Source organism: Ursus arctos, unplaced genomic scaffold (assembly GCF_023065955.2).
Source record: "Ursus arctos isolate Adak ecotype North America unplaced genomic scaffold, UrsArc2.0 scaffold_17, whole genome shotgun sequence".
NCBI lineage: Eukaryota > Metazoa > Chordata > Mammalia > Carnivora > Ursidae > Ursus > Ursus arctos.
Genome location: NW_026622841.1, coordinates 42,596,587 through 42,884,944, shown reverse-complemented (window position 1 = coordinate 42,884,944; position 288,358 = coordinate 42,596,587). Strand labels below are relative to the sequence as shown.

Genomic DNA, 288,358 nt, shown 5'->3' with positions numbered 1-288,358 from the left:
AGTTTTTTCTCTCTGATCTTTTTTCTGCCTATCCATCAGCAGCACTCTCCTGGGAGCAGCACGATGCACTTCATTAATAAGAAGGGATTAAAGGAAAAAGCCCTGGTCTCTTAATACACTTGGATAATTTGGTGCCATCCACAAGGCAATAGACCCCTGCTGTATAGATGTCATTAGAAAGGTACAATTTCATTACTTTTTACTGGCAGAGCCTTGAGTGAAATACAAAATATGTTGCCTCATATGCAGGAAAAAAAGTGCTAAAGCTTTCATTCACGTTATGCCTCTAAAATAGTAGAATAGGCAAAAATATATTTTATGGTTTTTACATTTATATTGCCTTCCCTTAGCAGTCCTTGAAATCAAGCTTTTATTAAATACTGAGCAAAATCAAGATTAGAAGAAAACTATTTACATTCTTAAATCCTAGATGAAATTCATGGATTTTTATTAACTAACACATACCTACTAAGTGCCAGGCACTCTGCTGGTTGCTGGAAAACAATTTACAAAAACATCATTCATGCGTTTTTTTTTTTTTTTAAAGCACTAACTTATTAAATACTCTAACTGGAAGTGAGTATAAAAGTGAGTGTATAAGAAGTAAACCATATGGCTGAATAAAATCAATTGTAAGCCAGTAAATTGTAAGCATATTTGAAAAATCCATTTAACTTTTCCTTGTTAACCTACATTTTGAGCTGACGTGTTTACCACTGGTTGATAGCATTATCTTTTGAGCTTATCCGCACCCCCCCCCCCAATTTTAAGCCTGTAGTGATTGTGCAAACGTCTGAAAAGACAGGCATAAACCATTATTAGAATCTCACTCTACTTCCTATAGATGCCGCCCCAAACAGGAAATGATGGGTCTCCCTGGTGGAGGGTGGGGCTGGCCACACATCTGAGCAAGGGGCCTGGGATTTAGGAATCTGCCACGAAAACCATCAGTGGTACTCCCAGGTGCTGCCCTGGGGTGATGACTCCCTGGGAACCTCGCACATTACTTTCTTAGCACCGAAGAGAATCAGGTTGAACAGTGGTCCATTATCTCACTGCCACAGACACACACCTGCACTAACACTAAAAAGTGGCACATAGTTGGAACTATGGGTGAGGAAGAAAGCCCTTGATTATCAGCTTATTTTCAAGCCATTCTTCGCAGTGATGGGTTTTTGCTTCCCTACTAGCTTTTCGTTCAGTTAAATTGACATTTGCGGCTCTTTGTCTAAGATAAAGTCTAGCCTGGATGGTTGAGATGATAGAGACTGGGGTTTCCAGAGACCGTTCTACTAACTTAAGGCACAGCAATACAGGAAGAACAAAGTATCTCAACAAGTAAATGAGTCAGTAATGAAAATACTTAAAAGCGGTGTTGGGTTACTAGGTCCAAAATCTCTACAAATGAAAGCTTGTTTATCAAGTCAGCTCTGAATACGGAGTGTTCTGATGTCCTCACCCTTTTACTCTGCAACCATGGCCTGCCTTGTCTCTCGTGCATTTTCATTCAATAAAATACCGTCACATGCCACACTGAAGATTATCAACGAACCTCATGAGAAGAGACAGAGCAGCAGAAATGGGGACTGGGCAGGGCCCCCACGTGACACCTTCCAGAGGGTGCAGAACTTAATAACAAAAAGTTAGGATTCAGCTAGTTATGTTCTTGTTATCAAAAAGAAATCTCAACTAATGTTTAAATATAGATAACCAAAGTCACAAACAAAACCCCCAGTTTTGCCAATGAATTAAAAAAATAAGCAACATGGTTAAGTGGTTAAAAGCTTAGATTGTTAACCTCACGTGGTATATTTGAGGATGTGCACTGAAAACAGATCAACTATTTGATTCCAGAATATACATTCCTCTTTCCTTATGATTTTTTATAATGGTAATTTTCCCTCCACTCCAGTAAGATCTTATGAGTCTGTTTGTCCTTTTGTCTTAATACGTATTTCTAATGATCTGGATGTTTTATTAGGTGGAACCAATAAATATACAGGGTTTCTGAATATTCTTCAAATTTCTGGGCTTTAGGTCCACATTACCTTGGGCACTGAGGAAGAAGAAGGAATATTATGAATTGGAGTTCAGGTTGAAAGTTGGGTATTTGACATATAAAATAGAAACAATTCATTAGCAATGACCCTTGTTAATATTCTCTTGCCGAGGTAGTTTATAATAAGGGACTGCCCATAAAGAGCTTGTTATATTTCCTCTCTTGAATGTGCATGACTCTGTGACATACTGTCCCTTGCATTGAAAAACTTGACTTAATGGAATAAATACTCAAACGAGGATCGACAATCCCAGGGTCATGGTAGAGGAGGAATAAGCTGATAGGTATGTCTCTAAGCTCTACCAGGCAAGACTTAACCAAATCTTGACAGACATTTTAAAGTGATTGTTAATGAATGGCAACACGATAAACTAGGTTCATATTTGCTTTGGGGACACTTTAAGAAGACTTCTTTTTTAGATTTGGAATTCGCAATAGGTCTCTTCCATTTCTCCTTGGTAGAACAAAGAAATATTTCTTGTCTAGCCTGAATAATATGACATGAAAAAACAACCCTGCACATGGCTAATTTATAACAAATCTGTTTCCTTAATGGGTGGAAGGAAATCCGGGGACAGTTCTGAGGGTTCTTGTCTGCTTTCAGTGCCATCTTCTAGTCATACTGAAGACAGCACCTCGCCCGACGGGTCTTTCCCCTTCTTCTCCTCTCCCCGGTCAATGTCAATCACATGCACCACTCCAGGTTTTAGGATCAGGTCATCAGTCTCTACCTGACTCCTGTTGTCCTCCACTTCCATGTAGCTCCCCTTTGTTTGCTGGGCAGCTTTGCTGAAGGCTTCTTTCAGACGACGTTTGAGTTCAACATCTGGACAGAAGACATACTCGTAAAGGCCACCAGCGAGGACAGCTCCTATGATCGGTCCAACCCAATATATCTGGGGGAAAAGATGGAAGAGCAATAGAGTGAAAGTGGAGGAAAACTATTCCTTTGAACAACTCATGAATCTAGAGCTTAGCTGGTTGACATTAAGAGAGCAAATGTGCTGTGCAGAAGAAAGCAGGATTGGAAAGAACATAACAAAATACATCATCTGCACATCAGAGATCCATAAATTGCTAAATAATATGTGAATGGAAAACAGTGAAAGACTATTTTCTCTTTTCTTGCTTTCATTAGTTATTTCCTTTCTGTTTTCTGATGATCCTTAAAGTCGAGATAGCTCCTTTTTGGTGGGACTGCACATTAAGTGCGCACTAAGAATTCTTCAACTAAAATAGAAAAAAAAGAATTTCTGCAGAGTACTTGCCTTATTTTCTTAATATTGCCATCTGAGGTTGGTTTCTTACCTAGCCACGATCAATACACAGATTTTATCATTTGAGCTGTGATTAGTCACAGAGCATGATCCACGGAATCCCAGCTCCACCACTTAGCAATTTGGTGAGTTCTTACGTCAGTGACTTAACTTCTTAAACCTTAATTTCCTCATCTGAAAACTGGGGATTATAATAACACAGACCTCATGGGTTGTAAAAATTAAATTGGAATAATACTTGTAAAATATTTATGAGTTCTAATTCATAGCAATTGGCTCCATTCCATGTTTCCTAGACAATTTAAAGTTGTATGTGAATAGGCGGATGGTAAGTCATTTTCTGTATGCTACATGCTTTTCTTCCCTAAAATCTGGTGATTTGTTTTAATTGAAAACCTCAAGATTTGTTCATTACTGTTCATTCATTGTCGTGGTCCCTACCATGGTCACTTGGTGAAAAAAAAACCAGTCCTGGGTTTAAGGGTGTTGGTTCGTTGGGGATTAGCAACTCCACAGAATTTTTCATTCAACAAATGGAAACTTTTTATAGTGTCGTTCTTGTGTCTAGAGTAACCTAAATGTTGAGTTTTGGTAAACTTCAGTGTTTGCTTGGTGCACATATATGAAGCAGAATATTAGGCATTCATTTAACAGATTCAGTGGAGCAATAGAAGCTTGTTTATCGAGCCAGCTGTACTTAGAACTTTTCTTGTATTAACTCCAACAGCAACCTCTGAGATAGATATGATTATTGTCCTGATTTTATGGGTAAGAAAACTGACACCCTGAGAGGGCAAGAGGCTCGCTTAGGATTTCATGCTTAGCAAGTGCTTAAACTACTGCATCACCTTCCGTGAGACTCCCCTTTTTCTCATTTGAAAAAATAAGAGAAATGCTTCTGGTTTTAAGACACTCTCTGGAAATTAATTTCCCGTAGCATCCTCATTGCAAAATCTAAAGAAAATTCCAAATTTGAGCTGTCGCTGAGCAAATATGCTTCACATGGAAACTTCTGGTAGAGTGGCTGCAAGAACCAAGCTCCTTATCTTGAACAGAAAGAAACCGTGTAAGAGTTGACCTTCTCCATGCCCATTCAAAGGAGAAACGAGAGCCCTCCTCTAAATGTCTTTGCTCTCTGTTCCTTTGGTAAGAGCTCATTAGATATGTTCTATTCCCCGTGCTACGACTCCCACAAGGGAGACAGGGGACTGCTCAGTACTTATGGTGTGTCTCCAAAACTCCTATGAAGCAGACATCTGTCTACACGCTCCCCAAAAAGAGCAAATCTCAGTTTCAAGTTGCTATTCCAAAGCAAAAGTCATACCATACTTTAAAATGACTTTCAAAATTGATAAAGGTCGATAATTTTTCTTGTATAAAATATAGATATATAGAAAATGCGAAGAGGAAAACAGAAACAGTGTCATTACACTACCTAGAAAACTCACCGTTAACGTTCTGATGATGTTTTGGTCTATCAATCAATCTCTCTAGCCCCAAGTATGCTGGAAATTAGTTCTAAAATCCATGCAACCATGGCTACAGAATGTGCATTTGTGTTCAGTGGGGTTACGTTTGTTATAAAATAGCATAAGGGGAAACTTTAATTCAGTCGACAAGCTAAAAAGTTTCCTACTAGTCAAATTTTAGCTAGTCTACCACAACCAGGACGTGATTAATAAAAACATATTTTCATCCACATTTTAAAGTCCTCATCACTAAAGTTAAAAACTGTTATTTGTTGACATTGTAATTACAAAAATAGTTAGAATTTAAAAAAGTTGAACTTACAGTTGTACTTTTACTATAAGTACCCATATGCTGCCTGTTAAAAATTTCCATTCCTGTTCATGTGGCAAACATTTCGAGACATAAATGAAAATATCGGTGGCAAAATGACCAGTCTCATGGATGGTGTATGTTGACATTCTTTGCATGGCGAGGTCCAAAATCTTGCTTTTGAACATGGACTCTCATTCTTTGAGGATTGAAATTACATTTAAAGACTCAGTGCACCTTTCCTAGCAGTGAATGCCTGTAGTAGTGGCACAATTTCCTCTCATTTGTAACGTACGTTACGGTTGGGTGGATGTAACGGGGTCAATAACCACTGTGTGGATGAGATGAAAACACGGGTGACATATTGCTATATTCATGAATTAAAAATAAAGGTTGTAAAATAGCATTCACAGCACGTAAATGATAATAAAAGGTAGCTTTACTTGAGGCTGTCTTACATAAGGCTCATATTTTTATTGGTTATTTTAACTTAGTCTCTGAGTGGCCTTAAAACTGCCACGTTATTCATTTAAGGGCTTTAAATTCCTCTCTTGTAAGAAACAATGGAAATAAAATTGATTGTGATTTTTAAAAATGGATATCGCTACTCTCTGGAAGCACTGGCACCGCATGAATAAGTAGGTTAGCCAGGAGACTGGAAAGCGTGCCTCTTCTGAAAGCCATTTATGTTTCCAGCTATGGTTGTGGTGGAAACAGCATAAACACTTGCACCCTTTATTCCTCTCCGTCTGCAGTTCACATGCTTCCAACTCACATACTATTAATTGGGCTCATGCTTTTGTAAACAAAAAAGATAAATATTTTTGCTATGGGCAGCGCTTTTAAGCATTTCTTTCTTCTTTTTATTCTTTTGCAAGTGTACATTTTGTTATTGCCAGGAAGGCTTTACTTTCAATGATTTAAACATCATATTCACCAAACCACCCTGATTTTCACTCGTTCCACATAGGCAGCCACCCGGTACAGTATATTCTGCTGTAGCTTATCAGATAACAGTGCCCGCAGCAGTGCTGGTTAAAAAAGACAGACCATTACTGAAGGCGCCGAATAGATACAGATGCAATGTTTTAGAGTAGATCTGGGCTAGTCTCTCCCTGGTCTTTATGAAAGGTGGAGGAAAGTGGGGAGTCAAGGCTGGGAGGGAGGAAGAAAACTAATAAGCAAAGAAAAAAAGAGCTCCATGGGTAATTGTCCTCAACTGGAGGACAGGAACTATCAACATGACGATTACCCAGTGGTTTTCCCAATTTCCCATGATAACTGCGGGTCCAAAGGATCGGGCGGGGTTCATGCTGGCACCGGTGTAATTGATCTATAGGGAAAAAGAAAACAACTTCAGACATTGCTGAGACAGGACTAGTAGCAGGAAGCGTTCACTGCAATTTGCTACTATTCGCCAAGTTGGTTAGAGGAACTGTCAAGACGTTAGCAGCCGTATCAACATTCTCATCATCAAGTTAGCAAAATAATCACCTACACTGGGCAGACGAGGCTGGATATTAAAGAACTACAGCTGTAAAACACAACACCTTTCGGCCAGCTCTAGGGTGAGGATAAATGAAATGAATCAATTATTTAAATGGACTTGGAAACTTACTGCAAATAAGTGTCCAATTGCAACAGAAAATCCAATTGCTAAAGCTACCGAGCCAGTGACATCAGTCCGTTTGGAATCACAGCTGGCAAAAATGGTGAACACCAACTGAAACGTGATTATCAACTCCACCAGGAGACCGTGACCAGCGGTAAGATTTCCATGAACCTAGAAAGAGAAAAAATGCTCCGTCTGAATCGAAGTGAGAGTACATTTTCTGTGATAACGTATCACTGTGAAAGGCATACTTCATCACTGGAAAAAGCAATGGTTAATTTGGTCCCCTGTTCCACCCCACAAGTGAGATGCTCCCTCTGCATCAAAAAAAAAAAAAAAAAAAAAAAAAAAAAAGGAATAAATTTCCACTCATTTTGGGCCATCACAGATAATTAATTACTCCTACAATGACCAAGCGGGAATTTCTGCTGAATGTCCTTTTCTACAAAGGAAGCAAAACGTGCCACTGCTGCATTTAACTTATAAAGGAGTTTCTTGAGAGTCTTGTAATTTTATAAGGCAATGATTAAATCCATTAATTAGGTTTAAATTAATTAATATATATTTAAATTAAAATTTAAACTGTGTGTGGTTTTTTAAAAATCAATCCCGGTGCTGAGCTAACAACTGACGTTCCTAGCCAGTTAAGGACAAAACCAGGATTGAATGCCAATTTATTTTTTAAGTGTGACCCTTGATGTAGATCATTTTAAATCTCACGAACGTGACAAGAAACAAAATTGTGTCTTCTGCTAGCCAACCAACAAATAGTTGTAATAAAAATGCCTTAAGCTAAATATATAGTCTAGTATAGTCACTAGGATGAGAGTGAGAGGGACACGATTTTGGTGCCACCTAGACTTAATAATATTCAAGTCACTTGATGGCAAACAATGATTATATATGGATACAGTCCCTGTTGCAGGGATCAGTTTTCACGCGCTTCAAGGGTCATCAGAAATTCTCTGGGAAGAAATGAGCAATTTTAGGAAAGCCTCTCAGGCCACCGGGGTGTCATGTAGCAGGGGTCTGCAAGAAGCCCGGACTCCTAGTTTGAAAACGAGAGCTAAAGATGCTACCGTGGTGACCCCCAAGCCCCCCATCACACTGGGAGGTGTGACGAGGTAGAGAATCCCGGCTCCGATGATGGCGCCCAGGCACTGGGCCGCGATGTAGAAGACAGACTTGGCGATGCTTATCTTCCTGGTGCACACCATGGCCACCGTCACAGCAGGGTTGATGTGGCCGCCACTGATGTGACCAAAGCACTGCACCATAGTCGCGATGCTGAGTCCAAAGCAGAGGGAGATGAGAACCATGTCGACAGGTAGTGGCTTTTCCGTCCCCCCCCAGTTGATGGTGGACCCCAGGCTGAGGAGCACAAAGATGAACATAGCCAGAAATTCTGCCGTGACTGCCTTCCAGAAAGCTTGAGTCCAGACCCCTCTGAAGGCCACCATGATGCTCTCTCTTCTACACAACGGTCCACACTTACTGAAAAGAAAACAGATCGGGTCAGTCTACCACAGCAGGGTTCATGAATTTGGGTGAAGACTCCAGGCCTGTGATCTTGCCCAACTGGGGGGCCCCCCTCAAAGGGTATTTGCATATCAGGAAAGAATGCTTCCAGAAAACCTTCTTAATGAATCGTCGCCCTAACAGTCGAATCGTGAGGCTAGCCTCCTTTTACGTAAGAGTCAAAGATCATCCAGTTGCACGGATGTGTCCCTAGAAAGGAAAATGTCTAAATCGAGCTTCTTAAAGAACTAAGAAGGGAATATATTTACCTCAGAGCAAGTTTTTAAGTGTCAATGTACTTTTCTATTTTGAGCGTAAAGCAAAAAAAAAAGGGGGGGGAGGTCTTTCGCAGTTTTGCACTTTGTTGCTCAAAATGGCGTTCTGAAAATGGATTTGTGCCGCGGGGTGCTCCCCTCCCCCGGCAGACACTGCGGATTTCGGAAGGGGGCCCGCGAGGAGGCCCGGAAAGCCGAAGCGGGTCTTTGGGGAAGGTAAAGTCGTTAGGGGGAGGGGAGCTCAGGGTGACTGGCAGGGGAGGTGGGAACTGCCAGGGCCCGGGCGGGGACGGGGACACTCCCTCCGTCTCCCCTGCGGCGCTGGGCCGTGTCAACCTCGGGCGGGGTTGGGCCCCCCGGGCGGGTGCCAGGTGGACAAACAGCCACCGCCCAGCGCTGGCCCCGCCCCGCCCCGCCCCTGTCCCAGGCGTCTGGGCAGCAGCTCTGGGGAAAGCTGCATCCTGGCCTCCGCGGTGCTTTTGCAAGGCTGGGGGACCGTCCCGTCTTGTGCCCGACCCTCTCTCGACCCCTCTCAGACACGCCTCCCCAAAGGGACCCTGGAAGCGGGTGTTGGCGCCCCGGGCACGCCTTCCGCGCCCTCCAGGGGCAGCCGAGTGCGGGGACCCGCGGCGGGGGCGCTGGGCAGGGGGCAGTGGCCCTCCGAGCAGAAGGCTCCACGGAGAGCGGCTGTTCTCCAGCGTCTTCCTGGAGGCCTTCTCCTCCTGCTGCGTGGCCTAGAAAAACGCCGGGCGCGCCTCTTCTGGGGGACCTTGTGTGTGTGTGTGTGTTGGGGAGCCCGGAGAAGGGTGGGGTGCACCAAGACAGCCATTGGGAGGGAGTACTTTCTTCCTCAAGTCTGTTTTCCTCTTACTGTCTGAGGATCTTTGGAGCTGAGAAGGGATGGGGTTTGAGGATAGTTATGCCAACCGCTCCTTTGGGCAAGCAATGACTAGAATTCCCAATGTGGGGGGCAGTTACTCTAGTTACCCATTATTCAAAGCATTTGCCCTTATCCTTTGCCTGTGATAGTCGTGAGAGCGAAGGAGTGTGGAGAGACTCTGATCACCAAAGGACTATGAAAAGGGTTAGGTGAGAAACCAGGTATTTGAACAGGTTAGAGCTATTACAGCTTACCCCTTGATGTATAAGGAAAAGGAACGGCTCCCCCCTCTTGCTGTTCCCAGAAGCCTGGGCTCTGGATGAGCAGTGGGGAAATGCTGTGCCAAAAAGGGCCAGGGGAGCTCTCCCTTGACCTTTAGGATCTCAACTCAGCCTCTGGTTTGATATGGGGTTTTGCTTCGGAGTTGGAAGGAGAAACCCATTTTCAGCCCAAGCCTCGGTGGCTCCAGAAGGGGGACAGCCAGCCCTGTCCTAGGTGTCCCCTGCCTGTGAACTCCTCTCAGTAATTATAAGAAAGCCCAGCTGAGAGGACAATGGCATCATATTCCCTAGAGGAAGAGAAAATAAAGAGCCAAAACAGCCCTTGGAATGGGGCGGGGAGTGTGCCCTGAGAGACATTAAAAATATCCCCAAGGGGGAGAAACTCAAAGAACTCACAAATTGAAAAAGAAGCTAGGAAGGTGGCCTCTGAAGTCACCAGCAGCCCACTGCAGCCAGGATGGCAAAGGGGCTGCCTCAGGCGCTGTTCGTCTGTGGCCGGTTAAGTGGGAAAAAGGAAGAGGACACAGCAGGAGGCCAAGGAGTTGGTGGGCTGGAAACCTCAGGTCCCTTTCAGCAGCTCCGATCACCAGGAGAGGTGGGCCCTGGCAACAGGCTGCCTCCTGGCTATTCCCGGGCTCCCTCACTTTCCCCGGTCCCCTAAGTTCTAGCTCCCTGCCTATTCTCTCCTGCCTCTCCAGACACCTAATTTAAGAAACTCAGTTGCTCTTTCAGCTGGAAATTTTCATCAGCCAGGGAAATTAAAACAACAACAACAACAACAACAACAACAACAACATCAAAAAACCCCCCAATAGATAAATACCCTCCTGAACAGTGCTTTTAGCTTTTCTGGGAAAACTGCAGAACCTGATGTCCTTCCAGGGCAGAGCGAACACCTCAGTTAGCCACGAACCCCAAAGTTCCCAAGCAGCACATATATACCCCTGGCCTTACAGGTGCTCACCTCGGCAGGCAGAGCCCATCATAGCTCCTGTTATTATCGGCAATGTTCCCTTATGCGTTCACACTCACTGAAAATGGATCAACACTATTTGTTTTTGCTTCTGTCGCCCCAGAACAAAGGGGGTTTGTTGACGTGCCTGGGTTGTACTGAACTGGACACGTTACTTTCTAGCTGAACACACAGCCTGATCCACTTCTGGACAGCTGAGCCTCCGGGTGAGTAATTTTTCTGATGAAAAATACTGCAGATAGATTTACCTCCATAGGGTAATTTCCCTGTGCGTGCACAGGTCTGGAATATTTGGAGGATTTTGCAACAAAGCATCCTTTTTTCCTTCTACCTTCCCTATGCCTCTCTTATGAATATGCCCAGTACCCAGATCTAAAAGAATCACCTACCTGCCCTATAGTTTCCTTCTAGATTCTGAGAAGGCACATATATCTATAATAAAAGAGTCAGAGTTTCATCTTTTTGGCCCCGCGCTTTGTTCCCTTAAGGCAAAGAAGGACTTACCCCCACTGCCTTGCTGCGGGTCTGCCACTCATGCCTTCCCTGGCCAGAGTGCAGCTCTCATTGCCTGCCCGGCAGCTCCCAGTGCACTGGGAGTCAGATTACGGCCACTTGCCTGATTGGGTTTTTGGAGTGTAGGGGTGGAAAGACTCGGCACCATGTGGCAATCGTCAAGTTATATTTGAACTTGAAATAACTTTTCTCTACCTGATCACTGTAGACACAGGGCATTTCAGGAACACAAAACGTGTGTTTACATTGTATTTCTTTAGCCGGTAATCTTTGAAATGGAGGATTTCCCTCAGTTTTATTTCGATTCTTCTCACCACAAAGAATTGCTGAGCATTTGTCTTGTTTGGTTATGTGTTGTAGTTGAAATTGGGCACCTATGAGAACACAGATCTGTGCCATCCAGCAGTTGAGATGAATTAGGATCTGGGCTGTAGTGCATTTGCTTTTGAGAGGCTAAATATCCAGTGGGTTCTTTTGAAGTTTTTGATCAGAGAGGTAGCATTTTAAGCACAATAGGTAAGTCCATTTGTAGCCTGATTTGGATAACAGGAAAATAGGAAGAATAGGAAATTAGACTATCCCAGGGAGCTCCACTGACTGTTATATTAATAACAATTGTTGGGTAAGAAGTAGCAAATTTAAAAACACGGAGGTTGGGTGGGGACAAAATTTTTGGAAATTGTAGGTAAATTTAATATCTGCAAACCTAGGGACAAGATTTACAACATCATTTGTGGGGCCCGGTGTGGAGTGAATGAATCACTATTATGATTTTTTTGTTTTCTTGTCTTGTTTGGGGACTTGAGATTTGGGAACGGGTGAAAAGCTATTAGAAAGAGGAATTAAAATTTTGAGTGTGAATTTCAGAGGAGCATTTTATTATTGTCTCAAGCATTCTCAGATAACAAAGATTGAATTTACCTCCGTAAGAATGTGGTTGCACACTAATCGTTGTCCATGGGGTGGGGGTGGGGGTTGGCCTTCTTAAAATGTGTTCCCAGAAGGTAGGAATAAATTCTGTGGAGAGGGGGAAGGGGGCATTGATATGAATCCACAAAGAATACTTAAACCATTTCACGTTGATTCTTAAAGCCGTTTACATTCAGATTTTAGAGTGCGATAAAAAAAAAAAAACAGGTCACAAATGTTTTTAAAAAATTTGAAAACTTTGATTTTCTAGACAAATGTGCTAATCGCTCTGACCCTAAGACCATTGAGTCACAAGTGATTGTGAAGTCCAGGAACCCAAGGACGGCTGCTGCTGTGTTTAGATTCTTTCTTGTGAATGAAGTCTGTGGTCTTCTCCACAGGAACCCACCATGAGCGGTGCTCCCTTAGGGCCGCTGAGAGGACATTTTTCAGGTCCACTCTTTGCAGGTTGCCCTAGGCTCATTAGCATTCACTCCCTGGCTGTGGCCAGTTCCCGTCACCGTTTTACAAAGTGCCAGCACAACTCCGTTACCACGGTTTCTCAGACTCTTTCCCTTTCTTCTGGCTGGCTCATCACTGCCCGGGTACCTTGGGTTGACAGTCAGTTCCTAAGGGATGGCTATTCCCATCAAGGGAAGGGCCACCCTAATTGGCACCAGCTCGAGCACTTATTAGTACTCTCAACAGAGTGGCTGAAAATTGACCAGGGATTAACCCTTCACCGACTGGAGGTAGTTTTTCTCATTAGGTATTACTTACTGTCCTTTTTTATATTTGAGGCAGTATTATTGATTCTCCTGCAACACTTTCAGCCGTGCCCAATAGGTAGCTGCTTGCCTGACTTTGCTTTGGACTAGGGACGGAGTTTCCAGTGGGATTGTCTGGGTGGTGCATGCAGGATAATGATGGAAGAAGGCAGCTTTGATGCTCTTGTGAGGATGGTGTGGGCAATATGAGGTGGGAGCCTTGGCGAATATAAGGAACAGCTTCTAAGTCGATCAGTTTTGAACTGGCCGGGGCCCAGGGTCAAATGAGATTTGGAACCTAAATTTTTTTTAACAATTTTATTTATCTATTTGAGAGAGAGAGAGCACAAGAGAATGCAAGTGGGGGTGGGGGAGGGCAGAGGGAAAGGGAGAGGCATGTTCCCTGCTGAGCAAGGTCCCCATGTGGGACTTGATCCCAGCACCCTGGGATCATGACCTGAGCTGAGAGCAGACGCTTAACTGACTGAGCCACCCTGGTGCCCCTGGAATCTATTTTTTTCCCCCATTGGTAACTTGGAAAGGGTCTAATTCCTTTAAAAATGGAGTAACAGTTTACTCATTACATCTTCTTGACTTTCTTACTGTATAATGCTATGATCTTTGGGGGGAGGATAGTAACACGGCACACTGACTTAAGATCAGTGAAGAAAAATTAGTGGAGAAAAATGAGAGAAGAGTAAATGAAAATTTCAAGAGTACTCAGCAGAAGTCAGCTGATGGACACACTTTGCTTCTGAATTTTTAATGTAGCACGCCATACTGTTTTCTTTTGGTGCTGATGTCTGTCTTTGGGGTTTGTGGACTCCTTCTCCCACCCTTGCCCTCAGAACTTTTAATATTTCTTCATGTATTCAGAGATTGAAGACTAACACAAAAGCACTAAACATGCCAGCAATGCCTCAGTACCAGACGGGAAGTGTCTCCAGGCTGATAGGGGCAGATTCAAACGCGAGTCATAAATCTTACTTTGCTTTTCATGAATCTCAGCATCGTGAATTCCCCCCAGAGCACTTATATATCAGTATGTTCATTAAAAACAAACAAATAAACAGCACAACAGCAGCAGCCACAACCACAACCCCCACAACAAAGGGCTTTAATAGAGTTTTGCTTCCTTTTCAAAGAGATGTTGCCTTACTGTTACCGTTCAGAGTGGCTTCCAGAAATACAGTTCGCCACCAAAAGAGTGAAATAAAAATCATCCAAAAAAGACCAAGGAACCCAGATGCTTGCCTTCATCTCCCATTTCTCTGTGGGGTGAATCTGAGAGAACTGGGGGTCTTTCCATTGGACGTGGAAACGTTCATAGGGAATCTCTGGCCCTGCCCCCGTGCCCCAAGGATCAAGGTTTTCCCCTTGGGTACATCAGGCACATTTTCCTTGATTCAGATCCAGGCGGACTCTGCTTTGGCTGGGGAGTTGTACTCCGCTGACATTTAAGGCAGGAATTCCCTGGGAAAATAGTCAAGAGATTCTTTTAGTGCCGCTGGAGGGGCTCCAAAGGGTTTAGGGTTCCCCTCTCTAGACGAATGGGGAGAAAGAGAGGGAGGGAGGGAAAGAGAAACAGAAGGACTTTATTGAGTGACTGTATTTCATCTGAAGCTTGCACAAAAAAGCAGAAATGTGGTTGGATGACTGGATACTTTTCTTACCCTTTATCTCTTACCCCAGCTATTATGACAGTTCAGAGTTTGGTTGGGCATTTTAAAGGCCACTTAGACATCCACAGTCGAAAATCAGTTCTCTGGGAAAGCAAAGAACTTTGGGATCTAATGGGTCACACCAAACTGTTTTAAATGACCGATCTTAGAAGTGCAAGTAGTAATTGTTTCAACATTTAAATTAAATTTGAACCTCTGAAGAGGTAAACCAACGTTTTGGTGATTATTATCCCCTGTTATCATACAGGAAGGCTCAGAAGCCTCATGTTTTTAATAGACTCACCAAGATATTCCCAGTTTCCAGGAAAGAGCAAGATGTTTAAAATTCTGGGCACAAGGAAGCTGTGACAGGGGGAGTAGACCAAAACACTAGGCACTTAAAAAATACTTTGGTGTAATGCTCGAAGCAGAACATTTTCTAAGAAAGGAGCAGAATCGGTCATAATCTTGTGACCACAAAAAAATGTGACTGACTCTTATAGAACTTCCCTTGGATGAGACTTTGAATAATTCAGACAAAACTTGCTCTTACTGCTTTCCTAAATCATCATAGGTCCTTCTCTTTGACGTCCGTAATTCCTTATTTTTTACATTCATACAATTGGAAGAAATGTACATCTGAAGAAAATCACAGGGCCTCCTCGAGGTGATAAGTCTCATCGTGGTTTCACTTTACCCGAATGTTCCCCCCGCTGCCCTTCAGTCTGTGTGCCTGCGGCAGGGGCCCCACCACGGCCTGTTCTGCCAGCTGCCGTCTCTAAGGAGCCAGATAAGGTGCTCCTTGCATCTCCCCTCCCCTTTCCTTCTGTCTCTGCCGCACATCCTCTGATTCGTTTTAATATTTATTTATTTATCTATCTATTTATTTGAAATATTTTATTTATTTCTTTATTTGAGAGAGACAGTGAGCATGAGAGGTGGGGAAGGGCAAAGGGAAAGCAGGCTCCCCTCTGAGCAGGGAGCCCAATGCTGCCCGATCCCAGCACCCTGAGATCATGACCTGAGTTGAAGGCAGACGCTCAATGGACTGAGCCACCCAGGCGCCCCCCTCTGATCCTTTTTGAAACACTCCTCGACATTTATCTACCGCTGGAAACATGCCCGTGGCCAACTTGCCGGGTTCCAGTCACGTGACAATCCACAGCAACTGTAAACCTCTGTGATACTCTACAGTCATGACTAAGTGAGGTCTTTGTCTCGTTCACTGGTGTTTTGGTGCTAATTTACTCTTTCTCTCTTTTTGGGTATAAACTGAAGTTGTGGGATATATATGTCCTGTTAAACTCCTTACTGTAACGATGGTGTTGATAATGGCGGTGATGATGACGATGACGAAGTGACAGCAGTGATTTCGGTGATGACATGATTGTGCAGGAAGAGGGGAAGGAGTGAGAGTTGGCGCTTCGGACTCTATCACTTCTCTGTTATTGGCTCTGGGCCGCTTGACCTCCCTGAGCTGCTTGTTCATCTCTGAAATGGAGTAGAGCGTTATCTCTGTCCTGTCTTTTTGCGGAGTTACGGTAAGTCAAGATGCCCTTCTCACCCCTTTCTGGTTTAGGACCACCTTTACCACGGTGTGCCTCTGCAATACTCTGGTTTCCCAAATTCCCGCAGAATTATTCCCAGCACGCTGGACTAGCCTGTTGATCGTCTACTGCCATTATCAGTCTGGAATCAGAGTCAGAGCAGGGCATACTCTCTTAGTCGTCTCGGGGGTTAGTTAAGCTTAGTTATTAATTGCTGTATCCCCAGCACCTACTGTAGATTTTAAAAAACCTCGTGGAATGCATATGAACGAAACTCCAATAAGTTCATATTAGCAGATGTGCTCCACAAACCGAATTAGTAGATGGAAATAATGACGATGCTGATGCTTATGATAAAAAAGTCAAGAAACTTATCCAGGCCAAGCCTTGAAAAAGCCATGTATCCTTCATTTCACTTCCCATTTACAGAAGGCAAGTTTTTTCTAGCACAGGTAAGAACTTAGAAATAGTAAGTCGTTAACATACGTATAGTTTTTTGAAATAAAGAGCTAGGTAACTGCGAAGTATTAACATTAACAATAAAATTTTATAAACTTCAAATGGGCATGGATAATTCCAAGGCCACATTTCAAAGGAAGAAGTAACGTGTACTTTTTTAAAAGACTTATTTATTTTAGAGAGAGAGAGAGAGTGAAGGCAGGGGTGGAGGGGAGGGAGGGACAAACAGACTCCCTGCTGAGTGCAGAGCCCAAGGTGGGGCTCAAGTTCATGACCCTGGGATCATGACCCTGAGATCATGACCTGAGCCGAAATAAGAGTCAGGTGTTTAACCAACTGAGCCTCCCACGCACCCCCCAGAAGTAATGTTTTTAAAACATTTGCTATATGGATTAATCCAAAATGTCTTGGCAAATTTTATTAAAAAATAAGAAACTGATCCATATGTCATCCCCTCATCATCGGGGATGACAGTGTACGACATTTATGACTTCTACATTTCCACGCAGGCCACTGACTACTGCTAGGAAAAATAACATCCGTGACGATCGATCATTTTACAAATCCATCATTTCTAAAGTACAATTGCTCTGCTATGTCACCCAGCCACCTCCCCCATTCTCCAGTCAGGAAGGAGAGGAAAATTATCAGCAAGCAGGGACTTTAGCTGACGTAGACAATGACTCTGGCTTTTCCTACGCAGAGGAGACGTTACTGAAAGGATACTGAGACTCAAAGAATTGAAGGGAGGCTGGAGAACCAGCTTGCCAGTGGCCACATTCTAGGCAGCTCCAGAAGCCAAGGCAGGACCTGCATCTTGGCTGCTGGGATGTATGGTTGTCAAGAATTCCTCTGCTTCTTGCATCACAGCTTCTAGATGCAAAGTCCCAGGAGTGAGCACTCGATCTTACATCAGGGGGAGAGATGGGTTGCTTGGGGGAGAGTCACCCAGGGTTATTCTGCCACTGAGGCCACACTGAGTGGGTGCGAGGTGATAATGATAGCAGCTAACTCTTTTCTATAAACTCGCTTAATCCTCACCTCCCACCTCCCACCATCTCTGACCCCCTCTTTTTCTAGTCATATGGGAGGGACTGTGGTAGTTTGCTGGGGCTGCCATGACAAACACCACAGGCTGGGTGGCTTAAACAACAGAAAGCTAGAAGTCTCTGCCTAGATAACTCATATTTTGTTCTACAAAATTCAATTTAAGTTTCACTTTCTCTGTAAAAATTTCCCTGCTCTGCTGATTTTATTTAGATGCCATTTCTCTTTTCTTCCTCAGCACCTTCTAAAATAGTTTTGTACCTTTCTCGGGGTGTCTGGGTGATTCAGTCAGTTGGGTATCCAACTCTTGGTTTTGGCTCAGGTCGCGATGAGCTCAGGGTTATGGGATCCAGCCCCAAGACGGGCTCTACGCTTGGCGAGGAGTATGCTTGTCCCTCCCCCCCACCCCGCCTGCTCATAACCCTGCCCACTCTTTCTCTCTCTCTCTCAAATAAATAATTAAATAAAAGTCTAAAAAAAATAGCTTTGTACCTTTCCAATTTTCAAGCATGGAAACCCCAAATTCCCCCCAAAAGACATGGGGTGCCTCAGTCAGGAGGCACAACAATCAGAGGCCTTAAAACCAGTATTTGACAATGAACACTCGGAATTTTGCGGGGGTGTATCCACATAGGGTTGCATTCGTTACAAATACACTGCTCAGTGATTAATGGTATGTCTCTGCCTCTAACTAAAGAAAAAATTCCTCAGGGCAGGGATTGTGTGTTAGGTTTTTTTGCTTTGTTTTGTTTTTGAATGTGAAATAAAACAATATTGGGAATTTTGTGAGTGTTCCAGTTTTATCTTCTTTTTTGTTTTCTTTCATTAATACAGATTTATTTTATTTTTTGTTTCAAATTTGTGTTTGAATTCTAGTTAATATATAGAGTAATATCGGTTTCAGGAGTAGAAGTCAGTGATTCATCACTGACGTATAACACCCAGTGCTCATCACAAGTGCCCTCCTTAATGCCCACCACCCAGCTAACCTGCCCATCCCCCGCCCGCCTCCCCTCCAGCAACCCTCAGTTTGTTCTCTGTAGTTAAGAGTCTCTTATGTGTGTTAGTTTTTTATGCAACCTTGGAAAAAAGAAGGTGGTCAATACATTTTGGTTGGTTAGATGAATAAATAAATGAGTGAGGAGTTTCCCAAAGTGGTTTCACATGTTTTTTGGTACATTTATGAGATAATCAGTCTTACTTTCCTGTTTTAGATCTGAGTTAATGGAGAGTTTAAGTGATCTGGAAGATCAGAAGTTAATTAGATCAGATTTGTCATTTATTATATATTTTGTAAGTATATTTCCTATCTATTATGGGGCCGTTGGCTCTTTTTAAGTACACGCATTCTTTCAGGGTGCAAGTGTACCTTTTCATATATTGTCCCACTTATTTGAAAGACTGAAAAGGAAGTGTATGCTTTGATTTTCTTTTGAAAATAGAATTATAGTTTGCAGTGAAATTGGCTAATTTGGAGTCATTTGATAAAGTCTTTTAACAAAGACAATTCTATTCTTATTAACTGGTTAGATTATCTTATTTTTTTTAAATTAGCCTTTTCATTTCAATTGGGAGAGACTTAAAAAAAAAGCGTAGTGAATGAGTAATGTAGACATAAGGAAGGTCGGGTCCTGCTGCTGTCTGAGAGCGGTTGTACAACAGAACATTGTAACAAGATGTAAACAGTTTATAGGTGTGCTCGGTATACAGTTTATAATTTTGTTGTCCTAGTTTTCTGTGTCCCAGTCTCTCTAATCACCCAAAGGGACATATGGAAATCACTTTATAAACTTGTAAAAGCATTATAGTTATTATTTATTATGATAGCTAGTCATTCCACTCTCAAAATGAGAAATTGTTGTGTAGAATAAATGGAAGAAGTCTAGTGTCTCGGTGCTACCAACGTTCCACCCTCCCTCAGCATATTACACTACAGATCTCACAGGAAAAGTCTGCGAGCCTCACACTGCCCTTCCCGTTATGCACCATATTTTTAGCAGAGAAAGTGCTGCCCTCAGTGGCCTGTGACTCACTGGATGTTTAGGGAGGCAGAAAGAGATTGCTAGTATCGCAATCTGGTGAAAGTCGTTGACCTTGACTTCAGCTGAGAGGACCTCAGCTCGACCTCAGCCCAACATGGGGACATTGCTTCTCAAACACTTGAGAATATCTTGTAATTCCTGAGCCCTTAGCTGGGGCAAAAGGAGACCAAGTGCTTCCATAGCTGGGGAGTCTGAACTTCCAAAGGTGGTCAGAATTGCACAACTGGGGTCATGAACCAATCTAGACTTTGGGTTCTGAAGTTTTCTGTTTCATGATTGGAATTCATTCACTTCACACAAGGAAGCGGAGCTTTGATTTTTTTTTTTGGCATCAGATTTTCACTATGTAACGCATTGAGTCAACAGGCCATATTATATCTTTTAAAAGAGAAAAGGAAAACAATTCCATTTAGTCATTTTCCCCAGTAAAGTTGTTTGCTCTCTGAAGCTAAAGGAAAACAACATGATGGTCAGTTGTTCCATCTTCTAGACTGACATCTCAAACTCAATATTGGAAGTAGAATTAAAAACTGTATGTTTATAAAATCAGAATATAAAGAGTGGACTAAACTATTAAGAAGGCATTTTAAGACATTTTATAATATCAAGCAATAAATTAGTTTAAATATTCAGTCTGAATCGCCTATGGCAAAACATGAGCATTGCTAAAATGGCAGTGGTGGACAGACAGGAGTTTGAGATATTGTTCTTCCTATTTCTGTGGGGTTGTAATATTAAATGGATAAGAAATTAAAACCTATGGTAAAACCAGCTGGTGGAATCCTCTTGCCCAGCTGCGTTGGCAGGGTCAAGAGCATAGGGTTGTCTCTGTGTTGGGAATGTTCTCCCCACCCCTGTCCTTATGCTGCTCAGCCTTCCCTCTGCATGGCTCTGGCCAGGTGGTTCTCCTGTTCTCCAGAGCTGCTCCCATGGGTCCTTCAAACTCCTGACCTCCGTCACGGTTTAGCCTCACATCCCACAGATGACCTCAACCCCTATATCACAGTGAAAAATAAGACTTCAGATGGGAAATCCTTCAAATTCTTGCCACCAAACCCCAAATGACTTGGCACCTGCCTGACCCTTTCCTCCTCCTTTGTTTTCTATGGGAGAAATCTCTTTCCCTTTGTCTTGGATGGATTCTTCCACTCCTGTTCTGGCTTCCACCCCCTCCTGCCTCCTCTGGTAGGGCAGCTCTCTGGTGGAACTTTTTGAGTCACAGGAGCCCTTTGCAATTGACCCCAATGACCTTCTTGTTTACGTGAGCTATATGTACATACCGACACTTGCCATTCTAGCAACTGAAACAGAGAATTTTTAAAAAGTACAGATTTACTTAAAAAATAAACCCTGTTGGGACGCCTGGGTGGCTCAGTCGGTTTAGCATCTGCCTTTGGCTCAGGTCATGATCTCAGGGTCTTGGGATCAAGCCCCGCATCAGGCTCCCTGTTCAGCGGGGAGTCTGCTTCTCCCTCTCCCTCCTGCTCCTGCTCTCTTTCTTGCTCATGTTCTCTCTTTCTCAAATAAAATAAATAAAATCTTAAAAGAAAAACCCTGTATACGCTAACTAAATTGCCTTTTAAAAGACAAATATATTTTCCCAAACAAAAAAAATTAGTGAGAAGAGTAATATTCTTTTACATTTTTGCAAATTTCTTTAATGTCTGGTTTAACAGAACACAGCCAGATTCTTGGTTCTGCTTCTGCATACAGTTGTTGTGAAATGATTATTTGGTTGAAGTACAGGAAGAGAATCCTGCCTTACACATATGCGTAGTTGAAAAGGGGAGGACTGTTTTACTAACTTTTTCAGGTAATTGTGGATATTTTTATTTGATATTATACCAAAACTCAACAAGTAGTATTTTTCTAAAGATTGGCTGTGACGTGGATTCTGAAAGCATATTAAAGAATTTTTCATACCCTGGTACTTTAAAAATCTATTGATCTATTTTGCACTTTGAGCAAATCTTTTACTAAGAAGGCATGATTTTAAACATTATGCATAGTCATGTGGAAAATATTGGTAAATTGAGTTATGCAGATCTGCCAAATGTTAGCAAATTTGATTTTATAATATAAAAAAGTCATATTCATTAATATCACCACCAATCACAACAGAAAAATATGAAAGTATTGAGAGCTGTGGAGCTCACAGGGGCAGACACGAATTTCCCAAAATTATAATTTTTGCTTGAAAACTCAAATATTACTGCCAACAAACATTGTCAGTTTTTCTTGAAGTGACAGGCTCATTTTGCTCATTTCCAAGAAAATGCCCTCCGAACACTCATTCGAATAGCCATAGTTTGTAGGCCATTTTTAAAAGTAAAAATGGTATTCCATGACAGAAGTCTAGGTCAGCTCCCAATGAGGTCCTTCCTGAAGGCAACCATCACACTGAGTCTACAAAGAAGTGCTTTCTGTGTACTTCCCGTTTGGTTCTATGGATTATTGCAAAGATGTGCACTCAAGGGTCAAGGGTTAATAAAATTAGTAATTTTGTGCTTCAGCAAGAGCATTCTTAAGTGGGACTGGCACTGATTTTACTGTGTGTGATGGTGAAGAAGAGAACCACCACCACGACAGTTTGGTGTCTTCATTCACACCAAGTGCCAGCAGTATTACCCACCATTGCTTTTGCACTGACAATACCAAAGCCATAGAGTGAAAGGCAGGTAACATCTTATAGTCATTATGAAAACAGTTGTGATTGCCCGGGGTTCCCTGAAAAGGTCTCACTCTGAGACCTGTAGACAGAATTGATTAGTCCCCTTTTCTTATCTTAATACTCTATTCAATGTCATCTTTCTTTTAGTTTTTTTTTTTTTTTGAGAGAGAGCGAGCACGTGAGTGGGGGAAGAGGGGAAGAGGGAGAGAGAGTCTTAAGCAGGTTCCATGCCCAGTTGTGGGGCCCAGTATGGGGCTTGATCTCACGACCCTGAGATCACGACCTGCACAGAAATCAAGAGTTAGATGCTTAACCAACTGAGCCACCCAGGTGTCCTCTTTCTTTCCTCCCTCCCTCCTCCTCCTTTTCTTTCTTTCTTTCTTTTTCTTTCTTTCTTTCTTTCTTTCTTTCTTTCTTTCTTTCTTTCTTTCTTTCATCTATTTATTTGAGAAAGAGAGAAGAGAAAGTGATGGATGGGGAGGAAAGGGAGAGAGAAACTCAAGCAGACTCCCTGAGCACAGGACCTGATGGGAAGCTCGATCTCACGACCCTGAGATCATGACCCGAGCTGAAACCAAGAGTCTGACGCCTAACCAATTGCACCACCCAGGCGCCCCCAGGAACCTCTCTTTCTATTAGTTTTTGACATGCTTATGGATCGCCCATATTGGGAAAAGAAACGTGAAAATAAATTTCCCCTCAACCCCAAGTTACTCACTAAAGACCAACAAATCTATTTTCTCATTAGAGCCAAACATCTATAAAGAATTATTACCATTTATTGTCTGCTTTTTTCATGTTTCATCCTTTGGCACCCATTGCAATCTAGTTTCTGTCCCTATCTCTTTCTGCACATCACTGTCCTCAAATTCTCGGGGCCTTCCCTGGTGCGTGGCTCTGGGGGACATGCTCCAATCCTTCCTTTCCCTGACCCTCTGCCGCACCTGACCCCACTGACCACTTGTCCATCCAATATGTGTGGGCATTGTGCTAAGCGCTTTACAGCCCAGAGCTCATGTAATCTATCTGGCAACCTGATGATGTAGCTATGATTATTAGTCCATCTCACAATTAAGGAAACTGAGAGAACTACTCAAGGGCATACAGCTCATGAGGAAAAGCACAGAGTCTCAAATGGGGTCTCCATGACCCCAAAGCCAGAGATCATAAGCGCCACAATATACTCCCTTTTTGAAACACCTGCTTCCTTTCCCCATGACATCAAGTTTGTTTTCTTACTTCTCTGGCAGTTTTCTCTCAATCTTCTTTGTGTGTGAAAAAAAATTGCTTTCCCATGATCTTGCTTTGTTCAAGATTCAGAGTCCCAGGAGAGCTCATTGAACTGGCCACACTGAAGCCTGCCATGCTGGAGAATGGTAGAACTGTGCCCTTTGTCTGGAAGGTGGCCTCAGCTTGTCCCCAAGGGCACTCTCAAGCCAGACTGGGGGAAGTAGGAATGGGAGTTGGATTCTGGGCTCCCTAAAATTGATTGATAGTCACTACATTCAGTTCTTCTTGTCCTTCTTCTTCTCACTGACCCCTACTCACATTTCAGAACTCAACTTCCATACGACTCCTTCCAGGAAGCCTTCCTGCCTTCCAAATCTGAGTTGGCTGTACCCCTCAGTGCTCTGAACTTCCCTGCTCATGGCGATATTTGTGGTGCTTTGAAGTGGCTGGTTTATATTTCTTTGCTGAACTACCAGTTATGGGAAAGTGAGACTGTGTCTGGTTTTCACCTTGCACCCCCAGAATCCAGCACAGGGCCTGACACAGGGATGTCTGTCAGTATGGCTGAATAAATACCTCTGCTGGGTTTGAGGAATGAATGGGACACTCCTGAGGACACGTGTGTCTGGAAGTGGTTAATGGGGAAGGGTGCTCGCTAGAGCGATCTACAGATTTTATCAGTATTTCAGATACACAGTGTTTGGAGTTGTTGGAATGGATTAGAAACAATGGGAGAAAGAAGAAAAAAGTGCTGAGGACAATGTCTTGGGGAACGCAGACAGAAGAGTCGGTGAAGAACACTCTACCGGGCGAGTTAGAGACGTCGCACAGGTGGGACCAATGCCATGAAAAACAAAAAAGGAGAGAATTTCATGAAACAGGGATACCCTGGCCCACAACTGTTACAGAATCATTAATGAGACTGAAGACCCAAAAGCGGCTATGCAGTGTTGCAATCATGAAACCATTTGGTGATCTACGGATTTTATAGATTTGAAAGAACTGTGTCAATTGAATAATTAGGAGAAAAATCAGAGACTGGGGAGGAAGTGGACAGCGAAGAGGTGGGTGTTGAGGGTGAAGACAGGAGGTGTGGATCAATGGTTCTACCGGTATGACGTCAGAGTCAGCGACGTAGATGTAAAACTTACAGCCCTGGCTCCCATTCTTCAACCTCTCTGGTTCAGTAGATCTCGTACAGGGCTTGGACTTCTCCGATTTTAAAAAGCACCGTGGGTGGTTCAACCTCTGCTTGGAAATCATTAGTGTATATCCATTAGTTCCTTAGTTTGACCCATGCAGGAAGAAGAAGAAAATGGTTACGTGTTATGGACTGAATTGTATCCTCCCGAAAATGTGTATGTTGTAGCCCTGAGCTCCCGAGGTGACTGTATTTGCAGATAAGGCCTCTACAGGGGTAATTCCATTGAAATGAGGTAATAAGGATGGGGCCCTAATTCGGTAGGACTAGGTGTCCTTATAAGAAGGGGAAGAGACACCTGAGATCTCTCCCTCTTTCTATGTGTGGTGCAGAGGAAAGGTAATGTGACACGAGGGAGAAGGCAGCATCTGCGAGCCGGAAGCCAATCCTGTCAACCCCTCAGTCTCGGCCTTCCAGCTACCGGGAAATACATGTCTGTGGTTGAAGCCACCCAGCTGAGGTCTTTTGTTACGGCAGCCCTTGCTGACTAATACGCAAGGACAGGACTTTATTTCTAGGACACTGGAAATCCAACCAAGTGAGAAGGAGAGAATGAACTGATAATTAGCGATGACTGGGAAAAACCTGGAATTACTGAACTGAAAGGCACAGTCAAGAAAGCCAGAATCCGGAAAATGTGAGGATTGAAATTCCAGAGACAAGGTCAGCCTTGGAGAGAAGTACTTTATAACTTGAGCACATATTTCTTCATTGATGTTCTGAATGCGTCTGTGAGCTGGGGAGATGAGGAAGCTCAGTTTGGTGAGGGTCAGGTTTGTACAGCTGAGAAGTGAAAGACCCGGGAAAAGGACTGTGTATCTCTGTCTAATGAGTTCTGCCGTAGATAGGTTTCCCAAATTTCTATCATTTCTATTCCACCGTCATCATGTTTGCCATATCTAAGTCAACTTCTCACTATTATCTTAATTTATATATATTCATATATATATTTAAGATCAAGTCAGATTATCTTAAATATACAATATTTGTATTTATGTATATTTATATGTATATTTAAGATCAATTCAAATTTTTATATAGCATCAACGCATGCAACAATATAACTGGTTTGACATGCTAGATTTTAAAAATAAATATATAAAATATTAAATTTCATAAATAATTTCAGAAAAGCCCACTCCATATCCGCCTTGCACACCATCAGTGTGTGTGTGCTGCTTGCATGATGAGGACGGGCTCTCTTCCTGAGAAAGGAGAAAAGGAAGCCAGGAAATTCCTTACATCGGGAGGACATGCCTTATATCAAGAGGGAATGAAAAAAGGGAGGAAAACGAAGATTTGTGTGTACCTCATTTGAAGGGTAAAAAAAATAGTCCTCCAGGCTACCCAGATCAAGGAATATTTGATAGAGCAGCGGCGAAATCGTTACAGAATTAATTACTTCGGAATAAGGGGACTTGCATTTTTCAACTGCAAGGCGAGAGTTTTGCCGTCCATGGGTACCTGCTACGCAGATCAGAGAGCGATGAAAATGGCAGCAGTGCTGTCCTCAGACCCAGGCAGCAGGGCCCTGCTGGGGCCCCAGCAGTGGAAGACTCTGCCCAACTCTGGGTGCACCGGCCTCCTCCTCGCGCACATCAGAGCGTCTCTAGATCATATACCGCGCCCTCCGCTGGGACTCGAGTTCTGTGCTCTCAGGGCATCCCTCCCCTCCCCCCCCCGGACTGCACAGCTGATGTGCGCAGACTTTGGGGGGCCAACACAGAGCTGTTAGCAATGCTTATGTATGGAGCTCGGACCGGGGTGTCCACAGTTGTGCATTCGGAGCTCTGCATGGTGTAGCATGGAGCTGTGACTGGGAAGAGAAGGGGGGGACCCCGTCTTGCAAATATTAGGGGTGGGCTTGATTACCCCAGAGTCAGAGAACTGAGGAAAAGGGAGAAGTGATTCTCAGAGAAATAGAAGCGTCAGTTCAAGCAGGTGCAGCAAATCCCATCCTTTGCACCGTCAGTTCCTGGTAGGAACAGAATTAGCCAGAGCTGTCCAAGTTTTACGAAGATCATTTGAAGTGGGAATCTTGAACAATTGCGGACCAAGAGAGGGACTGCAGTGTGCGGCTAGTATCGAAGACTGGATTCTAGACGTTACCGCTGTGACCATTGTCCCTGAATGGGATGAACACAGAAAACCTTTCCTTACATGCATTTGGCTAAGACCTTCCCCGACTCGTTAGAAAGAAGGAAATGGAGGTTTGTGTAGAAATAACCTTGAGTACTGTTGGTTTGGTTTCGATAAGATACATATGTATTGAACAAACTCTGTCTTTCAGGTATTATGCGAGGCACTGGTGTACGTAAAATTGTACGAAAATCCATTCCTGAGGAGATCAGGTGGGGAAAGAGATTTCAGGTGGAAAAGAATTAAGATAGAGAAGATGGGGAATAATTCGTTTAGGAAGTGTGCTAGGGAGGGCACACGAGGTATATAATAAGGTTTGGGTCAGCTAGGGGTACATTTGAACTTAGCATGAATTTGTGGGGAGATCAGCAGAATTCTGTAATTTTGCTTAGCAAGGCCCTGCAGTCAGGAGGAGGAATAGGAAAAATGACTGGAGGGGGTTATGTCAAGCTTGGCACCGAGGTCATTTAAAAAATCGTGTTTGGTGAGAACAGCACTGAAGTGACTGGTCCTGCCACCTGGGTCAATTGTCATCATGATTTTCACTAACTTTTTTCTTTGGTTCTTACTATAGGCCAGTTTCTCTTCTTAAGTCTTTAAATACATCATCTCTGGCCTAAGCAGCAGTCCCTGGACCACCAGAGGGTTAGCAGTCTAGAGAAGACGGCAGGGCAGAGTGATTCCAGGGCTTGGTGAAGGTTCCAGAAATTTGTGTTCAAGTGCTTCGATTTACCCTGGAGATGGATGGCATTTCAGTATGAAGAATTTAACTTTAAAGATTTGACAGTTCCAGAATGAACACCTGAGAGAGAGTAGTGTGATCTTCCCCGAAGGTCATTTAAAAGTGGATGCGTTATTTTGGCTGTTTTGGAATATTTTAGATGGAAGCAGGGTTATAAAGAAGATGGTCTCCCCAAATCCCCTCCTATCTTTAAGGATGTGAAATTAAGCCTGATAGTTTTGTTTTGTTTTGTTCTGTTTTGATTTAGGTTTCTACTGACAGAATAAAAAAAGAGGATTTAATCTCATTATTTAGAACTGAGAAGACACTGGGTGTTAGACGCAAGTAATGACACTGGGTGTTAGACGCAAGTAATGAAGCATGGAACTTTACATCAAAAACTTGGGATGTACTGTATGGTGACTAACATAACATAATAAAAAATTATTATAAAAAAAAGAATTGAGAAGATAGATTTTCAAACAAAATAATTTGGCTGCCTGTACTCTGAGAATTGTGGCTGTCTGTGACAGTGTTTCCCTTATTTGGTGAAGAAAAAAAAAATTCAGTCCAGATCGGCTTCATCTTTCATTGGGTTAAGATTTGGTAACAGGGCCATTGAGGGAAGCAATTTGCTATGGTGTCCAGATTTTAATTGGCATTTGTAATAGCTAACTTAAAGACTTATGGTTAGAGGCATCTAGAAAAGGAGACACAGATTTGAGCCCACCTGGCTTGTTTGCCTGTGTGTGGGGATAGGACAATCTTCCTTCAGATATCGCAAAAGTCAGCGGGCCACGTAGGCAGAATCTTCCGTGAAGCTGATTGTTCATGCATCGCAAAACCCACTTTCAATGACTGAAATCAGTTTCCAACGCCTCAAAGCGGGGACCATTCTGAGGCTTCTGAAAGCAATTTTGCATTTTATTTCTTTGCAAACTGACACATGGCTCTGTTTGCTTTGTAACAGAACAGCTGATTTAAAGCTCTGTGCTGCTCTGGGGGGCTCTCTCTGCCCCTTCCGCGCTGCATCCCGTGATCCTCTCTACTCTTCTGAGCCCCAAGCCCCAAGATGGCGGCCTAAGTAGGGGATGTGTGGCCGAGTGATAAAACTGGAGTGAATCTATGATTTAACTGCAGAGATTCTTTCCCTAATATTGGTACTGACTTGATTGTTCTGATTCCTTTGTCGATTTGGGTGCCCGAAAGATAATGTTAAGATTGAGCAAATGGGTTTTAAAGAATTTTCATTTTCTACAAATGTAGGTCACCTACTCAAAGCCTATTTTCCCATTTAAATCCTTTTCTAACTAATATGTTGTATCTAATCTCTCAACTGTAAGCAAAATATGTTTTTTCTTTTAGTGATAAATAGTAAGTTCTCTGCATTTCTGAGAACAAGCATTCATTGCTGAGAACTTCTCCTCATCTGCCCAGCTCCCCTGACTGGGATATTGGCTTATAAGAAAGGACTGTGTGTGTGTGTGTGTGTGTGTGTGTGTGTGTGTGTGTATGTGTGTATGTGTGTGTGTTCGAAATAAAAGGAAAGTCCATTGTGCGGTATGGCAAGTTTCCAAACAACAAATTTTGCTTTGCAAGTGATAGATTTAAAGTACTTTGGATTCCTAAATTTATTACCATTTACAAGTCATATTTTGTAACTTTGCTGTTAATCCTGAAACTTCATTTAGAACCTTAAGCCTGAACCCCATTGAAACCACCTCCTGGAGCCTACAAAAGGGTATGAAAATGCTCAGAAAGTATTTCATGGCCAGCATGGAGTGCAGTGGAGAGTTGGTGGGGAAGGGGTAGCGGGGAGGAGAGCTCCAGAAGGAGTGTCTCCCTGGCCACCGGGCTCATGCAGATGACGCCTCTTTTCCCTAGTTTTTATAATATCCAGGAGATGTGCAGACTGATCTGCAGTTCTCCAAAACTGCTACCTTGGTTCTCAGGGAGTGTCCTTTGAGACAAATTTCTTGAACATATTCTGTGTGCTTGGCAGTATGCCTAAGACCTCATCGGGGAACTATAGTGATAGACTACTGGCGAAAAGTTGTTTCGTATTTTGATATTTTCTGCCATTTGGTTTTTAAAACGTTTACACTTTGAAAAACATTACTATCACCTGTACATACCAACTCTGTTGTTGAAAATTAGTAGTGATTTTATAAGTTTCTTTTGAACTCCACGCTTGAGAAGCTTTATTTAGGACTGCAGCCCATAAGGGATCATGGCTCAGATTTATAGAATCACTGGAATTTAAGTATCATCTATTCTTATTTCCTCACTTTCAGAAGACGAACCAGAGTCCTAGAGAGATTTATTGATAAATATAGAGAGTTGGATTTCTATGTATTAATTAATTGTTCCAATTCAAGTATAATTAACCTACGGGGTTATATTAGTTTCCGGTGTACTGTATAGTGATTCAATACTTCCATACATTTCTCAGTGTTCATCACGATGAGTGTAGTCTTGGTGCATCTGGGTAGCTCAGTCAGTTAAGTATCCAACTTGATCTCAGCTCAGGTATCGGATCTCAGGTTTGTGAGTTCAAGCCCGGCATTGGTCTCCATGCTGGGCGTGGAGCCTACTTTAAAAAAAAAAAAAAAAAAGTGTACTCTTAATCTCCTTACCTATTTCCCCTATCCCCTCACCTACCGCCCTTTTGGCAACCACAATTTTTTTTTGTATTTAAAAGTCTGGCTTTTGTTTGTTTGTCTCTTTTTTCCTTTGGTCATTTATTCTGTCTCTTAAATTCCACATATAAGTGAAATCATTTAAGGTATTTGTCATTTAGAGACTTGTATTTACTCTGACTAAATCAGAATTTTTCATAAAAAATTTAATTTGGGTTTTGTTGCAATAGTCAAGTATCTGATACGCGGCAAGTACGGAGATTGAAGATGATTTCGCAGATCAAAAGATTACACAGCAGCTAATAGCGAAGAGCCTATTCCTTCCACGCGCATTAGCTTCTTTGAGCTCCACTCCAGATGAGATCTGGACGTCTGCCTGAGCTCGCATTTGCCCTGTTTGTTCCTCCAGCACGGTTGGAGCTGTTAGATAAGTTTTGTCTTAAGCCACAATCATTAAATAAGTGTCCACGGAGCTTCCTCCGTGAACCACAAAAGAAAAACCAGGCATGGTTCCTACTCACGAGACGAGACAAATCCGGGTGAGACAGCGAATAACACATCTTTCAAATTACTATTATACAATGGCATAATGAAAGCCGGGTTGACAATTATAGATAATAAATAAGGAGGACATACCCGCGTTGCTTCTGAGATCAGAATCTGATTTGTGTTCATTGAACACATGGCAGTTGCTGCTTGGTTTACCCACTGAGACTACGTATCCTGTTGAGAAATGAAGATTGAAAAGATTAGTGCGTTCATTTTAGGCTGACACTTTGCAAGACAGAGCGTGGGCTGTGTGGCATAATAAAAATTGTGGAGGGACATTTTTCAGACCAGTTAGAATGGCTGCATTAGAGAATCCAAGAAAATGTCTGTCATTATCTTTACAACATACAAGTGATCTTTGTTCGGGTGTGAGCCTAGTTTCAGCAAGAGCTGCCGATGGAGCTGTGGTCATGCATGGACAGAGTGAAGGAGAGGAGTGTATGTTAGGGAAGCGAAGTCACATTTGGAGAGGAGCTGTGTCAAGGTAGGGTTCTGAGGTTTACTGGTCACAATCCCAAATTTGGGATGAAAAAGTTACTCTTTTGTTCAGTGTTCAAGTTGGGGGTTTGTCCTGCAAGAGAGAGTCAACTGCTGACTTTACTTGAATGTGCTTGGAAAGAGAAGAACTTAAAGCAGCCACGAACAGAAGAATGCCAGGTTTTCGGGAGCCGTCGCCAAAGCCCAACAATTTCTCAGAATTTTCAGAGGTGCCAGAGGGGTGTTTGCATTTCAATGGAAAAGTTCTGAAAGCTCTGGAAACTATTCCCAGTTTTACTTTTTCATTAAAGGCAAAAACCCTTGCTGTGAATAAGGGACAGAAGCACTTGCTAGGGCTTTGTTAAGAGTTAAGAGAAGGGACATCTGGGAAATTTTTAATTGTTCAATCCTTTGCCACAAAGCTGAGACAAAGGGGATGGAGTCATAATGGCAAATAGAAAAGTACTGTTCACTTTCATACAAAAGTACCCAATGTCTGGAGCCCAATGTCTGGAGCCATTTTTCACTAGCCTGGCTCTGAAATAAAGACAGAACTTTCTAGGTTTAAAGAGATGTAGTAGAAACAGCATTGCAGTAACATCATGATTCCCCCCGTAAGTACACAGTCATCCTAAGTATTTAATCTCCCACACACTGCAAATACCCGGTTAGGTAGCTTGGAGATTAGAGCACTCATGAAAGACAATCTTCCAGAAAAAGAATAATACTATTTCTGTTGCAGTTGGGAGGATTTTAAGTAGACTGGTGGTAACAGTCAAAAGTAGAAGAACTCGGGGTAGCAAATCAAATGATTTTAGGTCTAATTCTACCACAGCAAGAAGGCAGTACTTCAATAGAAATATAATGCAAGCCACAGAGATAATTAAAATTTTCTGGTAGCTACGTTGAAAAAGTAAAAACAAACAGGCAACATTAATTATAATACTGTATTTTATTTAATCTGATGTATCTAAAATAGTACCACTTCAATATGAAACTGATATAAAAATTAGTAATAAAACACTTAATTTTTTCTTATCAAGTATTTGATGTAAAATATTATCACTTCAATATAAAATGGATATAAAAATTAGTTATAAAACACTTAATAATTTTTTCTAAGTATGTGAATTTTGTAAGTATTCTTGTACTTACCGGCTTTCTCCATTTGAATGCTAAATTTTCATTAAAAATACTCGATTGGTGTTCAGATGTCATAAACTTGTGGTTGAAAGAGGGGATTCACAAATATACTGTAACAATGTCTAAGAACTGAATGGAGTGACAGTTTTTAATTTTAAACTAATTAAAATTAAATAAAATTGAAAATTCAATTTTTCAGATTTACTTGCTCCATTTCAGGTAATCGATGGGCGACATGTGGCGAGGTGCCCACTGTATTAGGGCAGCTCTAAGAAGTTGCTAGACATTTTGTTTTGTTTTGTTTTCTATTCTGCTGTAATTTTATTTGTTTCAAATATGAGCTAATCAAGGGAGTTTTGGAAATTGGCTGATTATACCTTTTTTTTGTAGAGATATTTTGGGGGCAATACAAATGTTGTATGAGCCTTGACTTGTCTTTTGCTATAGGGTTTTTTTTTTTTCTTCTCTTTTTAAGATTGTGTGTGTATCTTGCTAGAATTTTTCAAAACCCTGACCAAGCTTGTCCTGTGGGGTACAAGGAGCCACTTGCTGGTGGGTTTCGGGAATGGGAGAGGAAGATGAGATAAACCAGGGTCCGAAGGAGGGGCATTTTCTCTCCACGTTCAGAAATGTGAACATTATCTTTCAGGTAATAGGACCACATATTTTCTGATTATTAAACTAATGATTCTTTATTATAAAAAATTAACAGCATTCAGATTAGCCTGAAAAGATAATAGAAACCATCCATAATTCCACCACCCAGAGATAACTGCTGGTAACACTGAACATAGTTCTTTTTTGTCAGATAAATTTATTCAAACAATGACTGCTTTCTAGAAGATTCTATAGCTCTTTAGGAGGTCCTCTCCTGATAGCTAGTAGGGAAGTGTTGCTCAATAATGAACACTATCTCAGTCTTAAAAGGACTTGCTTTCTGTTTCAATATTCAATCTTTGCAGAGTTTAAGTTCCTATCAAGCTTCGTTTAAATAGTTCCTTTTGCTTGAACTAGACCCTGGAGTTCAATTCTCAGTCTTCCAGATTTCTACTCTTTTCCCTTCTTTCCTCCAACGTGACAATTGAGTGTATAAAGCAAGTTGTGTGCCCTTCTGGCAGGGCGCCTGTGCTCTGGGACAGAGGGGCTGCTGTGATCTACTCCTGACTGGTGTCTGCAAGATGCCCTCTCCCTCTGGTCTCTTGACGTGCTGTATTGGTACCCACTGCTGGAGTCCCTGGTCCTTGCCAGTTAAGCCTGTATGGTCTCTTCATCTCAAACCTTGCAGTCCCTGCATCCTCCAAAATCATCCTTTTGTGACCCCTCAATGGGCTCATGGAAACCTCTGGATTTCCTCCAGGCATCACAAGGGTCACAGGGAGCCAGACCTGCTCCCTCAGACTCACCCGAGCTGCCTGACCTCACTGTCACTCATGCCTTGCTGGAAATTGCTACCAGGAGAGCATTTCCAGGAGCCTTATTGCCTCCTCCCGGTTTGCCCAGGTCACCATGTCACCAGTCCTGTCTGGTAGTTTCCAGGTCCAGGTGACTTACTTCTGGCTTCTTTTACCTCTATTTCCTCTTGTTGCCTTGGGCAAGAAAGGGTGGGCATTGTTCTCCTATGTCAGAAGTTCTCAAAGTGTAACTCACAGATCTCTGGAGTCCCAGAGACGTTTTCAGAGGATCCGCGAGATCAAAACAATTTTCATAAAAATACTGAGAAATGATTTCCCCTTTTCACTCTGACATTTGCTCTGAAGATGCAGAAGCAATGTAGGTGAAACTGCTGGCTCCAGGAAGGAGCTCTGCGCTCTGCTAGGAGTCACTGTATTCATGACACCATATAGTAAACACACACAAAACACACACACACACACACACACCCCAAGAGACAGAGAAAAAAATAAAAAAAAAATAGCTTGCTAATTTCACTTAGGGAAGTCTTTGATAAAGCAAAAAAAAAAAAAAAATATATATATATATATATATATATATATATACACACACATATTAAATCGCAACTTGGCACACAGAGTACTGAGTTGCAAAATATGACAGTTGTTTTAAAGAAAAGCATGTAGGCAATTATTTGAATGTGAGCTGAACTAGCAGTTTTTTCCACAGAACACTAATTTTTACTTGACAGAACAACGGACCATCTATGATACTGTGATAAGCTGTGATAAACGGACAAACTGTGATGAGTCAGACTTGACTTTTTGGTGGATATTTTCTCAAAAACGAATGAGGTGAGACCGTCATTTCATTACATTGCAAGTATTTGCTGCCAGTAATAACATTTGAGTTTTCAACCAAAAAGTAGAAGTTTGGAAAACTTGTATCAACCATCATGAACTTGACAGCTTCGCAATATTTACAGATTTTTTCCGAATGAGATTTGTGATGATGGCAACTGATGTGAGTTTCAACATTATATAATAAAATATGTCAACATTTGGAAGATCTGCATAACTCAGTGAACTGATAGTTTCCAAAGGTACAGGAAAAAAAATGGTGCATTTTCATTATCTTTTATTTTGAAATAGTCAACATCTTAATAACTGTGTACCATAATAACTGTGTCGGGTCTACACTTAAATGCCTCCATTTGTATTTACACATGGTTTCTTTCCACAAAGGATATGAAGGTAGCTACAGTCACAAGCATTATAAAAATACTACTACTACTGTCACTACTACTACTACTACTACTACTGTTACTACTACTACTACTGTTACTACTACTGCTACTACCACTGTTACTACTACTACTGTTACTACTACTACTACTACTGTTACTACTACTACTACTGTTACTACTACTACTACTACTGTTACTACTACTACTACTACTACTACTACTACTACTACTGATGCAGTAGGGAACCAGATTTCACAAGTCAGCTTTATCCTGAATTTTATAATCTTGCAAAGTTATTTCATGTTCACAGTGCCAAAAATTTATAGTCTTAATCTTTTTTTAATAAAAATTTTATAAAATCCGTACCTGCTAGAAATGTCAGGACTAGATAGCTCAGGCCAGGCATTTCAGTTGTTTATAAGAAAACATTTTCAAAAAATTTCTCAGTGATAATATTTCAATGATCTAAAGCTTAAAAAATTTATTTGCCAAAAAAAATGACCTCAGATTTTAAAATATTTAAAAATGTGTTTTTAGCTTTTAGGAGTATAATTATTTTATATGTAAGATCATCTGATGATCATTGATAACAATCTTTAGTTTTACTAAAAAATGTCATAGTCAAAAAATCAACTTAGGCATTTATTATTGCTTTCATTCATTCAATCATTCATTCTTCAAATGTTCAGTGATTCCTAAGTTATATTTCAGACTCTGCGCTAAATATTTATTATACAAAAATGATAATATCTTTCTTTAAGGACCTTGAATATGTAAATCAAACAAAATGAAACAACTAGTAAGGAATGCGATAAAAACTAAAACACAGTTGTTTTGGTTATCTTGGTATTTAAGATTGTCCCAATCAAACTGGCATTTGAAAGAAGTAGAAATCATAGTTCTCAGTCTAAGGGAGATTATTCTGGAGGTAGACTGAATTACTGTTCACTGGTATCTGGTACCCTTTTTGTGGAAGGCTTATGCCCCCGGCCCCCACCTTGTTGAACTCAGACTTGCAGTGATACCTTTTTGCAGTTGTATTTAACATACCTCCGATAACTAGTGATGGCAAGCACTTTTTGGACATTTTTAATTGGTTAGCTTGTCTTTGTATTATTATTATTATTTTTAAAGATTTTATTTATTTATTTGACACAGAGAGACAGCCAGCGAGAGAGGGAACACAAGCAGCGGGAGTGGGAGAGGAAGAAGCAGGCTCATAGCAGAGGAGCCTGACATGGGGCTCGATCCCAGAACGCCGGGACCACGCCCTGAGCTGAAGGCAGACGCTTAACGACTGAGCCACCCAGGCGCCCCGTGTCTTTGTATTATTAATAAAGAAAAGATAGTAAGAGTTCTTTATCTATCTTGAATACTAATCATTTGTCAGATAGATGTTCTGTAAACATTTTCTTCTAATTCCTGGTTTGCCTATTTATTTTCTTACCAGTGTCTTTGGATGAGAAGAATTTAAAAAAATTATGAAATCTACTTTATCTTTTTTCTTTTGTGGCTATTTGCTTTCTATGAGATCTAAGAAACTTTCGCCTACCCTCAAGTCAGAAAGATATTCTCCCATACTTCCATTAAGTGTTTTATGGTTTTAGCTTTTAGGCCTAAGTTTATGATCCATCTCAAATTAATTTTTGTACGTAATTTGAGGTAGAAGCCAAGGTTAATTTCTTTCCACGTGGACACCTAGTTCCTCTAGCAGCATTTGTTGAAAAGACTTTTCCCATTGGATTGTTCTGTTGGATTTGTTTGTAATCAAAAGATCATATGGGAGTGGGTCTATTTCATTGTGTTTCATTGATTTATCAAATCTTATGCCACCACTTCATTGTCTTGATTATGTAGCTTTGTACGTCTTCAAATCAGAGAGTATATTTCCTTTACCTTCATTCTTTTGGATAGGTTAGGTCTTTTGCATTTTCATATAAATTTAAGAAGCTGGGGCTCCTGGGTGGCTCAGTTGGTTAGGTGGCCCACTGGATTTCTGCTCAGATCATGATCTCAGGGTCACGGGATTGCACCCCATGTCAGGCTCTGTGCTCAGCCGAGCGTCTGCTTCAGGATTCTCTCTCTCTTTCTCCCTCTGCCCCTCTCCCTGCTCGTGTGTGTGTGCTCTTGCTCTCTAAAATAAAAATAAATAAATCTTAAAAAAATAAATTAAAGAAACAGCTTTTTAATTTTTACAGAAAACCCCGTGAGATTTTGAGCGAGATTGGATTGAATCTATATATCAATCTGGGGAGAACGACCTATTTATTATATTGAGCCGTCCAATTTAGAATCCTATATTTAATTCTTTCTTTTTTCAGCAAAATATTGTAGTTCTCAGTGTAAAATTTTTGCACATTTTTGTGAAATGTATTCTTAGTTTCAGGGTTTGACATTATTATAAACGGAATTTTAAAAATTTCACTTTTCTAGTTTGCGGTTAGGATTAAAACATGCAATTGATTTTTATATATTAACCTTATACCTTGCAATGTTAAATTTACATACTAATTCTAGTAGTTGTTTTGCAAATACCTTTGGATTTTCTATATATATCATCATGTCATATGCAAAAAGAGACAGTTTTTATTCTTTTTTAAATAATATTTAAGCCTTCTAGTTCTTTTTCTTTTTTGTCTTAGTGCAATAGCTAGGAACTCCAGTATAATGTTGAATAGAAGCAATGAGAATTAACATCTTTACCTGTTCTCCATCTTTGGAGAAAAGCATTTGATATCGGTTTATGATAATTAGTTTCAGTTTCTAGTTTTCTGAGAATCAAAAAAATCATTAAGTGTTGAATTTTATCAAATATATTTTCTGCATCCACTGAAATGATTATATAGTTTATCTCTTTTATTAATAGTATGAATTGCATTAATTGACTTTTGAATGTTAAATCAACACATTGCATTCCTTGGTTAAACCTTACTTGTTCATGCGTAGTATCCATTTTATATAATGTTAGATTCAAATTTGCTAATCTCATAAAACAAGCTGAAATGTGTTGCTCCTCTTCTATTTTCTGAAAGATTTTCTGTAAGAGTGGAAATTATTCTTCCCATCAACGCTGATTGAATCTACCAGTAAAACCATTTAGGCCTTGAATTTCCTTTGCGGAGAAATTTTTTTTTTAAATAATAAATCCTATTCATTTAATAAATATAGGATTAGATTTTCTGTTTCATCTTATATCAATTTTAGTAAGTTGTATTTTTAAAGGAATTTGTCTGTTTCATCTAAGTTGTCACATTTTTTTGGCATAAGGTTGTTCATAATGTGTTCTCCTACCATCCCTTACTTACTCCAATAGGATCTTTTATTCCTGATGTTGGTAATTTGTGCTTTCTTTCTTTTTATCGATCAATCTAGCAAAAGATTTATCAATTTTGTTGATCTTTTCAAAGAATGAAGTGTTGACTTTATTTTCTCTATTGTCTGTCTTCCACTTGGTCTCTGGTCTTGTATTAATGATTTCTTTCCTTCAGCTTCTTTTGGATTTACTTTGCTCTTTTTCTAGCTTTTTAAAAATTTATTTATTTATTTATTTATTTGACAGAGAGAGAGCACAGCAGCGGTAGCAGCTTTTTCTAGCTTTTTAAGTGGAATTTTGTGTCATCAACTTTAGACATTTTATATTTTCTGATAAAATCATTGAAGGAGGAATCTAAGCATTGCCTTAACTGCACAACAAACTTGGATACATTGCATTTTATTATCATTCTGTATGTAAAATTTCACGTTTCTTTTGTAATTTCTTCTTTGACCTATAGATTATTTAAAAGTGCATTGATTAATTTCTAAGTATGTGGAGTTGCCTTAGATATCTTATTATTACTGATTTCCAATTTATTTTCTTTGTGGTCAAGGAATATGCTCTAGTTTTAATCTTTAAAATGTATTGAAACTTGTTTCATAGTTTAGTACATGGCCTATTTTTGTGAGGATTTTTATGTCTATGTTTATGAGAAATATTGGGTCTGTAGTTTTTCTTCCTTTTGATGTTTTTATCTGCTTTTGGTAATACTACCTCATAGAATGAGTTTGGAAGCTTTCCTTCTGCTGTCTGGAAGAGATCATGGAGAATTATATCATTTCTTCCTTAAATCTCTCATAGAATTCACCAGCAAAATATCTGGGTCTGATGCTTTCTTTTTGAAATATTATTATTTTTTTAAGATTTCATTTGAGAGAGAGAGAGAGAGATAATGAGAACGAGCAGGGGGGAGGGGTAGGGGGAGAGAGAGACAAAGAGAAGCAGACTCCCTGCTGAGCAGGGAGCCAGACTTTGGGATCGATCCCAGGACCCCGAGATCATGACCTGAACTGAAGGCAGATGTTTAACGGACTGAGCCACCCAGGCTCCCCTTCTTTTGAAAGATTATTAATCACCGATTCAATTTCTTTAATAGATAAGAGGCTATTCAGGTATTTATTTCTCCTTGTGTGAGTTTTGGTAGTTCATGTATTTAAAAAAAAATTGATCCATTTCGTCCAAGTTATCAAGTTTTGAGGCACAGAGTTATTTGTGGGATTAACAGCAATGATCCTTCCTTCACTTATGATGTAGTAATTTAAAATTAGCAATCTAAATATAGGTCATTTCTCACTTACCGTAATTTTTCTGGATTTAACATTGTTCCTTTTTTAAGTCTATAAAAGACTGATATGCCAATCAAAGCTAACCTTCCCAATTTGTGCTTTGAACCCTCCTCTTCTGCCTCCTCATAAACTGTCCTCCATTAATCCTTCTTTTTCCTCCTATGTCTTCAACCTCTTCATTTTTGCTCGTCACTATATATACACACTTGTCTCTTTCATCCTCAAATAAAACCAAACCCTGTAGCTACCATCCTATTTCCCCTTTTATAACCGAAATTCTTCGAATACTGGTCCGTATTATCCAAGTTCCTCATCCTTCGTTTCACTCTTTAACGAGCTCAGTCTGATTCTCACAGGCCTCACACTCAGGTGTGTACACATTACACTTTCTTTGGTTTTCTGTGACATAACTTACCTGCTTCTTCACTCATTCTGAGTAAATGCAGTCATTCTGGGCTTTCTCAATATCTCACAGGTACTCACTGCCAGTTTTAGGCTTTATCCTTTCCTACCTTTCTTTCCAAGGTGACCTTTAAGTTCTGGTCAGCAGAAACAGCATCACGGCCTCTAGGAAGAAGCGCCTGGTCAGGGACTTCCTCTGGCTGGTGCCGCCATGTCAGTCTTCCTCAGCTGCGCCATTTCTGGATGCTGATACCTGTCATTCTGGCATCTTCGGAGATGAATGCTATTACATCATAGCGTCTTTGTGTTTTGGTAACATGCTGCGATTTCTCCTCATCCCTGTGGACCCTTTTAGGTTAGCTGCCTGCTCGTTGCCTTTCCTTGGTCTTCGGGGGTGGGGGGGCAGAGGGCACAGGGGACGGTGACAGCTTTTGAGCTGTTCCCTAGAAACTGGGGACCTGTCTCAGGTTCTCTTTCCCAGATCTGCTTGCTCACTTACCATGTTGGCTCTTTTGTAACTCCAGCCATTTCTTAAGAGTTGTTTAAGAAAGTATATAGATAAGGGGGGGCATTGTTGCTATTAAAACTGCTTGCTAACTTCTTTATGGAGCTAGCATGGGATTAAATCATTTGGATAGCTCTTTGAGAAAAGACGTTCCCCAATGATTACAGAATATCAGAAAGGAATGTTTTCTTTTTAATCCCCACTGTAATTTCTCTACGGTAAAGTAAGCCACGTGTGTAAGAGTCCCTTATTTTAAGGTTTCATTTCTGCAAAGCCTTTTACTATTGGCCTTTTAAAAAACTTTTTAGAGCTGAAAGGACATTTAGGGATAACTAAATCCCCCTTCTGATTTTCTGTGGAAAAAAACTGAGGTCCAGTGGAGGACATGACTTGCCCTAAATTAGACAGAGGTTAGATTTGGCCAGGTCCCCCATTTCCCAGTCTTTCTAATTCATTACAGTTCTCCTCTCTACAGACAACTGCCAAATAAACCTTCCTGGAGCACGGCTTTGAACTTGTCATTCTCCTGTTTAAAAATTCCCAGTGCCTCTCTATGGACTGCTAAGTAAAGCACCAACTCCTTTTTTTTATAATAATATTTTTAATATTTTTTATATATATTTTTTATATTTTTATATATATTTTTTTACAATAATATTTTTTATTATATTATGTTAGTCGCCGTACACTGGTTTCTGATGTAAAGTTCGATGATTCATTAGTTGCGTATAACACCCAGTGCACCATGCAATACGTGCCCTCGTCGCTACCCAGCACCAACTCCTAAACCCAGCAATAGTTCCCTAATCTATCCCTTCCACCTACCTTTCTTCTCCCCTAGATCCCACTCACACACCAGCTGATCTGAAAAAGTCTCTGTTACCAGAAACCACTCTGTGCTTCCTCTTAAACACATCATTGCCTATACTGCATGCTCTTTGCCTTGAAAGATCTTTTCCTATTCCTCCACTCTGGTAAGAGCCCAGTTCAAGCTTTAAAATTCGGCTTTAATGCCACTCCTTTAATATATCATTTCTGAGTTTCTCCACTCACAGATGTGATTTCTCATTCCTTCAAATTATCATAAAAAGTTCTTTAATGTTATTGTATTAAATTTATCATACTCTGAGTTTTAAAAAAATTTGCATTTTCTCTTCTGAATTATATGATCTTTGGTGCAGGATCTTATTACATGCCTATCTCCCACAGAGTTTGCATGTACAAAGGGGGAGTTAAATAAATATTTTAAAATTAAATTAAATATAATGGGAAAATATAAAAAAATAAATCAGCGCAAACAGAGCTAGAATAATATAAATTACACTTATGAGAATTCAGTAGCTTTATTTCTCTGAGTTTGTGCCACTAATTATTTAGAAAAAAATGCATGATTCACTTATTGAAAGAGCACCTTAAATTCAATTTTAGCTTGCAATTTCAGGATATATGAAAAGGTTTTCAAATAGTCCTGCGAAAAATGAAAGACTTGTTAACTTTTGTAGAATTATTTTAGTTTGGTCTGACTTACAGATAAAAGAACAGACTGGCCATCTCGGGCTGCCTCTGTTAGCTTCTCCGACCGCTGAGCCAAATGTAGATGTTGTTCTGCAATGAAGGTCACCCGCTGCTCATGAGGTCACTTGCATCAGCAAAGTTGAAGGCTTGGAGGCCATGAGAGGTAAGTGCAGGTTATCCTTTGTCCTGATCTTCTCCACTTCATGTCTGTCTTTCCTTCCCGACTGCCTCCTTTGCTCACTTCAGGACACTCTGGACACAGAATAAACAGTCATACATAGACTGTTTAACCAGCTCCCAAACGGTATTAGGTCAAATTCCTACAATAAATCTCTGTGTTGAATATCACTTCTTACGGTCTGCTTGTTGATCAAACGCTGACTGTTACAAAATTTGGTACTGGGGAACAAAAACAGAACCTTAAGGTTGGGTTCTCTAAATTATCTGGAATTGGTTCTTTAATCGATTAGATTTAAAAGCATTAATGACACTGTTTACAGTCATAAGAGGAACACTGGTAGTTCATCACATCTAGTGGCAAACGTTTAATTCAGTTTTCCTCTGTAATGAAGTGCTCACAGAAGGTATGGCTTTAGGTGATCAAGTATTTGCTACCATATTAGTAGGATTGGTTGGTTGCTTCTAAGTATGTGGAGAGCTTGGGGAAAGAAAATGATAAACTCAGTGCTTTAAATTTTCAGTACAAGATCCACATAAGGAACCTGAATGTCTCTATGAGTGCCCCCCATCCTCCTAACCCTATATTCTGTAGGTACAGGGCTGAGGTTTCTGAAATCAAACCCAAATTCTAATCCTGTAGGTAGCTCGGTTACAATATAAAATGAATTTCCAATTTCCCTGGATCTCTTGGTTAAATAAGTACTGACTGAGAAAGAGAGGGATTCTAAAAATTGGAATGGGCATATTTTCATAAACTTGGGGATCTTGAATCCTTTAGTTCTTCTTTTTTTTTTTTTTTAAAGATTTTATTTATTTATTCGACAGAGACAGAGACAGCCAGCGAGAGAGGGAACACAAGCAGGGGGAGTGGGAGAGGAAGAAGCAGACCCACAGCGGAGGAGCCTAATGTGGGGCTCGATCCCAGAACAACGGGATCTGCCCTGAGCCAAAGGCAGATGCCCAACCGCTGTGCCACCCAGGCGCCCCTATGAATCCTTTAGTTCTTCTGACACTACTCTGCCAGTCTACACAGTCCTTATATTCCTAACTGAGACTTTTTTTTTTTTTTTTGCAGTTTATAACTCTAGATATTTCGGGAACATGTGTGGGAGTGGATCATAGGGTGTAGGGTCAGCGTGAAAGGAATATAAAGTTAGACCCAGCTGAAAAGTTCAATAGTGGATGACTGGAAGTAGTAATGAGAAGATCACTGCTCCTCCTGTAATGGGAGTGACTCTATGTAATCAATCAGCCATTAGGTGACTGGCTGATGCTGCTGGGGACGGATATGGTGTCATATTAGCATCAGGAGTCAGTTCGGAGTGGAGTAGGAGAGTGTTTTCTACTGTTGGCAGGTTTGGTACTCAGTGGCTCTAGATAGCTCTGCTGTGGCAAATGGATGTACGTGTTTCCGAGACCATATATAACACATAACTTCCATTTCTCCATTGTGGTTGCTGTTTTCACAAGACCTTTGAGCCCTTTGTTCATAAGCCAGGTGAGCTGCTCCTGCTGCCCATGTCAGATTTTCACCTTCCACTTACCTGATTTGTGACCCCCATAGGTCATCTGCATCAAGGAAGATGGAGACTTCCAGGTGGCAAGAGACTGACACAGGTACACGTTTGTCCGGGATTACAGCTCACCCTTCTGGGTTCCAGTTTGTCCTGCTCTCACCCACTGCACATGCATTTATCTTTCCCAAACGCTTGCCCTGACTAGCACCACACACATAAACATCAGCTACGCCCAAACTCTTGCACAGTTTCACGCATGCTATAAAGTGAAATCCTTATTTAAAAATCCCTCTTTCTATTCCACTCTTAGTTGTTCTTCTTTTATGATCACACTCGAGCTGATAAAGTCCGGGGGACCTGTCCTAGAGAGCAAGAGGCAGAGACAAGAAGAGCGAGGCAGAGACGGAGAGAGAGCAGATTTAAGAATTCATTACCTAGCTGACTGCCGTGAAGGGTGATTAATAGCCTGGTACTGAGGGACTGTCACAGCCTCTGAAAAAAAACCCCAGCATCTCAAGAAAGAGAAGAATTTATCTGTCAGTTCCTGTTTTTCATTGGCCAGAAGTTTACCCAGTGGGGTGTTAAAGCTCCCATAAGCTGTTAATAGGGAAGTCCTGGGGAGAGACCCTAGAGGCCATGAGCGCACGCATAAGGAAAGGGGCTGTGAGCCTATGCGAAGTTAGTCGGAGCCCATACCAAGCTGGTTGCTTCTGTGGTAGCTGAACTAGAAGGTGGGTAAGGCTGAGAAGGTCTGAAGTGGTATCTGTGAGGTTTCTGATCCTGTCCCCACCTTGTACCACCCAGATCTGCTTCTGCCTACCATTACCTCCTCCCACACTATGACATGATCCTCCACTTTTGTGAAAACAAGTTACCGTCACTTTCTTTCCAAGTGGGACATAATAAATCCAATTGAGTAGAATTTCTTTCAAAACCAAAATTTCTAAAAGAATAAAATAAGAAGTTTCCCTCTTGCTGCAGCTTCTCTCAAGATCGTAATAGGTATTCACTACTTGCCACCTGCATCACCCATTCTAAATTTCCTCATCCTCAGCTGGCACCTTTGCTTGTGCGGATTGCTTGTCTGGTGTTACTGCTTGTCTGGTCTCATTCTTCAGGGATCTGAAACATTTAGTTGCTTTATGTTCTTTGGATTGTGGTTGCTGCAACTGTCAATTTACTGTTCTCATTGAGAATGAAAGCGCTAAGAGACATTCAAGGAATCCACCGAGTTCTAGACGTCTGTTTTCCTGCCCTTATCGGGTTGTAGCATCTCTAGTTTCCTATGGAGATCAGAGTCAAGGCCTCTTGCTAGTGATTTTTTTCTTTGCCTTTTCCCCCAACGGCTTGAGGAGTTCAAAGTGTTCAGAAAGTTAATGGGACTTTATTGTTTTTCCTAGTTGAAAATTTCCCTCCAGGAACCTGGAAATTGAACCCAGCAGAGTCTGTTTCCAGGGATGGGAAGACCAAATTCTGCAAGTCATTGCCTGTGAGTAATGGCGAGGGGGAATGATCCTTCCTCCACCATGTATTTGAGAGCCTCAAATTCCAGTTATTGGGACACAGCACTGCCATTCAGTATATGTCCTACATCCTGAAGGTCAGTGCCCCGACCCAGAAAGGTGCTGTGCTCAAGCTGCTGCACCAGCTCAGGCTCTCACAGGCCACTCCATCTTTTGCTGGTTATTTCTGGGTAAAACAATACATGGCCAGTCTAGTGGATTCCATGGTTGTGTACACATTGTCATACTTCATTTGCCATAAAATAAGCCCCTTGTCTGGAGGAAGTGTTTGGGGGGACGCCTGTCACTAGATCAGTCTTTTTGAGTGTTCTGGATAGTGGTGCTGATGATGGTGCTAACGGCAAACCAACACTTGGAGTAGAAGTAGATTCCAGTAGGACACACTGCTGCTCGCTCCATAGTGGAAGAGGTCCAATGCAACCATTTGATGCCAAGTAGCTGTCTGGTCTCTGCTGCAAACATATAGGGCATTCAGTAGGAGAAGTAGCTAGATCTGTTTTGGTAATGGGGAGTCATGCTGTTGGACCCAGGCATTGCCTTCATTCCTGCTACCATTGTCACTCTGCTAGTGGGTCCGCTGTATCCACATTGAGGAGGTAGAACAAAGGGGCAAACTGATGGTCAGCCTGCTGATGTGATTGTTGAGAACCTCCCTTGGGGTGGATAACCCAAGACACAGAGATCTGCATCCAGTGTTTGTGCCCATTTCCATATCCATCCAGCCACATACCTCCTCCACAGATCTCATTTTCCTTGGTCCTTCAATCTCATTTTTTATAGGCTTTTTCGTGAACAAAGCCAAACCATTGGTTTCTACCCAGGGACCATTGCATATCTACCTCTCAGGCTATTCCTTCCATGTAAAGTGAATGAACAAATACATTTCCTTGCAGCTCTGCCATCTGTGAGAAATTCCCTTTACCACTGTCCTTTAGAACCACCCCTGAGGGGCTGTCGTGGAGCCCCAGAGTATTTTTGTCTAAAGCCACATCATTAACCCATCTGTGACTCAGGCCCAGGTTATCTTCTCCTTCCTCAGTTGCTCAGAAAGAACCCACCCTTACACCATAGGTGTGAGCTGAAGAAGAGGCATCCATGCAATCGAGGCAGGTGACATGGGAAAATGGGCCACTTATTCATCACCTATTTATGTGATTTACCTTCTAGAACTGCTAGCCCTGAGCCTAAATGTAGTATTTCTGTTGTATAATGGATTGCTGTTGTGCACATCTGATTTTATAACTTTGTGGATCTGATAATACTCTATTCTTAACAGGAAGGTCCAGTTACAGAGGCACTTGGTGTCCCATGGTCAAGTAGACTTTCTATTAGGTGCCAATTACTTTTTTTCAAGTGGAGACTACTCTTACACTGCTGAGTGCAGGTCTTTGCTCCAGAACCCAAGAAGTATGTGTTGCAGCAATCCTGTTGGGACTGTCAGTAATCTTACACAGCATCTTTGTCTATCATAAGAACATCTGGTGCCATCAGACATGCTGGGTCATACGGCCAGGGGGAAGAGCAACTTGTACCCTAGCCTGGGCTTGCTTCAGAGTCCTCTTTTGATCTGAGCCCCAGTCAGACTGCGGTCTTCTGAGTGGCGCCCAACATGAGTTAGACAAGTATTTCCAACCACTTGCTGCCTCCAAAATCCAAGAAGGCCCTCCAAGAACGAAGAGTCTTTCTTGGATGTACAACTTGTCATTTGCCTAAAAAGGAATGCCCCCGCATCTCCCAGACTGCCATACCCCTAAAACCTTCACATTAGTGAAGACTCCTCAATTTTCATGGGGTTTAACTCCCACTCTGTTGCACACAGACATCTTCCCAGGGCATCAGGGGAACTTTCCTGTTCTACAGGGCAAATTGAACTGATGTTACCAGTTTAGTGAGAGAATGTGATGATTTGCAGAATGTCAAGATAGTCAAGGTCCCTATGGACCATATTACAACAAAGGGCAACAGAATTAACATAGTCCTGGAGCAAGACAGTGTATATTCTTTCTCTTCTGTGTAAGGGTGATCTGTGTTTGATCTTTTCTATTGAAGGAGAAGAATGCTTTCACTAGATCAAAATCCACAAACTAGATGTCAGAAACTGTGTTATTTTGTTGCAGCAAAGACACCAAGTACGGTCAGCTATCGGTTGGTTCAGATTACAGTAGTGCTTGAATAGCGATGTGATGAAAAGTACCACCCTTGCATCCTTTAAGTCTTTGAAGACTAATCTAAACCTACTACCAGGATGTGGTATTGCTTCTGAGTTAGCCTCTTGGCCAGGACAGGAAGCAGTTTCAGGGATTCTGCTTGTCTTTTCCTATCATGATGGCTCTTAATCCACAGCTAAGTGGACCAATGTGAGAATTATGCTACTTCTAAGTATATCTATTCTGATTACAAACGCAGAGACAGTGTAGGTCTGTGAACACATTGGACTCACTAAAAAACAGACATATGCTGGAATTTCATTTACCATCAGGTCTCCATATGCCTCTATTCTAACTCGGGGACACAATGGTGTTTTGCATCCCAAGGTGTCAATATCAGTTCAGACTCTATATCTTACAGACCTAGAAAAGTTTGGGTATTTCCTCAGTGCGCAGTTACCCTAGCATAGATGGGAAGTTCATTTTAAAAAAGATTGGTGAATATCTACCATCTATTCTTGTAGCGGTTTTACAAGGTTCTTCCTCAAGGAAATATGATCTTCTTTACAACCAAGGGGCTCTGTCTAGAAACAAACATAAGTCTAGAAACTATGAGCACCCATGATTTTCCACTGAGGCAATTTTCACCATTTGTTTGTTTCCCAGTTGTTTGATAACACAAACTGAGCAACATCTGGATCAGTTGTCCAGATATCTCACCCCCAAATACAAATGACCTATTGGCACAGACCCTGCAGACCACGCCCTCTGACAACCACTCCAGCCTTCTTGCCCGTCATGTAATGATATTACCTTGTCTCAGGAAGCCAAGTACCTATGTGGCTTGTATCATTCTGAAAATCATTTTGGTCAACATAGAGGTCACCTTTTAATTCTCCCCAGTCTTTTCCGCTGTAGAACAAATGATAGAAGGCCTTGCCTTCTGTCACCTATAATGCGGTCTTTAAGAATTTAGTCATAAAGCAACTTCTGTATAATCCTTTTCAGTCTGGCAGGTGTCAGTGCCTTATGACAGAGGAAGAATGAAACTCAGAGCTTTGTCCATTCAGTGGGTCAACATAAGTTTGCTCAGTGTTGACTACATGTTTGGTGATGAAGAAAAAGTGAGAAATATGACAGAGACTTTTTCTGACCCAAAGAATCTTCTCGTTTTCCAGGGAGAACATGTAGCTTTGGAAAAATAACTACAAATGACTGAAACTAACCCGGGGGTCAGGAAAGTCTTTTCTGAAGACTGATGAGATCTTAGATTGGCACCTAGTGTTCAGGCACAAGGAGCTGCCTTCAGAGACGCTTCAAGGCAGGGAGAAGAGTGGCTTATCTGAGGAGATAAAAGTTCAGCCTGGTCAGGGCATAGAGATAATGGAAAGAAAGGGGCTGAAGATGAATGAAGTAACAGATTTTTAGTTTATTTATTTGTTTCTATATTGTAGTTGTGGAGCCCACTATTTTAAACCATTATCTTATTAAAACAAATCAACACTTGAAAGCTTGAAATTCAATTAGGTGTACATTCGTTGAGCAAGACATGGTTACTTTGAATCTAACAGAAAAGTTAAGACATATTTTCATAATGTTATTAAGTCAGGATGTGCCTTAAGGGAAAGGCACAGCATTATGTGAACATAGGAGTAGGTGCGTGGGATTTGTTCTTGCCTTCTCTCCTTCAAGAGATATTTACTAGGTACCTTGTCTGGGGTTACAAAGATGAACAAGATAAATTCGGTCTACCGGAGGAGCCAGATACGTACATAAATAATTAGAATGCTATATGTGCAAAGATAAAGATATGCACATGCTCTAATGGGATAATAAAAATAATTTATTGAGTGCTCATTGAACACTTTACACACATTTTCTCATTTATTTCTCATAGTAATCTTATGAGGTAGGTATTGCTATCCTCATTTTTTGAGATGAGAAAACTAGCACTCAGAAAAGTTAAATAAACTGGAGCAAGGACCCAAGTTTGAAAGTTGAAGACATGGAATTCAAATCCAGTTCTTTCTGATGACCAGCCCCAGGCTCTTAAGCACATAGTATACTGTCCTAGTAACACATGGGTGGTCGGAGTAGGGGGTGTCATCCAAACCAAAAAAGAGGTGAGGAATGCCTCCTTGAGCTGAGTGTAGTGATTAAAATCTATGGGGGTAGGGGGTGATGGGTGTAGGTGGGTGCTAAGAAGATGGAACGATGTAAGTAAAGGCCCAGGAGGCAGGAAACCACCCAATGTCGGGGGACCATGGCCATTCTAGGTTGTTGGAGAGTAAGCAGGGAGGCAGGAAATGGCAGCAAATATGACTGGGAAAGGATTGGATTATGGAGCACATTGCATGTGTGTTAGGAAACGGAATTGGACGAGAAGGCCACCGAGGAGCTTTGCATGGAGAAATGCCAGGCTTGGGTTTACATTTTAGAGTGGTTATAATGGCAATGGTATGGGGGATGGTGTGGAGGGAACAAGCTGGGAGAACAGAGAAGGGTTTGAACTAGGATAGTAGCAGAATGGATGGGAGGAAAGGAGAAGCTTGAGAAAAATGTAGGTGGTGGAATTAGTGGGCTTTCCTTTGGCTGTGGGGAGTCAGCACAGGGAGAAGTCTGGTTTGGCCCCTTGGTTCCTGATGTGGGAGACAGAATAGATGGATGGCGATGTCATTAAATAAATAGGTTTTGGGTTAGACAATGAGTTCAACTTTAGTCACGGTGAGTTGGAAATGCCAATGGATTATCCAGGTGAAGAAGTCCATCAGGAAGTGGCAAATCTGAGTCAAAGTCCACAACAGACATGTAGGCTGGAGAAAGAGATTTGGGACCATCAGCCTATGGGTAGAGTTAAGGCAAGAAGAGTGGGAGAGATTCTCAGGCAGCGAGGCTGAAGCAAGCTGAGTGAGGGATGGTAATGGGAGAGCGGGAAGCGGGGGGTGAGTTGGGTGAGGGGCAGGGTGGAAAGGGCATGTGAGGAGGTTGTTAAAGAGAGGAGAAATGGACACCTCAGGCAGTGTGAAACAGAATAAAATAAAGGGAAAGACAATATTTTCAAAGACTGTAATAGATTTTTGGGGGGAGCTGGGTGATAATGGGTTTGATGTAGTCATTTGGTGATATTGGGTAAGGGTCATATTATTGTGGTCCTTGAACCCAGCAACGAGAACCCGGGAGCAGAATGATGCCGTAGGAGGTTTATTTTCAAAGTGTGCAGAGTGGATTAAAGGGAGGAGTTATACGTACAATGGGATATTATTCAGCCTTAGAAAGGAAGAAAATTCTGACACCTGCTACAACATGGATGAAGTCTGAGGACATGGTGCTAAGTGAAACAAGCCAGTCATAGAAGGACACATGCTGTTTGATTCCACTTCTGTGAGGGACCTAGAGTTGTCAAATTCATGGAGACGGAAAGTAGAACAGGGGCTGCCAGGGGCTGGGGGGAGGGGAGGGGGAGTTACTATCTCATGGGTATGGAGATTCGCAAGACGAAAAGAGCCCTGGAGATGGGTGTGGTGATGGCTGCATAACCACAGTGAAAGTCCTTCATGCCTCTTAAAAATGGTGACGATGGTACATTTTATGTTGCGTGTCTTTTACCACAATCACAAACTTAAAAAGAAAAAAAAAGAAAGAAAAGGAAAACAAAGGGGAGGGGGAGTGATGAGGAGTAGGGCTTCTTCTCGGATGCTATTTCTGAGGCCAGGTGAGTGCTAACGGGGCTAGAACCGGGTAGGGACCTGCGGACTGTTATCGGGACTGTGTGAAAGGGCTGTGTTCACACGTCAGAGATGGTCAAACGTTGGCAATGTCATTGGGTTCAACCTAATAGAAAGGCAAAGGAGAGACAAATTCTTTAATGAAGTCCAAGGAAATGTACATTCTTCCCATTTAAGTTAAATTGCAAAAATATTTCCTGGGGCACTTGCTTTCAAACTAATAACCCAAATAGCAAATATTTTCCACTTTCAATCATCTTAGGTCAATCTGAAAACAGCTTTTTTATTTTTTATTGGAGAAACCCATACTGTCTTCACTTTGGTCAGTGTGAAGTTGAGTTGCCAAAATTGCCTTCAGTCCACATTTGTCTTTTGTGTTTCAAAGAGGAAAGTTTCCATTTCTTCATTTCATCCTGAAAGCTTTCAAAAAGTCTGGGCAGTGACCAGTGTGTTCCCATAACTCACTTCATCATTTCAGCTCTACTTCTTCAGTTGGCAGGCCTCAGATGCCAAGTTTCTGCTTCGGCACCGGTCAAAACCCCATGGAGGACTTTGGTGCCAACAGCCACGGCCCCTTCTCCAAGCCCAGAGCCGTTAGCTTTTTAACGAAGTAACAGAACAAAGGGAGCAGGCTTTATTATTACCCATAACCCACCAGGATTAAAAAAAAATCACACGTGCACAGAAGCGGTGCTCAAACCTTGCTATAAACGAGACTCATCCCAGGAGATTGTTAAAAAAGAAAACTCCCAGGATGCCTGGGTGGCTCAGTCGGTGAAGCGTCTGCCTTCAGCTCAGGTCATGATCCCGGGGTCCTGGGATTGAGCCCCACGTCGGGCTCCCTACTCAGCGAGGAGTCTGCTTCTCCTTCTGCCTGCCGCTCCCCCTGCTCGTGAGCTCGTACTCTCTGACAAATAAGTTAATTAATTGAAAAAATAAAAAAAAAGAAAGAAAGAAAGAAAGAAAATTCCCAAGTGGGTTTCACAGGGATTCTGATTCAGCACCTGTTGGGTGGGGTACGGGAGTCTGTTTTTTTTTTTTTTTTTAAGGATTTTATTTATTTATTTGACAGAGATAGAGACAGCCAGCGAGAGAGGGAACACAAGCAGGGGGAGTGGGAGAGGAAGAAGCAGGCTCATAGCGGAGGAGCCTGATGTGGGGCTCGATCACACAACACCGGGATCACACCCTGAGCCGAAGGCAGACGCTTAACCGCTGTGCCACCCAGGCACCCCCGGGAGTCTGTTTTTAACAAAGACGCAGATAACTCTGATACACGGCGGCGGTGGCCCATGCGCTATTTTCTGAGCACTTGATAAACCAAATCAGGGTTTATTTTCGCCTAACGGTAATTACAGTCATCCTAATAATATTGTCACTTTAAAGTTGGTAGTCACACTAGCGCTCTGAGGACATTTTAGCTCATCACATTTTTGCAGAACATTTTTCTAAACTTTAGGAAAATTTTAAGGACATGAATGGATAAAATGAAGTACCACATGGTTTGCCCCAGGTTTTCTGGACTTTAGGGACAAGAGACATGGTGATCACTTTCCATGGCTGGGTTTCTGTTTTCTCCAGCTCTCCAAGTGTTTAAGTGCAAGGAGGAGAGGTCAGAGCCCTAAGAAGCAAAGATAGTTGAATGTCACTGGGGTAGCGAAAGTCACCCAGGATCGTAGCAGGAATGGGGTAGAGAGGTGTGTTATGAGCCAGATGGGGGAAATCCTCAGGGAAAGTTGAGAAATAGGTAATTTTCAGAGTCGAGGAAGCCTGGGTGCACCTTTAAAACACGAGGTGTTTTTGAAGAAAGGTTATGAAATGGCAGTCTGGAGGCATTAGTGGCAACCACTTTTTGTCCTGGACCCTGAGGTTCCAAGGGCATGGGAGAATGACTCATCTCCGCCGAAGGGGATGGGAAGGAATGTTGTTGCCAGGGGCACCCAGTGGCTAAGACAGAAGGATGCCAGCAGAAGGTACTGGATTTCTCCCAACATCTTCTTTGTTGTTCAAAAGAGATTTTCTCAAATAATGAAATATTGTTCGGCGATCCTACTGGGTATAAGACCAAGGCACGAGCAGCATTTTGAGTGAGGATAAGGAAACCTGGGTTGCAGAACATAAATGTGGTCAAAGAAAATGTTCAGGAATCGCTTTTTCTTTGGGAGCGTGGTGGGTGTAAGAACACACACTTCAGGGCAGGGATGAAAAGGTGGGGCACGCGGGGAATGGCCAGGTAAGGTAAGTGAGTGACGGTGCCTGGAGTGGGATAAAATCACAGATGCACAGCTAACTACTGCTCTGTACCTACAGAGTTGGCCGGGTTTAACACGGACCACAAGGGATCTCTGGCTTCTCTAAAGGGGCTGACCTTGACTCGGCCCAACTGTTTTTAGGTGAGCACATATGACGCAAGGTAACAGGAATTCCCTGTTATTGATGAAAGTGTTCCAATTTTAAAATGTTAACAACCAATTCAAATATTAAGTAAAATGTACTGTAGGCCAAGCCAAATGTATCTGTGGCCCGGTCTGGCCCGTAGGCTGCCGTGTGTGGTCTCAGCTTTGCAGCCAGAGAGACCGTGGCAGGAAGCTGGCTCTGCGGCGAGCCTTTAAACCTCTCTGACCCTCGGTTTTCTCACTCGTAAAATGACGGGTAGAATAATACCTAATTTTCGCTTTTTGGGGGGAAGGATTAGACATACTCTTCATGTCATTAAACGAATGTATGTAATTTTTTAGTGTTTGTTCCCTGCTCAGTAAATGGCTTTCAGCTTGACCAGAATCATGCACTTTTTCAACATTTCCTCCCCAAACCTAATAAACAAATATGTCATCTTAGAAATGTGCAAGATTGCTGTGTCTACAGCTATACTTCTGGTTAAGGTGCGACTACTAGGATGGAGAAGGCTCGTGGCTTCGGTAATAGTCAGAAGGCAACATGCACGTATTATACACTAAGAGACGCTGTACAGGAACCCTTAAGCTATACTGTCAAGAATATTCATCAAGAACTCTTCCTTTCCACGCAACGCTGTGCTAGTAACAGTGCAGAGCGAATTAAACGGACACACTTCCTTTCCTCTTGGAAGACCTAGAACATATTCCAACGACAAAAGAGATTTTATATGCGTATGAAGAGGGATTTAGCAAATGAACAAATAGAGAAATGAAGCAAAATAATAAAGTAAGGGAAGGAATGCCTGTATTTATTGGTAAAAGAAGAATCTGACACATGTCCCATCGGGGGAAAATCATTTGCCTTTTCCTGGTGATCTGAGAGCTCATGAAGTAATGAGACTGCAAAATTGAATAATCTAACGAGATTCCGTGGTGACTTAACATGAAATCAGTGTCTAGCTATGAGAGAGGAGAGTATTTCAAAATAGAGTTAAGACTTGAACAGAGGCTTAGAGATAGGAAAAAGGATTGCTTAAAAGGATTTGAGTATGCCTGCAAGGATATGATTGTGGTCGATAAGATGTGTGTGTGACCAGGCAACTCTGGGAACTAAATGATGTGAGGCGACGCCCTTTTGCTGAGCTCCCCAGACTTGGCCTTCCTTACTGGGCTGTCCGGAAGGCCTGGCAAAGCCGCCTTCTCCTAGCCGAGCATTGTTTATCTCGAACTTTTCATGGTGCTTTTCGGTTAGCTTAGGTCAACCTGGTCCTCTCTTCTTTTCTATAATCTTCTTGAGTCACTTTAGGGTTATCTAACGACTAACCTGGTACTCGGGACAGGAGCTCAGGAAGGAGGCTGTACACGATTGCTTCCTTCTAGCGGTGTTTAAGGAGCTTTATCTTGGGCTGACCTGATGAAGCATGACCATCTTCAAGTGCCGATTTGGGGAAAGTTGGCCAAACTCCCTCCCTCTTTGGACTATATTCACCTTGACCTTGCCCACTTGTGTAGCTGCCTGGACTTTCTTGTCAAAATGATATTTTGTTTTTGTTATGCTAAATTTGTTCCAGGGACTTTTTTTTTTCTTACACTGTGTTCCAGGATCAACTGGGAATTTAAAAAAAGGGGGAAGACAGCTTAATTTCTTACAAAGCCTTTGCATCTGTCAGTTTAACTCAGCAGGAATAAAGGGATAAGCTGATTTGAAATGCGATAGCCAGCTAAACACACACATTTTTGTATATCTATATTTGTATCAAAAAAGTTTCGAGACGCCAATATGTATTTCTTGCCTTTTGCTGTTCTCATACCAAGAAGAGAGTTTGGTAGTGGGTTTTGCTGCTTGGATTCATTCTGGCTTCCAAACCTAATTACCAGCTGGGATTTTTTTTTTTTTAAGAGTTAAATTTATTTATTTCAGTGAGAATGAGAGAGAGAGAGAGAGAGAGAGAGAGAAAGGGGGAGGGGCAGAGGAAGACAGAGAGAGAAACTCAAGCAGACTTCATGGTGAGCGGGGAGCCAGACATGGGGCTCGATCTCATGACCCTGAGATCAGACTTGAGCCGAGACCAAGAGTTGGCTGCTTAACAGACTGAGCCACCCATGCATCCCAGCTGTGACTCTTTAGGCAAGTCACTCAACCACTCTGCTTTAGCTTTTTCTTTCTTCTTTCTTTCTTTCTCTCTTTCTTCCTTCCTTTCTTTCTTTCTTTCTTTCTTTCTTTCTTTTTCTTTCTTTTTTCTTTCTTTCTTTCTCTTCTTTCTTTCTTTCTTTCTCTTTCTTTCTTTCTTTCTTTTTCTTTTTCTTTTTCTTTCCTTTTTTTCAGATTTTATTTATTTGAGAGAGACAGGGGAGCAAAAGAGGGGGAGTAGCAGACAGAGGGAGAGGGAGAAGCAGGCTCCCCACTGAGCAGGGAGCCTGATGTGGGACTCAATCCTGGGACTCTGGGATCATGACCTGAGCTGAAGGCAGATGCTTAACCAATTGAGCCACCCAGCCACCCCTAGTTTTCTTTATTATAGAGTGTGTGTGTGTGTGTGTGTGTGCACGCGTGTGCACGTGTGTGGGCTACACAGCATCTTAGATTGACTATGGAGATTAAATAAATGAGTAAACATTTGATTATGATTATGAATATTATTATAATGATTATGATTGAGATTAAAAAGATATGACCCTAGAGGTGGGACTAAACTGAGTTAGCCTTCGTCTAAGGTCCTCAGGTGATGGAGCTACTGTTAAAGGCCTAAGAGCAACTATCCTTCAAGTTTCAGAGCGTGTTGGGGATGTCAGCCATGGCAGAGTTTCTGCCATATTCCATGAAAGCCTAGAGGCTCAAGACACCCCAAGAGGTCAAGTGAGAACTTACAGTAGGGAGATGTTTACAGTAGCCTCAGCCTATGAATTCCAAGTTCTACCAATTCTGCAGAAGATCTTTCAAAGGGAACTTGTATTCAAAATTCCCTGCCTCTGCCTCTGCTTATATATTCTTTTCAGCTAAGCACTATATATTTTAGGAGACAATACTTCTTTGATGAATAATTATTCATATATAAAGTGGAAAAGTTTTTTCCTCTTCCTGATTATAAATGGTATCCATGTAGCTCTTGAATTGCTAGATAATATTTTATAGCCTGTGAAGTTAGAGCATTTAGCAAGTAGCCACACATTTCCATTGACTTAATGGATATTTCCAAACACGTGTGAGAAAATTAGAAAGTTGAGTGTCCTGTACATGCGTCTCCATTGAAATTTATGGCAGTTCCCGGGCACAATCACATCCATCACACACATCCATAGATAGTTTACCACGTTAAGTAACTGTGATTTTGGATTTAATTGCAAACTTTTACTCTACTAGTAATGCCAGACAGGGGAATAACAGAGTGAAGGGGCCTGCCCCGGTTGTTACTGCTGCCTATAAAAACAAGTAAGATCCTTAGGGTTTAATTAGAGGACTTACAATTATACCTAAAGCATGCTAGTGTTAGAATGTGAATCTTGGACATCTGGAAGATGAGTCTAGATTTGGTCACTTGCCTTTAGGAATCTAAATCCACGAAACCGTGACTATCCGAAGGAGCAGTGATGCTCACACCCGGGGCTTGTGCACAGGCAGAAATGACAATGGTGAACGTGAGCCGGTCTGCAAAGCCGAATAATTCAGAAACGATTAATATCACAAGGAATCCAAGACGATTACTGGTTTCTCTGGCCCTGCCATGAACAGAAGTCATTTAAAAGAAGAGTAGGTCATTAAAAATGTGCTCTTCCTTCATAAACCCCTTAAAAAAAGAAAGATATCTTTATTTATTTTAGAGAGAGAAAGAGCATGGGGGGAGGGACAGAGGGAGAGGGAAAGAGAGAATCCTCAAGCAGACTCCCCACTGAGCATGGATTCCCAACACGGGGCTCGATCTCATGACCTTGAGATCATGACCTGAGCTGAAACCAAGAGTCAGAAGCTCAACTGACTGAGCCACGAAGGCACCCTTTCATAAAACCTTTTTAACATGTGGCCTCTGGAACACACAGCCATGCAGGATGCCTGCTGGTATCGGGGTCTTTTAGGAAGAGAATGCCCGAAGGACCACCTCTGGTTACCCAGGCTCAGTGGAAAGGGTCCGGAAAGGAGAATATACAGCGAAAGGCATAGAAGAGCTTTGATAGACAGCATCAGCCCTCTTCTCTCCCACCACTGCCAAACACTATTATCGATATATTTGTATGTGTGTGTACATACATATACATATATGTTTGTGTGTGTGTGTATATTCCATATATATATATATATATATATATATATATATATATATATATATATTCCATCCTCAAAAGTGCATTAGAAATGCTAATAAGAGGGGCGCCTGGGTGGCTCTGTCGTTAAGTGTCTGCCTTGGCTCAGGGCATGATCCCAGGGTCCTGGGAGGGAGCCCCACATCAGGCTCCCTGCTCTGCTAGGAGCTTGCTTCTTCCTCTCCCACTCCCCCTGCTTGTGTTGCCTCTCTCGCTGGCTGTCTCTCTCTCTCTGTCAAATAAAAAAATAAAATCTATATATAAAAAAAAAGAAACGCTAATAAGAGAAAGATGGGACACTTGTTTCTATTTTTTTCTTCCAAAGTTATGAAAAGAAGGGTTTTTTTTTTTTGTTCCTAACATTGAGAAAATTGCTTCTATACTTTAGAGCAGATTCCATCGAAAACTAGGGCTTTTTTTTTTTTTTTGTAGTTTAGGAATAAAATTTTAGGCCTCTTGGCATAGCTTCTATTCCCCCTCTTCCTCCGTAAAAAGATAATTTCAATGTCTCCAAGTTATAAGGAGTCCACTCTACATGGTACAGCAAAATTTAAATTATACGATGTAGATTACTCTAGAGTAAAACTCCTTAAAAACAGCACAGCTTAAGTGCATGGTCTAAAGGCAAGAATAAATGGAGTGGAAAGTAGTAAAAGGTTGGCTTAGAAGGTTTAATACTTAAGATCTGGGAGCCCACTGCAGTTACGTCCTTGTTGGGAGACACAGATGGCACAAGGCAGGCATGTGTAGAGTGAAGCAATTCATAAATACTCAGCCATGAAATGGAAAATCAGAATGAAATAAGTACAACTGTAACGAGCTTGGCCTATTAATATTTAAATATTAATACCTACTTTTTCCGAGAGATATTACTGAATATTTACTGATGAGAAGCAGTGATCGTTTGGGAAGAGGAACATGTTCAAGAGCTGCATTGAAACAACGTTTGAATGACATGTGGTTTCAACTGAAAGTAATAGTCAACCAATTAAAATAAGTTCCCCATCCAAATGTGTCTTCAAATTTAGGGTCCGTTGGAAAAAATTCCCAAAATGCATTACAACTTTTGATAGGGGTGACACATGGTCCTATTTTCTGAAAACTTTGATTTAATATTTGAATGCCATGGTATCTGACTCTGTTGGTATAGAATATTTAAACTTAAAAAGAAAACACCTTAATTTGTTTATGCATAAGCCTATTAAAAATGTTTCTAGGGGCTCTTGTTTTGTTTATTCTCTAGAATATAACCTATCTTTGAAGCCGTATATGAGTTTTTAAAAAGTCATTCCCAAGCTAAGTAATTGGACTGGAAACAAAAGCTATTCTTAGAGCACATTCCACGTACAAAGCTATGCACATGATGCTTTGATTCCAATAATATTCTTATAAAACTTTGTTATTGTTTGAGGCCTACATTCAGAGTGGCAACTTTTGTTTTTGATGATTATTCCATCCTGAAACAATTTCCCCCCTGCCCAATTAAACCAGAATTAGGAGCACGTTTATATCTGACGAGGCTGAAACTTCTCAACCGCCTGCTTCAGAAGCAAAGACCTTTAGTGGTTATGTTCATTCTGTCTCTGCACAGAGGGCTCAAAAGAAAACAGAATCAATTCCCTTAAGTTCTTCTGGAAGAGGAAGGTTGTTTCTGTTGGTTTGATCTTAGCATGTTGTGCATTTTTTATTGCCTGTTGAATATAAAAAGCCATAGCCTCATCTGGTTTTTCTGCTCTACTCTCATATTGTAAATCACATATGCCTTGCAATCTAACGTTAAATGCCTAGGTCCAAAATATTATTTCAAAATTGATTTATCATTGCAGTCGGTAAAAAGATTTCCAGGGTGTAAGAAAACTCTCCGATGTTCGAGTGGTATGTCACAGACTGCTAAAAATATATCCATGCACTTTAGACAACAAATTCCAGGATGTAGACATATACTCATGCTATTTTAGACCTTTTCCTACCGTTGCAAGAGGCTGTTGAAGCTAATGTGGCAGCTGGCTAGGTTATTGCTTCTATAATATAATCCATAATGCAAAAGCAGCTATTTCCCAAACATTTTAGAGCAAGTCAAGTTGGTTACACGTCTCTGTAAGGTAATTTTCCTATAACTTTGTGCCAATTGGTGTCATCCTATTTGGGAAAAAAACCTTCATTAAATCGAGACAACTGCACTTAGTTAAATTCTCTCTCATACAGAGAATTGTAGGAAAATTACAGTTAGCTGATTGGAGGCCATCATCATGGAGTAAATACAAGGTTTTAGAAAATGAGTGCAAACTACAAAAATGGAGTGGTGTAATTAAACATCAAATAGTCCAAGTAATAAAAGTCATAGATTAATTGTCTCTCAGTTCTCGTCAGATCCTTTAAATATTGTCTCACGACCTGAGTATTGGTTCTTTCATCCGAAGAGTGCCTGTCCTTAAAGTTTGGAAATTTCAGCTCTTTCGGAGCACCCACGAGCTGTAAAAAGTAATTGGCGTCTTCTTCCAAAGTTTCGAATTTCCCTACAAAATCATAGTTGATCAAACATGGATAGCAGAGTTTGCTGACCTTTTCCCAGTGAATGTCCATCCCTACGGGACGGTGGGAATCCAGCAAATAGTGGACAAACTCTTTGAATTTGACTCCAGATCCATTATTTAATGCTTCTTCACAGGCATTTGGCCGATATTTCTTTATAATCGCCTTCCCAAATACCGGATGGTAATAGCTATTGGGGTGTTCAAATTTGTCCCTAAATGCTGACACTAGCCTTTCCATGGGGTCACGAACAAAAACAGCTTTGGTGTAGGTGTTCAAACGAGTATATATCCCTTTTAGGTCAAAGCTGTCTAGTTTTTTCAAATGCTTCCCGTAGTGAACAGCATCATGGGAGATGTTGTATGCAGAGGAAGCCAACCCACTTAGCACCATCAGAATTCTCTTCCAGTTGGAGCAGCCAGCCTTGGGTACTTCACAATATAAGATTTTGTGTTTATCTTCCACATAGATCCTGGATACCATATGAAAAAGATGTGATTGAGGACGACTCACCCCACCATACTTCTTGCAAAATTCCTGAAGGAAAGACCTGCGTGTCTCCTGGGCCACATCTGTTTCCTTCCATCTGTTGTCTTTGACTAAACTTTTGTTTAAAGGGCGAATGTCCAATGGCCACTTCATTTCGATGAACTTCTTAAAAATGGTCCTAGTTCCTTCATGTTTTTCACTCAGCTTAATTGTTGGTGGCTCTGTGGTCTTACCCAAAGTTTGGTCCTCTCCTTGTGAGTGGCTGGTCTTCCTTAAGACCCTAGTTGGCCTCTCAGAGTTGAGCAGAAGGTTTTCCTTTTTTCCCTTGGGATCCTCAGGTATGTGGAACTTGGGGTTCTGTTAAAATGGAGAAGGAGAAATATTGAAAGCATATTCACAAAGGTGGGTATACACAAATTGTAACATATTTGTGTTAGAATACTATTGAGGAGAGGAGAGCACATTTCATGTAAGCTGTCAAAACAATTTAGCAAAGCATGCTGAATATGCATTTTCTAGTAAGTTCCTTCAGAGAAAGTATAACAATGAAAAATGGTATCCGTGCTTCATTCTGCACCAAAGTTTCAATTTCATATTATATATATTTGGGTTACTTCATGTTATCATTCATTTAATGTTAATGTGCTGCATTACATTAATAGATTTTCTCATGCTAAATTATCTGAGTATTATTAGGATAAAACTACTGGTATCTATTTGAGTCTATGATCATAGTAAGTCTGTTATTATTTTTGTACTATCTTTGTTATCTGTGGTTATCAATTATATAACCTTTCAAAATGCATGTGCGCATATGCGCGCGTGTGCGCGCACACACACACACACACACACACACACACACACGGTAACCACAAGATGGAAAGGAGAGTGTCCTGAATTTTTATCTTAGCTTTGCCTGTAACACAATAGAATGTCCTCCATCATCCTGTAGGTCAATGATTCTTGAGCTATTCAGGAGCATATTACCTGCAAGCACTGATTTAGTTAGTGTAGCTGTATTTGTATTGAAATTTTTGTTGTTGTTGTTTTTGGGGTATTCTCTAAAGCACAGAAGAGTTCAAAGTCATACATTACAACTTAAAATTGTAGCAAGGTTAACTACAAAATCCTCATGACCATTTCAGTTTTCCAAGCACCTGCAAAAAGAGATAATTTTTTCCCTTGGAAAATGTTTTATTTTATAAAATTCGCTTATCATAATAACTTAATAGCTATAATCATATGATTTCATTCATGTATGAAATCTTTCCTCCTTCCTAAGTGAAGAATGATTAGGGAATCCAGACAAGTTTACTTGATACCCTGCTATATAAAGTTGTATGAAAAGTAGAACAAGAATTTAGTTCTCTTGTCAGTGGGATGAATCGGAATCTACTGTTCATCTGACTACATCCTTCCTACAGTTCTTGCAATGACTGCATAAGGCAAGACATGGAAGACAGGGTTTACAAGGTGGTGTCCTGTTAGGGATAAAAATTGTAAGGACTTTGGCTTTTACTCTGGGTAATGTAGGGAGCCTTTGAAGGGCTCTGAGCAAAGAAGTAACATGATCTCACTTAGACTTGAAAAGGACGGTTGAGGAGACTGGCCTAGAGATATACATATAGAATTGTCAGCATGTTATTGGAAAACTAATGAATAAATGATGTGCTGTGGAAATAATGCATGGGGCCACCAGCCTAGTGGTGAAGGGAGTGGTGGGGAAAGTTTCTTAGAGGTTATCTATCTATCTATCTATCTATCTATCTATCTATCTATCTATCTATTTATCATCCATCCATCCATCCGTCCAACCATCCATATAGTTACCACTGTATCCCCAGTGCCTAGAATGGTCTATAGCCTATAGTAACTGCTCTCATATATTTGTTGAATGAATTCATGGAATTAAGTCTTCCAGGTTGATTAGGACTATCCTAGCAAATTGAGCAAAAGAGCGGAGAAATAAATCACTGTGGATGGGAGCCACCTCCAGGCATCATGGTCCTTCTACTAGATGAGCTTTAAGTGGGGTAGGGGTAGGGAGTGCTTCTTTCTAGTGCAAGAAGATTGTGTGAGTAAGCCCTCATCACCACACACCAACTTGGGTAGCCCCATAAAACTGCTGTCCAATTCTTCCTTAGCATTGAGCCACATGTTTGGAGTTTCAACTCTAAAATCATTTGTCTTCTGTCTTCTCAGAGACTGCCAGAATGATGTCAAAAGCCTGAATCCATCTTTACTCTGATCAATGACCTGAAGTCCATAAAGTTTTCACAGATGATATGAAATTTGATTTGAGCTTTGGAGGATCATGGGGTTATTGGTTGACTTCATGGGAGTACTTAGCACAGGCCTGATATAAAACCGTCAATATATTTCTGCTGCTATTTCTTCTACTAGTACAACTATAAATAATAATTGCTATTATTATTTATAGTAGTAGTAATAATGTTTTATCCCAGTGACCTAGTAAATTTCAAGATTCCCCAGCTGTCCATTATTATCCAGACTGTAATTTGTGTGTCTCTACACGTACCCTAATTAGTTCTCTCCCTGCCCCACTGACAAGAACAAAAACGAAATCAGCCGTCCACTGTGCCCTCTGGACCTTCTGCTTGTGGTCATCAAATTCTCTTTTAATCTCCAGAGACTTCTGGAATGTTTGTTTCCCATGACTTTCTCTACATGAAACCTGGCTGGCCCCCAAAATTCTGCTTCCCTTGTAGTTTCTCAAGTAGACACAACTTTATTTACTTGAACCACTTGTCCCTCAGGCCAGAAGACAGGGAACAATTTCCTTGGACTTCACTGCTGCTTCTCGAACATGTCCACCAGCAAAAGCTTCTGCTTCTGTGAAGTGCATGTGTTCTGCTGAACTTCCCTTCCTCCTCCTTGTGCTGTCGGTTGCCTTTAGACCTGATCTTTCTGCTTCATGCACTGAAGACTTCAGCTCCTAGCTTAGACTTTGCTTCTCATCCCCGTTCTCGTCACTGTGTGTGGTGACTCTGACATCCAATAAACTCTCAGCCCCTTGACCATGTCGCTTCTTTTTTTTTTAAGATTTTCTTTATTTGTCAGAGAGAGAGCATGAGCAGGGGGAGGGGCAGAGGGAGAAGCAGGCTCCCCGCTGAGCAGGGAGTCCCATGTGGGACTCGATCCCAGAACCCTGGGATCATGACCTGAGCAGAAGGCATACACTTAACTGACTGAGCCACCCAGGGGTCCTGACCACCTCACTTTTAACTGAAGCGTTCTTCATTGCACGTAGACCAGAGCCTATGCAACCTCCATCGTCTCTCTGACCACCATCCTCTAACCTTGCAGCTCATCACTACTTCCGGTTTTGCAATTCTCTGACCACTAAGTTACTCAAGCTCTTAGCAGCCAGCACACCTGGTTCTTCTATTTGCTCTGAGAAAGTCACCTCTGTAGGGAGGCATTCCCTGTCCACATCTTCTCTAAATCATGTTCTCCTCTGAGATTCTCTCCCATATAAGGTTCCTGAATGAGAACCCTGATTATCTTCCTCATTGCATTTATTGCAATGTGAAATGATTTTACTTACTTACTTCTACGTTAACTCCTCCCATCCCCATGCAACTCTATTGCACTAGAATATGACTGCAGAGGTCTTACCTTTTCTATTCTCTGTTGGATCTCCAGTACCTAGCATGTTGCCTGACACATCGAAAATGATCAGGAAATAATTGTTCAATGAGTAAATGGGATTTTTAAAAACCAGAGGGGGGTTCTTTATTTCACAAGTTTCAGGATACAGTAAAAAACAAATCTATTAACAGGATTTATTTACACAATTATATTACACTTCCACCTGTCTTTATACCATATTTAATTAAATAAAAAATAAATTTACAAAAAAGACTTCCATGGTGTTTTTGCCAATGCCAGCTTATGGTCTTTGTGAACTTCTCCTAAACATTGATAGTGGCTATACCTTGATTGTATCATGATTATGAGTCTTCTTCTTTTTTAATTAATTAATTGATTAATTTTTCTTCCTCTTCTTTTTAAGTCAAAGAGACTAGTGTCAGCTAGTTTCATTCCAAATAGGAAAACCAGTGTGGTACGATGACTCCCTGCACATAACCAAGATGTCCCTCTTATGTACACAAAATCAGAGTTGTGTTTGCACAAATAGTTACTTTAAAATACAAATCATTCTTACTTGGGATATTTTAGATTTTCTTGAAGCATCAAGTGGAAGGAGAAATTCAGCTTCTTTTCAATGACTACTACACATTTAAAAATCAGGTAGTGCCTCGGACAATATGGTATTCAGAAATTTTACATTTTCATTTATACTGGAGAGCAATGACTGAGGAAATAGATTTTCATGAAAATAGAAATTTCGTTTGCTTTATTTCTTGCAGTAAATGCGATTTTTATTTCATGAATGGCTTCCACACAACCGTTTTATAACCTTGTCGAAGAAAAAGTGTTCATCGAAAGGTCAAGGTTAACTTGGATAAATACTTTACCAATTCTTGTCAGGGTGCTGAAAATCTGTATTCAAATAAATCTTTGGCAGAAGAGAACGCAAATAAAATAGGTACATGCAGAGCTGCTCATGGTAAAGCAGGATGGAGGGCTCGGAGTCCTACCTGCCTGCCAAATCAGATTGGTACAAAGTCACTCCCTGCTGCCCGGGACGTCTGGAGGCTCGCCAGCAGTCTGCCTCCCAGCCTCACTGAGGACACACGGAAGCAGAATCTTTGGGGGTGGGCCTCCCGACTCTAACTTTTTTTTTTTTTTTAAAGATTGTGTTTATTTATTTGACAGAGATAGAGACAGCCAGCGAGAAAGGGAACACAAGCAGGGGGAGTGGGAGAGGAAGAAGCAGGCTCATAGCAGAGGACCCTGATGTGGGGCTCGATCCCACAACGCCGGGATCACGCCCTGAGCCGAAGGCAGACGCTTAACCGCTGTGCCACCCAGGCGCCTCCCGACTCTAACTTAAACAAGCTCCCCAGGGGCTCTGCAGGCAGTAATGGCATTTGAGGGACCACTCAACTAGAGTATTGCAAATGAAAGTAAAAAAGTAAGAGTTTGTCTCAAACCATCCAGGAGAGAAAGACATCAAATATGGCGGATGTGAATATCTTAGTTAAGTAGAGACACATAGTCTGCTATGGGTGGGAATGTCACATCAGCCCTCACACAGACCAGATGGAAGTCCATGTTCCCCAAACTACTTTCTAATGACTAGTTTGGCTAGGGAGATAACTGCATGAGGGGAAAGTTCATTGCTCATACATGAAACTTCAATCTCCTATTCGTTTATTGAGTACTAGGTAGTTTCCTCAGCTCTGAGTAAACCAAGGGATGGGCTAGGTGTTAATTCTAAGTAACGACACCCCAGGAGGCTTCTTGTTGCAGCCACTAGACCTTCTCCTAGTGCCCCCTTATCTCACCATCACTCACCTTATAAAAATCATTATTAGGGTGTGGTGACTTCCTTCCTACGCCCATCCCCACTCCATTTCTTTCAATCACAGCAAAGGCTTTTCATGACTGAGGGGTTTGGACTACTAAAATTGAGATTAATGGTATTTTATTTCATTATTATTTTTTATTAAGTTTTTAATTTTAATTCTAATACAGTTAACATACAGTGTCATATTAGTTTCAGGTGTACAATATAGTGATTCAACAATTCTATACATTACTCAGTGCTTACATGATAAGTATAGTCTTAATCCCCATTGCGTATTTCATCCATCCCCCACCCACCTCCCCTCTGGTAACCATCCGTGTGTTCTCTATGGGTAAGAGTCCATTTTTTGGTTTGTCTCTTTCTTCCCCCCTTTGTTCATTTGTTTTGTTTCTTAAATTCCACATTTGAGTGAAATCCACAAATGAATGAAATCATAGGGTATTTGTCTTTCTCTGACTGACTTATTTCACTTAGCATTATACCCTCTCTATCTATCCACGTTGTTGCAAATGGTAAGATTTCATTCTTTTTTATGGCTGAGCAATATTCTGGTGTGTGTGTGTGTGTGTGTGTGTGTGTGTGTGTACACAACATTTTCTTTATCCATTCATCAGTCAATGGACACTTGGGCTGCTTCCATAATATGGCTATGAGATAACGTTATTTTAAATTTGAAGCTTATACTGATGAATTTCCACCACCATCATCATCATGCCGATAACAATAACAACAGTAATAAAAAGAGTAGACTCTTCCATCCCTATTTTCCTTCAGGACACCTCGTTCTGCTTGTCCCCGAAGCAAATGTCTATAAAGCCAAACGTATCTTGTTCCTTCCCAAAGTGGCTCCTCCTGCGCTTTTTTCTATTTCTGAAATGGTTCTATTACATTCTGGCCACCCACTCACAAAATCTGAGAGATGCTTTAACAATCAGAAAGTAAATTGGTTAATTTACATCTCATAATGCCTCTTAAAAATCTTTTTCATTTATTATCTCTTAATTGGGTATTCTTTAGTATCCTACTAATTGGTCTCCCTGAAAATTATTGCCAAATAATAAGTCTTCCTAAAACATTTTACTTTTCATCCCTTAAAATCTGGAACTGGCTCAACTATATATAAACACAAGTCCGGATTCCTTAGCTGGCTTCGGCAGCCTGTCACCACTGGGCTTGTCACTTTGTGCTCTGCTCCTGTCTTGACACATACGGTCTTCTACTTGCTTCCACTGGGCTCTCACCACCCTCCACTCATGTTCTCCCCCTTGCTTGGGACTTTCCAAATCTCCTAGGCTGATAGAAAATCCTGCTTTCCCCCTGAAAACCACCCACGACTCCAGCAAGGGATTCTGCTCTCTTCAAAACAACGTTAGCATTTAGTCTGTACCACCTGTGAAAAAAGTGATTTTATTCCAGCTCACATTGTTATTTGATTTTCTCATTGGGAAAACTCTCTTAGCCACAGCTAAATTGCACACCAAGGCAGAAAGCTATAGTTTCCCATAAATACCTTTGAAGAATGGATACGCTTGCCAAGTCAGTTAAAAGATAGATCACTACGGATGAGCAAAATGAGTATTCAAAGAAATCTAATGGAAAAAAAATTGTGGACTATTCATGAAGTCTGCAGTAAATCTGAAAGCTTTGTTCTTGGTTCTTAAGGCCTCTGTTTCCATATGCCTGCTCTGTACATTGGCATTAATTGCTTTCTCTCTCCCTCCAAACTCACTGAGGGTGTACCACACATTAGGCACAGGGCTAGATGCCCAGGAGGGTGGGCTGGGTAAGACAAATGTGATCCTTGCCCACATGGAGCTGATATTCTTATAGGGAAAGAGACCCTAAGCAAATAATTACACAATTAATTAGTCTATTACCATAGTGGCAAAACCTCAGCGGCATGCCAATGGAGACTGGGGGAGCGGAAGTGGGACAGCAGGGCATAAAATCTGACCTGGTTTGAGTGTTAAGTCTTTTGTTGAGCACCTTTTATTTTACCCTGGTTAGTTGTTATAGTTGGTTGTTTAGGTGACTAGCTCTCCCATTTATTTTAAGCTTATTAAAGGTCAGTGTGCAGTGTTATAAATCTGTGGAATCTCCACTAGCCTCTAGAATAGTCTCTTGAATAAACATATGTTTTGAATTTAATTGAAGTAAAGAGCAATATCATTCTTGTACTTCCCTTCGTTTGGGCAATTAACTCACGTTGGCTTTATGCAGTTGACAAGCATTGTACTTCTGTAAGACTTTATCTGCTCTTATGCTGTTATGTAACTGCAGGACTTGATCATTCATGCATCACACATATGTTGAACTACTACTATATGCTGTGTTTGGCATTGTATAAACAAAGATAAAATAGATAAACTTTTATAGCCCCTTGAGGAGGTCAAAGTTTAATTGGATTGATAAAAAGAAGCAGTTTACGAAAAAAATGTGATAATTGCCATAATGAAAGGATACATAAGGTATTGGGGAACAGAGACTAGAGTACTTCGTTTGTCTGAAGAAATTTTGGGGAGCAAACTTCACAGAGAAGTGATGCCTGGGATGAATCTGGGAGGATACTGGGAGTTGTAGGTCAACAAGCCAGGGATGGGAGAGACTATACAAGCTGACAGTGAGAAGACCCTTGGGGACCAGATGCAGATAAGAGGGAGAGGCAATTGAGGTTGGGATTGACTCCTCATGACCATATAAAGAGTCTAGACTTTACCATATGGATGACAGGGATTTTCCATAAGACAGGGACTTAGAGTGAACATTCCAGCAGCAGTGGGGAGGTGCAGCTGGGGGCAAGCATATCTAGATGTAAAAGACAACTGTGATAGTCCATCAGGAATTCTTAGGACAGGAACCAAGACAATGAGGTAAGAATGCAGAAAAAGGGAATTATTTGAAGTAAACTTAGGAAATTGGTCAGACCGTAAGAGTGGAAGAGAGGGGGCGAAAGAAGTGTAAGGAATGGCTCCCCATTTCCCAGAGAGGGAGAAGCAGGTCCCGTGGGAGGCAATGGGGTGGGGGTGGGTATTCACTATCTTCAGTTTCAGGCTTTTTGAGTTTGAGGTGCCCTTGAGAGATAGGGGTGTCGGTGTTAGGAGTCCAGAGCTGGGTATACAGATTGGGAAGTTGTTGGTTGGGGGAGGAACTAGCTGAATTTATGGGCCTTGAAGGCATTACTTAGAGCCGCCATAATGATCACAACATCTGCTGGTCCTGAGTGCCTGCCATGTGCCAGACCCGTAACACACCACCACCTATCACTACGGTCACCTTCTACTTCCATTTTACAGATGAACCTCAGAAACATTAAGTAACTTGTTTAAGGCACACAGCTTGAGGAAAAGGGACATTGCCTGAGCCCAGTTTTTTTGGTTTTTGTTCTGAGGTCAGAATGTCCACAGTGCCTGTGCCTGTTGTGGGGGGAACTTGCGGGCAATTAACAGCTATATTTGATGATGATAATATTGGTGATTAGATGTGCCCCTTCCTATCACTGAGTTTTGACATTTTTCTGGTTTAATGATATAGCATTACTTTTAGTAATGTATCTTTTGTGATTTATCTTCTATCTAGATATGAGCGCAGTTAGATTTCTTCATACCATCCCGAAGCCCTAGTTATTTCTAGTGGTTAATAAGGGTGATGAGGGCAGTGGGTGGGATGCTTGAAAGCGGGTCCTTTCTGAGGATGCAAACCAGTGTGTCTCTGTCTGGTACCTCTGTGCACAGCTGTTCCTCTCAATCTTAGGTCAAGGGCTTCAGAAGCCGATTGCTTCATTATGAGAGGGATGAAGATGGACTGCATTTCCACCAGGACATTGGGACAATGGGGGAGGAGTGTGAGCCCACAGTCCGAATATCCAGCGCCATCAGCCGTCTCCTCCATGCTCACCCCTTGCTCTTCCATTTTCACTTATTCACTGAACAAATGTTTCCCGAGCACTTACTTGGTGCCAGGCACTGGGCTGCATTTTGGAGGCATAGCCAGCAAGTCATAGTTGGTCCCTGTTCTTCTGGGGCAGCCTCAGGGGCAGGGGAGGGGAGGGAGATACAGAAAAGAAAACCTAGAATTACCAAGCTTAGGGCAGGTGGCAAGACCAGAAGGAGCTGATGCTAGGAGGGCAAGAAAAGGGGGGTTCAATCCCAGCTTGGAGGGTGGGGAGGGTTTCTTGGAGAAAGTGTGTGCCGTGCAAAATCACTTCTGTTTCCTGTCTCTGTGACTTATTTCATCTCTCTAGAATATTCTTCTTCATTTTGTTTGCCTAGTTAAAAGGCCAGGGGAATGGAGCAAGCTAATTTAACCACTGCATCAACCCCAACGAGATAGGGCTATGTTCATTTTACAGATGAAGGACTCGAAGCTCAGGGAGTTTACGTAACCGGCCCAAGTTAACACAGCTCCTGCCAATGCTGTCTTTCTAACCTTGGGCTTACTCATTCGTGGCTTTTTTCAGCTGCATCGTACATCAAGCAATTTACTCCCTGTTTAATGCCCATTTAATGAATTGATGTAAGTAAGGCATAAAGCATATGTCTGTCACAAGAGAGGACGGTAGTTGAGAACTGGGACTTTTGAGTCATGTGGCCCTGGTTTTGTGGCCCCTCTCTCCATCATTTTCTATCAGAGCAACCTTGGCTCACCTATTTTAGCTCTAAGCTTCAGCCTCCTTGTCTCTAAAATGAGGATAATAATAGCATCTACTTTGCAGCATAGTTGAATGATAGGAAGTGTGTGTAGAGTGCTTAACACAAAGTATGTTCTCTATAAATATTAGTTATTTTTATTGATTTATTCCTTAAATATTTATGAGCATCTCTATGTGACAAGCATTTTCTAGGTGAATATTAATGTTTTCCCTCTGCTTTTTAAGTCTTGTTTTCCTCTTCTCACTCACTGAAAACACAACAAAGTTAAGAGTCTATGCTAAGCGCTCAGCGGGGATAAAGCTGAGTGGAAGAAAGAAGGCAGGCGACAATTGAGACAGAAATGGGAAAGAAAAAAAAAAATCAGTGGGAGTGGCGATAAGGATGATGAAAGAAAACAGAAGAAAAGAAAGCACCCGTACAGTCCCAGGAAGAAATAATGAACACTTGGAGCTAGCGGGGGAGGGGGGGGGCAGAGAAACTAGTGACTTTTAGTTCTCTCTCAGCTGCCATCTTTAAATCACTGAAGCTGCTTGAACCCAAAACAACAGTTTCAGTAGAGAGGCTATTCCAGCGGGTCCAGCAAGCTCGTTTCTACAGTCACGTTGGATGCAAGGATTGAAATTCTAATTTCATTTGCCAGTTCTTTCAATTTTGGATTTAATTCCTCTCTCTCTTTTTTTTCCCCTTAAAGCCAAAGGAATGTAAAAGATGAGCGCTGAGGATGTGGCATGATGGCAACATCAAGGGGGAAGTTTCTACTGAGAATGGTGCTGTTCCCTGGTTTGGCGAAACCAGCAGAACCTGAAAACAGACGTAACCTCAATGTATGTACGTAGGTAAGGCTTCTGTCCAAGGAGTTCATTGTGCTTTTATAGATTTATCATTTTATCTTTCTTCTAAGTTGTCCTGAGAAAAATGAGGCTATTGTTTTCAAATTTATGGACAAATAAAAATTACTTCTGTAATAATTTGCCCAAGGTCCCCCTGTGGAGTGAGTGGAAGAGTCAGGAACAGAGTCCAGTTCTCCACTTCTGTCCCAGGAAGAATGAGCACAACACTTTGCTTTTTAAAGAAACTCGAAACTTTACCGAGGAGCTGCAGCGCGATAATGTGAAATCCATTCCGAATGTTTGATCCTCACAATGTTCTCTCTGGGGTGTGTCTGCACATGTCCCATGGGGAGGAGAGTGACAAAGACGGTCAATGATATTTGCAGTAAAAGAAGGAGAGAAGTGGATGCTGCAGTGCAAGGATTTTGATATTTCACTGCAATTCTAGATATCTAATCGATTTGGAATAGGCCTCTTTAATATCTCCAAGTTGGTGTTGAGTTTTCTAAAAATTAGTAATTGTCAACCAGCTGCTCATCCCCTTGCGTTGAAGATGAACAACAACAAGAGTGTGTATATCTGAGAGGGTTCTGGAGGAGACATGGGGGGCAACCTTGACTCTGACACCTTCTTCCAGAAAATGCACTTGCTGGACATTTCTTGCTCTTGTTTTCAGGGGTATAATGGGGAAGAGGAAGCCTGCTGCCCTGAGTTGGAAGCCTATGTGTAAAGTTTCCTTCCTTCCTTCCTTCCTTCCTTCCTTCCTTCCTTCCTTCCTTCCTCCCTCCCTCCCTCCCTCCCTCCCTCCCTTCTTTCCTTCCTTCCTTCCTTCCTTCCTTCCCTCTTTTTCTCTCTTTTTTGGTGTTATAGGTATGGATTAGCAAGCAAGGGGAATGAGTCCATGAGGTGATAGTGGAATTGGGGACCAACTCAGGGTGGACCAGGGGGCCAGGGAGGGCCAGAGCCCCAGGTCAGCAGTGGAGGAGAAGGCTGGGCTGCTTCCATAGGATGGAGATGTTAAGTGCAAGAGAGAAGAAAGCCGCCGTGAGGCCTGGAACATGGTGGCTGGATAGGTCCACAAAGTATAAAGAACATTTAATTTTGAGTCAGGTCAACCAGGCTCTACACCTATTAGTTGGGTGATTTTAGGTCAGTGTTTCCCTAGAAGCAGACCTTGAGTCAACGATTTGAGGCAAGTGGCTAATTTGGAGTTGCTTCTGGCAAATACTGTAGGATAATAGGAAAGTAAGATAGGGAAGAGAAGGCAGAGAGGATAGGGTGAATTTTAAAGAAAGTTAGCACAGGAGGAACTGGATCTCAGTTCTCCTGGGGAACTTTCAGAGCTCCAGAGTTATCCCACCAAATCCCATCAGCCATGGTTGGAGGCTCCTACAGGGAAGAGGTCTGGCAATTCTCGCCGGCTCTACAGGAAGCCAGGGTAAACTCCTTCAGGCAGTGAGTCACAGGTGTTGGTAGTCAGCTGGAAGTCTGGCCAAAATGCAAGGAAATATTAAGAGATGAGAGGATATTACAAAGGCACAGCCAGTGTTGTTACAGGAAGTCAATTAACATTCTGGTTCTGTTTTCCCATTTTTAAAGTGAGGATCCTAATATTTGTTCTTGGACATGTTGAAATGGAAGTGATGGCATTGGCTGGCATCTGGGATCTCAAACACTTTGCTCTTTGGAAGTGTCACTTGCCCTTTGGAAATATTCATGGTGTGAGTTTATACATATGTATAAAATAAGGCTGAGAAAAGGAACCCCTTATGGAATCTCGTCTTACTGAGCTGAATATAGATTCCTAAGAATTCTCTTGCCCAGAGCAGGCAGCCCTACAACCTAGAAGCAACTTTGAGCAAAAAAGCCTCTCTGGACCCATTTACCCAAGGCCATCCTAAAATATCAGCCCTCTGATTCTGGTGGCAGGTAAAAAAAAAGGAGTCTTTTTGAGAATGTATTAGATAAACGCAGTTTCAAAGTACCTAGTAGAGTGCCTGACACATAGTAGGTTTCTTCAAAATGTTAACACATCCTGTCTCTGTGCCTTTCTTCTCTGGTTTTTCCTTGACACTGGGCAGCTCACGCAGAAGGCCCGCCTTCCCAGCTTCAGACTGAAATGACCAGAGCAACAGGCCCTATTCCCGTATGAAGTGATGGGGGTGGACACTAATTAGGAGCGAGCACCTGCTTTCAGGACAGCTGATCCGTAGGCCAGCTGGCAACCAGTGAGAAAGTTTGGATCAATCGCTTCTGCTCAGGTGTGTTGACAGTGACTAGCTAAATCCATTAATCCATCTCCCCTCTGGTTGTAGAATGGAAAACACGGAGAGGATTGGCTCGTTATTGGTAAAGAGCAACAAAACAAAACAAAACATGAGCCTTAAAGAGAAGCAGAGTCCAAGAGAACAGCTACATCAAGGCAATGGTGGAAGTGGCATGGGCGAGAACTCAGTCCCAGGAAGCGGCATACGCTCAATGGCCTGTTTCATTCCCATTCATTGCCTACCGGTCCAAAGCCACTTGAGTTCTGAGAACGGCCACGCTGTGAGAGCAACAGTGACACTGGCAGGAACACATTCCATTCGTCTTATTTGGTTAAGCATCTGCCAGCCCCAGATCAGATTTGCCTGTGTCAGCATCTTTGAGCGACACGCAGGCCCCTCTGGCTTACTTGCCTGCCTATTTGACAACTCAGCTTTACCCAAGGTTGCCTCCCCCAAGCCTGGTCCAACCCTCTCAGTCCAGAGCAGGCCCCTCAGGCTTCAGAGCCACCGTGGCTTCTGGCCCTGTACTAGGAAGACAGAGTTGCCTCGGGCACCAGATCATGCCATGGCGATCCTGAGGCCAGGCCGACTGGGGCTTCCTTTGGGGATTTCAGGGTGAGAAGGCACGCGAAGGGAGAAAGTAAGACATAAACTCACAGCAAAGAAGGACAGAGAGGCAAGGGGCAGCAGAGTGAGTTATGAGATGAGGGCCTCAGAAGGAAGACATCTCTACCGAAACAAAGTGATGATTAAAATGCATATTTGTATCTCTTATCTCTTTATGTGCTCCATTTTATCAGTTTTATCTTATTTTAATTTATATTTATACTATTTTAATCTAAATTTTGAGGCATTTCGGGGTTTCCAAAATGAGTTGTTTCTCCTGTAGATGACTCTACTCGATTCAAGATGTCATGGAAACATTGACTAAGACTAATCCTGGCCATGGATTCTCCTTTGGGTCCCCCTTCCTTCGCAAGGCCAGGTAGGAGCGGCACTCGTCCTGATCCTTTAGCCTGAGGCTGGGAGTCTTCGGTGTTTATACAACCTCATTCCCCAGAGCTGGTATAGAATGAGCTCCTAGTGGACATGGGAGGGTCACAGAGAGGCGGTTGCCATATGCAGCCCAGCCTCAGTAAGTGTGAATGGGACACTGGCCAACGTGGGTGGTGGTGCTGGGGGTTGAGCAACCCTTTCCGTTGCTTTCTTTAGGCAGAGTCCAAGTCCCGGGAAGCAGCATATACTTGGGCAAATGCCTCTTCCACCACCCATTACCTACTAGTCCAAAGCTACTTGAGCCCTGGGAACAGCAATGCCAAGTGGGAGGGCAGGGCAGGACTCGTGTTGATACCCAATCACAATTCTCTCATATCCAGTCCTGATGGACAGGATTTTCTGTCTAACCTATTTATAGAGACACTGATATCATCAAGCCAGCAAGCATAATTCTCTGACGGTCCTTCGGACATGGCATCATCACCTCCCTTGCCTCACTACGATTCTGTAATCTGCTCTTTGGACGGAGCAAACACATCTCGGTGTACCTGGCTCAGAAGTAATTTCACAGCTTCTTGATTCCACCTACCCCCCATTCAAGGGAACACTGTGCCCAACCTGCGGAAGGAAGTCTCAGGCTCCACACAGGGAATTCTCTTAGGGTCTCCGTAACTGAAGGCCACTGGTAACTAGCCTACCGCCAGTATGGTAACTGAAAGTGGAGGGATTTGAGCATCAGCCACCTGTGAACACCAAAGACAAGACTTGCACTTCTAGATCAGTCCTCAGACCAGTGGGAAAACCCTCTTGCTTCGCCTGTGACTCATGATCCATCCTTTGAGATTCCCGGGATCAGAGCATGCTCCCTCCTGAGAGGGGAGGGGTATCTTGATACTAAATGGCAGGGAGGGTCAGTTTGCCTGTCTTGAGCCCTGCCAGGGCTCCAGTCCTCTTTAGTTAAAGGAAAGCTCCTGGACCGAGGCCGTAGGAAGAGGATGAGTGGGGAGAGTGGGTTTGCGATGAATATCCACATGTTGCTTAATGTGCAATTGTCAATTACTATTAAACCAGCACTTTTCTACCAAATCAACCTCACTCACTGGAATAGGCTCTCTAACTGAACAACTTGTGGTAGTTGACTCAGTTTTTTCTTGACCCATCTATAAAACAGAGAATGATGCGTACCTAATGGAGTTGTGAAAAATAAATGAAATACATACATAATGCCCGATATGCAGTATATACTCATAAACTGTGGCTTTTAACCATGACTTTTATATTTCTACTGAGAGTATCGCCTTCCTGCAGGAACCCCGGGGGCCTCATGTTAATGTCTGTCTTAGACTGTTATTTCACTTCCCATATTCAGACACCAAATTCTATTCATTTTTTCTCTGAAGTGTTCACTCCCACCATCAACATAGCACTTGTGCACATTTTTTCATGGCCAGACTACTGTCACTGGCTGTCTGCAGAATGAATTAAGCACGGCATTCATCTGAGAAGTACTTATTGAGCATCTAATACGTGTATGGTTTAACACCTTCGAGCAAATAACTGAAAAGGGTCCTGCTCTTATGGTACTTATGTTCTTGTGGGTGGAGGAAGATAATGGACAAATAAATGAATAAACAAGAAAAATGTCCATGGTGGTAAGTGTGAAACAAACACTAAAGCAGACTGATGTGGAAAAGTGTGAGTAGCGGGGGGCGGAGGGTGGGGAATGGAGAGACTGCATGAAATAGACAGCTAATCTATTTGGGGAGAAGCGACTGGAGCAGAGATCTGAATGACAAACATTTCGGGCAGGGGCAGCAAGCGCAAAGGGTCCTCGCATGGGGATGAGCCAGGCCAGGCAGAAGGACAGAGGGTATGGCCTGCGTGGTTGTCGCATGAGCGGGAAGGGCACAGTGACACAAGACGAAATCAAAGAGGAGGGTGGGACCATATCTTGTAGGGCACTCAGATTGTGGAGATCAAGGGAAGGACGCTGGGTCTCATGAGAAGTGTAGTATTAGCCACTGGAGGTTTCAGACAGGGCAATAGCACGATGTGCCTGACGTTTTATAAATCTCACTCTCCCGGCCCAGGGGAGAACGGGACTGGGGGCCTGGCAGGACGGGGAAGCAGAGTAGCCTGGGGAGAGATTGGTGGCTGGTACCACTGGAGACAGAGCAAAAAGGAAAACACAGGATATGGTTTTAAGAAAATTCCACACTAATTTTCCTGAGGTCATTTCTCAATTCCCAAAACTTCGCTGCCAGCACATTATATTTCCTGCTGAACCAAATCTAAATAAGTTTGGTTTCAAGTTCTCCACGATCCTTCCTTGGCCACTTTTCATTGATTGTTGACTTCTCAGAACTCCCACAGTATCTATGCCGGGCGGTTAATAGCAAGTAAGCATAACACAGCCTGTCACCCTGTGCAGCGCGCAAGGTGTGTCAGTCTTCTCTTCCAAGACAGACCATCCCTTTAGAACAGGGTCTGTGCTGCCACTTGGCTCCACATCTCGCCGCACTGAGCTCAGCTCCAAGCATAGGGCACGTGCTAAAATTGCTTATTGATTGATTAAAAACCTACATGAGTAGCATTCATCTCCTCCGTATTTCTTTCATATGAGGAAGGGTGATTATCTGTCAATATTCATTGCACCATTGAACCAATACGCAATGCATTAATCATCTCTGAGATAACCAGATGAGGCTTCCTTGTAATCTTTCTATTTTGCTGAGATAATTTCACTTGCTTTGGAGTTTATGAGGCCATAAGTGGCTCCCATCTGTTGATGAACATATTTCTAAGAGTCATTTAGTATCAAGTATGGAATACTTGAGGGGAAGTTAAATTGTAACTTTTATATTAAGTGTCATCTTAGTAACAGAACCAAAATTGGAAGCATGTGTTCAATTTTGGTCTTTCATTTTCAAAGCTTTAGGTCAGGCAAAGAATTAATTTCATTTGTTTACAAAGTAGATTATGCCTAATAAAATCTATTTTGTTTATGGTCACATTTTAGTCAATCTATTGCCTTAGAAAATGAGAGAAATCTGATTGGCTAATCATTCAACAAAGTAAATTACATTATTCCACATCCACAGAACATTGGCCTAATTTAATTATTCAGTAATAGCATGATGAAAATACTCCCCTTTAATACATTTTGAGCAAGGCGCATACCCATGATGAAACTGTGAAGAGTCGTGTTTATTCCTTCCTTGTTTGATGACTGACCACGGAATGTAACACCACTTCTGTGAATAATAACTTTTTCCACAGGAAGGATAATAAACACCAGGTAGATTTCACTAGGCTCCTTACTGGTACCCTGAATTTTCACTACATGTCTGTATATTTTACAAGAACAGAAATCGGTTCTCTGATAAGTGCTACTTTACAAAATAAAGTTGAAATGAAATTGGTTTCAATTTATGCAGAGTAAAAGAAATAAGTGGGATCACTTTCTCTCTCTACTGAGAGGTAGAAAAACTCTCTAGGACCCTTTCTTTCACTCCTGAGATTCTGACAAAGACCAAGGAACATTTCCTCAACAAAATGCAGTTATGCACGAAAGTTCACACAAAATAAAAAGGAAATCTCTCGATGGATACCCAGGGGATCTGCCCTGAGGGGTCTAACCAGTATATATAACATGGATTCTCCAGAGCTGGTCTAGTATGAATGGCCACTTCTTGTCATTTTTTTTCTTTTTTGGGGGCTTAGAAATATGTATTGTGGTCCAATGTTGGGAATAGTGAAATTCAAACTGATAAACACAAAACAGTGTTTAAAGTTTTAAAATACAAAGGAAATAGCCTTTTAGAATCATTATACGGAGTACATCTGAATTAAGCAATGACAGGTATACACTACAAAAGTATTTCTTATCCCTTGATCACTACTTTTTTTTTTTTTTAAAGATTTTATTTATTTATGTGACAGAGAGACAGCCATCGAGAGAGGGAACACAAGCAGGGGGAGTGGGAGAGGAAGAAGCAGGCTCATAGCGGAGGAGCCCGATGTGGGACTCGATCCCGGAACGCCAGGATCACGCCCTGAGCCAAAGGCAGACGCCTAACGACTGCACTACCCAGGCGCCCCCTTGATCACTACTTCTTAAAACACAAATGTTTATGTTAGCCAGCCACTTTTACTCAAAATGCTGACTACTCACGCACCTCTTTCCCACGTTTTCCAGAAGACATCAAGTTTTCACTTGATGCCTTACTCAGTTCCTTATCACGAGGAGAAAAAGTAATACGGGGAAAATAGATCAAAGGTAGACCAAAACAAAACCCAACCCCATGTTTCAAGTATATACTAAACTATGATGACACATTGGCTCCGTGGCCCATTTTGATCAAAGCTTTCATCCTAGAAAGGAAAAAGAGACGTTCCACTCGGAGGGGGTGTTTGAGTTGGGGAAAGCTGCTCATTGTGCTCTTGGCGCCCAAAACTTGGCTGCTGATGCTCGCTGCTCTGAGTGGAGAGAATAATCCCAAATGAGGGTGCCAACCATCTTGCTCATAAAATCTGCTAAGCTGAAAAATTCCCGTTACCCAAGTTATTCATCTTTAGCTCCAAGTGCGAGCAAGAAGGGAGGGATGTGATTAGAAAAAACTCAAAAGAGGGGAAGAAAAAGAAGGAAAACAGATTGACGAGAAACTCATTTGTGGAATACGTTTCCCCGGCTTATCGGGCGGTACCATTTTCTGGCGGTGTGATTCATTTACACGAGATGGCAAATCAGCTGTTTTGGTTCTTTTTAAGAGACGCTATATTTTTGGCACAGAGCTTCAATATCCCAGGTTTTCTCACACGCGTGTATAGACAACGACACAGTTATAACTATAAATGAAGAACTTTCGAGTTTTTAGAAGTAAGGTACTTTTCTGGAAAATAAAGGAACAAGAGCACATTGTATAGCTGGTCTACTTCCATTCTGTTTTATGTTCATGGTGTTTCTGTTTGGGCTCTGCTGAGGACAATTGCCAGTGGGCAGCCGATTGTCCCAATGTATACCTTTTTTTTTTTCTTCTTCTTCTTCTCAGTTTTTAATCTCTTTTCAGGTGACAAAATAGTTTTTCTCTTAGACCAGATTCACTTGATTTTTCTCTTACTTAATTTAAAAGGTAATTTAATGCTTACCAGGAACCCCAGGGCGAGTATATGCTCACCTTGATGCTTGGGGTGGGGGGAAACTTACCATCATAAATATCTGTATTCTAGGGTCTCATAATCAGTTACTCTAGCATTAGTGTCAAAATCGGGGTGCTGGATTAGGGTGGTCATGGTGGGATCGTTTAGTTAATAGGAAACCATCCAGAACAAGTGGCAGTATAGACTAATCACAAAGAGAAAGGAGTTCATAATGATAAACCTGGATTCTGATTGCAACTTTGCCACATGTACCTTTAAATAAAGGTACTGAAAGCAGTATAGGATAATGGCTAGAGCTTACACAGTAGAGTCCTATTACTTCAATCCTGGTGTGTGATCTTAGGCAAGATACTTAACGAACCATGAATCCCTTGATTTGTATCTACCTTGCAAGATTACTGCTGTGAGGTTTAAATGAGATAATTTTATGTAAAATTGAGCCTAGTGCCTATGCACAGAAAGCTCATTAAGCACCTAATAATCACGTTAACTGTTATTATTAATAATTTAGTGCCAAGTATTGCAGAACCTGAAAAATTAGGAAATCTTTCAGGCTTGAGTTTGCACCTGTATAAAAAGGAGATTAAAATATGTATCCTCATGGTGTTGTCGTGACCAATAAATGAGATGGAGCACTGGGTGGCTGGCACAATCATTTGTCACAATTATTCAGAAGCATTTTGAGTGCCTGGGTGAGAACGATCTGCATATTTGATTGCTCATAGATCATGCAGTGTTGCTAATAAACTATTCTCTTAATCTCAGTCATTATTTGCTTCTAGTGTTCATGCCTTTAAAGCACCCGAGGGCCATTTTCTCACCCTCTCTCTGTCTTAGTGGTATATTTCCATAGACCGCTCTCTGTTGTCTGTTTCCTCAGACACCCTTACACAATATTTTAATTTCCTTGGCTTCTGATTAAAGAGGTGAGCCCCAGCCTTTTGACATTTCCACCTAAGTATTTTCTAGCTAGGAAGCCATCTGACCTTTAACAAAGATCATCTTTTATGAATCCTTCTTTGTTAACCACTACGCATGCTACCACCACTTGGGGATCCTTTCAGTCTTGCTTTCAAGCATTCTTAAAAAAGACACATAAATCAGATAGCTTTTCTAAAGCACAACTTCCAGTTCTGGAAGGTAATCTTAAAAGAGAATTAGGGGGATGGGGTCTTTACGAGTTCCATTAGTGCTAAACTTGCAGTGAGAAACTCTCTTTAGGTCAAAGTTGTCTCCTTGAGTGCATGGCCATTTTGATAAGAATAGTGCAAGGTAATATAATCCCATTTTAAATTTAGAAGTTGTAAAGTTCAGGCTACAGTAGCAGTGAATGGCACTCCCATTCTTACATTCGAGAAAAAAGTCAGGCGCTCATGTCTTGACCCAAGCAAACCCTTTAACATTCTACAGGCTGTGATGGAATGTGGACACAAAGATAAAACAGAGGTGTGTGTCTCCCTGCCCTTCAATTCTTTCATCCCTCTGATAATGTGACCATTATTGGTAGAGAGCATGTGCACTCTGAGCTTATCCTTTGTTTCCTGCTGAGATTCCTTGCTGGGGAGGATGAAGGACAACGCTTGGTTCCCGCTGTGTAAGAATCAATGACACAACCATTTAGAGCACTACAGTGTATAGGGAGTGCACTGGCCACATTTAGCAGTCCCTCTGGCTACCAGGATAATAATCCGGTGACTTGAAAAATTTACATTTGACCAGCAACTGGTCGGGTGTTTATGATGTGCAAGGTCTAACAGTAGACACTGAAATGAACCAAACATGACTTTGTCTCTTTAGGATGAGACTATCCAGGTACAAAGTCATATAGGGCCAAATAATTGGAATGTAGAGTAGAAAACGCAAGGATCTGTAGCAAAAGGACTGAAAAATAATATGGGAGCACAGAAGAGGGAGGAGTTATTCTTAGCTACATGATAAAGGAAAGTTTCATGGAAGAGGTGGTATTTAAGCTAGGTCTTGGAATATGAGTACATTTTGCATGTGCAGGAAAAGGGGTTAGAATGTTGGTGCAACAGTTTTCTATAACACACAATAGTTTTACGTAAAGTAGCAGAATGGGAAATGAATCTAGAGAAGTGGGGAGCATGCTGTTTAAAGGATTATGAGGTCACAGTGCCTTGGATTTCATACTCAAAGGTTAGGGTTTTATCCTATCGGCAATATATGAGTGAGTTCAAACTTGGCTTTTTATACGAATCCCATATTGAGTTTTAAGGCTGCAGGTGTCAGAGCAGAATCATTCCCAACACGTGTGGGCCCAGAGCGAGAGTATGAATGGAGGCCCATATACTGTGTGGTTAAATATTTAGAAGTTTCAAAGTAAGCAATACCCAGTTCGTGGCCCTCATCTCCACCCCGGGTCTGCAGCCTGTCCGGAGGGACTGCCCTGGGCCTGGAGGCTATAGGATCCCCACTCCCCCCAGGAGTCACCCTGCCACGAAAGACCTGAGTGGCCTGTGGACCTTCAGGAGGAAGATAGGGCTGAAGCCGTAGTCAGGCGGAGACCGGATCTGCCGCCATGAAGGAGGTGGGTGACTCCGGCTCTTCAGGTTCCTTGGCCGGGAAAGGGGAGGTGAGGGGAGGGCGTTCACTTGCCTCACACCTCACTTTTCTGACCTCGGGATTGCCAGGCAGTTCTAAGTACCACCCGAAAGTGTACCCCCCACGCCACCTATCTCCAAAGCAGAGGGAAGGGCAGAAGTACCCTTACCTGAGGGACGCTGTCTGCCTCCACATCCTCCCACTTCAGAGGATGCGGGCTGGCCACCCTGAAGCTACAGCAGCCCCTCCGTCCTTGGTTTCAAAGGGCACAGGCTGATTTCCTCTCCTCAGCCCAACCCCACCCCACTGGATGAGATGGCCCAACTCAGTTGCTCTGTCCTGGCCCCCTATTTTATGTGGGCTCCATTGAGTATCAAACTTTAAAACACCAGGCTCAACGCATTTCTGTGTTTGTGATGTCTGGGGTCTTCTAAAGCATATGGCCCCTTTTGGCCTGGTCTAAGGATTGTGCTAGGTCTGAACCCCAGTCCTGACCCAGCAGTTCTTGGGCTAGGGTAGGAGTGCAGTCTCAGGGTTTGTGCTAACAAGGCTCCATGTGTGAGTATAAGGCACAGGCAGGCGTCGTCATCACTGCTAAATGTGGGGAAGGTGTTTGTTTGGTTTTTGTTTTGCAGCAGAGGCGGGATACAGAGGGCTGGTATTTGAGAAAGCAAAGAGGAGCAGCATGGAAGATGAATGGAAAGGTGCTGGACAGAACCAGGAGAGCCTCAGGGAGCAAGCGAGATGAGGGTCTGGAGGAAGAGGGGCAGTGGGCTGGACATAGGAGGGGCTGGATGGAGGGGTGTTGGGAGGTCACATCAGAGGTGCTCAGTGGTCAGAGGGAGGGATGGGGTCAAGGATCACTCAGAGATCCCCAGCCTTTTATGGTTGAACTGTGTCCCCCAGACAGGAATGCACAAGTCCTAACTCCTGACACCTGTCAGTGTGACCTACTTGGAAAGAGGGTATTTGCAGACATCATCAAGTTAAGATGAGGTCATTAGGATGGACCCTAACCCCATACGGCTGGTGTCCATATAAGAAGAGAAGAGATGGGGCGCCTGGGTGCCTCAGTTGCTTAAGCATCCGACTCTTAGTTTTGGCTCAGGTCATGATCTCGGGGTCATGAGACTGACCCCCAAGTCTGGCTCTGCGCTCAGTAGGGAATCTATTTGAAGATTCTCTCCCTCTGTCCCTCCCCCTACTCACTCTCTCTTTCTTTTTCTCTCTCTCTCAGATAAATAAATCTTAAAAAAAAAAAAAAAGCAGAAGAAGAGAAGAGACACGGGGAGGATGCCATGTGCCAACAGAGTCAGAGACTGAAACTGGAAGTTAGGCTGGCCGCCGCCAGCAGCCACGATGAGGCAAGGAGGGATCCTCTCCTACAGGTTTCGGGGGAAGGAGGGCCTTGTCGACCACTGGATTTTGGACTTCTAGTCTCCATAAGACAACACATTTCTGTTGTCTGGAAGCACCCAGTTGGTGGGAGTTTGTTACCACAGGCCTAGGAACGAATGCACGGCTTTCACGGCACACCAGTAGGGCTGGCTCGCTCTCAACTGGGCATTCAGTGAAGACGAGCCTTTGTCCCAGCCCGCGCCTGGGTGGGGATGTTCTCCCCAAGGTGCATGTCCTCTCCACAAGAAATGGAGCCCCTCTCTGTCACTTCGCCGTGTAAAAACAAAGTATTAATTCACAACAGGTTTCAATCAGCTACTATACAAAAAAGGCATACACAGAAGGTATTAATTTACGACAGGTCTCCCTTGTCTACTCTGTAAGAAGGCAGTTTCCAAGACGAAGTGACAAGATTTTATGTACCATATTCCCAGTCTGTATGGACCATATTCTAATCGGGGTTTCGAAGGTATTTTTGGTAGCGTTTTAAGGTATTATCTGTAATCTCCCATTGTAAAAATTACGCAGAAAACCTACAGGAGATTTCATCTCTAGAAGGAACATTTTTCAGAGAGGAAATGGTTGCAGCATTGAACTGCCAAAGAGACAGCTGAAAAAATGGGTCATGCTTTCATCCCATTCTGGGACATAAGCTGCCAAGCGGTTCACTGCTCATTTTTGTCCTCTTCTCGTAAACAAGCTGCGTTAACAAGTTACTTTAAAAAAGCATACTAATTTCCCCAGTGAATTACACAGGAAAGAATCCAGCATTCCCTCCAGAGAGCTCAAATAGTTGTTTGTTCTCAGAGCTCAGGTGTGGTAAAATCGCTGTGGGCTAAAAATGCATGCTGGCTATTGGCCAGGAGGCTGGAGCTTTCCATCCACTCCAGCCCTGATTTCTCACATTGCTGTGCAATCCGTAGCTTGCTTAATGGAAAAAAAAAAAAAGGACTCGATTTTCAATTTCAATTTAATTACACAATCTATAGTGCCCAGTGGGAAGGATTTAGGGGCAAAGATTAATGCTCAACAGTGCTCCGTTTTATATTCTTTTCTGATAAAGAACACTGTATTGATTATCCAAAGTGAGTTTTCAAATTCGTTTTTTAAAAGCCAAATTTTGGGAGGTGGCAGAGTGATTTAAAGAAGGGGTGTGACTTCATTTCTTGGTTCTTTGCCACAATCAATAAATTAGAGGTGCAAGGTGCCTCTTTGGATTGTATTGTCAGTGCGTTCTTGAGAGTGGAGCGCTCTTCTCTACTTGGGAGAAGAAAGAATCGAAATTCTATTGTAAAATTAGAAATACCAGTTGCAGACACTGATTGAACAATACAACCATCTGTTCTGAGAATGATCGAATAACAAATATACTTAAAACCCTCCCTTCCGTAACGAATATACTTAAGACCCTTCCTTATTATGTTAAAGTTCAAAGAATTTCACCCTCTTATTGGGACTGGAAACCATCATGATTTCATCTGGCAACAAATCAATGTTTCAGATTACAAGTGAATATTTGGAGTTCTGTTTTGGTGTCTACATATTCTGTTAGCGAGCCAAACGTAAAAAAGAAGGAAAATATAGGAAATGAAAATCTGCCCGTAAGAGGTGGCCTTAATATATGTTTTGGTCAATTGCTTTACCTTGTGAACTTAATAAAGAAAACAGGTCTCTTTATAAGAAAAAGTACTCCCTACGTGATTTAAATAAATAAAAATGGTAGCAATGAACTTTACCGGTTCACTGTAGCTCAGCCTTACCAAACCACTTGAGCACATGCAAATAACTGAAAATACAGTGATCAAGAAATGAAGCTCAAAAAGCAAATAAACTATCGGAAACAGCTAACTGACAATGACAGCGGTTTCAAGTATTAAGATGGCTGCTATGGAGAGTCGACATGTTCAATTACATGCAAAAGCAAAATGGTACCTAAGCAGCATTAAATTTTGCCTACTGAACTTGCAGGATAATACATTAGCCTAAGGAGTTAACTATTTTTAGAGCTTGATGAATTACAGGGCATCTGGCACAGATTAGGTAAAGCTAGAACTTAATTGGGGTGGAATGACAACAAGGACTAGAATTAGAACTTCTTTGGGAGGGCGTTAGAAGACTTTGGAAAATGTAGCCTTGACTGGTTTAAAAGTAGACTTACCACTATTCTCCTTGGCAAGGGTGAGTTATAATTTATGCCAGAGCAGAACAGTTAATAACAACAACAAAAAAGGACACTGAGATTTGTGTTTGTGAATGGAGCCTGTCTGCTCTCCCTGAGTCCAGTGGCATGGGCAGCCTTTGGGAAAGACAGCCCGAATCACCTATGGAAAGAGGAGGTGGGACGGGGCAAGACAGGGTTTGGTGAAGGCCTCCCTTGGTTTCATGGGTGGCTGTAGTCAACTTCCTTCGACAGTGACATGGAGTGGCTCCATCTACCAGCAAATAAAAATAAGTCTGTAACAAGACTGGGTAAGAAAATTGTGAAGCAGACAGGAAGACATTGGCTAACTGTGCTGCACAGAAATCAAAGACCAGAATGGAAAGTCAACTTGTATGTTTCTCCTGCCAGGGGTTCTGTTTTGAACTGTTTGGGAGGGAGTGACTTTCAGATGGCAAATTAAAACTTGGGAAGATCACACCTGAGAGTCACCTTAGTTAAGGGAAAAATAGACACAAGTTTCTATTTGCAGCCATGATAGTATCAATGCAGAGGTCACGATATGTTCAGAGGAATGCTTACAAATCAGAGCTGGCAGTGTCTTACTTCTCCACTGTCTCCTTCGGCGGGTGTGTGGAGGGAAGGATCGAGATCGGGAGACAAAGAAAGTGCATGATCATCCATGTCTGACCAATGTATTTGTTCTCAGAACCAACAGCATGTATAGTGCTCATACCTAATAATTAGCAAAACCTTTTTTTCCATATTTACAAATGCTTGACTATTAACATCTAAAGCACAACTCTACAATTTATGAGAAGGGAAGAAATACCTGGTCGGTGATATGTTCCTGGATTTTTTCTCTAGTCACTGAAAGAGAAAGCAAAAATAAACGTGACATTAAAGTGTGAAAATGAATAAAAAGCAGTACTGATCCCGCTCTCTTTTCACTCAAAATTCCAAAGCAGTCATGGGCTCTCTGGGCAAACACTTGTATTGCAATATGGACCTTTATAATCACTCCAATAATTGGGAGGAAAAAAAAAAGCCAAATCCTAAATAAACCAGAGAAGTGGAGAGAAGAAAAGGACCGACTAGAAACTTGAACAACAGCCAGTCAAAGGTTTCCAAACATGACAGCCTGTTCAGGTATAATACTGACACCGAGCTCACGGAAGCTTGAGGACTAGACAAGGCACTCTAAGGGGGCAGGTGGCACAAGTGCTACTTTTAAAACCTTTTCTCTTACCCATGAAGATAATAAAGACATTATTATACTTTGTTGTTATGGTGCCGCAGAGATTAAAGTGAAAACCAACAGCTTTATCAAAGGTATTTTGGTCAGGACAAAAGAAAAAAATCAGACTAATGTATGAAAGGTAATGCAGATATAAAGAATAAAGACGCTAAAATAGCAAAGCTTCATGTGAAAACAGTCTCAAAGGGATCAGTGTTGTTTATGCCTTAAATAGAAGAAAAAAAATCCTTAGTAAAAACAAATGATCAACAAACCAACAAAGCAAGAAAGAGGGGAAAGAAGAAATTTTGTGGCCCTGCGGTTATTACGTGCTTGTGAACATCTTGGTACGATACGTACTTGATTAAACATGTCCTTTTAAAATTTTAAATAAGATAACTGTGCAGTCACTTGCATTTTTAGGAAATAATACATACCGATCCTGGGTACCTTTGACCCAGTTTCCCCCAATGGCAGCACCCGGAAGATCAAAAGCACAGAATCACAACCAGGATGCTGACATTGACTTGGTCAGAATTCAGAGCATTTCCATCACCACAGTGATCCTTCCCACTGTGCTTTTAGAGCCACACCTATTTCCTCCCACCTGGTCCCTCTTCTTGGCCCCAGGCAACCACTAAGCCATTCTCCATTCTACCATTTTGCCATTTCAAGAATGTTATATAAATGGAATCCTCCATTTTATGAACTTTGAGGTCATTTTTTTCTCACGCAGCAGGGTTCTCCAGAGATGATCCGTGTTGGCCTGTGTATTTCTGTGCGTTCATCCCTTTTCATTGCTGCGTAAAGATCCCATGGTGTGGACATACCCAGGTGTGTTTAACCGTTCGCCCACTGAAAGTCATCTGGGTAGTTTCTAGCTATTATGAATAAAGCATCTATCAACATTTGTGTACAGGCTTTTTTGTGAGTGCAAGTCTTTATTTCTCTGGGATAAGTGCCCAGGAGTGCAGTCTCTGGATTGTATGGTAGTTGCGGGTTTAGTTGTTTAACAAACTGCCAAACTGGTTTTTTTTTTTTTTTGAGACATGTAGTGAATAACTGATATTACCAATCCATTAATCAACCAAAAATAAGTATATTTGAACATTTTACTAAGTATTCAGTACCAGGTGAGGTGTTATATGAGATACAGAAGAAGTATAAGGAGCATAGAAAATGGAATGACAGCGTTAAGAGTGGACTACCATGCCCCTGTTACAAAATGCCAGGGGCCAATCTTAGAGTCTTCAGATAATAATGACCCATTTCCCTCCTTTCTTAATGGTATTGCCCAATGAGATTCTCTTGCTATGTTTTAAAAGTTAGATTCCTTTTGTTGGATTATACACAGGATGTTTAAAGAAGAGGCAACATGATTTGTACAAAAAGCTTGGCCTTTAGAGTTAGATCAGCAGTTTTGCCTAGAAAAGGGAGTAGAACATCCAGGAGAAGGAAGGGCATGGGCAAAGCCATGCGACAAGGGGGAGCATAGTGGGGCCAAGGCATGGGAAGGAAGCCATGATGGCCAGAGTGGAGAAATAAGGGTGTGCGGGGTAATATGCAGCGGGGCAGCAAGTAACATAGACCACTTCTGGAGATTTCTGGTCGTTACAAGAGCAGTGGGAAGTCAGTTATTAAGGAAATTTAGACCAGGGTGTGGGTAGGGACATTGGAACGGTGTGGTCAAATGAACATTTTTAAAAGACCACTCAACGCTTGTCGTAACTGCAGAATAGGCTGGAGGGGAGCCTGGGGTGGCAGCAGGAGTACAAAGCCTTCCTTTTGTTTCCTTAGGAACCAAGGGAAATCTGAAGGAATTCAAGAGAAAAATGAGAGCCCAAACAATCGTCATCATCTAATAATGCAGCGGCCCACTGGACTCTAGCAAACGGGGCAGACAACAACCTGGTATCTAAGTACAGCCTCGCCATTTACCAGATGCTTGATTTGGGGCCAGTTAACTAATGCCCTGCCTGTTTGGCCATCTAGAACAAAGAGTTCACAATAGCTCCTCCTCTCCAGACTGGGGAGGATTAGAAAGAAGTCAGTATGCACTCTGCAGGCAGAGTATAAGCGAAGGGCTTCTAGGGAGTGTGACAGGAAGAACAGTCTCAGAGGCAAGAAGAGGGTGTATCTGGATGAATCTCGAGATGTTGTGAGTGGCTTACAGAGTGAGAGGACGTACCAGAGCAGGTGGGAAGCAGGCGGTGTGGGTCTTAAGAGGGTCAGAGAACAGCCTTGGGGCATTGTTGGCTTGCGGTGAGGTTGAGAAGGGTTCTCCCGGCTGTGGGAAGCCAGTGGAGGTTTTTCAGCAGGGAGTTGAGGTGACCAAAGGTCTGCTTGAGAAAGATGACTTTGGTGATGGCGTGGAGGAGGGGGTGATGGTGAGCCGGAGACAGGTATCAGAGAGAGCAATAAGCATGTCCGGCGATACTCAGGTAGGAGGGATGAGGGTTTCAGCCCAGCAGGGAAAACAGAGACGGAGGGATGCATGGAGCCCGCGGCCTTTACTGAGGGAGGTTCTGGAGACTGAGTGGATGTGGGAGGTAGAGGAGCAGGGAGTGAGGGCAAGCCCTAGGTCTTCAGCGAGGGGAACATGTGGATACTGGTGTTACCAAACAGACAGAGGGAAAAGGAAAAGAATTTAAAGAGAAGTTATCAAGGGAGCCCTATAGGCTTGTCCCCATAATTAAAATGAAGATATCTATAGGTTATGAAAACTGACATGGCAATTATGGTATATAGAATCATGTCCCCCCATGTTCATATCCTCTCTGGACCCTGTGAATATGGTACCTTACATGGCAAAGGGACTTTACAGATGCAGTTAAGTTAAAGGTCTTGAGACGGGAAGATTATCTGGGATTATCTGGATGCGTGCAATGTCATCACAGGGCCCTTATAAGAGAGAGGTAGGAGAATCAAAGGTAGAGGAAAAGGGAGGTGACAACGAAAACAGAGGTCAGAGGGACGCCGTGTTGGGAAGAGGCCATGAGCCTGGAAGGTGGGCAGTCTCTACACTTGGAAAAGAGAAGGAAGCGGATTCTCCCCTTGAGCCTTCTGAAGGTATGCAGCCTTGCCATACCTTTCTTCTAGTCTAGTGAAACCCATTTTGAACGTCTGACCTCCGAACTGTAAGAGTAACGCACTTGGGAGAGCCCTGGCTACAGCTACAGGTAGGAACCCAAGACACCAACCTGGGTCGTGTCTTGGGATGACAAGACAGGCTGCATACAGGTTTCCTTGGCAAAAGGTCAGAGTGAGTCCAAGATTTGGGTCATTTGTCCAAATGAGGAAGAGGCAGGTGTCTGTTGGTGGTAGAAGTGACAGGACACACTTCCATGTTTTGGACGCTTAGATACCAGGGCAGGTACGGCTCAGACAACAAGGCAGGTGCCATGCTGGGGGAGTGAGGGGTAAGGCATGGGTTGATTCAGAAGATAACGGGGCAGGCTTCTAGTCACCGAGGTCATTCAGTCACTTGAGGATCACAGGGACTCAGAAGCCAGACAGGCCATTTCTGTGAGTTACAGTTATTTAAATGTAAGAAAAATCATCTTCTCCCTTGAGCTATTAAAACTCTAATGAATTAAAATATATAATTATATAATTATTTTGTGGCCCTAGTGGTTATAATTGCGGCTAATGGTAATTTTTTTTTCTTTGCTTACGGATAGTCTCAGGCTGGTGGAGACGTACATGTGCCCTGGCCAATGCAAGAAAAAAAGGAGGGAATCCCACTTAAGGAAAACCTAAGTCATTCCCAAGTTTATTCAAATCATATTTGAAAAAGAGGAATGGAATTTAGGGGATAAATTGTAACTGCATAAGCCTTTGCTAATAAAAGATTAAGAAGTATGTGGTTTAGCATCTTTTAATTATTTTTTCTAGCATCTTGAATATACAATGTTTGAAATCTCTGGTTGGATCAACATTATTTTGCTCAGAGGTTTGTGGACTTTGCATACTGATTCTTTCCTGTTTCCAAGTACATTTGCTTTTAGGCTATTTTTATTCACTTTAAAGGAATTTTAATAACTTTCTGTTGACAGCATGGACAGCTGGTCTTGAGAATTAAAGAAAATTCACTTGCTGACTGAGGAAGGAAGTGACATCAATGAGCTTCTAAAGTCAGCCCAGAGGGGGAAATTGGTTTGTGAGAGAGTGGCCTTTCATTGCACTGTATTTATCGAGCGATGCCTTGAGATGCAAATTGCTGTATCAATCAAACCCATGGTGCCTACCTCCAACCAACTTCGTGCAAGCCGAAGGAACAATGCCCTGAAACACTGAGAGGAAAAAGGATGAGGGGTGCAGGAACCCAGGGGCTAAGTGAATTACGGGAGCTCATGATCCCCTCTCTCTGGGCTGATACTTCCTTTGCTGTCAAGCCTCAGTTTCTTTGTCTAGAAAATGAGCTTGATGCAATCTGTTGGCTGAAGTCAGTCTATTTCTGTGACAGATGGCTACCAAGACCATGTCCTTATATATATAGTGTAGACATGTTATCTTTCCACTCTGTCCCAAAGAATGCTATCAATTGCTTTGTATCCCCCACTGAGAGCATCTGGAAAGAGGGATCCTTAGGTAGTCATATGTACCTACTCACTTGATCTCTTGATACTTTAAAAATCTGCATTCACTGTTTATGACTCTACTGCAGAAAAAGTCAGGCACCCACTCGGGACTTTAAATAACAATGACAGTAGTAATAACAATTTAATTGTCATAATAATGAATGACTTCATTCTTCACCACCATCAGAGAATTTCCCTCTGGACCTACAGCAATCCATTTTTCAAAGGTAAGTGTGGTGCAAGTGGATTGTGCGTGTGTGCGTGGGTGTGTGTCACGTGAGCACGCATGTGTGTATACACGCACACCAGTGTGAGGCAGGCAGGAAAGTAGCTAGGTACATTTTATGGTACGAGCTGAAAAATTAGATTGCTACTATTTATTTCTTAGCTCACGTTAGAAAGTGTTTGACGTGGCTACAGTGACGGTTCAATAATAAATAATTTGAGTTTGAGTTAATGATCTAGTATCAAAGCGAATTTAATTCAGCCTAAGAAAAAGATGCATTAACATTGGTTTCTTTTCCTTGTCTCAAAGCATACTTGGGGTGTTCAATTAAATTTTCACATTTTATGAGTTAAATATGTAATCTGAACGACTCAAAAATAATACTGGTTAAGTAAAGAATGGATGAGCTCTCAGGAGCCACAGCCTTCAGACCAAAGGATTTCAGGCTCTTCCCAAGCCTAGAGATACTTTGACTCTAGCAAAGTTCATTCATCTGATCCTATAGCAATATTTTAACGAGCATCTATTCTGGGCTATATACTTGGTGTCCCGGAGGCACAGAAGCGGAGGAAACAAGACGAGCACACAAAAAGGCAACCACGTGACATCACAGAGCTGTAAAGGATTATTAGTAAATGGCGTAAGTACGCAGATCAAAGGATACTTAAATCTTGCTATAATAGAAATGGTGACAGATTCACTTTCAGACTTTTCTGCTCTTGGCTTTGCCACTGTCAAGCTATACAGTAGTTAGCAAATAACTTTACTCCTCTACTTTTTGTCTTTGGTACATAATGACAGTGTTTCAAGGACAGAGGGTTTCTAAGTTTGTTTCTAGGTACTGAAGCTCTTTGGCTCTAAAAAGAATGAGGGAGATTGAAAATTTCGATAGAATTGCCACCCCCCCCCCCCCAAAAGAGAAGAGGTCATGTTTGGTGGGGGCACCTGGGGATGCCTCATGGAGGAAATAGCATTTGATCTGGGTAGGACATTAGCAGAAGCAGATTGGAGGAGAGGCATTTTATCTAGAAGGAAAAGCATGAGCAAAAGTACAGAATCAGGAAGTGCATGGCGCATGTGCAGGGAGTCGTGAACAGTGGCGCTTAACTTCAGTGGAGTCTGTATATTAGCGAGTAATAAGAGGCGAGGCAAAATCTGTAGGATAAACCAGTGTCACGGAGGGCCCTCAAGACTTAGGGGGAGATTTTGACATTTGTTTGATAAGGGAGCTCTACAAGATTTTTGAGCCAGAAATTGATCAAAACTGAAATTGATCAAATCTAACAGTGCTATGGCTTGAAGACGGGGGACCCACTGCTAAGAATGAAGGTGAATGTGACACACTGGGTGAGTAGAGCAGACGTAATAATTCAGATGGGGGACTGATGCAGTGGGACAATGGAAAGAAAGGAATTAAAGATAACCAAGATCTTTTGTGTTCTTGCTTTGTGTTTTTTTATTTTCAATCTTTTAATTCAAGTATAATTAACAAATGGTGTTATATTAGTTTCAGATCTAGAATTATAATGATTCAACAATTCTATACATGACTCAGTGCTCAAAGATGACCAAGATCTTAAGCTTAAGTTACTGGAGAGAAGGCGTGCTTCCTGCAAAAGTGGAAGCAAGGAAATGGAGCCAGTTTAAAGCAGAAGATTTGGCAAGTAATGGTGGAGGTGGGATGATTAGCTAGGTTCAGCACTGGTTAAGCTTAAAATGCCAGTAAGACATCCTAGAGGAGGCACAGAGTGAGCTCAGTAAAGAGGTCAGTATCAGGCAGTCTTCTGCAGAGAAAGGATGGAAGCTTCAGGATGCAAGACTTGTTTTACAAGTAGTGAGAAGGAAAGAAATACCAAATTAGAACTTTGGGCAACAGCTGTATTTGAATGGTTTGATGCCTCCTCAGGTAATGGAATTCAAAGTTTACATCATCTGCAGTGATATGAAGAGCCGCTGTCTCTCTGCTAAACTAAGCTAAGTGAACATAAGGATTTACTATTAGGCGCTAACAAGTTAGAACTCTGGTTTCAGAGCATATGTTCTCACTGGTCCTGGATCCGAGTCAAAGGCTATGAATTCTGACACTAGTCCAACGTCTTCTTTTCTTTAACACCAAATAGTTAACTTAGTTCTTCATGAATGCTGCCTGGGTATCCCACAAATTTAACTTAGTTTTGACACTATCTGCCTGGAAAGAGTGTCAGCTCCCATAGATTAAGGGCTCAGCCCTACAGAACGATCCCCCCCCCCCCACTGTCCTCCACTTTAGATGCCAGTTGCTGGTCTAGGGGGGTCCTCTGTGCTTTTGACTGACCAGCTATAGATGGAAGGTGCCAACAACCCCTTTCTTGGGCTTGATTAATTTGCTGGAGAGCTTCACAGAACTAAGAAATATTATACATACTGGATTACTGGCTTATTATAAAAGGATGTAACTCAGGAACAGCCTGATGGAAGATGCATAGTGCAAGGTATGTGGGAAGGGGGGCAGAGCTTCCATGCTCTCTGGGCAAGCCACTCTCCCTGGATCTGCCTCTGTATGTATGTATGTATGTATGCATGTACGTATGCATGTATGTATGTATATGTGTATGTGTGTATGTATGTATGTATATGTGTGTATGTATGTATGTATATGTGTATGTGTGTATGTACGTATGTATTTGTTACGGAGGCTGCTCTGCATAGCTAGGATTGATTAAATCACTGACCACTGGTGATTGTACTTAAAGAACTTTTCTTTTACATTCAAACAGGATTTTAAGTCAGACAAGATTTTTTAAAAAGAGCAACACTACACTGGAACACTGAACTGAGCTGGTTAATTCGTAGCTAACTTGTAGAGTGCTAGAAACTTCAGACAGTATATATGGATCTTCTTTCAATTCCCTAGTTTCCATACATCAACACTTACTCACTTAAGGCTAGAACCAGCTGAAAGGATTGCTAATGTGCTGTAATTATTAGTCAATCTCGCAGCTCTTTGTACAGGAGGTAAGCATACCTCCAGAGGGTTTGTTTGGAGAGTGTAGGTCACGGTGCCTGTGGAGAGAAAAGGGGAAGGCTATGGTTTTCTCAGTGGTCCCTCTGTATCATCTGGGGTCGCGCTGTGGCGTGTGGTGCGTCTGTGGTATAGGCAATGGGACCAGGTGTCAAAGGCAGCTTTTAGGTGGCTCCATATGGCAGCATTTTCCCAGTATCAACCTACAAGATCTTATCCTGTACAATACCAACCGGAGAGGATAGACGCATGATGTTTATACTTTTATTTCATTTCCCTTATTTTTGGTATATTTTTTGGCACTTTGGGGAATGTTGCCATTTGTTAGTTTCTTTTACATTTCAGAGTTCCTAAGTATCTTCTAATCACCCCTCCTAGCCCAGGGGTGGGGGTAAAGAGTGAGGGGTTGGGGGTGGGGAGGACAGTAGGAGAGTGTAGGGAGGTGTCATAAGTCAATTCTGGGGTGGGAACCCTTTTTTGATATCCAGGAAATGGTAGAAATCACAAGGCTGTACAAGGTGAATTATGTTCATCATGGCTGTACCCTAGTGAATTCTTCTTTCATTACAGACTTTGCTTATTTTACATCATTAAAATTAATTAGGGGGAAATTATTTAATATTCGTTTAAATCCAAATTTATCCCTAGCTTCTTGCTTTTTGTAAGAAAAGATTTGGGGGTTTTAAAGCTCACTGTTTTTGTTTGTTTGTTTTTTACTTAGCAGGAAAACATGTTGATTATTCTGTTTCTCAATGGTAACAGAATAATTTTCTTTTGTTATTTCCCTTGCTTTTGGAAAATATGTATCTCTGGTTAAGTTTGGTTGGTACTGTGAAAGTAATAATTTGAATAAGGCACTTACACTCATGAATCCCTAAGCCATTTCATACATGAAGTTTCATATGATTTTTTTTTATTTTAAAATCTCTCATTCTTCGTTTTTTTTTCCTTGAAAGAATGGAGAACATAAGCGTTAGCGTTTTATGGTACAGGCAAATAATAGCAATTCTGCTAGAGTGCCACAGTGAGTGCTTACATCAATATAATTTTTCTTATGTTTAAAACACCAAATAGTATAGATAAGAACTTAAAAAGCTAATTTGTCTCCTCTCACTCTCAAGACAGTGAGAGGAGATAAATTCCATCATTCTCTGTTAACCAAGTTAACGTCAATAATATTTTGGTAGTTTGAATCACCAATCACAATCTTATATAACTAAAGAATCCCATCTTCTTGACTTTGTTGAAATTCAGTACATATAGAGATTTTCTTTCTTGTCTGTCAGAGAGTACTTGCTATATAAAAACTAGTTACAATAGCACGGTATGGTTCCAACATAACTGGATACGGTATGTTTCTTCTGTAACAACACTGATCCTGGGACGGGTCTGTTTCAGAAAGCAGCCCGTGAATACTTGTCATTTTAAATTGCTACCTAAGATTTCTTCGACACACATCAGAGCATTGCCAAAATCTAGATCCGTTTGAAGGTAGCTATTCAGCAATGATCATAGAAAGTTAATTCAGGGGCGCCTAGCTGGCGCAGTCGTTAAGCGTCTGCCTTCGGCTCAGGGCGTGATCCCGGCGTTCTGGGATCGAGCCCCACATCAGGCTTCTCCGCTAGGAGCCTGCTTCTTCTTCTCCCACTCCCCCTGCTTGTGTTCCCTCTTTCGCTGGCTGTCTCTCTCTGTCAAATAAATAAATAAAATCTTAAAAAAAAAAAAGTTAATTCAATGCCCTTGACTGTAAATAAGGCAGAAATTTGAAATCCATAAAAATCTCATCATGGCCATTGTGTTGAGATGATTTTCCGAAGGACTGGGGTAGAGGCAGAGGACAAATGAGGACACCATTTCAGGGCCCTTGGGGAGAGAGGTGAGGAGGTCCTGAGGGCAGACAAGTGATATTAGGATGTAGAGGAGGGACCCATTCCCGAAATGTTCAACAGGTAAAGGCAACTGCTTGATGGATTAGAGAAAGGGAGAAATCAGGACAATTAGTGAGTTCCAAGTTTGGTGTCTACTTGGATGGTCATGCCATCCAAGGAGCAGTTGAGAGGGTAAGATAATGAGTTCTGATTTGTACATGGTTCAGTAGCTGTGGGACATCTAGGGATGAGACGTCTAGAGTGAGAAGAAACGGGGCTAGGTGTGATAAGAGGAAGAAGTGCTCAGAAAGATAAAGACAGAGGCCAGAAGGGCATAAGATACGTAACAAGGGCGTAGTATCAAGAACATTAACAAGTCAGGAAGGATCCATTCTTACGTTGCGGGCAGCAGACGCACAATGACAACCCCTTAGGGGGAGAATTTGTCAACATCTAACAAAACGTCCTAACAATTTGCCCCTCGCCTCAACCTTTTGACTCCTGCTTCTAGATCTGCCCTTGAAGATACACCCGTGCAATATAAACAGTATATGCACATGGTTGTTCATGACAGTATTGCAAGGAATAACAAAAGACAACAAACAACCCATTCGAAACAACTGTAAGTACACTCATACAAGAGAGAACTATTTATTTATAAAAACACAGTACGGAAAATCTCTCTGAGATAAGAACATGAATATATCTATATGGTTCTGTTTGCAAAAGAAACATGGAAGAAACCAGAGACTACCGAAAATACTTCCTTACGGGGAAGGGTGTGGATGGGCAAGGTGGAAGAGAATATGTTTGGGAGTAAGACCTCTCTGAGAAGACATTTTAATAGAGTCGTGACCTTGGACCATGTACATACTTCACCTATCCAAAATATGACGCCGCCAGTCTACCTCTCCATGCAGTGGACTTTCTGCTGCCTCATGTTGCCTCCCTCATTTTACCAACACATTTCGCAAAGCCTGACTCCCCTGCCACTTCCCGAGACACGATCTACTTTTACATCTTGCCTTCCTCCAGATGCACACTTTCAGTTAAGCCTGGCAGTACCTCCAAGCTTCTAGAAGTCTGCTGCCTGCTAAGTCATTACCGGGACTAGTCATAAAAGCTAATGCTGGTGCTTATTACTGAGCCGTTGGGTCTATTTTGGAGAACTCAGAGAATGAAAAGATTAGCTGCCTTCAAGCTCCCCCAGCTGTTCAAATGGAATAACTTCACGGAGCCCCAGGGTGCCGGGCGGCACCGATTCAAGCTTGTATTTTTTAAAGAGCATTAAAAAAAAAAATAAGTGAAATAACTCTTGATGTGTCTCTTCAAATGTATGCACTTATTGCAACTTAAAGAATATTCTATAAAGGTAGGAGGTAGTGATTAAGAGCACAGGCCTGGGTGTCAGACATCCATGAGTTCCAAGATACATGAGCACCCCCTCCTCTGTTCACCAGCCATGATCTTGGACAATTTACTTACCATCTCTAAGCCTTGTTTCTAAACCTCGTTTCTCTAAAGTGGGGATTATCAGAACAATACCTACACCTCATGAGGTTTTCATGAGGGATGAATGACATAATGCATGTGTCAGAATTAGCACAATGCTGGCACACAGTAGGTGCTCAATAAATGTAGCCAGTATCTCTTATCATCACAATTATAGGATGGATAGTGGAAATGATGGTACAACCCAAACATTTATAGTCAGGGCAGCCAAATCCTGGTCTTAGCAGAAGAAAATTTTAGATAAATTTAGAGAGAAACCATCAATTGCATCTAACATAAGAATATTGAAGCAGGGATGCCTGGGTGGCTCAGTCATTAAGCTTCTGCCTTCGGCTCAGGGCGTGATCCTGGCATTCTGGGATGGAGCCCCACATCAGGCTCCTCCACTGGGAGCCTGCTTCTTCCTCTCCCACTCCCCCTGCTTGTGTTCCCTCTCTCGCTGGCTGTCTCTCTGTCAAATAAATAACTAAAATCTTAAAAAAAAAAAAAGAATATTGAAGCAGAACTGAGATCTTGATGTAGCTAACACAAGTTTGGCAACATTTACTAGAGTTCTAAAGTTTTATAAACATTGGAGAAGAAAGACAAATACCGTATGATCTTACTTTTATGTGGAATCTAAAACAAAAAAAGAAACAAAAACCATAGAAAAAAAGATCAGACACGTGGTTACCAGAAGCAGAGGATGCTGTGGTTGGGGCGGGGGGGTTGGAGAAAGGTGGTCGGTCAAAAGGGTCAACCTGCCAGTTGTAAGATCAACACATACTATGATGTAATGTCCAACCTGATGCCTACAGCTAGCGCTGCTGTATGACATACAGGAAAGCTGCTGACAGAGTAAATCCAAGAGTTCTCATCCCAGGAAAAACATTTTTTCCTTCTTTCTTTTGTTTTCGTTGTTTCTATTACGAGATGATGGGTGCTAGCTGAATCTATGGTGATAATCATTTCACGATATATGTAAATCAAGTCATCATGCTGTACGACTTTAACTTACACAGTAGATGTGCATCGGATATTTCTTAATATAAGCAGAAAAACACTGGAGAGCAAATCTCAATCCGTATCATGTCCTTTACTCCCTTGTTCAAGTTTAAGTTAGCCACTAAGAAATTCGTGCAAAAATTTACAGATTTACTTAGAGGCAGCTCTTGTTTTGTGTGTTTCGGTTAACTTCCTTTCCAAGATATTGGTCATACACAGTGTACATTCTCAACCACCCATCTGGTTCCTGGACCGCTGCCTAGAAAGGCCTGGCTGCCTCTGCTTTTGTCTGTTTGCACCTGTCCCAGAGAGGGGGCTGAGAGGGTTTTGTGGTTAGCACCTCAGCAAAGGACAATCACGTATTTACCTCCTGAAATAAATATGATCATTTCAAACTTCAAATTTCTTTTTCGCATTTAGTGCACATCACTTATATGTGTTTTCGTTTTCTTGATGCATAAGGGAGAAAAATCGAAACTAAGGCCAGGTCACAGCAATGGACAATCTCGTGTTCCTTATGGCCGAGCTTCTCAGAAGTGCACAGTGAAGAGGAAACAGCTGTGCCAAGTTAGTGAACCCCCCAACCCCCAACCCCCAACCACCAGCTCCCAGGTCTCCAGGCCCTTCACCCTGCCCCCTCCAGCCGCCTTGTCTGCTTGCCACACAAATGTACCTGCATTCCACGACAGCAACACCATTTTCTACGCACGTGATGATGTGGAAAAGGCTAGAAGCCCTGTGTGGGAGAAGGAGCAGCTTTGAGAGCTGCCCTTTTAGAACGGGGCCAAAGGAAACGTGTGGGGCTGTGTTTCACAGTAGTGCACACGGAGGGAACCTCGAGGCGATTCCACACACAAGTGTGCAGTGCAAGAAGTACTATGGGAGGTCTTTCTGCCTACTGGTCAGTCAAGAAGGCAGGAGCTTTCATCTAGAAAATAAGAGGCACACCTCTTTCTTCATGTTCTGAAGCTTTAACTGCTGCTTCCCTTCATTACTTGTCCAAAGTCAACACCTCCTTGAGAAGCTTATTTAAAACAATGTAAAACTTAATACGAGGAATCATTCCAAAGAATAGCACTGGGCGAGGCATTATTTGGGTTTACAATTTTAGCTGTGACTGGCCTCTGAGCCTCAGGTGAGGAGGGCCACCTGGGGGTGGGTCACGGCCCGAAGCGGCCCTGTGCAACGTGCCCTGCGTTTCACCAAACTACTCATGTGAGGTAACCCATACTGGGGCCCAGAGAGTTATTTCCACTTGCAAGAGCAGTCCCTTTGCTGGGAGTGCAACCAGTTGATAACTATGTGAGGACTAGTGTATGGAAACCTGAGCGAACTGGCAACATATATTCATTTACTCCGTAACCGCTAGGCTTTTTACAGAGCGGAACCCCTGGGCAGCGGGCCATCTGGCTTGCCCTTTAATTTGACCCTGGCCTGTAGCATGGGCTTTGGCACGCACAGGCCTGAGTTCAAGTCTGAGCGCTGCCACTCATTAGCTGTGCACCTTGGGCAAGTTATTTAACATCTCGAAGCCACGTCTGCAGATGGGAGAGCTGTGGGTTATCATGGGATGACTACAGGGTGTTGCTAGGCCGACTGGATGAACAATGCGCCGGCAAGCGTCTAGAAGAGCTGACGCCATGTTCGCTCTTCTCTTTACCTCCTGCAACCGCAGTATAAAGCACCTGGAAAGTTAACGGTAACAGGTCTCACGTCCGTACCATCAGATGCTCAACACCTCCAGAGACATCAGAGAGGCTTTGTGGCCAGACTGGTAGGCCTAGTGAGAGACGCAGGTAGGAAACATCTCCCAGTAGGACAAGAAAGGATATTGACGAGGTGAACATTGAAGAAAAAACATCCCTCTGGAATTCTGACTCTATCACTCAGTAAGATGAGATTGGCAATTCAAACAGAACAACTGCGTATGATCTATCTCAGTCTGGTGGCAAAATTATGGAATTTATTTAGAATGCTGTTTTCATTCTTTACAAATAATTGTTTTGTTCTTTCCAAAGTCTCCAGCATTCCCAACGGATGGACCCAACGGATCATTTAATGTGGGAAGTGTAAGTTAGGAAAATTCAATATTGTTCATAATTCCTAATAATTTTTTTGGTGGGGGGCCTGGGTGGCTCAGTCCACTGAGTGTCTGACTCTTGGTTTTGGGACAGGTCATGATCTCATAGGCTGTGGGATGGAGCCCTGGCACCTGGCACCTGGCTCCTTGCTCAGCGGGGAGTCTGCTTGAAAGATTCTCTCCTTCTGCCCCTCCCCCACGTTTGTGCGCCACATACTTTTTCTCTCTCTCAAAATAAATAAATCTTAAAAAAAAAAAAGAAATTTTTTGGTAAGTTAAGGTGAAATACTTCATAGAAACTATGCTCTCTATGACCGCGATTGTAAAAAAAACAAAGATAAACTGTAATTGATAGGATACTTTGAATTTTTCTAAAGAAATTGCTTTTAAACCCTTGGAAAAAACCAGGCATAACAGAAGGGAGTCAAAGCCTTGAAAAAATATGTTCTTGTCTTACACTCTAAAACAGAAATATACATCCGTTTTAAATTGCAAGAATAATAATCTAGTCCTTTGGGGATTCAAAAACTTTCATTTCCCTGTCTTAAATTCTCTTGAAACAACAAGGTAGGAATACAAATGTTGCATTTGGTATTTCTTGATTTAAACTGAATCCTTGATAAAACACCGATGCTGGTTTAGAATCTGCTCTGCCTTACACACACATCCACTTGCACACTCGTGCGTGAGCATACACATGTACACACATGTGGTTGTTTATAACTGTTTGGCCTTATTCATCCAATGAATTGATCATAAATTTTCCTATGATGGCAGGATGTCTTCACAGCTGTCCCATCAATTTCCTACTTCTCTTGGCGATGCTGGAAAGGATCCTCAGTTGGTATGAACTAAACAGATGAAGGGCAGTTGGCTGTTTTGAGGCACATGAATTATTTTAGCATTTTGGGTTCTCCCTGCTTAGTGTTTTGGTGATCCCTGGCGATAAGAAAACAAGACTTTAATTCTTCCTCTCTGTGAAGGATTTATGGAAGTTCCTGCAGAAGTTTAAAAGATTCTGGAATGCTACATTATCTAATGCTCCAGTTGGCAGATGTCTTGGGCTAGCCTGAGGATTCGCATAATTTTAATCTCAGGAATAATCAAGCAAACACTGCGGATACACTGTTTGGGGGGACAGGTCAAGAGGACAGTATGAACTAGGTGTTGAGGGCTTTATTCTTTCTTTTATGAAATTCTAAAAGTAGTCATATTCCCTGTGAAAAAAATGTCCAATATTAAGAGAGTATAAAGTGGAAAATAAAAATGTCACCTTGCTCCCCACGGGAAGCAGAGTTAATAGCTTCTTGCACAACATTCTGAAAGTTTTTGTTGCACATGCAAGGATTTTTACCTCTTTTTGTGTTTTTTTTTTTTTTTTTTTTTTTTTAAGTAGGATCCACACCCAGGGTGTAGCTCAACACGCAAGGCCCAGACTCATGACTCTGAGATCAAGACCTGAGCTGGGATCAAGAGTCAGACACTTAACTGACTGAGCCACCCAGGCGCCCCTGTCTTTTTGCTTTTTATTTTTATTTTTTTAATGATTTTTTATTATATTATGTTAGTCACCATACAGTACATCCCCGGTTTCCGATATAAAGTTCGATGATTCATTAGTTGCATATAGCACCCAGTGCACCATGCAATACGTGCCCTCCTTACTACCCATCACCGGTCTCTTTTTGCTTTTTAACAGTAACGTGCCTATGCTATCTGTGCTGTTCAGCGACTTCTGTTTTTTCTTTCATTTAACCGATATTGTAAACCTCTCTTTGTCAGTCCGTATAGATATACCCTGTCATTTATGTGTCATATTCTACTGAACAGAAGTCCTATCACTTTTTGAGCAGTTTAGAAATTTCTTAATTACAACCAATTTGTCAGTGAACTTCCTTTTACCTTTATACACTCATACAGGTATATTCTGTAAGTTCAGTTCTTAGAACTTGAATTGCTTGGCCTAAGGGTATGTCAATTTAAAATTTTGGTTCTTAAAGGACTATAAAAATAGTCACACAAATTTACATCCCCACCAACAGTGTATGATAGTATGTTTTCCCCACGTCCTCTGGCTTTTAACATTCTCGAGCTTTGAAATCATTGCCATTGCTAACTCAGGGATTTAACTGGAATTCAAAAAGTTATGAGTGAGAAAAAAAATGCCAAGAACTATCACGAGTGAGGCTGATTCTTTTATGTTTACCAATCACTGGTGATTATCTTTCGGAGAGCTGTCCATTGATCACACATCTACTTTTTATTTGTAATAGCTTATTGCACATTAAATTCATTAGATATTTGTGTGCAAGTTCTGAAGAATTTTTAACTCTTTTACGTCTTCCGACTTGGATCATGGAAAATACATTTTGTGTGAACATTTTTACAATTTGGGAGGTAAACTGATGAAATGTTCTACTATGCTACATGCATTTCATGTCGTTCTTAGGACATGTTTCTTAATCCACGGCTGTCTGAAAAAGTCAGCTATTTTCTTCCAGTACCTTTACAATTTGTTATTTTTGACCTCTTACCTTGAACTTGGATGTGCTTGGAATTTATTTTGATGCAATGCTTGAGTAAAGAGGTCAGGCCCCTCTCATCTCCACTCTGTTGGCTATCTATTCTTGTTTGAATTCGTGCACCTGTATGTTTTAATGCGTTACCCTCTAGTGTTCCTTCTTTATTCCCCCCCGCCCCGCCCCCCGTTAATTCCTAAATAATGTAAGGCATGGAAGCCTCTAGGCAGGCAGAAGGTGATCTCTGGTTCGTAGTACATATTTGGCAATTTTGTTTGCAGATGAAAATGGTTTTATTCCACAAAACAGTTTTTGAAAGACTGCAGGCCAGCCGCTGTCCTTGCCTTTGAGGACAGAGCAATGGATAAGAATGAAAATGTCCCCGTTCTTACTGAGCTTACATTCCAGACAGGGGCAGGGATAGATAATAGGCAAATCAACAAATATAGAATATAATATTGTGCCAGGAAGTGGCATGAAGAAAATAAATTATAGTGGTGACGCTTAGCGAGCGAGAGGAGGGAGGTATGTTAGATCAGCTATTTGGGGAAGGTTTCCGAGTGACATTTGAGCATCGCTCTCAGTTAGTTAAGCTGCATATGTGATTTCCTTCTCAGCAGCTTGACCTTGACACTTCAGTGTCTAAAATAGAGTTTGTTATCTTTCTCTTAAAATCTGTTCCCCCCCTGGCCTTCATCATTTTGGTCAGTGCTATCATTAAATTTTGAAGTCACCCAGCCCCTGAAACCTTCGGGCCGGTTTGGCTTCTTTCTTTTCTTACCTAGCCTGCCCTTTGGGAGGTCTGCGGTGCCTTCTCTAGGACGTCTTCGACATCCATCTCTTGCATGCCATGGCCAATCCTGTGGCACGTGCTTTCAGGTTGCCACAGTGAGATGACTGAATCTGCCTCCAAACCCGTCTCTCTGCCCCGACCTTTCAACCCCTGCTCACACTGCTGTAACATTAACCGTCCACAGCTTTCTGATAACAACTTTTGAAGTGCTGGTGGCAAATATTTTGCCTACAGAATGAAACAACAGAGTTCTTCCTCTCGGATTCAAGATCCTGCAAAATCTGGGGTCTGCGCAATGTTCAACTCTTCTTTCCAAATCAACACTTACTCTCTGCCAGATACTGGTCTAAACACTGCAGGAATGAACTCATTTAGGCCTCGCGACCACGTTCTGAGGCTGGTACTACCCGTGACCGCCATGTTACAGCTGGAGGTATCCAGGCCCAGAGATGTTACCTGACTGGTCTAAAGCCGCGGAGCCATCACACACAGCCAGGATTTTAATGGAGCTAGTCGAGCTCTACAGTCTGGCCTCTGACCAGAGGGCTATATGCCGTTCTACTATTCCACAATCTCCTGCTTCTGGGTGATGGATGCTGCTCCCCTAGGCCGGGATACTCTCTCCCTAGCTCTACTTCTGCTTGTCCAAGGCCTCAAGGCCCAGCTGAGGGAGCCTGCCATCCCCCCTCTCGCCAACCTCTCCCCCAGTGGGTGCCCCCACCTCTGAATTCTCAGCACAATCCTGTGATGTCTCGCCTACTACCACATGGTGGGACACGGGAGTGTGTCCACGTGTTCTGTCTCTGCAACCAGATTGCCAACGACATTAAGGCAGACGCGGTGGCTTAGTCCTCTGGGGCCCTAAGAAAGACCGAGTTCATGCAGCAGGTACTTAATGTTGATTGTTGTCGGGGTCAGTCATGGAACACTGTGGAATCCTGTATCCAGATATTATTGGCTTTAGTGTGTTTAAATTGAAGACGTGTCATATAAAAACTGCTGAATAAGGACAGAGAAATTCACTCAGCAAACACTTGCTGAGCGTCTGCTGTGAACCAGGCTTTGTACTAAGTCCCTGGGATGCATCAGTGAACAAACGAGGCTCAGTCAGATGAGGCCAGGTGATACGTGATAACGAATGATTGCCAGGTCACAGTGGGTTAAGATGAAAGGTTCATTTCTTGATCATGCTATATGTTTTCTTAATGGCTGCCAGGGGGATTTTGCTCAACTTCCTCACTCAGGGACCCAGCCCAATGGAGCGGCCTCCATCTTGAAAGGTGCGGGATGCCGTGTCAGAAGGAGGAGGGAATGTGGTAGAGAGTGTGGTGGCCTTGAAAGGCTCTGCCCAGACATGGCACACATCCTTCCTGCTCATATTCTGTTGGCTAAAATAAGTCAGATAGTATTTTCTGTATCCAAGCAGTCAGGAAAATAGACTCCCACGTAGACATGGAAGGAAGAGCCAAATGTCAGTGGATGGTTCTCATGGTTACACACAAAGACTTCTGCCTTTTGGAATTACTCTAGAGTCTAGAAGGGGATGCCGACAATGAGTTATAGACACAATGGTAAGTAAACCATAGACTATGTTAGAAGGTGTAAGTGATACGGAGAAAGAAGAGGTAGAGTGGAGCAAGGGGGCTGTAGAGATGGCAGCAGGGGTAGAGTGTATACTGGGGTGCCCATCGAGGCAAAGCCATTGAACAAAGACTTGACAGAGGGGAAAGAGTTAGTTGGGGCTACCCAGGAAAGAGGGTTCTGGATGGAGGGGGCAGCAGGGAGCCCACAGTGAGAGCGTCTCTGTGTGTCTGAGGAACAGCAAGGAAGTTAGTGTGGCTGCGGCAGATGGGGACGGGCAGGGACCTAGGAGCTGAGGCCAGATCGTGTGGGGCCGTGGAAGCCACTGTAAAGACTCTTTTACTCTGAATGACGCAGGGAGCCATGGCAGGGTTTTGAGCAGAAAAACAACATATTGCATTTAACTTCAAGAACATCTGCGTTAAGAACGAACACTTGGAGGGTGAGCGGCTGGTGCAGCCATCCAGGTGAGAGCTGATGGCGGTTCACAAGGGCTGATGGCACTTGTCCTAGCTATGGGCTCTGATTGCAGATTTCCTTTCAGGTGTGTGCATGTTTTAAAACGTGGTTTTCGTTTCAAATGCTGCATGGCACTGAGAGTGAAATCCAGTTTCTTCCCATGGTCCCCGCGATGGCCTCTGCCTTCCCCTAGCCACAACCTCTGACACCCGGGTCACTAACTTCACCCACACTGGCTTCCTTTCCATCACTTGATCACCGCCCCCGCCCCGAGTTCTTTCCAGCCTTGCCGACATTCCCTTCACCCAGGGCACCCTCCCCAGGTTCAGCTCAAATATCTCACGTGACAGAGGCCTTCCCTGACCAGCTGGCTCAAGGGGGCCTCACTTGGTTGTTTTTGGTCCCGCCCCTCTGTGTACTTCCTTCATGGCTCCCTTTGCTGTCTGCAGTTCTAACACTACACTCTATCACAATTTAATTCCTTGTTAATTGTCTGCGTCTGACCACTCGAATGTAAGCTTCAACGACCAGACAGCTGGGATTGGGTCTGTCTGGTTCTAAGTGGCATTCCCAGGCTCTCCAGCAGCACCTGGCAGCATAAGGAACTGGAGCAGGGTGTGCATGAAGAAATGAATGAATGAAGAGTCCCAAAGAATAAGCTGGAATCAATGAGGCAAAGACATGGGTCAGTGCGTAAAAGGTCCTAGGGGAATTTGAAGAGATTTTCTTTTTCATTTTTTTTAAAGATAATTTATTTATTTATTAGCAAGAGAGAGAAAGAACAAGCACGGGAAGCGGCAGGCAGAGGGAGAAGCAGGCTCCCCACTGAGCAAGGAGCTCGATGTGGCACTTGATCCCAGGACCCTGGGATCATGACCTGAGCTGAAGGCAGACAATCAATCGACAGAGCCACCCAGGCGCCCCTCAAGAGATTTTCAAGTAGCTCTAAAATCTCGAGGAGGTGACACTTTAAATGGTGAAGTGTTTTTCGAACCCCAGACCGGATGCCATCGCTCTGAGCATGCTGGGCGCTTACCATATTCTGCTTTAATGATCTGTTTTTGTATCTGTTTCTTCCACCAGGGGCTATGTATTATTCTTCCTTTTATCCTGGTGCCTAAGTGCTTGACAAATACTTTTTGTACCACACTGTACTGACTACTCATGTCTTCTAACTCTGTCATGCTGAGCCCTCTAATTAGATCCTTATTAAAAATAAAATCTTATCATGAATCTTGTAGGGCCTTTGTGGAAAGAAACTTTGCATGCATGCCATGATCTTCTAGACACATTGAGATGTTTCTAATCAAGCCACCATCTGGGCCACATGTTTTATTGGCTCTATTATGCTGTGTTCCATCAATTTGTGTCAATATTACAAAATGTGAAGTATAAGAGTTGAGCTATGATCTATGACCTAGGTCTCCCTGAGATGTCTATTTCCCTCTTGAAGTTTTAAAGCCCAATACGTTTTGAAATGAGAGAAATTCTGGACTAATTAAATGAAAATCAGGGCTTAGGGATAGATAGTGGATACTGGTAGGCATTAGAGCAGGCACAGAAAAGTCCTCTAACCAGGTGGAGAAAGGTTAGTAACTGAGACACAGAGGTCAATGCTGAATTTCCTACTTCCTCTAGTGTTCATGCAGAACACTGATGGGTACTTCAGAGAGCATTTAGATGAGAGAGGCCTGAGGAATGTGGGGGGATAAAGAAAGGTAGGAGGACACTAAGATATGAAGTATGTTTTCTGAATCCTAAAAACTGGTTTGAGTTGGTTTCCTTTGAAAACCTATATGTGATTTTAGCATTAGGTTAAAATACGCATTTCCTTATGATAGCGCAACGCTTGGCAGCTTTGAAACACTTGCACGATCCGTAGTCTCATCTGATCCTCCCAAGAACCCATCAGTAGGGAGAGCGGGTGTTATTATTTTTCATTTGACGAATGAGGACAGAGAGGCACTGAGCTTCGGGCAACTTGCTGTAGGCCCCAGGGCTGTTAAGTAGCAGAGATGCCAGCATGAGCCTTTTGAGAACTCACCGACTAGGTCCTGTCGACTTTGCCATTGTGCAGGTGCAAGTGATGCAGGAAGGACGCGCTCCCAGGAGGAGCAGGCAAGGGGTGGGCGAGCAGGGTGCGGAAGGGGAAGGAGCCCAACAAGGGTGATTTCAGACATGCTAGACTCAGCTTGATTTTTGAGGGAGGGGTGCTATAGAGCATAAATTACATCTCAGAATTTATTGCACCTCCAGACAAAGGAGTTGGCCTTTTATATTCCCACACACGTCTATGTTGGCCAGTCAATAGGGGCTGTCCCCCACCACCTTGGAAGAGCATCCAGTGCTCTGAAGCAATCCTCTGAAGGGTGCCAAGCATACTTGAAGGGACTCCAACAGCATGCCCCAAATCTACGCTAATCCGGAGGATTACATGGGCTACTGTACGTGGGATAAGCGAAAGCAACTGAGAATTTTTCAAATGCTATTTGAATATAAGAAATTATTTTATTCTGGTGCATTCTTGGGGCAGACTAAGTCCTCTGAGCACCTTCTTGGAAATAAGAATTAGACAGAGATGCAGGAATCTGACTCTCTTCTTGGGGAATCTGATACAAAGACATTCATTGAGGAAATGGGGGCACGATCAAGGCTGGTTGTTGCTTCATTGAATTTATAGGAATTAATTCTATTAACTCATTCTGTTCAGACAAAGTGAAGCACAGAGGACAAGTGATGTAGACCCAATCCCCTAAGTGGTAAATGGCAGGCCTTGAATGGGAATCAGGTCCCCTGATGTCCCATCCGGGGTCCTTTCCAGGGCCCTGCATCCCAGCAGTAGGAAGGAACTCTGCTTTCCCAGCAGGTAGGGATGAGGTGAGGATCAGGGGGCCAGGGGCCAGGGGAAGGCTCTCCGACTGCCGGCACTCCTAGCGCTTGCCCAGACACGGAGAGAAGACGGAGTCTTTGCATAGGACTTTGCAAGTCCTTCTCTACTGTGGGCAGACTCTTATAGGACAAGAGTCTTACAGGACTCTTACAGGACTTACAGGAAAAGTACCCTGTAACTCATTTCTAGAGGCTTCGTGGTGTGACGCTGTCACAAGTATACCACAAAGAGCTTGAATGGAATCCACCAGGGCCTGGTGAGGGGAAAAAGCTGGGGACGGGAGAATGAGCATTGCTCCTGGGTTTAGAAGGGGGAAAATCTCTCTCTTTGCATTCTCCACCACGCAGCCCTATCAAGTGCTTAGGCAAAGCTGCCTGAGTTGAGAGGCTGTATCCACCCCTCCCCAACCCCCCCCCCCCCCGCAACTTAAAAGGAATGGTCTTATTTGAAGGGAAGAAGGAGAGGGAAACATGGGATGGGGAGCCCTAGCGTGCTCTGCAGGCCCTCACTATGTATGCAGGGCTGGCGTGGGCTGGGAGAACCCCGGGTAAAGTCGCAGCCCTGTCTTAGGAGAAGTCTGATACCCATACTCCACTCTATTTTCTTAAATTTCTAAGGAAAAAGCGCATCTCTAAAGAAAATATGTTACTTTTAACACATGAAGCCATTTAATTTGCACCGAAGTTTAAAAAAAAAGAAGTTTAAGCAAAACCCATATGGAAGCTGTCTAAATGTTTGGGTTAGAAAGAAGATTGGGTCAAATACAATAGCGGGTCCTAAAGCAATAGCCTGCTACAGGGAGTACAAATCTATCCGCATTTAGTCTAAATGTAGGGTGACCTTTCACTACCAAGCCTTGAGCTTAAAGTTGGCTGCAGTTATTGGAAATCATTTCCAAAGGTCATTCGTAAAAAAAAAAAAAAAAAAAAAGTATATGGATTTAAAAGATGCCTCCCATATATGTAGAAAGCCAAATCTGCAAGGCCAGTCGAAAGTAATATGGGGGAAATCACTGCTGCAGTGATGAGTTTTGAAAACAACCTGAAAGGTCGAGGGTCACACAGATAGCAATTTCATTTTCTTTCCTTATCCATCAGTAGACTTGCTCCTGTGTGCATCGCTGAGCTATTTACCGCCACCACATGTACGGCAGAAAAATATTATGCAATATTATTTAGGAGCGCGTTACTAAGAACCATTTGCTTTCACTAGATCGGGGCTAATATTACACTGAAGCCAAGCAGAGAACATTCCAATGAGCTAAAAGCCTGACTCTCATTCCAAGTGGTGACATTTATATGCAGGATGTCCAACATGTCATTAGAAAATTTTCAAAGGGCATATATAGCTCAAGTCACTAGGGCATGATTCCTTGTGCCACCTTCATAAGTTTTAAAAAAATTTCAGTAGCTCAGCGGGAGTGCTGAAATGCTCCCTCAGTTCATCAGTGAATGCTAAATGAGCCCCCTTTGCAGATGCAGGCAGAAGGAGAGCACGTATGTGCATATGTAAGAAAGAAGATGTGCTTTGATGATTCTCAAAGACATTCTCTTCTCCCATCCTTCTCCCCCCACCCCCCCGCCCAGTGTAAAATGATGTTTAATGTGGAATATCAACTTGTTTTTCTTGGAGTAAAACAAAAATTAATAACAAACAATTCTTTATTTAATTAGGAATCTCTTTGTCTCAATGTTTTACTTTTCACTCTTTCTAACTGACCCCTCCCCTTCTTTCCCCTGTTTCTGATATTGGTGTTCATATATATATATATATACGCACACACATATACACACACACACACATATATATATGTAAAATATATATAATAGACTTTCCTTTTTGAACTTCAGCATAGACTCCTAAAGAAAAAAGATACCATCTATTTGGATGACTTATTTAGGAACTGTATGTTTATTAAGTATTAAGTTAGAGTATTAATAATTCTTTTGTTCTTTGCCCCAACAACAACAAAAAATATACAACATCTATCCTGTGCTAGAACTCTGCTGGACACTGGAGCCTGCATAGATTAAAAACGAGCCAGTCATCTGCCCTCACGAAGTTGGTCTGCTTTTGCTAATTGAAGAGCACTTGCCTACAGTTTGGTTTGTGATACAGAGGAACAAACACCATGTTCACTAAGAAATCTGGGTTCCAGTGTTGCCTTCAACACTTAGCAGTCTTGTCACTGGAGGCAAGAAACATCATCTGAGGCTTACTTCCTTCCACTGTAAAATGACAGAATATCTGTCTTACCTACCTCACAGGGCAATGGAGAAAATAAAAAGAAAGACTTAATGAAAATGCTTCATAAATTTCACAAGCGTTCTGTAAACTTAAGGGACTGATGCGCTAAGTTAAGGGCAGACCCAATGTCTAGCTCAGGGCTAAACAGAGGGGGCTCTCCACACAGGGACGAATCCAAGAGTCGTGTTTGGCAGACAGTACGAATTTGCTAGGTGACTTACGTGACACATCTTTGATTTGTGTGTGTGTGTGTTTTAGGAATGGGATGGTATGTTAGGGAACAGAATGCTGTCTTGTGCTACTGCGTTCTGGGAATGTGCCCATCCTGTTTTGTTGTGTCTGACCACGAATAGTTCCCCTATAAGATGTGAACACTTTGTGCCTTTTACCCTCCTACTGACAACCTCTTGCATCTTTTTCTTTCATTATAAAAGCAATATGTTCGTAACAGAATATTTGGAAAAAGCCAAAAAGAAGAAAAATATAACTTGTAATACCACTGTCCTCAGAAAACCACTGTTAATCCTTGATTTTTTTGCTTTCCCTCCCTCCCCCTTTTATATGTATATGCATATATATGTATATATTTGGTTGGTTGGTTTTGTATAGTTGTGGTCAAACTGCATATCCAATGTTAGAGTCTGCTTTTATTTCCTACATAACATTATAAAATAAAAACATTTCTGTGTTTCCATCTCCTTTCTCCTGCACCATCTCCTTTTGGTAGCTTAACATGTCCTGCTAATTTGATCAGATAAGCTTCAGATGCATTCTAATAACATCTGTAGGCCAGCATTGGAGTTCATCTCTCTTCTTCCTGTGAGTTAACAGAATCCTCTGTATTCCCCATTTCACCATGAGCTCCTTCCAGTAGGAAGCGTATCTATTTGACTTCATGTACACAGAGCCTAGATCAGTGCCTGACATAGATTGCTCAATAAATATTTGTAGAATACATCACCGAATGTTGTGATAAATTCTTTCATGGGTTTCTACCCTATAGTTCTTTGAGTAGATGAACCATAATTGCCTTAAAAATCTGTCTATTGCTGGTCCCAATACTGTTACTACAAATAACTATATAATTAACACTCTTAAACATAATTTTGGTCTGTATTTCAGGTTTTTTAAAATTAAAGATTCAGAGGAAGGAAATTCTAGGTCTAAACATTTTTTTATAACTCCTGTCATAGATTGACCAATTTCTTTTAAAGAAGGTGCATTTCCTTTCATCATGTCCAGCCTATCTCCCAGCATTGGTCAAGACTCCATTAAGACAGCATACATGTTTCTTCCTCCAGGAAGCTTTCTCTGTTCCACTACCACCTCTGATCTGTAAGCTTGGGCGCACCTCCTCTGTACGTCCATATAACCCTCTACCATAGATTGATGATGCTTTATTGCATACTCTTTCTTCCAGAGAAAAGTATTAGCTCTTTGAAGGCAAAAGGCAAATCTCACTAATTTTCATAATCCTCAGTGCCTAAAAGGGTAACAGATTTCCAACACATTCTTGTTGACTGCAAGTAGCTGGTGTTCCGACGATCTAATGAAATTGATCCATGAATAGACGTGTAATAATGGCAATGATTATTATGTACCAACCAGAGAGACAGAATTAGTGGAATTCTTTGCTCTGGAAATCTTGACAGAATTACCATTCAATGCCTGCTATGTGTTCAGTTACCCAGTGATTCACACGCAGGAATCAGGAAGTTTCAGAACGATGAATTTCTACTTTTCCATCGACCTGCCTTTACTCTGTTTTATACATCAGGATTCCTTCCTCTAAAAAGTCCTAGGGTTTACTACTTCAGCATACAGATTCAATTACTGGTAGTGCTGCCTCAGGCAAGCAGCCCGATCAGCTCCAAATCTGTTAAAAAAGAAAGTCTAGACTTTTCCTGGAAAAAAAAAAGATTTTATAATTTATACCAGTTAATAATGAATATTTTACCAAGGGCAGAAAATGAGCAGAGTGATGTGAGAGAGGCCGTGGAATTATTTCATAGCAACCCATTGGCTAAAACAGAAGCTGAATGAATATTCCATGCTTAAACCCGAGCGTAGAAAGCAGATGTAAAAATGAAGTGATCGCAAAGAATACAGATACCACCCTTCACTGCTTTAGTCTTTCTTCAAAATGCTGATCAACAGTCAGCCATAAAAAACATGACCCTTATATACGTGAGGAGAACTCTGTGATGTTGTTGGAAATGGATTAAGGCCACGGGAGGATTCTTTTTCCCTTCATTTTTGCGCCTATCCGCATAACAGAATTGGAATAGCGCATTCCCCACCCCTCCCAGTTTCCCAAATTAAGAAGTGGGCTGAGAAATTGGAATTAGTTGCAGACTCAATTTTACATGTTAAATAAAGGCTTTCGGTTTTGAAAAAAAAAAAAAAGCATGACATAAAATATCGGTAAGAAGCAGCTTAAACGTTCCTTTTTTTACAAGGCCAAACACATAAATACGCATGACCAGGCAACTTAATGCCAACTTATGAACAGAATCTTGCTCATGACCCACGCAGATATGCTGCATATTCTTCACGGTGAGGTACCCATCTTCATTCCATTCACAAAAAATAGCCACTCCTGTCTGGCATCAATCAGCATGTGAATTCCTGACATACTTAGCGCAGCAAGTATTTGCTAAGTGGCATGTTTAGAGCGGAGAGGCATCAATCATTCAAGTGTTACTAATTTCCATTGTAATGAGCACTTGAGAATGAACAGTAAGTTCATTGTTCAGGAGTACATGTGCAATCCTGCTGTTGATCGCCAATAAACATGAACTCATTTTCAAACTCTCAGCGCTTGCCTCTGGCACCCGGACTTTGGAGGTATGATTTCTGTGGGTAATTATCCTACTTCGAATGTGTTCAGGGCTTTGTCGTTAACGAAGGCTTCCATTACATAACCTCACAGATCCAGTAGAAGTGGAGGCCTGACAATGTAATTATTTCTATTAAATTCAAAGCTAGCTTTAATAACTTCTGACAAGCCCCCTATCTTTGTCAGCAAATTTGGTGGGTTGAGTCAACTTATGGAATATCTGCTGAACACACCGTCCCTTGGTCCCATTTACACCCCTCCCCGCCCTGTAATGGCCCTAGTTCAAGTCCTCATCAGCCTTCTCTCCGTCAGCTTCAACATTTCTTTGAACTGGTGCCCCAGTCTCCGTCCTCCCCTTCCCTCCTCCCAATCAATCCTCCACACAGCAATCAGAGTGACCTTTAGGAAAGCAAATCTATCACATTATTTTCCTTCCTTAACTTCATTCGATGGCTTACAGCTGCCTTCAAGATAAAGTACAAACTCCTACACAGAGTAGACAAGACCCACAAGCTCTTCGTGGTCTGGCCTCTGCCCTAGGGCCAGGTTCAGAGCCTCTAAACACCAAAGAGATTATGGTGTCCCACTTCCTAGTCCCTTTACCCATATGTAAATAAGAAAAAGAGAGGAAGAAACCATAAAACACAAAACACAGATGCATGCTGTAGTTAAACTAATTTCTTACAAACATTTCTGATTACAAAATTCTGGATACATTTATCAAACTGCTCTTTTTTTTTTTTTCCTTCTGCTTTACTGGTGCTCCAAAAAAATTGCATACTCAGCCAGTTGGGGGATCTAGAGCTGTAGCTGTCTCTCCAGCGAAGAAGAGTCAAGCAAACAGAACAGTAGCAATGACAAAACTGTGTATGCCATTAAGTGATTCATTCATTCATTCATACATTCACTTATGGTGAATTCATTGTATACTGGGCACTGAACCAGCCCCTATTAAGGGCCGGGGACACACTGTGAATGGGACATTGTCACTGGCCTCAAGGAGCTCACAGTTTAGAAGAGGGAGTGGGAAAGGGGTTGCAGAGTCCTTGGAGATTTTCTAGTCTTTTCTTGAATGCCTCTTGTGACAGGTATCTCAGTGCTCCTTACTTCCTTGAAGTCTCTATTCACTGTACCTTGTTCTAGGATTCCTTTTCCACAGAAGAGTCCTTCGAATATTTATTGATTGACCAAATAAAAAAATGTAATTTTTTCAACATGAAAGTCTTTTAAGAATAAAATTGAATATAATTCATTTACTCAAAAAATTGTAAAGAAAATCTGCTATATCCCTTGCTCCGGGAATTCAAAGGCCCTTGCCTTAAGCTCCTCATGGTCTCGTGGCAGATACAGATAAGCAATGATAAAACAGTGTGGCAAGAAGAGTGACTGAGGGCCTGCATCTAGACGTGAGTGTCTGTGTGTGTGTGCACACGCAAATATGTAGGGACAGGGAGGTGCTGATCCCTGAGAAGGTATTAGCCAGGCTAAGGACCGTGATGGGAATCCAGGCAGAGGCGCCGTCGATAAGAACTCATCTGGAGGTAAGACCCGCATGGCAAGTTAGAGGAGGCCCTGTAGGAGGGCTGGACAAAATGTAGACCCTGAACCAGTGTGTTTCAAATTTCATGGCCTCGAAGAAGCTGTTAAAACACAATTTTCCACTTTTTACCTTCAGAATTTTTTTTTTTTTTTTATTCAACAGAGATAGAGACAGCCAGCGAGAGAGGGAACACAAGCAGGGGGAGTGGGAGAGGAAGAAGCAGGCTCACAGCAGAGGAGCCCGATGTGGGGCTCGATCCCATAACGCCGGGATCATGCCCTGAGCCAAAGGCAGACGCTTAACCGCTGTGCCACCCAGGCGCCCCTACCTTCAGAATTTTTGATTGAATGGGTCTTGGGTGAGGCCCCATAATGTGTGTTTCTAGTTCCGGGCTGAGATTGATGATACCGGACTGGGGAGTCACACTTTGGAAACCACTGCCATAGACAGGTAAGGAAAAGATCACAAAAAGTTTTGTTTATAAAAATCATATGTGCCCTACGAGTATAAATCACAAAACGCTATATTTATTCTGAAGTGGATGTTTTTTGCAACTCAGTAAATTGTTCCTGAGTTCTGCCATATGTGAGGTCTTCTTTTCTAGGGTCAATCCTTCTTCACCTTCACATTCCCAGTGGTTTCCAACCCTTTCACTCTCTTGGTTTTCACTAACAAAATGTAATTATCCCTTTTGCTAACAATGGGATTTAGGATTACCTTAAGAAAGGCTTTGAAGTCAAAAGACCTAAACTCAAAACCCAGATTCCCATTCCCTACTAACCACAAACACTTGGGAAATTAATTTAACTCATATAATTGTAATTTTCTCATTTATAAAGTGAGGAAACACCTATCTTATAGGGATTTTGTGAAGATGAAAAGAAGTATCAACTAATGCAATGCCTAAAGCATAATCAATGCTCAAAAAACTGCCAGCTCAGAAAGGATGGTCTTTTCAATTAATTATGCCCCAGAAACTGGTTACTCCTGTCTTGACCCCTACTTCACACCACAAACAAAAATTAATTCCAGCTGGATTCTAGAACTAAGTGAGAAGGATGAACAATAAAGCTTTTAGAACAAAACACTGGGTAATACCTTGATGAACTTGGAGCAAACACCACTTTCCTAAACAGGACATAAAGGAACTAACCATAAAAAATCTGATAAACTTGGCTACATTAAAATTAAGAAACTCTGATTATCCAAAAACACCATTAACTAATACAGTACAAAGAAAATTCACTAATAAGGATAAAATCTTGGCAATGCATGTATCTGACAAAAGAATATATAAAGAATTCCTACAAATCAATAAGATAGTCAACCACTGAGAAAAATAGGAAAGAACTTTCATGAAAGGGGATTCTCAAATAGCCGAAACATGATAAAGCTACTCAAATTCAGGAGTCACCGGGGAAATGAAAACTCTATGCCACACATAATATGGCAAAATTAAAAAAAAAGAAAAAGAAAAAAAAAAAGCAAACAAACAATGCCACGTGCTGTGGAGGATTTGGACCAAAAGGAACTCTCACACACTAATGGAGGAGTGTAATTTGCATAATGACTTTGGAAACTGGTGATAGGATTTCACTAAAGCTGAGCAGATGCCTATTCCATGAAATGGAAACATCATAGAAACTAAAGAGAATTTAAGCTTTAAATCTGAATCTCCTGGGAAGAACTTCTAGAACGTTTCAGTCTAGAAATGAAAGCAGGTATTCAACGGTATGCTTGTGCCAATGGCTGTCCCATAAAAAAATAGCAGAAGAACCCAAGAAATGTCTTCATCTGTGAATTTCTATGCTATTACCTTAGTGCCAAGATTCCGATCAAGCCACAAGTATTGCTACCAAACCACTGTAAAGGCAGCTTAATATTATCTTAATAAAGATGAGGCAAAGACAAATGAGGAAACAATATGATAATGGGTAAAAGAAAAAAAGCTAAAGAAAGAAAGGTAAAGAGTCAATTAATTTAACTGTGTTCTTTGGAGAATTTCAAACATTCCTAAAAATAGAAGGGTTAGGACTATGCCAGAGGAAACTAAAACAAAACAAAATAGAACACTTACTTTGCTCTCTATGAGGTAGCTAGGAAATAGTGACAAATGAAAATGTACAAAGAGATTTTGGTTAAAAAATAATGGGTTGTGGGGCGCCTGGGTGGCGCAGCGGTTAAGTGTCTGCCTTCGGCTCAGGGCGTGATCCTGGCGTTATGTGATCGAGCCCCACATCAGGCTCCTCCGCTATGAGCCTGCTTCTTCCTCTCCCACTCCCCCTGCTTGTGTTCCCTCTCTCGCTGGCTGTCTCTATCTCTGTCAAATAAATAAAAATAAAATCTTAAAAAAAAAAATAACGGGTTGTATGAGTTTGTGAGGGCAGCCACAAAAGAATACCACAGACTGGGTGGCTTGAACAACTGTGTTTCCTCACAGTTCTGGAGGCTCTAAGTCTGAGATCAGGGTGTTGGAGGGCTGATTTCAGTTGGAGACCTCTCTTCTTGGCTCATGGATGGCCATCTTGTCCCTGTTTCCTCACATGGCCTTTCTTCAATGTCCCTGCATCTGTGGTGTCTCTCTTGGTGTCCCAATTTCTTCTTATAAGAACACCAATTAGACTGGATTCAAGCCCACACTAATAACCTCATTTTAACTTAGTTATGTTTTTAAGGACACTATCCCCAAATGCAGTCATGTGCTCAAGTGCTGGATGTCAGGACTTCCACATATAAATTTGTGGGGGGAGGGGACACAATTCAGTCCATAACACTAGTCTTCAGAAAAAAATTTGCATATTAAGGCATATGTTTAAAAATAATGCTAAACAGTGTTCTGTTTTTGTTTTCTCTTATACTTTCCTGAGTACTGAAGTATCCTAATTTACAAAAGCTATGATCAAATGCCTACCATGAGTGTTTTTTTGCAGGGGGAAGAGTTGACAGAGATTTTCTCAGTACCTCTTCTCAGTTTCCTTTTCTTAATCCCTTCTCTCTTTTGATTTCTGATAAACAGCAATATTAGGCAGTCCATAAAAGGTCTCTCAATGATCCCCGCCTTCTGGCATTCATGCCCTGTGTAATCCCTTCCCCTTGAATGTGGGCTGCATTGATTGATTCCCTTCTTACAAATAGCATATGGCAGAAGTGTTGGAATATCACTTCTAAGTTTAGGTTATAAAAGGACTGTGGCTTGTACCTTGGGCATTCGCTCTTGGATTGCTCACTTCTGGAGGAAGCCTGGTGCCACTTGGTGAGGCAGTCCTGTGGAAAGGCTCACGTGACAGAGCTTGGAAGCAGAGTGTGTGAGCTCTGCTCACATCAGTGAGCTTGGAAGTAGCAAGCCGTAAGAGGACTGTAGCCTTCTGGGAAACCTCCAGCTAAAACTCTCTAGCTAGGCTGTGACTGGATTCCCGGACCACAGAAACGATGAAATATTAAGTGTCTGTTGTTTTCAGCTGCTCAGCATTGTGGTAATTTGTTACGCAATAATAGATAACTAATATAAGCTCAGCCTACAAATATCAGTCAGAAATAGCCTTCTGAAGCTGTAGCTCATGAAAAAATGTTTAAAAAATCCATTTCAGACAATTTTTATTTACAACTTTAAAATCTCAGCTGAGTCTATGCCAGTTTTTAACACAACAAGAAATGTGAAAAGAGAATTGCTTTGCTCTGTCTTCTTATTATTACATGAAAATGCTTTAGCACGTCCTCGATTCTTTTTAATTTAGTTCTAGAATTATCTAGTTTAGGTTGTGTTTTCCTTTATTTCAGTTGAAATTTCAGTTTCCCTTTTAAGGGGGAACTAAAAAAAAATCCAAGAATTATCAAACACCTTGTTTTTAATAGTTTTAATAAGAAGAAATTATATGGTTAATATGCAATACCCACCTGGGGACAGAGCCGGATTCTCTATGCACTGCTTACACAGTTTTTGGCAGGGACTGGCTCTGATTCAACCTTTGGATCATCATGCTTTGGGCAGCACTGCCTCCTGGGGTGCTCCCCAGCCTGCTCTGTCCACGCAGGATTCTGCGGGCAAGCCTGGCTGACAGCTCCAAGAGACAGGTCATCCCGCTCTGTTCCTATACCTCATAGTTGGCACTTAACTGCTCTTATTATACTCAGTAAAGGTGATTCTTTTTATTGGAGGGCTTGAGACACAGGAAGTAAGGGAGAGGAAAGGTCTGTTCTTCATTGATGCTTTCAGAATTATTGGCTAACAGTTACGATGGCGAAAATTCTACATAGAACAAAACCAAACACCATGGATGAGAGGCTGAAAGGGAGGAGGGAGGACTGCTGCCCGAAGGGATGTTTGAGACTGGGCAGTTTAATAATTTCCTAGACAGATTCAAGGATAGTAACTCAAGTAAAAAGGCAGTTTAGTAATTTCTGTCCAACAGTCTCTTGTGTGTGCATGTGAATGTGTGTCTGTGTGCCCACGCGTGTGCAATCGAAAGTCAGCTATTATATCCACATTACGTTTAGGTCTAGAAACTCTGCCCAGTCCTTTCATTTGGCCTTTTGTTTACTGGAGAAAAACAACAGAAAATCAGTTGATTTAGGGCATGTTTTTCTGTTGTCAACAATAATTCTTTTTTTTTTTTTTTTTTTTTTTTCCAATGTAAGGCTCGATGATTCATTAGTTGTGTATAACACCCAGTGCACCATGCAATACGTGCCCTCCTTACTACCCATCACCGGTCTATCCCATTCCCCCACCCCCCTCCCCTCTGAAGTCCTCAGTTTGTTTCTCATAGTCCATAGTCTCTCATGTTTCATTCCCCCTTCTGATTACCCCCCCCTTTCTTTATCCCTTTCAACAATAATTCTTGGTATCTATCAACAAATGTCTCACAACTTCAGATAAACATACAGTATTTTTTAGAAGTATTTTAAACATCTTCAGACAATGAGTCACTGCATGGTTCTTGAAATCTGACCACTTGAGTTCTGATTTTGCTCTACCACTTGCTAGCCAAGTGGGCAAGTTATTTAATTCTGTGAGCGTCACTTTTTTGTCTCTAAAAGGGAGCAAGAGCAGATTTTACTGACAGGATTGTAGAACAGCTTAGGACGGCACCATCCCCTCCTTCCCTACAGCCATTGCTCAATATACATCAGCAATCATTCAGAGCGTGGAAGAAATTTGCCTAAAATAAGTTCTCCACAATATAACTATGAACAAAATCCTCAGTAGAGAGAGCACTATTATTAGCAGCATAATCTTTAGCCATAAAACCAAAATGTTTCAATATTATCTATTACGAGGCACAACAGTTATAATGCAATCCATCTTTCTAGACCATCTGTGAGGGTTTGGTTTCTTATTATTACATAATGGCATTTAAATTGGTTCCATGGCATGGAATTAGAGGAGGAACCACTTTGTAACAGAGATATCTCTCTGCACGGTGGAAGATACCAGTAAAGCAGCCCGTGAAGGAATAGTCCCGTTGACTTGGATCGTTAGAGAACACCTGATTCCATGGGAGAGTCCCTGCAAACGGACTTGAAAACTTTTGAGGAGGAAAAGATTAAGATGGCTGCCATCCTGTAGCCTGCTGGCCATTCTAATACTCAAACAGTATCACCTGAAATTAACTCTAACTGTGAATTATTTTATGTTAGCACATTACCGCGTTGCTATGTTGCCGTCACGGTCTTCCAGACCTGTGAGACAAGGCCCAACCAGCATCTTTCGGATCTAATCGAGATTTGAGCACACTGTCTGGAAGGGCAGCCTGCATACTTCCTGCCATGAATTTCCCCCATGACACACACAGTTCTGCACTGTAGAATACACCTGAATTAGAAAATTATGAAAAACCTTTGTTTTTATTTAAAATTCCCATCCTGTGTTGCTAGTTACATTGTCATCATTAAAAGCATCATTAGGAGCAGCAGTACTGGAAGCAGCCACAGCAAGAGGAAGAGCTCTCCTCCCCCAGCCCCACCTGCTTCCCACCCCGCGACGCCATGTTTACAGGCACAACCCAAGTCAGAGGTGAGGCAGGACTTCACATCTTCACAGGCACATTACGAGGGAGAGCTCTACAGAGCCTTCCCAGACTCTCCGGAGTATATTCCTCTCTCTTCATTGAGGCCTCGTGGCCCTCTGCTCCTACATTTCTCAAGCCACCCATCTGCCACTGGGTCTCACCTCCTGGCTTGCCCGCCCGTCTTCCCTTCTGAGAGCACAAATCCCTGTCTCTGTCTGGATTCGACACAAAACATTAAAAAATACTGGATAACTAACGAACGGACGAGGAGAATAAAGACGATAAAAGATGAAAATAAGAAAATGGGAGTGTAAAGACATCCAGAGACTCTTATGCTGTAGTCTTTCATATCGAATGTAAAGAATGTCTTATTAATGCTGGTAATCCCTGATTATCATGTGAAAATGGACAGGGAGGACTTCTGAGGCCATGCTCTTTCCCTAGGATAGTGGGGTGCACGCTGGAGGCACGGATAGGCTTTTCTCTGGGTAGCTATAGGTTCTGGCCATTCCACGGCCCCCACCCTCCCATAAGTCATGCTGGTTATCATTGCATTTGAAACAACTGGAGCTACTTTTCATTCGGGAGAACATAATAAAAATCAGTCCTTCACTGCTAAATTAGGATGGACAACCCTTCTCTTGGGAAGAAAAGCAATAACTGATCACGATAATGAGATTGTGCAACAAGCTTTGAAAATGCTTATGCCACATTTATACAGAACAGTATTTGCTTACACTTCAGATATAGCCGTCGATTTACGGTTTGGAGCCACAGAGTAGGTAATAAATAGGAGTATAACAACTTATTGAAACCATTTTATTACTTTTTTTAAAAAAATAAAAATGCTATTTGCCTGTTCACTTCATATTAAACTATAGTATCCAAAATATTCCACTTTGGATTTTCAGAATCAATTCTGGCAGGCTTTAGCCCATAACACAATCATTCATTTTCCAAAGTAAATACCACCAGTGATGCAGTGTGCTCTCAAAAATTGTGTTCCAAGCATGATATTAGATTTTTGGTTCATATCATTGAAACTGGCTTTACTGGGTCTCATAAAATGCATTTCCACAAGTGATTAAATGTTTTATAAGATCAAACTCAGTATTTAATTGAAAATTTAAACAGAACAAAAAATTTTAAGAGTTTATATAAAGGAAATATTGGAAGTTAGAGAAAATTAAAGGATTTCATTACAGTATATCATTTTCTATATATTGAGAAAGTTGTGTTTTCCCCTCTAACTTCCTGCATTGTAACCAAAGGGATAAAAATGACCTACATTTCGGGGATTTTATAAGTATTATAATTTATGAAATGTCACAGAGTTGATAGCATATATTTAGGGAAATCCATTGATAAAATTAAAGTAAAAATTCAAAAATCCATACAATTAATTTAGTTGGAGACTCAGATGTTGAGGAGAACAGTGCGTAATGATGCAAAGCTAGGTGTTTAACGGCAGATTATAAAATACATCAGTTAAAATGCAGGGAATAGCATAACGAAATGAAACAGAAAATGAGATTGATGGTGTGCTCGGTTAACTCACTGACAGTATGCTTATCAAGGCAGAGAGCCAGGCTCCCTTGGTTGATTTTCTGGAGCCTAATCAGACACCTCCCTCTCTCCCCTGGCGGGATCACACTACAGACACACCCTTTCCCAACCTCACTCCTCACCCCATTTCCAAAGGGTGTACGCAGCTAGCCACGCTCTGTGGATTCACTCCAGCCTTCTAAATTGTCTTGCCACGTCTGCCTTGCTTTTAGTTTCCACATGCAGCCTGTGAAGCTGCGGGCTTCAGCACTTGAGAAAACACTAGTCATAGCAGTGTCTTTCGAGAAAAACAAGATGGATTTGGTGGCAGAACTGCTCACGTAGGAAGGACTTTTCAAAATTTTAGCTGAGACATGCTTTGCCTTCAGAAAACTTAAGCATAGAAAATCCAAAATAATTTATCTATTCTTCCAAAATAATTTATTGGGCAAGTGATATATGACTTGAATATACAGAGATGAGGAAATTCTATCCTAGGAGTCCAGAGACCAGAGAAGTCATCTTAAAACTTTTTCTTTGGGCAGCACTAAACTCTCCTCCCATTTATTTGTTATCTATCTATCTATCTATCTATCTATCTATCTATCTATCTATCTATCCATCCATCCATCCATCCATCCATCATCTACCTATCCCTATACCACTGTGGTGGGATATTTTGATTTAATAAAATTTACTCTATACCAAAATAGAGAACTAAAAAGATAAAAAAATATGCACAAATGGAAGTTCTAATATTTTCTTCCCTGACAGATTACCTTGCATACCTCCTGAGGTATGAGCAACCCACTTTGGAAATCCCTGTCCCCAAAGGACACAAAGACATGTGAACAGATAACATAAGACATAGAGACTGAAGCAAGTAACCCACTGGGGCAACTGGCAAGACTTTGCAGACGGGGGAGATTGGAGTAGATATAAACTAGGTCTTTGAAGAATGGATAGGATACAAAACAGATGGTGTAGGATGTGATAATGTGTGTGTACTTCATGACAAATGGATTGTTTCTGACATCGGTATTTTTCGTATTCATTTATTTCCCATCATTGATCCCTAATTCTGTTAAAATCCTATGTGGAAGCCCACCATGTAATATATAGAAGAGCGGAATTGCCCTGCTGAGGTGGGCAGAGGCGTCTGGGGAAAGTACTTCCTCGATGCCGAGAGCCCTCTGTGGGACTCAGAGCTCTAGAGAGTACGGTGTCAAACGGCATTATTTTAGACAAAAGGTTTTCTTAAATAATGAGTTTCTCTACTATAGTCTTAAAATTTTTGAAAAAATACAATTGTGATTTACATTTTGGGAAAATTAAATTTGATCAGTTTGTGTGCTTTGAATAGGGATGCTTTTTGTGGTTATTGACTGGCGACATGAGCTATCCGTCTAAATGCTCAGTTTCCACTGGAAGCTGAGATTTCTAAACAGAGGAGATATACTGAAAGTAGGGGTTTACGATTTAGAAGTGTATCAGATTTGGTCAAATGTTTTTCTTCTCTGCTCCAAAGAACAAGATTAAACGGAGTCATAACTGTATTTCACAAGAATCTATTCATTAAAAAAAAATTTACTAAAAAGAAATAAAAAATAAAAAAGCATTAACTGAATGCCTGCTCTGTGCCAGACATTGTGTTGGGTACTATGAATAATCTGAAACTTCACTGCGGTCCAGTGGGAGGAAGTAGATAAATACACACCAGAGTGGCAGATAAAACACACGCATAGCAAGGTTAGCAATATGTAATTGCCAAAATAGTACCACAAGTCTACGAAATTGTATTTTACATATGTACTCGATTATATACAAAAAAGTATACACTGTATATTTATACATAAACGTTACTGAACAATTTTTGCTGTGTTTTATATAAAACTGAATATCAACATTTAATATTACTCATTTCAAACACCATTTCTTCTTTTTTTTTTTCTTCAAACCAGCGTTTTGTTTTTTTTCTTTTCCATTGCCTGTTCCCATATCCTGTGCTCAGTTGTATTAGGGAGTTTTAACTCTCATTGATTTATAAAAAGCTCTTTATGTTAAGATTATTAACTTTCTTTTTGTCAAATATATTGTAAATCCTGTTTTTCCTAGTTTATATTTTGCCTTGTTATATGACTAAAGCATTATATGGTTTAGAGAAGATTTTAATTTTTAGAGAGGCAAGTTAAAAAAAATTGTGTGTGTGTGTGTGCATGTGCGTATGTGTGTGTATTATATGTGGGTGTGTGTTTATCTCCTAGATGAATTCATAAGAATAGTAATATGGATTGAAGAAGTGATCCAAGGAAAGAATGGCTGGCTTTCCCAAGAATCCATGCATCTTCTCTGAAGGGGACAATAGATCGTCTGGCTGATACCATGACTAGACACTAATTTTGGCTGATTAAGAGGATGAAGTGGCAGAACTTCAGCCCCTTGGGAATGAGGCTCCACGCTCAGTGCTCTCACTTCATACCCCTGACGCAGGGTGCTGAGATGCTGCAAATCCAAGGATGTTATCTGAGTAGAGAGCATTAGCGGGAGAGGTGTCTGGAAGCTGGTTTTGTGAACAATTTCTCTTGCTTTCCTATGAGTGCTTTGACTTCCAGAATGTTAAGACAAGATGAGATTTGGATATGGACCTAATTGGGAGGGGAAAGGGGGTTCCATGGCTTGACTGGGTTGGAGGCCCACTGGCCTGTCTCTAACTTCAGCTTGCAGAGACTTCATAGGGCTGGCACAAAGCATTATAAAAATAAAGAGTGTGCCTTTGCCTGATTCTGTTTGCTGTGCACACCCTTGCTCAGAAACCAGAACCAGCACGGTGAGAGGGTGGTGGTAGTAGCAGCTTTGACAGGACAGAACTGGATTCTTCAGGATCCCATTTCGGACAAGAACTACTTAATGATGGAACTTCGTACTGGGTAAACCATCAGCACAATGTGGGGGGTGGCATTCTCTTCCACCAAAGGCGGGGTATGGCATGGAATCAGAAATCCTAATCTAATCAACAGGGAAACCTCATATTACCCTGAAAGACAACAAAACATCCGCCAAGCAGACAAAGGGGAAAGGTCATTCTAAGCAGAAGGAAGAGTGTGAGCAAAGGGGTGGAATCATGAGATAGCAATCTGATCTCTCTGGCTAAACACATACAGAGCCTTTGTGCCAATTACAAAATGCTGCTCCTGTGGAAAGATACAATTTTAAAAAGGTTCCCCTTGGGGCTGACAAAATAAAGACAAGGTACTTGTTCTGGGTGGAAGAATTAGAGAAAGGTGCCCCTTCTTTTGAGCTAATTAAGCTCTGGGCTTGGAGACAACGTCACTGAGCTTTCAATCCCCATTCCCTCTGCAGTTCACAAACTGCAGAACCCCATCCGGAGGACTGCATCGTTCATTTTTTCAAGTCCGACCCTCACTTGGGAGCTTACAATTGCCTTGTTAATTCCTTTATGCCACCCACGTGTCCTGGCAATCCACCTGCTGCCAACCGCCGGATGATCTTCTAAGTGCCAATTTGATCATACTCTGTTTCCCTGCCTCTTCTTTGACCATCATAGTGGTTCTTAGACCTATCAGTTGGATCCAGCACTACCTTTTAACAAACGTTTGTGGCCAGTTGTTCGCAAATAATACAGCCATTGTATTCCTTCCCTTCCTGCCTTTGCAACCTCTCCCAAAAGATGGAGTTTATTTTCCCATCCTTTGAATCTAGGAATCTCTGTGAGTTGTTTTGGTCAACGGAATGCCAGAGGGGTGACAGTGTGACAGTTTTGAGTCCAGGCTAGCACGACTGAGATCTCTGCTTCTGCCATGTGACCAAGTCTAGGATGGCTTACAGGACGAGGAGAGACACATGGACCAGAGTGAGGCAGCCCAGTTGTCCCAAATGAGGCTCTAGAGATGGGAGGAAGTGCAGCCAGTATTGGCAACGCCTACTACCTGACCTCTGTACATTTCTGCGTTATCATGAGGAAGTCCAGCCTAAATTACCAACCCACAGAATGGTGAGCTAAATAAATGGTGGTTGTTTGAAACTATGAAGTTTTGGGGTGGTTTATCATGCAGCAATAGCTAACTGACACCGTTATCTTGAAATGAGATGCACAGATGGTGAAACTTACATGCACACACACATAATTTCAAAGAGTTAATGAAATGTCCTAATTATAATGAAAAAGAACCAAAGGGCAATAAATTTATAATAAATTTTATAATTTGTAATAAGATAAAAAATAACAAACTTCAGTATGTAAGTCTTCCTAGGTAAGACCACCAGAAGGGCATAATGAAGAGTTAGCAAGAGGGTTGAATTGAATGTATCAGCAATAATCCCAGACTGATACACACTATGTATAAGTATTCCAAATGCCCAAATCAGCAGTTGGTGGCATAATTTTTCAAAAGAATAACTCTTGGTCACGTTCTGAACAAAATTAAAAAAAAAAAAAGTTTTCCCTTGGTTTACATGGTAATTATTTTCTGGAAAATTTAGTGTCTCTTAAATAGCAATAATTTCTTTTGTTTATATCTCAAATAGAGTAACGGTCTAGATCGTCTACTTCTAAAAATGATTTCAAGAATATCCACTAGGATTTGAGGAAGCCATGTGCAATGGGGAGAGGCTCTTCGTTGGGCAGAACTGACCCATACACTGAATGATGTCTAGCAGCACTGGCTCCCATCCACTAAATGTCAGCAACCTCCAATTTCTGTGACAACAAGAAACTGTCCTCACAAACTTCCAAAAAATTCTTCCTAGGAGGTCCTGTCCGCCCTGATGAAATCACGGCTCTGTTGAATATAGTGTTAGCTCCTGTTGTTATTACACATACTATAGTACATTACATTGCCCCGCATTAGGATAGTCTGTTTACAGGCCATGAAAACGAAGCTCTTTGCATCCAGGCGCCATCTTGGTATTCCTAGGAGCCAAGAAGTTGATGTGATATAGAAAGGCAACATATTACAGTGCACAAAAAAAATCATATATTCTATCTTCCTAAGGGAAGTGTTAAGGAATTATACAATATTAATGACTGTGTAAATATATAAAATATGAAGTCAGGTCAGTGGAGTAGTACCCGGTGGGAGGAGAAGTCAAATGGCAAAAATGGAAGAAAAAATATGTTCTTTCTGAAATTAAATTGAAATTTAATTGAAATTTAACTTATTTTAAATAAGTTAATTAACTTAAAATAAGTTAAATTGAAATTAAAATTAACTTATTATCACTCAACCATGTGGGTTGACTAACTGGATAGACATCTTATGATTTGATTTAGCTTTAAATAAGTAGAAAAGTTAACATAATTCATCCTAAAAATAATTTTGAAATAATAATTTTGTGAAAACTGACATCTGAAGTAACATTTGTTGTTTGTGAGAATAAAAAGTTGACTTAAAGGTTGAGGGCAGAGTTGGGTGCTAAGGATGGCTTACAGAAATCAAATCTCTAGAGTAATCTGCATAACAATTACACTAATCATTTTCCTACCAGAGAAATTGATGATGTGTAGACTTTCCTGACCACATGGTGGGTCAGGGGAACATGGAACCAAATTCATGATTCCCAGTCCCAGACTACCATGTCATTATTCAAGAAGACCTACATCTACCACTCATGGGAGGTTAGCCCAAAGCTCACAAACTAGGTCGGTGGGTGAAGTGTTTCAATTTACAGGATGAAATGATGGGCATGGACCTGGTAAATTGTACTAGCAATTATTTTCTTAATTATAACTGCAGGGTAATTTCCGCAGATAGGGTGCATAACATAGGAAGATTTTTTTTCCCTTCACATTAAAGAGTAGGGCGATTGAAGGTCTCCCATGTTTGCTATAGGATGTTGCTAAGGTATCTAACATCCCTGAAATACAGCGCTTCATGATTTTACATAACTTACAACTTCTTCACAACACAACCAAAAGAAATGATGAATTTGAAAAAGATAATCAGTTAAACTGGTTATGTGGTGTCATGCGAACAAAAACAAGTTTTACCACACCTTTCTCTTTTCAATCTGTGGTTTTGGTTTTGTATATAACACCACGAAATAAGTTTTTCTGCTTGTTGGTGTCCTGTAAGAGACTATAATGTAAGAATGTGTTTTGGGCTCCTTTTTTCCCCCCTCCCCATTCACTTGATCAGTGAATGTGAGAAACTATTTTCCTCTGGCTTCAAGTAACATGCTATTACCATTCCGTTTAGGTAAAACAGATCCTGGAAACACATTTTATTGATTTCTTAAGGATATAGGGATGTGAATGTCTGAAAAAGGGGGAAAAAAACCCGAACAAACCAAAAACCCCCAAAACTACAAAATAGGAATAAAACCCCAAACCAGAAGTCACTATCACAGCTAATGACCACAAAGAAGAACAATAAAGTGGAAGAACAGAGCTAGAACAGAAAGAGAGACCAGTAAAAATGAAGACCAAATAATGGAGGGACAGAAGGGGCAGGACAGATGGCCTCAGGGAAAGAGGACTGGAAGGGACGAGGACAGTGAGAAAGCGGCTCAGAGGAAGCAAACAAAGGGCCTGGGCAGGACGGAGGATTTTGTCCTGACTGTTCTCTTTTTCCTTTATTATTAGTATTACTTTCCCCTTAGCATCACGTTTGTGCTTCCAGTGGTGAGATGCAGGAGAGAGAAGACAGGACTTCTGACTTCAGCACTGTGTCCACGTTAAAGGCTCCTTCTCTAACCAACATGGCACCTAAAAATAGTCCATCAGAAGATGTCCTGAATTCTTATGTCTACACACAGGTATTTTTTTTCCTCCCTTGAAAAGACACACATCAGTAATTGCTTTATTTCAGAAAATACTTTTGGCAATGCTGATTTTATATCCCTAAGTGCCCCCTAGTGACAAGGTCCAACTTCAAAATCTCTTTTTTTGTTCTAAATGTTTCCTTTTCCCGGTTCAAATGTGGCCATCTCAGGGACAAAGCATCCGACTTACGATTAACTTATTTTAATTAGGAAAGAGGAAAGTTGCTTGGGTAGGTGTAGGACACCATCACAGTGAGTTACTTATTTGCTTTATAAATTAATTTATAATTGAAGAAATCGATAGTCTCCTATTATAACAGCAACTTTCCTTGAGTTGTACTATCACAAAATAAGTTATTTGGGAATGTCATCAGTCATATCCCCCTCGTTCTCTGTTAAGTTATATTAAAACTCACATCCTGACATCGTTCCTTTCCGTTCATCTTGTAAACAATAACATAGTAGCACAGACACGAAGAATGACATGACACTCTCCAACTCTTTTCGAGTTCTGATTTCTCTTGATCATTTCTGATATTCCCAGAAACTTAGTACGGCAGCTAAGAGGCAAAATGTTGTAATCATAAAATTTAGGCTAAAATACCAATTTAGTAACTTTTTGTGGGATATGAAGTATGCTATGTAATTTCTTGAAGTGTCAGTTTTGGGGTGCCTGGGTGGCTCAGTTGGTTAAGCATCTGATTCTTGGTTTCAGCGCAGGCCATGATCTCAGGGCTGTGAGATCGAGCCCCGAGCTGGGCTCCACACTCAGCTCAGAGTCTGCTTGAGATTCTGTCTCTCCCTCGCCCTCTGCCTCTCCCCTGACTCGAGAACGCTCCCTCTCTCTCTCTCTCTCAAATAAATAAATAAATCTTTTAAAGAAAAGGATGTGTCAGTTTTATATCTGTAAATTGGGAATGATGATAAGAGTGTTATGGGGGATTACATAAGATATTATATGTTAAGCTCTTCTCAGCCTACCTGCATATATTTAGGGCTTAATAAATGATAGTTATTATTACGGTGTGCAGCTTTATAATGGATGTAAGCCAAACCTGTGTCTTTTCTTCTCTCTTTAAAAATATTTGGTAGAAACAATCTCAATACTCTGAGGCAGAGTCATAAAGACCTTTAAATAGACTGTGGACCATATTTACTTCCAATCTATGCTATTTTTAGACTCTCTTTAGAACTGAAGTGCTCAAGAGCTTAATTAAAACATCCAACATACCCAGTTCCATTGTACCATCTTTTAACAGATTGTCTGAATAAAAAATGCAAATGGAAGATATTAAAATTTTTCTTATTTCCATTTGTAATTTACAGATTCTTGAATATACCATTTTCAGTTTATTGGGGAAACTAAAGCACAAAGGAGGTACATGAATTGGGGAAAAATGGGCCAGGAGACAGCTCTGGAGGGGAGGTATCAGAATCTTCTGCAGGGAGTGCAGATACACACTCCCTTGCTCCTTTAAACGCATAAGATGCTTAGGAATATAACAGCTTGGCCCTTGCAGCCCCAGAGTCACTATTCTTGATGGACATGTGCTGAGTCCTTTAGCCACTTCTGGGATGGAAATAAGGTTAGGGACCACTGGGTTAGTCACTGATCTTGACTAAAAACTCTGGTCAATTATGCTTATATTTACTTATACTTCCATAGCCGCAAAAGAGGAATTGCTTCTAATTCTTGTATTTAGAACTTTTAGCTTCAAATCCTTCTGGTTTTCCTTACTTCTTTCTATCCGGCCCTAGTCCTATTTCTGTCACCTATTTACAGACCTAGTTAAAAGGAAAACTGATTAGCATGAAGTTAAAAGGATCAGTATGCAATTGGAATTTTCTCTCTGATGTAATCAGAATAATAGAAAGACTTTAGCCAGTGCCCTGAAGAGAAAGAGGTTAGCTGCTCTAGGCTTTATTAATTTTTCTTATTTTTTGGGGGGCCAGGATGATTCATTGATGAATCTATTTTCAGAGATCTCTAAACCTTACTCCCCAGGCATGGGGAGGGTATGTTATATTCACAGAAGCCAATTTCAATGAATTTGGGGCAAGTAAGTACTTTCTTTGCTCTGAAAACCTCTAGCAATACATGGATCATGAACTGAGTTTAAAGTAGTATCCCCTGCCATATAAATTTTTATTGTAATTCTCTTTGGCCTGTTTTATGATTTAATTTTCATTCACTTGGTCCAGGTATGGTTGAAATCCAGAGATCTGTAGCTCTGTGTCCTCGCGGTGTCCCACAGTGTCACATAAACAGTAGTAACAATTGTTTCTAAGCACTATTTCCCATCTCCAGTGGCAGATCTGTTCTTTTGTACTAAAATTTGTTACTCCCACTCCCCCTTTCCAGATTCCAACAATGGATGTGATTACTTCTAAGTCTTCCTGGGATTGCTGCAATTTCAGAAGTTAGTTCTGTTCAATATAAAAAGGTTCATGGAATCTCACTGATCTGGACCAAGTCAGACCAGCAAAGCCAAGCTGGCTGAGCAGCTTCAGGGCTGGTGAACAGGACACTCTGGTGGATGAGCAGGACTCCTGAGTCGGTGGACTTGTCATGACCGTATCAAGCACAGGATGAAAGTAGGCGAGAGGGCCCAGTATGTTTTCAATACTCCGGTCCACACTGGGGGGTGTGTGTGTGTTTGCATGTACTCCCTGGAGCGCAGCTTGACCTCTTAAAATTCCAAGTCCAACATGCACATTCCACACCTTGGTATCAAAGTCTCAGTGAGAAACCGATTTTAGTCTCTTGCACCCCAATGTGAGTTGTTGACGATATGTTACCTTTGGACTTAGTATTTCCTTCAATTATGTCATGAAATGGCTGTCTCTTGTTAAAGAGTACTTTGGGCATCAGAGGATAGGTGCAAGAAATGCATTTGTGAATGTGGGTGCCCTGTCACAAAGAAGGCACAGACTTCCTGCATTGAGTAGGACTTTGCCTTGGAGAGATGATGGAAACTTCGCAGATCCACATTACTTTTTTGGGACACCACTGCTCAGTAGCCGGCTATACCTTTGATCTAACCATGCATCGATACTGTACTTGATTTGCTCCAAAGATGGTGCTAGTTTAAAAAAGAAAACTATTTATATAAATTTTTATTTGGTAAACACACAATACTTGTCATATAATTGACATTCCATAACTTAGAGTTAGATGAACAAATGGATGAACGAATGATTCTCTGGCTCTGTGCTACCAATTGTGTGTATATATTTTTGTGTTTAGTCCATTTGCTCAAAGCACAGTATTGTAGAGGCTACAGTTTAGGTTTACTTCCATGTAGGCCTGCTTGCTTTGATTCGTTCTATGGTGATCGGCCGTACTTCTGACTAGGCTGTCTTATACATATATCCTGTTCAACGTAAAAGCAGTAATACAAAAGTGTGTGGACTTTTGAAAAAAAAAAAAAAACCTATCATTGTTGCAAAATTGAAATCAGGATAACACATCTATACATCTATTTATTTTGGGAGTTACTAATCTCATAAAACCAGGAGAATCAGAAGCAGAAATATCGAACTTCAATGGTGGGTAGAGGCGTCTAGGTTTTTGAGATGTACTTTTGGCTACTTACAACTAAAAACATGCCTAAAATAGAACCTAAAAAAGTAGAAGATGAATGAGAAGATGAATATTTATAGTATTGAAAATGAACTTCTCAATCTGCACCATATCTGTGAAAAGGAAAACAGGGACCAGCAGAGCTCATGAAGGGCACCCACTATAGGGAGGCAGGTTGATGAAGAGTTGGTTATGAGACCAGATACTAAGTCACATAAGCCACTGAGTAACTAAATGAATGGAAGGAAAACCCTTTGATACTCACTGTGAGAATAATGCAATGTATTAATGGGTTTGAATTCCACTTGTATTATTTATTATTCTTTTAGTCCCTCTTTGTAGTTTAGAAAAAATCAGAGGACAGATAGTCTCAAAGAGAATTAGGTTAAGACTAGGACCAAAATAGAACCAAAGCTGTTTCCATACTTCATTCCGATTTTTCCTTACAAGGTGGGAGGGAAACCTATATAAGATAAACTTGGAGTGACTGGAAAGGAGATTTTAGAAGAGAGAAAGAAAGAAAAAGAAGCTGCACATTCATTCATTCAACAAAAATTTTGAGACCTACTATGCTAGAAATATGCTAGCTGATGGAGGTTCGGGAATGACAACAGTCTGACTGGGAAGAAATGTCAAACAAAATGACTCAAAATAAGTACATAATTACAGTTGTGGTAACTGATACCATGGATTGAGGGTGTTAACTTAGCAAAGAGCAGGGAGAGCAAATCTAGTCAAGAGGCGTTGGGAAGATTTGAGTGTTTCTCTGAGGAAGTGATATTTAATCTGAAGCCCAAGACATAGCGTGGAGGTGGGAGGGGTGGGTGGAGTGAGGTGGAGAAAGAATCTCAGGGCTTCCAGCAGGAGCCTCTGTGATCAAGCTGCTGAGAGAGGTCAGTATGACTTGACCCGACTGAATGGGTCAGGTGATGGCAATAGGGAGGAGGGAGAGAGAGGTCGGTGGGGAAAACGCAGATCACATACCATCAGGGAAAGAAATCTGCATTTTCTTCTAAGGATAGAGGGAAGCCTCTGAAACCTCTCAACTCTGGGGTGACACATTCAGATCTGCATTTGGTAAAACTCATTCTGGCTATGACAAGGGCAATGGAATAGAGAGAATCACAGTAGATGCAGGGAGAGCAGTTAGGAGGCTGTTCCCACAGCCAGTGAGAGATGGTGGTAGGGAGACAAACACAGAAAGAGAGAACATGATAGACATTTTGGAGCTTAAATGGCTAGGACTTGGTAACTGAATATGAGCTGAAAAAGAGGGAAAGTATAAGACCCACGTTCCCAACAGGAGCAATTAGGTGACATTAACTGAGATGGAGAATATTGGAGGAGGGGCAGGCTTGCGGGAGGCATAATAATGGCACACCCACAGCCACTTGGTTACATGGCTCTGAAGTTCTGAAGATGGCACGTGGAGCAGAGAGGCTGGTGTACAGGAGTGGATGAAATCTTTGGGGAAAGTGTGTAGACTATAAAGCAGAGTGGAGCTAGGGCCAAGCTAAGAATCTAATGTGTACAATTCAGCTGGGAGAAGACCGCTCCTTACAGGGATAGAAAAGGAACAGTCAGAGAGGGAGGAGGAAAACCCATTTTTCAAGAAGGAAAGAGGAATAAGATGAAGACAGGTCAAGTCAGATAGACCGTGAAGTGTCCTTTGAATTTAGCAACACAGAAGTCATTAGCAAGAGCAAGCCAGTGGAGTGGCTGGGGCTGAAGTCAGATTGGTGTGAACGGGACGTGAACGGGTGGGGTGTGGGGAAGGAGATAGATAACTCTTTTGAGATGTTTGGCTCAGGGGAAAAAAAAATTTTTTTTTAAGAAGAAAATAAAGCATTGTGAATGCTGATAGAAAGCAGTCATAGGGAAGAAGAGGTTGAAGATCCAGGAGAAGTGAGGAACCCATTCAGGGAGGTCCATGGGAGGATGAAATAAATGGGACCCAGAACACAAGTACAACTCACCACTGAGAGCTGGTGGGTCCATGTCCTCGGCTGGAGCAGAAGGGGAGGGGTGGAGGATGGGAACAGAAGCAAATCGTTTTTGAGATTTGGTGTAGGTATCCGAGATGGTTCTCAGCGGATGGCTTCTGTTAACTGCTCTGAAGCATGCAGCAAGGTCCTCCACTGAGGAGGGGACAGGTAGGAAATGGAGTTCGGGGGACGAAATTTCAAACCAGAGGAAGTATGAAATCAGTATTTCAGAGAACGACCTAGCTACAGAAATAATTTTGGAATGACCAAGGGGTCCTTTAAAGTATTTGCAACAACAGTCAATTAGTCAAAAATTCAAGTATATCACATATGAATCCTAAAAGCATTTGCCCCCCGCCACTAATAAGTCTCTCTTAAACATGTCTTAAAACCAATCATTTTAAATGTACTCCTTTGCATAATTTGTAATTCACCACAAGAAATTTTTCATCTTTGAAACAGTGTGTTTGGAGCAGAAATGTCTTTCAATGGAAAATGCTTAATTGCAGAAAGTGAAAATTAATTGCAGAAAAGGTGTTAAATAACTTTCTTGCCAAGCCAGGAGGCTCACCTTCATTCAACCTCTTCCCAACCTGGGCTCCTGGACCCATGGGTCCCCCTACATCCCTCCCTTGCTCTCTTATTCCTCAGCAGGCAGCACAGTGCTGGGCTCACAGGAAGTATCCCGTAATACCGGTCTTTCTAATTTAACTTTTATGCTACCATGAAAAGAGTGGATCTTTAATGGCCCTCCAATCTTGAGACAGGATTGTGGCAGGCTTTTTGTTTTTTCCTTCACCAAAAATACTGAAACATCAAATTGGAAACCAAGGGAATCACTTGGGAACACTCTCTCCCTCTGTTCCTGTGTTTCTCTCTCTCGCACATACAGAAACATACCTCTGTCATTTAGGTTGGTTTTTGCTCTGAACATCAAGAGAGGACGGGAGAACTTACTAGGTTCTCTACTTCATATTTTGTCGCAATTTATGTATATGTGTAACTCTGATTCAGTTGTGGACACTCAAGACTTTAATGTTGAAAAGGATCTGAGAGACCATTTAATCTCCCCTCCAGCCTGGACTGCACTCTATTTTATGGACGAGAAAACTTACAGTGGTTAAGCATATGGCCTGAGGATCCAATTCTGTGAATTGGTGGCCGTGGTGGTCTGTGACCAGGGCACAGAACTGCCTCCTAGGAGTGGGAGGAGGGGTTTTCACGTTCACCCTTTCTCTCTGCCCGTAGACTCGAGCGTGGTGTTCTGCACGCATTATTGCTTCATGTGGCTGGGTAATTTGAACTCGTTTTTCAGGACCCCTTAGTAACTAAACGAGCACAGATTTTTAGATTTAATGGAGGTTGACAGGGCATCATCAGACTAAGATGTAAGTTTTAGTGTAATTTCCCTTCCCTCAGTTAGGAATTAAAATATTACAGAGAAATGGGTGAAATACTCCCAGTGAGTATGGTAATAAATTTCTGACATGCGGTAAGCAATCTGTGAGGACATTCCTTCACTTGGTCCTGTACTTTGGGGAGTAATGGAGTGGAAAATTAAGTTAAATAAGCTTTTATTATTCTGTGGCTCTGTTGAAAAGGCTACCATCAAATACTTCTAAAAACATATCTTCCGAAATGCAACTTCTGAAGTTCTTTCACAATTGAATTGTGAAAAAGCATTCTCTCATCTCCTTTCTGTTTTCTTTCTCCTGTCTTTTTGCCGTTGGTGGAATCAAATCCATGGTAACTTACTTTGGGTTGCATCAGAAATACGCACGTAGTACCATAAGCCTCAGAGGCGAAACCTGAAAGCATGGGTTTAAATTAAACCAGCGAAAGTAACAAGGTAATACTTTTATTGTTTTCATTTATATCACCCTTGAACCTCAGATTTCTGTGCAGGCTTATACGTCTTAGATGCCGCTGATTATTTCTATGGCTGCTAGGTTTTTTACTTAAATATAATTACATCATATTCAGTAATCAGTTTCATTTATAACATGTCTGGAGATACATACTTTTCTTCTTTTCATATGAAGTAATTTATTTATGATCACAAAATGATACTTGACAGCTAGAAGCAGGACCTAGGATCCTTGGCTTTAGGCCAAGGATTTAGGGGATGTTACCTCTCACGGTCTATGATGTTTCTCCTCACTTCAACTGTCCTCTTTCAGAGGATTACAATTTTAGCAACATATGCAAAAAGAAGTCCCTCTCTCCTTGTGTACTTGCCAATGTAAGTTACCGGCTGTGATGAATGTTATATAACTTGAAGTAATTGTAAAGGTCATTCAAGACAGATGTTCTCTTATGATCACCTGGAGTAATCCTGTGATCCACAGACACAGACAGGGCATGTGGAATGGAAGGAGTGTGAAGTTTGGGGTCCCACAGCCTCAAGTTCGTATGCCAACTCCACCTTTCTACCTCTGGGGCTGTGCACAAGAAAAGTCATTCCTCTGAATGTTGGGTTAAACAGCTACAGTAGACCCAGGAACCCGAATGACACTGTTTTCAACATACTATGCAAGTAGCGCTCCTAGACTAGCACATCTTTAATACATATGTCTTTACACACTTCTCTCCATGCATTATAGCGTGGTCAACACATGCATTTAAACAAACACACAGACAGACAGACAGATCCCTTCCCCCCAGAAAACCCCAACCCTTACTACATCATCATTTTATAGAGGTACAGAAGCTCAGAGAGGGTAAACAACATGCTCTAGGACCTACAAAAGGTCAAGGCTTGAGCCCTGCTGTATCTGATTCCAGAGTCCAAAGTCTTATAATGCCCAGCAGAGGGCAAGTGGGACAGAGTCAAGCATGAAGCCACAGAAGGAAGGTTGATGATGAGAAAATATGAAACAGACCAAAATGTTGTCCATTTTTCCCTCATGTATACTTATCACGATCAGGCAATTAATCCAGAAGCAGATGGTAATTAAGCATCTGATGTGGGAAGGGCAGGGAATCATACAACATTCATGGTATAGCCCTTGACTCATCCAGGAAGACAGGAGGCTGAACAACTGTGGGACAATTAAATTCCAAACCATTCAGCATTTAGTGGCATGAGTACAGATAAATGAGAGAACAGTGTGGACTGCAATCATCAGGAAAGCTTCATGGAAGTCTACCACCGAAGTGGTAAGGACTTGCATCTTGGGGCGCCTAGGTGGCTCAGTTGGTTAAGCATCTACCTTCAGCTCAGGTCATGCTCCCAGGATCCTGGGATTGAGTCCCACATCAGGCTCTCTGCTCAGCAGGGAGCCTGCTTCTCCCTCCCCTTGCTCTTGTGCTCTCTCTCTCCCCCCCTCAAATAAATAAATAAATAAAATCTTTTTTTTTTTTTTTAAAAAGGACTTGCATCTTATCTAGGAGAACACACGTGGCAGAGAGTGCCTTACTGGTGGAGCATGAATATGCTTAAAATGTCATAGAATTGGGAATGCAGGGCCATAAGAAGTCTGGTGTGAGTGGAAGGGAGGGAATGGGACACAGACAGAAACTGGAAAGCCAGACTCTGATCATGAAAACTTTGAGGGCCATTCTCAGGCAGAGAAAGAATATGACAAGGGCAGCTCTGAGTGGCAGCCATGTGTTAGGGACCAGCTGGGGGTTAACAGAGTGGAGGTGGCCAGAGTTGGGATATGTAACTGGAAGAGGAGAACAGCCACCCAGGGGCGGGGAAGAAAGGTAGAGCACACTGCAGGGGTGGAAACGGACAATGGAGAGCCTTTATATAGAAAGACAAAGAAGTAAACTCGGGATGCATTTTAACTGGAATGGCTGAAATCATTGTCTCTTGTTTCTATTTCTCTTATTTAAATGTTTCCAAACTTTCAGTCTTGGGGAGACAAATAGGATTGTCTGGTGAGTGACTGAGAAGGTCTCTCTGGGTTGCCAGGTAATGAGTTGGACTTGTGGCCTCTGCTGCCTACTCCCTCATGAGCAATGGCAGCTCATAGACCCAAATTTCCACAAGGCTGGCAGGTGTTAGCCATGTCTAACATCTCCTTACAATCCATTGCCCACTGGCCCCTAAGTTTCGATTGCCGGCCTTCTATCAGCAAGATAGTCTTGCCTTTACCCTCTTGAAGGACAAAGGTGTAAAAAAGGCAGTGTTCCCCCTCTCTTGGTACACAGGTCCTCATGTGTCTGGCTGGTCCTTGGCCCAGCTTTTCTCCAGGATGCTGGTGGAATGGAACACATACATCACACCTGCCTCTGACACCACTGGAGGCATCCAAGCCCTCAAACCAGAAAATATGTAAATAAATTTATATTTGTTCACTGTAATCTATATAGCTCTTTACACTTTAGAGAGATCTCTGGCATGGAAATAGAAACAACAAACTAACAAAATGAAAACAGAAGCCTGGAGCTCAGAGAGGTAAAGCAAGTTTCCACAAATCACACAGGGAGGGTGTAATGGGCTTAGAATTCTAGTCCAGGACATGTTTTCCAAGTTCAGAATCCAAAATAAAACAAAAGGGTGCAATGATAAATAAAATTTACCCTCAACCACTTTGGACATGGGCTGAAATCTGTAGCTAGTGGCTATCTGTCAAAGAATTGCAGACTATGAAACTGTATATTAAATTAGCTCAGTTGCACATGGCACTTTCCATTGTGCAAGATGTTAGGCTCTCCCTGTAGTTAGATGGAAGCTGGACTAGTGGAGTCCCTGGCTCATAAATCCAATTCTTCCCCTTGGAGTATGAGCTTGGGCAAGGCCACTTTAACCCTGTCATTTATGAAATAAAGGACTGTATGATCCAACTAGGAAGGACTTTCATGACACATGCAATGTATCCAATGGCAACAAGTAACGTGGTGTTCATAATTTCCCATTCCATGAATTTGTGCTGCATAGAACACTTTACCAAGACTGTGCAACAGCTGGTTTTTAGAGCATGTGATACATGCTGAATCCACTGTTCATTTCAAAGTTTTTTAACAAACATTAATACATTCATGAATTAACATGTTTATCCTTCTAATACTGACCGAATAATTGTTAATTTAAGTATATCTTTATCATGTGATTGCTCATTTGGCATAAAAAAGTTAGCAAAAATAATCACACAGACTTCTGGGGAAGATGGTGGAGTAGGAGGACCCTAAAGCCACCTTGTCCTATGGATATGACTAGAGAACACTGGCATCAGAGAAAATGACACCACATACCTAAAACCTGATGGGGGAGGGGAGTTAAGTAACCATCAACTTAATATAGACTGTTCTGGGCAGAACATGTTGTACACAAAACTAATGGTAACCACAAGTCAAAAACTGCTAATAGATATGCAAAGAATAAAGAGAAAGGGATCCTATGTCACTAAAGAAACCAGTAAACCATGAAAGACAGAAAGAGAAGAAAGGATCAGAGAAAAACTACAAATATAACCAAAAAAACAAGTAACAAAAGGGTAATAAATACATATCAATAATTACTTTGAATGGAAATGGACTAAATGCGCCAATCAAAAGACACAGGGTGACAGAGTGGATTAAAAAAAAAAAAAAGACCCTTCTATATGCTGCCTACAAGAGACTCATTTTAGGTCTAAAAACACCTGCGGATCGAAAGTGAGGAGATGGAGAAACATTTATCATGTAAATGGACGTCGAAAGAAAGCCAGAGTAGCAATAAGTTTGTCAGACAAAATAGATTTTAAAACAAAGAGGGACACTATATGACCATAAAGGGGACAATCTAACAAGAAGATATAACAATTATAAATATTTATGCACCCAACGTGGGAGCACCCAAATACACAAAACAGTTAATAACAAATATAAAGGAACTAATCGACAGTAGGGACTTTAACACCCCACTTACATCGATGAACAGATCATCCAAACAGAAAATCTCTAAGGAAACAGTGGTTTTGAATGATGCACTGGACCAGATGGATCTAACAGATATATTCAGAACATTCCATCCCAAAACAATAGAATAACACTTTTCCAATGTACATGGAATGATCTCCAGATAGATCACATATTAAGCCACAAAACAAGCCTCAACATATTAAAAAAGATCAAAGTTATACCATGCATCTTTTCTGACCACAACACTATGAGACTAGGAATCAACACAAGAAAAAATCTGGAAAGACCACAAATACATGGAGATTGTATAACATGCTACTAAACAATGAATGGGTCAACCAAGAAATCAAAGAAATCTAAACATACATTTAAACAAATGAAAATGAAAACATGATGGTGCAAAACATTTGAGATGCTGCAAAAGGGGTCTGAGAAGTTTATAGCGATATAGGCCTACTTCAAGAAGCAAGAGAAATCTCAAATAAACAACCTAATAAACATAATAAAAGAATTAAAAAAAACCAACCTAATCTAACACCTAAAGGAGTCAGAAAAAGAACAAACGAAACCCCAAACCAGTAGAAGGAAAGAAATTAGAAAGATTAGAGCAGAAATAAATGATATAGAAACTAAAAAAAACCAACAGAACAGATCAATGAAAGCAAGAGCTGGATCCTTGAAAAGATCAACAAAAGTGATAAACCTCTAGCCAGACTCACCAAAAAAAAAAGAAAAAAAAAAAAAGAAAGAAAGAAGGAAAAAGAAAAAAGGACCAAATAAACAAAATCAGAAATGAAAGAGGAGAAATAACAAACAGCACAGAAATACAAACAATTTTACGATAATATTATGAAAAACTATATGCTAACAAATTGGACAACCTGGAAGAAAGGGATAAATTCCTAGAAACATATAACCTACCAACACCAAGGAAGGAAGAAAAAGAAAATTTGAACAGACTGATTACCAGCAAGGAGATCGAATCAGTAATCAAAAAACTCCCACCAAACAGAAGTCCAGGACCAGACAGCTTCACCAGATAATTCTACCAAACATTTAAAGAAGAGTTAATACCTCCTATTCTTCTCAAACTATTCCAAATAGAAGAAGAAGGAAAACTTACAAACTCATTCTACGAGGCCAGTATCACCCTGATACTGAAACCAGGTAAAGACACCACACACACAAAAAAGAAATACAGGCCCATACCTCTAATAAACATAGATGCAAAAATCCTCAGCAAAATACTGGCAAGCCAAATCAAACAATACATGAAAAAAATCATTCATCACAGTCAAATGGGATATATTCCCAGGATACAAGGTGGTTCCATATTCACAAATCAATCAATGTGATACATCACATCAATAAGAGAAAGGATAAAAATCGTATGATCATTTCAATAGATACAGAAAAAGTATTGGACAAAGTACAATATCCACTCATGATAAAAGCCCTCAACAAAGTAGGTTGAGAGGGAATATATCTCAACATAATAAAGGCCACATATGAAAAACCCATAGCCAACATCATACTCAATGGGGACAAACTGAGAACTTTCCCCCTAAGGTCAGGAACAAGACAAGGATGTCCACTCTCACCACTTTTATTCAACATGGTACTGACAGTCCTAGCCACAGCATTCAACCAACAAAAATAAATTAAAAGCATCCAAATTGGTAAGAAAGAAATAAAACTTTTCCTGTTTGCAGACAACACGATGCCATATATAGAAAACCTAAAAGACTCCACCAAAGCACTACTAGAACAGATACATGAATTCAGTAAAGTCACAGGATGTAAAATCAATGTGCAGAAATCTGTTGTATTTCTACATCCTAATAATGAAGTAGCAGAAAGAGAAAACAATGCCATTTACAAACACATCAAGATAATAAAATACCTAGGAATAAACCTAACCAAAGAGGTTAAAGACCTATACACTGAAAAATATAAAATACTGATGAAAGAAATTGAAGATGACACAAAGAAATGGAAGGACATTCCATGCTCATGGGTTGGAAGAACAGGTGTTGTTAAAATGTCCACACTACCCAAAGCAATTCACATTTAATGCAATCCCTATCAAAATATCAATGGAATTTTTCACAGAAATAAAACAAATAATCCTAAAATTTATATGGAACCACAAAAGACTCTGAACAGCCAAAGCAATTTTGAAAAGAAAAACAAAGCTGGAGGTATCGCATTTCCAGACTTCAAGTTACATTACAAAGCTGTAGTGATCAAAACAGTATGGTACTGGCACAAAAACAGAGACATAGGTCAATGGAACAAAATAAAAAAACTCAGAAATAAACCCATAACCATATGGTCAATCAATCTTTGACAAAGCAGGAAAAAATATCCAGTGGGAGAAAGTCTCTCCAACAAATGGTGTTGGGAAAATTGGTCAGCTATATGCAAAAGAATGAAACTGGAGCACTTTCTTACACCATACACAAATATAAACTCAAAATGGATCAAAGACCTAAATGTGAGATCTGAAACCATAAAAATCCTAGGAAAGAGCACAGGCAGTTTTGTCTTTGACATAGGCTGTAGCAACATTTTTCTTTCTTTTTTAAAAAATATTTTATTTATTTATTTGAGAGAGAGAGAGAGAGCCCATGCATGAGGGGGAGGAACAGAGAGAGAGGGAGAGAAGCATACTCCCTGCTGAGCAAGGAGCCCGATGTGGGGCTCAATCCCAGGACCCTGAGATCATGATCTGAGCTGAGGGCAGATGCTTAACCTGCTGAGCCACCCAGGTGCCCCAATTTTTCCAGATAAGTCCTCTGAAGCAAGGGAAATAAAAGCAAAAATAAACTACTGGGACTATATCCAAATAAAACGCTTCTGCACAGTGAAGGAAACAAATCAACAAAACTAAAAGGTAACCTACTGAATAGGAGAAGATATTTGCAAATGACATCCAATAAAAGGTTAGGATCCAAAATGTATAAAGAACAATTACAACTCAATGCCCCCAAAACAAATAATTCAATTAAAAAATGAGCAGAGGACACAGACATTTCTCCAAAGAAGACATCCAGGTGGCCAAAAGACACTCAAAAAGATGCTCAGCATCACTCATCATCAGGGAAATGCAAATCAAAACCACAATGAGATACCACCTCACACCTGTCAGAATGGCTAAAATTTAAAACATGAGAAACAACAGGTGTCGGTGAGGATGTGGAGAAAAAGGAACCCTCTTGCACTGTTGGTGGGAATGAAAGCTGCTGCAGCCACTGTGGAAAACAGTACGGAGGTTCTTCAAAAAGTTAAAAGTAGAACTGCCCTACAATCCAGTAATTGCACGACTGGGTATTTACCCGCAAAATACAAAAGCACTAATTCAAAGGGATACATGCACCCTGATGTTTATTGCAGTGTTAGTTACAACAGCCAAAGTGTCCAAGCAGCCCAATGTGTCCACTGATAGATGAATGAATAAAGATGTGAGATACACACACACACACACACACACACACACACACACACACACATATAAAGGAATATTATTCAGCCATAAAAAGGAATAAAATCTTGACATTTGCAACAACATGGATGGAGCTAGAGAGTATTACGCTATGCGAAATAAGTCAGTCAGGGAAAGACAAATACCATATGGTTTCACTCATGTGGAATTTACGAAACAAAAAAAAAATGAGCAAAGGAAAAAGAAAGTGTGTGTGTGTGAGAGAGAGAGAGAGAGAGAGAGAGAGACAAGCCAAGAAATAGACTCTTAACTAGAGAAAGCAAACTGATGGTTACCAGAGGGGAGGGGGGGCGTAGGGATGAGGGAAACAGGTAATGGGGATTAAGGACTGCACTTGTTGTGACGAGCACTGGATGACCTGTGGAATTGTTGAATCAGTATATTGTATACCTGAAACTAGTATGACATTGTATGTTAACTATACTGGAATTAAAAAAAAAAATAAACAAGAAAACCTTCAAGCTTTAGCTTGAAGTTGTAGATATATGACATGAAATTTAAATACACTTACAAGAATCTGAGTATATTTCACTCTTCTAACAACCACTAAAGACTTAATTCAAGACTCTGTTTTAAAAAAAATTAGCAAAGGGTTTTACTCAAGGTACTGTACAATTAATATTATATTAATATCATTATTCAGAATTTCCCTGGTTGCTCCTCTCTTTTGTATGTATTAACAGCAAGTGTTGTTTAGTATTTAACTTATTATATACATTTTATTATAGTCACTGGCACTGAAGACTAAAAATTTCATTCTGAAGCTTTAATTACCTAGATGACTTGTTTATTCTTTGAAAATTAATCTCCTGGCACAGTGCCTTTCAAATAATAGTCATGTAGTAAATGTCAGCTAATTTGAATTTAATAAATTGGTTGCCAACTCCTGCTTTTATGTAAAAATAGGTTGGGCACACCCTCGGTAATGTCAGTCCCTTGGAAAAGTTGATGAAACAGAAATTTTAAGTTCAACTGTGTTCATAAAATTTAAAAAGTATGATTGTGGTAAGTAGTATCATAAATATAATATGTGAGCGCAGCCAATATTAAACAGTAAGATTCAAGCATTGTGCTACCATGCCATCATTCACAAGCCTGCAAGAACATGTGCACTTCATTAAAGTCAATGGAGTGTACCAGTTCATCTTGGCATTATTCATAATCGAAACATTTCAATTTTAGTTAACGCACACAAAAAACTAATTTAAAAGTCAAATGAGGAAATTAGTTCTATGTTCCCCTGTTCCAATTCCACAGTGATATCAACTAGCCAAATTTAGCCTTAGGAGGTATGAAAAAAATATCTAATACAATGAATGGAAAACCTAAAGAATCATAGATCTGTTAAAACTAATGTTTTTGCAACCAATTCAACAAAAATGTATTTAGTATTGTTAAGAGGGCCCTCGGACTACTCCATTACAAAATAAGCTTATCTATAGATTAATTTCTAGATATCAAAAGCAGGGAGTCAAGAACTAGAGGATTTAGTTATTTATAAAGATTTATTTATTTAAGAGAGAGAGAGAGAGAGGGAGTGCGCACAGTGGGGAGGAGCAGAGGGAGAGGGAAAGAGAAAGTCAAGGAGACGCCACACTGAGCGTGGAGCCAGAGAGAGGGCTGGATCCCATGACCCATGAGATCATGACCTGAGCTGAAACCAAGAGTCAGATGCTCAACCAACTGCGCCACCCAGGTGCCCCAAGAACTATAGGATTTATGTAGAAAATACAGTCCATTTCCTGAAAAAAAAAATTTAAATTGAACAGTGATCAACTGAAAAATAATTTCTGCAGACACATTATAAAGACTGGGGGAAGCTTTTCCTGTTTTAAATCTCTTCGATTTCTCAATTATAGTCACCACTGTTAATAGCACATTGTAGACATTCTTTTGACCTTTATTTCTGTGATCCTCTTCTTTTTTGCTTTTCTGGTTTTCATCAGAGTCTCTCCCTCTTTTCCACTAAAATAATTTCTTCATCAATCCCCACTGTGCGTATCACCAAGGACTCTGTCCTTTATCCCTAAATCGTTTATCTCTACATCTACTCATTTGTCTCCCACTGATGAAATTCACTGTTCTTGAATATTCCCATCGGAGCGTCTCCCAAAAACTGTTATTTATTGTCATTTCCAGATATCCATCTAGACCCTAAAGCTCAACAAAAACAACAAAAAGGTACTGAAATTCCTTGACTTTCCTGGTAAAACATTTTTGAAATTATTGCATTCTGGCTCTTCTGCAGGCTCGCCATCCTGGTATTTTATTCATTTTTAGTCTTTCTGATACCTTTCTTTCAGAGGGCTCCAGTCTCTTCAGTGTGGGTGAATGTGGTTTTTATTTTCCCACGATTAGATGATCACCAGAGAGGGTGTTGTGTGTATGTCTATGCAGGCACTAGGCACCCTTGGGAGAGGGCCAGAGGATTCTTATCTGAGAAGAGGAAGGGCTAATGCTGCCTGGCCAGTGATGGGGGCACAGAGGCAGGGAAAGGATTTTGACTTTCACCTTGCACCCAGCCCACTCATCTGCCTGCCCGGAGCTGTGTTGGCAGCTTCCAGCCACACCCGTGCCGCTCTTGAAGACTCCGTGGGAAGGGATATATAGCGTATTCTGTCCATACTTCTCAATGGCCAGAGACAGCTCTGAGTCACAGAGAGAGTCATGTAGGGGCTCCTATATCTACATAGACTTGGCTAGCCTTGAAAATTGATAGTTGTCAGCAAACCAGACCAACGGATAGAGGTTTCTGCACAATGATTCTTGTCTTTCACATCTTTCATGTCTTCCTATTCTTTACCATTCTGCATAAGTTACACAAACTCTTTCAAACTCTTTTTAGTGGAATTTCCTGTTTCTGATTTCTCTCCATTCAGTCCACTTTACCGGCATGAGAATCATCTCCAAATGGTTGGTGTACATGAGGTCTGCTGTCCCTCACATGGTCTTATCCTAAATCCAGGACATTATTTCAAGGCTTTGCCTCAACCTAATCTGACTCCTGGCCTTCTTCCTACTTCTTCAGAATGTTCATGCAACCGGCACCATATATCCCTTACGTGGGTTCTAAATTCAAATCCACCTGGTTAGTAACCCCCTCTTTGCTTCACACTTTCATGGAGCTCTTGTCATCAACGAACACCAGTGAGTGACTCTAGTCATCTCGGGCCATGTGCTGTCAGCCATCACTTATAAATAAATACGAGCTACTTTTCAGGGACTCTAAAACAAAATATTAATTAATACCCCTTATTCTAACTATAAAGACCTTGTGCATATTTTGCGAGAGATGTGGATCTTGCTTACAAGGTCCTGAAAGGTGGGAGAGTCTTCATCACCTTAACTCTTGACCAAGGTCAATAAGGCCCTTCAGTGATCGCACTGCTACCTCTCTCTCCTACCTCACCTTACCTCAGCTGTCCCCTCTGCTCACTACACCCTACCACCCTCAGCTGGATCACACCGGCTCTTACCTGTTCAAGGATTTCACCTCGGCTGCTTCTACACACACTGCTCTTCCTCCACTGTTATATGGCTGGGTTCCCCTCAACCCAAGTCTCTGGTTAGAGGTCACCTGCTGAGGCAGGCATCCCTAACAGAGATCGTCCCTGTTACTGTCTTTCACAGTGTCCTGTAATATCCTGCAGGGGATCTAGCAAAATCAAAACAATATCTTTGTCTACCTGACTAACTCTTCTCATCTAGATAGTAAGCCCCTAGAGGTCGGTACCTGGTCTGTTTGCTCACTACAGCATACCCAGGGCCTAGCACACAGTATGGATCAATAAATATTAATCAAAGAATAAATATTATCAGAGCTTTCCTTAGCTCTACGTGATGTGAGAGCATCACCTTAGTAAAGGTGATGAGAATTTTATACATATATATTGCATATATATTTAAAATATTAAAATTTTTGTATATTTAAATCAATGTTTGCAGCAAATGATATTATTAGGAAAGTCTGGTAATTTGCTCTCATCCTCTTGATGCAAAGATAAGGCAAAAAAACAGAAATAGCATGGTCTGGCTCCCTGGAATTGAAGTCATTGCTCAAGGACAGTGAATAATGCTATAAAATCACTTGTACTATAAAGATCATTATCTAAAGTCATTATCATACATAGGACATTCAAACTTCACATTGAGCTTTCTTTCCTAGTATTTCAATCTTGACAATTCACAAAACACCCAAATTTACTTTCTATCTCTCAGAAAAAAGAGGATAAATCAAGGAGACACATGCAAATTAACAAGTAATCACAAATTTATAAAAGTGCAGAGACAGCCCTGTGTTTCAGTCATTATAAACATGCCCCTTTATTTGCCTGCAAACTGCTCTTCTTATTATTCCCAATTTAAAAAAATTGCTATCACCACTTTTTTGAGTAACAGCAGAATATCTTCACAACCTCGGGGTAAACAAAGGTTTCTCGGGACACTACAAACTGTTAACCACTAATGAAAAAAGTAATTTATAGTTCTTTATCAAATTCTAAAATTTAAGCTCATCAAAAGGTACTTTTTTTTTTTAAGTACTGCCTACACCCAATATAGGATTTGAACTTAGAATCCCAAGATTAAGAGTTGCATGCTCTACTGACTGAGCCAGCCACATCCCCCAAAAGGCATTTTAATAAAATAAACAGGTAACCCACAAACTGGGCAAATATTTATAATACATGTATGTGACAAAGGACTTATATCCAGACTGTATGAAGAACTACCATCAACAATAGACAAGTGATTGGGCAAAAATCTGAAAAACCTGAACAGCCTCACCAAAGAAGATATAAATGGGCCAAGTACATGAAAAGATGATGGACATCATTAGCCATCAATAGTACGTAAACTAAAGCCTCTAGAGATACCATTTCGTGCCTGATGTTGCTGAGGGTAAGGAGCCGCTAGAACTTTCAACATTGCTGGTGACGTGCTGGACGGTTACTTACGAAGTTAAACATTTACTTTATGATCTAGCAATTCTACCCCTTGGTCTTTATCCAATGGGAAGGAGAACAGATATTCACAAACAGACTTATACTAGAACTTTCAGAGCAGTCATATTCATAATTGTCCCCGACTAGAAGCAACTCAGATGTCAAAAAGAGGATAATAGAGAAATAATTTGTAATTCAGTCACCTAATGGAACATTACTCAACAATAAAAAAGGAATGAACTCCTGATACACGCAACAATCTCAGAAATGTTAGGGAAAGTGAAGGGAGCATTTATAAAGTATATGTTGTATGATTCCTTTCAGATGAGGTCCAAGAATAGGCCCCACTAACCTACTGCGATAAAGATAAGAAAGTGATTGCTTAGAGAGCACATGCGAGATGAGGGGTGAGAAGGAAGCGGTGGGGTCATGGATTGGAATTGACTGGCCACGAGGGAAATATTTAGCGTATGCGATTTCATAACTTATTTTGGCTGTTATACAGTTGTCAAAACTCACTGGATTAGAAGTTTAAGATATGTGCATTTTATTGTATATAAATTGTACCTCAATTCAAAAATTAAGGGATTCTACTATTAAAGAAACCTTTAACACCAAACGTCATTCAGAATATTTCTCTACTTTCTATGGGCATGAAAAATATTTAAAAATTCTCGTTCTATTTAATATACCTGGTTTACAATGTAGGATGGCAATATTAATTTATCCAGTGCCATCAAATTAAGCCGCCATTTATTATGACGTTCAAAAACGTAAAGATAAAAATTACTCAGAGGAAGAGAAAATGCTGAAACACAACTACAAAAAAACCCCCTGCTCTGAATCGGGACCTTTTCGAAGATGAATGTCATTGCCACAGTACACCAGCAAGTGGAGTAGTTACACTTTGAGAAGAATTCCGTCTTCGTAACCACTGAATTATTCTACAGGGCACTTTAACCAGACCAAAAATTGACTTTTGGGTGTAGCCACAATGGAAATGACAGATCATTTTAATGCAAGAGAAAAAGATTGGAAACCTTGACCCTCTAGATTACTTTGCACCTCAATGAGAAGGGGAAAAAAACACTTGCAGATCAGCTTATTAAAATACTATGTTCATGTAATTCAGGTCCGAGGAAAATATTTAAAAGAACAGCTACATTAACTGTGGGATGCCACTTTTTCTTTGTTAATTATTTCCATACAAGCATAATAACGTACATCCTTTCTCCCACAAAAAAAAGACCCCAACAATGCCACCGTTTATTTTTAGAGATGTGGGAATAATAGCGTCAGTTTGTGCAGAATTTGCAAGCTCTTTGAATACTGGAGTCTGTCTGAGAGTAGGTAAAGCTGGCAAAGAGTGCTTTTCTTTTTTTTTTTTTTTAAATCCTGAAGCATAAGGGCTTTTCAGTTGTGATGGTTAGGCCATGCATCTGAAGGTTTATGCTGCATTTAAAAAATATCACGATGTTCATCAATTCTTATAAGATTTGTAAGGCTTAATTCTCACATAAGCTCAGGAAGGCTGTAGAAAAGTCTCTAACTATCTCTTCCAACCAGCTTCTGTAATCCTGGGTTTACAGAAAGGAATGTTCTGGCTGACAATGGGAAGCATGTCCCAGGCATACGCAAATGCAGGGCTGCTAGCTAGGGGCACATACAATATGGGTAACTACCTTCTCTAAGCTCTGACCTTAACAATATGCCAACCTTGATGCTAACACCATAGCACCTCTTCTCAGTTCTCCTCATTCCCCAGGGAGGCTAAGTGCAGAGGAACGAGCATGGTGTGCCCTAGAAAATGCCCTGAGCCACGCCCAGGGTGCGACTGGAGTCCCCACCTGTACAGAAGCCACACCCCTGCAACGGCGTGCTCATGAATACGAGAGGTGCTTCCTCCCCTTGGAGCTGAATGAGAACAAGGACACTGGGTACACATAAGCGCTAGTCCCTTCCAGGAACTGGGCCTATGAGAACGCACCGCAAAATACAAAGGTCTAGGCGTGAGCACAGGCTGTGTGGGCTGACTCTCGAGGGGCACCTCACTGGTGACCAGAAGCACCTCTTCTTTAAAGTCACACACCACTGCAGCTTTTCCACAAAGGTGGCCCCTCTACTCCGGGAGACGGTCCGCTATCAATACATAAAAAGGTATTACCCCCGAATGTGTGTATACCCTTTCGCTGGGACATAAACCTTGCCTGAAGATTTTCTTCATGAAAATCTAAGCAACATTTCTCAGTTCAATGACCCTAAGAGATGATTTTGAATTATTTCCACTAGTGAAATAGAAGGAAAGCATTTCCCCTCAGTACCTATAAATGGAGGCTGAAGGAAGTTTAGGATCCAGAGTAAGAGGGTTGAAGTTTGAAACTCTGCCTTGAACGTTTTATCAGGGTCCCCAGTCTGTGATGTTATCATCTGGACTGTATTCTCGCTTCGCAGGGATTCATGAGATTGTCCCACAGTGAACATCATCATTTCACTACACAGCAAAGGATTTTTAAAGAACAATGAGAAAAATATGTAAATGAAATGCTGCCGCACACATACTCCTGATTTTGAGTTTGCCACAAAACCGACACGAGGCTGTGTTCTTCCAACTAAGGGGCAAATAAGCCAAAAAATTTCATTCAGGGTTCACGAAACTCTGAGATACATAAAGGGTAGAGATGAGGTGTAAAGAGGAAAATACATAAAGAACCTAGAAACTGGAGACACGCTGATTACAAAGGAGACAGAAGGAAGGTGTACCTGGGGCTAAAGAAATGAAATGGAGAGAAAATGTCTGCGTCTGTTTTAATGAGAGGTGAGTCGTTTCCTCTAGCATATCTAGAATGAAGACTGCATACAAACCAGGCAGGAATGAAGTGGTGGTTGTAGAGGGCACCGGGCCCTGAGAGCACATTCAAGAAAGGGCTGACGTATGTCTGCGGCGAGGTGGGAGAACCCGGTCTGACCCCGAGTCAGCAGAAGCAGTGCAAGGCGCTCCCTGGGGAGGGCAGAATGGGCTGCATTTCAGCAGGGCTCCTGACATGTAGGGAAGGACGTGTGGGGAGTGAGGATGTAATGTGTTTTGGAACAATCTACACATTCACAGATTACCACAGCTGCCTGAAGCGAGAATATAGGAAGCCAGGTACTTAGAGGTGAATTTTCTGTGATCCCTGTTGGTATTCACTGCAGAGTGGACTTTGGGAACCAAGCCTGAGGGAAAGAGAAGAAAAAGCTCTGGGGTTTCCCAACCCCTAATGAGTCTCTGCAGTTGTCCATTCACAGTAACCTAGAATTTTGTCTGAATGTTTCAAATGTTATCCATGGAAGATGCTTGTATTCATTATCTTCAAAGATCTTGGATAGTAGTACCTTGAATTTAATATATCCTTAATGAATAATTACCGAGTGAATGAATCAACCATGCTCCCAAATGAGGAATGTGTCTTATATTAATTAAAATAGGAGTCAATAATGTGCACAATATAGCCTATATTTTCTTTATTACTGCCATTTGGCAAATTGAGGACACGCTCTAGCAATTCAAATCTCCCTCTGAGGTAAGTTTAGTAGCTATCATGATAGATTTTGGCAGCTTTCTCCTGAGGTCCCCAAGGTTCACTAAACATTTTAGGAGGACACTGGACATTATCCTAGTAGCCGGTGAGAGAACCAACTTCCATGTGTGGGAGACGAAGTGTGGTCTTGCCGGTTGTAACCAGTGAATTCTGTACTGAGGTCTAAATGGGTGCCGATGGCATGAGGGACCGAGGGCACGAAGCCTGGCTCCTTTTTACTAGGTTCTAACTCCAGTTTTTTATTCCAGAGGAGGTGGAAAACTTTTCACTGCCATATATGCTAGGGAAGAACTAAAACTCAAGTGGAAGGGGAAGCTGGGCACAGGCTGGGGGAGACTGAGAACCAAGGGTTCTCGGAGCAGTAGCCCATGGCTGGAGCTTAACCAAAGGGGGAGTATTTGACCTTAGGGTACTTAGGCGACGCATTCGTTTCTTAGTAATGACAAGAGCCTTAGGATCACAGGCAGCTGACCCTGAATAGTAAAGGCAGTATTCTGCTAACTCAACGTGGAGGCTGGAGTACAGGTCTTGCAGAAGGAGGCCGGCAAGCTTCTGGGATCTTCACTGACCAACATTTCCAATTGTTCCCTCCATCGCACAGTACCTGCTTTGACCTTCCCCAACTCCAGCCCATCACGTCATCTGTTTTGGCTGCTCTGGAGCTCATAGGTATAACTATACATGCAAAGTCATGTTTTCAGAATGGGCTATTAATTCTGCTGAAAAACATTTTTATACGGCCCCTTCTTGTTTTCATTTCCCCTTGCATTTTTCTTCTCTTTCCCAGGGGAAAAGCTCCTCTTCACAGATGAGAACCATCTAGCAGCCCCCATGGGTAGAGCACATTCATGTGCATACGTCATGCAAAACTTATCTTTATTAATCTCAGTAACCCATACAACCTATGTATTGTTATCCCCACTTTCTATAGACAAGAGCTCAGTGAGGTCACTCAGTATATGTGTTTGGGCCACTCCATCAGTCAGGCTGCTTCTCAGTATAGAGGGCTCTACAGTTTAGACCATGCTTTCACGTACATTATAGAGTTCTCCAACCTAGGAATTACAGGTTATTATTGCCTTTGTTTTACAGAAGATAACACTGAAATGTAGATAGGTTATGTGACCTGCCCACGGTAGGTCATTCATGGCAGCTGAGCTAGGATGCAAACTTGTGTCCTCCTACTCTACACCTCATGCTTATCTAACCGTATAGAAAGAAATGGAAGCTCCCAGACATAAACTTCCTTGAATTTCTTTACATTCACCTTCAAATTTATTTTTTTTTCCTTTTACCCTCCTCCCCTATCTCAGGGAGAAGTTGATTCTATTCTACGTTCTTTTTTTAAGATTTTATTTATTTATTTGACAGAGAGAAAGCACAAGCAGGGGGAGCGGCAGGCAGAGGGAGAGGGAGAAGGAGGTTCCCCGCTGAGCAGGGAGCCCAACGCGGGGCTCGATCCCAGGACCCTGAGATCATGACCTGAGCTGAAGGCAGACGCTTAACCAACTGAGCTACTCAGGCACACCACTGTTATATGTTCCTAAAAGTTCTCTCAATTGTCCATGAATAGCCTTATCTTGTTCCATTTCTTCACCTTTCAAGTCTCAAATCTTTCTCTCACCTCAGCTGCTGTTTCTAATTACCAAGCACGGGCACATTTTCTCAGCACCATACCTATCTATATTCCATATACTGCTCTCCCGCCCCTCAACTCTCTGCAACTCATTATGTCTGTTCTGTTTTTCTGAGCACTCCGTGTGTTTCCTTATCTCCACACTTCTGCTTATATTGATTTGAAATGTTGTCCTATTTGCAGAAATTCTACTCATTCTTGGGGCGCCTGGGTGGCTCAGATGGTTAAGCGTCTGCCTTTGGCTCAGGTCATGATCCCAGGGTCCTGGGATGGAGCCCTCTCGGCAGGGAGCCTGCTTCTCCCTCTCCCTCTGCTGTTCCCCCTGCTTGTGTTCTCTTGCTCTCTCTGTCAAATGAACAAATGAAAATCTTAAAAAAAAAAAAAAAAAAGAAATTCTACTCATTCTTTAAGAATGAGCTCAACTGTTGTACCTGCTACGCATATTTCCCCAATTACTCCAATCAGATGTAATGGTATGTTCTCTGTGTTCCCAAAGCACTTTGCTGACAAGGAAAACACATCACTTATCACATCAGAAAATTATTTGTCTTCATCTCTGTTTCAGCTTATGGGTGTCAGCACAATGGAGACAAGAAGAAAATTTTATTTATCTCTACACACCTTGAAGCAATAAGCATGGCCTTTGACTAAACGTTTCTTGAATGGATGCATGGATGGATGGATAGTGAGTCAGTTACTATTCCAATTTTTCAACAAGCCTCAAGGGGGGCATGATTTGATTTCAGGCTTTTCCCCCTCATTTTAAATCTCCACTATTATCCTGAGAATTTGTCTTGCCTGCTTTGTGAAATTTTGGGTTTTAAATTTTTAAAAAATGACCTGCTGTATGAAGTCATGGAAAAGGAGAGGGAATGATAGATCATTTTTCTTGTAAAAGTAAATATACTTCTGTCATCCAGGTGATCAATGTTGCAAATAAGCATCCCAAAAATTAAAAATTATATTTGTAAGTTTAAAAAGTAAGATGATTGGAATTGATCTTCTATTAATAAGTGCTATATTCACATATAACACAACAGTAAACTTCATTAGATTGGAATAATGAGTTTGGGGAGGTAGGCAGGAGAAGGGAGAAGCTAGCCTGAATTATGGAAGTCAGAATTTATTGAAAGCAATGCAGTTTTATTACTTTCAATACTATAACCTGCCAATAAAGTCTGTCTAAGGAGACATCTACTTAATGACATGGATCCTTACTTTATAGCTGAATCTTTTTGCCTAAAGACCACTGTATATGCAAAAATTGAAAACAATTATTATCTTTAAATAAGTTAGAGGTGTTCCTTTTATTTCTCTTATCAAATCCATTTCTTGCAGACAATTTAAAGGTAAATTTCATCTTAGTCTGGGTCAAATGGTCAAAGGCTGTGTATCAGCAATATCTGAGTTAATGAGGTTTTACTATATTCATAGAGGAACATATTTCTGGGAAATATAGTCCAATGTCCCAGAGAAGTGTAAGATGTTTTAAATGTAAAAACAGAGAAAATGTAAAATTTTTCAAATAAGATGAACTGTAATTATTCATTAGGCTAGATATAACTGAAATCTATCTTCAAAACCTTTGGTTTCCTTTGTAAATCCTTGGGGCAAGGTCATTGTTTGCTTGCTTCTCTTCCCCACCTTCCAGGATGATATACCCCAACAATGGCACCTCGGCTTTGCTTTCTGGTGACAGTTATTATTACTGTAAGAACAGGTGTTTAAGAGTGACACGATGGGGTTTTCAGATATTCTTGTTGTTGCTATGCTTATCTATAGCTACCCGAGACTCAAACATAGGTAAAGTTGACTCACTGATTCTGGGTACAGGCTGCAGGTAATTTACTGGTTCCCATCCTGGAAAGGAAGAGAAAGGGAATTCATATATGACCATTATATCCAAACATATTTTAAACATTTCTACATAAAGATGCCTCAATGCCTCTAGTATTTTATTTCTAGCAAAGAAAATCATGAAGCGAGGGGGCGAAGGGTCATGAAATAGAGTATCTCCCCCCCCTGTGTTTCTGGGCTACTGAAGAGGTGACAAACTTGGTGTCACTTATCAGGAAACAGAGCATTACCTTCAAACTTTGCCATAGAAAAGACGGAGTCTTATGCCTGTTTTCCCTGCATCGGAGAAATGGAGCTGGGGCCTTGGGGGGGGGGGGTACGTGTAGCTGGAATATGTCCACTGAAGGGAAGAAAATTTCCCTGGACTCTTTGCATTCTACTTCATTATGTGTCAGTATGTTAACATCCAATTATATTTCCTGCTTAGAATCTTTGTGTAAATCTTTGTTTGTATCCAATTATATTTTCTACTTAGATTCTTTGAGTCCTTGGGACAGATCTCTTCGAACAAAATTGATATTCGGAATAGATACGCTCTGTGCATCTCCTGGTGTGGAGTATCCATGGCTCACTGTTGGATACCTTGATCTGTGAAGCTTGGAAGAGTAAATGAACTAAAATCTAGGATGAAAGAAAAAAGGCTCTTTGAGGGAAGTGATCCCATGGATATTAAATCATCCAGAACTAATGTTCGTTTATTCTGTAGTAAAGAGCCCTGAGAAAGAAATCTTTGCGTTTTCCTTGAGCCAATGATTGTTCATCTTGATAATCGAGAAGGACCTCTTTCTGCCAGATGAAGTTGCTGAATGTAACACAGTAAATTCCTTCTGGCTTAGTCATCTATGGGGAGAGGAGAGCCTCAACTCATTCGGAAAATAATTCCAGGGAGCTGCAAGATGGTAATTATATGACTCTTTAGATCTCCGCTTTCTAGATTACATAGTTCCAATTCTTCCCTCACATAACATATCACACATACATAATATATGATAAATATTATACACTGTATGCCATACCTCATTTTTAGATAATATATAATTTTGATATGTTATATAATATATAATTTTACATAAATATTAAATAACATATTATATGCCAAACCATATATTTATATATTATATATATTACATGCCAAACTATATATTAATATATATCCTATATTAAATACATGTATACATAATGTCTCGCTCTTTGTATGCTGTCTTTTTAAAAATATCCCCTTCAAAGTACGTTGATAAAAACTTGAACAAGTACTTAAGAATGGTGAGGCTTAAGCAGGGATAGCAGAAAGTCTGTTTGCTATCCCCTGCCACTTAAATAACCTGCTCTCAGTTTAACTCATTTATGATATTCATTTTCTAACCCTAATTGTGACAAAGGTCTTATTGGCATTTGCCTTTTTAACAACAATATTTCACTAAATTTCACTCGTGTTAAAATATACAGTTTATACATATGTCAATTAAAAGCAGTTCTTCCTTTAGAATGACTTAAAAAATACACCCAAGGGCATTCTGAATTGTATTGTCATGAGTTTCCTGGTATAAAGTATCAGCAGCTCCGCATGATTTAGAAATTTCTGCATTTTGGATGAAGGCATTTATAAGTCATTCGTATAGTTCATCAATAAGTTATAGGTCCTACAGTACAACTGATCCCTATGGGCTGGAACTTGATATGTAATCCATGCTTCAACCCACTTTGATGTAATTGCAACTCTGTATTTACTCGTTCACCCATGTAACAGTAGCATGATTAAGATCACACTTTTATGGCTTGGCGATGAGAATATGTTTAGGCTAGAACCCCAAATCTTCGTCCATACAAAACTAATTTATTCAGCACATTTTCATTGTTTATATAATCTGTTCCATAACCATGGGAGGAAATTAAATTGATGTGGAAAAAATGGCTATTCCAAAAGTCAACTGTGGCTGCTGCCTTATCTCTCATGATATTCTGGTAAGTTGCTTATTGATTGCATGAGGAATTGTTCTCATCAGGTATTGCTTTTAAGCGCTGGCTTATAACGATCAAGTCATTTCCTTAAAAAATGTGAACACAAGAGGCTCTTTTCCCCATCTCCATGATCACTCAAATATAAAGGTTGTGCAAGGTCATCTGCTAACTTCCTTTATTCTTTTTTTATGGATTGTGGTAAAAAACAGACAACATGAGACCTATCCTCTTAACACATTTTGAAATGTGCAGTACAGTATTATTGACTCTAAAGCACAATGTAGTATAGCAGATGTCTAGAACCTGTTCATCCTGCCTGACTGAACTCTATACCCACTGAACACTAACTCCGGTTCCCCTCTCCCCTCCCCAGCCCCAGGAAACCACGGTCCGCCAACTTCTTAACGGTCTCAAGAAACCTGACATTAGGGCATTATAATGAAGTACAGTCAGGGACTGGATATTCTTCCCTGGTCGACTTTGGCTCTCCACACATCACAGACTGAAGTATATTAGATGAACGCATGTCTCTGACCCTTTATAGTAAATTTGCTGAACACAGGGAGGATCTAGTCTTACTCCTCTTTATAACTTCCCTGAACCTAGTTATGTGTCATGTATAAATATGTATTGAATTAAATTAGATTATAAAATTTCTTTTCTTTTTAAAGATTTTATTTATTTATGACACAGAGAGAGAGAGCACAAGCAGGCAGAGCAGCAGACAGAGGGACCAGACTCTCCGCTGAGCAGGGAGCCCAATGTGGGGCTCGATCCCAGAACCCTGAGATCACGATCTGAGCCGAAAGCAGATGTTTAACCAACTGAGCCACCCAGGTGCCCCTAAAAATTTCTTTTCTGATAAAAAGGACAGAAAGTAAATTATGCGTATTTGTTTTTAAGTTATTCACTTATTTTAAGTTAATGATTTGTCTCATAAAGAAAAGCATTCTCCCTCACCACTCAATAATAGTGTATATAGCTCTTAAAGGCTTTCAGTGTATCTTCTAAATCATTGCTATTCCTATATATATTTGTAATGTAATGGCTACCTCAGACGTTGGGCTCAGTCCATACAATCAATATAGACTGACTTCCTTGCTACATGATCATATATTAAATAACTATAAATGTTCTTCCATAGTCAGCCTGTGAAGATGACTTTCAATGTCAGCATTCAGGCTTGTTTCACATAGCAGAAATTAATTGGGTTTTGGCTACAGCCCCTAAAATGAAAAAGAGTTTAAATCTCACCTCCAGTGTACCCCTTCTTATATCGTGCTGATCAGATTGATTATGATATTAAAGACTTAATTTAGTGGTATAGACAACCTAATGAAACAGGATCTTTCCCATCACTTTCCCATGACTTTCTTCTGAGTTATTTTTGGTTTGGGTAGCAAAGCACGTTTCACCTGTTGAAACTTGGCATAAGCACCATACTCAGTGAATAGACCTAGGGCTTTGATGGGAAATCAATAAAAAAAAAAATAGCATTTCGCCAATCCTTTTCTTCAGGGTTTGAGAGCTCCATGCATCATAAAGAGCACACTGAGCCAAACAGGGCTCCCACTCAAGGGAGAGAACACAAATATGACCACGGTGCACTTTTCTCAAAGTAATTCCTCTGGTCACAGTGAGAAACTAATCGTGTTGTTTACCATCATCCTTACCTAACAGAGAATACAAAGATAGGAAAAGCCTAGACAGTTTCCTAAGACTGTGTGGCAATTTGTTGTTAAAACTGAGTAGGGTGTCCTTTCATGAATGAATCAGGTTTTTTTCCCGTCCAGCTAAACCTTTCAGAAAGGCGATTATCGATACCTTCCATTTTACATACTGGTATTCTGATACAAAAGCGATCACGGAGAAGTTTAGGTTCTCTGCTGTCTAATATTCCGTTGTTGGATTTTAGAGGTATCACGGTATTTTCTTTTGAAATATTAATTTGGTCTAAAACTTTACCTTCTTTTCTGTTTTCTTCTAAAATTACTCGGATGCACAATTATTAAGTTAGTAATAACCACAATAATATCTAGTATTTTATGAATTGTTATTAAATATCAGACATGCTGCCAGCATTTTATGTGAACCTTATCTAATTTAATATCAGACTTGTTATGATGAGCCGTGGGTGTTATATGTAAGTGATGAATCACTAAATTTCACTCCTGAAACCGATATTACACTATATGTTAACTCACTAGAATTTAAATAAAAATTTGAAGCAGAAAAAAAATTAATACCAGGAGAATCGCATGGGACTATGACCTGGATTTCTGTATATGGAATATAACTACATATTTCAAGTTCTGCACTTTTTTTTTTTTACATAAACCATGCCCATAATCATCTATATTTTCTAGTTTTGGTTCCATTAAAGTGTATTGAGAACTTAAAGACACAAAACAAAGTCCTTTTAGATTTGAGTCTTTTCCTAACAATTTACCATTATATTTTAATACCTTATTCTACAGCATTTTATTTTTAATGACTCAACATCATTGAGTCTTTCCAAAGCATTTTTATGGAAATAGCAATTCTTTTATGCACCCATATGTCCTTGGTTTACATATTTTATAACTGAGTTGAATAATTATATGAACAAGTATAATTGGCACAGCAGGATTGGGAACAAACACAATTCACTCTTGGTTCACATATATCCCCACAGGTGGGGTCAGAAGTTGACAGGTAGGCTATAGGGACAGCAGGTGATGCCCTGGTGTTCAGCTGGCTGTGAGCGTTGGTCAGTAGGTCACCACTAGGGAAGGGAGAGCATTGCTTAACTAGGCAAATTATTTAAGAGGGCTGGTTAAAAAAAACTTCTGTTGTATTTGATACTTTAACTGTGTATGCACTACTTTGATAAAATTTAAAAAATATATATATTTTTAAATGGAGAGAGAAGGAGAAAGTGACAGTGAGTTTAGGTATCTTGCCCAAGACCACAACACTAGAGGTAGAACAAGTATTTGGCTTCAGAATTTTGCCTCCCAGTCTACCCCTCCAGTATTCTTTCCTTCCATCCCATGAGCCTTAGGGCAGAGAAGGCTGTGGTGGGGTGGGTGGACTGCTGCCACTCAGGAAGGGGGCTTGAGATAGCTCAAGAGTGGTCATCAACAGAACACAGTAGCAGACGAGAGAAGACAGAAAGTAATGAAATAGTCTTAGAAATCTGCAAATAAGAACTCTGCAGTTTTGGTTCCATTAAGTTGATCCAAGTATTTCTTGACTTTGGGCCTCAGTGGTTCAAAACAAAAGGGGCTCTGCAAACCCATCTGGCCAACTGACACTGCCAACTACTTTCAGAACCGGTTCTTGCAACTCTGAAATTAAAGACACTCTGAAAAGGCATCCCTCCTCTCCAGCAAACAATAATCAACACAAGAACCTCTGACTCAATGGTCCCATGGGGAGCCAGGGGCGGGAGCAAGCTTGGTGGAAATCTGTGATGACAAATAGCAGTGACACTGAAGCCATTTGAACCTCACCATCCACTTGCTTCTAATCTTTGGGTCTTACGGGTTCTATTTCTGTCGAGTCCTTCTTTGAGTAAGACTAGAAGCACCAGTTTTGAAGAACTTTCCAGCCTCCTAGAAGGGATGATCTTATAGCAGCTGTTTTAAAATGCCTCAGAATGGATTATTGTTTTTCCATTAAGTATTAATGATTTCAGTTTATGTTAAATGCTTTCTATGTTTCTTTCCTTGGCGTTTTCCAAACTATTTTCTTTGAGAAGCAAATTAGAAAGGCATTACGATTTCTATGTCTTCATAAGGAATTCATAAAAAAGGTTAAGATCTCAAATGGGTATCCCTTCAATAAAATTATGTTAAATTGTGCAAGATGTTCATACGTGGGACATCAGTTTTATATACTTTCAAAAATTGCTATTTTGTTTTTAAATGATCTGGTTTCAAAAAATAATTATTGCAATCATTTGGCTATAAATGTGGTTGAGATTTAAAGCCTCCTTTAAAGCAGTTCTCATTTCAACATGTTTTTGGAAGCATTATTATAAATAATGGATTAATTATTTAATTAACGTGAGTACAAATGTAAAGACCGTATGAGCACACCCGTTTATTTCATTTTCTAAAGACTGCAAAATCAGTTACCTAATTTTTAGTTAGTTAACAAAATTAACTGAAAGGAAATACAAATGAAAAAGAGAAACAGGGCAAGATCCAGTGCCATTGTGTGCACTGAGTGCTCTTTGCACTGAGCTGCATTCTCACTGGACCAGCCTCTGCTGGCTGAGTGCACCTGTGCCCGTGCCAGGCTCCCTGGGCAGGGGGATCCAGCGCTTGATGGCATGCTTTGTATAAAACAAAGCACAGACTATATCGAGTGAGGTGCTGACAAGGCTAGCCCAAGCAGCAGCCTCTGAAGTCAGAACAGCACTGCAAAGGGGCAGGTCTGATTCTACAATGATCTCCAGGGAAACCAATGCACCCAGCCTCCCTGGGTCCTAATTCTCTCATCTACAAAATGTCTTAATGTCCATTTCAGCTTCGAGATTCTAACAAATGGGGCAAAAATAAGTAAATAAATAACTAAGTAGGTTTTCATTATCATGCAGTCCCCATGCTTTTCCTATTTATGTGGTATTTTTCCTATTCATGTTCCTATTTATGTTGTATTGCTTCCTTCGAGAAGCAAATTCGAAGACAAAGCACAAGCGGACACCCTGCAACCTCCCCCCAACCCCCACCCCTGAGTGGGACATGTGTGATAGTCTTCCAGAAATCTCCCAACTATCTTAATGTTAATAATACCTCTCTAGAGGGGAAAACAACCTTAACTTGACAATGGCCAGACCTCCGGTATCTTATAGGTGACTTGTAAGTCAGTCCTCTTTAGCACATGAAAGTTCTTTTGAAACCGCCCTTTTCCTTACTTCCCCCGACTCCCAAGTATATAATCACCACTCCTCCAGACCCTGGGGCAGCAGCTCTTTCTGCCCACGGGCCCTGTCCCTGAGCTTTAATAAACCACCATTTTGCACCAAAAAAAAAAAAAAAAAAAAAAGGAAGCAAATTTGAAAGGTATTAAGATTTTCTGACTTTATAAGTAATTCATAAAAATGTTTGAGATCTCAAGTGGCTGTCCCTTCAATAAAATTATGGCGAACTGTGCAAGGTTGCCAAGTTCTGGAACCAAACTCAGGGGGTCTGACCATGGGGTCCATGGTCCTAACCTTACACCACATGATCTGTAGAAGCTTCACCTGGCTCTGCCGCATGCAAGCTCACTAAGGGAAAGCACTTTGTCTCTGTCCTCTCTGTGCCTCTGACCAGCACACACAGACACTCCATCAGAGCCATGTACGAGGTACAGGAATCAGGGTTAGCAGTAAAAACAATGGCAAACCTCTGAAATTGTCTGCCATGTTTAAAACACACAGAGACACACCCCTTCCTTCTTGATCTTTTCCATACCATGTGAAAAATGCTGGCTGTGTATTTTACAGGTCAAAAAAATGGGTAATATCAATAATAAAAATAGCTTCTACATTTCCACGTTTCAGAATATGAGCCAGACAATGAAGAAAGATCTTCCAGTGCTAAGTTCTCCCTTGCTCACTTTCTTCCTTCTTTTCTTCCTTCTTTTGTCACTGTCTTAACAAATACTTGTTTTATTCCCACTACATGGAAATAAACCTCTGGGTGTCTGTTATTAACGTTTCCATCCTAGATGCTAAAGGACAGAGGCAAGTAATATAAAGTAATATCAAGGGCAATAAAAACAATTGCTAAAATTTATTGTGAACATACCATGAGCTAAGTCTTAGGCCCAGGGCTTGACAGGTATTACCTCACTCAATCCTCATTACAACTCTATGAGATAATTCTAGCATTATCTCCATTTGACAAATACAGGGAGTAAGTTGAGAGAGGCTGAGGTCATATGACTCCTAAGGGACAGAGCAGGGACTCCAGCCCTGAGAGTCTGAGACAACGGCTGGAAATCTTAACCTTTACACCCCACTCTCTCCAGAAGGAGATTCGGCCACGAGGCATACAGAGGGCATACATGACATTGGTTTCATTTCCTTTGAAAAAAGTCTTACAAACGGTATTAGAGCACAACAGGAATGCTTCCAATATCCTCACAGACTGCACCCAAGAGCAGGTGTGTGACTTTTAATAAGCTACTGTCTCATGGCTTCAGTCAATCCGTTTGTAAAATGAAAATTAGCACCAAATAATCTCCAGGGTTCCTCCCAGACACAGACCTTCCATTATTCTAAAGAGGCAGCTGTGGGGCAGGCAGTGTTCACTGATTTTGGAGCCAGAAGAACTGGGTTTATTTGGATGGCCAGCACCCTCCTTGCAGCCCGGTCACGGGGTCTGCCTCTGTCATTTCCTGCTTGTCTTCTGCTGACCTCAATCGCCTGGAAGACAATTGCTCAACCCGAATATCATCTGCAAATACAATGATCCACCCTCTTGACAAATTTTAAAGTGTACAATGCATCATTGTTGCCTATATGTACAATGTTATACTGCAGGACTCCGGAGCATACGCATCTTGCTTGACTGAAACTTTTATGCTTATTGGTTAGTGACTCCTTATTTTTTCCCCTTCCCCTACTGCCTGGTAACCACTTTTCCATTCTTTGATTCTATGACTTTGACTATTTCAGATATCTCCTGTCAGTGGAATCTACAATGCTTATCTTTTTGGGTCTGGCTTATTTCACTTAGCATAATGTCCTCAAGGTTCAACCATATTACCATATGTTGTAGAATTTCCTTTTGTTTTTAAAGGTTGAAGGGTATTCCATTGTATGTATATATCACATTTTCTTTATCCATTCACCTTTCAATGCACATTTACATTGTTTCCACATCTTGGCTATTGTGAATAGTGCTGCAGTGAACACAAGAGCGCAAATATCTCTTCTAGATCCTGATTTCAATTCTTCTGGATAAATGCCCAAAAGTGGGATATGCAGGACTATATGGTGGTTCCATTTTTAATTTTTTGAGAAACCTCTATACTCTTCTTCCACAGTGGCTATAACATTTTGCATTCCCATCAACAGTATGTATGGAACTATCCAAGAATTCAAAATCGAAGTCTTAACTTCCAAATTCTTTATCATCTTGTTCTACGGTCGTAGGTTTTGCTCTTTGGATAGGACACTCATGTCCAATATTGACTCATTGTAAGTTCTGGAAGAAGAGGAGCTTGAAATGACACATCTCATGTGGAAGGGTATTTATAGTATTCCCTTCCTTCTCTGCGTTTTGGGGATTGTTTTGCTAACCATCATGATGCACATCAAGCTTTTTCTTTTCATCTGAAATACAGTCTCTTTATGTTTTTGCACTACTGGCTCTTTCTGAGTATTCTATCCACTTTGTTGGCATTAATAACAAGTATCTTTATAACACTGACTCCCAGGTCTCTAACTGTGTCTTTCACTTGAGCTCCAGACTCAAATAAGAAGACACTCAGTGTGGGGATGCCTTGGTGGCTCAGTGGGTTAAACGTCCGCCTTTGGCTCAAGTCGTGATCTCTGGGTCCTAGGATCGAGCCCCACATCCCTTTGGCTTCCTGCTGAGCAGGGTGTCTGCTTCTCCCTCTCCCTCTGCACACCCCCCAACTCATGCTTGCTTTCAAGTGCTCTCTCTCTCAAATAAATAAATAAAATCTTAAAAAAAAAAAATAACACACTCAGTGCCCATGGCTTTGGGTCTCCTATAAGCACTAAAACCATGCCTATTTAAATATGGAGTCCTTCTCTTCTCTTCCAATCCTACTTCTCCCCCAGTGCTTCCTCTCTGGGACTGGCACCCCTCAGTCATCCAAATCAGAGGCCTTGGAATTCCTCCTGCATTCTCTCATGGCTCACCTGTCATTAATAATCAAGTTCTTGTTTATTTTTTCTTCAAACATTTCTCGAATCCATCACCTTCCCACAAGCCCCACTGCCACTTCCTTAGTTCAGGCCACTATTATTTCTCACCTAGATAACTGCAATAGATATCCAAGAAGCGTCTTTGCTTAGGTAGGGAATAGTCATCTCAATTTTAACGTATCTAAAATAGAAATCTCCTTTTATTCCCAGCTCCCCAAACTGGCCCTCTCATGTTTGGTCACATCCCAGCTAATAGTATTATTACGAACCTGCTCATGTCAAAAACCTAGAGCCATCCTTTATCCCCCTCTTAGCCACTCACATCCATTTCTACCACAAAAATATACCCTAAATCTGATAATGTGTCATTATTTTCACTGAAACTACCCTATTGTTGACCACTTCATTTTTCTCCTGGCTTACTATAATGGGTCTGTAAAGGTTCTCTGGACCTCTATATTTTCCCCTCTAATACCCCTCCCAAGCCAGAGTGCTCAAAACAAAACAAAACAAAACAAAACTCATTTCCTTACATAAAATTCTGCAGTGATTTTCTGTTGTGATCATCATAAAACTGAAACTCTTCACTACAGTCTACATGGCTCCACATAAGCTGGACACTGCCTACATATTCACCCTTGCTCACTCTGCTCCAGCCATGCAGACTTTCTTTCAAGTTTCTTCAATCCACTAAGCTTGTCCTGCCTCAGGGCCTTTGTACTCGCCATACCCTCTTCTGTCAGAATTGCTCATGACTGGTTCCTTCACATCACTCTTGATTCCGTTCAAATACCAGCTCCTCAGAGAGATCTTCCCTTACCATTCTAGCTCAAGTGGTATCCCAGTATTTAAATTTATCTTTTCTCATGGATAAAGACCAACTGAAAAAAAGAAAAATATGAGCCTACTGAAGCAGATGATGTATAATTAGAAAGACCAGTTAAAAGGCTTAAAATAAAAATGTGCAGTATTCATGGGCAGAATTCAAAAGTGCATATACTTCATGGCAATGTCTCAGTGTCTATGATGTAATTGTGAATGCAGATTGAGTACACACACTGGATGATTCAAGTTGGTGATAAGAGGACAAGAAGCAGCATCAGTTAGTCTGAAGGATATAGAAGAAGTAGGAATCCCCCTTTGAGGTAAGTTCCCAAAGCTGAAGAAGACTGGCCTTCATTTCTTCTTTCTCTCCAGTTTCAGGGATGAAAGAAGAGGGAAGAAATCCTTCTTCCTTCATCTGCTTGCCTGAAGCGTCTGGAAGACATGATCTGACTGCCCAACCCAACAACCACTTTTGGAAATATGATATGATTAGAGTTGCACCGTATGGTTTCAACAGGAGGAAAAACAAAGGCACAGTTGCCATGTTTTCCTTATTTCAGTCTTCCTACATTTTATTATGAAAATTTTCAAACATCAAGAAAAATGGAAAAGCTTCATTTCTTAAGATCATATTTCTCCCCACTTCAGATGGAGCCAAGTGGTCTCAGAACTCCCCAACTACTGGGTGGGACCAGTATTTTCTAAACCTTGAATTGCCTGAGCAAAGGTCTGGACCATTGTATGATCAGTTTTGACATTTTGGTTACCTTGTTAGTGTCATTATACCTAGAGTTAGTTAGTCAATGCCTCCTCCTACTATATAGAACTTGACTGTTTATTTTAATTAATTTATTTTAAATTTTATTTTATTCTGGTAAGAATAATTAACATGAGTCTACCCTTTCAACAAATTTTTAAGTGTACAGTACAGTAGTATTGTTTAGGATGGTACAATATTGCACAGCTGATCTCTAGAACTTACCAGGGGCTGGCGGGAAGGGGGGAGTGGGAGTTGGTAAACAGCTGCTTTGCTTTTGCTGGTTTATGAAGCTCTGAACTATTTCACCTTTAAGTTTTCCATCCCAATGCTCTGGAGAAGATCTACATGCTTCGGGGACACATTTGCTGTCTGTCCGTTAGATAGGCCCTTTATTAAAGAGTACTGATTAGAGTGTCATTTTGAGTACTAAACTAGACGGTATTACACTACTTACACAAGTTCTGAAGTCGAATATCAAAAAAAAATCTAAATTAGTGACATCCTAGCCTTGGTGTTTACATTTCTATCAGTAACTATGAACTAAAGTTCAATCATATCTGCCATCTTACAGGCAAAACTTCTATTTTTCTCCCAGAACAAAGATCTTCCTTGATATTATTTCATGAGTGACAATGTTACAGTTGATAACTTACTAGTCAAAAGAGTATGATGCCTAAGTTACACTGTGCTAGATACTGGACCCAGTGTGGTAGTCTTTGAACAGAAAAATCTGCAAGCTGACCCAAGGCATCTATTTGCTTTATCTATTTCTGCCAACAACCACTATACATTACTTAAAAACAAGAGGTAATGAAATCCATCTTTCAGGCCATTAAGTTTTTGTTTGATTTTTAAAATCTCTCAAAGACTCTGACTAATGCCAACTTAAAATGCTCTCTGAAAAGTTCAGTGAAATTCAAACATTGCAACTATAATCAGAACACTAAGAAAAGGACATTACTGGTACTTGATGTGGAACCAGGACCCAACCCAGTTGTGTTAGGAAGTTGTTACTCAAATCTGCTATAGAGTTAAAAAATATTCAATTGGCTCTCTCTCTTTTGATTTCTCCCTCATGTGGAGGAGGAAAATGATTTTTTCTTGTTTTCTCCATAAATGCCAGAAAGGTAAATTAAATTCCACTGATGAATTTACATTTTACTTTTCAAAAAATATTCTGCACATTGGCATCAGGTTAAATCAAGAACAAGGATGCTAACTTTTTCATATATTCAACAATCAAAAAATATCATAATATTCCAGTTATGGAATGAATGAGTCACAAGGATAAAAGGTACAGCATAGGGAATATTGTCAATGGTACCGCGATTGTCTGGTGACAGTTGGTACCTACAGTTGTGGTGAGCATAACATACACACTTGTTGAATTGCTATGTTGCCCACCCAGGACTAATGTAACATTGTGTGTCAACTACACTTCAATAAAAAAATTTTTAAATTATAATAAATTATATAGTCATAACCTTTTATGTGTATTTTAGACCAAAAATTGCTTTAGCTAAACTACTGTAATGATTTTTAATGTTGCCATTTATTAATATTTAAAAAAACGATAATTACATATGAATTAAATACAAATTACATATTTTGAATATGACACATTTATTTTAACTTTATAGAAGTAACGCTACAAACATGTTGATGAAGGATACTTTGAATGCTCTGGCTTGGCTTTTCACAAATGCCCTTAAAATTCCCAGGAAGTCAACACACAGCTGTCCCATTGGCACACAATGACCACTACTGTTCACTGTTGACAAGGCCTGGCTAGCAGCAAACACGGGGAAGGCATGTAAACTCTTGTTCGGTTCGTTTTGCAACAGGAAAAAAAATCGAACATTCCTTGACACAGAGAAATCGTCACTCATATCCTATTATTTTCCAAAACTTAAAGATCCCTATATTAATGGCAAATGAGTTACTGATACATGTGTTTGATTGCAATTAAAAGAGATGCATTAAAGGTGGGAGATGTGAATGATATTCTGCAATCCCTTCTCAGTTCAATCCCCCAAATCACTTCTAAACGTTGACTCCCATTTCCACTAGCATGTAGGCAGGTAGGAGAGAAATACTGTATGCAAATAATAGTCTTTCCTTGTAGTCACATACATATTTTTAAAATAATAGCAGAATACTGAAAATCAACAAGTGCAATAATGACAGAATTATTAAAAAAAAGAGTGATTTTTGTTCTTTGTTTATAATGCTGCAGTGACACTGAAAACGTAATATTCATTATCTCTTCAGGCAAATAGGCTCATTCCAGGGCAATCAAGATTCATCAATCATGGATCTAAAGGCAAAATTCAGAAAATATCGTCGAATCCTCTATTTCTCCTAAACAATCAAATCAAAGAATTTTTTTATATCTCTGAGATGTCTCTCCATCTCAATATAACTTTGGTGCTTTTGCCCTTTACACAAAGTAGCAAATAATATTCTTTTAATAGTTCTCCAATAAATGAATGAATAAATGAGTGACTTCCCTTCCAAACTGAACTAGGATGCAGAAATATATAGGCAGAATTAATAAGGTTTCTGGTGTAATTTATGGACAAGGAAATGTTTACAGCTCTGGGGTTGGTTGGAGAGAATTCTTTGTGCTATTTCAAAAGCACGGTCTAGGTGTCCATCCCCTTCTCAGGTATGTGGCCATTTCTCTGGGTTTCTCCTGTCCTATCTTTGCAATTCCCTCCTAGCATTCTTAGGGGCTTCTTTCCTTAGGAAACCCACAAGGACAGTTTCTGCGTCTGATGATTTAACAAAGCCACTTGCTCCGTCGTTTGTTGAACCAATACTTCCTGAGAGTCTGCTTCTTCCAGGCCCTGTGGGAGGCACTGGGAACAAAACAGAACCACACAAGCAACTCCTGTTCTTGTTTTCACTCCATTTTTCGATGTCATTAAAACCTAGCTCAGAAACGAAGCAAATAGAACCTGCAAAGACAACAGTCTCCAAAAAGGCATTCCAGGACCAGGCATGCTGCTGATGAAGGCTCACTCTGCAGGTGCCCAGTGTACTCCATTAATCTTTGCTGTACCACATGTCTGCCACATGCATCCTTTCTAGCATCTTATTTATAATTTTTTATATTGATTATATTTTGAAATAATATTTTTAATATACTGGGTTAACAAGCATATTATTAACATAATCTCATCGATTTCTTTTTAGTTTTTAAAAGGTGGCTACTCAAAAATTTAAATTTACATGTATGCTTTGCATTATATTTCTACTGAATTACTGATCTAGAGGAAGGCAAGAGAGAGAGAGGAAAAAAAAAAACCCAAATAAGCAATCCAATAAATTATTATGAAATTGAATGTGGTGTTTTGTTTGTCTCAGTGTATCAAAGAAACACAGAGCTGTATGTTTTCAGAGAACGCATGGGTAGAACTGCATTTTAGGGATCTTTTGGACGAGGAAAGGACCACGTCTGGCTGAGAAATGCAGGTGATTCCTGTGCAGTGAGAAATATATTAGCGATTTACAGTCATGCTAATAACTAGGGCACAGTGAAGATGTGTAAGCAAATACAGAGAAGCAAGCAGAGACAGCATTCGAGAGACGTTCTGAGAGGATTCTAATAAGGCAAAGATGTTCAAGACATGGACCATCACGACCATCCTCTCTTATAAATGGTTCAAATGGAAGCCAAGACAGTGATGATCACATCGAACAAAATTTAAATATGCTATCGGGAATCAATAATGTATGAATTCATGGCCATTTATTAGCCCCTCAGTATGCATTAGTTGGCCATGTCACACAGCTGCTTCTGAAAGTCCCCTGGTGCTGGTATTTCCCACACTGTGTAAACCCCCCTCCCCTCTGAAAGGCTCCGCCCCTTTCAGAATTCCTCCACTCAAGTCATAACCTCATTTCTGGGGTAAGCAGTCTTGCTTTTTGTCTCCTTACAGTCTCATGGCTTCTCTCCTGCCCTGCCAATCCTCTTATCTGGGAATTTGCAGTGAAATAATAGGACAGTTTATATGATCGATTCCTGTATTACTCAGCTCGAATGACTTACATTCACTTTAGAAGGTTTTCAGTTACACAGTGTACAAGTATATCATTTACAGTTGATTAAAATGTTTGTGGTCATTTCTATGAAAAAAAAAAAAGTTGGGCATCTGTTCTTGGTTAGAAATACAAGTTCATTGTTTTCTCTGTGGGAAAATCAGGCATGACTTAAGACTCCTTTCACAAGAAAGCCTAAGGATCAGCTATATTCAATTTCTGGGGACATTTTTAATCCTTTGTTAGTATAAGTGCCATTTTTAATTAATCAAAATACACATTTACCCTGAATGCTCATTCCCAAACCGTGTCAGATTAAAGTGTAATTACTATGACATTGACTGATATATACACACAGAATGCCCTTTGATGCAACTTCCACAGGACATTCAAACTAGCATGAGCCTGATGTTGTGGGGACCTGCTTTGGTCTGTGTTGCCTGAATGAGATCTATTAGATAGCTCCCGAAAGTCCGTTTGTATTTGTGTTACTTTCCATTTTAATTGGGAATTCCTTGTGGCTCTTTTTTTTAACAGAATATTTAATTTAAGATGAAAGCCTGAAGTAATTTTTGGCTAACGAAATTAGCAAACTCTTCTTCATTTCCTCACCTGAGTGAAAAGAACACATAGGCTGTGTAAGAATCAACTCAGGTAAGTTTCACTTTTTCAGTTTTACAAGGAGGCACACCGCTTGAAGGTGAAATCTATTATGATGCCCTTAAAGATAATAGTTCTCCCCCGCCACCTAAAGAAACCATGTTTCAAGTCTCTACTGTGTGCAAATAAAACCTGCTCCAGATGATGTAATAGCAATCCAAATTAAACAGGTGGAGAGAATTTCGGGGGTACGTTTTCCCGTTTGCACTTTGGTGTGATTTCTCCCCCATTAGCTACTAACCATTTCAGATTTGGTTAGTTTGCATCAAGGCACACTGTTTTAAATGCAGCGTTATACAATGGAATTTAAGGTATTTTCGAAATAATGTGGCACAGCTGTGTTGTTATTCACTCTCTATCATAAATTCGACTGGCTGGAAAATGAAGTTTGTTTAAAAATAACCTCTTCAGGACTTCTTTTAATGAACAGCCTGGATGTAAGTCTTCCATTTTGTGGGTGGAAAAATGCATCTAAGATACTTTATTTCGCTCAATAATAAATATTGTTGTGAAACCATAAACCCAGAGAAAATTGGTTATTTTTTTAAAATAGAATTCATTAACATAGTTCAGAGAGCCAGTTCTTCAGGAAAGCTATTTAAAAAAGCAAACACACCAGAGATGGATTGCCTGGGAGGCCGAAGCAGAAAATTGGTACCTTAGAACCGGAGGACAGACAAAATATGAGGCTTCATTTATACCAACCTGGACCATCTGGGGATAGAAGATGAGGAAGGAATATTCACTTATCTTTTCGGCAAAGCCCCAGCGCCCCTATTGGGCTAGATGTGGGTCCTGCAGGTCTGGATGCAATCTCAACTCTTGTTCTCTTTTCGCTAACCAAGTGACCTTGGCCAGATCACACATGTGGGCAGTGGGAGCTGCTTTGGCTTTGCTGTCGCACAGACCCAGATCCGGCCGTGCACTGCCCATATGTGACAACTGGCTGCCCGTATGTAACAACTTGGCCCGGAACAAGCAAACAAATCAGCCAACGCTGGTTTGTAATGTTTGCCAATTTCTGTGGTGTAAATGCTCCCGCCACAGCCAGTGTAAGCTACGTACATGACCTCACGGGAAGCTGAACTGGGAAGAAAAGCACACCCCCATTCTTTCCAAATGACCTCCCAGATAGTACCAGCTGGCTTCAGCAAGCCACTGCCTCGATTCCATTTCTGGCTCCACCAGTTAATATGGGGTGGGGGACTAAGGCAAGTGAACTGACTTCCCTAATCTCAGTTTTCTAATTTTTAAAATGTTGACCATATACAAGCCTTATAAGGTCGTTTTGAGAGTCGAAGATACCGAGCCCAGAGCCAGAAATAGCAGGTCTTCGATAAACATCAATTCCCCGACTTGACGATTTCATGATTATGTCTCTGTCTGTCTCTGTCTTCCTGCCTTCCGCTTGATAGACAAACTTCTCTGGGAGGGCCAGTCTGCATGTGCACTCCTTTGTTTCTAACTCCCTCATTCAGCCCATTGCTATCTACATTTCATTTACAGAACCTCTGAAAAATCATTTCTCGGTGGTGACCAACACATTTTTTCTCCAATTCCAATGGACATTTTTCAGTGCTTATTTTATTTGATTCCTCTGTGGCCTCTGTCATGCTTGACCAATCCCTCCTTCTTTTGAAGCAAGATGTACTATTCTTCTCATTTCTTAGGTTGGAAACCGAGGAGTCATCTCCTTTACTTCCTGTATCCAATTAAACACGTGAATTCTATTTTTAAAACATATCTTCATGTCGCTCCCTCTCTAATGCCACTGTCTAGTAAAGGTCCCTCAGAACTTCGTCTTTTCATTCTTATGTAATTATAGTGGCATACCACCTGATTTCCCTGCCCCCATTGAATTCCCCTTCCAATCCATACTTCCTCTGGAAAGATTTCTATAAAACGCAAATAGATCGTGTAATTCCTTGCATTTCATTAGCTTCCAACATCTTCTGCATAAAGTCCCAACTCCATGGGATAGCATGATGGCCCCTGCTGATTCTGGCTCATGTCAAATTTTCTGGCCACAAGTCCTGCCTTTTGTCTGCTTATAACTGTGCTCTGGTCCTATTAAACCACTGACCATACCCTCAATGGGCCAAGCTTTTTCTTGTCTTTGTCTCTCTAGACAGCCAGACCTTTCTCCTTTTCTACCTGGTAAGCTCCACTTTCTTTAAGGATCAACTCAAGTCACCCCTCCCCCTTCCATGAAGCCTTCTTTGACAACCTCATGGCACCCAGTAATTCTCTAAAAGGCACTCTCCACACTGTATTATAATCATCTGTCCTTGCTTTTCTTCCCCAGCTGAAAGTGAATGAAGCGAGGACATGAATGCTGTCTCTTATTCACCATCACATCTATAATATCAAACACAAAGCCTGGACTGAAAAAAATGTTTAGCAAACTGAATATATCAGCTTACAAATGCTTAGTCAGATTCCTTCTCTGCCCACTTTGTAGCACCAAATGAGATGAGGTCAAGACAAGAGCCTTTTTTTAAAAATTGAGATATAATTAGCATACAACATTGTATTAGTTTCAGGTGTATATGACATAATGATTTGATATTTATAAACATTGCAGAATGATGACCATAAGTTTAGTTAACATCTGTCACCACACATAGTTACAATTTTTTTCCTTTTTTTCTTATGATACGAACTTTTAAGATCTACCCTGTTAGCAACTTTCAAATACACAATACAGGATTATTGAGTGAGCAGAGATTTTTATAAGCTATAAGCCAGTTAGGATGATATACATTTTCAAGACTTGATTCTAACTGGAATAATGATTCTCATTATTCTGAAATGATGGGCTTTTAAATAATGATAATTTACTTAAATGTATTTGTCCCAACATGATTTGCCTGCTAACTTCATAAGCTTAATGTTGGTCATCAATAATTAAAACAATAACAAATTAGGCCTTCTCGTGCTTATTTTTGAAGGTTTTCTTGGTAGTGTATAGGAATCAAGGTAAAAACCACTGCAAAAATAGCAATAGTATAGACAGAAAAAATGCTATATAAGAATCCATTCGAAAATTTGCATTTAATAAATGAGTAACATATAAGAAAGTGAACATGTTATTACTATACAGATGGAAGAATTTATTAAGTATCTTTTTAACTATTTTTTTATCCTGAATGACTGCATGTTAAATATGTGTTAAAAGTTTTAAAACTGAGGTGCTATTGATGCTTTAGAACATTTCAAAGAAGGGAAAAGCACAGTCAAAATGTAAGCAAGGGACTGAGCTTGCAAAGCAGATGTCCTACCATTTGCTGAATTTTCGTTAATAAATCTCACTTTTTGAGTTGAGAAAAAAATAACATTGCTCTTTACCGGTAACTTTTCACAAATAATGCAAATGAACAAAACCTCTCCAACTTCAGGGATGATCTACTGTCATAAATGAAAACAATGCAACTTCATTTTAAAATACGCATTATCATCTTTATCTCTAACTCCATTCTCTGGCCCACTGGGACTGTTCTTTACTTAATACTTGACTAGAGTTGAAAGTGTTCTCCTTCTCTAAAAAATTGGAACAATATATATTCACCAGATGGTGTCTCCATAGTCTACCTTAGTAAGCCTTCTAATTAATATATCTTTTTCTAAACAATGATTTATGAAGCACTTTTTCTGTGAGAATTCTGTATTTTTTGCTGTATTGTTTTTTTTTTTAATATCAAGAGTTCCTTGACTAGAAAAGGGGTCTTTCTTCTGATTAGTTAAAATTCTTCAAATTAAATAGAGTTTTTATATAAAACCTGTGGAATACACTTGGTCATTTTTTCCTGTTTTTCTGGTCAGGAAATTGGGTCCTTGAAAAAAATCAAGGGCAAATAGATAATTGATGATATTGGGAACTTGCCTCCTGATATTTGCCTCTATTATCATATCACCATATATTTTTAATATTCTTTGCCAACCCAAATAGCCAAATTCAGCTTTGATCTTACTGGCCATGTTATATGAATTTGAGACGTGTTTCCAAGCTCAGGATCGAGAGACATATGCTTTGAATTATTTTTCCCAAATGGCTAAGCTTACCAGGCTATGCATATTCTTTTCTGACTTATTCCTGGCTTATCAAGAAGAGCATCATATTTGAAATTACAGCCATGGTTGCAATCAGAGTCGAACAACTTTCTCCCCAAAAGAAGCTAAGTCGACTCTGGGACAATATTTATTCTATAGTCTTAGCCCCATTAACTATATGCTCTCCTGAGCAACTCACTAAACTGACTTAGTTTAAGCTTTGGAACATGATTGACTCACTTATATAATGAAATGCAAACCACTTAGGAGTGTGTGTGTTGATCCAGATACACAGAGCAAAGCCATTTCAATAAAGTAATAACAGTAAGTGGAATCATAGACACAAAATTGGAAAGCACTTTAGGAATGATCAAACTCTTCATGAATCTCTTATCACCATTCCTTACAGGTGACGGCCCAACCTCTGTACACTTTTACTAACATAATCTCATTCTTTCCGGTCCTGGAGAGGTTTCCTTGTTAGGAAGTTATTTCTTATCCTGAATAAAAATTCACTCTGTAACTTTCAGCTTAGTCCAAGATTCCATACAGAAAGCATTAACCAATCTTAACCAATCTTAACCAGAAAGGGAGGGTCCTGGAAGTCCCTGTTGTAACGGGTAATATTTTTCTCTACGATATTTTTTCTATCTTCTTTGGTTTCCAACATGATTTGTGCAACAAGATGGAGTCGATTGAAAGAGTCCCAGAACTAACACTGATCTCCCTGGCGGGGAGATGGACCTGTTATAAACAGGAGGGTGTGGGAGCATGGTCTAATTCAGCAGGCAGGACACAGAATCTGAGCAGAATGAACACCAAGTGATACAAAGAAGTCCTGGCAGGACTTCAGAAGCTGGGATGCCCATGACACTCTTGGTGTCTGAAGATGCATATATTCAGACAAGCCTCACAAACTGAAGGTAATGCTATTTGTGACTACATTGGCAAAGGTTAGATCCCAATTCAGGAAACTCAGACTATCTTTACAAACACAGATTTTGTGAGGGCTGAATTTGTGTTCTTTGAAGTGATGAGTCTCGAAAATTTCCCCACTAATTTAAGCACTGTCGATTAGCTATCTCTGACTTCACTTTCCCATAGAAAGTTTCCTTCACATTCTCATAAAAATCAGACACACTTTCAAACTGTGAATCAGTTGAGGGAGATCAGCTCCATTTTAATGAAAGGAGTTTCCTCATAACCCTGGTGACTAGTATTCCCTGCAAAGACCTTGTTGCCTTAAAAAGATTTCCCAATTGTTGAAAAGTATTTTATCAAGCTAGAAATTCAACAGTATCAAAATGAGTAGCATTTCGATTTGAAAAGAAAGGTTAGGATGATGAGACCTGGGAAAGAATGAGTCAGGGAACCAGGGTTCTTGTCCTGCCTTTGTCTCTAGCTCTTTGTGTCACCTTTGGTCACGCAGAATATTAGAGTCCATGAATACAGAGGGAACTTAAAGAGGCATCTGGTTTACCACTGTGGCCAATTTAGCTTTCTCTCAAACTATAAAGTTTCTTTAAGCCAGTACCTATAGGATCATAACAACAACATTTTAGAAACAGTATAAATAATCTTCCCCCAAGGAGCAATTATGGAGGTAATCACATCTGTGAGGAGAACAGACATTTTCTTGCCTTCACATTTTTTTTTTTTTTTGTATTAATGATCAGGCTTTAGAAGAATGCAAATAACATTTAAGAGGGAAGTCGTACAGGTAGTACATTGCTCAGTTGTCTGAGATGAATACTAAGGTTGGGAAGGAGAAAAGGGATAGGGACATAGGTTGTTTACACAATTTTTGATTAATTCATATTTTTATCTTCTACTGACTCCACGCATTACAAACAAACAAACAAATTTTGTCTTGCTACCAGACAAAAAAAATGCAGTGAAAAGAAGATAGCGGTCAGGAACAATGTGTCTTTTCGTTGGCAGCTCTCACATATCATAGAATAATGGGTTGGTGGATACTTGGGAAGGGTGGTAGGCACAGGTGTATATGCCAAATTAGAATTCTCTAGGATTACTGGCAATTTTAAAGCACTGGAAGCTGGAAGATTGCCCTTATGCAAAGATTTACTTGGTAAATGAAATTTCATCTTACCTCAGGACTTTAAGCTAAAAGCCAAGTAATAACAATATGGAAATTTAAAAACTTATTTTTGTATTAGTCAGCAAATATTGGCCCCTACTATGCACGATGGTTCTGGGTTAAAACATCATTCACTTCTGGGTATATACTAAAAGTTAGGAATAGAATAATTCTTAAAATCCCTCTGAAATGTAAAGTTTCTTTTTGGTTAAGTAGTCAACACTGTCCTGAAAAACATCAACTCCACAAATGGTTTTAAGAAAGAGAATTAAGATTCATAGATATTTGGGAAAATAAAATGGTTGTCAACTGCTACAACCTGAATTTTTTTTAACAACTTGAAATTTTTGAAGTCAGTGGTTGTAAAACTTACCTTTTAATAGGTAACAATGGAAAAAATCACATTCTATCTTATCTTCTTTAGAACAGAATGACAGAATGAGGACATGATTGATGTGAAAGTGAAAAAGCTAAATGTATTAATTTATTTTAATCAATTTAATAACAATCAATTGTAGGACCATAAACTATTACTTTTTAATGTGAGTTTTTGGATATTAAGCTGCAAATAGATTTTTTAAAAGTGAAAGTAAAAAGGAAATAATTGGAACTAATTAGTCCAAATCTTACCTGAAGTTGCTTTTTGTTCTCTTTTCTTCTCCACTCTCCCTGAAATGAGAAGTGGCAGGTCAGTTGCAGAGTGTTCATGAGAACAAGACATAACTAAGAGGAAACTCCAGTTTATGGCAATTTCCAAACGCAATCACTGTTTCAGCTGTGTCCACCATGCTTCTAGAGATGACTGGGAACAGTTGAAAGGGGTGAAAAATGCTCTCAAACCAATTTATGCAAGTCAAAAATAAATGAGGATGCATTAAATATGCTATTGGGTTTTTAAAATCTTGTTAGTAAGAGTAATTACTCAAACAATAAACTTACAAGGTATAAATCCCCACAGAATGAACTGTGGGGATAAACACCCAAATAAAATAAGACCAAGGCCTCTTACAACCTACCTGGGAAGATAAAGGACAGAAAATACAATATGAAATGGGATGTGCCCCAAAAGGTACAACATATTTAAAGAATATGAGAGGATAAAGTGATTATTTTAAGAAATGAAGGGATGCCTACGAAGTTATGGAGAAAATGATATTTGATTTGGACCTTGAAAGATACATGTGATCAGGGAAATCTGAAATAGGGAAAGTATTGATTCTTGGCAAAAGAAATAGTATGGGCTATGTAGTACAAGGCCTTTTGAGCAAGAGCCATGTTTAAAGCTTGCTTCAGGAACTATAGTTTTGCATAGGAAGAGGGCTATTCTAGAGTTCAGGTAAGAGGTAATGGATGGAGTATGGCAATGGGAATGGGGAGGCAGGAAGGCAGGACTTACAAGGCCCAAGGATTTACAAAATGTAAAGTGCAAGGGAAAAGGAAAGGTCAAGATGAGTGGTTTTATAGGTGACTTTGGACATGGTGGTATAATTTGGGGGAAATGGTAAAAACGTGATGGGGGCATGGGGATGACGAGTTCAGTTTTAGACTTAACTGAGTTTAAAGTGTTACAGGGACATGGAGCTTGGGACAGAGATTGGAATCAAAATTACAATGTGGAAAAGGTCCATCTTAAGAAGACAACTGGGGCTGAGGCGGGGAATGGGAACATAAAGGCAGGCAGCACAGACGGCTGGGGTGAAGAGAGTAGCCAAGAGAACAAAACTGCTACTTCTACTTTGTGAGGTAGGACCACGAGAAGACAGAAGAAGCAGAGATCCACAGACATCCACAGAGCCCAGAGCCGTGTGCCACAGACAATCTGAGGAAGTATGGTGGGTACCCACAGCCCCCGAATCTGCTGGGTTCACACGGTTATTGCTCTCCTGAGAGAGAGCGGGTTTAGCAGAGCAGGGGTGGGGAACACAAGAGACGCTGTGCCAGCCTGAAGAGTAGTGAGCGGTGAGGAACATGAGGTTGAGGAAGTGGTTTCCTGTTCATGAAATTTGGCAGCCCGCAAATGAATGAGACAGGGCGACACCCTAAGCGGGAGCAAACCCCCACTTCTGCTAGGCTATGGGCCACTTCGGCGTGCTTACCGGCTTAGATTAGAAACTCTGCCCCGGGGCACTGGTGTGTGGAAACTCCACTGTGGAGGTGAGAGCCTTGGTTTTGTGATGGGTAAGCGCGGGCGCCCTTCTGGCCATCACGTTCGCGTCAGCTTTCAACATTTCACGGATGGAGCTAGTTAGGGCGAGTTTATGCAACGCATGCAAGCTGCATGTAAACTTTATCCAAGTTTTCCTACCAGCTCTTCCTATCTTTTAAAATCTTAAAATATAAGGTGGAGAATGTACAACCTTTCTCTCATGCAGCCGCCAAAAGCGTAGAATGCATCTAACTGGCATCTTGATTAATGGCACAATCTATTCATTTGGGTGATTTCCAGAGGTCTTGTTTGATACGATTTATTTCAGTGATTTAAACAGATAAATGACATGAAAAGTCCATTTAAAGGCTTCATTCGTTACCAAGCGTGACGGTGACGGGGTACCCCCTCATGTAAGTTTTTTATCAGGCAAACCACTGTTTACTATTTGATTACAAATTTTGGTGTACTAGACACCTCAAACATTTCTACAAATTTTTAAAAATGTTATTTAAAGTCCTGAATTATAAAATGTTTAAAGACAAACATCTCTTTGGGATGTCTTTAGTTTGAATGAATCATAAATCCTGCAAGTTGACAATGAAAGTACTGCAGATCAATAATATGGTATGGTAGTGAGCCCCCAAGATGCTCCAAATGACCCTTGTCATTTCTCCTCCTGGTAATTGTGTCCTTGTGGGGTCCCCTCCCACACTGATTAAGACTGACTTGTGTAATGAATGGGATTTTGCAGAAATGAGGGAATGTGATTCCCAAGGTTGGGACTTAAGAACCACCGTGGCTTCCATCCTGCTGTCTTGGATCACTCTCTCTGAGGGAAGCCACATAATATGTTATGGGGACACTCAAGGAGGCCTATGGCGAGGCCCATGTGACAAGGAACCCAGGCCTCCTGCCAGCTATCAGCATCAACTTGCCAGGCACACGAGCCGTCTGTCTGCCAGCCTCAGTCAAAACTTCCAACGGCTGCGGCTCTGGCTGACACCTTGACTGCAATTGCATGGGAGGCCCTGCCCCAGAACCGTCTGGTTAGCCGCACCAGAGAAACTGTGTGAGTTGATAAATGTTTACTGTTGGCTTCAGCTGCTAAGTTTTGGGTAAATTGTTATACAGTAATAGATCATTTTATTATGGAAGTCTGGGTTAATTTATCACTTAATACACCAACAGGGATGATAGTGTGGCAAATCAATCAGTCTCCCTGACTTTCTCTCTGTAAAGTGGGGATCAGAATCTGCTTATCTGGAATGCGGTGAGGAGTAAATAATTCCATATGCAGAGCTAGCAAGAAATGGAGGAAACTCACACAAGATATTGGGGTTTGATGTTTCAGAAGGGAGGCTGGAAGGCGTTGCTGTAGTATCTTTTCACTGAGACCTTAAACAGTCCTCCACCCCTGTGTTACAGGCAAGGAATCTGTGAACTGTAGAGTGCTATATAAATGTTACTTATTAGTTTTATTATGCTGTTAGTTCTGTTATAGGAATCGATTTAGATTTTTATTCTTAGTTACATATATACTAGACTGTAAGTTAGGAAAATAAAAACTAGATAAATAAGACAATATGATATAGATTAAGGGCCACAGAATACACTGCTTAACTGGAGATGACCCTCTACATTTCTTGTTGAGTTCCTTCGTCTTGCTCCGAATGATGGTGATCTTGTCCCTCATTCTCTCAGTGTCCACCTTCATAGAAGGAGATGGTTCCAAGACCCATATTTCTAGCTCCAACAACTACTGAGATTTTAGACCTCTTGGAAATCTCTATCTGTATTTTCTACTGCACTGCAACACATACCCTTAACTTCAATCATTGTATTTCCCTGCAAAACTGCTCATCTTTTAGAGTTGCCCTTCAGTGTCTTAGGTCCCCGAGCACGAAGCCTCAGAGTCACTGGCTTCTCCCTTTCACTCAACGTCCATGAGTAATACGACCTTCAGGCCACTCCATTCTCTCTCCACGGGGCCCTTGGATCTACACTCTCCTTTCTCACAGCCCCAGCCCTAGTTCACAAACGTGATATGAACTTTCTTCCTCGGGTTGTTTCCTACATGCTCCTACCTGACTTTGTTGATTTTAGGGATGGCTTTTCTGTCCTTGAGTCAGATCGCTACTAAGGATTAAGATCCACATGCCCGAATGTGAAATTCATGCCCCTGGAAGATTTGGCCACAATCGACCTTCTCTACCATCCCTCAAGCACCATACACAACACTGACCAGTTATGACAAGAATCCCACCGCCCATCCCAACTCCCTGCGCAAGCTGTTCCTGCTTCTTGGAATGTCCTGACATGTCAGTCCTGCCTATCAAAAATCTGTTCATCCTTCAGAGCTGAGTCAGATGCCAGCCCTTCTGTGAAGCTTTCTGCTTTGTGCCACCCCCAACTCTCTACTTGCTAGAGAACCACCCTTCTGCTATGCTCGTTTACTTCTTCATACCTCAGCCACAGCACTGACTCCACTGTTTGGCTCATGATTGGTTGCAAGTTTGTTTCCCCAACTGGACTGTGGCCTCCTTTAGGGAAAGAGGTGTGTGTAACCTAGGCCTCTCTGTCTCCGCATGCCTCACAGAGCCTTGAACACAAATGCTTGGGACTGAGTCACCATATCAACTGTGAAATGTCCCAGCCCTCCCTAAAATGCTAGGGAACAGGAGGTAAATTTTAGTCCTGCTAACACGGAGTGCAAGTACAACCAAGACCAGAGCTTTTACCAGGTATTTACATTACAACAGACACCCTGGAAAACTATTACATTAGAAAAGTGGTGATAAAATAACAGAGAGGCTTTCAGAATAATGAACATGCATTTTTCCCTCATTGTGCTTTATTTGATCACAGATTCTAGTTTCAAAACAAAACGTTAATGTATGGTTTGCACCTTACTTCTCTTTAAACCTGGATGCAGCACTCCTCCTATGAGAATAAAAATGGACGGTAATTTCATAAAAATGGAATTTGTAGGGTGAAACTTTTCTTCTGAGAAAATGTATTTAATTGAACATTAAAATTCCACCTGTCATGACCACTTATTTATATAAATTGAGCATTGATATTTTTAAAAGCTATTTTAGACTTGAGGTTGTTGATATTGTTCCATGGAGGAACATTAAATATATATCAATTTATAGCACATTTCTCTACCTCAGTACGGAAGCCGTATCTTAATCAAAATGATGGTTTCTGATCTTTTAAAACCACAGGCACATAAATGGCAATCCAGTGATGCCTCGCCAATAATGTGGAGGGGTGTTTGTCTGGCAACTCAGTATTTTATGTCACTTCTAATGGAAAGGAAATTTTGTACATATTTACATAAATATATACATATACACATATGGTGTGTATATGCACGTGTGTATGTATATGTCTGTATGTGCATATATATATACACACATGTACATACACATGCCTTACACCCATGTATATGTGATACATATAAACTGTATTTTCACACTCAGATATAGTCTTCTCTCTGAAATACACTCTTTCTTCTACCTGCTTCCATCTTTGTATAATAAAGTCTGTCATGGAATCTTATCAAGCTTCCCTCACTGCACTACCAATTTCTCAGTAGCCAATTCCGAGTTTGCGTTCCCTCGCAGGCATTTTATCTGCCCTGCGCTGAGAGGTATGATTAATCACATCCCGTTGCTAGGATACCTGCGACTGTTCATTTACGTCCGATGTTGCTTTGGCAAAATGCACTATGAAGAAGGCATAGAATCATGACAAGGAAAATTACTGTGCACATGCTACTTATTTTGAAAAAGGTGGCGGGGTGGGGGTGAAGGAGAGAAACGTAACCACCAGATAATATAATGCTAACTCCCATGAATTTTTTCATACCACTTCTGTTTCACCTGGATTTTAATGGAAAAACACTGTCAGATTTTTTGGATAATGAGAATCTGTAGTACTCCTATGCTTTTGAGTTAACATGAAAAGTAGAAGGCGGTAGGGCTTTAATTCTGTTTATCTTCTAGGGTCTAAGGGAGGAAGGGGTTTTAAAATCTACTGACTTCAAATGCCTTAATTACAGACAAGGTTAAGGAGGTTACCATGCTAGTTGATTTGCTGAGCGAATCTAAAACCCAGGCCACCACTGCCATGTTTAGCTATTTTAATGCAAGACTTAAGAACAAAGTAGTCCTCAGAATGTGCTTTTGGGTAGTAAGAAGAGAAATGCCTTTATCAATATCAAGCTACTGCTGATTTGGGAACGAATATACCAAAGATTCCTGCTTACTGATTGTAATGAGAGAGAATATGAATACACGAAGTCCACCTAAATGCAAAGTTTCCTTAGTCAGTCTCTTCCCATGGAAAACAGCATGATTTAGTGGAAGGAACAGGGACTTTGGAGTTAGATGGCCAACTTCCCATCTTCACCACAGGTACCTACGAGCTATGAGACTCTAGGATGAAGCATTGAGATCTTCTCATTACAGGCTTCTTTTTGTTCTTCATCCTCCTTCCCCCACCCCCACCCCAAACCCACCTCCTTTTCCTTCCTTCCCTACCTTCCTTTCCTGTCTCTCCTTCTCTCTCTCTCTAATGGATGTGTGTGTGTTCACAAGACACAGACATACACAAGATCTCCCCCTCCATCTCTCTGTGATATTCCAACTGAAAACAGAAACAATTGGAATTTGACTTCGATTATCATTTCTAAGTGATACTACCAGAGTGCTAGTATTATAATCATGCTAGTAATAGTAGCTAATGTTTATTAAGCGAAGTTTATATGCTTGTCATTTTTATCATATGGATTAACTCATTTTCTTCTCACAGTATTATGAGGTTTTACAAATATGCCCATTTTTGGGTAAGAGAACAGCAAAAATGGCTTAAATAACTTTGACAAAGCATTATCTACTAAGTAGCAAATAACAAGAAGACAAAAAATAGTTGGGTCAGAGGGTAGGAAGAGTAAAAATTGGGATATCCATAAATTATATACAATCAGTCCCTAGGTTTTGAGGGTTGCCTGAATAAATTATTCTGTTAAAAACAATTCAGCAGATTTTTTTCACTCGCTGTTTATTATTTATCAAGTGATTTGTTTGAATGCTCAATGGCTTATTCTAACTGCTAAGTACCTAATCACAATGTTTCAGGAGTAGGATGCCAAAAAGACCTTCAGACTGTATTTTTTTAGTAGTTTAGCATTTATTTAGTAACTTACTATGAGTTGGGCACTCTAATGACACCTAAATATTATTTAATTAAATCTTTGCAATAACTCCTTGAAATAGACGATAATTACTTCCGTTTGACAGTGGAGAAAGTAGGCTTGGAATTTTTTTTGTAATAGTCACAAGATTCTGGTGAGTGAATGGCAGGGTTGGAATACGAGCACAGAGATTTTGACCTTTTCTGAGCTCCCTGGCTGTGGTAATGAGGGTGGTTCCATAGAGTGGAGAAGAGCTCAGTTCTGTAGCTCTTGCCACTTAAATCAACGGGCACATGATTTAATCTCTCTAAATCATACCGTATTCATCTGGAAACGAGGCTAGGAGTAGTTCCCACTTGACAGGGTCATTGTGAGGGTTACATAAAATGATACATTTAATAATAACCCTCAATATCTTGAGTACATGATGCAGTCACATGTATAATGCCCTCAGCTCAGTGCTCAGGACACAGCAACATAGAGTACCGCTGGGTACTTCTCTTCCTAAACATACCATGTCAGGTGGTCCCTAGTAACATATGATAATACTTCATATACTCAAGGTCAAAGGCTACATTTGTACACATTTTATAAAGTTCAGGCTTTGAGAGTTTCTTGATACGTTTATCATAACTTCTCTCTCTTGTTTTCCCTTAGAATTTTTAAGAAAGAAGTGGCTTTCCATTTTAGACAATTCCTTTCTTTTCTCCTTCATGTCCTCACTCTTTCCAAATATAACTTGGTTCGATGAAACACAATTTACATTGCAAACCTCTCTGCAGTTGGGTGAAATTGATATGATCTTAGAATCCAGGGTTTGTGGTTTAATCCCTGCCTGCATTTTGTAGTGACCAGTAGCTATGGAATTGTCCAGTCTGATATGTTCTAAATGAAAGGGAGAGCTTTTCTAGAAATCATAAGAGCTCATTGCCAGTACTTACTCCTTGCAACAAATGGTAGGGCCTTGAATAAGTACCTTGACTCTTCCAAGATCCAATGGTCCTTTCAGCTATATAGTACAGTAGATACTATACTCCAAAAGAAATCATAGAAACAGGGCTGTGAGGGGATTTTAAGTCCTGCAGAGCAGGAAACAGAGAAGCTTAACTAGGCCAATTTAAAGACCAATTGGTCTAGGGGCGCCTGGGTGGCACAGTGGTTAAGCGTCTGCCTTCGGCTCAGGGCGTGATCCCGGCGTTATGGGATCGAGCCCCACATCAGGCTCCTCCACTATGAGCCTGCTTCTTCCTCTCCCACTCCCCCTGCTTGTGTTCCCTCTCTCACTGGCTGTCTCTATCTCTGTCGAATAAATAAATAAAATATTTAAAAAAAAAAAAAATAAAGACCAATTGGTCTAAAGTGGTCTATAGAGGACTGCAGAAGCTGCATCGTTTCTGTTTGGTTAATAGTACGAAAAGGCTGCGGTGTTGGTTGTATCATCTATGCCTGGATTTATGCTGATGTTAAAATGCGCCTCAGCAGACAACAGTGATGAACTTCTGTATGGTTGTGGATCCTCACCCCCTCCTGCAGGTTTAGATAAACTCCACTTGCTCTCCTGTCTGCTTCTATTTGGTCAGTTGATACGCTGCTAGGATGCTTTTGCAGAGAGAGCCATTACGAGCACGCTGCACGCTGTGAGCTCCAGACAGTGTGTACTGAGCTGCAGAGACTGGCCCTTCAGAAACATATCGCTACAGCTAGAGCTAGGCCTCCAAGGTTGACCATCTGCCGTGGCAGAGCTGACACTCCATCTGCACTCCCCAGCCCTGGGGTCTGCATCCGTCCTAGCCAGTAGAAAGCCTAAGAGGAACCGGACGCTCAAAGCTTTTTCCTGCGCTGACCCCTCTGCAAAGACATGGTAAAACCAGTATGAGGAACAGCAGTTTTATGTTGTCTTGGAAAGTCTCAAGCACAGAATTTCTTCCCACTTAGATCCACCTGACAAGCACATAATTAATGTGACAAGCAACCATTCCTTTTGGATTCCCCACATTGGTCTGGGTGAATTAAATCTTAGAGCAAACCTTTTGATATTCAGAACCTCATTCTGAGCGAGCCATTTTTGGCAGAGAAGTTTTTTGGAAGACCTTTAGATGTTGAAGTCAGATTGGGGAAAAAAAAAATACCCAGTGACTGCCAGGTCTTAAATCTCTCTGCAAAATGGGAATGCTAGTTTTAGTAACGTATGCTTTACCTACTGACGAAAGCGGAGATGCACGTGTTTATATTCTCCATTGTGCAAGAGCATGTTTTTAGTAAGTTCAGTGTGAACAATTATTTTCAAACGACATAATATTCTAGATGTCCCTTGAAAGTTCATTACGCAAAAGAAACAGGAATGGATTATTCTGTAAAATAAAAAATCTTTTCATAATGTGTTTATTCAATCCCGTGTTAGAAAAAAAATGACCATATGTTAAGAGGTGGAGTTGAATTCCCTTCCTGTGGAATCTGCCCAGGCCTTAGTAACTTGCATAACAAATTCAGTATGCTAGAAATTGCCCGTTTTTAGGCATTGAGACCATTTGGGCCTTGAGAATCAGGTAGCTCCCGTCCCCTGCACCTGACTACTTGCTCTGGGAGAAGCTGGCCACGATGTTAGAAGTCAGACCGCCCTGAGACCACCATGCTGTGAGGAAGCTCAAGCTAGCCACACACGGAGGCTACAGGCAAAGAGAGCTGCCTGAACGGAACCAGACCAGCAACTAGCTGTCCTTGCCATCCCAATCCTGGCGCCAGATGTGTGTGAATGAACAAACCATCTGGAAGTGGATCCTTCGGCTCCAGCCACCTCAGCAGATGCCATGAGGATTAGGGACCAACTGCATGGCTGAACCTTTTCCAAATTCCTAACCCATAATGCTGCAAGCAAAATAAATGTCTGCTTTATATCATTAAGTTTTGGCATGCACCCATATGCAGCAATAGAGAATACAAACAACTCCTTTTTCTGTTTTCATTGTGAGAATATTTACTGATATATATCTATCAATATAAACCAATATATATTACTATCTTCCCCCCCTAGGAATGCATAGCTCTCCTAGATTCTTTCTTTCCTAGGATGCTTTAATCAGCTATACCTATAAATATGTTCTATTACCCAGCACTTTAGCACGTACCCTTATTCCATGTCATGAAAAAGAATAAAATCTGTTATTATCAGGAGTGTGGCTACAGCATGACCTATGTAGATGAACACATAGTTTGGATTTCTAAGAGTGTTACAATAGCAACGTGTGTCCAGGTTACCAGTCAAAAGGAAAGGAAGCAGAGTCTTGCCAGAGAACAAGCATCTTAGAACTTGCAAAGCATCAACGGGGGTATCCATTCAAAACAACAACATGTAAATCTTCACCCAGGCTTCAAAAAGCTCCCCGCTTATGATTAGGATGATACGGAAGCCCTCTGAACTGAAACACTGAAAAGATTCAATAGCAATTTCTGCTAAATAATTAAAAATTACCTTCTTTTCCCTGGGTAGATTTACTTTTAAAAGATAAATTAGTGGAATCTATATTGAATTAAGAGCATTAATATTATTTAGGGTTAATTTTCTGTATGAAAGCAACAAGGGGAAACATTTCATTACAGAAGGTAATGATATGAATCCAATCAGAATCTATGCTTGTGAAGTCAGAGTTTGTTCACTTTAAATGGCAATTTATTTGGCTAACAGACACACAGCTTTTCATCTGGAGGAAATAACCACATTTCATTGCTCTCTCCCCCATGCTCTTAATCATCACCTCATTAGCTCACGGAGAAAGCTGATGGAGGCCAGAGGTGAGCTGGATTTTATTCTTTGAGATGTCAGCATGGTTTTCATTTCCACTAGCCCTAAGTTTTTCCTTTTTTTTTTTTTTTTTAATCTTTAAAAAATCCTCATCATACTCATGTTTTCCTTCACATTGACCAGCATCAAAGGTTTGGGCCTTAGACATTGGGGAAGCTCTTATTTCACAGGCTAAAGGAAGAAAATAAGGAAAGTGTGCTTAGATCAGTGGGTATTGATTTACTGCTTTCAGGCATTGCAATGTTCTTTGTAATCTTGTAAAACTATCCTCTGAAAACCTGGCCGACTCCCCGAGTTTACTAGAAAAGTTGTTAATTATCTAGTACATTTTATGTGTAGGAGAAGAGGCTCTGCAGCATTCGGATACTTAGGAGAAAGCACCAAGCAAATGTTGTTGAGGGCCTATTACCTGACAGGTGGAAAAGGAGGCATTTTACATCTGCAGTGTGACTGACTGCAGAGAGTCAACGAGAAATTCACAGTCAAGGGCAGGGCTGCAGAGTCTGCAGACTGGCTCAATGGATGAGGCCTCCAGTGGTGGCTGGAACGCGGCCTTTATCTCACAACAGAGACAGAGTGGGGGATACTCAGGAGGGAAAAGAAATAAAGATCGGAACACCTAAGGCAATAAGCTATTTTCTGGCAAACTCTTACTGGTGTTCAGTGTGTGAGATGCTGATTTCAGAAAAACCAAACCACGCACTGACCCAGTGCAGGGAGGGGCTCCTTGTGAGGCAGCCCGACTGCCCAGAGAGACAGGAAGAGGAGCCCCTGAGTGGGTGGGTGTACGTGAGCACAGGAAGGGAGGGGGAACACTGAGAAGACTCTCCCAACCGTCATGCCCCCTGGAAGCCTAGATCTGCACAAGCCTGAGTCTGGTGTTCCGGGGGAGAGGGAGTAACTTTCCAGCTTTATTGGCCGAGGCAGACATAGCTGAGTGCCTACCCCATAGTCATTTCTCCCTCATTCCATGCTGGTACCCAATGCTCCTCTCACAAGACACCAATGAAATACGACTGATGTAAACCAGTCACTGTGGTCCCATTCCCCTTGCTTTAGGTGGTTGTTGTTGCTGTTGTTGTTGTTTAAATTTTATTTTTTTGATAGAGAGAGACACAGCGAGAGAGGGAACACAAGCAGGGGGAGTGGGAGAGGGAGAAGCAGGCTTCCCGCTGATGTGGGGCTTGATCCCAGGATCCCTGGCCCTGGGATCATGACCTGAGCTGAAGGCAGACACTTAACGACTGAGCCATGCAGGCATCCCGTAGGTGGTTGTTTGGCATTTCTGGCCAATGACATGAATTCTGTGGGAGAATTTCATCAAAAGGTTTTCCTTGCCAATAAAAAGAGACAGATGGGAGAAAACATCTCCTTTTCTTTCAGTGGATGTAGTCACATCTGGGTGTGATGCCTGGAACATGAGGATGAAGCCAAGATTCGGCACGGATGACCCAAGGGCACACACCCCAGGAGAATGTCACTGACGCTCTGAGCTACCATTGACCCACCGCACCTCAGGATTTCTTGTTATGGGTTATTTAACACCCCCCGCCCTTTTTAAAAGCTAGACCTTTTAGTTACTTGCCGCTGAAAGCATCCTATATTCCACACAGTCCAACCGCAAAATAGTATTATTCTATGCCAAATAAACTGAGAATACTAAATAATTATTTAGCTAAATGTGCTTTGCTAAATAAACTAAAAATTAAACCTGAAAGAATGGTTTTAAGATGGTCCCAGGAACTGTGGGGTCGAGACCATTCCCCAGCCAGGGGCTGCATTTAGAAGGGCCACTCTTGCCATCTTCCAGACACATCACCTCCATCTAGGGTGAGGAGGGCCAGGGTGTTTGCCCTTTCTTACCTAGACCATGCACTGAGTACTTGGGATACCAGAATTCTCTGGCCAATCAGCCCTGAGGCCATGCGGGGTCTGTATGGGCCTTCTTCCCAGATCAGATCTCTAGAGGCAGGTGCACCAGACCAGACTGCACTGTTGGTACGAGGCATTACAGGGTGTTCAAAGGACACCTGAGGCTTGGATGTGTGTGCAGACTGGTCCCAGTGCATGAACATGAGGCTCCTCACAGTGCAGGAGGGGATGTGATGGAGGTAGAAAGAGAAGGTGGCCTATACTCGTTCTCTTGTCCCAGCCCTAGCGATTATGGGGGCAGGTCTGCCATGACACACATACCAAAGGTTGCCCAGAAACGACGGGCATGCATATACTGCTTAACAGGATTCTCACACTAGTTCAAGGAAAAGAAGGGGGAGGTGTTTTATCCATAGTTTATAAATGAGGTAACAACAGAGGCTCAGAGAGGTGACCTTGTCTAAGATTACTCAGTGTTAGATTCTGGATTTGAACCCAGAACTTTCAAATATCTTATTGTTTACCACATATACTCCCTCAGATTTTCTGTGATGGCGGCTTCTTTTCTGTATGAAATTGAGAGACACAGATTGATTTAAGTTCTCCTTTTTATTTGTGCAGTCTCCGGTGTCCTACCTCAAAAACACTTAGCAATGCTTACCCTGAAAAGGCAAAATACAAATAAAGAAAGTTTAATCAACTTTCTTTATAAGTGAATCACTGTTAAACTTATTTGTATAATAAAAAATGGAAGAACTCATAATAAAATACTATACTGGCATAAAGTAAATAAAATGGGTCAGCGTTAGCCTTTCTTCCTCTCATGGTATTACAGGATATAGATGATCCACTGTCATTTGTAAAAAATGTTCTCTGAAGTCTTTTGAAAATGGGTCAATTCTATTCTTTTCCCTTTGTTGTGCAAAATACAAGTTTTTTTTTTTTACATAAAATTATCTGAACTGGCTGTGTAGATAGCCCCAATCTGTCACTTTGATTTTAAATTCCCCAATTCACTGTTTGCTACAGATTTAAAAAAAAAGTTGTGAGGTGATTTGCATATATATTTATATATATTTATTTATATTTGCATAAATTTGCACATATATATTTATATATATTTGTATATTATATATATATATGTGTATATATATATATATATATATTTTTTTTTTAATTTCAGTTTTGTCCTCCAGTTGAACCAACTGTATTTAAATCTGAGTGAGGGCAGTGGAGGGGAGGCCAGGAGGGTTATAGACCTTCACAGCGTTGCTTTCCATTTTTTCTGGGGGTAGCTCTGGAAGGAGGCGATGTCAATCTCACATGTGTATGACCCACTTATATACCCAGGAACACCTAAGAGATTTCTCCCATACCCCTGAAAATCTAAGGCATACTCTTTGCTTGCTATGTAATATATATATATACGTACATTTTTAACTGTTGTGACATTGCCAAATATTTTGGAAAAAAAATCAAGACTGAGTGTTAACAGCCAGGTTGATCTTAGTTCTTAAGAAGCTGGTAGGAAATCCTGGAAAAGTGATAATAGATATATACAGAAAAGAATCATTTCAAAGGGTGAAGAATAATGCTATAAAATCTAGATCACACAGTTGGAGTAGCTAAGACTTATGGTGAAACTAAATACGGTTATTAGCTTTGTCATCCTTTTCACCAGGTCAGCTCGAGGGAGCTCCCGGTTGCTGTCTCTGGCTTCCAACAGTATCCACCCATCCAGACACCTCCATGGTGAACACAGGCACATAGCACTCTGTTGCATACTATTCAGAGCAGGGACTTTTTTTTTTTTTGTAATGGAAAATACTATTTGAGCTTTAAACAGAACAGCAAGGTTATCTTCAACTCAAGATAGTTCAAACTCTAGATTTTGTTCTTGGCGTCCAAATAATGCCCCCACGGGGTGAAATATGGTTGGTGCATATTTATATTTTTTGTCATTTTGGAAATATTTGACAGAATTGCATGTGACACTGTAAACATTTGAAAGAAGTGTGGACTGCAGAGGACTCTTCTGCTAAGCTGATCATGCCTCTGGTGGTGATGGGCACCTCGTTCTCTGGCTAGCCCCCAGAGACTTTCACTTAATCCTGTATTCAATAGGACACTGCTCGGGGTGAGGTTGGCACTCACTGGTACATGCTTCACCCCACAATGCACACACAATTTGAAATAGATTGCCAGTCGCTCGGGGCAGGAGAGGAAGAGGCCAGACCTGCTGGGCTATTTGTCATCTCAAACATTTCAAGCCTTGCGTACCACCTCCCTAGCAGGGCACATGGGAATACGTATCCCCTGGCAAGATGTTTAGTTTTGGTCCATACAAATAAGGGCTCTAAAATATAAACTTGGAGGGAGAGAAAGAAGAGTCACTAGCTGCAACTTTTCTTCCTGTGTTTTAAGTGACAGAAGACTCTTCAATAAACATCTTAACATTTCATCTTGAAGGCTGAGTGAGTCCATGTCATAGACTCAAACTACATACATATTAAGGAAGTTTGCATATTAAGAACACTTCCCAGCCAGCTACATTCAGTCTGACTTAGGTCTGTTTTCAAAGGAAAGCAAGGGTGTTTGGGTGGGTGTTTTTTGTTTTTTTTTTTTTGATTCTAAAAAACCAAGAATTTTACGTTATGTTTGTCATTCTGTTATCTTTCATAACCACGATGTGAAAATACATGTGTATTAAAAGTACTAATGTCACGAGACAGAAAATTTGCTATTAAAAACAAAACAAATGGTAGCAACTTTTTTGCCTTCTAGGGAAGTGGCAGAATGCCATCTCCAGGGAAAGTGGTTCTTTAGGAAAATTCCCTGGTGGTTACAAAAGTGAGACTCCTGGGATAGTTTGAGGGAGTGTGGAGAAAAGGAAAGATGGATTTTTTGGCATAATGAGATAAGAGGAAACATGGAGCTGTTCTTTTTTTTTTTTTTTTTTTTTTTTTTTTTGAGAGGTTAAATGACCCTGAAAAAAACTAAAGGGAAAACGGTCTAGAAAGGGAGGGAGGGGCCCAGTGAATACATGAATATGTGATCAGTCGGAGCCTAAAGAAGGATACAACCAATAAGAAATCTCATTTTAGGAAATGGCCAACAAATGTTTGGAACCACAGTGACTACCTTCAATATTAAATTGTTTCCAATTCTGTGCTGAGCTGAACCCCATTCTATTAATCACCCCCATACCAACAAAAATTGGTGAGGCACCATAATGTAGGAGGGTGGCATATGAACCGTATTTGAACTGGTATGAGCTGGACAGTGTTTTGTTCTGGGAGATAAAACGTGGAGTAGGATTAAGAATTTGGCATAAATAGATGAAATAGAGGATGACCAGAAGTAATTATACGTCCCCTGGGGGACTGGGTAGAGAATAGTGGACTTTACATTGGATGAGGGAACAGTTTGTTTATTTGCATATTAAAACAATGGGGACTCAAGAAGATCTGGATCTGGGCAGAAAAATCAAAAGAGAAAAGCACTCTATAAGACTGCCATTAGTCATGTGCATGTTTTGAGTATTAATTGTTAGGACTTAACATGGTCAAGTAGAGGGAGGGCCTTCATTCAGATTCTCACTCTTTCCCTTTATAATTGTATGATCTGGGCCAATTGCTTTCTTTTTTGTATTTCCATCTCTTTGTGTTCAAGATGGAAGCAACAGGAAACTATTAGAGCTATTATAAAAATAAAAAGAAATGTTGAATATTATATTCTCAATAGATCCTGAATCTTAATTCATTACTTTTAAGCCACAGTAAAATAAAAATCAATATGATACTTTAAACCTGTCAGGATCACATTCTCCCCAATATGCCTCAATTATTCACATATCTCCTACATTCATTACGTAGTGAAGTGCCTTAACTAGTTGGGATATCATATAATTTCACATAAATCTAGTTGTCTTTTTTCATCAATTCTATCTTATTATATAATCCAAAGTATTTGGATTTCTTATGTATATTTATTTGGTTATTAAAAAGGATAATTAAAGTCGTTTCTAAAAAGATTAACTAAATAGGCCTCATTAAACTTTGTAAATAATGACTTCCAGGAAATCACCATGTTTGGTAAATATCTTCTAGTCTTACTAATGATTATTTCAAATAAAGCCTTATATTTCTATAGTGGTTTCCATTGCATGTGTATGATCTCAATTGGTCTTGATCCCTCTGATTTTTTTTTTAATTAAGACAGAATTTTCTACATTTAAAACCTTAGACTCAAGTAGTAAGACCCAATTTTCTAATTGCCTTCTTGAAAGTAAAGCGGTATCATTTGTCATTGCACTACCCGGTCAATATTTTCACAGTTAAGCCTAAGTTTCAAATTCATATACTCACCTATGGGAATGTGTGTAGTTGGTTATTTGGCTGGTAATCTGTACTGGCACGTTACCACAACAGACTTTTTTTTTTGAAATCCATTCAGCTCAATTTTGTTTAGAAGATTAAGCATCTCTTTGGAGAGCAAAATACCTAGATCAAAACTGACATTGCATTAAATTTACAGGGCGATGCTTTCTGGTTTGGTAGTTATGCTCTAATAATATTTTGTGGCAGTAACAACACACTCCTGCCTGACATTTTCCTCCTCTTTAGAAATTTAAAAAGAAAGAAAGTAAAAGGAAATAAAAAGCTTTTCTGCCACGGGTCAAAGGAATTCAACTACTAACACAATTTCGTCCATTTCCGCAGAGGGGGGATAGTACCCACGATACTTCTTTTCCATTTATCTGTTTTTAGGAAGAAATGGATTGTTTGAGTGTTTCTAGCCCAACTCCCTATTTTCATTTTTCTATGGGCCTTATGTACCCCCTGTAAAAGCAGAATTTAAAAAGGGGTCGTTACTATGAGTTTGGGGATGTTAAATCATATTTAGATTGACAGGCTATCTGATTACTCTGGGAATACCTATCCAACTTTTAGTTTATTCAAGCCTCTTTGCCCCTTCATCATTTTATTGCTACGGCATGGTATAGCTACTGAAACTCAACGTGGATTTTTTTTTTTATAATCTACGAGAAAACAAAAAGCAAGTTATAACTGTTGTGCATTATATTACTTTGGGGACTCTTTTTAAATGATCCAGTTTTCTCTCTCCTACACAGAAGACTCTCAAATGTCTCCTTCTCCAACTTTCACTGCCTACTCCCCTCTCTCCAGCCTCAGTCATATCCCTACAAGGGATAATAGTGAAATGATGACAAAATCCTATGTGGAGGACAAATATTTTGTGGAAATTAATCTGGAGAAAATAAGAGGAATAAGGAGAGGCAGGGATAATTTCTTTATGAAATACAATTCCAATCACTTAATCCTTAAATGGTTCTTGACCGAAGGCAGACCATCTAAATGCCAAAGGGCTCCTTCTTAGCAGCTTCTTGGCAATATTTACCATAGTTGATGAAATGGTTTAAGTTAGTAAGAGAACATACACGAAGCAGGTTGACGTTGCTGGCCTGGGTGCTCACGTGTGTAACCTGTTACAAAGATACAGCCTTGACACTCTGCCCCACAGATAGGTCAGTCTGCTTGTCCAGATGTTCAGCCTCACTTGGATCCAAACCCAGAAGGATGAGATCCAGGGGGTCTCACCAACCCACCCTGGCAGAGAGGGACAGCTCTTTTCCTAACAGACGTAATAGGCTTTGTTGCTCCGGCCCAAGACTTGACAGAAGACTCTAGTCTGGTTTAGGGACTTAAAGCGACTGATGGAATTAGTGGCTGGTAGTTTTCCCTAGGAAGAGCACTTACTGCTCTCTTTCTGTGTGAGAGGTTCAACCCGACTCGGCCGAGATTCCAGCAACCCAACGTATGGAGGACAAGTGGATTGTCATTACCTAGGAACTCGCCAGATGTGAACAATCCCAGATCACACTCCAGGAACTACAGAATGCAAATCGTCATTTTAGCTAGATCTAATTTGTATGCACACTGAAGTTTAAGAAGCACTGGCTTAAGTCACCAGGTGAGTAACTCAGAAATAGCACCTGGGCCTCCTGTCACTGGCACTGGGAACTCTGTGCTTGTAGGTGAGTATCTAACTGGACGAGAAGCTAGAATTCACACCACCGTGTCTCACTATGTTCTGAGAAATCCAACCAGCAGTGTCTTGGCAGAGCCAGAGCGTGAGTATTTGAAGGTCATGACCTGCCAGTTGGAGGGCAGACCTGCTTGAGAGATTTCCCATGATCTCTGGAGACTGCCACAGCCTGACAATGACATCACTGCTGGGTCAATGAGTCAGGCTAGCACCTGGGTAGCGGGTTCCACCACAGCCATTCCCCGTTCCTCCCTCTGCCACCCTCCTCCCCAGGGAGCTGTTTGTGGCTTCTGAAATTTAGCATATCTTTAAGCAGTTTTTTACTGACTTTTCATGACTAAATCTATTTTGTCCAGGATAGCGAGCAGTCTATCACCCCTTCTATCTCTCTGGGTTCACATTTATTATCTCATTGTTTCTCATCTTTTTCCAATCTCCGTTGTGCTCACAACTCTGAGGAAGATACAGGTATAACTCATCCTTGGTAAGTGGAAACTGAGCCTGACCTGTGACACAGAACCACTTGTCTCACCTCAGCTAGCCTATCTGGCGACAGAGTTAAGACCAGAACACAGATACTCATATTTTATCCTAGCACTTTTGAATATGACACCAAGCTGTTTACCATTCACTTCAAATGTGGGAAAGTTGATGAGACTAACATCCTTAAGTTACAAAGCATTGGAAGCAATTTTCTCCCAAGAGGTGTGTGATTCTGGAAACTGTATTTTATTTTGCTGGCTTAGCATGAAGGATGTTTTCTCCACTCATTTCATTTTCTCTTTCATTATTTACTCCAAGTAACTGAATCCACGTGTCTACTATCTATTCAGTAACCGACAGAGTCTTTAATGGCTGGTATGTGTTTTGTTGTTTTTTTTTTTTAAGATTTTATTTATTTATTTGACAGAGAGAGACAGCCAGCGAGAGAGGGAACACAAGCAGGGGGAGTGAGAGAGGAAGAAGCAGGCTCCTAGCACAGAAGCCTGATGTGGGGCTCGATCCCATAACGCCGGGATCACGCCCTGAGGCAAAGGCAGATGCTTAACAACTGTGCCACCCAGGCACCCCTGGTGTGTGTTTTTAAACAAAGACAAAACTATAAAACTGTTTTCCGGTTAATGCCAGTGATTTATGACAAATTAGCATTTAGAAATTAGTGGGGGGGGGGGTAAAGTGTTTGTGTGTTCTTTGTAGAGTCGAACAAAATGGAATCTGTAAATGTTATCCTTTCTGTGTCTGACAAATTATGACTTTCTTTGGGAGAGGATGACCACAAAAGATACTCACCCTCTTGACCTTGTTCCCGGCTGCCCAAACCTTGACACTGACATAGAGCTATCAGCCTGCCTCTGGTAATAGGATTGGGTGGTTTGTGTCCTGATGCTGGTATTCGATTTGGACAAAACATAGACAATAGGTTCTGTGCCTAGCTTTTCATAAGCAACCATTATTACAGTCCGTTTTCTAAAATATTGCTGAGGTTAGAAGACAGCACATCAATATATATGACTTAATATATATTAAATCCCAATATAAGATAAACAATATGAATATATAATAATCTATAATTTAGATATAAGAATATGACGAATACATAATTTATATAATTACATATATTATATATGTTCCCTAATATCTATAATATATATAAATCATATATTTATATATGGAGAGTGCAGCAACATATAAGACCTGACAGCTGTAAAAACAGTCATTGAATAGGAGTAATAAAAGTAATTCTTTAAAGAAAATGTTTCCCCACCACAGTTTTGTTTGTTTGTTTTTTTAAAGCTAGGAAGTATAGACTGCGGACCATTAACAAATAAAAATAAAGGCCCCCAAATTGGTGCAGCAGCTGCCTCCCTGACTACCATATATTTCAGGTCTTATAAGAGGTGGTTTTTGTCTTTTTTCCTCTGAGACATTTCAGTAGTTGCAAGGACTTATGATTGTCACACTCAGTTGACAAACCTGTCCAACCAGATAGCAAACACACGAAATTTCCACTGCTTTAGGAAGGCAAAGTACTCAACACACACACACACACACACACACACACACACACACACACACACACGGAAAAAGAAATCCTTATTTCCAGAAGGATATCAAAGAAGGAAGGCTAAAACAAACTGTGGGCTGCCAACTGGTCTTATCTAAAGGTATCATTCATTCTCCTACTTGGCCTCTGATTCAATGTTGGGAAAATACTTTCCATCTGACTCCAAATGGTCTGAAGTTACAGATTTATTTCACTTATCCTTTTGTAGGTAAAATTCATGTGATCACAGATTACTGGACTGTGACAACATGTAAAATTAGTCAATACTAGGAATGCTTTTTTGTTTATAACAGAACTTACAAATCTCACTTACTAGGTGTCAGTTACTTACAGTGACGTATCTCTTCCACATACATATTCACACAAGGACAAAACTTCTTGTGCCTCCTATTATAGATGGAAAACATTCTTCTCAATGTACAGAGTAAGAATGACTTACTAAAATTAATCACCAAACAAATAGTTAAAGGTCTGCCATTTTTAGGGATTTCTTATGGTACCTACAAGATTGTCATGGATGCCTGAATCCAGGGAGCAAATTATTAAATTCCAAAAGATCAAACAATTTTAACACATGTGCAAACACCATGCCCCTTTGACCCAGGCCCTGATGAAGATGTGAAGTCCACAGCGCTGAAACCCGAGGAGCCACTGGAGGCAGCCATGCCATGGTAACATAATTTACCATGTCATTACCACTGTTACCATGTCCTCAGCTTCAAAGCACACGGTATCCAGGTGATAAATTATTAAATCTGACATTTCTCGACATTCATGAGGTACTTTGGTAAAAGGATTCTGCTCCTTTATCTGAATGTGCAATTTCAAGACAATAGGCTCTATCTGAAAAGGATTACATTTCTGAGAATTTAGTTAAATGACATAATTGGAAATTTGAGGCTCTTTCTGATGTGGGACAGATCCAGAAGCAGTAGTAGTAACTGTCTAATTTAAAATTTAATTTAATTTAATTTAATTTAATTTAATTTAATTTAATTTAAAGGGACAACTTGTTTTTAATGAATGTGTATATATCTGTGTGTGTAATATTGGCTCACTTTAGTAGACTCAGCTTTTTTGAGGCTTCAAGGTTTCACTTAAAAAGTACTTGCAAAACGGGACCTCTCTGGGATGCTTAGAACGCTTTAGTACCTTCCCAGTAAGTGAGCCCTGGGATAGGTATGGGTCGGTGTGGCAACTAAGAGCCGACTGCCAAAAAGTTCAGAATGAAGATGCCCAGCCTCCAAGTCTGCAGCCCTGTACCAACTCCCTGCTTAAAGTTAATTAGATTTTTGTTCGTATTGTACCAGAAGAAGCCCAGAATAGACTTCTTGCCTGCAGTTAACACCAGTGACTCTTGCTTTCCCCCCACATAACCTTGGAGTCTTGCAAATCTAATTATATTGAGGATATGAATCCTTTGTGTAAGCTCTGAGTCCTGTGCTTCACGCTTCCATCCATAGCCAGGCCAATAAGGTGTCTAGTAGAAAACTTAGTACAGGGGTTGTTCCATATTTTCTCCATACAATAGGAAAAAGAGACAAGAGCTACATGCCCACGGAGGGGAAAGGAGGTGAACGGGGGGAGAACCAATCATTTAACCACACATTGAGCTCTTCGGAGAGGTGATTTGTCAAATGGATCCTCCTGGCTTTAATACATAGCATAACTGCAAGCATTGATCAGGGAATTCTCACTCTATTAGAAGAGGCAGTCCCTCTATGTTTTATACCATGTTCTTATAAGGTGCATAAAATTCTGAATTTATAGCTTCACATGGTTCATTTAATCCACCAAGCTAGGGTTTATTGACTCTGCATGGAAACTTTAAAACAATTCTTTTAATAGTTGGTGCCAGTGGTGCTTTTTTTCTTCTTCTTTGCCAATATTTAGAATCAATCATATTGATAGAAGGGAGCAAAGTAATTATAATTTTGATTAGAACGTAAATGGAATCAAGGAAAATTCCAAGTGGCTAAAATTCTGATTGGCAGACTCTTCAAATTCCCTTGGAAGGCTTTAAGTTGGTGACTAAATGTATAGGTTCTAACGTACAACATATACTGTCCCTATTTGACCATATGCTTTTCTTATTCTTCTTTGTATATTCACTTATTTCACACCCCCACCCCCACCCCAGATGGTATACATGCTTTGGTGAGAAGGAAACATGACTTCTCTATCTACATCTTCCATAGCACTCAGCACAGTGCCTAATAAATCCTTGTTGAATGAGTCTTAAAAACAAAAATTCCATTTCATAACAGATAAATGTTGTGCGGGGGGAGGAAGCCTTGGTGTAGGTATTTTTATTGCCACAAAGAAATAGACTTCTTTGGGAAAAGTGGGGAGTGATAAAGTGATGACATCTCTACAAACTCTGTATATTTTTCACCTACGTCTTTGGAACGTCATACTGTAGGAAAGTATGTAACTTGCTAAAATAAATAAGCAAATAATGTATCTTGCTCATATAAAGACAGGAAAAATACATGACGTGGTAGAAGGGATTCATGATTGTGCCCCTTGTTGCTTCTATAAGTGAGAAACAGGATCCTAGAACATGGTATAGGGCTAGCCTATATCACTAACACATAATGAGCTCAGCCCGAGTATTTCCAACTGAGGTTTGTTACGGATGTCTTCTAAGTGGCAGCATGCCCAGCTCTAACCACTCTGTAAAATAATTCACATGGAAATGTACAGTTGATTCTCATTATTTATGGTAGTTCCATTTCATAAAGTCACCACAAACACTCAATTAACAAACACTGAACACTGCTCCTAGGGGAAGTGTGTGTGTGTGTGTGTGTGTGTGTGTGTGTGTGTGTGTGCACACATATATCTTACATAGATTACACTCTTAAATCCTAAAGACATTCTGGTGGATTCTACTTTTCTTTATTTAAAAAAAAAAAAAATCAAGGTTCAGAGAAGTGTTGAGTGACTTATTTATGGCCACTCCATAACAGGTGCCAGGGTTGGGACTCAAACCTCATCCAGCTGGCCCCAGAGCCAAGCCTCCTGAACTAACCCCTGCTGGCCCCTGTCTCCATCCTCTGGTCATCTCCATAGGAGAGCTGAAACCCGAAAGCAGAGCATGGCCTTCTTTGACCTCAGCTGAAAACACATGCATTGGGTAACACACATTTTTGCCACTCTGTGCACGTCCTTATATGACTGTCAAAGTGCCATGAGTATTGATTTGGGGGTTATACATAAATTTTAGCAAGTAAGCAAATTTGCAAACCCAGAATCCACAAATAATGAGGACTGACTATATTTGTAAACCTTGCATCAGCACGGAACATTAAAGGTTAAAATTCTGGGTGGCTCAGCTCCTAGACTGATGTCCTGAATAGGTTTGAGGTCCCCCGTGTACTTGTTTCTACCACCTGCTAGTGGCGATGCCTATGGGTGTCCTCTGAGGACTCTCCTAACACCTAGTACTGAATGTTTGCACTCTATACCACATTTCATCCGATGTCATTGTCTACCAACCAATACCTATCACAATGGATTATGGATTTTCTTCTTTGAAAACACTGAGAGGATTGCAATGCACACAAAATATTGTCTTTGTACTCTAAGTTATAGAGCTGGCTAAAGATAAATGTAGAATCGTATTTTGTAGGAATTTTAGTAAAAACTCACATTTTCTGATAATGACACCCCCAAAATTTTGTTTGGAATTGTATTCCAAAGTAAAGGATATCATTAGTTGAAGAAAGTGGTTTTATCACACTGTCTGGAACTTCTTGTCAGTTTTCTTTTTAAATCCTCTCTGATGACTAAAACTTGTGTGATGAACATTTCCTATTTTACTTAAATCACATGAGCACAGTCTAGTGGCCGTTACATTTTGGATTCCCTCTACAAAGATTTAAAAAGTGACTCTACAACTGTCATGCTAATAGAGAAGAAAGTATTAAAATTCATGTCATGAATCTATACATCATTTATAACTATTAAACACTGTATTAGTTTTCTATTGCTCCTTTAACATACTATCACAAACTCAGCGGCTTAAAACAACACAAATGTATGATCTTTCAGTTCTGAGGTCTAGAATGTGGGGGCGGAGTTGTACTGCTTCTGTGCAGGGCTGAGAGAATCCATGCCTGGCCTTTTACTGTTTTTAGAAGGTGCCCACATTCCTTGACTCACAAAACCTCCTTCATCTTCACAGTCAGAAATCATATTGCTTTGACTTCTCTTTCTGCCCCCATCTCTCTTCTGACTCTGGCCCTCCTGCCTCCCTCTTAGGAGGATCTTTGTGATTATCCAGCGCCCATCTGGATAATCCAGAATAACCTCCCCATCTCAGGGTCCTTAACTTAACCACATCTGCAGTTTCTTCTGCCATGTAACATAATCTCTGGTTCTGGGGGTTTCCATATGGGCATCTTTGGGGCCATTATTTAGCTTATCACGAGAGTAAACTGGGTCCAAGTGTTATTGTGAGTTCAAAGACGATCAAGACATGGTTTCTACCCTTATAACCTGTTATCTAGGCAGGAGTTGGCAAATACTACAATCACCATTCAACAGGGCAGAGTAGCATTCAAGCCTTATGGAAGTTCAAAGAAGGAAAGGATGGGTCACTGAGAATCCTCCATCTGCAGAGATCCACAGGTAATGTACGACTTTGTGCCTATTTGTCCCTCGCCTGGAAATGCCATTTCCTCCTCTTGTGCCTGGCTTACTGCTACTCATCCTTTAAAATTCAAGAGTCAATTTTTTGGGGGGACACATTCCTTGATGCCCTAAGTGGAGATGGTACTCTTGTCACATTATTTTTTAAAAAGTAGTTTAATTCTGTGCCTCTCTCAATAGAAAGAATTCTTATCTTCTAAGAAACTCAGGTTTTTTTTTTTTATTTTCTTATTCTCAACACCTCAATACCTGATGATTTGCATATGATAGACACTCAGTAAATATTTGAATGTATAAATGTCAGTGGGCACTGTGCATAGATGCCTGACTACCTGATTTGGGGCCCTAAGGATGTTATGTACAGTGGGACAGTAAACCACATACTGGAAGCTGGGGTAAAGAGGGCTTTTGCAACTAACTGATGTTGTGGGGAGAAGAGGGGAGAAAGGCCTAGAGAGAAGGATGTAGCTCCACTTTGATGGCTGGGTGACCAGCAAGATGGTCATGGCTACAACAGAAATAACACACACAAAAGGGGAGTTTTAGGTTTGGTGCAGAGTGATCATGAATTTATTTTTGGTTTCTTGAATCTGAAGAGTTTAAGACAACAACTGACTGAAATGAGCAGGAAATAAAGAGGTGGAATTTAGGAGAAAATCAGGGTACCATTTGCAATCGGTTTCCTTAGGAGTGACAGGAAGAGCTGTAGGCATGGCTTGAAGGCAAAGACTGTCAAAAAGTAAAAAAGAGAAAAGAATCAGGGACAGAATGTTGGTGAATATATTCAGAAGGAATCAACTGAAAGGACCCTTTAAAGAATCAAATCGACATCAAATGAAAGAGCAATTTTTCTCAGAGGACTGTTTCTCTGACCACAGGAGAACAAGTGATGGCTTCCTTGTCTGAGCCTGCAGATGGCACAAAGCAGTCTATCTACTTTACATTACTGTTATTTGAGGATAGCATTTGTCTTCCCCACATTCTAGAGGGTACGCTTTCTGAGGGCAAGGGGCTTGATCTTTTCTTCATTGTGTCTCCCAGGTGCTGAACTCTGCTTTTCACACTTAATAATCAATAGGGTAACAAATTAATGAGATTAAGATATGATGGTATTTCTTGTCTTTTTTTAAGATTTTATTTATTTATTTACTTATTTGAGAGAGAGAGAGCACGTGCACAAGCGGGGTCGGGGTGGGGGAAGGCAGGGGAAGAGGAGACAGAATCTTGAGCAGACTCTCTGCTGAGCATGGAGCCTGAGGGAGGGCTTGATCTCAAGTCCCTGAGATCATGACCTGAGCTGAAACCAAGAGTCAGAAGCCTAACCGATCGAGCCACCAGGCAGGCACCCCAGTATTTATTTGCTTAATATTACATCCAGTTTCCCCTAGGTTTGCTTAAGTTTCTGGAATGAAGAAAATGTTACCAACTTGCTGAAAGACACTGTGCCCAGATCAGGGGCTAAAAGCACATCCGGTGTTAATTCTCTGCATGAAAATCGTTGGCAAGCTGTTCAACTGAAATTTCCTGCTACATGATACCTCTCAAAGGTTCAAATAAAGGACAAAGCCTGCACTTAATTAACAATATAAATGGGATCTCTCTGTCCCAAGATGAGATTGAATCCCAAAGTCACCTGCCACATGTTTATTAGTCAGTCTGACCCAGTGCTCCCCACTGCTGGTAATTGGTACTTAAGTTACTAGAAATGTAGCTCTAACAGAAGTTTGACCAAGTTTACTGTAGAAGTGGATCTCCCCAAATATCTTAAACACAAAGACATCTCATAGAACACGATTTCAAATGAATCAAGACAAAGGACGTACGCATATTTGAAATTATTTAGGTAATGAAAATACATGTTTTAGTAGGGTCACAGTAGATATTTTAAAAATTCATCGAAATGTCCATATTTTATATTTAAACATGAAAGAAATGACAATTTATTAACTTCAGTAAGTTTTCCTACTATCAGATAATTCTCAGATTTAGCATTGATTGATATAAAGGAAAATATTGCATGGGAAAACATACAGTGTGAAGACTTGTGTGTCTACCACACCTAAGTAAATGCAGACTCCTTTATAGCCACACATCCATCCTTCCAAGCATGTTCCATGGCAATGACCACACAGCTGGTCCATTAGCCCTTTTAGCTGATTCTCCCATCCTCAATGTGATACTTGCCCTGCCTCAATACTGCAAAAGACAATAAAACTGAAAAATAAAATTAATGGGTGAATTACACTACTCAGGAACTGGGACTAAATTTTTCAAGGCAAGCCAATTTCTAAGTAAAAGTTTTGGGCAAAAATTTCAAAAGCTTTTCACAGCTGGTTCCCACTGTCATTTACTTGAAGTTTTGTCAATACAGGGAGAAAAGACAACCTCGGGCATCTTTCTGCCTCAGGGAGCAAGATGACAGTGTAAGAGGCACACACTTAGGCTTTGATATGTCCAGTTGAAAAGGCACTCGAGCTCTAGAAAATGTTCTCTAAATGCTTATTTTGTGTGCTGCGTGCAATTTGTTAGGTTTAAATCCCTGTAGGAACCAGGAGATTTCCACACATCTTTTAGAAAATGGATATTTTTCAGGGTAAGACAACATTAGGCTTCATTGGTAGGTGTGCTGGCTCTAATGTTAGAAGGGTTATTAAATAATATGGTGGTGTTTATTTGCAACCCAGATGAAGGCACCATAAAGAAAAAGAGGACTAGTATGACAAGATAGCTATCAGCAGAGCTGTTAAATTTACTCTGACAAACGGTAGGTCTATACACTCATCAACTCCCATTTAGCTCGATATTAAGCTCGCTTAGGTAGATATTGGAAAAGAAGTAATGCAGTGTTCTATTTACTACTTATCCTCATATCCAGAATTGTGAACAGCTTGTTATGCATGATTAAAATTTAGCATCAACTGTAACCGATTTTGTCATGAATTGTTTAAGGTGCATTCTGAGGAATATTCAAGGGCATGAAAACTTTTGTGGGGTGAACATTTATTTTTGTATTTCAAAGTTGATGTATGTGTGTTAACTCATGATTTGGTTGCTTCTGAATGTGTGTTTTTGTGAGCAAAATTAAAAATATTATTTTTTCTCTACTTGTAAAAATAGGCCTCATAGAGAAGAAGGCCAATTTTCCTACTGACTACACAAAGCCAATTCACCAAAAATCAATTTGTCAAGTGACCGATTTGCCAATTTTTTCCCAAGAGTTAGTTTCACCACATCTTTTCTACCTCTTTTCCCACTGGCTTATCAGTTGGGTTTAGGTAATATCTGTTTGGCATGTTTCAAAATTCAGATGCCTAAGATTTCTGCAACTTCTGCCTTTGGTCTTCTCGTACGTCCCCACGTCCCCTCTGCTCTTGTATCTACTCACCTCTTATTCCTGCCTCAATTCCTACCTCTGGCTGCTCCAATGCATCCTGGACCTGGTTTGAAAGATCTATATAACAGTTTGAAGTAATTTTTCTTTGACTGAAAATTTGGTGAATTGACCCTTGCCAATTGGCTTGAGGAAAATGGTTTTTAGCAAATTGACTTGGAATTCCCTAAAACTATCCCCCCAGATCTAAGAATAATGGTATTCCTTATTGAGTCCTTTCTTTATGCTTCACACTTTATAAGTATCATCTCACTGAATTATAACAGTAATCCAAAGACTTTTATATATATAAGGAAACTGAGGATTAAAATGATTAAATAATTTGCCCAAGGTTTCAGAGCTATTAAGTAGCAGAACTGGGATATGAACCCAGTCTAATGGACTCTAAAGCTGGTGTACTCTATATTTAACTAAACAGCATTCTGAAACATTATGTTTTTAATGAAGGTGGAGATTACTTTAAAAAGGAAACCCATAAAATAATTGCTGACTTATTTCCTGATGGTAGCTCTGAAGAAGACTAAAATTGGATAAAGAGTATATACAATCTTAAAGAGTCGAAGTCTTAATAAATACTCAGATAAATAAGATAAGATTCTAATGAGTTTCTACAAGGGCCTCTATAAAGTAAGGGAAGGTATTAGAACATGAGACCCAGATACTCATGCTTAACGAGAACGTGGGGTCACTTAAATGAGCTGGTCTCTTAAACTCTCTAACAAGTTTGAATGGAAGAGAAAGCAGATTTTTAAAAAATGACTCATGGATGGCAGGATGACTTTTATGGGTAGACACATGAAGCAGGAATTGAAGTGTGTGTTACACTGTCTTGAAAGTAAGTCTATAAAGAGAGTGAGAGTCCTCTATGCTTTCTACTGTATGACTCTAATCACACAATAATAAAAGTGCGGAACAGTTGCTGGGATATCGGAAAGTTAGCTTTCTTGGATTGGCTTCTATTCTCTTCCCCAGAGGCTGTTCTGAAAATTTATGTTTATTGACATCAGAAATGTCAGCATGGAGCTAGTAGGAAAAGGAGAAAAAAAATACCTCAAAAAGGTGTCAGGAAGCTTGTTTCTGTCTTGTCATGTCTGCTGTCAGTATCTGTCATTTTCAGTGCTTATCTGGACCCAACATTAGCAGAAACACTGGAAAAATCACCTTTCTAATTGAGCCTCTTTGCCCTTTTGTTGAGTACCACTGCCCTTTTGAGTGGTTTTTCCAAGAGCAGGCTGCAGCAAGTCATCCAATAGTTCATTTTTCATCTTTACCTAGTGTCTTCTTCCCTAAGGAAAATGTATTAGGTACATTTCACTTCAATATTCTTAGTAGATACTGCTTTGCAAATCTTTAAGAATTTAAATGTGCAGAACCATAACTTCATGCATGCCTGCCCTCCCCCTTAAGACCCCACCCTCAGGACCCCACTAAACTGTTAGGGACATTATTCCATAATGACTTTTGGGATTAAACTGTGAGTATCTAATAATCTTATTAGTTAATAACTACTAAGCACATAACCTTACTAGCATCTATCTTCCCAAGGAATCTAATGTACACACCAGTTCCCTAGGGATGGTTTGGGAGAGGAGACTCTGCAGAGGGAAATGGCAGCCTACCAATCCCCTTGATCCCAGACAGTGCCCGAAGTGATCTTTGTGTTAATGAACAAGCCTGACAACTTCCAGTATAACAGGACAATCATGTTAGAGGTTCTTCACCTCTTCAATTCCTTCTACTTGGTGACTCTTCAAAAAGACAAGTCTTTATTTCCAAAGACTTGGGAAGGTTTTAGAAACTTGTGTCCTTTAAGTATACTATTATCCTATAGGCTCCCACCTTATAATAGTACTAATTTCCCCATCATCTCAGAATATATGAGACCCAGAATTTTGTAGATGAGTGTGTATACAGTTTTGGACTCCACAGGAAAATGAAAGCAAGAAGGAATTTACATATGGCCACAGGAGAACTATACTAGCAATGAAGAGGTTGGAAAGGAAGATCTACTGAGTAAAGCTAAAGGGCACAGACTACTGAGAAACACCTTCTTTACCTTCAAGTTACATTTACCCATAATTTCCACCTTTGTCCCTTACCCATGGGATTTCCCATGTTGCAAATATACTGAGTTACAACCATCTGTACTGCATTTCCAGCTACTAACACCTAAAAAAAGTGTCCACACGCAGGGAAACTTCCCTTAGGAACAGAAGGGGGCTATCTATGCATGTTGCTAGGGAATTTAATTCCCTCTCTGAGATGCACAGGTTTAGGAACACACTACAGAGGAGATGTTAGGCAGGGTCTCCCAGACATGGCAGGTTTAGAATCCTCCTGAGGAACACGTAGGACAATGGGCTAGCAGCTGCACCAGCTGGCCCTGGAGAACCTGTGTGCGCCGAGATGAGAAGAGGCTACTCCTTCACCGCTGTTTGTGACAAAGCCTCATCAGTTTATTTGGCATTAAAACATTTCCATTAATAGTCAGGTTAATTTTCCATAGTTTCTAACTTCATGCTATTTGCAACACTTACACCAATATTCCATATAATTGTTAATGAAGAGCCTCTTCTTCTTTTTCTCTTTTTGCTTTTTTTTTTTATTTGACCAAAGAGGCTGTGACATGATTAAATAATGCTCTTCAAATATAAAAGGGCTGATGCCCTTACTCTTTATCTTCATGTTAAGTCAGAATCAAAGGTAAAGGAGCTTCTATTGGAACATGTAGATTTTAGGTTTGACATACAAAATGAGATTTATTATTATATTGGGAGAATTGAAAGATATCATACAAACTAATTTTTTTGCACTTTTATCTGTATGCTTTTCACAAGTATATATAGGAAACTACACACACACACACACACACACACACACCCACACACACACTGCCAAGTTCTTATTTGCTGTGGAAGACAGAGTGAACCTGGAGGGCTCATAATTGTCAAAAACAGACCATTCCTCAGACCTGAAACATCTCGTCACATTCACTGTGTGGGTGTGGAGCAGAGGACAAAATTACCAAACATTTGTTAAACAAAACAGAAAGTCTCATTCAAAGAAAATATTTTCACTTGTGTTTGTTTGTGTCATATATATACTAAATAAAAACCTTTGTTATATGTCAAGACTCACAATAAATACTGACATTAGAACAATTTAGAAGCCTTGTCTGCCAGATGATAATAGTGAAGTGACATCACCAAAATGCCTATTGACTGAGTTCTCAGTTTCCATCATGAAATTGTTAAGTAAGTTTAGCAATCTCTTCTTTATAGTTATTTTTAATTATCAATGTGCAAATTTAGTGGAAAGTTAGCGATGGAAATTATAGATGACATTTTATCTTGTTTTGTTTTATTTTTATTTTAAAAGATTCATTTATTTATTTTATATATATAGAGAGAGAGTGCTGAGGGGCAGAGGGAGAGGGAGAAGGAGAGAAGCAGACTCCCCACTGGCCCAGGAGCCTGATGTACGGCTAGACCCCACCACCCATGAGATCATTACCTAAATGAAATCAAAAGTCAGATGCTCAACTAACTGAGCCACCCAGGTGCCTGAGGACATTTCATTTTAAATACACCAGATATGGAATCCAGGAAATTAAAGGCAGGAGGGGTCTATCAAGTCTTATGTTCATACTATAGGCCAGATACAACACTTGGAACTTTGAAATTTCAGTTAACCTTCATGGCAACCCAATGAAGTCCAAGCCACAATTCCAAATTTATAGATAAGGAAAATGAGACTCAGAGAGCCGAGGTGGCTTACCAAAGGTAAGCCAGTGTCTAGGACGGGTTTCACATCTCTGTTTTCTGATTTAAAACCCAAGAGGGGCACCTGGGTGGCTCAGTCAGTTAAGCGTCTGCTTTCTGCTTGGGTCATGATCTCAGGGTCCTGGGATGGAGCCCAGCATCGTTGGGCTCTCTAACCAGCAGGGAGCCTGCTTCTCCCTCTCTCTCTCCCTCCCTGCTCCCCCTTCTTGTGCTCCCTCTTTCTCTCTCTCTAGCAAATAAATAAACAAAATCTTAAAAAAAAAGCCCATGATTATATCCAAATGCCATGTTGCCTTCTTTTTAAAGATGAGATAATTACACCCTAGTAAGATGAAGTGATTTGTACAATTTTTACAGCACAATTAAAACCCAGGTTTTCTATTTTCACCATCAGCAATCTATCTGCTACACTAACATACAAAGGTTAATAAAATATTTTGGGAGGTGGATTCCCTTTAATATAATGTTTACTAACTCACAACTTTAAGGGATATATGAAATGTGCAAATCCTGCTTTCCTGGCATTGAATAAGCATTGGATAATTAGTGGGACAGGGAGTTTTTGAACGTGTATTACATATTCACAGGAAAAAAGAGCTACTCTGAAGAAAAAGCCATGCACACTGTAAATTTCCTCATGATCCTCAAGTCTGACATGAATGCCTAGAGAATAATCTTTTAACTAAAAATAAGTTGAACAGAGTTCAGTCATGAGTGGAATGCCTGGTGTGTATTTCAATGGGCAACAAATGTGAAACCATGACATGATAAGGAAATCAATATGCTGGCCTCACATATCTATCCCGCAATTTTAGATGTTAAATAATTTGAGATAAAATGAATAGTAAGAAACCATGACATGCCTTTCAGATCTCTGAGTTACAGAGTTTTAACAGCAACCAATACACCCAAACCCTTGCTGTAGTCCAGGATTCATCCTAATTGATTTTAGCATCTCCCACTGGTTGGTACAGAGGAGATTGCTGCTAACAACCTTTATCAGCCAATTCAGGTATGTTTTCTTATCTGCGAAGTACACTGCTTGCTTTAATTCTCCTCTTTTAAGAATAGTTTGCACACTTGTCAGGAGAACTATAGGAAAATTTGGTTCCCAGACACAGATAAACTTTTGTTCTACATGCCCTAATCTCTGGTGATTTATTAATGCAGAAACCTAAATCCCTGAAAAGCCAAATATAATTGATTTTCTTTGCTTTCAAGTAATTAGAAAACAGTAATCTCTAAATTATTTTTAAATCCAAAATACATCAGCATGTAAGATGTAACCCATCCCACAAAGTTTGTGACTCAAAAAAATATTTTCAGTTATAATATTTGGGAGGAAGAGCTAAAACACAATTAAGTTGTTCAGAGAAATGGGGAATCTGTACTGAAAATTCAAGAAATTATCTTATTTTATATGAAAAATTATTTTTGAATACCAGGGAGTGAAGCTAACATGTCCACAGAGGTAAAACATAAATTATCTTTCTGGCTTTAAACACCTTCTTCTTCAACAGCTGGGCTTCTGTCACATGGGTGATCATCACTGTAAATGACACCTCTGCTATCAGGATTCCCAAGGGTTCTCGCTGTGATTGCAAAGGCTCTGAATTACCTTTCTGAGAAACTATATATTCCAATGTATTATTGCAAAATTATATTAGGTATGGCTCTTTTTAGATGGAGGGCACAAACTACTCTGAATCTTCGTGTCAAATCAAAATGCTCTGAATTTCCAAATATTTAGTAATCAGGTGTCACTGTGTTTAGAAAACTTCCTATACAGTTGGTCCTATATGACCACAGTTGGTCATAGTGATTTATTGATTAAATTAGAATCCAGTGGAAATCACAGGTGGCTTCGTGGGGGAAATTTAAGAAAACTACTGAAAGGGAGAGATGTTGAGTCATAACTGAGCTTACGTATCACCCACATGAATTGAAGAATTTTTCCAACAATACAGCTGGTACACCTGTGTCTGTACACCAGGCCACGGAGCATGGTCAGTGCTTCCCGAAGTCTGGTCCTCAAGACAATGTTAGGAGATATACAGATGACTAAGTTTTATTTGAATAGATATAAGATATTAAACTTTTTTTTAAAAGATTTTATTTATTTATTTGACAGAGATAGAGACAGCCAGCAAGAGAGGGAACACAAGCAGGTGGAGTGGGAGAGGAAGAAGCAGGCTCATAGCGGAGGAGCCTGATGTGGGGCTCGATCCCATAACGCCAGGATCACGCCCTAAGCCGAAGGCAGACGCTTAACCACTGTGCCACCCAGGCGCCCCAAGATATTAAACTTTTATACTCATTTATGGATATCTTTGTTTAGGGTGATTCTAAGTAAGCATCCTTTAAATCAACTAATACTAAAGTATTAGTAATTTACAATACAGATCATACCAGGCTAGGGCAAAATTTATGAAGGTGTTGTGATGATTAAAGCTTGAGGAACAAAGCTGTAATTTTCCCTATTTGGGGATTCGGTCTACTTCTGTCCAGTGGCACCGATTACTGGAAATGGACTACTCTCAACCATAAAAAGGATGTGAGATGATATTGTCATTTTTCCTCCATTCTAAACAGTAGTTTGTTCTATAAGTATGTGGCATTCTTTCTTGAAAAAATATAAAATCTTGTTCAGTTAATAATTAACAACTTCTTGGACAATCATTTATGAGTTCATAAAGAGTTGTTGAAAAACCCTAGACTCCTTACGTGGGAGTATATAGATGCTTTTGCTGAGTCAAGCCAAGTGGCCTTTTGTATTACAGATTTCTTTAATTCATCAACTACTAATCATTAATAGACTTCAAGGCAATTAATTAATTGTAATAACACCAATCACATCACTAGAATTAATGTTTTTCTTGCTCTCACTGTTTATAATGGCTGTTTATAAATACTAGTGTAATGAGTACAAAGAAGCCAGAGGCCCTGAATTCTCTGAATATTATGTGATTTCTAGGATTTACTGAGACATTACTAATGAATACTACCTGATGCAAGGGGATGAGAAGTCAATGTATTTTAAGAAACTTTGAGTGCATATTATGTGGAACGTTCATTAAACTAGGTAACATGGCATTTAATTTTTTCAAATAGAGTTCAAATAACTATTAATATTTTCCAAAGCTAATAACTACTACCTTACCACTGTCCCACCCATCACAACCACTAGGAGCCAGGCAGTGCACTGAGTACCCAACAAAAAAGCTTCGTTACATGTAAGATAATTAAATTCCATGTCCTTCCAAGGTGGTCTTTTAGACTGCGGACGTTGTACTGAATATACTGGAATACGGAGGCAGGGCACTGCTGTGTTTCTTCACGACATCGAAGTAAGGGATTGTGTGTCTGACGTACAGACGCGAAATTTCCTGTGTTCTGCTGACCTCATTGCCTGCTTCTCATGAGTGAAAGTCATTCCTTTTGTTTTCTGTGAGTAACAAATCGGCTTAATGAAGACCCTTTCCTTAGGCTCTTATCAAAGTAAAATTCTGTTCAGGCAAGAGATCCTATTGGGAAGTACTAACTCAGGATGTAAGAGGGGATTCTCGAAATATGCCATGAAGACAGTCTCGAACATGATACTGGTTACTGACTCAGGTGGCTCATCTCTATGAAATAAGCAGCCTCTTTGGCAAAGCTGTTGATTCGGATTATTTAAACTTTAAAAAAATGATGGATGGTACTGTCGGGACATGAACTTTCCATAATCTTTCAAATCAAATTTTGTAAACTAGGGTGAAGCAAGGGGCAGAATAACCATATTAGGACAAATAATTATATTTCAGAAATTATCTAAAATACAGCATCCTTCTTTGCTACGTTTTCTCTTTGTTTCCTTGAAGAAAAATGAAATTCGTCTAGCATTTGAATGGCAGGAAGCAGCATACCTACTCAGTGCCTGACCCACATTAGGCCCTCAAGAAATAGTTGTTAAATGAGTAAAAAGAAGCAACTGCTTGCCTTTTTATCTTTCTTTTTTTAAAGATTTTATTTATTTATTTGACACAGAGAGAGAGATTGAGAGAGGGAACAAGCTGGGGGAGTGGGAGCAGGAGAAGCAGGCTTCCCGCTGAGTGGGGAGCCCGATCCCAGGACCCTGGGATCGTGACCTGAGCCGAAGGCAGACACTTAACAACAGAGCCATCCAGGGGCCCCATGCTTGCCTTTTTAAACAGACACTTTCACCTTCCACTAATTTGTGGGAATGAGGTTTAAATAACTCTGGTTTTCAAGGTTCCCTCTCTCCTCATTTCTTCCCTTCTTTCCTTGCTTTTTCTTCTTTTTTCCTTTCTTTGCTAATAATATCTGAAAAGGAGACACCATTTGATGCCTTACTAAAATAAATGAATGTTTGAAAGAAAAAAAATAATTTGTGACTGAAAATAAACACGGGTTTCCACTTCTCTCAAGCCACCAAAGTTTATATCAAAAAGACAAAATGGATTAATTCTGAGTTTTTCAAGGTCTTTTTCCTCTCTCTCTCCTGAAAACACTCACTCTACTTAGGAAAGAAAGAAAGAAAGAAAGAAAGAAAGAAAGAAAGAAAGAAAGAAAGAAAGAAAGAAAGAAAGAAAGAAAGAAAGAAAGAAAGAGAGAGAGAGAGAGAGACTGGGAGAGAGGGAGGGAGGAAGGAGGGAAGGAAGGAAAGAAAGAGATCAGTTTCCTCCCTTTGCTTTGTCTCTAAGAAGAGTTCTGTCTTTGCCAGACCAATTTGAGGACTCTCTCTGATTTAGGATCTGGAGAAGAGATGGACAGCCTCATAATAAAGAAACAAAAGGAAGGTGATGGGCAGAAAGGTTATACATGTTGTCTATTGGGAGAAAGCTGTGGAGGTTTGGTGTATGAGAAACTAAAACAGCCACAAGGTAGAAGAGAAAAGAAGGGAAGAGAAGGGAGTCAGGAAAAGAATTTTTTTTTATTATGTTCAGTTAGCCAACATATAGTGCATAATTAGTTTTTGATGTAGTGTTCAACAATTCATTAGCTGCATATAACACCCAGTGCTCATCACAACACATGCCCTCCTTAATACCCATCACCCCGTTACCCCATTCCCCCACCCCCCTCCCTTGTCCAGAGTCTCTCATGGTTTGTCTCCCTCTCTGATTTCTTCCCATTCAGTTTTCCCTCCCTTCCCCTGTGGTCCTCCATGCTATTCCTTATGTTCCAATGCATTAGCACCTGTCATATTTTTCAATTCAATACTGAAGTTCTATTTTAATTTCTTTGGCTTCTCTTTTGAATATTCTGTTATTCAAAGCCAGGTCTATGTGACATGATGCGTGCAGTTATAGAAAATCCTAAGTCTGATTATTTGCCCCAGAAATGTTCTTTAGTCCTCTACCCTCACACAGGTAATAATCTGTATATCCAAATTTCATGTGCTAGTCAGAACGGACAATTTCAAGTCAGGATGAGATTTTAAGGTACGAAAGATAGAACATTTTTCAAACGTAGGAAAATTGCAAATCATTAACAGATACAAGTTATCAAAAATACATCCGCAAATTTTAGCATTCCAACTCACTTTGTAAATTTTATATTTTACTTCAGTAGAACTTGGCTATTTTACTCATGAGACAACAACAAAAATTAAATGTCTGGAGGAAAATTTCCACTTTCATGGGTAGAAATTCAAATAGATTCCTGAAAGATTAATCAATGCATAAACTGCCAGGAAACACAGTCACACATTATTCTTAATAATTGGTGGACATCATCACCCAAAGTACTGACCGACTGAATTGTGCATTTTTTCAACTGGTTTTGTGGGCCTCTGAGGAAACAGAGACAGCCCTACACCAAGTGTAAAATTAGCTGAGCCTAAACTTTGAACAGAATCATTAACTAAGGATCATTCTTCTTAGTCTCCCATCTTAATGATCAGCTGCACTTGAAAACTAGCCCTTCCGTTTTGTTAGTGCTATATTATCGGATTTGGATAAATTCGCCTACTAGCCTAACCAATTTGTTCCCATTTTGTTGTAATTGCTGTCTTAGCAACAGTTTCTTATTCCCTAAGACTTTGCATATGACCTGAGGAAAATATGTTTATGACTTGTATAATAAAACTGGCCTCCTAAATTTTGCATATATAATAATTTATTTTCAACTACGCTGAATGGCAGTTTATTTAATATTTATAGTTTAGTTTCTAGCTAATGGTAAAAAATGTAGGGATGAAGCTTAAATTAAAGCATCTCTTATTTTCATAACACAACACATCCTTTTACCAGGCAACGTCTATGCCAAAAAACCTCAATGATATAATATGAAAATTTTCCTTTTAAGTTTTCATAAATTCTGTGATAGACAATTTATCAACTATCTAAGGGAGCTGACAAATTTGTTGACCTATTCGATACTCTATTTTCATATAATGACCTTTTTTTTATTAACCTAGATCTTTCTCATAATTGAAAAGAAAAATAATAATCCTCGGACTTTGCTAGTGCACTTTATGTATGTGGGTGAGTGGATGGGTGCGTATTTGAAGACAAATACTTCGTATTTTAGGCAGTTGGTGGCTGGTATGGCTTAGAGCTGGCATTAAATGATAAAGAGGGTTTCCATGGGTGGGAAAGACCTTTCAGAAGGAAGGGCCGAGGATCCCTGATGGAATGAAGGGTCCAATGGGTAGAATAGTAGACAGTCTTGAAAGGTAAGTTGTGGCTACACTTTGAATTGTATTAAGTACTTGCCTATGGAGTTTGAATTCTATAGACAACTGAGAGTTGCTGGAGTTTTAGCCACTTTTATGATGGGGACATTTTGAATTGTATTAAGTACTTGCCTATGGAGTTTGAATTCTATAGACAACTGAGAGTTGCTGGAGTTTTAGCCACTTTTATGATGGGGACTTATTTTAGGAAGATAATCTTGCAGCAGTATCTTTCTTAGACCAAGAAAGAATAGATCTGCTCACAGCTCTTTGGCTATGGTTACCCATTTTGAGTTCATCATACAGCATTCTGCATGGGTACCATCCTGCCCCCTGGTTTTCACAAATAAATAGCATAGAAGACTCATGTTGAGAATTTTCTAAGATTTCATTGTTGATGAGTGAATTTTGTCAGTTAAACGCTTTCTGAAATTACACAAGAAGGGAGCTCTAACAGATACCATAGGTTTATAACTGATGTGCAGATTTCAGTAATGAGCTGGGATAAAAAGGCTGAAATATTTTGGATTTATAGGGTGCTTCCTAATCAAGTGTCTGTTACTGCTCTGCAGTGTACATGGTCCCGAGCCCCCACTGCTCATAGCATTGGTGAAAATGAAAGATGGCTGCCTTGTCATCTGAGAGGAAACTCCACAGAGACAGCCAGAGATTCCCTGCTGTCAATATAAACTCACCCTGAATTGATAAAATAACTCCAGAGCTCTATTCTAATTTTTTCCTCCAAAGGTGTTGTGTTTGGTAGATGGAAGTCTGGAAGGAAGGCAATGGGAGGCAAGAAGGAAGCCTGCTGTGCAGATTCCTTACCGATTGCTTTTCTGTTTAGGCTGTAGTATGCTCAAACTTCATGTTTGTATTGTCTGCTCAGGGCCCATCTCCCTGTTGGTCCCCTGCCTGTTTCTCCAGCGTTTCAGAAACTGAAGCCTTCCATTATTCTGAGCAGCTCTCTCTGAAATTTCCTGATGTCAACCATCTACCCACTTAGACACTTACCTATTACCTGTTCGCAGAGTCTACTAACCTATTTCACTTGTTTTCTGGAAAATCCACCAATTATTCCTTATTAGACCTGTATGATTTGCTTGTAATCATGGTTCACCTGGCTGTTCAGATTCTCCCTCACAGCTGTGGCTGGAGCTACTTCCAAATACTTGGGTCTGCTCAGATGGTGTCAGAATCCCTGGTTTTGGTTTTTTATCATCAGTTACGTCCTAGTTCTTTATGACTTCTGAATATAACATAATGCAAACAGATATTATAAAATAAGCAAATGAGCCTTTCCTAGTGTGAGTAAGTATTTAAATTATATGTGAATAACATTATATGATGTTTCATTTTGACAGAGGGTTTTCTATGATAAATACAGACAGTCCCTTTAAGAGATTGAGGGTTTGGATTGCATATTTACATATTTACAGATATTGGAAGACAGATGAGGGAAAGGAAAAATGAAAAGACAAAAATGCATCTAAATAGCAATATGCGTTTTTCTGTTCCAAAGAATACTTTTCGTTTTCAAGATAATATTATTTCACTGTTTACCGAGAAATACTTGAGTAATTTGGGAGGAGTTGAAAGGAGAGCAAGGAATCATAGGAGGTGTTGAAAAAATTATGCCCTATAATCATGTCTTATCCCATCAAACAGAAAAATCACTGTCAGTTATAAACATGATATTATGTTATAAAGATATTATACGTAGTGCACTTCATATTGGGGTACATAAATCTTTCTTTGTTTTCAATTCTGGTCTTTATCGGAGCCTAAGGGGCAGAGACTTTATTTTTCCCAGAAAATTTTAAACTAAAATATCTTTAAAATTTTTCTTTGTTGTTTTTATATAATGATCACCCTACTTTTCTACCCACAGTCCTCACTCCATAGGACAATGATGTCATACATTCATAGCCACACCAAAATATCATGATAATTCTCAAGGCAGTGAGAGATAATTGTAGGACAAGGAGGTCACAAGTCTTGAGTTGTATTCAAAATTAGATGCCAATAGTGTTTCTAGAAAATCCCACTACACAGCAAGATTTATGTAGCAAATAAACAGAGCATGCGAAAGCAGATAACACTGCAATATCAAGACTCCGTGCCCACACTTGGGATGGCCTCCGGCCACCTGGGAGCCGGATCTCATTAAGTAAGTCCTTAATCAAGGCACCACTACCTCTTTTTCTCCTATAAACCCATGGAACATGGCCCACTGGTTCCTGGGATTTGCTGTCCCCATTTTACCCTGGAAAGTGGCATTTGTTCATAGTCTGCAGGAGCTGGGTTATTGTAAATTGTGTTAAGAAGTTGCTCATTTTTGCCTTCGGTTTGGACAGCAAAACGCTGAGCGACAGACCTGTTGTCTTGAACCTGGATAGAAATGGACACATGACCATAGCTGAAGCGTACGCAAACCCTTTGACGAACCCAACTGAGATCTGCGGTGTGGCTAATTGTTCGGTCCCAGCGTAGCTGTGACAGCCTGTTTATTCCGAGGTAGCACGTGGCCGTGAGTGCACTCTGGCTCCACCGGTGCCAATTCCCTAATTGGGGCTGACGCCAGCTGCTTGACTTCCATCACTTTCCATCTGAATCAGTTCATCATCGCCTCTTCATTTGTCTGACAGAGGCTCCTGGTGAATTTCAAAATTGATTCTGACAACTTTTGTTTTTAACCTCAAGGCTGTGCCCTGGTTACCTAGGTGAGCCTGACAATTTGATGTTTCTCTTCATAATCAGGGACAGTTCAGGACAGTCGGCCTCTGAGCCCTTGGCACCTTCGAGAGAAGTTAGGCCTCCATGTCCTATCCATTAGCAGGAGGGGAAGCTCCCGGCTGAGCAGAAAAATGGGGAAGTCTAATTTTCTTTATTTAGGGATAAGCAGAGTCGAGTAATTTATTATCAGGTTGGTCTGGGAAGGCAGATGGAGGAAGACAGAGCTTTTGCCTCAGGGTTTGAACACATTAAAATAAATCCTACTGCAAAAGTATAAATGTTCAATGTAGAGTTCCTCACTAGAGTTTTATAGCTGAGTTTTTTGCTTTGGATTGTTTCATTTCTCCCACCTAAAAAAAGGTTTTGTTTTGGTAATTTGCGACTGGCCTTCACCTCATTGCTTTCCCTCACTTAGTCAAATGTGGGGGTTCTACTGTTTCCTGTTGCCTAATACTGTGTGTCTGACATTTCCTCCTTTGTAGGTGATGGGTTTGTTTTTCTACCTACAATTTTTCCATGTTCCCTTATAGGTTTCAGGTTCCCTGACATTTCTGTGTTAATTAGGATACTTTGCACTGTAACAAACAGCAATTTCCAACTCAAACTGGCCAAAACAATCAAGATATTTATTTATCTCACATAATTAGAAGTTCAGGCCCTAGGTGGGTACTATCGGAACCACTTGTCATCATGGGCCCAGGCTTCTCCCAGTTCCCTGCTCTGGCCAACCTTCAAGTCACGATGAAGCACGTTCCTTCATGGGCACAGATGGTCACAAGATGGCCACAGCTGTTTCTGGGCTGCATATCTAGAAACAGAATATCCCAGAGGAAAGAAGACGGGGGACAGGGAGGGAGCATTGTTCATTCCCAAGTTAGGTACATCATGTCTTTCAGCAGATATCCCTTCGTGTTGCGGGAGCTAAATTTAGATCATGTGCTCGTTCTGTCACCCATGAACAGCTAGGGCAATGGTTACCTTAGACGAGTGGTTCTCAAAATGCAAGTTACGAGCCAGCAGCATCAGCCTCACCTGGGGATTTGTTAGAAATGCCAATTCTCAGGCCAAACCTAAGACCTGTGAAGTCTGACAGTCAGGTTGGGACCGTGGTCTATGCTTTAACAAGCTCTTCAGTGATTCTGATTCAAGTTCAAGTTTGATTTCCAGTACCATCTGGAGTAGAATGGATCTAGGGGTCTACTAATAAGACCTCTCCCACATCTCTTGTAGGACAAGTAAACTGCTAAGTCATTCTTTAAATACTAGTTTGTTGTCAAAGTTTTGCATTTCTTTTAATAGATATATCCCTAATTATATACCTTATTCTTTTTAGTGCTACTATATATGTGATATATATGTGATTCTTTTTTAAAAAGATTTTATTTATTTATTGGAGAGAGAGAGATAGAGAACGAGCAGGGGAGAGGCTGAGGCAGAAGCAGACTCCCCACTAAGTGGGGAGCCCAACTCAGGGCTCGATCCCAGGACTGTGGGATCATGACCTGAGTCGAAGGCCAATGCTTAACCGACTGAGCCACCCAGGTGTCCCTATAAATGTGATTCTGAATTGCATTTCAGATTGCTCACTGCATGTATAGGAATACAAATTATTTTGGTATATTGATTGTATCTTGCAACTTTGCCTCACTCATTTACTAATTCTCACAGTTTTTTTTGTGGATTTCCAATACTTCCGGATATCAGACTTCACTTTCCAACAAACATTTCATGACCAAAGGAAAGAAATATACCCAAATCATATACGAAAAATGTACATTGTTTTTAAATTACCTGGATATTTAGGATAGGAAGAATTTTATCTGCCCTACGTCAGGCCTTGTGCTAAGTTACCCTGACATTATTTAATATGTTTACATCAGCCTTGGAAAAAATTACTAATAGTCCGTTTTATGGATGAGAAAACAGAGGCTCAGAGACCTCAACATCAGGGAGTAGGAACTCCACAGACCGAGTGCGATCTGAACCCAGGCTGTTGGACTTCAAAGCCACACTTAAAAACTCTTTTCAGGTACGAGTACTTATCAAAATACTTTAGAAAGAAATTTAATAAATAGAAAACAAAATAATACCAACAACCCACAGATGTGCAGTTGGCTCTGGAGAATGCAGCCTACAATTTTTATTAAGGCCTCTGAGGCCATGATCACCTGTGTACCCCAGAGCTCACCTGTGTACCCCAGAGTCCAGATGCCATGGTCTTGGGACACCATCTCTGCTACCAGACCACTCTGCTGGCTTCCTTCACAGAGCCACTGAAGGGGCCCTCAGTTCCTCCAGAGGATTCCCACTGCCTTGTCCACTATTCCTCAGAATGGCCACTATTTCTATGGATCTTTCCATCCCCACCCTACCCATCCTAAAATCATTACTTTTCAGGTATAATGAAAATGTTAATGATTTCTGTTCAGTAATCAATGAAGTTCATTAAGAGTTATGATTTATATGCATATATGTGATAATGCATTAATTTTGATTTCGCTCTCTCTATAATTTATATGTAAATATATATTTATAGGTAAATATTTATATCTAAAAGAAATATATATACACATATATATACATATATACATACATATAAATATATATATATATATATACATACACACATATATACACACATACATACATACATATATACACCAAAAACTATGTCTTTCAGCACTTACACATTTTTATGAATTCTTAAAAAAATCACAGACTCCGGGTATAAGGTAAATGAGAGTTGTCTCTGGAGAAAATCACCAAACCCCATTTTGTCTCCTCTTGGACTCAGTATTTCCCAATGATTGAATCGCCAAACCAACTACATTCACTTCCTCATTTTAACCAATAACATGCACGCATAACCTCACAGAGCTCATCTGACTGGAAGAAATGCGAAGGACTTCTGTGTTCCGTTAAGTCAGTCAGCCCCATTAGAGAGAAAGAGAAACTTCATTGGCCTTTTGGAAATTTTGAACATAGTTTACACGCTCCCAGGATTCTGAGCACCTGGAATAGGGGGACCTCAATGTGGGGACCACCGGATAAGTGTTATTAAAAGTCTTTTTTAGTTCTAACATTTGTGTGAAAAAAAGCAACAACAACAAAACACTCCCAAGAGCATTAGATCCAACTTCACGGGAATTAGCTCATTTCCTCTAGCGAATGACCTGATGACGTGCCCCTTTCCAGTGGGTCCTTAGCTATTTTCATAGCTTATGGCGGTTTGCTTACGCCTACACTTTGATTGCAGGTGATAATTGCCCCCTTATCAGCTTCCGCTGCTCGTTCTCTAAGCCCTAAGTTTCTCCCAGCCTTTCTCCACTTCTTTCTTTTTTTTTTAATGATTTTATTTGATTTATTTGAGAGATAGAGACATAGTAAGAGAGAGAGAGCGCAGAGGCAGAGGGAGAGGGAGAAGTAGACTCCCTGCTGAGCTGGGAGCCCGATGTGGGGTTCAATCCCAGGATCCTGACATCATGACCTGAGCCGTAGGCAAACGCTTAACCAACTGAGACACCCAGGCATCCCGACTTCTTTCTTTTTTTGAGAAATTCCATTAAGGGGGGGTGTCTTCATAAAGACTTCTTCAGATTATCAGAGACTTCTTAAAGGAGTCTTACCTGTTCATTCATTCAACAGAGAATTCTCAAATATTTAATATGGGTCAGGCACAGTATAGCATGCTGAGAATATAGTACTAAATAATCAAATATGGTCACTAGTTTATAGTTTAGTGTAGGAGGTCAGTGCTGGGCTATCAAATGGTCACACAAGGAAATTAACATTTGCAAATTATGATAACTGGTACAAGGTGCCAACAGAGACTATATTCAGGGAACCTAACAGAGATGGGTAGGTTAAGGAAAGCCTCCTAGCAGTGGTGATACTGAACCTGAGAACTGAAGCATAAGTTAAGAGTTAGGTGGGGGACGGGTAAGACTATTTCAAGCAGAAGAAAAAACATTTAGAATCACCCTGTGGTTTTACATTTCACATTATAAGTATGATTGTTATCCGAAGAGAAAACCTGTTTTTTTCACTATGGCTGATAGAGAAAACAGTTGCCTGTATTAAGAATAAGTTTTGAATACAGGTAAAGAAACCAGTAATTGGAGGAGAATGCAGGTATGTTACCACCAACCCCCTCCCAGAATGCTCTTTTCCTGATAGAACAGATTGTCACAAATTATATCAAATAAATTATTTTTTTCTTGTTCTTTACTGTTGCTTATCCTGTAACTAAAACCCTCTGGCCCCTTGCCATTCTGCTTCTTTGTCTTGAGATCAGGGGCTCTTGGTTACTCATCAGAATAATTTTGGCCATCTTATAAGCTGTAAGGTCCCCCAACGATTCCACAACTACTGTATTGGGATGTCCCGGTGTGAGACAGAGGTGAGCCACATTTTTAGCAAAGCTTCTCAGGGGATGTTGATCTGAAAAGGATGGGAAACCCTGCTCCACTACCAGCTCTGTGTCCATGGGCAGGTGGCTTACCCTCTCTGTGACTCAGTTTCCTCCACTGTAAACTGAGAACCATAATGGTACCTCAGCTCTGTGTCCATGGGCAGGTGGCTTACCCTCTCTGTGACTCAGTTTCCTCCACTGTAAACTGAGAACCATAATGGTACCTATCGTATGGCGTTGTCATGAGTACGAAAAGAGGTAAACAATGCTGACTTCACGTAACATGTCTGAATAGGTAGGAAAGGGCCACTGAAGGAAACACTTGTTCTAGGGACTTTAGAAACTCAGGGTTGTCCTAGCGATAGGAAGACTCACATGGAGTCCTCTCTGGCTGTGATTTCTGAGGTCACTTTGTGAGTTCCTTTAAGAGCTGGGTGACTTCACCACCGCAGAGCTGGATGTGGTATCAAGGATGTCAGCTATAGTTTTAAAACCTGCCTTCATGGCCTCTTCTGCCACACAGCCTCCATGCTTCCTATCCCCTTTGCTGGCACGAGGCTGTCACTTGTCACGTATGTGAGACGCGGGAAGGTCTGAAACAGGCTGGGCAGTCAGAATATTTATTTTCATAAACAGACTGGTACGTGGGTTAGTAGAAGACCCCAGCAGGATGGGTCAGAGTCCATTTTCAGTAACTGATATGAGCATCAGGGGAGAAAGGGTACCATCTTTGCAACCGCTATCAATGAGGGTGGTAAGAGCCTGGAAATCCCCCCTGGGTATCGCTGCCCTCAGACCCAGGAGCCCACAGAGGATGGCGCTGTGCAGAGGAAAGCCGAGCCAAGTGAGGAAGACGGAGGTGGAGAGAGTCCAGATGAGGACGCTGCTGGAAGTCTGGATGCAGCCATTTCTGAAACCACTGTGGACTTCCCGGAGGCTGGGTTAGGCTAAGAAAGTCTCTTGTTGAAAGTATCTATCTATTTATCTATTGGTTTAATTTCCATGGAGACGGATTTCTGTTACTTAAGACCCAAGGTTCTACACGATACCTTTAGGTGTTTTTCTGACACGTTTGTATTCAGCATGGCTTATTGCAGGGTGTTGTGAAGTTGTGTGTGCGGAGAGAGCTGAAGATTCTCTCTCTCTAACCACCCAGAGAAGTAAGAGCAGACCTATAGTCAGAGGTACAGGTGGGATCGTCACTGCGTTGGCCCTCCATGTGTTATCATTATTGAAGAGCAAAAATTTCAACATGCTGAAAATGAATGAATCAGAAAAATTTATTGTACAATGTTTAAAAATTGATCTGCCATCCCAAACTGCTCAGAAATTTTACTAGTGCCGAGATATGATCCCAGATGGGAGTGGGCCTGTCCCTTCCACTCACTGAACCAATCTTAATAAAAATGCTGCTCCTACCACTTCAGTAAGAGCCTTTGTCTTATATTAAAGCTATACAATATTGCGCTCTATTGTGAGTGGAACTCTATTCAAAGCTCTATTTCAAGACTGAATGCAAACTGGAATAGAGTTACAAACAGCATGAAAAGTTAATGAAAAATCAGCCTGGTATATGCAGAACGATAAAAAATAGTTGAAGGGGGAAAAAGAAATTATGTTATGGCTAGTTATAGTTAAGACTTAGGTGATTATTCTGAATTTGAAATTTATATCATTTCCCTCCCTCCTTGATGTAATTATCCATTAGACTTACGAATGCACATTTTTCATGTCAAGCCAGCAAGAGCTCTACAATGAAGAAGTGAGGCTTCAAGAAGAAGGGGAAACGGCGAATTTGATGCACGTGGCAACAAAAGAGTGCAGGAAACTCTCTGAGTTTATTGCACAATCGATCACTGAACATGGGCAAGCGTGCCAAGGCCATCTTTATTTGGTTAGAGAATAACTTTATTTGGTTATTTGGAAATAGATATGAACCCAATACATCTCCAGTTTGACTACTCAAGGAAAAAAATGCTGAAAGAAATGAGTTGTAAGTGAATCAAAATATCAGCATGTTAGGGCTGAAGGCAATTCAAACAACTGTGTAACTTCCGTATGTTTTAGGTCAGGAGGCACACCTAGGGGGGCCTCAGGCCTCAGCCAAGGCCACTCGCTACTCAGTGTGAGTTCCCTTGGTGGTCGTCAATAATTATTTTCCTCTCTAAAATATATATCGGTTAGGAAATAACATACAGTTTTTGGGTAAAGTTCTTTCCTGAGACCGATTTCTCGGCATCCCCAATGTGGAAATTCTGCCAGTCATTGCTACGTCTATTCCAATGATGCATCCTGGAATCAGGGAAATAGTCACGGGATGGGCAAGGATGGCCCACTCCCTGTGACACGGACCTGAGCTACACACGTCCTTCATCATGCAACCCCCTACTCTGACAGTGACGTTTTAAGTCTCCTGAAATTACTGTTAATTCAGGGCCAGGATCCTGTAATCTCCCCAAAGTCTGATTATCTCCTTTTCCCCAAGGCACAGTAAAAGGCTGTCACATTCAGTTGCACCCTAGTGAATCTTTTGGAATTATGTGGGCTTTTTTTTTTTTTTAAGATTTTATTTATTTATTCGACAGGGATAGAGACAGCCAGCGAGAGAGGGAACACAAGCAGGGGGAGTGGGAGAGGAAGAAGCAGGCTCATAGTGGAGGAGCTTGACGTGGGGCTTGATCCCATAACGCTGGGATCACGCCCTGAGCCGAAGGCAGATGCTTAACCGCTGTGCCACCCAGGCGCCCCTATGTGGGCTTTTTAAAATAGAAATTACCTTTGTAGAAAAAAAGATAGTTCACAGTACTGCAAAGACAGAATATCATGTCCTGCGTTTAGTTAAATCCTACAGAAACACAGCAGAGAGAAAGGAGATGTCTGGGGGAGGGCTAAGAAGTAATGGGGAGAAATGTCAAGAACTAGGGATGATTTACTCATTTCCCCAGGACACCCTATTAGTTCTCAAGATGGCTGGTGAGCAGCTTTCTCCGAAGCCGACATAAATATTGTGGCAATAGAAGATGCCATTTTTATGCACTGACATCAAGAATGTGGTCTGTTAGGATCTGACAAAATAGCCAAGAGTCAGGCAACAAGGCTACTCTTTGCAAAGTCACCACTGCGACTGCACAGCTAGGGTCTGTGCGTTTCACACTGGGCCAGGCAGGTGAAATATCACATCACTAACCACAAACCCCGCTCTCAGGAATCCTCTCTTCTCTCTGCAGCCCTTGGCCGTCAGTGACTCACATGAATATTCAGAGAGTACAAATGCGGAGAGACGTATGCCTTTATGAAGTTATATGAGCCTTACAAGGGAGCCTTCTGGAAGGAATGGCAACACAGTTGTTTGAAGTCAATATAATGATTCATGTAGTGGTGCTATTCACTGTACACACAAAAATATAACAACCCAAAGGGTCCCCAAAGTCAGAACTGAATAAATGAATATTTAGGAATTCCAGATACTAAAAATACACCTGAGATCTCATTTTCTTCTTAATCAGAAATTGCTTCAGGGAAGAAGGCTCTTTGCCTTCTGGAATCCAACATCAGCCAAGTTAACTTGGTATCCTGGCAGAAATCAAGGATAACCTGACTCTCGCCAATTGTAAACAGAGAGCATGAAATTTAAATGCAAGAGATACAGAAGAGAAAAGCTGCCTACCTGTTGCTGTGAACTAAAAAAGACTTAATGCTATTTAAATTTCAATGGGTACTGCCATAGTATAATTTGAATTTGTTCGGATTTTTTTTCAAATGCACACCTGCTATTACAAGCTCAATCAAGTTGATGTAAAATATTTCAGAAGGACGAGAAATAGAATTAAAACCTATTAGATTTTTCCATTACGACCCATTTCCCATTTAATTACATCACCATTTTCTCATCCAGTCTAGATAGCTCATCACTCTCTTTAGCTCTTCCAAAAACATAGCATCTCACTTTTTGAATACGGGATTTCAGGCTGCAGTTATGTCTTTTTCCTTAGCTGTAGGTTATCAGACATACCTTTGATCCAAAGCAAACTGGGAGTCTCTACCTAATTTTCTGCCAGTGGTTCAGTGAATGGACTTCTGATTTCTTGATTATTGAATTGCTTCTGGGGATGGATCTAAAATGCAGGCACTGACCCTTAATGTCAATCATAAAATTCTGAGTCCAAAATTCGGAAGCAATTTCATTGTTTACAGTGTATTTCTGGCAGCGTGATCACAAGCAGGCTGACTGCTTTATGGATTTGTCTCTCTCCTGAGCAAACTTAAAAGAAGGCTTAGTAAAACCTACATTGGTTTATTGAGTGTGTGAAAGCTGGCTACTATTCTTTTCTTCTACTACCAGATATTCTTTGGCTTTGTGCATCTGAAGATTTTTTAAACTGAGAAATTTTTTTAGTGTTACTGTGTCTGTCTTAGCTAATTATTATGTGGTGGGTCATGTAGAAATCCCTGCAAATATTTTATGATAAAAATCATTCGTATTTTTAAATATATTTCACATTGTAAGAAATGCAAAATTGTGTGAGCCTAATTTATATGAACTCATAATTCATGATAAATTGGTTATTAAAATAACATGAAAGCTGTCCCTAGGACCACACAATATATAAATATGTATGTCTATTCTTCTCCATCTGCAAACAACTATTAATTGTGACTTTCCCCACGTGGTATACGATAAGCATTCTAGAATTCTACATTTATCATTGTGATGTTTTTATTAAGAGCACATTTAGGCATTTCCACTGTGCACAGTGCACGGCCACGGCATGGAAAGCCAGACCTTTTGCCTCGCCATCACTTCCTCTCTGAATACATCTGAACCATTTTTGATGTCGATTTCTGGCCTTCTCAATTTTTGAAAAATTAATGAGGTAAATTCTCTCCCCATCAAGATTCTTAACTCTGTAGCCAGCAGCCGCCCACGCAACAGCTAAATGTCATCTGAAAAGAAGAGAACGGCGTCTGCACAGGCTCATCTTGTTCTTTCCCTGAGATGGGGTCCAAACAAATGGGAGGCGTCCAGATTCAAGAGCTGTCAGTGTCACTGATGTCAACTCTGCTCCCACAGTCTTCTTTAACGGCTTTTAAAAATCATTGATACTGTGGATAACAACTTTTTAAAAAGATTTATTTATTTATTTGGTAGGGGAGGGGCAGAGGGAGAGAAGCAGACTCCACGCTGAGCACGGAGCCCAACTCGGGGCTCGATCCCACGACCCTGAGATCATGATGTAAGCTGAGATCGAGAGTCGGATACCCAACTGACCAAGCCATCAGGTGCCCCCCGTGGATAATAATTTTGTGCTGTGGGCCACACAGATGGACTACCTAAGTGAGTGTTCTGGAAAACAAAGGAATTTCAGAGGGTGAAATTGAGAAAATAAGAGAAGTGGGGGCACTGAGTAAAAGAACAGAAGTTTAATAACTAACGTGTAAATTAAAATTTATTATAGGGAAGAGCCATAAAATTAAATTATACTAAAATTTAACCACATTATCAGTAAAATGCTGCATGATAAAGTTTTGCAGAAGCATGTCACCACGACAGAGTACAATCATGGACTTTTCCTTCCATGGTATCATATGGTGGCTTCTCATACGCAAGGATGGAGAACATCATTTTCATGGTTGTGCAAGTTGAGGGGCTGACATATATGCACCTGAGAGAGAAGGATATACTGGTATTTCATTCCAAAATCCCTAACTCAATATTTTCCAATTCAGTTAGCAAAATCCTACCTATCATGGGCAAAAGGAAGCACCTGCGAGGCACAGGGGACACAACAGTGAAAGGGGCTGCTAGTGTCACCCTTACAGCTCTCATGGCTTAGTGGTTTGAAAGTGGTGTGACACACTTGATGGCCAGTTCAAGCAATGGGAAGGAATGTAACACAGCTGGAGAATAAATGCAACATGTGCAGACATGAGCCTAGAGAGTTAAGTAGGGGTCATATCACTAGAAGCCTTGACAGCCAAATTATGGAGTTTAGGTTTGTCCCAGCAGCCACTGGGAGGCCCAGAAGAGCATTCACCCAGGAGGAGGAACAAGGAAAGTGGAGGCATCCCAAAAGGCAACAAGGTCTTTCGGTGGGGCAACTGCCTCAATAATGAGTCAGGACAGACTTTGAAGAAAAATTAAGAGTTTGGCTTTGTACCTACTGAGTTGAAGGGATCTGTGGTGCTATCAAGTACAGACGCCCAGGAGGCCGGTTGGCACTATGTGAACTGTGGGGAATCGGGTTATAGATGGAATTAGACGAGAAAAGCATGTAGAGTGAGAAGAAAAGAGGGCCAAAGGTGGGGAACACCAACAGCTAAGGGAAACACATTAGTCTGATAAGGGAACTAAGAATGCAGCCAGAGAAGAGCAGGAAAATGCCAAGAGTCTGTCCTCGTGGACAGCAAGGGAAGGTGGCATCTGAGGGCCGCTGGTGTCTAACGCTGCAGAGAGCCGAGATGAGGATGGGCAGGACTTAGTGGATGTTACGGCAGGCAGGTTACTGGGACCAGTGGTGGATGGGGACAGACTGCAGCGAGGGGTGGGTGAGGAGAGAGTAATCAAGCAGAGATGGTGATCACACAAAATTTTAAGAAGTTAGAGAGGAGGAAGTAGATTGGGGGAAGAGGGAAAGTATGGTTGAAAGAATAGATATCTGACTTGTGTTATTTTAGATGGGTGAGATTGAACCATGTAGAAACACAAATATGAGGAAGTGATGGAGAAAGTGATGAAGACACAGGAGAAGAGAATATATAGAGGGTGGGCAAGATCACCGAAGATGCAGATGCCTTGGGAGACAGAGTATGAGTGGGACGATGAGGAGGAAAATGGAGGAGGAGCAGGAGGAAGTAAGAAGCTGAGAGAAGAGCCAGAGATGGGGTGGAAGTAGAGAAGTATACGTCTGTTACTACTACCGTTAGCAGGAAGCTCTGAGAGTTTCCTTTGATGCTTTCTGTGAAGTAGGAGGAGGGGCATTCTGCAGAGAGACATCGGGGAGATGCTGTGCTTGGAAGGCTGAAGAGAAAGCAACATTTCAGAAACTGTCTCTCTGGAAAACAGGAGAGAAAAAGCTCAATAGGGAACAGAGGATTGCCAGACAACATTAAGAGCCCATCCATTTATCCTGTACCAAACTGTCTCACGTAATTTTCTATCACAGTCTGTAGTTGCTAGAGATAGAAACAGACAGCCAGACTGATCTTGAGGAATGACACCATGAAATGTAATCTTTTGTGAACAGTTGATGAAGCTTCTTCGTGACCTGAGCAAAACACTCCCACAAGAATATTCCAAATTCATTATGTGACTCCATGAAAAGCACATTTCCCCCCCAACACTCTGAGCCTAGAAAAGGTGTGTGTGTGGGGGGGGGGGTGGCCAGTGCATATAGCTATTCTATTAGGAAGATATAGCTCCATTAATATGATAATCATTAATTAAATGATTTGCGGGGACATACGTGTATCCCTATGTGACTGTTTTGTATGAATAGTCACTCAAAAGCTGTTTAATTCTTCAGAAGAGGAAAAATGAAATATCTAGAGCTACGAAGTTCACAGACAGATCTAGAAGGTCCTGATGACACCAAAGATTGATACGTTGTGAGACCTGCATAAACAGTCAGCTCTTCTCTGTCTCTGGAAACTCTCTCCCAGTTCTCTCCACGGAGGTCTTAATTGGGGTCTCCTATGTTTCAGGCACTGTGGTCCTGACCCTCAGTGGGCTTCCAGTTGGGGAGATGAAAATGTTTACAACCTAGGCTGACTCACTTCACGAGAGATGGAGCTAAAAGCTAGAGAGTAGTAAAGGGGAGGCTAGTGATTAATTCTGTTTGATTAGCACAAACACAGTTACTTCCAATCTCCTATATACAACTCAGTACAACTTCTGGTAACCTATGACTCAGGGAAACGAGAGAACACGTAATGAAAACTAAATTCTTTTATTTAGAAACAATCCCTATTTACTTTTTAAGTTTTATACCTCTTTAACCTGTGATGAACTGAATACCATGAAGCTTTCCACCAAACCTCTTAGTTGTTTGATTTATTCCTGAAAGCTACTTCTGAAAAGAAATGTAAAATACATTGTTTCCAAAGACATTGGTTCTGCATTGGTGAACTTTCTTTGGAAGTCTGGGGCTGTAACAACATTAAAGGTCTTCTCTGTGAAGGCAGATTTTTTTCAACTGGAGAACAGAAACCATATCCTTGCTCCTGGTGACACATCTGATTGCTAGACTTCTCAAATGGATTTTGGAATGGTTATGTTCAAGACACTTTAGGAAACAAACCAGTAATTCAAAAGTATCCTGAGTCCAAGAGGGACAGGAGGAAGGAGGAAGGCAGGAGGAATCTCATCTCAAGGAGAAGGCAGGAGGAAAAAACCATCTCAAGGGGAAGGCAGGAGGAAAACACTAGAAGGGAAAGGGGAAGAGAATTGTATGGAAAATGGGCAGTTATCAGGAAGCATGTTTTAGTGCCAGTTTTCGTTATTATTGGCTATACAAATTGAAGCCTTTCAGTTGCTTCTTTAAAAAGGAGGAGGCTGGGATTAGATGACGCTTTAGCAGTTGGGTTTATTTTTATAAGGAAAATGAGAGATTTTGGACTAGGTGGTATTACATACCAAATCAATACTAACAGGAGTTAACCTGCCTATCGCCTTGAATTATTTAGTGAGTGAGGTCTTTACACTCACACTCAAAGTCCACACTAATGATCTAGTAATTATTTTAATCGATTCTCAATGAACTGTTAACTACTCTGTTGGCATACCAATAAGCAAGAAGTTGTGAGAGCAGACTCTGTGCTCTATATTTGTATCTTTCCATCCATAATTCTGAGTGGAAACCTGTGTATCCAAATAAGTATTTCCGTACCCATTTTACTAAGATATATCATTTAACATTTGTGGTATCTTAAGAAGTCCTAATATTTATTTGTGTGAGAAGAGGAGATATAATATGGAATCACAGACTCTTGAAGGGGATGTTATTTTGGAGAATATGCAATTTAAGCTCTTATAGAAAACTCTCAAACATGTGAACAAAGATATCATACAAAAACGTTCTGAGTAGGAAGCTGTGTGATAGCAAAAAATTAGAAACTACTTTTATGCACCCCAACTGGGGAATGGACAAATCAATGACAGCATATTCACATGATGAAATATTACATGCTAGTTGGGTTAATGAATGAGAGGTGCAAAAATATGTGAATATAAACAAATCTCAAAAACCTAATGTTGAAAGAAGAAGCACGTTGCACAAGGGTATATACAGATAGACACCTTTTATATATAAGCTAAAAATATGAACAAGGAATACATATGTATTCAAATTATAGAGACCAGCAGGGGAATGTCACAATAAACATCAACTTTAGGATGGTGGTTACCCAAGGAGGGCAAGGAAAAAAGTGTGGAAATCAGAGAAGAGAAAACCCCATAATCTGGAGAGATTAATCAACTTGTTCAAAACCACAAAACAGGCTAGAAGTGAGTAGTGAGAGCTCAGTGCTTTCTGCTACAAAATACTACCCCCAAAATGGATGGCGCCTCAAACTGGCTTTGTCAGGCTCTTCTTCAGACACAAAATGACAGCCCCAGGGAACTTAACATTATGAGGGACCTTAAAAAGTCTGATTTTCTCCAATTCCTCACTCAAGTTTTGACTTTTCCTCACAACATGTCTGCCAAATGATGATTCAGCCTTTGCTAAAAACAAACCACAGCGAAAGGAAAAATAAGCCTTTTCTAGTAACACATTCCTAACCTCAAGGAAGACCTTCCAGGATATCCCTGGAGAAAATCCCTGCTCAACCAAACACTGTAACTTCTGGAAAATCCGAAGTTAAGTACCAGCCTCACTTGGCCTTCTAAGTTTAGTTGAGCTGAAGACTCAGAGGCTGGGGTAGAAAGGCCAGGCAAAGTCCCCTGGGTGAAGCCAGTTACCGGTGGCTGGGTGGATAAGAATAAACACTGATTTTGGAGGGCACTGGGGGTACATAGTGAGGTGAAGACTTAAGTCGGTACCTGAAAGTTGGGGAGAGGGGGTAGAGAGACACTGGTGACCAACATATAAGTTCCCTGCCCTCGAGAAGCTTATACTTCATTGAGAGAAGTAGACTGTATGGAAAAAAACATAAAGCACGACCACAGATGGGAATGAGTGCCCTGAGGTCAAATTAGGAGATGATAAAAATACGTGCAGGGAGAGAAAACACAGAGGATATCTATTTTACATAAGATGTTGAGGGAAGGTGATATTTAAACTATACTCTGAATGATAAGGAAAGCCAGCGATGAAACAGCCAAGGAAACATATTTTAGGAAGACAGAACAGCTAAATGAAAGACCCTGAGATGGGCAAAGATCACATAAAACAGGATACAGTGGCATCCAGAGGTAAGTAGAGGGAGCATGCGCTCGTTTGATTTAAAAAAAAAAAAAAATGGTTGCAGGGGCACCTGGCTGGCGCAGTTGGTTAAGCGTCCAGCTCTTGGTTTTGGCGCAGGTTATGATTTCAGGGTCCTGAGATGGACCCCTGCGTCGGGCTCCACGCTCCACAAAGAGTCTGTTTAGGATTCTCTCTCCCTCTCCCTCTCCCTCTGCCCCTCCCCACCACCCTCTTTCTCTCTCTCTCTCAAATAAATAAAAATAAATCTTTTAGAAAAATGGTTGCCACCCTCATCAAAAGTGGAGGAAGTAAATCAAATGGGTGATTTTTTTTTTTTTAAGAAAAGCCATTCTATTTTCCTATGTGATTGACTGTAAGCCGCAAGTCCTTCTGTGTTATAAGTGGCTTTGCTCCAACTCAGGTATACAAAGATCCTCTGGGAGAAAATACAATTTCAATATAGCAACATCACAATCAGGATGAACAGATTGATTCTGGAGGAAAAGAACATACTTTCTCATCAGAGAGACTCAAGAGAAAAGAATTATGTCAATCCAGTCTCATTGCAAAACTTTATATGCCACAAAATATACTTAGTTTGAAAAAAAAAAAGCAAGATGAAATCTCCTTAGAAATACCAAAGCCTGATGCCACAGTCTGCTTGTGAGGTTCTAAAGCAATTGCCTGAGAAAAAGCAATAAGGTGGCTTGGCTTTGCTTGAAATCAGAAGCCTGTAGCTACTACGTTTCACTTTCATACACACGTATAAGGGTTCAAATATAAACTGGGTCTAATGATGTTTATTGTGCCTTAGCAGAAGAAAATATTAAAAGTAGCTATTTGTTTTGGCTATGCTGCCATTGATAATAGCATGTAGGATCCGAATAGAACCCTGATCTACAGAAAGTCCACGTCACTGACCAGAAAGAATATACTTTTCAGGCTAAGTATATTGGGTATCAGTCCTACAGAGCCTGGATTGGTGACAATGAGTTTTATGCTAGCTATGATAAATCACATGTTAGCTATGATAATTCTTAGCTTATATGCTAGTGTTGAACCCCAAACTAAATTCAGATATCACTATTTAGTGTAAATCAGAAAGAAACTAGTAGAAATCAGGAAAACATGTCTACTTAGAGGTGTGGAATCTAAAAAAAAAAAAAAAAAAAAAAAAAATTAAGAAAAACCCAAGCTCCCAGATACAGAGAATAGACTGGTAATTGCCACAGGTTGAGGAGGAAAGGAGGGGGAGAAGAAAGTAAACTGTTTTTGTTTTCCTTTTAGTTTAAATAGATTTATTTAAAAAAAACAATAATGATCCTGAAAGAAAAGCTCAGAAGTTGTTTAGATAGATTTTTACACTGTCGGATAAATCCAGGGAACAATTTTAGTTTGGAACACATGAGACTAAATTTGATTCTGGAAATCTCAAGAAAAAAAATAACATAAGCTATTTGGTGGGATCTGTTTGATTTTCACTACTCGGCATATTTAAAATATGTGTATGTAACTTCACTACATAATAGGAGATTTTATTAGAGGTGTATATTTCTAACACAGGTGTCATACAAGAATAAGGTACATCATATTTTAAAAGAAATAAAGAGTACGTGTTAATGGTTCAGAGGACAGGCACCAGGATCATCTTCTCAAAAAATGGCTTAAAAAGCTGGGGTTTCATTTGCCATGAAAATGATCTGACCATGCTATGGAAGAAGGTTGAGCCAGTGCCAGGGGCACAGCTAGGATAACTTAGGGAGGCAAGTTCTGGCTTAATATATGGAACTTTCTAAGGAGGTGGCTATACAGCTGAGTGGATGCCTCAAGGAGTAGTGGATTCTTTGCCGCCAGAAATATTCAAACACAGTCTACGCAGTCATTTGGCTGGATGCTGAAAACCCAGAAAAAGCATTATGTATCCCCCCCCCAACTCCAATACTATCGAGCACCTACCACACACATGTGGCATGTTGTAGGACAGGGACACCAAGGTAGGTGAGACAGGCAAGGTCCCTATTTTCACGGAACTTGTAAAACAGCACCCGATGCAGACAATAAATGTGTGAACAAATAATAAAACGAGGCAATTGCTGATTATGATCATTTCTGTGATGGAAATGAATAAGATGGGGGGTCTGACTGATTGGCTATGGGGGTGCTTCGCTGGTTGGCTGCTTTGATCAAAGCAGGTGACATGTGAGTGAAGGCGGGACAGGTGAGAGTTGGGAGAAGAGCAGCCCAGCTTCTGAAATGGTGAGAGGTGAGAGCTCTGAGTCAGCAAAGGGTTTGGTTTGCTGGGAGACGAGGGGTGACGCCAGGAAGCATCTTGAGGGAAGGGAGGGTGAGGCAGTGGAGGCAGGCAGAGGCTACAGCCCACACAGCTCTGTGGGTCCCAGGGAGAAGATTTGTTGGAAAGAATGAGATGTAACTGAAACATTTTAAGCAGGAGAGCAATATAGCATTGCTTTATATTTTTTAAAAAATTAGATGATATCCAAGATGATCTGTACATTCTTTTCTAAAGCTGAGATTCTGACCCTGTTTTGATAGGATTCTCATCACGCCTTACTGCACGTAGCAAACACGTACCACGCCTTTTGGTATTTGCTCTATTAAGCACGACCATTCTACCTAGAGGAAGAGGGCACCAAATTGCCAATTTCAGCAGTCGCTGGGAAAAAGTGACCCATTCTTGTGATTTAGTCCTGAACTGGCCTTCACCATTAGCACATCTTTCCTGTAGAGCATCTGTTCTGCTCTGGGGCTCTGTGCCTACTAACCCTGCCCCCACCCTTACACCACACCCCACGCTTCTATCATCAGCTCAGCAATGCCATCACTGATTGGGCCCTTTCTTCTGGTCCCAACTCATTACTGTGCCTCAACCTGGAGGGCCCCTCTCTTCTATCACAATGGGCTGTCCTTTTGTACCAGCACGTTGGCCTGAACTCAAGACCATTTTCTCCCTTACAGTCCAGGAGACTCGAGTCTCCTTGAGAATGGGGATTACAGCTGGTTCCCTACTATATTTGGGCATTCGCCAGTGCAGAACCTACGATTGTTAAGTCTTCAAAAACCGCTATGGAATGAACAGATACCCTGAGCTTGGGGGTAGAGGTATCTACCTACCTACGCTGCCTAGACCAGAGATCTTTCTGGACACTGACTCTCCTCTCCTCGCTCAACCAGATCATCCTCCTTCTAATTCCTACACTGTGAAACATGCTGGCTCTGTGCCAGTTAGACTTTCCTAACCATTTTAACTGCAGCCAGTATGGAGCCTTTTATTTTTCTTAATCAGGCAAGGCACAAGCTTAAGATTGTTGTCCTGAATTGTGGCTGAGTCTTAATAGTGATAATTCTGAAAAGCTAGTCCTCAGATCATCTCCATCATTTTCAGAATATGAATAACAGTTCAGTATTACTTGCCAGGAACTGTGCAAAGTCTCCTTTAATCCTCCCTGCCACCCTACATGGAAAACATTGTTATCCCCATTTTACAGATGAGGAAAATGCAGCACAGAGAGGCTAAGAGATTTGCCCAGGGTCACACAGCTAAGAAGTAGATATGAGATTTTCAAGATTCTTTCAAATATGAAACTTGCACTTTTAACAACTAGGGAAAAAGATTTATAAAATAAAATTCACAATAATACATCCACATTAGCATAAAGAAATGCATAATTTAATTGGTGTGGTATTGTAAAATGGGTGTGATTATAGAACTCTCTGTTGTATAACTGGATAGATTTTACTTTCTTTGTCACATATTTTTCCTCTTCGCCTCCAAAAATTTTGCCTATTCATAATCTCTACTAGCATATCAGAGCATATTTAAGATTTTTTTTGTAATTCTAAAGCATTTTAACAGAAGAACCCAGGAAAACCAGAAAGGCTTAGAAAATAGTCCAGATCTTATAAGATTTTAAAGGTCTCAAATACAGGATATGAAAAGAATCTGAGAGTTTTCCTACACAACTGAAATGTATATGAGATCAAAACCATTCAGAGTTTTAAAATCTGCTCTATTTACAGAGGGTCTTAGAAACCAAAATAAACTCATCTTCCACAGTTCTTTGAGTGACAGTTCTAAAATGTCCAAAAGACAAAATTTTCATTTTTAACTCAACATCAAAGCACACATTCAGATATTTTCTGATTTAAAAAGTAACTTCTTGTAAAAATGACTGATGCTTCTGATGTTATCTAAAACACATATAAAATATACATGTACCCGTCTACCTGGAAAACTAGAGAATTACAACCCAGGGCACTTGCCTGGGATAAGGCAGAAGTCCAGATGGTTGTCTTATTGAAAAATAATAAAAACTTTTCTTCAGTGAGACAGTTATCTAAAGGAATCTTGGTTCTAACATTTACACTCACTATCATAAGTAGATTGTGAAATATTATACACTTCATTTAAGACATATAGAGAATCAGAGAAAGTACTAGCAAATTACAAATACGATTTAAGAGAATAAATAGTATTTATTATTTATTAGAGTATAAGTCCATCTTTACTGGGGAAAATAATTTCCCAACTTGGAAAACTTATGAACTTAATTAAGAATCCACCTTGAAGAAGGGGTTACACATCTATGAACTTGTGAATAGCTTGGGGTTACAAGTCAGTATCCATACTACAGCATTCATTATATGTGTATCTTACCCACCTTTTTGGTTAGGAGGTTCCTTGAGGGCACATGAGAAGTAGGAAAGTCTGGGCATGGGTCTCACTTTGGAAACTCTTTAGCTTTTGCACCTTTGGGCAAGTCACTTGGTTTCTGGGTCTCAGTTACTTCATCTGTACTCTAGGGGGCAATAATACTCACCTTTACTCATCCCCCCCTCCCCCCAACAAGCCATGTATAGGGAAGGGCATGGACTTTGCAGAGACAAAACCAGAGCTTTCCCTCTACACCTAGACCTGCACCTGTGAGGTCTGGGATAAGTTCCTTACCTACCCAAGCCTCAGTTTCCTCATCTATAAACTGAGACTATCATACCTAGGAAGATGTCATTAGGATTAGAGAAAGTACATGTGAACATTTGGCACTTGATAAGCTTTCAATAAATGGTAGCTATTGATGCTTGGGGCCCATTTTGTAAACTGCATTATATATGCAAGGTATTATTATACAACCTGTTTCATCAGAAATCATGTAGTTTCTTACCTGACACACTAACTACAACATTTCTCCCACAGTCTGTATATATGAATCTTTTTCTTTTTAGATTAAAACCCCGTTGTGATGCTTTCCTTGTGAACTTTGTTATGAGACTATGAAATTAGCAAACAACCCAATAATGAGATCTCTTATTCTTCCTCCTTTGCTGCATTCCAGTCTGTAGTCCGCAATGCATTTTCAGTCTACTTATTCATCTTTTTATCACTCATTCAACAAACACCAACTGCGGGCTTACTATGTGACAAGATCTATACTACAAGAGAAATTAGCCTCTCTATTTTATTACAGATGGTTTCATGAAATATAAGTTAAGATAAATTATTTTTTTTTAAAGATTTTATTTATTTATTTGACAGAGATAGAGACAGCCAGCGAGAGAGGGAACACAAGCAGGGGGAGCGGGAGAGGAAGCAGCAGGCTCATAGCGGAGGAGCCTGATGTGGGGCTCGATCCCGTAACGCCAGGATCACGCCCTGAGCCGAAGGCAGGCGCTTAAAAGCTGTGCCACCCAGGCGCCCCAAGTTATGATAAATTATTATAGTAATATAGCAAACTTAGAAAGTATTACAGTTCATGTAACTTATAATGGGAATTAAGGATAAGTTTTGACAACATTACATGTTCTCCAGAAAATAATTACATGCAAATGCTTTTCACAAGAGTTACTATATAAATTAAATAAATCCAAAGTGTATATGAGGATAATCCAAGGAAAGGGATTTAGAAATGGAAACAACTTTAAAAATTATCATATTTGTGACTCAGTATTGAATTATCTTTCAGAATAGTTTTTTTTTTAAGATTTTATTTATTTATTTGAGAGAGAGAGAGAGAGCAGGAGGAGGAGCAGAGGGAGAGGGACAAGCAGACTCCCTGCTGAGCACAGAGCCTGATGTGGGTGGGGCTCCATCCCACGACCTTGAGATTGTGACCTGAGCCGGCCAAAATCAAGACCCCGAGGCTTAACCAACGGAGCCACCCAGGTGTCCCTCCGAATAGGATTTTACATCTAGAGTGATTTAAAAATAGGCCACAATTGGAAGTAATTAAGAAATTGTTCTTCTGTTTTTACTTCATTTCACTTAAGAGTCATAAGCCATTGGCTATTTCTATTGATGGAAAACAACTGAATTTCACAACACATACATGTATATATTTCTGGGATGTCCTAAGACATTTCCTTTAATCATTATAAACATAATCCATTCCCTATTATCATATAATCCATTTTAACAGTAACTGAGTGCTTCTAATGTGTGGCAACGGCAAACTAGAATGATGAAAGTACAAGGGTAGGAGGGATTGGCGAACTACTGGTTGTGGACCAAATCCAGCCCAATACTTATTTTTGTAAATAAAGTTTTATTGGAACACAGCCAGGTCCGTTTGTTTACATATAATCTACAGCTGCTCATGTGATACGCTGGCAGGGTTGAGGAGCTGTGCTAGAGATGGTATGGCCTGCAAAACCTAAAATATTTTCTATCTAATCTTTTACAGACAAGGTTTGTGAACTCCTACTTCATAGGGAAGGTATTCAAGAATTTCCATGCCAATTTTGAGTACTGACACACACATTAAAAAGGAATTAAGGAAGCTATTTAGTTGTATATTTCATTCCCTTTAGGCTTGTGCCCAATGCTTACTGGACATACTGGAGGTAGGACACATACTACACATGGGAGTAGACCAGTTCTCTACAAGTCATCCTTGCTGGGCTAATGGGTCATGCTGCTCCCCCACGGATATAATAAAAATTCCAAGTGTTGTCCTGTCTATGGAACAAATTCCACCTGAACTGCATAATCATCCTTTCTTTTAGGACCTGGGGATTTTAGTTTGTGTCTATTTTCTGTTGTTGGAAACACTGTGACCTTCTATAGTTCTGTAAACACTACAGCTTATTTCATTGAAAACGACCAATGCAAGTAAAATAGAGAAAAAGGATTGACTGTACCTGTATGCTGTTCTTCAATCCAGACTTGCAAATACATGAAGAGGAGCAGCCCTGCTACTCCAAATATCAGCACCGAGAGGAAGACTTGTTTGGGGTTCATGACCATTTCAGATGGCTGCCTTTCTCCTCATTTCTGAAGACTGCATGATTTGTTTTTCCGTAGAGCTTTGATCCTTTCTTGTTCTGTTAAGCGCTCCTTCCATGAAGCAACCTAGAATTTTTTAAAAATCCACATTGTACCTTGCTGATGACATTTTCCCCCAAAACAGCATAAATATGCAGCATATCAACACTAGCGAAGGCGCATGTGAACTGGAACGCTCTGAAGACAGAAGAGACTGTAGGAGATCGTCCCTAGAATGGCAATTTTCTAACCTTATCTCAGGAATGTATTATCCTACCGTTAATAAGGAACACCCCCACATTTAATTAGGTACAGGATAGCCAGACTTAAGCCACCCTATACTGGAAAGAGTAAAGCAGGTTCAGGTTACCTGAAAATGACTGCGAGGGGAGAGAAGACCATCAAAGTAGATTGTTGAAGGAGTTTTGGAAAAACAAGTTTATAGAATAAAGAGGGGGAAAAAACCACTTCCTAACTAAAAAATATATAAAAATGGAGGGTTTATCATTTCCCTCTCATGTAAAAGTAATAGATTTCTCCAACTGAAAGGGTACATTTAAAATCCCTCCAACACACAAAAGGATAAATATTAAAAGGTCAGATTGAAAGGGCTTCTCCCACAAGAACACGGGAGCGCAGAAATCAACCTCAGATAACAGAAATCTACCTCCGTAATGAAAGGTTTAAAGAAATATTGAAATTTGTTTTAGAATAGTCTCATTTAGTGTAATCTTACCCTTTTACTTTTGCTAAGTTGCATCCATTTTTGAGAATCTCATGAAAATGCAAACCCTATTAGACAAAGATAAACAGACACAAAATCTTGCATAAAGAGCAGGATGCTTAGCCACTGTCACTGGAGCCCAAGTCAAGAAGCCTGATTCCCATGAACCGCCACGCAAATATGCAGTCGCCTGCCTGGGGAGCTCACATGGTCCAGCTAATGAGGCCAAGGTCATGGCTTTGTATCTAACGCTGGCCAAAGACCTTGGCTCTGTTCTTTGGCATGGACCACACCCCCTTTTTGGATGAGCAGAATGTTTTCTCACTGTGAGGACATCACATGAACTGCTGTGTCTAAAAATGATCTCTCTTTTTTCCTCCAAATATGCCTCAAAAACTTCTGGGGAGAGTATTGATTTAGCCTTTTTAAGAGGTGTTTGGTGAGGGGTGCCTGGGTGGCTCAGTCAGTTAAGCGTCTGCCTTCAGCTCAGGTCATGATCCCAGGGTCCTGGGATCGAGTCCCTGCATCAGGCTCTCTGTTCAGTAGGGAGCCTGCTTCTCCCTCTGCCACCCTCCCCCCTGCTTGTGTGCTTTCTCTCTCTCTGTCAAATAAATAAATAAAATATTAAAAAAAAAAAAAAGAGGTGTTTGTTGAGATGCTAGGTAAAAGTTAAAAACCTGCTATGGGGAATTGTTGGCTGGTTCAAGGATAAGATTTAGCTGTTCTTGGCAAAATCAATTTTCATGTAATGGTGGGCTTCAAAGGTAACTTATGAGATCAACATTATAAGGAAATGTGGTATGGTGATCCCCTGATTAGAAAAAACAAATCCAGGGGTTCCTGGGTGTCTCAGTAGTTTAAGTGCCTGCTGGCTCGGGTCATGATCCCAGGGTCCTGGGATTGAGCCCCACTCGCATCATCAGGCTCCTTACTCAGGGGGGAGTCTGTTTCTCCCTCTCCCTCTGCCCCTCCACCCACTTGTGCTCTCTCTCTCAAATAAATAAATAAAATCTTTAAAAATAAAAGAAAAAACTAATCCAACAAATAGTTAAAAGTGTGTATGCAGAACAACTAAAGAAAGTCATGTTATAAATACCTTTTTTTCTTTATATTTTAATTATTACCCAGAGGGGGTCAGAGGAAGAGCACTGATTGTTAGCATTACCTGAGGAGTTTTCTAGAATCCACTTGTCTGAGTACCTGAGGAAGGGGCCATTGTTTTTCATGAGGGCTTTTGAGCATTTCAAGCATTTTCTTGATTTTGCTAGTAGAGTAAGTTTTTAAATAAGTAGAACTGAGAGTATCATCATACTGCTATTTGTTGGGTGGTGCTTTGCTCTCATATTCATTCAAAGCTAAAATCTTACAGGCTTTCCAAATATATGCAACAAAGAACGGTTCCCGAGGGAGAGCTGCCATTTGAGGTGTTCCAAGATTGGGTCCCTCAAGGGAAACTACGAGGAGAAGCCAGCTTTCTCTTGTCTTGATGCTGCAGTTAAACAATGAACAGACATAATTCCTGGGTGCACAAGAAGATTCAGTTAGGAGAAACCAGTAAACAAAACCCAGTACCAACAGAGAAATAGCTGTTTACAAGAAGAAAGAGACTTTTACAATCTGTCTACATAATTAAAACTTATCTCAGAAGAAAGAGGATAGAAGAAAACGTATAAATCAGAACAGAGCCATGCACCTGTGGGAAAGTAGATGTGAAAAGCCAAAAGAGGTACTCCTGGAGGGTTCGCAGAGGAAAATTATTACCTACGATGCTGGAAAGAGATGAAGAATTTGCCCTTCCTCTCTTTGGGAGATGGTGCCCTACTCTGACATATCCTCCTGGGTAAGAAGTCAGGAAAAAACCCATAATTGTTATTATGGCAGACGTGAGTAGGATTGAGTGATTAAAGCCACAAGGCAGAAAGGCAATCTGGTGTAAAACGAAGAGATACATTTGATTTTCTCCCATCTCAGTCCATTAACCCAACGTTGGCATTAGGAAATGGCTCTCATTAAACAAAGGTGAGGCAGGAGGAGCAGCGGTACTGCTCTAAGCAAACCTGAAGGTCAGTTGTGATGGGAAAACACACCTATTTGGAGATCATACATCTACCTCTATGCCTGCAGGAAAAGTGCAGACTACTGGAGATTGAAATTACTTGGAATAATGCTATTTTATGTACAAGCATTACACATTTCCACGGTCAGAGGCTTCCTGAATTTCATACAACTCCTTCCTCTCCCCAGTCATAAACACAGTACCAGTACTCCACAGTGTGTGTTGCACTGAACGGAATTTGGAGCTCCAATAACAAAATACAGGCCAATTAACTAATTAACTAATTTTCTAGCTGTACTTGTAAATCCTTGGTCCTAACTTCCAAACGGAGAAATATGGACTACTGAAACCCTGAAAGAGTAATCTATGTGCTCTGTTTTAAAAAAATGCATATTTATTTTCATTTGCATACCCTATTGATTTATCCCAAAGGAACACAGAAAGATATATAAAAACAATTATTTCACTACATCCTCTCTTTCCCAACACTTTAAAAAATCATCCTTTTAAGATGTTCAACATCATTAATCCTCAGGGAAATGCAAATCAAAACCACAATAAGCTATCACCCCAAGCCTGTTAGAATGGCCACCATGAAAAAGACAAGCGATAACATATGCGGGCATGGATGGGGAGAAAAGGAATCCCCTGTACACTTGTTGGCGGGACAGTAAACTGCAGCAGCCACTTAAGGAAAACTGCATGGAGGCTCCTCAAACAATTAAAAACAGAAGAACCATATGATCCCACAATTCCACTTCTGGGATTTATCTGGAGGAAATGAAAAAACTATGTCAAAGAGACTTCTGCATCCCCATGTTCATAGCAGCGTTACTTACAATAGCCAAGATATGGAAATAACCTCTGTGAAGAATGGATAAAGAGTATTACTCAGCATATTCTTATTACTCTTTTTTTTTTAAGATTTTATTTATTTATTTGACAGAGAGAGAGAGAGCACAGGTGCACATGCACAAGCAGGGGGAGCAGCAGGCAGAGGGAGAGGGAGAAGCAGGATCCCCATGGAGCAGGGAGCCTAAGGCAGGGTTCACAGGGCTCAATCCCAGCACCCGGGATCATGACCTGAGCTGAAGGCAGGCTTTTAACCGACTGAGCCAACCAGGCGCCCCTATTCTTATTTTTCTTAAGGTGTTGTGCATCTTAAACTTACAGAGTGCAGTATGTTAGTTATAGCTCAATAAAACTTGACAAATTATTTTAAATACCCTGGTTTCCAATAGAAGCATTTAAGACTTTAGTATACTAATTATTAGATGGAGGCTATTTATTTATTTATTTTTATTTTTAAAGATTTATTTGAGAGAGAGAGACAATACACCAGCGGGGGCGGGGGAGGGGGCGAAGGGCAGAGGGAGAGAGAGAATCTCACACTTACATAGGGCTCCATCTCACAACCCTGAGATCATGGCCTGAGCTGAAACCAAGAGCTGGACGCTTAACTGACTGAGCCACCGGGGTGCCCCTGGAGGCAATTTATTTAAAAGGAAATTATGAGCTGTCCAGTTGGGCAAAAGTCTACGATTTTAGGGAGGGAGTTATGAAATGTAGAGAGGACAGTCTGGAACAAATTGGCATAGAACAGTTTGGCACGGAAGAACCCCAGAGTCAGGAGATCACCTGTCCTCACCCTTCAGCTTAGGAGGACCTCAGGAGTCCTTGCCAGTCTCTATCTCTTCCTCATACTCTGAGCGAATAAGGGACCATCACGGGTGAACTTCCTCAGTTTACCACCTACCCTCACGAAGTTTACTACCATCTGTCCCCACGCACAATTCTTTGCCTCGATCTCCTCCAGAGTCCTGTGAAACTCAACTGCATCAATACCAGGCCAGCCTGGGTTTACCCTGAACCTCTTCCCCCCGGGACTTCCTCTGTAACCCCTCCAGCAACTGCCCTATTGCTGTCATTCCCAGACGAGCCTCAAAACAGCCCTCTGCCCCCATTGTCTCCGGTGCTTATCTCCCAGCCATCTCTCCCCACAGCTGCCCCAGGGAGCCAGATGTGAGGATGCTCATGGGTTGTGTAGGAACCGAAAATTTATAATTCCCTGGGGTTTTATTTTGTTTTGCTTTTTTCTATTCTACTTACCTCCTCTATGAATTTCCCATTTGTATCTCTTCCCCATTTTTCTTATTGATGTGTAGTTCCTTTTGCATTTTGGATGGCAATTCTTTGTCAGATATAGACATTACAAAAATCTTCCTGTCTGACTTTCCCTTTCCTTCCATCCTCCCCCGCTCCCTTCCCTTGCTGGTGGTGTGGTTGTCTTAGTATGAAGTTTTAAATCAAATTTTGTCATTCTTTCCTTCTTGATAGATCAGCTAGAGTCTTGAAGGAAAGCACAGGATATACTCAAGGCTCATGAAATTGTGCAGAGGTTAGTAATGGGACAATTTCCAAAGACTGAACGGGGTTCTGGGAAACCAACAAAGGATAGAGTGGTTCCCAAGGGTAAGATCTAGAAGTGCAGACAGGAAGTAGAGAGCTATTCTTGGAGGGGCTGGAAGGAGAGGGCTGGCTGATGAGAGCTGTCATTTATCGCACAGGGACACAGACAACATGCCAACATGCTGTATTGGGGAGTTAAGGGAACCAGAAGCATCACTTTCCCATCCTCAACTTCTTCCTGCCCTTAGGACCCTGTCAGTGACTCCTGTTTGGCAAACCCTGTTGAAACCTGAGGAGTTCCTGCCATTTGGGACAACATGGATGAAACTCGAGGGCATTAAGCTAAGTGAAAGAAGTCAGACAGAGAAGGACAAATACCGCATGACCTCCCTCCTATGTGGAATCTAAAAAAGCTCCCCGAGCCCCAAAAACCAGGGAGACTTTTTATGCAGCACATTCTGGGGAGCCTCCCCAATCACAAAGCAGGTGGGGCACAATAGAGATGGGAGGTAATCAAGTTTGCGTTCTTCATGAATTTTCCAATATTCCTTATCCTCAAATATTAAAATTCTTCTCCTGTATTTCCTTTCAAAAGTCACAAAGTTCTGCTCTTCATAGTTAGTGCTTGAATCCACCTGGAATTTATTTTTGTGTATGTTGTAAGGCAGCCCTTCCATATGGATACCATTTGTCCACCTCTTTTAATTGAGGTTATCATTGCACTACTGATTTTTAATGCTGATTTTGTTATATTTCCAATTCTTATATATGTTTTTACTGCTTCTAGATACTATTCTGTTCTATTGGTCCAATGTCATATGTTTGTACGAACATCTGGGCCTATCTCGGAGGGATGGAAAATGAATCTGATTACTGCTTTAATTTTGTTAATGGTTATTTGTTTATTCATTCTACTTTTTTGAGTCAGCTTTAGAAAATTACATTGCCCACACAATTATCATTTCCTTTTAGTTTCCAAATGTACCAGCATAAAGTTGTTCATGGGATTTCATGATTTTAAAGACCTCTCCATTCCTAATATTATGTATTTGTGCCTTTTCTCTTTTCTTTGATCATTCTTGCTAGAGATGTGTCTGTTTTATTTAAAAGTATATTGCAATTCCTCTCTCTCTCTCTCTTTTTTTGGTTCGTTTTTTCTCTATTTCACTGATCTCTTCTCCTATCTTTCTTTCCTTCGTTCTACACCTTTTCTTTAGTCTTTTAGTTGAAAATTAATTCATGTATTTTAGATCTTTCTTTTTTATAAAACACACTTATATAAGGCCACAAATTTCCTAAAGACGTTTTTTTAAGTCTTTTAGTTGAAAATTAATTCATGTATTTTAGATCTTTCTTTTTTATAAAACACACTTATATAAGGCCACAAATTTCCTCCAAAACTACTTTAGCGGCAAATTGCTTTTTTATGTGTAGTATTTTTATTGTCATTCAGTTCTAAATATTTTGTAATTTAAATTGATTTTGTCTTTTTTTAATGCTTTTTTCTCCTCCTTGTGTTATCTTAGACTTAGACTAAGATAACTTAGTTATCTAATTTTCTCTGGTCCTTTCTGCTTTCTTTGAATCCATAGCTTTTATGCTAAGCAATACTTTAAATTAAAAAGTAAAACTTTCTTAGCTATGAATTTTTCTAATAGTTTATAGTTTTCACAGGAACTTCAGTATGCTTTAAACAGACACTGAATTATCTCCTCATCGTGATTATGTTTGAGATTTTCTGTTTAAATTCAATTATTTAAAAGAAATGTTTATTGTTAATTATTAAATAAAGTTGCCCATATTTTATCAATTTCTGTGTTCAGTGTTAATTATTGAGTGCCACACCTTCTTAGTTCACTTTCTTTCTTGTTGAACCACAGCCTTAAATATCTCTTCTAATGAATATCTGAGAGTTAAATTATCTTTGATTCTGTATGTACAAACTTATTTTAGTCCTCATTCTGGAATGATGGTATGGTTAAATAGGAATTGAGGTTAAAAATAATTTTCTCTCAGCACTCCGAAAATTAATAATCATTCTTTTTTTTCTAAGCTATAATCTGGGTTAATTTTTCTGAGCAATTTTTCTAATTTACCAATGTCTCTGTTTTTGTCTATTCTAGTGCTCATTCTGTCTATTGTATTCTTTCCAATATTGTATACTTTTATAGGATCCCAATTTCTCCTTCTCCATATCATTTGTTCTTGTTTCATTTTGTTAGCTAGGATGCAACAGGAAGTTACTCAAATAAGAGGGGTGAAAGCTATCAGCAGAAGTGAGAAGGACAAAAGCAGGGAAAGAATGTGTTTCCTTTTGCAGAGTCAAAGGTTCCAACCAAGGAGATGCCCAAGTAGGTGTCACACTGATAGCCCCTTGCTAAATGAGCCAGTTTGAGGGGCACCTGGGTGGCTCAGTCAACTGAGCTTCCGACTCTTGGTCCTGATCTCGGGGTCATGGGATCGAACCTGCCCTGCATAGGGCTCTGTATTCAGCAGGGAGTCTGCTTGAGATCCTCTCTCTCCCTTTCCCTCTGTCCCTCCTCTCTGCGCTTGTGCTCTCTCTCTCTCTCTCAAATAATAAATAAATAAATCTTTTTAAAAAATGAGCCTGTTTGAGCTGGACTGCAGCTAAAGACCTGTGCAGGAGCCCCCCTGAGTTGTCCTTTAGTTACCTTTAGCTCATTATAATACCAAGATCTCCTACTATGGGTAAGTTTTCTGCCAATTTTTGAACACATGATGTATGCACTAGCGTGTTGACGTGCTAGGCATGCACAATTGAACTGAACTGTTTGTGTAAGCTTCTCTGTTCCCTAATACACTGAATAAAGGCTTCCTGTCCTAACCCCATGGAGAGACGGTGCTTTAAAAGCAATCTCCCTGTCTCCTTACTTCCAACAAATAGCAAAAAGTTCTCTGCTTTCAACATGTCTTTGGGTTGTGTTCAATTTGGTGCACCCAAGCGGCAAACTTCTTGAGTTTGGTTACATTTTTTCTCTGCTTTTCGAGTTTGTGATATTGTTACTTGTAATAGAAAATATATATTTGGTCTTCCCCGTTTCTCACACAGAGCTCCTAAAACCCTCAACATTTCCTCAGAGATAAGTGAGAAAGGTGTCTTTTGTTATGTTAACAAGGTGACTTGTGCAAAGCCCCTAGGTCAGGAAAGGATTGGTGCTCCTTGCCTAGGGAACTAACCTTGATGGAGAGCTGGAACTTTCCATCTCAACCCCTGACCTCTGCGGAGAGGTGAGGTGCTGGAGGTTGAATCAATCACCAGTGGCCAATGATCTAATCAATCATTCCTATGTAATATTAGAAGCCTCCATAAAACCCAAAACAACAGGGCTCAGAGAGCTTTCAGGATGGTGAACCAGACTGCATCCATATGAATGCTAACACACTCCAGTTCTGTCGGGCTAAAATTCACTGAGCTTGGGACACTTCCTTGCCTTATGTACTTTATCTGGCTATTCAACTATATCCTTTATAATAGTCTTTTATAATAAATCAGTAATCTAGTAAGTAAAATGTTTCTTTGAGTTCTGTGAGCCTCTCTAGCAAACTAATGGAACTCGAGGAGGAGGCTGTGGGATCCTTCAATCTACAGCCAGTTGGTCAGAAGCACAGGGGACAACCTGGACTTGTGACTGACATCTGAAGTGTGGAGGAGAGTGGGGGGGGGGGTCAGGGTGAGCAGCAAGAGGGGGAAGTCTTGTAGGACTTAACCTATAGGATCTGATGCTATCTCCAGGTAGACAGCGTTAGAACTGAGTTAAATTTATGTGATACCTGGTCAGTGGTCATAGAGAACTGGAGAGCTGCTTGGTGGTGTTGGACAAATCATACATACCAGAAAGATTTACACATTTTTACTAGAAATTATCCTTTACTCTTTGAATATTTCAAATGTAGTCTAAAGTTTCTGTCAGACTGTACAAAAAAAAACCCTAAATTTTGCTTGTAAATCTCTTAGCATTCAATTTATTCATGATCTTGGAATTCTTATGAGTAAGCTCATTTCGGATGGAATAGTTTTTAAATTTTTATTTTCCTTTTTTCTCTCTTTCCCCATCTTTTGCCTGCCTCTCTGTGCCATTGCTTCCCTGTGAAGTAATTTTGCAGCTGCCTCCGAATCATACCTTGGACTCCTATCCACAGCTGAGGCTCACCATTGCGGGCTTGGTGTTTTTGACCTAGGATGCTTCTGGGGCTGTTGTAAACTAGTCAATAAGACTAGCTACCAGCTCCCATGTGGGAGCCCAGCAGCTTCCACTCTCAAAGCCTCACAGACTCATAATTTCTGCCTATCTCACCAGTTTTGCTTGTTTACTTCTGTTCCTGATTTTGAATCTGGTTTTAAATTTTTATTCATTTTTTTTTTAATTTCATCTTCCATTGGCCTGCCTGGAGAACAGACTCAGATACTAAAACATAAACATACTTCCTTCTCTTAACCAGAAATCCCCATGTAAACTTTTCAGATGTAATTTTATCTGTAAAAATGGGACAATGAAAGCTGCACTATATATCTGATGGCTTTAGAAAACATTAAGTCAAACAGAATATGTGATCCTTTGGAAAAGTATAAATATAGTGTAAAATTAGAAAGCATTTTGGTAATCTGGTTTAAGGGAATTAAATTTTTATTTGATAGGTATTGTGGGCATATAAACTCTTGAAAATTTATTGTCTTTATCAACCGTAGTGAAATTAAATTGTGATATGTAGTCAAAGGTATTTAGTCAATTATGGACAGTGTTTTACTTAAAGGGAAAAAATGTAGATGGTACCCATCTTACTTAGTTATTGTAAAATCTGCTAACAACTATAATACTGTAAATCTTGACTGAATTACTCTTAATTGAATGAGAAATGTGACCTTTATATTTATTAAACAATGTTTTCACTATTTTAGAAGTTAAATAACTATTTTAATCCATTTTATTATTGTGCAATTTCTGAAATTCTATAAGCAATTTCTATATACTTTCACTCAATCCTTAAAAATTTTTTAAAGCTATTGTTTTGAAATTAATTTTAGACTCACATAAAAGTTGCAAAGATAGGGGCGCCTGGGTGGCTCAGTTGTTAAGCGTCTGCCTTCAGCTCAGGGCGTGATCCCAGCGTTCTGGGATCGAGCCCCACATCGGGCTCCTCTGCTGTGAGCCTGCTTCTTCCTCTCCCACTCCCCCTGCCTGTGTTCCCTCTCTCGCTGGCTGTCTCTCTCTCTGTCAAATAAATAAATAAAATCTTAAAAAAAAAAAAAAAAGTTGCAAAGATAGAGTCCCTGTGTACCCTTTACTCAACTTCCTCCAACAATAACATTTTACATGACCATAGAACAATTTATCAAGACCAGGAGCTTGATAACAGTACATGTGGAAAGCAGAATAATGCCTCCCCCCCAAGAGGCACCACCTCTTCATGAGAGCCTGTGAATATATTACCTTACATGGCAATGGGGAATTAATGCAGATGGAATGAAGGTTTTGCTAATCCACTGACCTTAATCTAGGGAGATTATTCTGGATTACCTGGGTGGGCCCAGTGTAATCACAAGGGTCCTTAAAAGTATAAGAGGGGAGCAACAGAGGAAGTCAGTGATGTGATGCGAAAAGAACATAACGAGTCTTTGTTAGCTTTGGAGATGGTGGAAATGGAGGAAGGGAACCATGAGCCAAGGAATGCAGGTGGCCTCAAAAAGACAAGAAAGAACATAGACCCTAGACCCTATCTGGAGACTACAGAAAGGAATGGGGACCTGTTGACACCCTGACTTTAGTCTGTCACACTTCCAAACACAGACATGCAAGATCATACATTTGTGCTGCTTAAACCACTAAATTTGCTAAGATCTGTTATAGCTGCAAAGAAAACTAATACAGTACAGTGCTTTTATAAAGTAACATTTTAAAAGGAGACAGTTTGTGAAATTGCTATGAATGGGTAGAATAATACTGATCTTTTCAAATACTTTTTGCATGGTTTCTCAAGTATAGTGTTTTCTGGTCTATTTCTGTGATAGCTCAATTGTTCAAATTTTTTGTTCTGTTTTGTCATACAGAACACAGAAACATATTCCTTTACTAGACACTAATTTATAGGTGCTTCCTTATGTACTTTGTTACTTTGATTTCCTGTATAATTTATTTAACAGGTACCTTCTACTTTTAGCTGTTGTAATTAAAATTTAATTGTAATTAAAGTTTTTAACAAGACAGGGCTTTGCCCTTATATTCTTTGTTTTAGAAGAAGAAGTTTTAAACTCACATTTTCTATCCTAGTGTTCAGTGTAGAGCTGTTTGTCTGTTTTTAGGCAACAACAGTCTATCTTTATAGACTACAGGAGACTAAAAGCAAAAGCCCTTGCAAACATTTACTTAATACAACCATGTGTATTCGAGAAGGGGGGGAACCCCCATAGAGATTATTGTTCAATGAATTGTTCATCTCATCCCTCATGTTTTTACCTGTGCCCCGTTCTAACGTGTTAAATACAGAGAACACAAAAATGTTGTCTTTTACATTTGTTTAAGCACTGTCACAAGAATTTGTACCATGTGTTTTACCTGCCAGTAAGGAGTCATCAGGATCATACTAAGTAACACAGAGAGGGCCGAATTCTACTTTATTAAAGGGACCTAGGAAGACAGAGGAAGGCCTGGAAATATTCTTTTGGAGTCCTGGGATTTGGCCACGGTGGTAGGAGAACACAGCAGTGTATGTGGGCCTGTCTGAGACGACATGAAGCAGTCATCGGTCATCAGCAGGGGATTATGTCAGATAAGGTGAGGGAGTTAGCGAGTCTGATGGAATGACGGACTGTTAGTGATGAGAGTAGCTAATGATGTAACCTAAGAAGTGCTATGTAACAGATGGTTTCCAGTCCACGACTGGGATCAACTGTGGTATAAGCAATGGAAATGGGTAGGTGACAAGTAAGAAGCAGAATTAAGGAATAAACTGGGTGCTGTGCCACCTGCCTAAAGTCCGTTCTGGTTCTCCGTCTGGAAGCCACACTGTTTAGAACAGAAATTCCTGCCTCCAGCTCCAGCGATGGGCCCAAAATAGTATAATCCTAACGAGAAATTAATATCCTATGTTCCTAGTCAGAACAGTTATTTCAGGAATGGCCTGGTATATTCGTTTTCTGGGGCTGCCATGACAAATGACTTACAAACTTGGGGGCTTAAAACAACAGAAATTTACTCTCTCAGTGCTGGAAGCCAGAAGTCCAAAATCAAGGTGTAGTCAGGGCCATACTCCCCCTGGAGGCTCTAGAGAATTCCTCCTTGCTGCTTCTGGCTTCTGGTGGCTCCAACCTGTTTCCAATTTCACCTAGCCACCTTCTCTGTGTGTTTTATAAGGATACTTGTCATTGGATTTAGGACCCACCCAGATAAACCAGAATGAGTTTATCTTGAGATAAATTGAGTTACATCAGCAAAGACCCTTTTTCCAGATAAGACCACAGGTTCTGGGAGTTAGGATGTGGACATATCTTTTTGGGGGTCACGATTCAACCCACTACCCCAGGTAACCCAGCTTTGCCTGGCCACAGCGATAGTTTCAGGGGTGAGCTAATCAGAAAAAAGCCTAGAGCTCTGGCTGGATGGTCATGGGAAGTGATATTTTCTCTCCCCATGAATGTGAATAAGAAAGCACGTAGTTCATACTGTTGCCAGAAGCCTTCTGGCTGCCCCGACGAAAGCCAGCCTAAAGAGCAGGGCAGCACAAAGGAAGGCAAAGTGGATGCCTATAGAAAAAACAGAAAAGCTCTGACTGGACCTTGATGGCACTCACTCGACCTCTGAATTTATAAATTAGGAGACCCAATAATTTCCTTTATTTTTCAATCTATTGCAAAGCAAGTCTAAGTATAGTAAGAGAACTAAGTTATCATTTACTGAGAGCAGTTATTATAGTCTAGGCCCTATTCTAAGCATTCTATATTGATTATTTAATTCTTATAATAACCCTCTTATCTTCCCAGACAAGAAATCTGCAGGACATGCTTCCATAACCACACAGGCTGATGAGAGAGGAGGTGACAGGTGCCGGTGGAGACACACCACAGACGGCCTTGATGTCAACCACAGTGATCACACTTGTTCTGTGGACATAGAAAAACCAAAGACAGGCCTGAAGGGAGTGGGATGATCAGGTCTGCAGTTTGGGAAGATCACTCGATGTGAAGACCGGACTGGTAAGAAAGAATAAGGACAGCCATTGGCCAAGAAATCCTCAGGCAGGGGTTGGACTAGATTACATACCATTCCAAAAATCCTCTTTTTGTTTATGAACATCCTCTTGTCTTTCATTACTGGAGGCAGTTTACTGTAGTGTAAGTTAAGTATGTAGTTACTTTGTATTACATACAAATGATATCCTATATTACTTCCATCCTATGTTACTATGTAGTGTATTGTAGTTAAGTATGAAGATTCTGCAGCCTGAATACTTGGATGCAAATCACATTTTGAGGATTTTCTAGTTCTGTGATGAAGCTTATTATGTAACATTTGTGTACCTCAGTTTCCCCACATCTAAACTGGGGATAATAAAAAGATCTACCATGTGAGGTTGCCGTGAAATAAGTTAATACATGTAAAATACTTAGAGGAATGCTTGGCCCATAGAAGTGCTCTACAATATTAAGATGTTAATATCTTTACCTTCCCCATGCCCAGCATAGGGACATGCGCACTGTAGTTAATTGATAAGTATTTGTTGAAAGATTGGGTATTTTTACTTTAAAAGGCAGTCTGTTTTTGCTGTTAGAGAGGTTTATTCTTTCAATTCCAGCCAATTCAATCCAATCAATGAACATCGATTAGGTTCAAATAAAAGTAAGGCTCCATGCCAGATATTGTATGCAAAGCCGAAATGCTAAGGTTTATTCTCTGATCTTCATCAGAGACTGTCTGAACCTATCTCCTCATAACTTGCACAAGTTGGTTCTGGTAGAGCCTTCTAGAACAACTCATAACAAATCTGTTCTCCTTTACATGACAGACTCTCCAATTATTGAAAACAATTATCCTGTCTACCCTTAATCTTTTTTACTCCAGGATAAACAATAAATATACACAATTCCTTCAGCCATTCCTTACAGGACAGGGTTTAGGAGCATTCAATCAACTTAATCATCCTCCTCCAGACACATCTGAGTTTGTTAGTGCTTTTCTTTAAATGCAGGGCTCAGAAGTAGATACAATAATCAGAGCATGATTGAATGGATGGATAGTGTTGTGAGGATTTGTACTATAAAAGTAATAGCTGAACTTGAGTGCAGCCACAGATAAAATGGGAGAAAAAAACAGGTTATAGGTTACAGCCTTAGGGGTTTCCTTTGGTCCAAATAAAAGTGGAATAGAAAGACCTCCTAAAAAAATTCAAAGGAAAGTATTGTGAAATAAGAAATGTCATAAAGAATGTGCAATTACAAAACCAAGACAGAATATTATTATATGGTAGGCAGTAAATAAAATATTCATTTAACAAATACATATAACGAAAGGGTTAAGAAAGAGTAGGAAGAAGAATTAACTATGAAATATGGCCCTCCCCAAAAGTGGAAAAAGATGAGACCAGAAAAGATAATTGGTCAATGTGGAAATTATTGAAAGAAGATCAAAAAGGACCAAACGATTTTGAGGAGAGGAATTGCAAGATGACAATTTATTCCTCCAACCATTAGTTTGAAATGTCAGAAGAGAACAAGTATATGGACTTCAGTGCACAGTAGGGAAGGATAGTTGTTAAACATACAAGTGTTATTCATATACTCTTGAATAATAATGAATAACTCTTAAAAAATAATGAAGTACTTTGGGTATTATATAAATAAGCCATATATGCTAATTTAATTTTTTTTTCTGTTTCAATGACAGCAAGACATGAGTTTTTCACGTTGACTAATAGAGGGAGTTGCTTTTCAGGAAGACAGTCTAATGTATACAGGAAGTACATAATCTAGTGTGTATGGTGTGTCATTATGATGGGAAAAGTGATATAATCCAAAAATAGGATAATGCAGGAGAGAGGAATAAAGGGGTGAAGGAATAAAGGGAATAAAGGGGTGAAGGAAAGTGAGAGAATTTTAAAAGCTTCATAGTGACATGTCTACTTCCAAAAACCTAAAAAAAGGCAAACATAACCTGGCAGCATTTAAGGGGCAAAGGCAACAGAACATTAAGAAGGCATTTTGATCTTTCCATTTACTTCTTCTGAGTAAGTAGTAGTTCCAGTTAGTATGTTAGCTACAACGTAAAATGGAATAGATTAAACTGGTTTTGAAATGTTAGTTTTTACAGTAAAATAGCAATATTGGTACTTAACTAATGTCAAATAGTCAAAGACTACTTCTAGTACAAAAATTCTTGTAATAAATAATTTAGACAAAAGCTTGGCATTGCTCTATATTCAACAAATTGTCTAGGTAAATTTTCTCTTTTTTTTAAAGATTCATTTATTTATTTGAGGGGGGAGGGCAGAGGAGGAGGGCAAGGGACAAGCAGACTCTCGCCAAACATAGAGCCCAACTTGGGGCTCAATCTCAGGACCCTGAGATCAAGACCTGAGTTGAAACCAAGAGTGGGAGGGACACTTAACTGACTGTGCCACCCAGGCACCCAAAGACGTATTTTTAAGTAAATATTTTCATGGTAAGACAAAAAAAATAGGTAAATTCTATTGTTACTGGTTACCATTTAGACAAAATGTCTTTTATATAACATCATGTCATCGCCTTATTTCTAAATCTCTTCTGCTCATCATAGTAACAATAAAATCCCTGTAAAGGTATTATATTTATAGATTATCCTGCTTTCTATGTCAGACATATTGGGTAGTTATTCCTGTTAATGATTAATTAGCTAGACAGTATCTATTTGGAAGATTGATTTTTTCCTTCATTATATGTTACCTGGACATCTGATGTGTTGCTTTTGTATGATACCTCTTATAGAAAGGATAATACTGCTACCATAAAATAAGAAAATTCTATGGCTAACATAAAGCTCTCTAAAACACTAGAAATAAATGTATATTCTAAAAGGAAAATGATTTGTTTCTTACAGATAGTAAAGTTCGTAAGCCAAGCACTCATGGCTAGCTCCAAGCAATCTCATGCAAATATTTATTAAATTCTCCTATGTGCTCCCTCTCTCTCGTTTCACATTCTAGCCCATCTGTGCTTAGCCTGCAACCATTTAATAGAGAAATAACATGAACAAAAACAGCAGAGGTGCTAATCTACAAATCTTGCTTTAAAAAAGGAAAATAAATCTGCAAAAATATCTACTGACAAAAATCATATAGCATGCTCTTAAGGCATTTTCAGGGAACACACCACAAAAAATAGTGCTCATATTACAATATCAAAGTGACTGCCTAAGGTAGTTATTGAAATAAGTACAGATACGTTGGGAAGCCTGAAATGATGTCAACAAAGCAAAGCAGGAATTATATGTAACTGACAATTAGCATTCCATAGAAAAGCAGGAAATACAGCAAAACACGTAAAAAATATTGTGAAAAAACATTATGAAACCTCAAGGACAGTACAAAATTATGAACAATTAGTGCTGCTTTTAATGCTATTATTGTACTGGTTGATTTTAATTAATTTAGTTAATTAATCAAGGAAGAGGATTTCTACTTAAATAGGGGTGTATTGGACTCATGTATTCCCTCTTCAAACTCCTCTAAAATAAAAGCAAAGAAACTAGAAAAAAATATGTACAAAGATATAAATAAGGAATGAGAAGATGATTATGAGACAGAGAAAACATAAATTTTTAGAAAATTAAATACAGAAAGAGGAGGGATAACTAACTTAAAAAACCATAAATGCTGAGATCAATGTGTTTTCATAGATATCAAGAAGAAATAAGATGCTATGTACTATCAAACCTAGGAAAGGTGCACTATGTTCCCCGGAAGAGGAAAGACAAGAGAGAAGATAATGCATAACCAGAAAAGAAGCAAGGCAGAGAACAGGGGAAAGAACAAAGCAAAATCAGCTAAACAACGACAGCAACAAATTCAAACGAACTATAATTTATTTCCTTAGAGAGAAAAGAAAACTTCTTAGTTCCATCAAAGCGAGATAGGACTCTGTATTTAATAAAAAGAAAAGAAACTCTTACAAATGAAAAAATGTAACCAAAATGAAAACCCAACCTATAGGTTAGAAGATAGGTTAGGAGGCCTTCTTGGAAGGCAGAGTAAAAGGACAAAAAGATGGAAAATTAGACAGGAAAAAAAAAAGCCAGGAAATATGATTCATCTAAGAGATTCAACATCTGAATAAAGGAGTTCCAGACAGAGAGAACTGAGAAAACAAAGGAAGGAGACCATTAGTGATATAACTCAAGAAAATTTCAGGGAACTGAAGGATATGAATTTATAGACTTAGAGGGATCTCGGAGTACCCCAGGCACAATGGATATGAAATAAACATATCAAGGGAGATCATACTGACATTTCAGAATAGTAGGAATAAAGAAAAGATTCCATGCATTGTCAGAGAGGAACAAATGGATCACATCCGGGGGATCAAGAATCAGAATGACATACTTGTTGACAGCAACACTGGAATACAAAATAAGGCAATGGGAGAAGAATGCCTTCAAAATTCTCAAGGAAGATCATATTCACTTAAACGCTACCAAATTCTATCAAAGTCTCAATCAAAGATGTGAACAGAACAAATATTTTCAGACAAGTTCTCAAAAAAACTTACCTCTCCGGAAACTACAGGAGGAACTGATGAAGGAAGGGAGTAAGATAAGAAGAAGAAATGGGATACAGAAAACTGTAGGTCCAGAAAGGAGAGAGATGACATGAGAGAAGTTTCCGGTTAGTAGTGAAAGGATGAAAGCTGTGTAACACGTGTAGAGGGTAAGCAGTTCAAACTGGAGCAGAACAGAGACTTGGAAGAAACTTTTTAGAAAGATAAAACTAGTAGACTAGCTGATTTGTCTGAACATCTAGAGAGGCTACTTAAACAATGATGAAGACTTTGATCCAATCAGTGATAAAAACTTAGAACATTACGCAAATAAAAGAGAAAGACACTATTAACTTCAGGGAAAACAGAAAATGTAGGAAAGGAAAAAATGAGATTGAGCTGCATGGCTAGCTGTGGAAAACATACACAACCATGATAATGAATGGACTGAACATGTATGTAAACAAAATGCTATCACTACATTGCGAGGATAGGAGGGTTGGGAGGTCAAGGATCAATACATATGGTAAAACGAGGAAGGAAAAAGGACTAGAAAAGACTCCTCCATCATGGTGGAAAGTCAATGAATAAAGCCTAAAACTAAAATATCAATTCTAGGATGTAGATATTGTTTAGAGACAGGAAGTAAATACCAAAATAGAGAAGTTCACATGACTCATAATAGGCAGAACCAGAATCCAAATTTAGTTTGTCTGCCTCCAAATCACATTTTTTTCCACTAAACTTAAGTGTACCCCTCAAATGGAGTGATGCTGAACTTGTGAGATTTACTAAAATTTGCTGAAAATGAGCTCATTTACTTTTTATTACCAAAAGTTACTGAAAGTCAGAGCTAAGAAGGATATAAGGGGCTCCTTGTCTTAAGAAAATATCCTCTTTCCAACATGGGCAGATACTTTTATATCATTTACCCACATCTTAGGAACTTATAAAAGTAGACATCAAAACTGAAATGTTGTGGGGTGCCTGGGTGGTGCAGTCGTTAAGTGTCTGCCTTTGGCTCAGGGCATGATCCCAGAGTCCTGGGATTGAGCCCCACGTCAGGCTCCTCCGCTGGGAGCCTGCTTCTTCCTCTCCCACTCCCCCTGCCTGTGTTCCCTCTCTCGCTGGCTGTCTCTCTCTCTCTCTGTCGAATACATAAATAAATAAATAAAATCTTAAAAAAAAAAAAAACACAAAAAACTGAAATATTGTGATTATCTGTTAATTGGTCATCCAGGCAACCACAGAGAACTTCCTTTATATGGCTGCAAGTTATTTCCTTCTTGCTATTGCAAAATATGACCTTTGCATGCCTGAACATTTCATGCCATTGACTTGTTGAACCATTCTGGAAAGTCTCACATCTCTGACTCCTATGGTGATCATAGCTTGTTCAACCTTTAACAATCTCACCCATTTCTTTTTTTTTTTTTTTTTCTTTCTTGGAGTTCTACTTTCTCTTCTCTGTTGTCCCCCATGAAATGATCTAATTTCTGTAAAGATGAAAAGGTAACCCATGTTCCCATTCTAATATAACTCATCTATTCTGGTCTCACATTTTTTAATGTCTGCTGGATATTCCCATTATATATTCTATCATTGCTCATACTTCTTAACTGTTCCACATTTCTTAAGATGACAATCAAGGCCCTTTCTCATGTAGCTCTTGCTTACTTCCTTAATTTTATCACTCATACCTTGATCTCAAACTTTACTCTAAAGGTAGGATAAGTTATTTAAATTCTTAAGAACGAACTGCATTCATTTTTGTCCATGGGCACACAAACATTCTCTCGTTTCTTTTTCAGACCCTCTGCCAACCTCAAGCTGGTCCTTGTTTGTTCTTTAAGACCTATCTTTGAAGTGATGTTCATGGTAACACCCATACCAAACACAGTGCTTTAGACATAGTGAGTGAAATATAAAGATGTGTTGAATAAATGAACAAAGAGACTTCTGGGTAGATAACTTATCTCTAGATAATCTCTTCAATTCAACACAAATAATGCTGCTTCATCAGTCATTCTTAAGTACTGCTTATTAAATAGTTTTCCTTTGCTTAAAAAGTCATTAGATGTTGTTGTTGTTTGATCTAAAGTGGAAAACTCTTCTATCTGCCTTTTAGGCTTTTCATAAGGTAGTCTCTATAACTCTGCAAGCTAATTTCCTGCTGCCCCCCAACAGAACGCCTCTTCTCTAATCTACGGATTCCTGAGCACTCCATGCCCATCTGTACATAGACCAGTTTGTTTTTTCTTTTTATGACCTCTATCCTGAAACTTTCTTTCTTTCTGACCTCCGTCCTATAAATGAGCAGCTCAAGACTAACTTCTCTCATAAAGCCTCAGAACTACTCTAGCCCATTTTGATGATAATAGCAACATTTTAGTCATTTATCAAACATATTTTGAGAATCTGTTATCTGGCAGACATGGTTTAGGTACTGGAACACAAAAGTAAACTGGAAAAAAGCAAGAAAACAAGTTAAAACAAATTAAACATATGATTAACAAGTGTGACAAATGTTAAAGGCAAGGGGCAAGGTAACACAATATAGTGTTATTAACTATATGGTCTCACTTATGTAGGGAATCTAAAAAAACCCAAAAGCCAAAAAACAACAACAAAAAAAGAACTCATAGAAACAGAACAGAATGGGGGTTACCAGAGGCTAGGAAGTTGGGAAACTAGGGAGATGCTGGTCAGAGTATAATCCTTCAGCTGTAAGATAAATAAGTTCTGGGGATGTAATGTACTTGAAAATTGCTAAGAGAGTAGATCTTAAGCATTCTTACCACACATACACAAAAAAGGTAGCTATGTGAGGTGATAGATATAACTAACCTGACTGTGACAATCATTTCACAATGTATATTTATCAAATCATCATGTTGTACACACAAAAAAAGATAAAATATAATGGAAAGTATCTTGAGTAGGCATGACTTAATCAGGTGATCCTTTAAAAGCGGTCCAGGACTTTCCTGAAGCCAGAGATGTTCTCCTACTGGCTTTGGAAAAGCAAAAAGCTAACTATGAACTTCTTATGCAGAGGGGTGGCCTTTAGGAACTGAGGGTCTCAGTCCCATAGCTGTAATAAGTGAACTCTGTCCATATGCTCAATAAGCTTAGAAGAAGACCCTGGGCTTCAGATGAGAATGCAGCCCATCCAAGAGCTTGATTCCAGCCTTGTGATATTCTGAGCAGAGGATCCAGTTAAGTTGCTCCTGACTTCACAACAAGGAAAGATATCAGAGATATTATATCCCATAGTATAATGGTAAAGGAGTCAATTCTCCAAGAAGATACAACAATCCTTAACACGAGGGTATAACAAGAGAACATCAAACTATGTGAGGCAAAAATTGATAGAACTGTAAGGAAAAACAGATAAATCCACTATTAAAGTTGGAGATGTCAACAGCCCTCTATCAGAAATGAACAGATCCAGGGGCACCTGGGTGGCTCAGTCAGTTAAGCATTTGCCTTCAGCTCAAGTCATGACCCCAGGATCCCAGGATCAAGCCCTGCATCATGCTCCCTGATCAGCAGGAAGTCTGTTTCTCCCTCTTCCTCTGCCCCTCCTCCCCATTCACGCTCTCTTTCTCTCTCCCAAATAAAATCTTAAAAAAAAAAAAAGAGAGAGAGAGAGAGATCCAGCGAGAGAAAAAAAATCAGTGAAGGCATAGTTTTACTCAATAAGACAATCAGTCAACGGGATATAATGGACAGCTATACTACTCCATCCAACAAGAGCAAAATACACATTCTTCTCAAGTGTACATGGAACATTTACCATGATAAACCACATTCTGGGCCATAAAACAGGCATTAAAAATTTTAAAAGAATAGAAATCACAGAATGTCTGTTCTCATATCACAGTGGAATTACATAAGAAATCAATAACAGAAAGATGGCTGGAAAATTCCAAAGTACTTGGAGATTAAACAACACCCCTCTAAATAACACATGGTCAAAGAAGAAAGTGCAAGAGAAATCTAAAAATGTTTTGAACTAAATGAAAATGAAAAATACAATTTACCAAAATTTGTGGTATGCCACAGTATCAGGGCTTAGAGAGAAACTTACAGCACTGAATGCATATATTATCTAAAATAAACCCTCTAAGCTCCTAACTGAGGAAATTAGAAAAAGAAGAACAAGTTAATTCCAGAGTAAGTAGAAGAAAAGAAATAATAAAAATCAGAACAGAACAATGAAATTTAAAATAGGAAATCCGGGATGCCTGGGTGGCTCAGTTGGTTAAACACCTGCCTTCAGCTCAGGTCATGATCCCAGGGTCCTGGGATCAAGTCCCCACATTTCCGGCTTCTCCCTCTGCCTGCCACACCCCCTGCTTGTGCTCTTTCTCTCTCTCTGACCAATAAATAAGTAAAATCTTTAAAAATGTTTAAGAAAATAGGAAATCAATGGAAAAAAAAAATCAACAAAACCACAAGCCAGTTCTTTGAAAAGATCAATAAAATCAATGTCTCTAGTCAGACTGATTTCCATATCCTATGGAAATTAAAAGCATAATAAAGAAATGTTATGAACTCCATGCCCACAAATTTGATAACTATATGAAGTGGACCAATTCTTTAAAAGACAGAATCTGCCAAAATTCACACAAAAAGAAATAGACAATCTGAATAGGCCAAACACTAAAGGGAGAAATTATACCAATTCTTGATATTTTCTGTCAGAAGATAGAGGCAGAGGGAATAACCTCTAACTTGGTCTATGAGCTAAGAATTACCCTAATACCAAAACCGAAGAAAGCCATTACAAGAAAAGAAAATTATAGACCAATATCTCTTATGAACATAGATGTAAAAATCCTCAACAAAGTATTGCCAAATCAAATCCAACGATGTATAAAAATAATTATACACAATGACCAAGTAGGATTTATCTCACATATGCAACGCTGGTTCAACATTCGAAAATCAGTTAATGTAACCTATCACATCAACAGGCTAAAAAAGAAAAATCACACAAGTTTATCAACAGATGCAAAAAAAGCTTTTGAGAAACTCTAACTCCAATTCATGATAAAAACTCAGTAAACTAGAAATTAAGAACTTCCTCAACTTGACCAAAAAAAAAAAAAAAGCTACAAAAACCCTTCAGCCAACATTATCCTTAATAATGAGCCACTCAAAGCTTTCTGATCAGGAACAGGGCAAGGATGTCTCCTCTCACCGCTGCTTTTCAACATCATACTGGAAATCCTGGTTAATTGGTAAGGTGAAAAAAGGAAATAAAAAGTATACAGATTGGTAAGGAGACATAAAACTGTCTTTGTCACAGATGACATAACCATCTATGCAGAAAAAAAAAGTCAATAAAAAAACCTCCTGGAACTAATAAATGATGATAGTCAGATGAAAAAATGGCTTATGGACTAGAGACATAGGTGCCAGACAAGGGGACAGGATGGTGGTGGTGGAGGGATGGGGAAATTCATCAGGCAAGCAAAAATTCAGGAAGCACAAATCCACAGGAGCCCTCCTAGAATAAATTCCCTGATAATAACATCTAGCCAAGCTCAAAATAAATCAAAATAACTCAGAAAGGGAAACAGTTATGAAAGGACTGTTCTGAGCACTGATTTCATTTAAATATGAAAATATAAAATTTGACATAATAATAAAAATGTAACAAAAGTCTAAAATGAGGGAAGGGAATTGGAAGGATCCCTCAATCTATTTTTATTTTGTTAACATACAGTAAAATTGAGTTGGGGGGGGGAGTGCATGGTTCCGTGAAGTGTTATAAATGTACCAGTTCATAAGGAGAATCCTTTTCTGTATTTTATTTTACTACTAAGGTGCTTTTTCTAAGCAACCGAGTGGATGCCACAAAAGCAAAAACCAGTTAATCAGTAATTCCAGCATGCACTGCCCGGGAGACTTCTCAGATAATGATTAGGTATTTATTTATTTCTGATAACTATGATTTTGAGCATAGTTTAGTTCACTTCTGGAGAAAGGTTTCATGGTTCTCTTTTGCTATTTCTTTCATGATTGCAGTGTTTTGAATATAGGTACAAATAAAACAACAACACTATTTTCCATTGTTTGTTTTATTTTTCCTTTCTGAGACTTTAGGTGAAATGACCTATTAAATACCATGAATGAAAAATAGTTACTTGGTCTAGAGTTCTGCATTCTGTGTGGAGGGAATTCAAATATACTTATAACATCTAGAATTATTCCCCAAGGCACAATCTTTAACATGGATTTATTATCAAAGGGTTCAATTTCTGCAAAGTCTTATTATCATATGTGTATATTCAATAAACTTGGAGTACAAATAGCTTCCAGCTAATAACTACCTACACAAATTGTTCGCCCCGCTGTTCTCTTCTCATGCCAAATTCTATATGGAAGTCCACTTTCCCTACTGCTATAAATTCTAACAGCTCTTAACTACGTTGTTCATGGTCTTGGAACTTTTTTAAAAAATATGAAATAAAAATATATTAACAGTTTAATGAGATCACAAAATTCAATTTCACCCATTCTCTCAAGTCTTAAACTTCTCAGTGGTATGGCTATCCATTGTCTTAAGACTAATATAAATGTAAGTTATATAAGTATCTTGGGGTGGGGGAAAGAAGGACAGTGGTACAAAAGCTATTACTTCCTCTATGTGAAGATAATCAAGACTTTTAAAGAACCAACTCCCTCCCCATAATAATTTGTTACTGTTTCCCCCTTACTAAAAGAATGCCAAGTTCAAGCTGATTCTCAATATTTGTCTAAATGTAAGTGGAAGATGAATTATAACTTTTTCTGGTGAGGAGTTCCTATTATTGTGACATTTTAGCCTCAAGACAGTATATGCTAGCAGTATCAAGAGACTGGTTCTTTCGGATTTTTCAGAAACTCTAATCTCTTCTTGTTATAACTTAGAATAACTCATGAACTATCGCATAAAATATAAGGGGAAAGAACTCTTAATATTTGTATCTTTGGTTTATTGTATCTTAAGATACAAAAAGGTTTAGAAGTTCTTTTTTTTTAAATTATTATTGTTTATCAAGAAGCACCACTCCCCTTGGTCTGGTTATATGAAAGGTACATCTCTGAAGCAGCCCTAAATGTTATCTTAGGACCAACGCAAAGTATTCTTACAGGGACTTGAGTACAAGTATTATACATTACACTTTAATGGTAGGAGAAATATTTTAAATAGTTATTTTGAAGTCAAATTTTTCTGAAGAGATAATTTATTACAAAATTTGTAAGTATTTTTAATTTAACCTCTTTTACTTTGTGCTTCATATAGAATCAGCCCTCATTTACCGATTAAACAGAGAGCTTTATTATGTGAATGTACGGTACTGCGAGTTAGGGACCTACTTCTAATCCACAAGCACTAACGGTGCTTGCCCGCCTTCCAGACAATGTACAGTTGAGAATCACACCGGATCCTAAATTTTACTGGGGCCCTGGCCATATCTATTCTACACTGCATACTACAGTCTGTTATGTCGTGCATTTTGTAGTGAAAACCATGAGTAGTTAAACTGTTTTATAGGGTACATCGTCTCCTACATTGCCTAAGAGATGTTCTTTTAAGGCTAGCTCTCCTTAAGTGTTTAAATATAACTCACAGAATATTGTGGAATGCTGAGTGAAGAAATTTAGATACGTTGGAGAGGACACTTTACTCATGGACTAACCAACTCTCAAACATGCTGGCTCACTTCCAAACAATAGGATAATGATCTCATCTGCTGCCTAGTTAGCTTAAAATCACAGGATATTTTATCCAGTTTTTATTCTGAAAAACATCCAACCTGCAGAAAAGTAGCATTAATCTAATGACTACTATACAATCTTTACCTAAATTAAACAATTGTTAACATTTGCCACACTTGGTTCTCTTTCTTCCCAGCACTTTTTAAAACAATAATTTTGCTCAACCACTTCAAAGGAAGCTGCAGAGATCATGAGATTTCACCTGTAAATACTTCCAAATATATCCTTTCCCCAAAAAAGACATTCCCCTACACAACTCCAATATGATCGTCACACTTAGGAAATGTACCATGGATGTTATATTATTCTGTGATCTACAGTCCAAATTCACATTCCTTCAATTGTCCCAGTATTAACCTTTATAGTTTTCCTCCATCTGGAATCTAATCAAGAAGGATGTCTTGCAGTTAGTTGCCACGTCTCCCAATCTCCTTTAATCCTGAACAATTTTCCTGGATTTGTGTGTGTGTGTGTGTGTGTGTGTGTGTGTGACTGACATTTTTGAAGTGTCCAGGTTGATTATATTGAAGAATGTTTCCACCCATCTGGAGTTGTCAGATTATTGCCTTATGATTAGATTCAGGTGAAACATTTTTGGCATTATAACTTCACAGGGGATTACTCCACGCTAGGGTCCTACTTCACGTATGTATCATATCAAGAGGTACAGGATGTCAATTTGTCCCACTCGTTGGTGATGTCAAGTGTGATTACTTGGTGAAATTGGTGTCTGCCAGATTTCTTCCTATCTACCCCTCTTTGTAATTAATAAGCCATCTGTGAGATGCCATTTAGAGATAGCATGGATATCCTGTCCCCAAAAACCATTCACCCAGTGCTGGATGACCCTTTGATTACTCTTGTAATAGTGCTGCAAAAAGGTGACTTTATAATTCCATCATTTTTTAAATTATTAGCTTGTATTCTTCAGGAAAACAGAGCTTTTCCTTCTACCCACCACCACCTGCATACTACACACACACTACACTCTCAGGATTCTTTTCGTAGTCAATGTGCTCTCATCCATTTCATACATTAGTACTTTTTATGTTCAAATGATCCTAAATCGGGCCTTGAAGTGGGAGTCCCTTAAATCTGGCTCTTAGGTCCGTCTGATGTCTCCATTAGTTTTGAACAATTCCTTATTTTCTGGCACAAAGGGTTCCAGGCTTAGCAGCTTCTCCCCTAAACTAGTCAAAGCAAGAAGGCTTTAAGTAAAAAGGAGACTAACTCAACTCAATTTTAATACAGCAACTGGAATTTAGGCACAAACATTAAAACTGTATCTAAACACAGTAAGTGCCAAGTAAGTAAGCTAGGTCTCTTCCTTAACTACTTTAGCCATACTTGGAAGCCTCTGTGCAATGCTTAAAAATACGAACTTTTAATTTGTAACCTAGACTTTTATGTTACTCTTTCATTTCTGTATATTTACTCTTAATTTAATTTTTATTCTCGTTCATTTCATGTATCTGCACACAGGGGCCATATGGACAGGTAACCTCGAGAAGATTTTCTTTTTCTTTTCTCCAGCATGGTACAATCTTAGATCACTGTCTAATGCCAAAATATGCACAAATGGCACAGCATAAAACTCTCATAGTTTTAAAATTCCTTTTAAAATTCCTGTAATTTAAAAATTTTTAAAAAGCCTTTTTTAAATTTAAATTTTACAATTAAACAAATTTTTAAAAAGCCTTTTAAAATTCCTGTAATTATGAAACGATCTCACATGTCAGAGGTAATAATAAAGGAATGCTTGAGCTTTTTTGGGGGGAGGGGTAAGAAATTCAATAGACCAGCTGTACTTTCTAAGCAAATGTAACACTGCACATTCATTCACCTCGAATGAATCATTGATAGGGACGGAAATTGAAGAAAGAGGAGTGTGATATTTGGAGAGGTCACAAAGAAAGAAAAAAAGTAGGGCTTTAAGCTTGCAAGTTTTTATTTACGTATTTTCACTTGAATGTAAGGGTGGGTGTGACTGGGTGTGTGTGTGTGTAGTACGTATGTATGCCTGTGCACATGCGGGGTTAAAGAGAGCAATGATCAGTCAACATTCATTTAATAAATACTTATTACACTCCCAGTAGGAGTGGGCACTGCAATATTTTCTAGGAATATAAAGACCATCAAAACTAGACAGTTCTCTACTTTAGTGGTTGATTCAATAAATACCCAAATAAATGGATTTGCAACTATCTGGGATGAGGGATATGAATACATAAATATGGATACATTTACGCATACAAATATATATGTGTATATATACATTACAAGGAGATTTGGCTCAGTCCACGGGGAAGAAATGGCTCATTTGCAGAAATGACATTTGGGTTAGTATTTGAGGTGCTAAGAGTTAACTAGGCAATGTTTGGGTATGTGTATTCATGGGTATGGGGATGGTGGGGAGCATGGCGAGCATGGTGCGTCAGACCTACTAGAAGAAAGCCAGCCAGTGGATGCAGAGGAAGAGTGGGAACATCGAAAAGATGAGACTGGAGGAGTACGACATTGTTGGGTTACAAAAGTCAGGTGCACAGCTTTGGGCTTTACCAAGCAATGGCAACCCATGGAAGTGGTGGATGTAGTTAAAGCAGTGATAATTACATTTGCACTGGAGCATGGAATAGTAGGAAAGCAATATCGGATGCCAGGAGACCAGTGATGAAGCCCCTGAGGTTTTCTACACAGCAGAGTGTGAAAGCTTAGACTTGGGTGATGGCCCAAGCCAGATTTGTAATACACTTAAAAAAAATGTTATTATTGAAGTGTAATCGACAAACAGTGTTATATTAGCTTCAGGTGTACAATTTATAACACACTTCACCCAATCAACAACTCAGTGAATGTTCTGATATGGGGTGAAGGAGAGGGAATGTCAAGGATAAAATCCAGATTCAGAGCTGGGGAATACTGCAGGTTGGGGTGAGATGGGCAGGGATAGCAAGTTTGACTTTGACATGTTTCATTTGGTATTTAAGACAGAAAAGAAGAAATGCCAAATACATAGCTGGCTCTATAAGCGGGGAACGTAGAGGGACTTCTTGAGCATAAATATGTTTTATAGTGTGCTCTGCATAAAATATGTGCCAATAATTTCAAGGAATTCTAATTGGATAGTACTCAGTGTATCTATGGTGGGAAAATTCAAGGTGAACCGAAGTTCCAAGGTACTAGATAAACAATCTCTCCTACTCGGGAGTTCAGTAATTTGCAAATCCATTTCCATTCAAGATGCTGTTATAGGGGCGCCTGGGTGGCTCAGTCCTTAAGCGTCTGCCTTCTGCTCAGGTCAGGATCCCAGGGTCCTGGGATTAAACCCCGCATCTGGCTCCCTGCTCAGCGAGAAGCCTGCTTCTCCCTCTCCCACTCCCCCTGCTTGTGTTCCCTTTCTCACTGTGTCTCTCTCTGTCAAATAAATACAATTCCTTAAAAAAAAAAAAAAAAGATGCTGTTATAATTCCCTGAACTGCAAAATCTGAGAATATGACTTTGCTAGATTTTTTAGCAAGTCACAAAAATGATACCGTAAGTACAGGAGTAATACCTAAAATATTTAACAATCAGTACAACCTGGGCTCTGGCCACAGATAACCAGTAAGACCATCCCAATGCATCCAGCTGACTGCCAACCCTGTCACAGTAATGGAGTCTCATTCTTTGGTAAAAGTTCCTAATTGAAAATTAGAGTGCAAATATTAGAAAGTCAAATAATGTTAATGGTCACTGCTTTTAGTCCAATAATGTCACTCACACATAAGCATTTTTTAATACATTGGGAACACTGATTTGGGGGGGGGGAATAAATTACCCTCACTCTAATCTGTTCAAAGAAGGCTGTGGGAAAATCAAATTTATTTAGAGATATGTTTCTAAAAAATCGTGCCTGCATTTCAATTTTGCAATTTCTTTTTTTAAAGTAATCAATGCCATCATTTTATGTAAATCTTCACAGACTATATTTGCTTCAAGTAACCTGTAACAATAGGTCACAGCTCTAACTCCCTCTGTGATAAAAAAAGAAAACAATAAAAATGACTACAAAACGAAGTGAGCCTTGAGCTTCTTGCTTCTGAAACTAATGGAAAAGCAAATATTACATTCTTCATTTGAATTGACAAAATTGTCTTATTTGGTTTTCCCGTTTTCACATATTTCTAGAGGCTTCTGAAATTTCTTTCACTACACTGACTGGGTGTATTTTTCCTTTTCTTAACTACATTCTTTAGTGTGTTAGATTTCAGTTTAGGGTAGTATTGAAGTAAAAAGGGGCACAATGAGGCTAGCAACTGGAAGAAGTCATATCTGTTTATTCTGGCAAAAAAAAGGGGGGGGTTTCTGTTGTATGGTGGAGTTAACAGTGCAAAGAGGGAGGAGGGCTTTGCTTTCACAATCTTTGCCTTATTCCATACAAGAGTAAAAAGCATAACAAGAAAAGGCAGATTTCCAATAAAATTTCACTGCCTACACAGATCTTTGTGCTCTCAAATGAAAGAAACTCCTTATTTTCCTTATCACCTCCACAATCCAACACCCTCAATTTCATCTTCTCTCAATCCCCACTGCACCACTACACTCTTATTAGAAATTGTAACAAAAGTAGACCAAATAAAGTTAGGGGTCAGTCTGAGGTTGAGCACTGGGCCATTCAATTGACCAAGATGCTTCCAGTAAGAATGAACAATATACACCAAAATAATCACAGATCAAATTGTGGTCTGTACAATTGCTGCATCCCCTTTGTAGGAAAAGCCGTTTCTCATAATTGGGTAAACCGTGCTCTCCTATGGAGAGAATCTCGTGGTTATGTCAAAACAACTGATTATTCACACTCACTCACACACACATATACCCCATGACTTTCATCTTCACTGTTAAGACTTTACATTAAAAAGTCTCCTTCTTTAAAAAGACTAAGATATACAGTGTCATAAAAGACATCTAAAATGGACTTAGAAAGGAAAGTAATCTAAGAAAAAAACACAATGCTTAACAGTTTGGTAAGTTCAAGATACTTGCTGTAGCTAATACTGAGATGACATCTCACATTAACTCTTCATTTCGAGAGCAGGTCTTACGTTACCATCTGCTAGTCCAAACGTTAGAAGTGAAAAATTTGAGTTTCCCTCTCAACTCCCTCGTCACTAGGGTCCCATGCTCTCCTGTGTGTTGCATATACAGGTCATCTTCAAAACCCTCTAATCTCTCTGCAAAAACTCTCTATTTTGCAGAGAGAAGAGATGTTGGTGTGCTTCTAGTGTCAACAGTACCCAGACTACTAAGACACCACAGTTGTCTATCCCTTCCCGCCCAGCCCAACTCCTCTATGCTAGCACAGGATGCATTTATTTTAAGCAATACAAAAAAAAAAATTCTAAAACAACAGCTTATTGGCGTTGGTAACACATTTTGGTCTCTTCCGTGAGCATACTTCACAGCACTATTTTATGGTGCAACTTCAAATATTGAACCAGTGCAGTTCTTTGCTTGCATAAATATGTTTCAAGGGCATTCAAAATACAATCTCAAATACCTCCTTTCCTGTTTTTTCAGTGCCTGAAATTATACGTACACGTATATACCATGTGCATATATACATATACATGAATACACACATATGTGTGACTGTATATATTGTCTGTGTCTATATGAAAGCCTTCAATGCTTTTTGGAGACATGCATCTAAACAAGGTTAAGGCCTGGGAGAACTAAAATACTAGCCAGCTTGCATATTAGTTTGTCAACACTCGCAGTCACCCAGCAAAGAGGGATTTCTAAGAGAAATGAGGACCAGAAGAAGTAAACTTCTATAAAGGTGCCAGTGACAGCAAAAGATCAGAGCATGAGCTTGAGTTTGATGGTCAGAGAGTCTGTAACCCTAGCCCACTGAAGGCAGGAGACCATGGACAAGCAGGATAGTCCTACTTAAAAAAAAATAAGGATAGATGAGGAAGGGCATGAAGAATAATCCATGTCATCATAAAAATCTTATTTATCTAGTCCTATGGCTCTCCTCAGGGTCACACCGCCCCTAGAGACCATTTTGGGAGGGGCTGGCTACCACTGTGGTTTATTAGTTATTGGGACAGGGGAGTGTGGTTGGCTTTTAGTGTGAAGGAGCAGCCCTATTTAATGGAGAATTTCCCCAAATACCCCATACAACATGCAATGTCCCAATGATCTAAACTTACAGTGGACATCAACCCACAGAATATGGTACATAACTGCAATTAAGCATTTTATAAGAATTTCCACCGAAAGCCCCGAGACTGACAATTAAGGTTGCCACGGTGAATAATTTAATCATTCCATGTAATCTGTCTCCTAAGCCTAGAATTGACAGACTACAATAGTAGAAGCAATATCAGCACGAAATCAATAATTTTCATTTTAGAAGTATTTTATCTGCTATTATTGATGATATGTTGGGTAACCTGCAGAATCCCTTGAAATAGAGTTCCCACTAGTAACAGCATGAAAATGTTCCATAAAAAAGGTTTGGAATTTTAGTGGAAGTATATTATTTACTCTCTCATTTGCAAAATATCACACTTGCACATTTTCTCCACTCCGACAGTCTATGATTTGACTTGGCATATTTTCCCTGGGACGATTCCCATTATATTCTTCTTTATCACATACAAATAAGTCTGGTTTGTAACTATCCTAACATACTTACAGTCTATCCTGTTCTTTCACTTTCCTGTACTTCTTGAATAGAATGTCTTCTGATGTTTTTATTTGTCTTAAATCCACCTTCATTCATTATATATTCATGCAAGCTTCTGCTTCTTTAATATGTGCTCCAGTGAAGTCATTCCCAGACATTAGTATAGTTATTAATTACAAATTAACTTTTATTTTACTGCTCCTTTTCATTACAGATATATTCGGTAACTAAATTATTGATGAATTACATTTCAGGATATGAACGGGGAAAAACAAAAATATTTGCTGTTAAAAAAAAAGAGACAAAGAGGGTTGAGAACCACGGTTTGGTCCATGGCAATCACCCAGTGGATGACAGAAGACAGAAAAATCACGAGCCTTCTGCATCTATCTCTGTACCATTCCATTTCGTGATTATCTTGTGGAGTTGTTACCGTGATGGCCAGAAAGAGTTAACTCCCCTGCCTCAGCACCCAACTTACTACATGGGAGCTGAATGACTCAGGAGATCAGGTTTCTAGTTTCTGCTCTGCCACTAACTACCAGTATGACCTTTAGCGGCTCACCGTGATCACTGTGGGTCCCCATTTCCTTAACTGTAAAATGAGGGCATTGGAATAAATTACTTTAAAGGTCCTTTCCATCTCTATAACAAAATGCGTAATTTTGTTTCTAAGACTTAGGCGCTGATCTGAAGAAACTGATTTCTTTAACAAATGTGTATAAAATATATCCTGTGGGTCTCAATTATATTTCCAACCACAATATTGCTTTTAAAATACTCAGTCTAAGGACTCAAGTCTTTTAAAAAAAAAAATGCCATGCCCTATGAAAAATTTTTTTAAAAATGTTTCCTCAATAAAGAAGTACCTCTCCACTCGCAGTAGTGAGCACATTTATTACGAGAACATAGTCACCACTCTGAAGGGGACATCTACTCTGTTACCATTCTGCTCACTGCTGTAAAAGTTACGGTTTTACGTTTTGCTTTGAATTCTTGAAATAAAAGTGATCTTATCTGCTTTTCCAATCATATATTTTTAGCAGCTCTAACCTTCCCCACAGAGGTTTTCTAATAGTCCACAGAACTAACAATTCAACAAAATCTATATACCACTGAACAGTGACTATAAACGAGGTGTTTAACGGCCAGCGCTATGGTGTGAATCAACTTCTTGTTCAAGTAACTATTTCATCCACAACCAATTTTGCCCTAGAGCTTTTGGAAAACACAATAGAAAACTGTTAAATTACCAGTCTTGCTGAACTTCAACTATTTTATCTAACCAGGTCCACGGTAACAGTAGATACTTGAGAGCTTCTCTTCAATGAAATGTACTTTGATTTGGATTATAGGTACAGAGATGAACCCCTTACTCTGGTGGCGTCTGTTTCTTCTTTAGAAAGTACCCATGGAAGGCTGAGGATTGTCACCTTCACACATACACGTGTGTACGCGTTCGTAAAACCTCACGGTTACAGATTTGGCTTGGTAAGATTTATCAATCAGAATGTTCCTGTTTGGTTTTCAGGAGTAATCCACTATCATTTTTTTAAAAAAACGTATTAATCACCTCTCTTACATGTGAAGTGGGAATGAATTTCTCAACTTTTGATTGTAGGACTTTCACTTTTTCCAGGAATATGTCTAATTCTTAAAACATATTCATTACGTAGATATACAATCGAGTCTTGATTATGTTTCTGTGAATGACATATATTCCATTGCAAAGTTCCCATACCAGCTTCGCTTACTTCTATCACCCAGTTCCTTTCTGGGCAGGTTGCCCATCTGTGCCACCTCCCTATAAATCGGTTCTGGTGTCTGAGGTATAGAAGCTCATTTAAAAATTAACCTAAACAAAACAAAATAATTAGAAAGGCAACTTGCCCACAATAACAATGAAAATCTTTTTTAAACCGAACATGTAATACGTTCCAAAGACAAAAACAAATGACTTTTTAAATAACCATGATTTTGGATTATCTTTGCCTCTATTCTTCTCATTAACATGAATAATTCAGAGTGCTTACTATACATAGTGAAACTGTTTCCCCTCAATAATTCATTTTTAGTATACAGAAAAATAAGATCTAACACATCCTTATGTATTTCCAAAGGTTTAAATCAGACTATATTTTAAAGGCAACTTAACTTTCAAAATTGTCTATAGTTTGGGCTCAGTCCTTTCAGTGCTATCCTGGTAGTAAGAAAGGAGATTCTTAGGCTTTCAAAGCAAAAGCAGTATAGAGCAGTACCAGGTCAGAAGGCAGAAACCTCACCTTTCTTTGGTTCTTGATATTCTCTTAGTACACATCAATTATTTGCAAAGTGTGGGCAAGATTGCCAATATCTTTTTCCTTAAAACTATGAAAGTGTTTTGGAACATTACACCTGGATTTGAGTAAAAAGAATTTCCCAGTGTTCTGGCTGCACTGAAGGAATAATATATTTATTATGCAACTTAATTTTGAGTGAGAAAAATGTCTGAAAACTCCAGTTGTAGCTATAGCAAACATCCCTAAACGTGAACGCCTTCTTGGATTGGGGAAGGAGTGGGGGACACTCAAAACCCCACATATTGCTCTAATGATGACATGAACAAAATGAAGGGTGTGACTCTATCCGCTGATTACATACAAACTCATCCAAGTTCCCAAACACAAGTATAAAGAATACTACCGAGACATGTTATTCATATCCTACGTAATATCGACAGCCAGCATCTGTGTGGGAAACAAAGTGTATGTCTTCAGTCCACTTCATCTGGGGTCTGGAATATTACGTTAGCCTCCCATTTTGTAAATTCTTCCTGGGAAGAGGTTATATCCTTCTGGAACCACACTAATTTTCTGGAGTCACAAGGCTGTTTAATACACTGCTTCAGAGCACCAAATGCTACCCTTGTGACCAGGAAGAAAGGGAAAGAATGTCATCAGGAGGAGCCTGCAGCTGTACTAATTCTCAGCTGCTGTTTGGTAACAAAAAGGTGGAGGAAAAAAAAAAAAAGGCAATCGGATTTCACTGGAGTATATACACCAGCTTTGGCCAAAGGCTTTAAAACTTTTTGATTTCTTCTTTCATTGAAAATAAAAGGAGAGGAGCTTAGAGTGTAAAAGCCAAACACAACAGTTGCCAAACTTGGGTCAACATCAGATATCACTGCAGCTTTCAGGATATTCATGGAAATGTATGAAATGAGGATGTATGTTTTGATACCTGTGAAAATAAAAGATTGCGCTTTAAGTGAGTGGGAGAGAACAGATGGTTGGTAATGATTTAAAACATTTATGTTTTTGGACTGTCACCAAGCCTCTGTATTAAAAAATATGGTGTTTAGTCAGTACATACCAACATCTATCTGCAAGGTGTTCATTTTCTGGAGGATGTTACTGTAATAAAGGAGATAAAACTCAAATGAAGCACAAGGAAAATTCTTCTTGCTTTCTCGGGGCATTCAATGTGTGCTATTTCTTATTGACTATATTCAATCAAAATGTTTTCTGTGTGATGAGAGGATTTTAATTTTTCTTCAATAACTAGTCAACTATAAGTGTCCAGGAATTGTATTCCTTTTGAACGCGTTGGGTAGAATTGTAATTTTGTTCTGTATATTTGATTCATTTTGACCGAAGCTCTTCAAAACCCCTTAAGCAATAATAAAATCTGGTAGTCCAGGGTAGTCCTGCACATGAAAAACAATAACATTCTTCTTATCCTCAATTTGGTAGACAGGCATATGGTGTTACGATTATGTACTGCAATTGGCATGTGCCAGACCACTGAATCAGGAAGACAGATAAATACTGAATATTGTCGCACTGTATTTTGGTGTGTAGATGTGAGTCCAAAAGAAGCCCTTGTCCTTTAAACCCAGTGACACAGTGACAGTACAGCTAGAGCTGTATATAGAGAGACTGATGCAATGTTTGGAGTTAAAGCGCAGAAAAATAAACAGTGTAAATAATACTCTTAATTACTATAAAAACTGCTGCAAGGGAATCTTATTAAACATCTCCAGTGTTTTGATTTGGTTCTGATAACATAATGGGGGGAAAGTCACACAAACACAAACTATATTATTTACTTGCCATCCCTTTCAAAACCCTGGGAACGATTCAGGAACAGTTTGCCTGTGGGAGGGAAGTGGGGGGTGGACCGCAGGGAGAGGAGCGAGGAGGAGCAGTGGCTCAGGCTTCGCACCTGTGAACTTAGTTGGAAATAACTACTGACAGGCATCAAACAGAACACCTTCTCGCCCTCTCACAGAAATATGCTGATAGGATGTTCCAACGGGGCAGAAAGGGGAGCGGGTAACCGCGCGAAAGTCATAGCCGCAGCAACCAAACAATCACGCCGTTCCTACTCTCCCCAACCCACTTCAATCCTCCTCCCCACCTCACGCCTCCCAACCCCTCTGCTGGGGCCTGATCACCCGGGCTCCGAGTCTCCCAACTTCCCTCCCACACTGTCCGCAGCTTTCGCAGGAGCTTCAGCACGGTCCTGGAGTTTGAGGCCGAGGCACTTAAAGAGGCACCGCTGCAGAGATGCTCATCTTTCTGCCAAACATGCCGGAGGACCGGATAAACCGGCATCAGAAACTCAATACTGTGCCTTGTAGTGTCCTCCTTCCAACCCCCGCTTGCGCCAAGTGGGCGCTGGCGCCGGAATCCTGGAGTCCCGGGCTCCCCGCCGGGCCCGGGAACCCAGCACAGGTAGTTAAGTTCGGGCGCCCGTCCTCCCCCTGCGCCCCTCCCGCGTCCTGTCCCCTCCACTTCCCGGACACGCCGCCCCTCCGAGCAGGTCCAATAAAGTGAACGGAAGTGGGTTCAAATATGGGGGCAAGGTGAGGAGGGAGGGAAAGACGGGGTCAAGAGGAAAAGAAAGCTGCCTCCCTCATTCGACAGAGGCGAAGTACCTGAAAAGGTGAGGATGCACTTCCCCGCCCACGCAGACCCCTCTACCGCGGCTGCTCACCGCTCCCCGCAATCCCGGCCCCCGCACCCCACCCCGTCCCCGGCCCCAAGCCGGTGCGCTCACCTCGCGAGCGGCCGCCTGCTGGTCCTCCTTTTCCGGGAGCGGAGCTTCGCGGGAAACTTCCCCGCGCTCCGGGGCAAACTCGGTGGACCCCTCCCCGCCGCGGGCCGTCGGGTGCGCAGTAGCGGGCGCGGCGCGCGGGGAGCAGGGGCAGCGTGGAGCCCGGCGCTCGCCCTCGTCAGTCCGCCGGGCTGGCTGCGGCGCCGCCTCGGCTCGAGCCCGCTCCCGCTCGCGCTCCGTTCCCGCCGCGGCCGCCGCGCCCCCGCCCGCCCCGGCGGCTCCGCCTCCCGCTTTTATCTCCCCAGCCGCGCGCCGCCCGCCCCGCCGCCCGCTGCTCCGCCGCCGCCGTCCGCTCATCCCCCCGACTTTCTGGCTTGTCCCCCGGCGGCTCCTCGCCCTGCCTCCCGACCCCGGTGCGGCCGAGGCTCGAGTGCCACCCAGGCTTGGTTCAGGAAGTAATTATCCTCGCCCTTTCCTAATTCTCCTTCCCCTCTTCACCTCCGCCCCGTCTCAGATTCCTTTTCCAGGTGTTCTAGAAACACCCGAAGGACAAATCAATAGGTTAGTAGGTTATCGCAAACATTGACTCCAAAGTCTTAGAATTTCTTTTGCTTCACAGATATCTCACACACACACACACTGCTTATGGTAGGTCAGTAGGTACAGTACAAGAGCATGTGTCCAGGGTGAGTTCAGTAGTAGGTTTGTATAAGGCAAGAGCTTCTTGAAAAAGGATATTCCAGACCTCTGAGATCTCTCAGGCCACGCGTTTCAACAGTGAACAAACAGAAAGTTGGCAGTTTGCAAAGGGCTTTGCAAAAACCAAGATTAAGATGAATTTTCTTTTATCATTAAAGGAAATGGACGGTTCATCGGGATTTTAAAAGATTAAATCTCCAACTTTAAAAGATTTAAAAATTAATTCCAAACATTATGCTTGCAACAATTTGAACTCGAGCAAATAAAATGAACAAAACGCCTAATTAGGCAGTGGTTCAGGCAGCTTTTACGAACTAAAGAAAAACGTTTTAAAAGTAGTAAGTGGCTAAACCTACCCCACTGCTACGTTAGAATGTATATATTTTTCAAACTGAGCTATTACCCAGTTTCTGCACTTTGAGTAGGTCTCATTCTTACAGGTGGCTTAGAAATAACATATGGGGTGGGGGGGCTGGTAGGGAACTTTGGTTCATTGAGGAAATACTATAATAGGAGTTGCTTGCCCAATTCCACTCTCTTTGAAGAACAAGATTCTGCTGTTATCAGAGTTTTATTTTTAATGTATACATCTGCTGTTTTGTTGTTAATATTGAGCTCAGATAATGTCTGTCCTCCATGCAGTGAAGGTTCTTATTCACCATTAGAATGAACCACTTTCCCAGTTGGACTTTTAAAGAAACAAGGTGGTGTCCCTGAGCTGTATCTGACTGGTAGGCAATTGATGAGTGCTTGTTGAATGAATTAACCAATTTAACTTAGTCGATTTGAGTTTGGTCCTAGGAGTGCCATTCCATGGGCTATGAAATCTTGGAGTTGTAACCATCATTACATAGAACAGTGAAGAAAGAGCTGGACTCTGTGTCTTGGCTGCTAAAAGTCATCCAACTTTTGTGACCTGTGCCTTCTCATTCGCAAAATAAAGGAGTTGAGCAAGAATATCATTATAACTCTAGCATTTCTAAATTCTTAAAGTTTTTGTAGCCAATGGGGGAAACGGCATGGCCAGGTCGACCTCTGATTGAATTTGCTTGGTTGATGTGCTGCTAGGCATTTCCAGTCTACCGTTGGATTAGCATCTATTTCATTCATCTACCATCAGACCAAATCAAACACTTAGAAGTGTGAAATCTCCTCTACTCCCAATCCTCCATCCAAAGCCGTCAAAAATATTTTTAATGGCTAAGAAAATTGAGTTTTGTTAATATCCAAGGTTGATGAGTAAAGGTTCAAAGAATCACCTGAAAAGTGCATTCCAAGCATCAGGGTAAGATACATCTTCTCATGGCATTTGATTGGGAGTTATGTGGTTAAATGAAAATGCTGCCTTTTTAAAAAATTTTGTAGTTAAGCTAATTTAATTTTTACATAGTGAATTATTTCTGAAACATTGGTTCACAGCATGTTTCTAAATTCTCTAGTCTATTAATTTTGTTTAGTTCTGTGAATTCCTTAAAATGTTTAATTATTGACTGTTTCTGGGCAAGTATGAAGCTTCTGGATCATTGATCCTTTAATGTGTAGGTTAGTAACAATTATAGTCCTAAAAGGAGTTCCTGCATCAAATCATGAGTGCTTTTGTGGAAGGAGGGCTTCACCGTCACAGGGCAGATATTATTGGGCTAAGCATAAGAAATGCAGTCAAACTTGACCTTAAAAATGTAACTAATAGTATGAAGAATGAGCCCAGCAAGCTGCTCATATTATGTGAAAGATGTGTGTAAAGAAAATAGTGGTACAGGAGTCGGAAAAGAGTAAGGAAGGATATTTTCCTGGTATCTGTATGTACAAAAAAAGCTACTTTAAGGTGTGAACCCGGCACTGTTGTAGGATAGCTCTTAGTATTTTTGAGTTTGTGCTTTTCTTTAACCATGTGCTTCTCAATGATGACTTGCCTTAATGAACCACCAAAATAGTAATGCAGCAGAAAGGCATTAAACACAATGTGCAAGGTCATAGGAGGGTTGCAAATACCTCTAAACCATCTTATTTTTGTCTCCAACTGTTTTGCTGAAGGAAAGCAGAGGTATATTTACTTGGAAAGAAATACTTTTACAGGAGTCAAGAGAGGATAGTCCAGTAGCTATAGGAACTTCTCTTGCTTTTACTCTGTACAGCAGGAGTAAAATAAGAAAAATAATGAAAGAACGTGATTTATGTTGATTCACAGTGAGAGAACACAAGCTCTCCTCCTAAGCCGGAAGGGAAGAAGAGCACAACTCTTGTAGCAGATGATAGAAGACACTTGGCCCAGGCTTTTCTGGGGGAAAAATAAAAATAAACAAATTTTAAGGAAAAAGAGGTTTAAAGGGGTTTTTAGGAAGCTTAAACCAGTGAGGTGAAAAAGTAAAGAGTGCTGGAGAATTGGATTGAGATCTATAAATATGGGCAAGTCTCCTCTCCCTGGGCTCTGTTTTATCCTCTGTAGTGCTTGAGGTCATTGAACTGGACAGGCCCTAAGGACTCTTCCACCTTCAAAACTTCCACCATGTCTGGTCATGATCACTTATTTTGATCAAGCTGTTCAGATGATTATTCAACTTCACATATCAGTTTATCGGCATCGTGACCTCCAAAGCAAATTCTAATCAGAAAATAAAAGGCTGGTGTAGGCTTTTTTTTCATTAGAAAAAATTCAAAACAAAAATGAGAACCTTCTAGAGAAATGCAGTACTGATTATCTGAAGTTGATATTCAGGATGTAGAATGTGGGTATCATACAAAGTCGAACTTTCTTTCTGAAATTTAAGAAGAAAGCATCCTATTTTCATATCAGGAATAAATAGGGCAAAGGACAAAGCATTATAATTTTACAGTTGAGGTGTCTGGAAGTGTAATGATTTACCTCCTGCTACAGTGGAGGAAATTTTGCAATTTGAGGAAACTAAAATGATTATGTAATGGGTTAAAAAGAAAAGGGATTTGGCTCTGGGAGCTCCATCTTTAACATTTTTTTAGAGGAGAGATTATTTTCTTAAAAATTAAGGAAAATATCAAGGATCAGATATATATATATAAGTAAAGCACAAATTAAGAATTCAGAAAAATATCCCCCCAAAAAAGGGAATGCACATGGAAAAATACATGGAAAAAGCACAGGAATAATAGTAAATGAGGAAGAACTATGATTCCTAAAGAATGAAAACCTTTATGTGTAAAAAAAGATGTTGGTCAAACAGAGAAACTAAAAGATAATTATAAATAAATAAAAATGAAACAAGATGTGTTGCCATTATTATTATATATCTGCTGCCCAAATAAAGCAATGATTCAAGGTCAAATAAATTAGAAGAGTCAGCACCTAATAGTCTTGGTAAATAGAGCAGGTCAATAAATATGTATTGATTGGTTGATTGACTAAGAACTGCTTGCAGTTATTTTAGGAAAACCAAAGTCACTAGGGAAGTTATGTATGTCATTTCTTAAACTAAACAAGTCTGAATTTCCTTTAAAAACTAACGAAAGATAAAACCTTTCCAAATAGTCCTAAGCAATGAAATTTTATGAAAACGTTATAATATCGTGTTTATATATAGAAAAACCTAAATTGGAAATTTATATAAGGTGGAAATATAAATGCACGTATATAAAGAAATGATATTTTACATCTTTGATGATTTTTGATAGGTGATTGGAATAGCCAAAATTTTATGTGAACAATTCACAAAAGAAGTAAAAGTAAAATTTCTATAAAATAACATGTGGACGTATTATTGGACATATGTGGACATAATATGCGGACATAATATTGACAGATGACTTCAAGCCCTAAGTGAAAATAAAAAATAATTTGCGATGGTCTGAATTGATGAGGGGCCTGCCCTACTGTACATTTCAATAGAATCTAGGAAAGAATGAGTGATGGAGCCTTCCTTGAGAAATATTTTACTAATTAATTCCCCAAGCATGGCTGTCTAGTGAATGTGGGCACTCTGTGTACAGAGATACAAAAATTAATAAAATGCGGTCCCTTTTAATAAGGTGGTAACTAATGGATTCAAATCACGTATCATTAAATTTAGAAATGCTAAGCTTACAGGAAAGAAAAAAAGGGAAGAGTTGCTGGCGGAAAAGGAAAAATCAAAATCTCTTTATATGATTTCTATTCAAAGGTGTGTGTGAATGTATGTGTGCGTAAGCGTGTGGTTGAAAGGCATGGAAAAAGCAAGCAAACTTTTAAGAGATTTGATGAAATCAGGAGAGTATGTCAATGATGTATCCTAAGATAAAATATGGCGTTTGAGGGCAGAGAGTAATTCTAAATCCACCCCTCCCATGCAATGAAATATTTCCTTGCACTGGGACTATTTGTGATATACGGTTCACCTCACCAAATCTAATATCATTTCAGCCCTGAGGGACACAGACCATGGTGACTGTCCCAGCCTTTCTGAAGACTTTTCGTTGACTGTTCATTCAAAAAGTGTATTGTTAACAGGAGGATTTTTTTAAAAAGTGAAGGCAAATAATGGTTTTTGAAAACTAACGTATAAGATGAAAAATTAATGTAAAATTTAAGAAATCTTATATTTGGTAGCCTCATAAAATTTAGTATGTAATATCAGCAAGGTACTACAAATATTACTTTCTGAAGTTGATACTCAAAATAGCTGAAAACAGAACGAATTCGAGGATCATTAGACTCATGTTACTATTTAGTTATTTGTATCTGAATGTATGTCAGTGCACGGTTATTCTAAACACTATTTGCCTATTGGGTTTATTCAAAAGTCTTTCTTTCCCTCTTTCATTAAAAAAAGGAATTTAAAAAAATGTTCCCAGTTCTTAGAAAAGAGGAACAAAGAATTTAATATCTATTAGATACTTACCTTTTTGCTTTTGTATTTGTGAGAGGTAATGACAGTGAAATCTTTAAAACCTGAAAGACTGAAAAAGGGGTGCTATTTCTGGTTTATAACTGCGAAAGCAACTTGAACCTTAGGTATTAAGGTAAAAGTGAGGAAGTTCTGGATACGATCTCTTGCTAAAGTCCATCCTTCACTCTATTTATTAACACACATTGCCATCCAAGAACAAACTTTTCAAGGAGAAATGTGTCTTTACACAACTCCCTCCAAAAGTTGTCATATTTAAGTTCATGGGGAATCATAGATTTAAGCATTTATGAATTAATTATTAAGATATTAAAAATATCTCCATGATAATGATATCGCTATTACATCAAGATCTCTTATGAGCTTCATCATCTCTCTCTTCTCTTGGTTCTAGCCACTGTGCCAAGCACTTTAATTCTTAATTTAAAAATACCAATATTATTTCGAAACATTCTCCCTGCACAGAGTAAATCTGTAGCATAGTTATTGATTTCATGTAATTTCTCAACATTGAATGACCATTTTAGAAGCTTTCACAACATCACAGTTGACACGCTTTCTATGTTTTATTTTTTATTTTGATTGGCGGGACTGTTCAACAAATCTGCACATAGATGATCAATCTGCATTTTTCAGACACTGACTACATTTCATGAAGTACTAAATCACTTACACATTATGCAAATGTCCTGAAA

At 40.4% G+C, this 288,358-nt stretch overlaps 2 protein-coding genes across 4 annotated transcripts in view; both read right to left on the bottom strand.

Annotated features, from left to right (window-relative positions):
- The window catches only part of AQP4 (aquaporin 4), a 12,743-nt gene extending 1,471 nt beyond the window's left edge, over positions 1-11,272 (bottom strand). The window contains exons 1-5 of the mRNA XM_026496139.4: positions 11,159-11,272; positions 7,807-8,221; positions 6,734-6,898; positions 6,368-6,448; positions 1-2,955 (exon numbers count right to left, since the gene is read on the bottom strand). The exon at positions 1-2,955 is cut by the window's left edge and continues 1,471 nt beyond it. Of these exons, the coding sequence (XP_026351924.1) occupies positions 2,677-2,955; positions 6,368-6,448; positions 6,734-6,898; positions 7,807-8,221; positions 11,159-11,190 (972 nt within the window). The 5' untranslated portion in view covers positions 11,191-11,272 and the 3' untranslated portion in view covers positions 1-2,676. The remainder of the gene's footprint in view (positions 2,956-6,367; positions 6,449-6,733; positions 6,899-7,806; positions 8,222-11,158) is intronic.
- A 46,871-nt stretch (positions 11,273-58,143) lies between these two features.
- On the bottom strand, positions 58,144-282,296 carry CHST9 (carbohydrate sulfotransferase 9). Of its 3 annotated transcripts, none has more exons than XM_026496140.4 (6): positions 282,115-282,296; positions 244,571-244,781; positions 180,840-180,878; positions 157,902-157,943; positions 87,147-87,184; positions 58,144-61,193 (listed from the first exon to the last, which is right to left on the bottom strand). In XM_026496140.4, the coding sequence occupies exons 2-6, from the start codon at positions 244,674-244,676 to the stop codon at positions 60,102-60,104; spliced, it is 1,317 nt and encodes a 438-aa protein (XP_026351925.3). In that variant the 5' UTR covers positions 244,677-244,781; positions 282,115-282,296; the 3' UTR covers positions 58,144-60,101. The 3 variants fall into 3 exon arrangements, with proteins under 3 accessions (XP_026351925.3, XP_057169147.1, XP_057169148.1); XM_057313164.1 differs by lacking the exon at positions 282,115-282,296 and adding an exon at positions 245,431-245,600; XM_057313165.1 differs by lacking the exon at positions 157,902-157,943 and having other exon boundaries at positions 282,115-282,235.
- Positions 282,297-288,358: the final 6,062 nt, after the last annotated feature.

Excerpts from the sequence above, each read along its gene's own strand:
- CHST9 (XM_026496140.4), bottom strand. The coding sequence starts at position 244,676 with ATGGTCATGAACCCCAAACAAGTCTTCCTCTCGGTGCTGATATTTGGA. Across the intron at positions 87,185-157,901 it reads GCAGCCTGTACCCAGAATCA|TGACTAGAGAAAAAATCCAG; the intron begins GTGAGTCAACTT and ends TTTCTCTTTCAG. Across the intron at positions 61,194-87,146 it reads AGGAACATATCACCGACCAG|AACCCCAAGTTCCACATACC; the intron begins GTATTTCTTCCC and ends CCATTTTAACAG.